The 288,358-nt window shown below is 42.1% G+C and overlaps 4 protein-coding genes across 12 annotated transcripts; 2 read left to right on the plus strand and 2 right to left on the minus strand.

Annotated features, from left to right (window-relative positions):
• Nucleotides 1–17,075: 17,075 nt before the first annotated feature.
• Nucleotides 17,076–94,060, minus strand: LOC132881673 (zinc finger protein OZF-like). Its single transcript, XM_060914409.1, has 4 exons — nt 93,976–94,060; nt 93,789–93,883; nt 64,809–65,341; nt 17,076–18,470 (listed from the first exon to the last, which is right to left on the minus strand). Exons 2-4 carry the CDS (start codon nt 93,855–93,857, stop codon nt 17,486–17,488), a joined length of 1,587 nt encoding a protein of 528 aa, XP_060770392.1. The 5' UTR covers nt 93,858–93,883; nt 93,976–94,060; the 3' UTR covers nt 17,076–17,485.
• Nucleotides 94,061–101,096: 7,036 nt separating this feature from the next.
• LOC132881702 (E3 ubiquitin/ISG15 ligase TRIM25-like) lies at nt 101,097–150,234 on the minus strand. Of its 6 annotated transcripts, none has more exons than XR_009654071.1 (12): nt 149,404–150,234; nt 149,097–149,192; nt 147,999–148,232; nt 143,509–143,668; nt 141,330–141,407; nt 141,080–141,157; nt 140,837–140,914; nt 140,594–140,671; nt 131,420–131,497; nt 131,166–131,243; nt 102,312–102,433; nt 101,910–102,133 (listed from the first exon to the last, which is right to left on the minus strand). XR_009654071.1 is itself a non-coding variant. In XM_060914486.1 (12 exons), exons 2-12 carry the CDS (start codon nt 149,992–149,994, stop codon nt 108,285–108,287), a joined length of 1,599 nt encoding a protein of 532 aa, XP_060770469.1. In that variant the 5' UTR covers nt 149,995–149,998; nt 150,094–150,234; the 3' UTR covers nt 106,140–108,284. The 6 variants fall into 6 exon arrangements, 5 of the variants coding, with proteins under 5 accessions (XP_060770480.1, XP_060770501.1, XP_060770469.1 ...); XM_060914486.1 differs by lacking the exons at nt 101,910–102,133; nt 102,312–102,433 and adding an exon at nt 106,140–108,334 and having other exon boundaries at nt 149,404–149,998; nt 150,094–150,234; XM_060914497.1 differs by lacking the exons at nt 101,910–102,133; nt 102,312–102,433 and adding an exon at nt 101,097–101,893.
• Nucleotides 150,235–166,049: 15,815 nt separating this feature from the next.
• Nucleotides 166,050–232,785, plus strand: LOC132881724 (SUN domain-containing ossification factor-like). Of its 3 annotated transcripts, XM_060914531.1 has the most exons (24): nt 166,050–166,318; nt 175,911–176,034; nt 184,251–184,361; nt 184,589–184,800; nt 187,035–187,136; nt 190,045–190,150; nt 191,928–192,039; nt 192,178–192,299; nt 196,878–196,945; nt 197,317–197,424; nt 203,856–203,961; nt 205,885–205,905; nt 208,383–208,438; nt 210,999–211,081; nt 211,197–211,262; nt 211,710–211,787; nt 214,956–215,040; nt 216,861–218,183; nt 218,409–218,496; nt 224,690–224,794; nt 224,914–225,065; nt 225,157–225,245; nt 231,724–231,779; nt 231,918–232,785. In XM_060914531.1, the coding sequence occupies exons 1-24, from the start codon at nt 166,263–166,265 to the stop codon at nt 232,386–232,388; spliced, it is 3,900 nt and encodes a 1,299-aa protein (XP_060770514.1). In that variant the 5' UTR covers nt 166,050–166,262; the 3' UTR covers nt 232,389–232,785. The 3 variants fall into 3 exon arrangements, with proteins under 3 accessions (XP_060770514.1, XP_060770525.1, XP_060770534.1); XM_060914542.1 differs by lacking the exon at nt 205,885–205,905; XM_060914551.1 differs by lacking the exons at nt 166,050–166,318; nt 175,911–176,034; nt 184,251–184,361 and adding an exon at nt 184,879–184,965 and having other exon boundaries at nt 184,714–184,800.
• Nucleotides 232,786–244,973: 12,188 nt separating this feature from the next.
• LOC132889463 (uncharacterized) lies at nt 244,974–262,305 on the plus strand. Of its 2 annotated transcripts, none has more exons than XM_060925982.1 (3): nt 244,974–245,060; nt 259,147–259,214; nt 259,438–262,305. In XM_060925982.1, the coding sequence occupies exons 2-3, from the start codon at nt 259,204–259,206 to the stop codon at nt 261,149–261,151; spliced, it is 1,725 nt and encodes a 574-aa protein (XP_060781965.1). In that variant the 5' UTR covers nt 244,974–245,060; nt 259,147–259,203; the 3' UTR covers nt 261,152–262,305. The 2 variants fall into 2 exon arrangements, with proteins under 2 accessions (XP_060781965.1, XP_060781974.1); XM_060925991.1 differs by lacking the exon at nt 244,974–245,060 and adding an exon at nt 251,849–252,027.
• The last annotated feature ends 26,053 nt before the right edge of the window (nt 262,306–288,358 follow it).

Genomic DNA, 288,358 nt, shown 5'->3' on the forward strand with positions numbered 1-288,358 from the left:
CTTTTCAGTCTAACATATAATCATAGGCGTGCGCACACAACTGGCGTCTCATTTGGGGGAGAGTCTCTTCTGTTCTCGTTCTCCCTCCTTAAGTAGGGCGCGGTCACTGGGAAGACACACAAACAGGTTAATTGCCATCACGTGTAGTGATTCTGCCACTTACCTTCCCTGACTCCGCCCTCCTGTCACAGACCGATGCTTGACCACGCCCCTGCTGCCACATACCCCCACCACCCGACTCAGGCCGGGCAGCCATCCAGCCAGCCGTCCGGCCTGCAGCCGACTCCCCCCCCCCCCCCCCCCCCTTGATGGGAGAGGAAGTCCGCCACAACCATCTGCGCCCCCGGCCTGTGGATCACCTTGAAGTTAAAGGGTTGGAGTGCCAGATACCAACGGGTGATCTGGGCGTTGGCATCCTTCATGCGGTGGAGCCACTGGAGGGGCGCGTGATCTGAACAGAGGGTGAAAGGGCGTCCCAGCAGGTAGTAATGGAGGGCGAGGACCGCCCACTTGATTGCCAAGCACTCTTTTTCAATCGTGCTGTATCGCCCCTCACGCACCGACAGCTTCCTACTGATGTATAAGACTGGGCGGTCCTCCCCCTCCACCTCCTGGGACAAAACAACCCCCAGCCCTCTGTCTGACGCATCCGTCTGTAACATAAAGGGGAGAGAAAAGTCAGGGGAGTGTAAAAGTGGCCCCCCACACAGTGCAGCCTTTACCTCAGAAAAAGCCTGCTGGCATTGCTCCGTCCACTGGACTGGATCTGGTGCCCCCTTTTTAGTCAGATCAGTCAGCGGGCTGGTGATGTCCGAATAATTAGGTATAAACCTACGATAATAGCCAGCCAGCCCCAGGAACTGTCTCACCCCCTTTTTGGTCTTGGGCCTTGGGCAGGCCGCAATTGCTGCGGTCTTGTTAATTTGAGGACGCACCTGCCCGTTGCCCAAGTGGAAGCCCTGATACCGTACTTCCACCCGCCCAATCGCACACTTCTTCGGGTTGGCTGTGAGAGCCGCCCGCCTCAGCGACCTAAGGACGGCCCTCAGATGTTCGAGGTGCCTCGGCCAGTCGTTACTATAGACAATGATATCATCGAGGTAGACGGCCGCATAGGTGGCGTGGGGGCGGAGGACCCTGTCCATCAGCTGCTGAAACGTAGCGGGCGCCCCAAACAACCCAAAAAGAAGTGTGACAAATTGGTGTAAGCCGAACGGTGTGGAAAAGGCCATTTTTTCTCGGGATAGTGGAGTCAAGGGGATCTGCCAATAACCCTTTGTTAAATCCAGTGTCGAATAAAAGCGAGCCATGCCTAGTCGATCGAGCAACTCATCAATATGAGGCATTGGGTACGCGTCAAATTTAGACACCGCGATGACTTTTCTATAGTCCACACAGAACCGGACCGACCCGTTGGCCTTGGGTACCAAGACCACCGGGCTGCTCCAGTCACTGTGGGACTCCTCGACAATGCCCATTTCGAGCATGGCCTCGAGTTCTTCCCGAACCACTTTTTTCTTGTGTTCGGGTAGCCTGTAAGGGCGGCTACGCACTACCACCCCCAGGGGCGTCTCAATGTGGTGCTCTATGAGGTTAGTGCGGCCGGGCAGGGGCGAGAACACGTCCGAAAACTCGGTCTGCAACTGGGCAACCTCCGCGAGTTGGGTCGGGGAGAGGTGGTCTCCACAGGGGACCGGAGAGGTACGTGATGCCAATGTTCCTTTTTGAACCTCCGGCCCCAGCTCCGCCTTCTCCGCAACCACCGACACCAACGCCACGGGGACCTCCTCGTTCCAGAGTTTGAGTAGGTTGAGGTGGTAAATCTGTAGCGCCCCACCCCTGTCCGTTCGCCTCACATCATAGTCGACATCCCCGAATTGCCGTGTGACCTCAAAGGGTCCTTGCCACTTGGCGACTAATTTGGAGCTCGATGTGAGCAACAGTACGAGTACTTTATCTCCGGGCGCAAACTCTCTAACCCTTGTCGTACAGGCAGGTTTGCCATTCTTGGGCCTGCCGCAAATTCTCCTGGGTTAGGTGTGTGTGTGGAGTTTTGCACGCAGGTCAATAACGTATTGAATTTCGTTTTTACTTGGTGAAGGTCCCTCCTCCCAATTCTCTCGCAGCACATCTAAAATGCCGCGCGGCTTATGCCCATATAATAATTCAAACGGGGAGAACCCCGTGTAGGCTTGGGGGACCTCTCGCACTGCAAATAACAAGGGTTCGAGCCATTTATCCCAGTTACGTGCGTCCTCACTTACGAATTTTTTAATTATGTTCTTGAGTATGCGATTAAACCGTTCAACTAAACCGTCCGTTTGTGGGTGATACACGCTGGTGCGGATCGGCTTAATACCTAATAACGTTCGTGACATAAACAAGGTGCCTTGATCAGTCAGAATCTCTTTCGGGATTCCAACTCAGGAGATGACGCGGAAGAGCGCCTCAGCAATACTGCGTGCTGAGATATTGCGAAGAGGCACTGCTTCCGGGTATCGCATTGCATAGTCCACCAGAACTAATATAAAGCGGTACCCTCGTGTTGACCGATCTAATGGCCTGACGAGATCCATCCCAATTCTTTCGAACGGGGTCTCGATTAACAGTAGAGGGCGCAAAGGCGCTTTTGGAATGGCCGCTGGATTTACTAACTGGCATTTGCGGCACGCCGTACACCACCTACGGACATCGCCGCGAATCCCCGGCCAATAGAATCGGGCCATTATTCGGGCTAGTGTCTTATCCTGCCCCAAGTGTCCAGCCATGGGGTTAAAGTGAGCCGCCTGGAATACCAATTCCCGGCGGCTTTTTGGAATCAAAAGCTGTGTGATCTGCTCTTTCGTCTGAGCGTCCTGCGTCACTTGGTATAATCTATCCTTCATAATAGAAAAATAAGGGAAGGACGGGGTGGCGTTCGGCGGGAGCGTTTGACCATCGATTACTCTCACTTGGCCAAACGCATGCCGCAGAGTCTCGTCTCGCGACTGCTCTAACGGGAAATCCGCCAGGGATTCCCCGAGAGAGGGAGGAGGAGCCTGTGGCTCCTCACTCTGATGCGGAGATGACGCAGACAGCTCTGTGACAGCGGCTCCCGCCAAGGCGGCACCGGGACCTCCCCCTGCTGAAATATGACAGGACCCACTCTTCACTAAATGACTCATCAACTCCTCGAATCCCAGCCAATCAGTCCCCAAAATTATCGAGTGGGTGAGGCGAGGATTAACCGCCGCCTTTACTATAAATGTCTCCCCTCGGAAAAAAATGTGGACCGACACCAAAGAGTAGCTTTGAACACCCCCGTGCACACACAACACCTTCACCCCCTGTGCTCCCTCCAATGCCTCGTCTTGCACCAGGCTTTGGTGAATTGAGGTCTGATTACAACCAGAATCCACCAACACCTGATATGTATCCCCTTGAATACTCACAGGTATGCGATACGCTCTGGCTCGATTGAGGGCGGCTCCTGGCGCGTCGGGGATCTGAACCACCGCGCCCACCTCCATTACCGTGCACTGCTGTTGGAGGTGGCCCGGCTCCCCGCAGCGCCAGCAAACCGGCCCGGGCTTCCTCTCTGCACTGGCGCTCTGGGGCTCACTCACCTGAGGGGGGGGAGAGACAGACACAGAAGGGAGAAAAGGGAGGGCACCGTGGGTGCGGCGGGCCGGCTGGGGTGGCGCCAGCCCCCGCGGTGGGGGAATGGGGCGAGGACGAGACACAGGAGGAGAGAGAGAGAGAGAGAAGAGGAGGGGAGAGAAGAGGCTGTCGGTTGTCCTGCCGCCGGGACAGCTGCCAAATGGTCCTCCGCCAGCTCGATTGCCTGATCCAGCGACGCTGGGCGGTGGCACTGGACCCACTCTGCGGTTCCTGCTGGCAAGCATGAGATGAACTGTTCCAGTACCACCTGGTCGATGATCCCCTCGGCGTCACGGTTGTTGGCCCTCAGCCACCGCCAGCAGGCATCCCGGAGTTGCTGGCCAAACGCGAACGGCTGTCCGACTTCCTCCAAGCGCAGAAGCGCTGATGCTGCTGCTCGGGGGTGCGCCCCACACGCTGGAGGACGGCCCGGCGAAGGTCCGTGTAGGGCAGTCGGCGGGGAGCTGTAGCGCGGCCAGCTGCGCCTCTCCCGTTAGCAGGGGGAGAAGGCGCGCCGCACGCTGCTCCATCGGCCACCCCGAGGTCTCTGCGACTTGCTCAAAGAGCGTGAGGAATGCCTCGGGGTCGTCCTGCGGGCCCATCTTTGTTAGGGTGAGGGGGGACGGGCCCGCGTTGGTAGACCCTGCCGACGCGAGGAGGTGCCGGAACGCCTGACAATCTTCCTGCTGGGCCAACACCAGGGCCTCGAACTGCTGTTCCTGCTCCTTTCGGAGGGTGACTAGCGCCTGGTGCTGGCTTTGCTGGGCCGTGGCGAGGGCGTGGATCAGGTCGGCGAATGGGGAAGACTCCATGGGGCTGTTCTGCGCTCCTGAAATTGTTCCCGGGTTTTGGCACCACTGTAGAGGTTCTTACACAGGGGCGGAGCACAGGAAGACGGCAAGACAGAGTTCAGGTTCGTACAGTGTTTTTTTTATTGTTACACTTTTCAGTCTAACATATAATCATAGACGCGCGCGTGCACACAACTGGCGTCTCGTTCGGGGGAGAGTCTCTTCTGTTCTCGTTCTCCCTCCTTAAGTAGGGCGCGGTCACTGGGAAGACACACAAACAGGTTAATTGCCATCAGGTGTAGTGATTCTGCCACTTACCTTCCCTGACTCCGCCCTCCTGTCACAGACTGATGCTTGACCACGCCCCCACTGCCACAAACGATTTCTATAAGGATTTGCTAGAGAACAGCAAAACATCAAAAGAATTCTGGCGTCACATGAAACATGATATTGGCTTGTCTAAGAAAGAGATGGTATCCAAGGTATTTACTGGGGACGCAATCTCAAGACCCTCTCGAAATTGCAAATGCTTTCAATGAGTTCTTTGCCAGTGTTGTTTCCAAGTATAGAGTTTATAGTTCAGTGAGCCCTTACAGCAGTTGCTTGGATCGTCTTAAATCTTTTGTAAAAAGCAAGATTGCGCCTGGAACGTCATTCAGCATACCAGCCATAATGCCAGAGTTTGTCATGAAGTATCTCTCGTCTGTCAAAGAGTGTAAAGCTACTGGGCTGGACAGAATAAGTGCAAAGCTTTTGCGAGTTGCCTCTCCAGTGATTGCTGAACCTCTTTCCAAGATTATAAACCTGAGTATTTCCAAATCCGTCTTTCCCAATTTGTGGAAATTGGCGAAGGTAAGCCCAATTTTTAAAGCAGGAGACTATCTGGACATGAATAATTACCGTCCAATTAGCATACTGCCAATACTTTCTAAGATCCTAGAGCGGTATGTCCATTTGACGTTGTATGATTTTCTGTCCACACACAATCTTCTTAATGATCACCAATCTGGATTTAGGAAATTTCATTCCTGTGAGATGGCAATGATTGATTTAGTCGACAGGCTTTTATTCAATATGGATACTGGGCAAATAAATGGATTAACATTAATTGACTACCGAAAAGTGTTCAACCTTGTTGATCATGAAATCCTTCTTGACAATCTAAAAATCTACGGTGTTTCAGATGCTTCGATTTTGTGGTTCAGGTCATATCTTAATGGACGCAAGCAACAAGTATCAATCAATGGAAAACTCTCAGATGCGCTTCCAACGACTGCTGGTGTCCCCCAAGGCTCTATCCTTGGCCCTCTTTTGTTCATCGTCTTTGTCAATGATCTTCCGTTGCACACTGTCGATACTACTACTTCGATGTATGCGGACGACACCACTCAGATAGCCACAGGAGCATCTTTAAACGAGGTTCGAGCTAGTTTGTGCACGGAACTCGCTTACATCGGCACTTGGGCTAATGAAAATAGAATGACACTGAGCTGTGAAAAAACTAAGTCAATGTTGATCTGCAGCGCGTCCAAACTTCGCAACATAACTGCAACAGGAACTGGATTAGAAGTTGTCATTGGAGACAGAAAGTTGGATGAAGTATCATCAGCGAAGCTTTTGGGACTCTACCTTGATAATACGCTCTCTTGGAACACCCACGTTGATCATGTCATTAAGAAAGTCAATAAGCGCTTAGGTCTTCTTAAACAAACCAAGAATTTTCTAAGTGTTAAAGCTCGTCGGACGTTCTATGCAACACTGGTTCAACCCATCTTAGATTATGGCGCAGTGGTAAAGCAGCTAGAGATAATGAGATGAGATGAGATGAGGTATGGGGAGATAGCAGCACCAAGCACACTGATCAAATTGTTAAACTACAAAAAAGAGGAGCATGTATCATTGGTGATGCCCGATGGGACTATCCATCAGCTGACTTGTTTCAAAGGTTTAACATTGAATGCTTTGACAAACGAGTATGGTGACTTAAATGCCAACTGATGTTTAAAGTTCAGAACGACCTGGTGCCAAAGTATCTCACTGAAAAATTGGTTAATTTCAGTAGTGTCCATGATAAGAACATGAGGTCTGCTGCTTATCACCTTTTGTTACCTCGTGTGAACCGAAGTTTCGGACAAAAGACATTTTTATTTAGTGGAGCTAAAATCTGGAATTGTCTACCTAGAGAAATAAGAGAAATCAAATCACATTTTGTATTCTGCGATTTGATTAAGACCTGACAATAAAGTTAGGTTTATTAGGTTAGTTTTTATTGTTATTAGAAATTGATAATTTAGTAAGTTTAGTTTTTCATTTTTAGTTTCATTAATTTGCTTACTTATATTTTTGATCATTTATTTTGAGAGCCATATGCATTTTATCACATTTTTGATATTCTATGCAACCCTCGTTAAATAAAGTTATTCTATTCTATAAAGCGGCTAGAGATAATGAGATGAGAAAATATCTAAAAAGTGCTGCTGATGATGAGGGAAGTGTCACATCCAGTACATCAATTGCCACTAAATGGGATGAAGAAGAAAAACTAACAGTCCCCCTTTAGTTAGAAGCACCACAAAAGGCAACATGGCTACATTCCCCTGTATATCCTAAAATTAAACTGGAAGTAAAAATAGAAGGTCCAAGACCCTCAGAGAAAAAACGTGAAGATTATTGAAGTACCTCCAGATAAATCCCCAACATCAACATTGGACTGTAGAAAGAAAATAGTATACGAGAGGTGCAGCTCATATAATAATAGGGAGAAGTGTCTCAGAACTTGATACCCTTTAGTAAGGGTAAGAACTAGACCCTTTTGAGTATTAGATGCCAAGGTTCCCTTCAAGGAGAATATACTTGTACCTAATTGGGAAGATGATTTGTCCCAGGAGTCACCTATGGTGCAATAATACCAGCCTTGGACAACTCACCTGCTGAAGATATTTGCTCACATATGATGTGAAAGAGCATAAAATTAATTTGCTTGCAAAAGATTACGATTTCTTTCAGAAGTTAATTACAGCCTTAGTTGAACATATTAACCTCAGAGCAGATGATGATGATGAAGGTCAAAGCACTGCCTCCAGCACCTGCTCAGAAGAGTAGGACAAAAGCTTGGAGTCGGAAGAAGAAAGCAAGCCTAGCAGACAAGGAAGAAGTGATAGAGTCAATAGGACTCCCTTACAAAAGGGAGAAAGTAGAGTGAGAAAAAGGGACACTTCCTTAAAGCCAAGAAAAAGTCTCAAAAAGAACAAACACCAAGAGAGTGAGGAAGAGAGGAACTCATCGCCAGATTGACAAGCAGAGAAAACTAAAAGAAAGCTAAAGCCAAAATCAGTCAATAGGGGTTGCTCTTCTTCCAGTAATGGAGACTCAAGTTCAGACAGGGATGCCCCATTTGAGATTTTATCCAAATCCAAGCTTCACTTGCATCAGCAACAGATGGTAAGTAATGCAGTATATGCTGAAGAAAACAATGAGAAATAAGACTAGAGTATGCAAATCATATATATCAGGCAGGGACACAAATGAAAGCCTCTAAACTAGTAATAAATTCTGCTCTTACTGGAGCTATGGGCAGAGCATTTACTCCTGAAGATCTGGCTAAAACTACTGTGAAAATATCAGAGCAAAGAAAGCCCAACTTAGCTGAAATGGGACTAAAAGCAGCTGTTGCAATGCTGAAGAGAGACATACCTGATCATGAAATGGATTTCCTGATAGAGAATTCCAGGAAAAATCCCCGTAGTGCATGATTTTGAATTAATTGGTGAACAGACCACTCTGGAGGACTTGGATAGGATGTGTATTAAATATGATAGAAAGACAATACAGTTGAAATAAAAAGAACAGAAAGATCTGAATACAAAAGAAAAAAGCAAGACATGGCCTTTAAACCAAAAATAAAGAAAGGGTATTCACACCCCGATTTATGAAGACAAACCACAAAGTTATTTCCTCTAAGAAAAGAAACTGCCCTAAAAACCACTGCAGCAGTCTTAGTGATCAAACCTGGCAAAACATGACTCCAGAACAAAGGAAACATTTCATAGAGGCAAGAAAGAAAGCATCTAATCAGAAAGCCTCTCTGAAGAAAGTTAATACAGTATGGAAGTACAAAAACTCCCCCAAAACTGAAGAAACTAAACAGCAGGGGGGAAAAAAAACCACAAGAGGGAAGGAAAGGAGAAAATTCACAACTCGTACAAAGGAGACAATTATAAAAGTAGATACAGGGGCAAAGCTTATCGTGATTAAAAAGAAAAAAAAGTCTTGAAATGTTAAACCCCATGAAAAAAGATACTAAATTTTCTCTGGGTCTGCAAAAACAAATCCAGACAACCATTCAAAGTGGCAGATCTCCACCCAACTACATTAGATGCTGTAGAATGGGTTGAAATCAAATTACTTAAGTTCTCAGCTCCAGAAGGAGTTCCTGACGATGAAATCTTTCAATATTTGGGAAACAGGTCCTTACAGCCTCCTCTGAGAAGACTGTGCATCAATCCCAAACATGGCCAAAAGCCACCTTATCAAATACCTTTTGTTGATTTTCATAGATGGACTAATCCCATGCAATTTGAGATCAAACAAAAAGATCCATTTAGATCCAAAACCAGGAAGAAAGAAAAAAGGAAGGAAAAGCCAAGAAGTGTGACAGAAAGCATCACAGAAACAGGAGAGAAAAGGCTGGTTTTGTGAAGAAAATCAGAGGAAGCTGGTGGAGATCAGGAATTGACTGGAGAAAGCCCCATATCACCAGAAACTCCTGAAACTGACTAAAAAGACTGAAGCTTTGGCTGCTGGACTGCAGTGAATATTGTGAGCCATAGTGAAACCTATGTGGAGTGGAGAAATTCCCCTCCACCTGCAGCTTCTGTTGACTAGAAAGAAGACTGTCTCATATTGGTAAACAAATGAAGGGCTGGTTTGTTATGGGTAAAGAAATATGTTTAGCTTGCCTTGCAGAAGATGTTATCTGATAAAGATCAAATAAGCATGCTTCTGTTTTGAGGACATTTGCTGATGTCATAGGAATGTTCTGTGGTTAATTATCCAATTTTTGCTCAGCTCATGGGCGGCACAGTGGTGTAGTGGTTAGCACTGTCGCCTTACAGCAAGAAGGTCCTGGGTTTGATCCCAGCGGCCGGTGAGGGCCTTTCTGTGTGGAGTTTGCATGCTCTCCCCGTGTCTGCATGGGTTTCCTCCGGGTGCTCTGGTTTCCCCCACAGTCCAAAGGCATGCAGGTTAGGCTAATTGGTGGCTCTAAATTGACCATAGGTGTGAGTGGTTGTCTGTATCTACAGTGGTGCTTGAAAGTTTGTGAACCCTTTAGAATTTTCTATATTTCTACATAAATATGACCTAAAACATCAGATTTTCACACAAGTCCTAAAAGTAGATAAAGAGAACCCAGTTAAACAAATGAGACAAACTATTATACTTGGTCATTTATTTATTGAGGGAAATGATCCAATATTACATATCTGTGAGTGGCAAAAGAATGTGAACCTTTGTTTTCAGTATCTGGTGTGACCCCCTTGTGCAGCAATAACTGCAACTAAATGTTTCTGGTAACTGTTGATCAGTCCTGCACACCGGCTTGGAGAAATTTTAGCCCATTCCTCTATACAGAACAGCTTCAACTCTGGGATGTTGGAGGGTTTCCTCACATGAACTGCTCCTTCCACAACATTTTGATTGGATTAAGGTCAGGACTTTGACTTGGCCATTCCAAAACATTAACTTTATTCTTCTTTAACCATTCTTTGGTAGAACGACTTGTATGCTTAGGGTCGTTGTCTTGCTGCATGACCCACCTTCTCTTGAGATTCAGTTCATGGACAGACGTCCTGACATTTTCCTTTAGAATTCGCTGGTATAATTCAGAATTCATTACTCCATTAATGATGGCAAGCCATCCTAGTCCAGATGCAGCAAAACAGGCCCAAACCATGATACTACCACCACCATGTTTCACAGATGGGATAAGGTTCTTATGCTGGAATGCAGTGTTTTCCTTTCTCCAAACATAACACTTCTCATTTAAACCAAAAAGTTCTATTTTGGTCTCATCCATCCACAAAACGTTTTTCCAATAGCCTTCTGGCTTGTCCAGGTGATCTTTAGCAAACTGCAGATGAGCAGCAATGTTCTTTTTGGAGAGCAGTGGCTTTTTCCTTGCAACCCTACCATGCACACCATTGTTGTTCAGTGTTCTCCTGATGGTGGACTCATGAACATTAACATTAGCCAATGTGAGAGAGGCCTTCAGTTGCTTAAAAGTTACCATGGGGTCCTTTGTGACCTCGCCGACTATTACACGCCTTGCTCTTGGAGTGATTTTTGTTGGTCAAACACTCCTGGGGAGGGGAACAATGGTCTTGAATTTCCTCCATTTGTACACAATCTGCCTGACTGTGGATTGGTGGAGTCCAAACTCTTTAGAGATGGTTTTGAAACCTTTTCAGCCTGATGAGCGTCAACAATGCTTTTTCTGAGGTCATCAGAAATCTCTTTTTGTGCCATGATACACTTTCACAAATGTGTTGTGAAGATCAGACTTTGATAGATCCATTCTTTAAATAAAACAGGGTGCTCACTCACACCTGATTGTCATCCCATTGATTGAAAACACCTGACTCTAATTTCACCTTCAAATTAACTGCTAATCCTAGAGGTTCACATACTTTTGCCACTCACAGATATGTAATATTGGATCATTTTCCTCAATAAATAAATGATTAAGTTCAATGTTTTTGTCTCATTTGTTTAAATGGGTTCTCTTTATCTACTTTTAGGGCTTGTGTGAAAATCTGACAATGTTTTAGGTCATATTTATACCGAAATAGAGAAAATTCTAAAGAGTTCACAAAATTTCAAGCACCACTGTATGTGTTAGCCCTGTGATGACCTGGCAACTTGTCCAGGGTGTACCCCACCTCTAACCCATAGTCAGTTGGGATAGGCTCCAGCTTGCCTGTGACCCTGTAGGACAGGATAAGCGGCTACAGATAATGGATGGATGCTTGGCTCATTAACTATAAAAGACATCAGGTAAGCCCCCATAGGTTAGGTTGCTTAGAACTTAGGTTCTTATAATCCGCATTTTTAAGCTATGATATAGAAGCCTTTTGCTGACACTTAATCTGTCAAACATTTATTTGTTCTCAGATATTATGCTTAGTTTACTTTTGATAGAATTGCTCATTATCACCACATTTTTTATTTAATTTCAATTAACTTAAATATAAATCTGTACTTAAATATTATATGCTGATTGCTCTGCAGCATCTCATGCAGCCTGCAGCAGTCAGGTCCTTCTTCTGGGCCTTGTGGCTTGCTGGCAGCTTTACCACCATCTCACACATCTTGTTTGAATGCATTCTGATTCTCTGAAAGAACTTTTTAGACATGGCATAGTCTGTGTGTCCATAGAGTAAATCAGATTTGAGACACTGACTGAATGCCAAGCATTCTGACATTTCGTCAGGAGTGTTTCACTTCATTGAGAGTGCCAAGTATGTGTACAAGTTGGTCAAATGTTAAAGAAATCAATTTATTTCTAAAAACTGCCTTCAGGATCTTTTCCCTTTATAAAATGATACTTTTATAGTTCTCCATTCCATTTCACCTCTTCTAGCTTTCCAAGATTATGAATGTACCTTTGCTGTCAGCATGGTTGATATGCATAATTATTCTCGTTCACAAAAGATATTTACGGTAGATCTAAACATAGGTTTAGTCACTGTACTATTAAACTCATAAAAAGAGACAAGAAAAGTAAATATGTAGCTAAAAAACATATAGGAACTTGAAAAGCCTAACACTCCTGACATGCGTCACTTCCAGGCTTGTACAGTAGTACTCGAGTCCAGGCCTTGGACTTGAGTCCGACTCATGCCCTAATTTTAAGGACTCGTGACTTGACTTGGACTCAGACTCATGCATTAACTGCATTTGGACTCATAACTTAGAGACAAGGACTCAGATTTTTTTCTTTATTTTTTGTAACGTGCCATAATAATTTGGCATAAGATATTTATATCTGTATTAATGTGTATACTAATTTAATGCAAGAGAATGCACATTCACCTGTTCATACGTCATGTTCAGGAACAAACTAATGTTAATGGCACTAAAATGCCTGGAGAGAATGCCCCTGGGATTGTCCGCTTTGCTTATACAGACTTCTCATGCAGTGGGGAAAAAATGCATTGCTGTGTGTTCCATATCATATTGAACCTCTCTCCTTGAAGTTCTTGATGATCCGATAAATGGTTGATTTAGGTGCAATGTTACTAGCAGCAATATCCTTGCCTGTGAAGCTCTTTTGATGCAAAGCAATGACGACTACACATGTTTCCTTGGAGGTAACCATGGTTAACAGAAGAAAATGATTTTAAGCACCACCCCCCTTTTAAAGCAACCAGTCTGCTCTTCTAATTCAATCCGCATGACAGAGTGTTATCAACTGCCTTGTCCTCCGTAACACTTTCTCCTGAGCTAATGAGATGATCATGGAAATGATGTAAGGAGGTCATTTTGTGGCAGGGCTAAAATGCAGTGGAAATGAGGTTTTTGTGATTAAGTTAATTTTCATGACAAGGAAGGACTTTGCAATTAATTGAAATTCATCTGATCACTCTTCATAACAATTTAGAGTCAATGCAAATTGCCACCATAAAAATTGAAGCAGCAAACTTTGTGAAAACCAAAATTTGTCAGTCTCAAAACTTTTGGCCACGACTGTATGCCTGAAATTAACATAACTTCATATGAATTGTAAACAAAGATAGGAGAAATTGTTTCACTGGATTTTAAATCTGATACTGTTATTGTTACTGTAAATTCTTATCACTAACTAACTGAAGGCTAAGATAGGAGCAATACAGAGAAATTAAAACTGATATCCCCTAACATGTGAAGGCACCCTTTTTAGTGTCCTGTGCATTTTTATACACCAAGGTGAGGGAATGAGGGAAGGCTGGCAGAGGCCATTACTGTAAAAGTCATGAAGTATTTACACAGTGCTTTTAGTGTCTCTTTTTTCCAGTGCCAGTGAAAATTAATGAAAGCCTTGCTTTGCGAATCAGGGCAGAAACAAATTTATACTTAGTAGAGTTCAATTTGTCGTGCGGTATCTTGACTTCAAGGAAGGGAAAAAAAACATTATGGTGAATTATTACGTGACTTGCAACCTCAAGGAGTTTATGGGCCATACAAATGAAATCAAGGCATATTTCTCTACCTAATGGATGCAGACACATCAGTGTTGTCCATCCATCCATTATCTGTAGCCGCTTATCCTGTTCTACAGGGTCGCAGGCAAGCTGGAGCCTATCCCAGCTGACTATGGGCGAGAGGCGGGGTACACCCTGGACAAGTCGCCAGGTCATCGCAGGGCTGATACATAGAGACACACAACCATTCACACCTACAGTCAATTTTGAGCCACCAATTAGCCTAGCCTGCATGTCTTTGGACTGTGGGGGAAACCGGAGCACCCGGAGGAAACCCACACAGACAGGGGGAGAACATGCAAACTCCACACAGAAAGGCCCTCGTCAGCCGCTGGGCTCGAACCCAGGACCTTCTTGCTGTGAGGCGACAGTGCTAACCACTACACCCATCAATGTTGTAATAATAATAATAATTAAAGCCACTAGCGGCCTTGACGGGCCCTCGCACGTGTGGTTCCGCAACCCAGGACATCCCGCCACCCAACAAAACAGTCACATGTCATATATTCATCAAATGTTCATCAGAACGGCTAAAGAGTATCAGAATCAGAGTCATAAGCTATCGAGTTCAACATTCAGCAATATCCTACAGATATCAAATTCAACATTCAGTAATATCTTGGCATATTATATGTTAATATTTCAACATATTACAATATATCAAAAATCATTGTGCATTTTGTCTGCAACAAAATGCACAATGATAGAAGGTCACTATTATTGTGTGTGTGTGTGTGTTTGTTCGATTATTTGGTCCGCACCAGGCAGTAAAATTGCTACACTGTAGCATACAGACTGCATGTGGTCCGCGTTCACACATGCAAATGAACCAATGCATCAGAATCATATTACAAGATATCAAGTTCAACATTCAGCAATATCTCGGCATATTATATGTTATATTATTTCAACATATCAAAAATCCCTTAGCAATTCAACTTCAGTAATATCTTGGCATCATGTTTGCCAAGTTTGACATGAATTTGATGAACCATCTAGGAGGAGTACGTTAAATATGACCATGTGTAATTTCACTCCAAATGGCCTTATGACATCATCACTCCAAAGTTCTACCCATTCATTTCAATGGGAAATGGAAAAAGGGGCGCAATGAAGTGCCTGGGCCATGCCCGGGGCCAAAAGTCTGTGGCTGAGTAGCAATGACAATGACTGATGTGTGTATCAAATTTCATGAGTTTTCATGCATGGGAAATGCCTCAAATAAGGCCAAACGCGGCAGAATTAAAAAAAAAATAATAATAATCCTTCGAAAAACAATGGGGTCTTCGCACCGAACGGTGCTCGGGCCCTAATAATAATAATAATAATAATAATAATATTTTCCCCCACTCAGCTAAGCCAACCTTTACCACCTTATATATTAACTTGGAGTGAGTCTCTCTCTCTCCCACACACACACTGACCCTGGAACAATGCGCCAGGGAAAAAGCAAAAGATTAGGATGGGATATGGAGTACTAATTGATAAATAATGACTGATCAGCGAATGATGGTGTCATAGAGCGTGCAAATAACAAACCGGCCTTAAAAACGATGTGGTCTTTCTTGTTTTATGGCAGTTCGTGAAATATTTTCAGGATTTTTTAAAAAACTGTTTCCAGTTCGATTCTTTATACATGAAGGATTAGATCCATACCTATTTTGTTCCAGAGTTAATCAAATTTGTGATTAAAATGAAACTTCGAAAGTTTCACAGGCGCTTTACTAAAGGATTCCTTCAATGGATTTTGCATCTAAATACATCCATATGTATGGAATTCTATTTTCTCATCTCATTACGGTATCTCTAGCCGCTTTATCCTGTTCTACAAGGTCGCAGGCAAGCTGGAGCCTATCCCAGCTGACTACGGGCGAAAGGCGGGGTACACCCTGGACAAGTCGCCAGGTCATCACAGGGCTGACACATAGACACAGACAACCATTCACACTCACATTCACACCTACGGTCAATTTAGAGTCACCGGTTAACCTAACCTGCATGTCTTTGGACTGTGGGGGAAACCGGAGCACCCGGAGGAAACCCACACGGACACGGGGAGAACATGCAAACTCCGCACAAAAAGGTTCTCGCCGGCCATGAGGCTCGAACCCGGACCTTCTTGCTGTGAGGCGACAGCGCTAACCACTACACCACCGTGCCGGCCAATTCTATTTTCTGACTGATCATCTCATCTCATCTCTAGCCGCTTTATCCTGTTCTACAGGGTCGCAGGCAAGCTGGAGCCTATCCCAGCTGACTATGGGTGAAAGGCGGGGTACACCCTGGACAAGTCGCCAGGTCATCACAGGGCTGACACATAGACACAGACAACCATTCACACTCACATTCACACCTACGCTCAATTTAGAGTCACCAGTTAACCTAACCTGCATGTCTTTGGACTGTGGGGGAAACCGGAGCACCCGGAGGAAACCCATGCGGACACGGGGAGAACATGCAAACTCCACACAGAAAGGCCCTCGCCGGCCATGGGGCTCGAACCCGGATCTTCTTGCTGTGAGGCGACAGCGTGAACCACTACACCACCATGCCACCCAATTCTATTTTCTGACTGATCAAATTATTCCTATTTACATAGGAGGCTGGGAAAGCCCTGCTTATAACCATTACATTTAGAACCCTCTATGTGTTTGTGTACAAAAAATGGCATGTGTTGTAGAATCGGGAAAGTCTTGCTTTCGGTGGCAAAACAAAACGATTTTATTGGTTTTGCTCAGAACGTATAACATATTATTAATAAAAATCAACAAAGAAACATCATTTTTAAGGTAGTACTATAGTACTATTATGTTGTCTTTATTGGGCCGAATCCCATTTCACCCTTTGGACCAACCCCTTGGCCCTTCCCCTCCATTTTGCGCATTCACGTGAAGGGGTAGGGGTATCCCAATCCCAGTTAACGCGGAGGGGTAGGGGAAGGGGTAGGGCTTCTGTACCCCTCCAAACGGAGATTTTCCTGGAGCTGACTCCGAACGAAGGGGTTTGAGTGATTTCCCACAATGCCATGCGGATTTCAGCGAGATTTCATGCGGATTTCAGAAAGATGGCGGTTCCCGCGGCGAAAGATTGTCATAAATGTATTTTCTCCATTATTTACGTGTTTTAAGTTGTTATCCAGAGGAAACACGCCGCTTGATTCGCTTTCGAGCTGAGAATGAGCAGCGATTTCTGAAATCCAAGCTGCTGCTAAAAAGCTTTGGGAGTGAGTATTGTTTTCGGTTGCTTGACTGCGTACGTTTTGTTCTGTTATTCTCGCTTTTATTGTTTACATGAGTGTTCTGACACCTCATTCTGTCGGATGTGGTGCACGAAGCGCCAAAGATATCCCATTCAGTGGTGTTAGTTAACAAATCACACCCTGCCAGCAGAGATTTCTGGTTCTGCCTCTGGCTCTGACTGTAGCGGCTGGTCGCAGCCAATGACGCATTTGGTCGCGTTTTGCTAACGTAAACGCTGACGGAGGTACGCGATGACGTATGCGATCGTTGAAGGGCTATCCCAATACGTAAGGGTTGAATTTCAAGCCCTATCCCTTGTAGCTCAGTTTCAAGGGGAAGGGCCAAGGGGAAGGGGGAGGGGAAGGGGGAGGGGTAGAAATTAGAATTGGGATTGGGCCTTGGTTATAAAGATCTGTGCAAATTTTAGCCCTGACCCTACAAAAGCCAAAGATTTTCTAATACAAAACATGGCTTTCATTGGCACTGGCAGGCATAATTTTAGCCAGAATTTTCCCTTACCTTAAAACAAAAAAGTAATTTAAAAACATGTACATCTTAAATTTGACAAATTTACATGTCAAGAGCTGATAGCTTTGTTGGAGCATTTGTGTTTCCTAAATGATTTTGAATAAGTATAGCTCCGTCCACATTGACTGCACTGATGTGATTTCTGTTTTGTATGACTCTGCTGGTGGCCGTGGAAGGCACTCAGGTCACTAAATCTTTTCCCACACTGTCCACAGTGATGTGGCTTCTTTTCTGTGTGGATGCGCTCATGTCGTTGAAGATTACTCTGATGAGTAAAACTCTTCCCACACTGTCCACAGTGATGTGGCTTCTCTCCTGTGTGGATGCGCTCATGCTGTCGGAGATTACTCTGACAAGTAAAACTCTTCCCACACTGTCCACAGACATACGGCTTCTCTCCTGTGTGGATGCGCTCATGGAGTTGGAGATACGTCTGCCGAATAAAACTCTTCCCACACTGTCCACAGAAATATGGTTTCTGTCCTGTGTGGCTACGCTCATGTATTTGAAGAGTAGCTAGTTGGCTAAAACTCTTCCCACACTGTAAGCATTCATACGGCTTCTCTCCTGTGTGGATGCGCTCATGCTGTTGGAGATAACTCTGACGAGTAAAACACTTCCCACACTGGCCACAGTAATATGGCTTCTCTCCTGTGTGGATGCGCTCATGGCGTTGGAGATTTCTCTGGCAAGTAAAACTCTTCCCACATTGTTGACAATCATGCAGCTTCTCTCCCGTGTGGATACGTTCATGCCGCTGGAGGTTACTCTGACAAGTAAACCTCTTCCCACACTGTCTACAGTGATGTGGCTTCTCTCCTGTGTGGATACGCTCATGACGTTGGAGAATACTCCGATAAGTAAAACTCTTCCCACACTGTCCACAGTGATATGGCTTTTCTCCTGTGTGGATACGCTGGTGTGTTTGGAGATTAGGTAGTTGGGTAAAACTCTTCCCACACTGTGAACAGTCATATGGCTTCTCTCCTGTGTGGACACGCTTGTGATTTCTGAGATGATCATTTTTTGCAAAACTCTTCTCACAATGTGAACAGTGGTACATCTGGAAAATATAATAAAAAATGATTCAAGACACTTAAATCATTTTACATCCCCCCCGTATTATTATTGGAAACATCTCCTACAATACTCTCTTGCTTGGCTTGACCACCCAATCATTTTCATGGCTGTCACACCCTGGATTTTAAAGTTGAAAATGCAAATCCAAATGGAGCATATTATATATATATATATATATATATATATATATATATATATATATATATATACAGGGTGCGATTTGTCAAAAAACCAGAAGGGGGGATTTTTTTTTTTTTTTTTAATCATGAAACGTCACAAAATTAAGGTAACAATAGGCTAACAGCTCAATAACATCTGATGATATCAAATGAATAACACTAAATGAAAACGAACACTAAACCAGAGATAGTAAATTCATCTTCCTATCTCTCTGACTAAATACACGAACACTAACACACAACAAAGTTCGCATTGCTTGTCGCGTTGCTGTGATGTTTCTCTCCCTCCGGATTAAATGGACAGTGACTCGAAAATCACTAAAATACATGAATACTAAATGAACAGTTTGCTCTGATGGTGCAGTTCATGTGGCCTTTTCTGCTTTCCCGTCGGTGCGCTATCCGCCGCGTTTCGCCCTTCTTTAATCCACATTTCTGCGAATTTCTCAGCAGGGAAGGAACGCACGTCTGGCCCATTGACAGCGAGGAAAAGAAGGCTGTCAGTGTGGATACATTCATTCTGTTGCGCTCATCAGTAAGGATGTGATTCATGGCGCTAAATCCACGTTCACACTCTGGATATTGTTATTATCTACAATGTATCTATTTGCTGGGGACGTTCGTGAACATCAAAGCTGCCACTTCGGGTCATTTTGAAAGTGAGTGCAATGTAGACCATAGAAAACTGTGTCACAACATGCCTGTCATGTCAACTTTTTTTTTTTGGTTTGTTTGTTTTATTGACAGGGTTGTCCCCGAGGATTTTTTTTCAGCAGAGATAAAAACCAGAGGGGGGGATGATCCCCACCATCCCCCCCAGCAAATCGCACCCAGTATATATATATATATATATATATATATATATATATATATATATATATATATATATATATACACACACATACAACCCCAATTCCAAAAAAGTTGGGACAAAGAACAAATTGTAAATAAAAACGGAATGCAATAATTTACAAATCTCAAAAACTGATATTGTATTCACAGTAGAACATAGACAACATACCAAATATCGAAAGTGAGACATTTTGAAATTTCATGCCAAATATTGGCTCATTTGAAATTTCATGAGAGCAACACATCTCAAAAAAGTTGGGACAGGGGCAATAAGAGGCTGGAAAAGTTAAAGGTACAAAAAAGGAACAGCTGGAGGACCAAATTGCAACTTATTAGGTCAATTGGCAATAGGTCATTAACATGACTGGGTATAAAAAGAGCATCTTGGAGAGGCAGCGGCTCTCAGAAGTAAAGATGGGAAGAGGATCACCAATCCCCTAACTCTGCGCCGACAAATAGTGGAGCAATATCAGACAGGAGTTCGACAGTGTAAAATTGCAAAGAGTTTGAACATATCATCATCTACAGTGCATAATATCATCAAAAGATTCAGAGAATCTGGAAGAATCTCTGTGCGTAAGGGTCAAGGCCAGAAAACCATACTGGGTGCCCGTGATCTTTGGGCCCTTAGACGGCACTGCATCACATACAGGCATGCTTCTGTATTGGAAATCACAAAATGGGCTCAGGAATATTTCCAGAGAACATTATCTGTGAACACAATTCACCGTGCCATCCGCCGTTGCCAGCTAAAACGCTATAGTTCAAAAAAGAAACCATATCTAAACATGATCCAGAAGCGCAGACGTCTTCTCTGGGCGAAGGCTCATTTAAAATGGACTGTGGCAAAGTGGAAAACTGTTCTGTGGTCAGACAAATCAAAATTTGAAGTTCTTTATGGAAATCAGGGACGCTGTGTCATTCGGACTAAAGAGGAGAAGGAAGACCCAAGTTATCAGCGCTCAGTTCAGAAGCCTGCATCTCTGATGGTATGGGGTTGCATTAGTGCGTGTGGCATGGGCAGCTTACACATCTGGAAAGACACCATCAATGCTGAAAGGTATATCCAGGTTCTAGAGCAACATATGCTCCCATCCAGACGACGTCTCTTTCAGGGAAGACCTTGCATTTTCCAACATGACAATGCCAAACCACATACTGCATCAATTACAGCATCATGGCTGCGTAGAAGAAGGGTCCGGGTACTGAACTGGCCAGCCTGCAGTCCAGATCTTTCACCCATAGAAATCATTTGGCGCATCATAAAATGGAAGATACGACCGAAAAGGCCTAAGACAGTTGAGCAACGAGAATCCTACATTAGACAAGAATGGGTTAACATTCCTCTCCCTAAACTTGAGCAACTTGTCTCCTCAGTCCCCAGACGTTTACAGACTGTTGTAAAGAGAAAAGGGGATGTCTCACAGTGGTAAACATGGCCTTGTCCCAACTTTTTTGAGATGTGTTGTTGTCATGAAATGCAAAATCACCTAATTTTTCTCTTTAAATGATGCATTTTCTCAGTTTAAACATTTGATATGTCATCTATGTGCTATTCTGAATAAAATATGGAATTTTGAAACTTCCACATCATTGCATTCTGTTTATTTACAATTTGTACTTTGGCCCAACTTTTTTGTAATCGGGGTTGTATATATATATATATATATATATATATATATATATATATATATATATATATAAACAAAACAAATGAAAAATAGGACAAAAAAAGTTACAAATTCAGTATTTTGAGTGGTTTTAAATATTTCACACATTCACATGTTCATAGTTATATTTAGTGGCACAAAACAGCCTCAATAATTGTCTTCAAGATAGAGGAGTTTCTGTTTTCTGGTTAACATGACAAGCAACAATATGTCGTCTCATTAATTTCAAGAGAGGAAGGAAAAAAAGAGAGGATGATAAGGGAACAACTTATTTGTATCTACTTTTACGTAATCAATCAATAACAGAAACCTACTTCATTGTTGGGAAACATGCTTTTTTTTTTTTACCAAGCATCCAATCTCCTTCCATAAATATTAAACAAATGCTGTTATTAGGCTTTGATTATGTGGAACCTTTGCCAAAGAAATCCCTGTAAATAAGCCGTTATAGGAAAAACAACGTATTAGAATATCCTAAATATTCAGATGTGTGATGTTATGGGAAAATTAGATCAACACCTCCTGAATTTAAACTGCACTGTGATATAATTATTCTGCAATGCATTATACTAGGAACTAGAGACGGACATTTTTTTTTGATGGTTCTGCATTGCAAAAACCTCACGTATCATGACGTCTCTGCATCTATGCTGTTGGAAACTTTTGGAGAGGAAAAAGCTGTCCAAAGAGTGGCTTCACGTCATGCAGATCGATGACAGTGCTACTTGCAATGTCTGTAAAACAAGCATGTCAAGTAAGGGTCGAATGTGTTGAAACTAGGGCTGTAAAAATTAAAATGTTAAGTTTTGTGATTAATTTGAAATAATGCAATCAAATAATGCAATTAACGTAGCTGTGTTTTGTTTATTACTGTTGCGGCTAACCTATGACCTGTGATGATGACATGCTGCCAAATAGAATCATCCTGATTAAAGATAGATAAGAACAAGGGTGGAGTTTTAGGTGGAGAGTTTCACATTAAAAAGTTACCAGACAGATTTTTGGAGAAAAAAAAAATAATCTGCATAGTTTGCAAACCAAATTTAATTACCACAAAAATAATTCGTCTTTGACATATCACCCAACCAAACCAAAACTATTTCTGCGGGGCCTCACCAGTCTACGTTACAGAAGTTTGGTACTCGTGGCTGAATAACAAAACCTGTAAGTGAGAAGCCAGGTTACTAATTTCTTTGGTTAACTGGATATGTAGCAGGATGCTAATCATCAGACACAGACTCAGGAGAGACTCTCTTGATTGTTTGTGGAGAGTGAAGAAAGGCACTCCAGCTGGAGCCGGCTGATTGGCTCTGCCTCATGGCCACACACTGCTCTGCTGTCCAAAACACACGTGCCAAACCAGAACTGTCTTTTCACACCCGTTGTGTGGTGGCACAAGAAGTGATATTCTAGGTTTGTGACGCCTCACCGTAACATTCACCCCCCTCTTAGCTCCGAGTCAGTCCCACGTTCAGGCTTGGCCCATAGGCATTCCCGGGCTGTGTCCCCGCTCAGTGCTGGATCTGAAAAGAGAACTCCTGTAATGACAGAAACCAATGAGTGATACGAGCAAGCAACCTCCAGATCCTCAACAGGAAGCCTTTGTCTGTTCCCAAAACTAACACCAGCCAACAATGTCAAAACATTCCTGTACCTGTACACCTTCGAGCAAACAGCCATCCATGAGGGTTGGCCAGAAGAGGAACGGGCCCAGGCTCCCCTGCTGTCTGGAAAGACTCAGGTTGCTTAATCTGTGGTGCCACCAGCCTCTGCAGAGGAGTATCCACTCCTGAAAGAGCAGATCCCTGTCCAATATGGGTTCTCTTCTTCCCAAGCAGCTGCGGAGTTCCATTGCTGGACGTACCAAAGCAAGCACAGTCCTTGCTGGAGATCAGCCAACCTGAGCCTCCAAAAAGCAGCCAGAGTCCACCTCGGCCTCACTGCTCCCCTGTCTGAGCCAGTCCAGGGCCCAACTCTCCACTGAAAGAGCCCATGCCCACGTGAATTCAAAGAAATTACTAAGATTATCCGACTTGATAAACAAATATAGCACCCGTTTACCCCCCCCCCCCCAAGGCGCAAAGCATTAAGGATATGTGAAAGTAGAGAATAAGTGTGCTCCTTTTGTTCAGTACATCTTGCCAGTCAAATGTTTCCGAAGTTCTTAAGGTCAACATGATCTTGTACGCTTGTAAAAAAATAATTATTCAACATGTCAGCAAATGCTAAACATGAAAACCGTGGCACACTTTTTGAATTTAAGCCAATTTTTCGTTCCAAGAAACAACTGCCAACAAAATGAAAGTGCACAGAAGATGAAGAAAAAGAAGCATGAACTGGTAAAAAGACAGCACAATTTTTAGCCACAGTGGAAGAGTGACTGGCCAAGGCTTGACTAGGACACCAAAAAAAATTAGATTTTTTGCTGGGTTTGCCAGCATTTTCAGCAATATGCGGACAGGTAAATCATAAGATTAGAGTGAAACGAACTACATACAAACATTATCCTTGTTTAGTTCACACAGCAGTTTCTAGAAACCCAAATGACCCAGTTAGTATTGTTAAGTAGGGTCCTTTTACATGGAATTAAGACACGTCAACACAGTATTGAATATATAATTGAACATTATTAATATCTTCTAGTCTCTACATTGGGCGGCACGGTGGTGTAGTGGTTAGCGCTGTCGCCTCACAGCAAGAAGGTCCTGGGTTCGAGCCCCGGGGCCGGCGAGGGCCTTTCTGTGTGGAGTTTGCATGTTCTCCCCGTGTCCGCGTGTGTTTCCTCCGGGTGCTCCGGTTTCCCCCACAGTCCAAAGACATGCAGGTTAGGTTAACTGGTGACTCTAAATTGACCGTAGGTGTGAATGTGAGTGTGAATGGTTGTCTGTGTCTATGTGTCAGCCCTGTGATGACCTGGCGACTTGTCCAGGGTGTACCCCGCCTTTCGCCCGTAGTCAGCTGGGATAGGCTCCAGCTTGCCTGCGACCCTGTAGAAGGATAAAGCGGCTACAGATAATGAGATGAGACTCTACATTTTTGTTAGTTTGTTAGAGATTTTGTACTTTATGGTGCCAATAAAGTACAACCTTAACCTTTTTTACTGTGTTGCATGCATTGATTATTTTTAATATAATTTAAATTCACTGAATTGTAGTATACTAGACTGAGTATACTATACTATATAATTCTTTGACATGGAATTAACACAATTGTCAGGATTGTATGTCTTGAATGTCAATCAGTTCTAGTCTCGACTTATTGTTCATTCGAGTTAAGACTCATTTGTTCTTTATTTACTTTGCATGCATTAAGCGGAATTATTCCATCATGATCACTGCTGCATACCTGCCAACCTTGAAAAAATTTTATGAGTACAATTTTACAATTTCATGAGTACCCCCCCCGCGTCAACCTCACCCCAACCCGGCGCCCCCACAGACCACAACCAGCAGACCAAAAACAAACTTTCAATCCAGTTTTATTGATTGACCTTGGGAACATAGTTCAGTTTTGTAAAACATTCCTATTGATAGACTTTGGGAAACTGTTATTGATGGCTCTTGGGAACTTCCTTCCGTTTTGAAAAGCACAACAAACATTACAGACCCAGGCTTTTATAAGGCCCTTATGGGGAAAAAAAAAATGCAGTGTATAAATGGGAAACTGACATTTTTTTCCTGCACTGTGCAGACCCCCCCACACACACGTCCAAAATATTGCATTATACAGTACACTGCAGTATTTTGTAGTATGCCTTTTTCATGTGCAAACTATTGCATTTGCATTCGAAATATTGCATTTACTGCAGTAATACTGTAGAAAAACGCATTTGATACTGCAGTACCATGCAGGTTTTTTCATAAGAGGGATGACCAATTTTTGACTTCACATCACCTGCAAACATTCTAGGCTACCATTGACAGAAGTTACCGACTGCCCTTAAGATATACAACACGCTACGTTTTGTTGAGCGCATCAATAAAGTGGTACTTATCATAGTGATTCAATGAGAGCGCGAGAGGAATTGTAATCAGGTTTCGTTGGTTACCGCATCGAATATGCAACCTCGAGTGACGGCTTCGAAGTTAAATGAAGAACTAGCCTGTACTGTTGGTGTTGTAAATGCACAAAATAACGGCTAGGAAGCTCTTGAGTACACGTGAAACACAACCGTTTCTGTTACAAATATAGGAAGGCCGTGCATAACAGTAAAAGTGTTACGCACTGCCTTCCAGTTAGCTAAAACTTCTTATTGCAGTACTTTAACGGGCGTGTGTGGGACGGTGTTAGCATACCTGTTGCTCCTTGGTGACTGATGTCTATATCAATCTTGCACACCGTGCAGAATGCGTGGCTGGGTAACTGCGACCGTGTGAGACAAGGCCACCTCTCCCAATAGCTTTCCAGAAATCTTTGGGGTTTCCGAACACGTTTGGCGCTCGGTTCGGGCTCCATATGTTCAGTTTTTGTCTGAAACATGCATGTGGGAGAGCCTGAAGTATTGCAGCATATTGAGTTGGTGAACGAGTATAACATTCACGAGGGGTTAACAATGTCGGTTTATTGGGCTGACCTAATGTTTTTATTTTACCTTCCCAGTGATCTTTGCAGAATGGATTGTTGACCATCATTGATGAAATCTCTCTTCTCTAACCGACGTTTCAATCCCCGACTCGCTCTAGCCACCTGACCTCTGGCTGCACCGCTGCACTCAAGTCAGAGACGCGAAGGAGGAAGGGGAGGGGGTGCAGAGGGCGGAGCCACACGCTCTGGAAGAGGGGCGGGGGGATTGGGCAAAGTGTTCCATTCTGGCTTTGAGTTTTCTCACAGATCAGCGGTATCAACTTCAGCGAGAACTTGACTGAAATGCGAGTTCGGACGATATGCGTACTTTTTAATGTGAAAACGTACAGTCATACAATGAGGTAAAAATTCGTAGCGGCTACGCAAGATGCGTACAGGTTGGCAGGTATGCTGGTGTACTGTTTTCTCTTGTCTTATTGGTATGCCATTAAAGATCTTAATTCAATTTACCATTAGATGTAATTTAATTTTTTACACTGTTTTGGACATTGTAATTTGTCCAGTACATAAATTCTCCTTCGGGTCCTGTTCCTGCTGCTATACTACATGTCTTGCCTTATCCTTTGTAAACTTCTCTGTGAATTCAATTCCATGCTGGTCCACCAGGCTTTCGAGATAGTGGCCCTCTTTTGTCCACCAGACTCCATGGCTGGCGGCCCAACTTGGTTCACCAGATACCAGGGTAGGGCCACCAAGGTTTGAAGTTCTTGTGTCTAGCCCTGAGACATGTACATTTTTCTGCAAAAGAACTGCTAATTTTATGTGCGTTTCATATTTGCATCAAGCTTATTCCCTTTTGAAATAAAGCAGTGTAATTTATTTTAACAGGTAGAATATGGTATTCTACAGACATTCTACACTGTGTCAATAAAAAACAGCTGCGCTGACACCATACCTGTCAACCCTCCCGTTTTTCCCGGGAAATCCCTTATTTTGACTTATTTCCCGCTGTCTTCCCGTTTTTTTATTTTCCTGAAAATATCCCGTATTTTCACATTATATAAAAGTCCTGTATTTTCACAATATAAAAAAGTCGGTAGGTCCAGAATTCATGACGCGCCTCTGACAGGAGTTTACAGCAGGAAGTCGGGCCATGAATTCACATCCCCACCCTCTCAGGCATCAGTAATTACATAACTCCGTCCGGAGGCGAGGCTGAACAAGTGATTAGGTCCAGTGTTGCCAGATTGGGCGGTTTCCCACCCAAGTTGGGCGGTTTCAAGTGCATTTTGGCGGGTTTTGAACATATTTTGGGCTGGAAAACGTCAGCAGTATCTGGCAACACTGATTAGGTCTGAGGTGAAGATGGCGATGCTAATAGCTAAGAAAAACATTAGCCTCTCTTTCTTTGATGATTTCAACAAGTGCGTGGCTGGAATGTTCCCAGACTCTTCCATTGCAAAGAAATTTTCCATGGGGAAAACGAAAGCCTCCCAAATAATCAAAGGTAAGCTACGCATGTTTACATTAAGTATGTCCTGGCTAAGACCTCATAAATAGCCTAGTGTAAACTAATTGGTGTATTAACTGTTTTATCCACTCATTGTCTATTTTATTTTCTATCTGAAACTTACCCATTTTAAATCACTCTTGGTTTAATATCTTATATTACTCTTTATCTCTTTATTACTCTATCTATCTATCTATCTATCTATCTATCTATCTATCTATCTATCTATCTATCTATCTATCTATCTATCTATCGTTTCGAGGCCATGACTATGGTAAAACCATAATAAATTGCAATGGAATTGAATTTATTGACTGGTTATATAATGACCTCTCTTATTTTAACATAAGATACGTATTTTAGCCCTTAATTTGGGAAATAACTGGTACCACTGAAAGCAAATAAAAATAAATGTATAGTTTATTCACAAATGCACTCTATAAACCATAAGCATATTGAGTTTGGGTCTTGGCTATCACCAACATGCACCAGAGTAGAGGAAATCACAAATACTAGATAGAAAATTGCCCCCCATTCAACTACACACCCACTTTTGGTGAAGGGTATGACTTTCCGAAATTTTCCCTTATTTTGAGTTAAAAATCTGGGAAATATCCCTTTTTTTCAAACCTCAAAAGTTGACAGGTATGGCTGACACTGAAAACCTGTGGAAGCCTCCCACCCCCCTCAGAAATCTGATCAGGAATCAATCAAGAAATTGGACTGATAAGCAGAATCGATAATGGCATATGCATCAGAAAAATCTTACCAATTCCTATCTCTACTCAGTCTTCAGAAAAACCCACTTGTCAACACAGAAAAGTACAACGGGATAGTAATTTAACTCCAAATTCTCAGTCAGGAAATCCGGCAACAACTTCCTAACCCAATTTCCGGGGCAATAACACATCCAACAGAACAACAGTATCGCAATGCATTTAACAGATTTACATTTGCATCATATTCTACTTGATAACACTTGAATCTAATTAACATTCAGCCATGAAAAGGTGTTTTAACATCTTTGCAATTTTACATTTTTAACAGAAATCCACTGATTTCAGCCCAATTTTATTAATACCAGAACCATTGCAACAAATAAACTGAGTGTTATTTGTATTTTCTTTTATGATTAAAATGCAAGTGAAATTTCAATTAGAATTCAAGTTCACCCATAAGCGGATGTGGAATGTTTCTGACCCATGTACTCATTAAATCTATGTACTTTTGCACACCAACTCACTCACTGGCTTGCACACCAACACATTCATTGTTTTTTCTGCATTTTGACTATTTTATATATAATGTACAATCGATATACAAGTCCGTCATCAGCAACCAGAGGAGCCTGTTCAGTGACCGAATGCTTCTTCCCAAGTGCAGGACTAACAGACTTAAAAACTCCTTTGTCCCTCACGCCATCAGACTGTACAACTCCTCTCTGGGGGGGGAGGAGGGGTAACAGGAGAACAGAGGATGGGAAGGAGCAGTAGCCTAGCCTAACAATAAGCAATACCGGACAATGTGCAAATATAAATGTGCAATACCTCTCCTGCTGGACTTTTTTTTTTTCTTTTCCCATATCTTATTCTTTTTTATATTTGTATATGTAAATACTTAATTTAATTTATCTAGAAGTTTTCTCTATTTTCTATTCTCTGTTTATCCTGTAATGATGCTGCTGGAATTTTAATTTCCCTGAGGGAACCCTCCCAAAGGGATCAATAAAGTTCTATCTAATCTAATCTACATGACTATTTATGATGGTCCTGGGGCCTCACCCTACAAGGGCAAGGAACTGTGTTGAGGTGTGGTAGCTTCTTCCCACCTGGTGCCTGCCCGGGTCTGGTGCATGGGAGACCTGTAACCTTCAGGGGGCTGATGACACCAGGAAGGTACCAATTAGCAGTTCTGCCCTGCATGCCTGCATGTTAGAAGGTGGCAAACCCACCTGCTGGCAGTCAGGAAAGAGACATTTCCACTTATGGTCTCTGTACTAAATGTAAGTGGTTGAGTTTCAGGTCAGCACCCTGCTCCCGGAAAACACCCTTGCTACAAAAACAGTTAAAAGTTTGTCAGCTTCGAAGCAGCCAGGACAACAGTTGTCTCCAGCCCGAGATAGTAGGACAGATACCAGCGAAAGCCTCACCAAAATTCCAGCAATGCTGCATCCCAGGGGACTTGTATGGTGGTCACTAGGCTTGTGTGATAACGATATTATCATCCCTACATTATATTTATTGCTAATTATAGTACACTACTAGACCTACCCACCATTTCATGTTTTGTGTAGGAGCTCCTCAAAAAAATCTGAGTACTCCGGTACCCTTTCTCAACCAACAGAGAATGGGTTCTAGATCTGGTTCTGTTCAGAATTCTTTGAACCTTGGTACCAGGTAGTGAACCAGCCCACATTTTCACCAGTTTTGAGCACTTGTGATCAAGGATGTGTCATGGATGAAAGGCATTGCACAATGCACAACTGAAGTAAACAGTAATAGCAAGATGGCAGAGTGCATTGATTCCCTGTGAACTTCTGTTCTATTACTACAGATATTTGTTTTCATAAATTTTTTTTCTGAAGATGCATCCTTTTCTGTTGCCTTCCCCATTGCTGCGCTCCACTTCATCTACAAACTAATGACACATCCAGAAATGTGGTTATGGTTTGTGCTGGAAAACCAGCTATATTTTGGTTCTAGTTGGGAACCAACTTTTCAGCCTCTGAACCAAATTATTTTTTGTTAAAATGCTCCGAATGTTTTAAAATTTGGTGCACAAACCAGAATATCTTAACCAGAACCTGTTACCTGCTGGTGAAAAAGGGTATAGGGCTACACATCACAGTACAGAGTTTTGGGAGGAAAGGGTTAAAATGTTCCAGTGCACTGCATGATGAGGACTGTAGTTTGGGTGGGGTTTGGGCTGAAAGTGTGGGGGACACAGAGAAATAGGAAACAATGGCAGCATCTAAAACAACACAAAAGCTAAATTTAAGGATACGGTACAGGGTTCTCTACTTTTCAAAAATAAAAGGTGGTGGCAGGGGTTTGGGGGCCGCCTAGGCCCCCAACGGGGTCCAGGGGCAGAGCCCCGGTGGGGGGGCCAGGTGACGGACTTTGGGCTTTTTAGACAATGAAACTGGCCAATAAGTGGATAGGAAATGCTAAATCATTGTTAAAATCATTTTACAAAAAATTAACACATTCTTACTGTACATATCATCTGATGGACAACAGCCAAAGATAGAACTTTTAATACAAGATGTTTTATTGGGTCCGGTTTCCCAAAGTAGCATCAGAAATTTAACACAAAATAAATTATAATAATAAAATAAAAGTTAAAGGAATTAATACAAAAAAAATACTTTGTCTACAAAACAGAATACTGCATTGCACTATGTTTGCACCACCTAATTACATGACTACTACATAACAGATAGTGCCCATGACCCAACTAATCCACCTCCCTTCAAAGGGCGAGATATATACCCCTTTTCCACCAAATCAGTTCCAGGGCTGGTTTGGGGCCAGTGCTGGTGCTGGTTCACAACTCGTTCAACTTGCGAGCCAGCTGAGAACCAGTTTGCTTTTCCATAGCTCGCAGTGCTAAGGGAAGCCACATCATTACGTCGTCGTATACGTCAGTTACGTCGCTACATTTGCATAAACCTTGGCGCGAATATCGAAGCAAAAACAACATGGAAGAAGCAGCAGCAGCAACAACAACAATAATAATAATGGATGACTTCGCGTTTGTACAGCTGCTGCTTCTCGTCGTTTAAAAATGGCGATCTTTCGCGGTCTTGTTATTGTTGTTGGTCTTAACAACTCCGCCCCCCTGCTGACGTAAGCGGTTCTTTCCTCTGGCCCAGCAGAGAGTTGGTGCTAGCCTGGAACCGGTTTTTCTGGCCCCAGAGCCAGTTCTTTGTCAGTGGAAACAGAAAACCCGGTTCCAAACTAAGCACTGGCCCCGAACCAGCCCTGGAACTGCTTTGGTGGAAAAGGGGCAATAGTGGCCTGTCCCCACCCACTGGAAGACACCAAATACTTCATATTACCAACATCGCATAAACCATACATTTACATAACAATTTCAGGTCTAAGTGCATGCCAATAATCTCTATAATTCATAAACAAAATACCCAATTACAATAAATGCATACTTTTTTTTTTTACAATACACATAATTAATGTTAATCGGGTGAAACCACTACAATCCATGCACGAGCTGGTGCGCGTGCCCGAGACTGGCACTACACAGGCCACCCCGGCCTCCGTAGTTCGGGTCCTTTAACCCAGGAACCCAGAAGTCCTGCAGTAAACAAACAGTGAAGCAACGGGAAAATGCAGCTCTCGCCTACACAATCACAGATACGTAAAATAAAAGACCTGAACTTAACTAATGTGTGTGTGTGTGTGTGCTGTTATATGATTACTGTAACTGTATGGTCAAAAAAGATGATAGATAAGCGTAACTATTGCACAATAACGCTACAAACAACCTGCGTGTGCACCTGCAAAGTTATTTAGCTGCTGGCTAGCTGCAGCTTGTAGCCGCCAACGTTACTATATGTCAGTATAGTGTAATGTGGTGCAGTGTAGTGTAACGCAGAGATAGACCTCAAGCTTTAGAGCTCTGTGTCACAATCGGTATGCAGCTGGCTGGATGTTTTTCTATTCCAATTGCGTGGCCACTTCAGGTAGCCCCGTATGCATTCGTTTAATGGTCTTCTGCATGTTAAATATTTACAAAATTATAATAAAGCGAATACTTGACGATTTATTTGATGTATACTGATGAAGTTTTTTTTTTTTTGGCCAAGGGAAGGGTGGTGGGCCAGAATTATAACGTGGCGGTGCGCCACTTTAAAAGTGCCCATGGAGAACACTGCTGTATATTTTTGTGAATTGCTACAAAACTATAAACAGTAGTTTTGCAAGTGTGCATACATCATGTATTCCACTCCCAAAACAAAGTCCTCTGAAATTTAGTTAGCTAGCTAACAGATAGCAGGCTTGTCTTTTGGTTTGCTAATCTGCAACTTGTTTTGGAATTTACCCCAGAAACATGCAATGAAATCAGTTTTTCTTAATAATCTCAAGGCCTGTCAAAACATCAGACCTGTCAATAACTGCCGGCAGCTGGCGATTTTGCTGCCTATAAAAAATTCCATCGCTGGCGACTTGCAGTGTTTTTTCTCATCTCATCTCATCTCTAGCCGCTTTATCCTGTTCTACAGGGTCGCAGGCAAGCTGGAGCCTATCCCAGCTGACTATGGGCGAAAGGCGGGGTACACCCTGGACAAGTCGCCAGGTCATCACAGGGCTGACACATAGACACAGACAACCATTCACACCTACGCTCAATTTAGAGTCACCAGTTAACCTAACCTGCATGTCTTTGGACTGTGGGGGAAACCGGAGCACCCGGAGGAAACCCACGCGGACACGGGGAGAACATGCAAACTCCGCACAGAAAGGCCCTCGCCGGCCACGGGGCTCGAACCCGGACCTTCTTGCTGTGAGGCGACAGCGCTAACCACTACACCACCGTGCCGCCCGCAGTGGTTTTTTAAATTTAAAATTTCCTTGCATTTTTGTGACATGCTTTGTATTTGTACACTGAGAAAATGTATCTTTTTCAGATGGCAAAAATTGCATTTGTGCCATAACAACGACCATTGTTTACATGCATCTGTGTCAGTACAACGCATGCGTTATCTAGCCAAGTTAGATTTACACTTCATGAAAGTCTGTTGATTCGCATCTTTTGTTATCAGCAAAAAACAGTCTCAATGAAGCTGTAGCTCATACCAGCCCATAAAATCATAAATATGACCGGTGGCACCACCATCTTGACAACTTTTATGCACACCCACCTGGGGAACATTGTATGCAAGTTTGATCGAAATCCTGTAGGAGGAGTCGTGATTTTTGTAAATTGTGGACGGACAACAACGATGGATGGACGACACGTGATCACATAAGCTCATCCGGTCTGGCCTGCACACTGTAAAAAAAAAAATAGTTGAGAATACTTGAAATTTCAAGGCAACCGTCTGCATTAAGAATTTTATGTTTTGCCAACGATGTGCCCATGATAATCCAAACTATGATAAAACTGTTGTCTTTATTAAGAATTCTTAATTAAGTCAATTTTCAATTCCTCATTCTGCCAACATAGATTTCTCTTTTTGCTGAACAGTGGCATTCACAGTAGTGCAAAAAGGCAATTGAGGTTATCACAATTTTTTTTTTAGATTTTTTTGGGGCTTTTTTCACCTCTATTTGGATAGGACAGCGTAGAGACAGGAAATGAGCGGGGGAGAGAGAGAGACGGGGAGGGATCGGGAAATGACCTCGGGTCGGAACCGAACGCGGGTCCCCGGATTTATGGTATGGCGCCTTATCCACCTGAGCCACGACGCCCCCGAGGTTATCACAATTTATCATTAAACTATACATGCCTTTTTTCATTGTTCTACACAATTACAAAACTTCAATATTGAAATAAAGTTTTTAAAACCCACGTCGTGGGTATGGCGTCGTGGCTCAGGTGGATAAGGCGCCATACCATAAATCCGGGGACCCGGGTTCGATTCTGACCCGAGAGAGACGGGGAGGGATCGGGAAATGACCTCGGGTCGGAACCGAACCCGGGTCCCCGGATTTATGGTATGGCGCCTTATCCACCTGAGCCATGACGCCCCCGAGGTTATCACAATTTATCATTAAACTATACATGCCTTTTTTCATTGTTCTACACAATTACAAAACTTCAATATTGAAATAAAGTTTTTAAAACCCACATCGTGGGTATGGCATCGTGGCTCAGGTGGATAAGGCGCCATACCATAAATCCGGGGACCCGGGTTCGATTCCGACCCGAGGTCATTTCCCGATCCCTGTGCTCATTTCCTGTCTCTACACTGTCCTATCCAAATAAAGGTGAAAAAAGCCCCCCAAAAAGTCTGATAACCTCAATTGCCTTTTTGTACTACTGTGAATGCCACTGTTCAGCAAAAAGAGAAATCTATGTTGGCAGAATGAGGAATTGAAAATTGACTTAATTAAGAATTCTTAATAAAGATAACAGTTGGATTATCATGGGCACATCATTGGCAAAACTTAAAATTCTTAATGCAGACTGTTGCCTTGAAATTTCAAGTATTCTCAACTATTCTTTTTTTTACAGTGCAGCCGGATGAGCTAAATAAATAAATAAAATGTTTGATTTAAATCTTGGTCATTAATGAAGTACAAAGTTAACAGACAAGGAAAACGTGACAATAGGATAGCACCACAAAGTTATAAACTTATTCCATGGTGGTCCCATAATCAAGGTTTTGTTCAGGGGTAAAATTCTCCAGAAACAAGAGCAACCGCACATGTTAGACTCACGACAGCCAGTTTGTCAAAGCAGCAAGTGAACTGTGTCAGTACAACGCATGCGTTATCTGACTTCTTTAACAAATCTAACGTTACATATAATTTTAATCGAACGATTAAAATTATAATCTTAAACTCAATATGCCACTTTGCTCCATTTGTTAAATTATGTTTATGCAGCAAAGTTAGAGCGAGCAAGCTATTATATAAATAACTACATTGTAATAATACACCTATGGACATTTGACTCTATAACACAAGTATTTACACTGTATGATAAATAAATAAACCTATTTTTTATTTAATTTTTGGGCAATACATGTCTAATGTTCTCATAATCCCCATAAGTTCACGCCACTAGACCCCGAAGCCGTTTGTTTTCAGGATAATGGCTGGCTGATGAAATTATTGGCTGGCTAGCTGACTCAGCCAAAACCTTAATGGCTGCTGCAGCCACCAAAATGTTTATGGCTACAAATGGCTGATACTGGACGTCACTGTGTGGCATATATCCGGGCGAACGGATCAAACAAATGGTGGGAATAAATAGCAAATTACCACAGGTCCCCTGGTCTCTTACTTCATTGTAAATATAAATCTAGCAAGATTGTAGTTCAATGCTAATAATAAGCTAATCTGGATTGTTTGAGGAAGGCATCTAGCTATCTACTCTCACTAGCAATGACCAGTGAAGGACTGGCAGCTATCTTACTATGATGAAAGTAGAGGGGTGGAGTACTTTTTTTTATCAATCTCGAAGTATGTGAAACAAACAAACAAAAAAAAATACCTTTACACTTTCCCTCAGCAGCGGCAAAGAATGCAGCCATCTCGTCGATATCGGAGTCGATTGATGCTCTGGGTGGGTTCCCGGGTTCCCCAGTGTATCGTGGTAACGGTGTGAGGGGCGGGAAGCCAGACAGGTAGTCACAACGGCAAGCTTGTGGTGGCTCTCTGTGCTGTGATATCAGTTCTAAATCTCTACAGTGTATGCCTATACGTCTCTATTGTGTTACTACTAGTGTGTACAGTTGATCATGTTTGTGTCACTTTTCTTGTAGCTCATGATGTGGATAAACCCATTATTTGATGTACACAATTCTTAGTGGCTCAGCCAAATTTTATTAGATAGCGGCTCAAATTGGCTTACAAAATTATTGGCTGGCGGCGGCTCAAATTCTAAATGACGGTTTTAGCGGCGCCTGGCGGCGGCTTCGGGGTCTACACGCCACCACTGCTCTGCTTACACTTATGGCCCTTTTCCACTACCCTTTTTCAGCTCACTTCAGCCCAACACGGCTCGCGTTTCGACTACCTCACTGAGGTCTGAGCTCACTTCAGCCCTGCTCAGCACCCAAAACTCGCACGGTTTTGGAGTGAGGCTGAAGTGAGCCAAACCGAGCCGAGTGGGGCTAGGGGCGTGAGGAGACACTCCCCTGTGCACTGATTGGTGAGGAGGAGTGTCCTCACATGCCCACACACGCCCCGTGAGCACGCTGGGATCTTTAAATAACCACCATCTATAAACACCGTAAACCAGGAAGAAGAAGAATTAGAAGACGACAAAGAAGACGACGACCAGCAACACTGACTCCATGTCCTCCATGTTTCAGGCATGAAAACGGGTCAGGGGTGAAAAAGGTGAGAAGGGTGCGCGAGTGGTGACGTGGCCTCTGGTGTTGTTTTATTTTGTTTGGGGGGTCCTCCCCCAGAATAATTATAATAGCCTCCTTACTAAGTATACTGTATTGACATTTGCACAAGGACATACAGTACAAATACATGTAGTTATAGTGAAATTATGCCCTGGAAAAAAATGTGAATAATAGAATGAAGTTCTCTCCTTGAAGCTGGGGATGGTCAGGTCAACACTGAACCGCACAAGTTCCCTCTGGATATCCTGGTCTGGTGGCAAGAGGTGCCCCAGCATACCACTCAGCCTGCCAAGATATGGAAGTACCTGCAGCTTTCAGTTCTTTTTAAATCAAGGCTGAATACTTTCTTCTTTGCTGCTGTCTTTTATTAAATCAAATTTGAGACTTTTAATTTGATTTCTTTCAGCACGGACAGCACTACAAAATGGCGTCTCCACTATACAGTGTCCTATATAGAGGGCTACCATGTGATGTCACCGTACCGCGAGATTTTGTTAGGGCGCCATATTGGAAGACCTCAAGTACGTACATACATACATACTCACAATATAAAACAAACTACGAGTGAGAGTGAAGTGACACGATGGCTGATAATTCTGGTTATGTGAGTACATTACCAGCTGCAGAAAGGGCACGGTATGTGGAGAAACTGGCTGTGATTGATGGGTTTGACCCATATGATAAGACTCGGGGCAAGGGAGAATGGAAACATACGGAGGACCGGACACCAATTCTGCCATCTGTTTGCTACCCAGACATTGTAAACTATTTGTTGTTTACACCCAGTGCCTACACTGCTGATGAATTGAAAGCCTACAAAGGGCTACAGGCTTACAATTATGTTGTTAGTGGCTTGGTTCGTGATATTACAGCTGTTGTTAAGAATAACCTACACAGAGTTATGGCCAAGGTAATCTTGTTGATATTTATCTTTTAATAATATATCTTTTCAGTTGAAAAATTAATACTTTGTTACTATTAAGGTATCCATAATTTAGGTTAATTTATCCAAATTATACATATGTATTTATGATATATGCCTACACAACAACTATGCTTTATTTATATAATAGGAGGGAGAGCAAGCCCCAAACCATCCTAAATTATTATTATTATTATTAAATTGTAGAAGTCCGGGAGGCTTGCTCCTCATACAGTTATCAACTTGGGGCCAATTTAGCATGTTTTAAATCTGAATTTCTTGCGTTTGCTTACCTCAAAGTGTCCGCAGATCATGCACAGACTTCTCCATTATATCCACAGTTTTTTGCCAAGTCTCACACAGGTTTCTTTCAAGTCTACTGTTGGGCCAATAAATCATAAATAAAACAGCTCAGATTTGTTTAAGTCGTTTGCCACTCCACTTTATTCTCGTGGGTTCACATACCGCTGCCGTTATTTCCCCCTAATCACGAGTTTGTTGGTCTTCCAATATGGCGCAGGGTCTGTTTACTTCCGGTTTCGGGTGACGTCAGTGAAATCCCTCTAAAGTGAGTAGCGAGCAATTTCGGACACAGGGATCGTCAAAAGACGCGCGCGCCCTCTTTCGAATGCTGACGTAATCAAGCCGGAAGTTTTGTTTGTTTTGATAGCGATCAGGAAAGTTTGAAAAAAGTAGGAAATTCAGTCCGATGACTCAATCCAGCTTCCAGCGGTCTGGTCTGCACTCTGACTGATGTGTGCACGCTCTGGCCAGCAGGAGAAGAGGCGCGAAATGATGCTGCTTGCCCTTCGCAGCGAGATGTACTCGTCGCTATGGCGTCAATATCAAAGCAGGAGGAGGAGGCGCAAACCGGCACGAACTGTCTATGGGTGCGAAGCGACCTCCTTGCCCTTTGGGTCAATATCAAACCCCCCCCCCAATTTTTTTTCTCATCGGATCTACACGATTCATGTAGGTCACCCATTTTGGTTTCAAAACGGCGAATTTCGCCGAAAGGTGAGGAATTTTCATGTATGATGTTCATTGTTTACTATCCGGGTCGTGAGACTACCGCTTAAAAGGTCACTGATGTCACTGTTTGCACCGCCTAACGACATCACGTGATGTCCACCCACTTTCGCTATCTCCACCCAATGTGTCCACCCACTTCCAGCCAGCACGGTTCAGCGCGGTTGTAGTCGAAATGCAACTCCAACAGCCCCACTCAGCCACGTTGGTAGTGGAAAAGCCCCATTACGGTCTGCCTATGACTCTTTTCCAAATGCCCCCTACTCCAAAAGTGATTGACAGGGCTGAATAGCGCCATCTGGACACTGATTTCATTATAAAGCGTATCAGCCCTGTCAATAACTTGGTTTACGGTTATTTAGCACAAAAGTCTTTTACCACAAGTCTTTTGGCACAAATCCAAAGTCTTTTAGCACAAGTTCTCTTAGCACAACTCTAAGTTCTTTCGCACAAGATCCAAGAACTGAATCTTTATTATGAATACTTACTGATCATGTTTAAAGATGTTTGATGGATTTTTTTCATGAATGTTGCCAAGATTCCGATCGAAAACGAGCAACTGTATTTCCCCACTCTCTTCTTCTTCATCTTCTTCTTGCTTCATGATTGCTCTATTATAAACAACTGATATATTAATTTGGGTTGTTTTGTCATTCCTGAACATTTCTATTGCACTTATATTTAACTGCCATTCATTATAGGATACTTTAGAGGAAGTTTCTTTTGTTTGTTCACATATCGCAACTGTTGGGTACTAAGGAGAAATGATTCTCATTTTTCTCATTGAAATAGGTATTTTTTGGTGACAGATTTTGTAGTTTTATTTGTCAAATACATATGGAAACAGTAACGTGATATCAAATGGACTTTTAATAATTTGAGTAAGTTTTTAGGAATAGATTCCACTCAGAAGTGACTGAAGTAATCTTTGAAGGTGCCCACAATTCAAGGTTTGTTCTGGCTTAACTACAAATAAAATCAGAGAGACCAAAGAATCAGATTTTCAGTCCATGTTTAAGGATCAACAACTGATCCTTAACATGCACAGCAGCAGAAATTCCGGCTTCCAGTCCTTAAGCAATCATAATAAACTCCTTCCTACGTCAAGATGAGTATTTTTTCGATTATTGTGATCATAACCCAGAGTTGTGCTAAAGAACACAGAGTTGTGCTGAGACTTTAGAACTTGTGCTAAAAGACTTTGGATTTGTGCTAAAAGACTTTTGTGCTCAATAACCAGATACCAATCACTTTTGGAGTAGGGGGCATATGGAAAAAAGAGTCGTAGGCAGACCTGAAGTGCAAGCAGAGCAACAGTGGCGTTAACTTATCGGGATAACATACATGTCAACCTTTGGTCAATCAAACCTGTATAACCAACCTCCAAAATCCGTATTTCCCTTATAAAATCCGTATAAAAGTCAAATTAAAATAATTTACCTAAAATTTGAATGATAATTAACAATGATATATCCCAGTTACTTTTTATTCAATATTAATAACAATAAACCTTCAGAATGAATACAAAGCTCCCATGTTTGACAAAAACACAAAGTGTTATCAGCGTAGTTACGAAGGAAATACTTCGTTGTTTGGAGACAGGTTTCACCGAGCGGCTATTATGCACGAGACTTCATATTAGCCACAAAGTCAGGAAAATCTGTTCGTAAAATTGTTATAATGACCAAATACAATGAAAAGTATTTTTCCAGTCTCACCTGTGAAAGGTAATCCCATGTGATCTCGTTTGGACGGTAAACCTGTTGGTACAGTTAAACGCAGCACATGAATGAGGCATCTTTATTCTCGGCTACTGTCTAGACGATATACCAGAGACGGTTGAAGAATCTCCACTTTGCCACATCCAATATGGCGGCGAGGATGACGTATGATTCTACGCAGAAGGCGGCGTCTATGTTTATATGTCTATGACTTCACGGTTGGCGGGATTCTCGCAATGCGGTGTACGCATGATCAAAAGTGGAATGAAGTCTCGCTACCACAAGATAACGCGCGATTTCATAAGACTCTTTACTGGCTGTCTGTGGTGTACAGTACGTTTGTAAATGTTATGAGCTCTTTTATCATCGTGGGAATTGATTATAGCTCTAAATAAATATTGAAGTTTTTTTAAAGAATCCGTATAACTTTATTTATACGCCCGTATACTACATTTATTGAATCAAATCCGTATAAAATACGGACATTCCGTATAGGTTGACATGTATGGGATAAGAACATTAGATATGTATTGCCCTAAAATAAAAAGTACATTTGTTTATTTATCACACAGTGTAAATACTTGTGGGTATTTCAAATCAAATGTACACAGGTGTATTATTACAATGTAATTATTTATATAATATAGTTTGTTCACTCTAACTTTGCCACACAAACAATTAACAAATGGAGCAAAGTGTTCTATTGATTTCAGATTGTAAAATAACGATTAAAATTATAAAATATAATTTATACATGTGTGAGAACCACTTTGATACAAATAACTAATAATCTGGATATAGAGGTACAGTTGTGGTCAGAAGTTTACATACAGTGACATGAATGTCATGGCAATATTTGGGCTTTCAGTAATTTCTTTGAACCGTTCTTTTTTTGTGGCAGAATGTACAGCATACATCTTTAATAAAAAAAAAACCCACTAGAATTTGGTGCACAAGCTTAAATTTTCTTTGGGTTCGATTAAAATTACATGTAACTTTTTGACATCCTCATGCATGTGTGCATATATATATATATATATATATATATATATATATATATATATATATATATATATATATATATATATATACACACACACACACACACACACACACACATATACATATATATATACACACACACACACTATATATATATATATATATATATATATAGTGTGTGTGTGTGTGTGTGTGTGTGTGTATATATATATATGTATATGTATGTGTGTGTGTATATATATATATATATATATATATATATATATATTTTTTTTTTTTTTTATTAGGGCTGTAACGATATGCGTATCGAAATCGCGATACGCAGAGCCACGATCCGTATCGTGATACAAGAAGGCAGAATCGCGGTACACCCTTTCAAACTTCTCCTCAGCCCAAAAACAGAGGCGCTTCCAAACTTCAATTTATGAATACTTTACTTTTTATTTAAATTACATTTTAAACTTACTTAAATTACTTTTATTTTTTTATATCTATTAGTAAGTCATTTTTTTCGCCCACCTGCGACAATCTTCTGCGAGTCACGCAATGTCCACACTCGCCACTGGCAGAGCATTCATTTCTTTTAAGCGGTCGCCATTCTGGTTGCGACGCGGGGAACGAATCTGTAAACAAGCAGCTCACTGGCTGGCTAGGTGTGCCACAAGCCAATCACAATCACTTGACCGGAAAGGCATGTCTGCTTGGGCGGAAGCCTTCTGCGGTAGTTACATTTTGACACGCGAGCAATGTTTCACCATAAAAATTCCGTAATTTCCATCTGTTTTCCGCGATCACAGAAAATCATTGGCCCTATGAGAGTGAGACAGTGAGAGCGCCCCCCCCCCCCAAAAAAATCTTAACGGATTTACACAATTTGGAAAAATGACTTTTTCAGAACCGAAAAAACCAGAGCTTCCGGCTCAACAGTATTATTTTGAGAAATAAAACAATCTTTGGATATACATTTGTTCATTTTTGCATACATATTACTCATTCTCTGCAGTGGTCTGAATTATTTGTTATTAAAAATAGTTAATGTAAGTAAGTAAAAGTCAAATTTACTACTTTAAAAAAACATTTTAAAAAAAATCGTGGGCGTATCGAATCATGGGTCAAAAATCGCGATACGAATCGAATCGTGAGTTGGGTGTATCGTTACAGCCCTAATATATATATTTATTTCTAAGACAGATGTTATAATTTCAAAAGTGTGAAAGACATCCCCCAGAATTCTACAAAGAAGGAATTCTCCGATGGAAACACCACTTGCAGAAGTGTTTAGACTTAAGTAATAATACGTTTTTATTATTTATTAATTCAGAGGTGCTGAAACTTCCAAAATGTCTCATCTTGCCAAGGCAGAGGTCTCGTAACTTCCTGTTCATGATCATGATTGACTACAGCTGTTAGCTTCTCGGTTCCTTCATAAAAAGGGTTTGTTTACAGCACTCATTGGATTGATCAACGCACAATAAAATGGGAAAGTCCAAGCAGCTCAGTGCAGATCTGAGAAAGATCACAGATATACACAACTCCAGAATGTCTCTTGGAGCCATTTCTAAACAACTGCAAATTCCAAGATCAATTCAAACAATTGTACCCAAGTTATTGTGAGGTGTAGTCACTTTGCCAAGCCATTTTGCTTCAAGAAAACGCAAACGGTCATCCTCAGCTGAAAGGAAACTGGTTTGGATAGTCAGGAACAACCCGTGAATCACCATGGCACAGCCCTGCCATGAACTGGAAGCTGATGGGTCACTGTCTACAATTAAGTGAGTTTTACATCACCATGGACTAAGAGGCTGCTAGCCAAGAAATAACCCCCTGCTCCAAAATTGACATCTTCAAGCTTAACTAAAGTTTGTAGCTGACCACATGGACAAAGAAAAAGCCTTCTGGAGGATTGCTGTATGGGACAAAGATTGAGTTGTTTGGCCACAACGACCACCATGTACAAAGGGACACTGTACCAGCTGCTGGTGCTGGTAGGATCATCATGCTCTGGGGCCGTTTTGCTGCCAGTGGAACTGGTTCACTGCACAAAGTGGATGGAATAATGAAGAAGGAGGACTACCTCAGAAATCTTCAGCCTAAACCATCAGAAACTTGAACATGACTTGGGATTTGGGAGTTACAGCAGGACATTGAACCCAAACACACATTAGAGCTGGTTGTGGAGGATAAAGCAGGCTAACATTAAGCTTAAAACAAGCCCTGACTTCAACCCTATTGAAATATGGATCGTGGTTGTAAGTTGAGTCCGTGGCAAGAAATAAAACAAATTTAATTGAACGCGACCAATTCTACCATGAAGAGCCGTGAAATATCCAACCAGAACTCTGCCAGAAGCTTGTTCATGGTAAACAAAAATGTTTGGTCAAGGTGAATCTAGTTCATTATGCGGTTCTTTGTCTCTCCCCTATTAGTCGAGTACCTCACATGTTCCCCAACTACATTCGAGCCCCAAATGGAGCTGAGGCCAAGCCTGTCAGCCAGCTGTACGAGGGTGAGTTTACTGGGCTGACGAAAGCAACAGCAAAAAAAAAAAAACCAAAAACAAAAAAACCCCTAATACTGCTCATGATGAACAAAAGAGGATAGGATCAGTTTTGTTTTTATTAAATAGATGTATGAATGGAGAAGTTTTTAGGCTAGATAAACTCTTCTTGGATGGATGGTTTGGTGAGATGAATAGATGCTTTTTGGATGGATAAATTATGCATAGCTTGGTGTATACTGGTTGGTTGGATGGATGGATAAAAGCATTTAGGATAGATAAAATGTGCTTGGATGGATGGAAGATTGGTTGGTTGGTTTGGTGGCTGGGAAGATGAACGGATGCTTTTTAGACAGCTAAAGTATGTTTACATGGTAGGATGGATGGATATCAGTGGTGAATGTGATTTTAAAAGCTCTATAATCAGTGAAAAAGAAGTCCATCGTGAACTCGTGTGCTGCTGCTGTTTTGTCTCAGGAGAAGAGGAGGGCTATCAGGACGTGACGCTTTCTCTAAATAGGGATGGCTCCCTGAATGGCACCGGAGCTCAGGAGTGGTGGGATATCAGCATTACAGACTGTAATGCGTCCGCAGGGTTTTACCCATGGTCATCTTTAATGACAAATGCCCCTTTTCCACCAAAGCAGTTCCAGGGCTGGTTCAGGGCCAGTGCTTAGTTTGGAACCGGGTTTTCTGTTTCCACTGACAAAGAACTGGCTCTGGGGCCAGAAAAACCAGTTCCAGGCTAGCACCAACTCTCTGCTGGGCCAGAGGAAAGAACCGCTTACGTCAGCGGGGGGGGCGGAGTTGTTAAGACCAACAACAACAACAAGACCGCGAAAGATCGCCATTTTTAAGCGATGAGAAGCAGCAGCTGTACAAACGCGAAGTCATCCATTATTATTATTATTATTACTGTTGTTGCTGCTGCTTCTTCCGTGTTGTTTTTGCTTCGATATTCGCGCCAAGTTTTTTGCAAACGTAGCGACGTAACTGAACTATACAGCGACGTAATGACGTGGCTTCCCTTAGCACCGTGAGCTATGGAAAAGCAAACTGGTTCTCAGCTGGCTCACAAGTTGAACGAGTTGTGAACCAGCCCTGGCCCCGAACCAGCCCTGGAACTGATTTGGTGGAAAAGGGGTAAAAGTGAGCCAGCCCAGTCTGGGTTTCCTGGCTGGATATGGGTAAGGAGTAGGGCTGGGTATCACCAGATACCTCACGATACGATGGCGATATTTTGCCCACGATAACAATATCATCACGGTACAGCGATTCTGCGATAATCGATATATTGCAAGAAATTTTAACCACATCACAATATCTGTGTCACTGAAGAAAATCAGAATTTATTGACCACTGTAAAATTACATTTCACATCCATAACTACACACTCTTGCCAGACATATATTTGTCTCTATTCCACTGCTGGCAAAACAAAGAGTTGCTTCACTACAACATACAGAAAATTCCCATTTCTGTGCAAGTATTATCAACTTTTCTGTAAGCATGGACACATCAGTGCTGCTTAACAAGTAGAATCAAATTGTTTTATGAAAACTTAAAACTTGCACTGCAGACTGCACATACATTTCAGTGCTAACACTAATATCAATTTGTTCTTTGCAAACTTGAGAACATATACCGGAGAACATTTAACTTGTGCTTATTTTGCAGGAACAACACACTGTCTGAAACACATTGAAAAGTGCAGTGGGCATCTTAATTAGAGCATCTTAATTTAATTGGAGTGAAACAGGTTTTGCAAAGTGCATTCTCTTTGTCCGGCTCACTGTTTTTTTCTCCTTTCCTTTGGAATCCAAAGTGCCTCCAAACATCTGCCTAAGGCTACGTTCACACTGCAGGCTGAAGTGACTCAAATCCGATCTTTTCGCCCATATGTGACCTGTATCCGATCTTTTATTGACAATATGAACGACACAGATCCGATTTTTTCAAATCCGACCCAGGCCGTTTGGATATGTGGTGCTAATTCCGATTCCTATCCGCTCTTTTCATATGCGACTTCAGTCTGAACTGCCAGGTCGCATTCATCCGACTTACACGTCATCAACAAGCCACAAACGTCACTATTCTGCGCTGAAGTAGGCGGCGGGTCTCTCAAAAAAGTTACAACAACATGGCACATAATCACGGGCGCAGATAGAGGGTGGGACGAGTCATATTTAAATTCACCTCGTTCAGTCCCCCCCACTTATAGGGAGGAAAAAACGTCTATGCTGTCTTTCTTTGCATAAGGCAAACCTCACGGAAAAATCAAAAGACTAATTACCATTCGGTTTATTGAGGTGCACAGCAGTGTATACATAGTTGCAACAACTCACATAAAACAAAACAAAGACTGATATTCGGTTGGTTGAGCTGCGCAGACTGCACAGGTTGCGAGCTCGAGCTTGGTTGCTATGGTTACTAACAACAAGTTTGACAGGCATATCGGGGTTGGGGTTGGTTTGCTGGCAGCTTTGTCCCCCCCAGTTCAAAAAAACGTATCTGCGCCCCTGCGCATGACATCAATGCAAGGGACGCTTCGGGCTGTGAAGGTTCTGAATCTTCTCAATGGAAGGACGCAGAGGTTAGGGAGCTGATTTCCATTTGGGGGGATACAGCTATTCAAGCTAGATTGGATGGGTCATACCGCAACCGGGCGGTTTTACTTCCGTAAACACTGGCCATGCTCACTGCGTGTGACGTCGTCGTATCCTGCAATGCGCATGCGGAACACTTTTAGGTCGCTTTTCGTTCATACTGAGAATCACATACAAGTCGCATATATTTGTTAATGTGAACGGCCTCACAAAAAAATCGGATTTCACAAAAAAATCGGAATTGAGCATTAAGCCTTGCAGTGTGAACGTAGCGTTAAAGTTCGGCGGCGTCTCTAGGTTTATGTTAACAGCCATGCTTGCCTGTTTTTTTTCCTCACTGCAACCGCCGGGGAAAAAAGAGAAGACGAAGAGTGTCTTGCAGTGAGGGAGCGGCACAGCGACACCTCGCGGAGCGGAGGTGCGGAAGTCGTACTGGATTTACAACCCGTCTGAAACATGATTTTATTATTTGAAAAAATATCGATATTCAAATTTTGAGTATCGATATTGAATCGGAAGACAAAGTATTGCGATATATCGCCGTATCGATATTTTTGCACACCCCTAGTAAGGAGCACTAGTGGGCAGTGAAACAAGACAACACAGAAAGCTGTCTTAAGGCAGTGTTTATTAATTCTAGCCCTGGAGAGATATGGTGCTGCACAATTTAGTGTTTCTCTTGCTCTGATGACATTTTTTTTTTTTTTGCAACCCAAGAATAGGTTTAGAACTAGAAGTTGAGATGAAGAATCAGGAGTTCTGGATGAGGAGAAATGCTAAAATATGCAGCAGTGTGGCCCTCGGGGACTAAAAAAACCTCTGCCTAAAGCTAATCTTGTTCACAAAGCTTCAAGACCCACCCTGATTTTGTATAAAAGTACTGGAGGAGTAGTTTGACCAACATACTGTAGCGAATATTGCATTAAACATAATCAGAGGTGTCTTTCCACTGAGGTTCCAGAACCATTTTAAACAAGAACTGGAAGGTAATTTTTTACAGCTTGATGTGAGCATCAGAACACACACACACACACACACACACACGCAGAGGCTATATTTTAAATTTACAACATTCCATGACAATGCCAAGCCATCTCGGATATAAACCTGCGTTAGTAATGTGCTTCACCAACGTGCCTAAAGTTCCTGGGTTTTAAAACAAGTTTGAGCAAGTTGATGTGCATTATTATTTCTATCCACATTCACTGGATATGAGCAATCATACGCTCTGATTGGCTACTCTACTACTAGCTCATATAGGGGAGAGCGGGGTAAGATGAGCCACTTTTTACATTTTTCATCATAACTACATGTTAAAGCCATTTTTGCTTCCAGTCTACACACCATACCAAATTTCAAAGTGTACTGTTACTATCTGAGCAAAACATAATTGATAAGCTCTTATGGTTAGAGTGATATTACCTCTTGAAAAAAAAATGTCAAGTGGCTCAACTTACCCCATGCACGGGGTAAGATGAGCCACTGTGTGGGGTAAATTGAGCCAACACAAAACACGTTAGGTTAACAAAGTAAACAACTTTTATTATTAGAAATGCAATCAGTGAATCAAGTCAAGTCAATCAAGTGGGGGATAGGGCCGTTGCATAGAGAAGGGGAGATGAAGAGAGAGGTGATAGAACGAGATGGGATAGGGAGGGATAGATAGATGGATAGAGAGAGAGATATGCATAGATAGATAGAAAGAGGGATGGTTAGAGAGGGAATGAGAGATATACTATATTATAGAAATTACTAAAACAGTAGAACAGTGCCAAAAGAATCTTATTTCTTTCAGTAGGTTAAAACATTGCTAAAACATGCAGCAATCATTCCATCAATCATTCAATCATTTCATCATTATTCAATGTTCCAAGCGTTCAAATGGCAAGGGAACACCATTTGCCTCTCCCTCCGTGCTGTCCCCCCAACAGTAAAGGGGCGGGGCAATTTTTTCACAATATCCTGTCTTGACAGGACAGCCTTATCTTTCTCTTTGAAGACAAAGGTCGGCTTTCTTGCAGAGCCATGGCATGACCGGCTTCTTTTGACAAATCTTGCCTCTATTTCGAAGATATCCAATTTGATTATCTGGCCAATGAAGAAATGCACTTTCTTCTTCCCCGTGAATTTTGCCACAACATAATCCCCCACATCTAACAACTGGTCTTCCTCATCTGATGTCATATATGTTGTTGTCATATATGACCAGTAAATGTGAAAACTTAAGTGTCATCCATATTGGGTAAGCTCAGCCACCAATGGGGTAAGTTGAGCCAGTGGCTCAACTTGCCCCACATCTAATGGCTCATCTTACCCCGTGGCCACCATTTTGTAGAAAAATGCTAATAAAGGGGATTAGGCTAATCAAAATTATTTTTATTAGCATTCATATCATAGCTTAGAAAGCCACTAACTTAACCCTAATGTGTCTAAATATTATTCTACTTTTGTCTTCTCTCAATCATCTTCACTGTGGACAAACATGGAATTGACTTAGAAAGCACAAAAACACATTTTTATAAATATGTCCCTCACCTAGTTTGACATGTGGTGCTCCTCTCCACAAGTGTAAGTAAATGGTCCCGCCCCCCCTTGAATGTGGTCACATGGTCACATTTGTTTACTGTTTCTTAGAAACGGGGTGGCTCGTCTTACCCTCTGGCTCATCTTACCCCACTCTCCCCTACCATGAGTAGAGAAAAACAAAATGGCGGCGTGTGTTGCTGAACCAACTGGGGATGAAATAAAAACTCTACTCGAAAACACACACACCCCTCTCCCCCAAAAAAGGAACGAAAGTATTTGATGGTAAGAACATATCTTATTATTTTTTTCCAAGAATTATTATAATAGCATTCTTCACAAATTGCGCTGGTTTGTTTAAATTTTGTTTAAAAAGCAGAAATGATTTTGTCGGACATTTTGTATAAAGTTTTTATTTATCAAATTTGCAAAAAATTATTTTAAAAAAATGCTCCGTTTCTCAAAATCCAGTGAATGTGGATAGAATAAAACGGTTACTCTGCTCAATCTTGTCGTACATGCTTTATAGCTAACTCGGCGCTATGCACCTCATCAGCTCATGTACGACTCGATTTTGTGGAATAACTGTTAATTATCCATGTTATCCTTTTAATCAGCACATAACTGTTGGCGCTTCTTGTTCCCCTGCTGCAGGATCATGGGACTGTATGTATCTGTGGTGCTGGTAATCGGTAAGTTTGTGCGTGGTTTCTTCAGTGAGATCTCTCACTCCATCATGTTCGAGGAGTTGCCGTGCGTTGATCGCATCCTCAAACTGCACACAGACATCTTTCTGGTGCGCGAGACGGGCGAGCTGGAGCTAGAGGAAGAGCTCTACTCCAAACTCATCTTCCTCTACCGATCACCAGAGACAATGATCAAATGGACCAGGGAGAAAGATGACAACTAAACCGCAATTTTTCGACCAAACGGCCTGTTAGCAAGGACCAGGGGTGTAGTGGGCGTGGTACGCGGGGGTACACCGTCCACCCACTTCTCCCAAGGTGAGATTCGTCTCGTCTCGTCTTCTTCCGCTTATCCAGGACCGGGTCGCGGAGGCAGCAGTCTGAGCATGGAAGCCCAAACTTCCCTTTCCCCAGACACCTCGGCCAGCTCCTCGGGAAGAACACCGAGGCGTTCCCAGGCCAGCCGAGAGACATAGTCCCTCCAGCGTGTCCTGGGTCTTCCCCGGGGCCTCCTCCCGGGGGGACATGCCTGGAACACCTCCCCAGGGAGGCGTCCAGGAGGCATCCGAAAAAGATGCCCGAGCCACCTCAGCTGGTTCCTCTCGATGTGACTTTTTTTTTTTTGAATCTCACCTCCTCCAGGTGAGATTCAAAAAAAAAAAAGTCATTCAATGGCCTGAGTTTATACGCTCTACAGTAAGTGACACGTGCCTTTGTGCTCATCATCAATGCCCCCCCCAATCGAACGTTACGTAAAACGTAGCGACGCAAAGTAGAATGCATTCTAAACACAGCCGAGATATTAGAATTATGTAAATGGTTGACTCCGCCATTTTAACGTTGCTTCGACCAACTAGAGAGCTTCGACAGAATGGCAGATCAAGGGGAAAATGACTCGACAGGAAAGACTCGGCAGAAAAACATCGATTTTTATTTCAGAAAAAGCATTCCGACACCGGCGACACCAAATCCAGCGACCTTGAGTGAGCCACCATCACCAATCATAACCAGTCACACTCTCTCTCTGTGTGTGTGATTTCCGGGCGTTCATGGTAGCAGCACCGAGAGGGCAACAGAACTGATATAATCGCCTGCCTGGTCATCCTTACGCGGATAATTTCACCACATACTGTATTATATATATATATATATATATGATTTGAAATTCATAATCTTTGTGGCCTTCCTGTTTAGTGTTTTGTTGTACACATCCGACAATAAATTTAAAGAAATACTCAAGTCTTTAAGAAGGAGTGCATGGTAGGGCTTAACCCAATGGCTGCATGTCATGTATTTTGTAGACGCAGGTGCCTCAATCGCGCCAGACTAAATGCTTGATTTATTCGATTGGTGCCTTTTATAATAAATTTCAGCCCATTGCTGGTTTGTATGCGATGTGAGTGAGTGACGTGACTTTTTTTGAACTTCTGGACACATGCTGTAGCTGTTGCCACGGCAGTAAGTAGGATAGTAAAAATATCGAATTCCGAATGCAGCTCGGCTCAAATGAACATGAATCGAACATGAACAAAGGTGTTTGTGTATCATAATTTCCAATATTTTGGCTTCACGCCTGATAGTCCATGTTAAACCTATGCAAGGTTTATGTTGAGTTCCAGCAGCAGAGCGGTGCTGTCTACGACGATGCATTCGGAAGGAGAAGGCGAATTTGTTCCTCTTTAGCCATTTCGGCATATTTATTGGAGACAAAATAAACCGCGGCTTTTCGCCATAACAGTTGGGCTGTACTGACAAACACGAATGAAAATCGCACACATAAAAATGTCTGAAAAAAAGTGTCTTCTTGTGTTGTTAAAAGAACGTAACATTTATACAAATCATTCATACCAAACATAGGCGACCAAACAAAGGCTACCGCTTCTGACATGATATCAAATCGATGACGTCACGAATCGCGTACCCCCACTTTAAAAATCTCCACTACACCACTGGCAAGGACGCTTGGTGCGAGACTGTCCTACATAAAAGCACTTCCCTTTAGGCCTTTTAGGATCCTGCTGAGCGAGCGGAGCTTCAGGGTGAATTCTCAGCTGTGACTCGGCAAAGTCGTTCAACAGCTGTACCGATGTTTTACCGATGAGCACGGAGTCCATAGCAATTTTATTCCTGACGCTGCGAAGCTGTGCTGGCAGCGTGTAAAAGGAAGTCGGGCTCTGAAACTGACACTAGCTGGTGGTTTGTAGATTTCTGTGCATTGTGGCTGAGCTGTATTTCGAGACATTTCAGAGAACACTTTAGGCCTGACCAGCCTTACTGAGCGAATCTGACCTGATACCTGGTCCCACTTCTGCCCTTCAGTGACGCTATTAGAATGAAAATTTATCTAAAACTGTTTACATATAGAATGTTTCACGGAGGAAGGCATGTTTAAAATGGTTATTTTGGGAAAAGGGAAAATCGTGGTAAAACTGTTATGTTAATGGACTGGTTCATCCAAAAAACGTACAATGTTCCACTTCGCCAGGTTGTCAATCCACGCATTTTGTGTCAGACGTTTCCCTCTTTAGTTTTGCATTGTCACTCCAACACTGATGTAGCGGACAAGTCGTAAAAGTTTTTCTTTACTGTTAGGTTTTTACAACATAAGTCACTCAAAGTGGAACTAGATCATCCTCCTCCTGGGGCCATTATTAAAAAATGTTCTGTTTCCGGTCCACCGGCTGGGTGAGTGCCGTGTGTGCGGTTGAAATTTTTTTTTTTTTAACGCTAGTTTTTCGACATTTTTTTTAAAAAGATATTTTTGGGCTTTTTTCACCTTTATTGGATAGGACAGTGTAGAGCAGACCTGGGCATTTTACGGCCCGCGGGCCGCATCTGGCCCTTTGGTTCATTCTGACCAGCCCGCGTAAGGTTAATTAGAAATTACAAAATAAACGTATTTTCTAATTTTACCTCATGCATGGACTGAATGTGCATTGCTTTTATTTTGAAGTTGTGTTCAACAAAAACACAATGCGCGCGACATGAACATGACATGAAATCCCACGAAACCTAATCCCGCGATAACTACTTCCGTAATTTGTCCATCCTTCAAACGGTCCAGCCAATCACATAGTGTGACATCACCAGCAGGCGCCGGAGCCCGAGCCGATCTGTAGATCTGATACCTACACCGAATCGACGTTGTCGCGAGCAGGTCACAGGAAGACTTTAGCCCCCAAAATGTCCGCAAAAAGAAGAAAGGTAGATGCCGAATGCAGGGCTTTCAACAAAACATGGACTGCTAAGTATTTATTTACTGAAGTCAGAGATAAAGCTGTGTGTTTAGTTTGCGGAGAGCAGATCCGAAAAACTGAAAAACACCAAATGAAGTGATTAGACTACAAATGTGGGCATCATTATTATAATATGTATCTTGCTTGATATTTGGAGTAGAAAGACGATATTGTGATGTCTTTATTGTGTTTTGGGGTGAATGTGACTGAAAAAAAAAATGGTACAAACATTCACATTTTGTTAACCATTGTTTTGGGAAATTTGATTGAATAAATGACATTTTTTGTAGGGCAACCTCGTTTTTTCCATACTCTTACCAGTCTTAGCAGCTTGTAAAAACAATGTTATTCACTGCTTTATATAAAGAAATACAATTAATATTATGCAGAATTTAGTTCAGCCTTTTGGTCCGGCCCTCCACAAAATTTCCTGTTTCTCATGTGGCCCCATGGAAAAAATAATTGCCCACCCCTGGTGTAGAGACAGGAAATGAGCAGGAGAGAGAGAGACGGGGAGGGATCGGGAAATGACCTCAGGTCGGAATCGAACCCGGGTCCCCGGATTTATGGTGGCGCCTTATCCACCTGAGCCACGACGCCCCCAGGTTTTTCGATATTTAAAATCTAAAATCGAACTTGACATTTCCGCATTCCCAGGGCTTTCCACTAAGGCTCATACTAGCCAGCCATGACAAATAAGTAGCCAGCCGGGGGGAGTAAACACAAAATAAACTCCTGTGCACGCAGTTCCCAGGATTAAATGTATTTTCCACAGACCATTTATTTATTCACTTTACTCAAATACAAAGTAAAATGGCAGTAAATCTTCTTTCTTTTCTTGCGTATTGCATCATGAGGCGTTCCTGGCTTGTAAATCTTTTATTTTCGGTGCATGACACATTCACGCAGCTGAGCATGCTATGAATTAACAACGACAACGGTCTGCAGTGGGGCTACACAATTACACACTCAGCCAACATTTCTCCATTTGTGTATGAAAATACACTCCAACCACTCAATTTGGTTTCATTTACAACCAATGGTGTCTTTTGATGCCAGCACGTAATTGAACGAGAGAAGACTGGTTTACCGGAGACGAAATAAGCGTCATCTCTGCTTCTGTTCCCTCCGACGGCCCCGACACACTACTGCCTCCGCCGAGTGCGCGCACACACACCGCATGTCGGGGCTGCGGATGAGTTACTCTCCCTTGATCAACGAAGTCTGCGGGGAATTTGTGGTTATTATCGGTACAAACAGTGCGAATCACAACTTACAGTGGTGCTTGAAAGTTTGTGAACCCTTTAGAATTTTCTATATTTCTGCATAAATATGACCTAAAACATCATCAGATTTTCACACAAGTCCTAAAGGTAGATAAAGAGAACCCAGTTAAACAAATGAGACAAAAATATTATACTTGGTCATTTATTTATTGAGGAAAATGATCCAATATTACAGATCTTTGAGTGGCAAAAGTATGTGAACCTCTAGGATTAGCAGTTAATTTGAAGGTGAAATTAGAGTCAGGTGTTTTCAATCAATGGGATGACAATCAGGTGTGAGTGGGCGCCCTGTTTTATTTCAAGATCAAGGATCTATCAAAGTCTGATCTTCACAACACGTTTGTGGAAGTGCATCATGGCACGAACAAAGGAGATTTCTGAGGACCTCAGAAAAAGTGTTGCTGATGCTTATCAGGCTGGAAAACATTACAAAATCATCTCTAAAGAGTTTAGACTCCACCAATCCACAGTCAGACAGACTGTGTACAAATGGAGGAAACTCAAGACCATTGTTACCCTCCCCAGGAGTGGGCAACCAACAAAGATCACTCCAAGAGCAAGGCGTGTAATAGTCGGCGAGGTCACAAAGGACCCCAGGGTAACTTCTAAGCAACTGAAGGCCTCTCTCACATTGGCTACTGTTAATGTTCATGAGTCCACCATCAGGAAAACACTGAACAACAATGGTGTGCATGGCAGGGTTGCAAGGAGAAAGCCACTGCTCTCCAAAAAGAACATTGCTGCTTGTCTACAGTCTGCTAAAGATCATGTGGACAAGCCAGAAGGCTGTTGGAAAATGTTTTGTGGACGGATGAGACCAAAATAGAACTTTTTGGTTTAAATGAGAAGCGTTATGTTTGGAGAAAGGAAAACACTGCATTCCAGCATAAGAACCTTATCTCATCTGTGAAACATGGTGGTGGTAGTATCATGGTTTGGGCCTGTTTTGCTGCATCTGGGCCAGGATGGCTTGCCATCATTGATGGAACAATGAATTCTGAATTATACCAGCGAATTCTAAAGGAAAATGTCAGGACATCTGCTCATGAACTGAATCTCAAGAGAAGGTGGGCCATGCAGCAAGACAACGACCCTAAGCACACAAGTCGTTCTACCAAAGAACGGTTAAAAAAGAATAAAGTTAATGTTTTGGAATGGCCAAGTCAAAGTCCTGACCTTAATCCAATCAAAATGTTGCGGAAGGACCTGAAGCAAGCAGTTCATGTGAGGAAACCCACCAACATCCCAGAGTTGAAGCTGTTCTGTACGGAGGAACGGGCTAAAATTCCTCCAAGCCGGTGTGCAGGACTGATCAACAGTTACCGCAAACATTTAGTTGCAGTTATCGCTGCACAAGGGGGTCACACCAGATACTGAAAGCAAAGGTTCACATACTTTTGCCATTCACAGATATGTAATATTGGATCATTTTCTTCAATAAATAAATGATCAAGTATAATATTTCTGTCTCATTTGTTTAACTGGGTTCTCTTTCTCTACTTTTAGGACTTGTGTGAAAATCCGATGATGTTTTAGGTCATATTTATGCAGAAATATAGAAAATTCTAAAGGGTTCACAAACTTTCAAGCACCACTGTAAATGAGTGCGGTTCAGTTTGACATTATTGTCAGTCCGTTAGATAAACATTTAATTTTATTAAAATCGAAAATTAATATTTAGAGCCTGTGGGCTACAAAAATAAGTCATTAAAGTAGCCGGCTGGACTTAATTGTGTAGTCGGCAGCCGGCGCTTGTGGAAAGCCCTGCATTCCGCGCAGAATATAGAATTGAATCAGCTCAGCGCATGCGCCGTGCGGCACAAAAAAAAAAACGGCAGCCACCATGAAGGAAGGAGATCCGGAGTTTTCAAACATTTGCTTAAGTGTGAAATCACAAAATGGTATTCTAGCGAACAACAAAATAGTAAAGATTCAGAAAAACAAATCATTCAGTGATCATTTTAATAGTGTAATTTCATCCGAACTAGGCCTAACGCTCGATTTAGAACTACAAAAAGTCCGTGTGTCGGACATTTTAAGTACCTTTGTAAAAGTTTTGCAAATGTTGCAGTCAGCATTTAAAATGCTAACTTAAAGTTTTTGTACAAGTTTCAGTTGATTAAACCATCATATTTTATTAAATGTGTCTGCTTTTGTAATAAAAATGTACTGAAAGAAAAAGCAAACACAGCATTGCGATTTCTTATCCATCCATATATATATATATATATATATATATATATATATATATATATATATATAAAAAATCCCTCCCTCCCGACTGAAAATTTTTTTGCTCACCCGGTGGACAGGAAACGGATTTTTTTTTAAGGATGGCCTGAGTGATGTTTATCACATCACATCGTGTTCTAAAGCACATCACTGAACAACTGGAAAGAACTTGAGACACGTTTACAGTAGGGGTGGGCAAAATTATCGATACAGCGATATATCGCGATACTTTGTCTTCCGATTCAATATCGATACTCAAAATTTGAATATCGATATTTTTTCAAATAATAAATCATGTTTCAGACGGGTTGTAAATCCAGTACGACTTCCGCACCTCCGCTCCGCAAGGTGTCGCTGTGCCGCTACCTCACTGCAAGGCACTCTTCGTCTTCTCTTTTTTTCCCGGTGGTTGCAGTGAGGAAAAAAAAAACAAGCAAGCATGGCTGTTAATGTAAACCTAGAGACGCTGCCGAACTTTAAGGCAGATGTTTGGAGGCACTTTGGATTCCAAAGGAAAGGAGAAAAAAAACAAATCTACTTCAGTGATGTGTGACTTACTGTAACTGTGAACTTAATTTTGTCATTTAAGGCCAAAGGCAAGAAGCTGCACTTTATTTTGCATTTTCAATTTTAGTGTGTGTGAGACACTGCATTTTATTTTGAGTATTTACTCAAAGTTCAGAAGAAACATGATTCACTGAGGTTTCAGTTCAGTTTCAGTGTGTGGACACTGACCCACACTGCACTTTGTTTCATAATTGTGCTCAGGGAGACTAAGATGCACACTGCACTTTTCAATGTGTTCCAGACAGTGTGTTGTTCCTGCAAATATGTTGTAACTTGCGCTTGTATAGTTACAATAAAATGGCATGGATAATTAGAATTACATTGTTTTGACTCAGTTTGTCCCATGAATTATCACTATCATCTGATGTACATACAACTCGGATTTTAAGATGCATAATGCGTTTACATTTTTCAGTGAACTATGTAGAATATCGCAATATATCGCAGTATCGTATCATGACTCAAGTATCGTGATGCGTATCGTATCGTGAGGTCCTTGGCAATACCCACCCCTAGTTTACAGGCCAAAATTTGTTGCACGACAAGACACTCGTTAGCTACTCCGCTTCATAGCTCCAGTGCAAAATTTAAAGAAGGAAATATCAAACATGTCTCAACTGACTACTTGGGTAAGAGGGGAAACAAACTGTTCCTTTACAGCCATCAGTTTGTCCCTTTAGATAAACTGCTGTCTCTGAAACTACCATGATGTTTTTTGGACAGTGTCTTTCTACACCACATTTTACACATTTATCTTAACTGCCATTTAGCTACAATTGTGCCAACTAACTAATCAATGATGGCTGAAGGGTTTACTATACAAGATAAATATATCTTTTAAAAGATCTTTCCTCTTTATATTTGTTCATATTTTCTACTTTCAGAAATGTGATTACTGAACATTCTTGGAGGCACATTTTTCAAATGTACGACATTATATCATTAAAATCAGTGATGCAAATCTGTATAAATTATTCCTGCCTTCTTTTACCCTTCATAAAGCATTCAGTGGCAGGACATGCTATAAAATTACTGGAATTTATTGCCATAATAAAACGTGATCAATAAAACATCGTCTACTTTCATAAGAACCAGTTGAGTGCAGAACTGGCTTCGCCTTTGATTCACGTCAACAAAAAAAAATGGTCTTGTATAAAGGCGTCTGTGCAGTAAAAATGCCAACTGTTTCCTGATGGTGCATCACTGAAACGTAATCATCGCTTAGCTGAACCAACAAATGGTGGTGTAGTGGTTAGCGCTGTTGCCTCACAGCAAGAAGGTCCGGGTTTGAGCCCCGTGGCCGGCGAGGGCCTTTCTGTGCGGAGTTTGCATGTTGTCCGCGTGGGTTTCCTCCGGGTGCTCCGGTTTCCCCTACAGTCCAAAGACATGCAGGTTAGGTTAACTGGTGACTCTAAATTGACCGTAGGTGTGAATGTGAGTGTGAATGGTTGTCTGTGTCTATGTGTCAGCCCTGTGATGACCTGGCGACTTGTCCAGGGTGTACCCCGCCTTTCGCCCATAGTCAGCTGGGATAGGCTCCAGCTTGCCTGCGACCCTGTAGAACAGGATAAAGCGGCTAGAGATGAGATGATCAACAATTCAAAAACTCTTTAATTGGATAAATTTCAAATGGTTTGCAATTAATTGGGATCGACTGTTTTTATCATTTCAACCGCACATCATACCCTCGTCCAATTGAAAATGTCGTTCACGCACTTTTCTCCCCCATGAGAATTTTGAAAATTTGGCTGCCAAGTCAGGGTGTCAGCTATGAATCTGAGTGAATTCAGGTATTGTTCATCTCCAAAAGGCCACCCCAAAATCCACCAGAATGCAGGAAATCACATCAACCAAATTCAAAATTTTCTGGGGGAGTACCCCCATAGCAATGTATTTGTCCCCCCCCCCAAAAAAAAAAAAAATTCCCTGGGGGGTGGAAGACCTCCCTGAAATGAATTTTGTCAGGTTGGGATGTCTGCTATAATATTACAAAGCAAAGCATTGCCTCTTATTACTCTAAAATTCGTCCTGGATCTGGAGAAAATCATAAAGACAGGGTCCATTTTTCTTGCATAATCAGTTATATGCTTATTGCAGTCACTGTGAAGGCCAATTTATGCTGACAACCCAGTCCTTGCAGACGGCGTCGCAGATAGCGTCTGCGTAGCCCCCCCCCCCACCTTCACAGACGCACTGCGCGCACCTCCCAAAAATTGTGACCACCGCAGAAGCCTCGCAGACAAGAGGGCTCTGATTGGTCCACTCTACATCTGCTGTACACGCACTTCCGCTTCCCTACTTTCCCGGTTTGGTATGTTTTCACGACCGCCATTTTTAAAAACACGAGCGAAGATGGAGCAGCACGAAGTGCGGTTGATCGAGGAAGTGAGGAAGTACGTACATCTATACGACTCCAGTTCTAGTCATTATAAATAACCGGAGGATAAACACTCCACTAACTACTCCTAGCGATTTCGCGCCCCCTTGCGTTGTGGCGGTGAATAACATCGCGCACGCCTATTACTCCCCGCTCAACGATAAATTACAACTGTCTGCGAAAAGCTATCTGCGAAAGCCTTGTCGCAAGAGCATGCAGAGGCCTTGAGACTTATCCAGTGTTAATGACCTTGCATTTTGGATCTTTATGTAACATTTGATTTGTTAAAGAAGTCAGGATTGTTCACATGCTGCTTCGACATGCAGTATTGGTTGTCATGAGTCACTTTCGTTTTGCACTGAGTTTTACCCCTGAATTTACACTACCGTTCAAAAGTTTGGGGTCACTTTGAAATGTCCTTATTTTTGAAAGAAAAGCACTGTTCTTTTCAATGAAGATCACTTTAAACTAATCAGAAATCCACTCTATACATTGCTAATGTGGTAAATGACTATTCTAGCTGCAAATGTCTGGTTTTTGGTGCAATATCTCCATAGGTGTATAGTAGGGGTGTGCAAAATAATCGTCATGACAATACATCGCGATACTAACTTTCACGATATACTGCATCGATTCTTGACGCCAAATATCGATTATTAATTTTAAAAAATTAATAAATAAAATTGTATGAATGGTTGGCGAACATCAGCTAAAAACAAGTAGAATACAACTTCCAGTCCTGTAGATGTCGCCGTGGAGTTTTTGACGCCCGCTGCCTTCATGCCAGTGGCATTTCCAGCGGCGGGCTACTGCAACCTAGACATTCTGCATAGACATCATATGCGACTGCGACTCTGTTTACAAATCTCGCTGGAACAGCGCGCACGACATGCTTGAGCGCTTTTTAGAGCAACAGCCTGCCATCCACGCTGCACTCCTGTCTGCAGAAATACGTAAATCTGAGAAGGACATCTGCACACTCACCGAGTCTGACATAACTGCTGCGGTACTACAACATGCTAAAAGAAATATGCTTAGTGAGTGTATTGTTTCCTAATTTGAGGATGCTCCACAAACTATAAATGCATAAGGCATTTAAATATAATGTAAAGTAATGTAACAAATAATATAATGATGATAATTTAATGCACTGAGTAATATAGTATATATATTTTGATATTTATTATTGCCTTGTCCTCCCATACTGCAGGTGCTGCAAAGAAATTGAAAACTGCTGCTATTAGTTTTCTTTTATTATTTTTAGTTTTATAAATCCTATGCAATTTTTGTCATTAGTGTGTCCACTTGTTAAGTATGGAAACAGTAATATTCATTTTAATGGCAACTACCTCCAAAGTCGTTTCAATAAATTCAGTTATGAACTGAGTTGCTCTGAGTTATGCATCAATTGGAGACACTATCCAGATCGTACACAGCCACTGGTAATTATGCTCTTTTTTTTTTTTTTTACATTTTCACTGAAGTATGTTGAATATATCGCAATGCATCGCAATAATTCAAGAATCGTGATGCATCGTGATAGTATCGCATCGTAGCATGTGAATCGTGATTCGAATTGAATCGTGACTTCTTTGCCAATACCCACCCCTAGTGTATAGAGGCCCATTTCCAGCAACTCTCACTCCAGTGTTCTAATGGTACAATGTGTTTGCTCATTGCCTCAGAAGGCTAATGGATGATTAGAAAACCCTTGTACAATCATGTTAGCACAGCTGAAAACAGTTGAGCTCTTTAGAGAAGCTATAAAACTGACCTTCCTTTGAGCAGATTGAGTTTCTGGAGCATCACATTTGTGGGGTCGATTAAATGCTCAAAATGGCCAGAAAAATGTCTTGACTATATTTTCTATTCATTTTACAACTTATGGTGGGAAATAAAAGTGTGACTTTTCATGGAAAACACAAAATTGTCTGGGTGACCCCAAACTTTTGAACGGTAGTGTAACAAAACCTCAATACCACGATTATGGGATCATCATGGGGTCAGGACATAAATAAAATGCAAAATGTCTGGAAATAAAATCCAGACTCATGAGTCCAGAATCTCCAAAACCCGTTAACCAAACAGCTCAGGTGATCAGTTTCAGATGAACTCACCTTTAATGATGTCACACAGGATGATGTCAACTTCAAACACCCGTGTGCAGAATAAAGCGCGCGCTCTTCTACAGGATCCAAGCATGCGCGTCGTTTCCTTTTCCTTCTTCTTTGAGGTTTATTGACGGCAAATTGGTACATTATCGCCACCTCCTGGTGTGGAGTGTAGATCAGAATGTCTGGTATTTCCAATCTTCAATATTGGAAGAACCTCTCATCTCATCTCATCTCATCTCATCTCATTATCTCTAGCCGCTTTATCCTGTTCTACAGGGTCGCAGGCAAGCTGGAGCCTATCCCGGCTGACTACGGGCGAAAGGTGGGGTACATCCTGGACAAGTCGCCAGGTCATCACAGGGCTGACACATAGACACAGACAACCATTCACACTCACATTCACACCTACGGTCAATTTAGAGTCACCAGTTAACCTAACCTGCATGTCTTTGGACTGTGGGGGAAACCGGAGCACCCGGAGGAAACCCACGCGGACACGGGGAGAACATGCAAACGCCACACAGAAAGGCCCTCGCCGGCCCCGGGGCTCGAACCCGGACCTTCTTGCTGTGAGGCGACAGCGCTAACCACTACACCACCGTGCCGCCCTTATTGGAAGAACCATTTTGAGAAAATTATTTAGGATTTGATTTAGACTTACAATAAAATATATTTTGTCAACAATAAATTTAAAGCACAGTTTAAAAGGATACATTTAATTTATCCAATAAATCATTTGTTAAAATATATATTCAATAAAATAATAGAATAAAATATATATTCTTCCTCAATGCTGTGCAGTTATTTTGTAATAGAGCGGCAGCTACAATTATCGGCAGTCCATAATTAGATACCTTTTCAGATTTACCAATACAAATTTTACAAAGGTAAGTTTCAGTTACAACAGTTATTATTGGTTAATTAATCAACCGGAGGACCCGCCTCGCCCTTTGATCTTGTCGTCTGATGTCACAGCTTGTTACCTAAGATGGATTTTTTTTTTAGCATGATCAGCAATTTGAGGAAAACCTGGACGTTATCATTGCAGGTAAGCATGGTGGAAAGATCATGGACATGGTTTTACTTATCAAATTCACTGATATTTCATGGTATCCTTCCTGAAACTGACTTTGTTTCTAATGCAAGGCTGACACTTGCACGATTCCGTGGCACGCATTGGCACGACGCGAGTCGTGCCAGTGCGCAAACTAGTCGTAAACTGGCGTGAAGTGTGCGTAAACCCGTCGTGACTGCGTGCCATTTCGGGATGAGAATTTTGAAATGTTCATAATTTTGCGACCGGGTCGTGAACTATGCGCAAACTCTTCGTGATCTCATCGTGAACTCGTCGGGACGATGCGGGAGGATGCATGCCAGTGCGTGGAAGTGCGCGCCATGCCACGACTGTCACGAACTGCCACGAATAGTTCACGAACAGCTCACGTCGAGTTCACGAGTAGTTCACGACATGTTCACGAATTGGTGCGCGTCGCAGCGTGGCCGTGCCTTCCCACTGACACGGTCACGCATTGATGGCACGAGCAGTTCACGACTAGTTTACACACTTCACGAACAGTTTGCGCATGGCACGAGCAGTTCACGACAAGTTCACGACTACTGCGCGACAGTGGCGCTCGCGTCAGTGCGGGGGTATATATAGGGCTTCCCGGACACTTCTCGCCATTCCAGAGATCACCAGCGAGGAGACAACTTACTGTATATCACAGAGACAACATGCCTAAAAAAACAAAGCATCTTCTCTTCTCTGCAATGATTGTGTCTCTGGTATTCAGCATGTCTCTTCCACAGCCAATTCAAAAATGACCAGGGGTTGGGGAGGCCCCCTTTTTATATGGTGTGCCCAAGTCGGCACGACACCGTCCGAATTGCGCAAACTCGTCGTGCCAATGCGGGAAGTGCGTAAACTATGCGTGAACTCGTCGTGCCAGTTCGTGAATGTGGACGGGCACGCATTCGTGAACTCGTCGTGAACTATGCGTGAACTAGTCGTGAACAGTGCGGGAGCCTCCCAGTTCGTGCCCCAAAATGGCACAACTTGCCACGACAAAATCGTGGCCAAAAGTCGTGCAAGTGTCAGCCTTGCATTACTCTTTCATTTGACAGTCGCCATTTTGTATCTAAGCGCGCGTTTGAGAAGTCACGTGAGGTGTTGATAATAGTGATCACTTTCACTGGTGTCCACCATTATCGACACCCTGTGGAATTAAGTGATATTTACAACTATTATGGCTCGATCTTTGTGTAACATTGTTGAAGTACTTTAAAAAAAATAAAAGTGCTGTGATTTATAATAATTTTTTTCTGATTCATAACAGAATGGAATGCTTATAAGAGTATTTGGAATCCGATTGCAATAAATAGAATTAGACCAGAATTTAATTCCTACCATATAAAAAAATTACATGCTTGAAATGTTCTGATTTTTCTATTCCATTCAGGAAATATTTTTGCAGTTTGTTGTAAATATCTACCACATATAATATCAGTACACATTTTATATATTTTTTAAAAACTAATCTGGATGTCAATAATTGTGGATGGTGTCAATAACTGTGGACAAAGGTGTTGATAATTGTAGAATGGTGGCACGTGATCTGATACGCTAAGTAATCAGGAATTAACTCTTTTTTTTTCCCCCCAGTGGAAGTTTGAGTAATTATTCATGCACAATTTACCGTACATACTGAAAGCCTTTTCTACTTTTGCAACGGCCAAAAGATCGTGAAGGTGTTGATAATTGTAGCCGCCGCTCTAGTAGAACAAAAACAATTCTATGTTTATTTTCTGCATAGATTTATCTTAAATTATTTTGGACTGAAGTTGAACATGTATTTGACATGTGGGATTAATATTAAATTTATTGAAATGTTATATTTTATCATGGAAGAAAAAGACATGGACAGAAATTGTGTTTTTATTTTCAATCTTATTTCAGATGGCAAGTTTTATATCCATTAATGCAAATGCTCTGAAAGGAAACCTAATATTCATCAGTTCAAGAATGAAATGAGACTTTACTTTGAAACACTACAAGAACTAACAAATCAGAAAGGTATGCAGATTATTACCATTTACAATGCCTTAAAACCTATTTTTAAATTAAAAATCTATATAACCTTTTTTCCTTCTATTGCCCTGATCTTTCCTGTTACTAACTGTATTCTACATTTCTTGAATCCTACGCATCAGGGTATTTTTTTTTATTATTATTTTGAAAATTATTAAAAGATTAATTTGAATTAACTGGAAAAATCAACCAGCACTACCTGGGATTGTAGCGTTCGGGGGAAACCAGGAACAGGACAAAGTCATGAATTATACGAAGACAGTTAACAGTCCAATCCCAGCAACGGAATACAACATACCATGACAAATTATAGTTTTATCTTAATTTTACAAATTCACGTCAAGAGTTGATGACTACGTTAGAGCACTAGTGTCTCCTAAATAAGTATAGCTTCGTCCACGCTGATACGGCTTCCGTTCTTTAGGATTCTGCAGGTGGCTGTGGAAGGCACTCAGGTCACTAAAACTCAAAAAAGCACCGTTTTGTCTTCTTTCCTGTATGGATACGCTGGTGTCGCTGGAGATTACTCTGCTGAGTAAAACTCTTCCCACAGTAGCCACAGTAATACGGCTTCTCTCCTGTGTGGATGCACTCGTGCTGTTGGAGAGCACTCTGCTGAGTATACCTCTTCCCACACTGTCCACACTGATACGGCTTCTTTCCTGTGTGGATGCATTTGTGTCGTTGGAGATTACTTTGTTGAGTAAACCTCTTCTCACACTGTCCGCAGCGATACGGCTTCTCTCCTGTGTGGATGCGCGTGTGCAGTTTGAGATGACTCTGCTGAGTAAAATTCTTCCCACACAGTCCACAATGATATGGCTTCTCTCCTGTGTGGATACGCTCATGCAGTTGAAGATAACTCTGACAAATGAAACTTTTTCCACACTGTCCACAGCAATACGGCTTCTCTCCTGTGTGGATGCGCTCATGCAGTTTGAGATTACTCTGCTGACTAAAACTCTTCCCACAGTATCCACAGTGATACGGCTTCTCTCCTGTGTGGATACGCTCATGTATTTGGAGATTAGATGGTTGGGAAAAACTTTTATCACAATGTCCACAGTGATACGGCTTCTCTCCTGTGTGGACACGCTGGTGATATTTGAGATACTGACTCTTCATAAAACTTTTCCCACAATCTGAGCAGTGGTACATCTGGAAAACATAAAAAGTTTCAAGATGCTGCATTAATTTTACATTTTGTCCTGTAGATTTTTATGGAATTGTGCTTGGAAATTTTTCCTACAATACTGTATTACAGCTTGACCATCAAATTACCAAACTTCAATGGATGTAGTACCCCAAATTTTAGGGTTGCAAATGAAGCTGCTCCATTTTAGTAACACACACACACACACACACACACATCACTTAAATAAGAACTTCTTGTTGATTCTAAGATTCCCAGGGCTTTCCTCAGAAAAAAATACAACCCCGATTCCAAAAAAGTTGGGACAAAGTACAAATTGTAAATAAAAACGGAATGCAATGATGTGGAAGTTTCAAAATTCCATATTTTATTCAGAATAGAACACAGATGACATATCAAATGTTTAAACTGAGAAAATGTATCATTTAAAGAGAAAAATTAGGTGATTTTAAATTTCATGACAACAACACATCTCAAAATAGTTGGGACAAGGCCATGTTTCCCACTGTGAGACATCCCCTTTTCTCTTTACAACAGTCTGTAAACGTCTGGGACTGAGGAGACAAGTTGCTCAAGTTTAGGGATAGGAATGTTAACCCATTCTTGTCTAATGTAGGATTCTAGTTGCTCAACTGTCTTAGGTCTTTTTTGTCGTATCTTCCGTTTTATGATGCGCCAAATGTTTTCTATGGGTGAAAGATCTGGACTGCAGGCTGGCCAGTTCAGTACCCGGACCCTTCTTCTACGCAGCCATGATGCTGTAATTGATGCAGTATGTGGTTTGGCATTGTCATGTTGGAAAATGCAAGGTCTTCCCTGAAAGAGACGTCGTCTGGATGGGAGCATATGTTGCTCTAGAACCTGGATATACCTTTCAGCATTGATGGTGTCTTTCCAGATGTGTAAGCTGCCCATGCCACACGCACTAATGCAACCCCATACCATCAGAGATACAGGCTTCTGAACTGAGTGCTGATAACTTGGGTCGTCCTTCTCCTCTTTAGTCCGAATGACACGGCGTCCCTGATTTCCATAAAGAACTTCAAATTTTGATTCGTCTGACCACAGAACAGTTTTCCACTTTGCCACAGTCCATTTTAAATGAGCCTTGGCCCAGAGAAGACGTCTGCGCTTCTGGATCATGTTTAGATACGGCTTCTTCTTTGAACTATAGAGTTTTAGCTGGCAACGGCGGATGGCACGGTGAATTGTGCTCACAGATAATGTTCTCTGGAAATATTCCTGAGCCCATTTTGTGATTTCCAATACAGAAGCATGCCTGTATGTGATGCAGTGCCGTCCAAGGGCCCGAAGATCACGGGCACCCAGTATGGTTTTCCGGCCTTGACCCTTGCGCACAGAGATTCTTCCAGATTCTCTGAATCTTTTGATGATATTATGCACTGTAGATGATGATCTGGTCAAACTCTTTGCAATTTTACACTGTCGAACTCCTTTCTGATATTGCTCCACTGTTTGTCGGCGCAGAATTAGGGGGATTGGTGATCCTCTTCCCGTCTTTACTTCTGAGAGCCGCTGCCACTCCAAGATGCTCTTTTTATACCCAGTCATGTTAATGACCTATTGCCAATTGACCTAATGAGTTGCAATTTGGTCCTCCAGCTGTTCCTTTTTTGTACCTTTAACTTTTCCAGCCTCTTATTGCCCCCGTCCCAACTTTTTTGAGATGTGTTGCTGTCATGAAATTTCAAATGAGCCAATATTTGGCATGAAATTTCAAAATGTCTCACTTTCGACATCTGATATGTTGTCTATGTTCTACTGTGAATACAATATCAGTTTTTGAGATTTGTAAATTATTGCATTCCGTTTTTATTTACAATTTGTACTTTGCCCCAACTTTTTTGGAATCGGGGTTGTATCAGAGCAGTGTTACTGATGTGGAGCCCAGCCCGTAAAGACTGGTCCAGCCTGAAGGGCCCCAAAGGCTTCTCGGGGAGTCCAGGGGCATGCTCTCCTCAAAAATTCTTAAATTAGAGACTTCAAATGGTGCATTCTGGTGGCGTCTAGGGCTGATTAGGCACAATTCAACATTATCAAATTTGCTGTTTTTTACCTTATGAAATATGCAGGGAACAAAATTTAAAGGGCAAAATTAGATTTGAAATGAAAACACTTCATAGAACCCCTCTCCATTTTTAAATTCCAGGATGCCAGGAACAGAATGAAGGTCAACTCATGCAACAGCACCATCTAGCAACCAGCACCTAGGACGTGGTTTTATGTATGGTTGTGAATGGCAGTCAGTGCATGCAGCGAAACCTTTTATTTCCACTTCTGGATTGAGTACCAGGATGGTCTAGACCAGGGCTATTCAATTAGTTCACAATGAGGGCCAGTTCATGAAAAGTATCCCAAATGAGGGGCCTGAGAAATACCGCTTGAAATATGAGTAACCACATTAATAGCTAAAGTACAACATAGGAGTTCTTAAATATATTGCATTTTGTAACTGCATAACAACATTGGTGCATTGTATTGTTTTAAGACAAAGGTCCAAGCTTTCCAACATTCAAATGGCACGTTAGGAAATCAGTCCAGGTGTGTCATATCCCATTTAGAATTTCACTTACTATTTGAAATACCTGTCGAGAACACTGCTCTTTACTTACTTGTTTCAGGGTTAATTATTTGTTCAAATCAACATTCATAAGTGTCCTATTCCTTTGATTGCTTGCATTCTGATACAAGCGAGCGCGGGGGTATACGTAAGTGAGCAGTAGTTCACATTTGATCTTGTTTAAATTCCTAAGAAATAGTATATTGTCAAAGCCCAATTAATTGCAATTTAAGTTTAACTTAAAATCTTAAAATACTCTTCTGCTATTATTTTGCTTCTAAAGGGATTTTAGGACAAACAAATCAGAATTCAGTAAGATCTTATTTATTTCTGTGAAACAAAGACATGACTGTTGTAAGCAGTGATAGTTTCCTCTAGGTCATACCATACTATGCACTGGTCTTTTTGCTTTTTGTTGGTACAGTTGTATGCAATTAAGTTTTAGTTAAATAAACCAGTAAAGCCCCCCTACTTTGGAGTGGGGGTATAATTAAAGGAAAAGAAAGCCCATGGTTAAAATACAGTTATGAAGATAGTTTATGATATAAACTAACGATTCATGTGAATAACTGAAAATAAGGAGCTCACACAACTAAGATATCCATCTCTGAAAGTCAGTTTCTATGCAGAATTCCCCCATCATGGAAGATTTAATGGATGCCACCATTGAAAATATTTTAACCAATCAGAAAAATCCCCCCGATCATTTCCGGCAATGCTCTGACGTCATTTGGGTGCAAGACACGGAAGCTCCGCATAGCGAGTAAGACTTGAAGCTGCCCCTGGCTGGAGATAATTTCATTAAAAAGTTTGTATGAAAAAACATTGAAATTCCCTAACAAAAAAGTGAAGGGGGAAAGATAATGCTGATGTCGCTGATAAACAGCGAGGGAAGAGTGAACAGCTGATGTACTTCTACGTGACTGAATGGGGGAGGCAACTTTTCATATTTATATCCCCGGTACAAGTAGTGCTGCCGTGACAGCCTCATTCTGCAGACTGTAACCTTGCTAGACTACCTACAAACAGATCTGCATACAATCCAACCTAAATCTGTCAAAGAGGCAAGTGCATGAGGTTTTCCATGTTCCTGGCAGCATAAGCACTCGTTAGCATGCTTAGCATGCTCTCAACTCATTCATAAAAAACTTCCTCATCAAGACGCCACCAGGCTAGCCTACCATAATTACCATGGTAGACAGTCCAACCCAGGCCTGGAATTTCGTCATTTTAGGGGCAAGGCCACTTGGCCTTTTGTGCTGTCAATTTTTTGAGAGCATGAAGGCCAAAAGCCAGGGCACCAAGGCCATAAAATAAAACAATGATTTTAAGTTCACGTCTATAATGAATTCAATTTAAGGACTAATGACTCTTCTGAGGAAGATTGGAGTCTCACTCAAAACTATCAAGCAGGTAAAGAAACATCTCCTACACTATTATGCCTGAAGATAAGAAAATATTGAACACATCTAAACTTATCAATCCATCACTCACTTCAAAAATTGTAAAACTTATTAAACCTATATCCTCCCATAATTTTTGTTCAATTGACACCGAATGTGCAAGAGCATCTTCAGACTGTACTACTACGCAGATTTTTGATTAATCAAAATTGATCCTGGAGTTCATCAAAATGTTTGACTGCAAATGGAACATATACTAGCATGCAGGCTACTGATTAACCCATAAGAGCCCAGACTGATTCCTCAATCAAGGAAAATTATTGAGGAAATAAAATGAACTAAATAGATGACAAAGAAAACATTTCCGACCTTTTATTTTTTTAAATAGCACTTTCACGTCTCAAGATCTGAAATATTAAATTGCAAATTTGCAGAATACTGCAACACTATTACACTGTTAACCCCAAAGTTCATTCTATGCAAACAGTTTGAGTAAATTCCACTTTTAAAGATTAGTTTTATTGCATTACTTAAACAGTATGAGTATATGAGTGTACTCATTTTTGTAATTTAAACAAACTTAAACTATCATGTTTTACCTCAGGCCACAGTGCTGCCCTGTTGTGATTGGCTCAAAACTCAAGACAAGTCTGTGCTTGTCTGTTGACGGCTACAGAGGAAGTTGCGCCATTTTCTAATTTACACAGAGCAATTTAAGGTCTTTGCACTTTTGACAGCAAGCTAATTAGCATGTTAGCGGCTACAGTCAGTACTCAGCACGTTAAAAGTGGGTCAACGTTATAATGACATAACGTTACTGTACAAGCAGTGCTTATTTAACGGTAACAAACTTAAGCCCTATATGTTGAAATTTCTATCTTATTCATTCGTTAATTTATCACACAGTCTTACCTCAGTCAACTTCTTCCCTCCTTCTGTGAAAATTCAACATCTCAGACGTGGACACAAGTGGGCGGGGGATGCGTTTGATTAAGTCTCTTGGTTGGCTGGTGACAGATTGGTGTCATTACAGCACGTCGGAGCGGTTCATGCCAGGCTCGAGTCCGATCCACCATTGATGAGTTGCCCAATAAGAATCCAGAATGTCATCAAAAGACGTATCTTTTTCTCAATAGACGCAGGTGATGTTAAAGCCTATTGGCAGTCACGAGGCAGACTACAAAACCGCAAAACCGCAGGGCATCAAGGCCACTGTGGCCTTACGGCAGATATTTTTTTCCAAGGGCACAAGGCCAAATTGAGAGGGCATGAAGGCCATGGCCCTCGTGAAATTCCTGCCCTGGTCCAACCTCTGCGGCAACGCAGAAAGAGGGTAAACAAACACTGAGGACAGGATAGTGTTTGTTTACAGGATAGTATTTGTTTTGGTAATTACAGTCGGCTAGCCTGGTGACCTCTTGATGAAGTTTTTTTATGAATGAGTTGAGAGCGTAGTAGTAGGAAGCTGAAGGTGGATACAGGATACTATACAGGATTTATGTGAACATTTTGCAGCCACCTGCAGCAGGAGGATGCAACAATGGCAGAAGTGAAAAAAACTAGCCTGCATCAATTCCCAAAGGACAAAAAGGTAAGAAGGTAATGGATAAATGCCATTTGCTGCACAGGGACAGACCTCTCACAGGCTGACTGGAATGGTCCTTCGGGTGCAAAGACAGCACATTTGCAGCTCGTGTGCTCAGAAGATTTTGAAGAAAATTGTTTCATTCAAACAACTCGGCTGCACCGGGCATTAAGAATACCGTACAAGCCAGCACTGAATCCAGATGCAGTTCCCACAATCTTCTGCCAAAAAGCGGACAAGACAAACGAGACAACACGGTCAGCAGTCCGCAAAAGAGAAGTTCAAAGGGTAAGAAAACACTTTATGGCTTCCCTAGCTTTTTAATTAAGCATGATATGTTATTTTGAGTTCCTTTGGGCATAAACATAATTGCTGATGCAGCTAAGCAGCCTGATGTTTGTTGTATGATGGGTGCCTTGCTTTGATTTAGTGTTGTCAAAAAAACCTCGGTAATGACGAACTAAAACAACTCTATAAATATTGTTCACTTGTGTGTGATATGGGAATGCTTGTTTATCATGATCATCATCGCTATTCCTGTCATTGTCCCAAATACTCGAGGAAATCAATGAAGAAATGTCGCTGGCGCTATTGTCCATTTTGTCGAATATGGCTGTGTGCTGCAAGTGACGTCGCACTTTACGGAAACCATTCGGAAAGCAGCTCGGGTGTTTCCGACAATATTTCTGCCTTTTTCCGTACAAGTGTGATATAACGCATAGTTTCAGCCTTGTTTTACAGGTAAAGAGTTCGGGTTTGTCCGCAAGTCAGGGTTGCATCTCATTAATACACTATTTCAGATGTATAGTGAAAAAAAAATCAGACATTGTCACCTTAGTAGAACTTTCGCTTTGCCCCTTCAGTACTAAAGAGCGACACTCAGCCTTGCACCCAAGTGATGTCACACATCGCCCTTCCAATAAGCAACATGGCAGCCTACTGGTGGCATTAGAGCAGCGATATAAAAACGCTTACAACTTTCTCATAAATAGTCAAACATGCCTGAAACTTTTCTTACAGGCTCTCAATATTACAAGCTACCAACCCATGCATGTATTTACACGACATTTTCTATTCCTTTAAGTAGTAACATTATGAGACATTGGCCAGGTCTGACTGAACTCTGACTTGTTTCTTCTAAAACCCCTTCGAGAGAGAGAGAGAGAGAAGAAAGAGAAAAAGCGAGAGAAGGAGCTTGAGCTTATGTAAGAGCTGATTTGTTTCTGAAAGACAAAGATAAGACTGTTGTAAGAAGCAATGTTTTCTTCTGGGGAATTATATGACAACATAGTGCAGTGTTTTATCAAGGCAAAGTAATTCTGTTGAAATTGCATCAGACATTTTAAAAAATCAGCCTACATTTGCCGGGCGGCACGGTGGTGTAGTGGTTAGCGCTGTCGCCTCACAGCAAGAAGGTCCGGGTTCGAGCCCCGTGGCCGGCAAGGGCCTTTCTGTGCGGAGTTTGCATGTTCTCCCCGTGTCCACGTGGGTTTCCTCCGGGTGCTCCGGTTTCCCCCACGGTCCAAAGACATGCAGGTTAGGTTAACTGGTGACTCTAAATTGACCGTAGATGTGAGTGTGAACGGTTGTCTGTGTCTATGTGTCAGCCCTGTGATGACCTGGCGACTTGTCCAGAGTGTGCCCCGCCTTTCGCCCGTGGTTGGTTGGGATGGGCTCCAGCTTGCCTGCGACCCTGTAGAACAGGATAAAGCGGCTAGAGATGATGAGATGAGCCTACATTTGCCATTTAATGAGAGAAATTAGTTTTTTTTTTTAATTTGGCAAGAGTAGTGAAGTCCGGTGTATACATGGTATAGGGCAATACACATACAGCAGTGCATACTGTGGGCAGTAAGGGATGCGCGATAATTAGTTACGGTACATGTCAATCCTGAGATCGAGATGCTGGCCTCTTCTGCTCCTTGGACCTGCCTGATCCATCCTGGTGCCCTTTGTCTGGCTGGGGTCTCATCGCATTGCTCCTGTGAAGGCCAGCCCCATACAGTGGTGCTTGAAAGTTTGTGAACCCTTTAGAATTTTCTATATTTCTGCATAAATGAGACTTAAAACATCAAATTTTCACACAAGTCCTAAAAGTAGATAAAGAAAACCCAGTTAAACAAATGAGACAAAAATATTATACTTGGTCATTTATTTATTGAAGAAAATGATCCAATATTACATATCTGTGAGTGGCAAAAGTATGTGAACCTTTGCTTTCAGTATCTGGTGTGACCCCCTTGTGCAGCAATAACTGCAACTAAACATTTCCGGTAACTGTTGATCAGTCCTGCACACCGGCTTGGAGGAATTTTAGCCCGTTCCTCCGTACAGAACAGCTTCAACTCTGGGTTGTTGGTGGGTTTCCTCACATGAACTGCTCGCTTCAGGTCCTTCCACAACATTTCAATTGGATTAAGGTCAGGACTTTGACTTGGCCATTCCAAAAACATTAGCTTTATTCTTCTTTAACCATTCTTTGGTAGAATGACTTGTGTGCTTAGGGTCGTTGTCTTGCTGCATGACCCACCCTTCTCTTGACATTCAGTTTATGGACAGATGTCCTGACATTTTCCTTTAGAATTCACTGGTATAATTTAGAATTCATTGTTCCATCAATGATGGCAAGCCGTCTTGGCCCAGATGGAGCAAAACAGGCCCAAACCATGATACTACCACCACCATGTTTCACAGATTGGATAAGGTTCTTATACTGGAATGCAGTGTTTTCCTTTCTCCAAACATAACACTTCTCATTTAAACCAAAAAGTTCTATTGTGGTCTCATCCGTCCACAAAACATTTTTCCAATAGCCTTCTGGCTTGTCCACATGATCTTTAGCAAACTGCAGACGAGCAGCAATGTTCCTTTTGGAGAGCAGTGGCTTTCTGCTTGCAACCCTGCCATGCACACCATTGTTGTTCAGTGCTCTCCTGATGGTGGACTCATGAACATTAACCAATGTGAGAGAGGCCTTCAGTTGCTTAAAAGTTATCCTGGGATCCTTTGTGAGCTTACCAACTATTACACACCTTGCTCTTGGAGTGATCTTTGTTGGTCGACCACTCCTGGGGAGGGTAACAATGGTCTTGAATTTCCTCCATTTGTACACAATCTGTCTGACTGTGGATTGGTGGAGTCCAAACTCTTTAGAGATGGTTTTGTAACCTTTTCCAGCCTGATGAGCATCAACAAGGCTTTTTTTGAGGTCCTCAGAAATCTCCTGTTTGTGCCATGATACACTTTCACAAACGTGTTGTGAAGATCAGACTTTGATCGAGCCCTGTTCTTGAAATAAAACAGGGTGCCCACTCACAACAGATTGTCATCTCACTGATTGAAAACACAGGACTCTAATTTCACCTTCAGATTAACTGCTAATCCTAGAGGTTCACATACTTTTGCCACTCACAGATATGTAACACTGGATCATTTTCCTCAATAAATAAATGACCAAGTATAATATTTTTGTCTCATTTGTTTAACTGGGTTCTCTTTACCTACTTTTAGGACTTGTGTGAAAATCTGATGATGTTTTAGGTCATATTTATGCAGAAACATAGAAAATTCTAAGGGGTTCACAAACTTTCAAGCACCACTGTATGGACAGTTGAAAGTCGCACTTGAAAGACACTCTGGACACTTACAGTAATGCTTTTATGGCTGAGGACTACAGTGGACTTGCTAACTTTAGAACCGCACTCAAGTTTCCATCAATGAACAGTTTATAACATCAACGAAACAGTCACGTTAAAACTGTTAAAAATGTTATAATCATAGTATCTGTTCTGACCCAAATGAGGATGGGTTCTTTTTTTGTCTGGATCCTTTTGAGGTTTCTTCCTCATGTCGTCGGAGGGCGTTTTTCCTTGCCACTGTTGCCACAGGTTTACTCAATGAGGACAGATTAGGGATAAAATTAGCTCATGTTAAAAGTCATTAAAATTCTGCAAAGCTGCTTTGCGACAATGCTTATTGTCAAAAGCACTATAAAAATAAACTTGACTAGTTTTAATAGCATTCATGTGTACGAATGATGATTTGCATTTGTAAGTACTGCCAAACACTGTGAGGATAAAAAGAGCAAGACTCCTTGAATGAGGGAATTTATCGTGGCTGACGTCAGGAGTCCAAAACTTTTCAGAACCTGCCAGCTATAATGACTGTCGCAGGTCATCTGATGACTGAATGTCAAGGAGTTTGAGTTGTAAAGACGCTTCATTTCATGATGATACCAGCTCCTCTGCTTTCAATGAAAACTCTCCATCAACATTCACACAGAAAGGGTCCTCTGTTCATTCACTGCTGAACTGCCTGTTCAATAAACATTTTGTATAACTAATGTGCTTGCAAGAACAGGAGCATAGTTAAAAAAAGCGGAGATGCAAGAGCAGAGAGTAGTGCATGCGTCTGGACATTTAAAAAAAAAAAAAAAAACACTTAAGGGTCAGTACAAATTGCCTCGAGGGGCCGCCAATTGAATAGCCTGGGTCTAGACCTACGGTATACATTACAATATCTTTCTATTTCTAAAGTTATTACTCATTTTCAAAAGGGAATAGGAGCTATTTAAGTGCGGAAAGTGCTTTGCATTGTTAAATTTATGGTATTGATTTTTTTTTGTGCACGTGCAAGTGACCGCACAACGCTGACGTCACACAGCATGGCAAAGCGCTGCATATCTGCACTTTAGGAAAAGCCCTGATTTCTGTTCTCCGCCGCAGGAATAGAACCCAATGTGTTCTTCTGCTGTTGCATGCTGAGATGCTTTTCTACTCACCACGTTTGTAAAGAATAATTACATGAGTTACTATGTCCTTCCTGGCAGCTCAAACAAATCTGTCCATTTCCCTCTGACCTCTATCATCAACAAGGTGTTTGTTTCCACCCGCTCACTCAATGTTTTTTGTACCATTCTGTGTAAAGTCTAGAGACTGTTGTGTGTGAGAATCCCAGGAGATCAGCAGTTTCGGAAATATTCACACCAGTCCATCTGGCACCAACACCCATGCCACAGTGAAAGTCACAGAGATCACAATTTTTCCCCATTCTGATGTTTGAAGTGAACATGACTTGAAGCTATTGATTCGCATCTGTATAAGTTTATGCATTGTGCTGCTGTCAAGGGATTGGCTGATTAGATAACTACATAAAACAGCAGGTGTATGGGTGTGCCTAATAAAGTGGCCAGTGAGCATGCATGTGCATGCACACACACACCAAACAATTAGAATATCATGAACAAGTTAATTCAATCTTTACTTCAGACTCACAAAAGGGTCCATGACATAGAAAAATAAAATTATCTAATAAAAAGATATAGAAAGTTGATTTTTGTCATAATTTAATTCAAAAAAGGTAAACTTTCACGTTCAATATTCATTACATGTGAAGTGAAATATTTAAAGCCTTTTTGTATTAATTTTAATGAATATGGCTTATAGCTCATGAAAATCAGAAATCCAGTTTCTCAAATTATTAGAATATTTCCTAAGATCAAGTGTGTGTGTGTGGGGGGGGGGGGGACGGGACGGGACAAAAAAACAAAAAAAACGATCAACTGTGAGCTACTGCTCATATATACCCCAGCGCTCGCTTGTATCAGGATGCAAGCAATCGAAGAAATAGGACACTTATTATGACTGTTGACTTGAACAAATAATTAACCCCAAAACAAGTAAGTAAAGAGCAGTTTTCTCCCCAGGTATTTCAAATAGCATCCTGGTAAACTATCATTTTGAAATAGCATTTTGCTTCTTGAAATAGCATCAAAATCCACCCTATGTTTCGTAAATACATTCAGTCGGTAAACAGGAAGTCGATGTGGGACAGACCTGAAAACGGTATACATGGTATAGAATCCCAAAATGAAGTTTGGTACCAAGTGGCTATGAATTGTGGTTGCTGAGAAAAAGGGTGTTTCGGACAGACGAAGATACAGAGGTAAACCAGTATATCCCCCCCCCCCCTCCTTCGGAGAGGGGGTATTAAAAAAAAAAAAGGATATAGAATACAGAAATGTCCAACTTCTGAAAAGTATGTTCATTTACATACTCAGTACTTGCATCAATGGGGTGTGGCATGGAGGTAATCAGCCTGTGGCACTGCTGAGGTGTTATTGGAGCCCAGGCTGCTTTGATAGCAACCTTCAGCTCGTGTATGTCTTTGGGTCAGGTGTTTTTCATCTTCCTCTTGACAATACCCCATAGATTCTCCATGGGATTCGGGTCAGGCAAGTTTCTGGTCAATCAAGCACAGTAATATCTGTCAGTAAACCTGCCGATTTCGACCAAACTACAAACATGGACTCTATGAACTACACTTCCCAGAACTCCCAGTGCCTTCTGTCTCCCGACTATTAACCACAGCTGTCACTCATCACCCTATTAGTCCCTCTGCCTATTTAAACCCCACTCTCACACCACTTCACTGCGAAGTATCGTTCTGCCTTTCCCAGTACATACCGAACCTTGTTTATTTCTGACTGACGCATGGTTTCTCGGCTTTAGCTTCTCCTCTCTTGTTTACTCTCTTGCCTGTCCTCTTTTGCCCTGTTTGCCATTCGCCCACCCATTGCTAGTTCTTCAACCCTGATTCACGTCTCACGTTTTGGCTTGTCCACTGTTTGCTCTACACTCCTCTTCTACGCATACGTCCTTAAGTGCTTGCGCCGTGACAATACCATGGGTAGCAAACCATTTGGTAGTAGTTTTGGCACTAGTGGCAGGTGCTAAGTCCTGCTGGAATAGGAAAACAGCATCTCCACAAAGCTTGTCAGTAGATGGAAGCATGAAGTGTTTAAAATCTCTTGGTAGATAGCTGCATTGACTCGGGACTTGATAAAACACAGTGGACCAACACCAGTAGATGACATGGCACCCTACATCACAGACTGCTGGAACTTCACACTGGACTTCAAACATTTTGGATTTTGTCCCTCTCCACTTTTCCTCCAGACTTTAGGACCTTGGTTTCCAAATGAAATGCAAATTAACTTTTAACTGTTATTGGAAATATCTCCTACAATACTGTAATATGGCTTGAGTATCAAATCACCAAATTTATTGGATGTAGTTGTGGGGCATCAGAATGTAGACCTTCTGTCTCGGAAGCATCAGAGGTGTTAAGACTCCCATCTCTGTTGCCACAGTTATAAGCTGTAAAATACTCTCTCTCTCTCTCTCTCACACACACCTGTTAACTTGCTCCAATTATTTTTGAGATCATGATGAAATTGTATTATTTAGCATAAATTGTTATACTTCGGGAGGCATTTTAAAATTAAGTTCCTTTAAATGGAGCCAAAGTACACCCAGTTTAAATATTTAGAGGACTTGTGTGTGTGTGCACGCATGTGTGTGATTATCTTGTGCTCTCCACCACTGATTATCACTGTAAAGACATTTCAAGTGACCGACGCAGACCCGACATTAAGTCGTAAAACCCTTTAAATGCCATATAGTAAATGTGAGCAAGTCTGTTTTCTTTTGAAAAATAGCAGGAAGTATGTTTTAACCAGTGAGAAGCCCCACATTGGGCAGCCAATCAGAAGTCCTTGTTTTAAACAAAGGGATTCGTTTTACAATGATCTTGATTTTGTTTTGGGACAGTCCTAGGGTGGGTCTCCCAAAGAGGGACACAACATAACAGAGTTTTAGAAATAGAATTCATGAGAGTTAGATTTAAGCAGCTATTATCAATTTAATAAGTGTTACAAGCATCACTGAAACATAAGTGATTTTGGAATTAAATTAAATTTTTGAGGTTTGTCTAATAACCGTAAAGCATCCAGACATGGTTCATTCCTCTTATAATGAAGAGACAGGAGAGGCAGTGGTGACCCCCCAGTAGACGTGTGTAATAAGAAGACTTTAGCCAAAGAAAAAGACGTCCCTGAAGTGGGCAGAACAGATTAAAAGCCTAATAACACAACGGCCATCAGAGGGTACATTTGATGCGAGTTTGTGCAAGGAAATGGTCAAGGTCAGGGCATTTTTTTTTTGTCATTTAAACCATATACATTTGGTACAGTACACCAGTTAAAATAAAATGTTTCTCCAGTACCATGGTCCTACATTAGAATATCCCAGGACAACAAATCTACATAAAGTACATGAGTGCAGCAACTGCAAACAGTGCAGACAAACAACATAAAGTCCAAACAACAAGGACAGTGCATAAAAGACAACTAACACAGACAGATAGTACAGTGCCAACCAGTACCTGTTACAGATAATGTATGGAAGGGTTTGAGTGTGCATTTTGAGGTAGCAATATTTATATTAAAAAAGTGTAAACATTGTGTATGTGCCAAGCATTGTAAACATAAAAAGTGTGTATATTGTTCTTCACTGTGCAAAGATTGCAGTGGGAGTGGTGTGATCAACAGTCCAGGTGCATCAATCCAGTCCCTCAGAGTTGAGGAGTCTGATGACATGTGAGAAGAAATTGTTACAAAGCCTGCCTGTGAGGGCCCAAATGCTTTGGCACCTTTTTCCAGATGGCAAAAAGGTGAAGAGATTGTATGAGGTCATCCACAATGCTGGTGGCTTTCCGGCTGCAGCGTGTGGTTTAAATGTCCTTTATGGAAGGAAGAGATACTCCAATGATCATCTCAGCTGTCCTCACTATCCATTGTAGGGTCTTGTGAGCCAAAACAGTGCAATTCCCAAATCAGTCCATGATGCAGGGCGGCACGGTGGTGTAGTGGTTAGCGCTGTCGCCTCACAGCAAGAAGGTCCGGGTTCGAGCCCCGGGGCCGGCGAGGGCCTTTCTGTGTGGAGTTTGCATGTTCTCCCCGTGGGTTTCCTCCGGGTGCTCCGGTTTCCCCCACAGTCCAAAGACATGCAGGTTAGGTTGACTGGTGACTCTAAATTGACCGTAGGTGTGAATGTGAGTGTGAATGGTTGTCTGTGTCTATGTGTCAGCCCTGTGATGACCTGGCGACTTGTCCAGGGTGTACCCCGCCTTTCGCCCGTAGTCAGCTGGGATAGGCTCCAGCTTGCCTGCGACCCTGTAGAAGGATAAAGCGGCTAGAGATAATGAGATGAGATGAGTCCATGATGCAGCTGCTTAGAATGCTCTCAATAGTCCCTCTGTAGAATATTGTGAGGATGCGTGATGGGTTTTCCTCAGTCTTCGTACAAGCCTCTTGAAGCACCTCATAACGATGGGTGCAAGTGCAATGGGACAGAAGTCAGTAAGGCAGGACACTGAAGATTTCTTCAGAATGGGGACGATGGTAGTGGTCTTGAAACCACTTTGGAACGATGGTGTTGCTCAGGGAGATACTGAAGCTGTCTGTGAGAAGATCTGCCAGCTGGTCTGCACATCCTCCGAGCACTTTACTAGGGATGTTGTCTGGTCCAGCAGCCTACTGTGGGTTGATTGTGTGGAGTTTTCCCTCACATCAGCTATGGTCAGACACAGCACTCGGTTGGGAGGAGAGATGGCCTTGCTCATTGCCACGCCATTCTGCACCTCAAAACGTGTGTAGAAGCTGTTCAGTGCATCTAAGGGAGGCATCATTGTCACAGGCAGAAAAAGTTGTAAACCTCCATACTCTTCCACGCTTTCATCTCTTTTGGGGTGTAGAAGGATGTCTGCAACACCAGACAATCCGAGATGTCGGGGAACACGACTGAAGGGTAGCTTTCGAGATCGGATGACAAATCCTTCTTTCCCAGACTGTAGGGGTCTATTCCATTGCACATAATCTTCTGAATACCGTATATCTAAAGCGAGCAGTGGCTTCTAGATTACGAGCATACTCTGATAAGTTAATCGCTAGTTGTTTCCACAAAGGCAGTCTCTAGACCACCAACTATTTCACTTCCAGTAAAACCGCTAAGAAAAAAAGTCAAGTGACTGAAACCCAGCAATATAAAAATGTTGTAAGAAGACTAGAACTAGATGAAGACAAAAAACTGAAATTGAAAGTCTTACAAGACTTGGGAAAAAGAAGGCAGAGAGATGACAGGTGGGGAGAAAAGGCAAAATATACCAAAGAGGAAGAAAGAACAAAAGAAACATTGGGACAAGCTGAATAGCAATAGTTGCAATACTCTTTGAACAAGCAAATGGACAAGACCTTTAGGGAGTTTCAAAGCAGACTGGATGAAACCATTGGTCAAGCAGAGGCAGTACTAAGTCAATTGCATACAGTAGCACCAGGAGCAAAGTTGAAAATGCAGAGTCAGTATCATTCAATACCACGTGATCAAGTAATGGAGCAGGAACCAGAGGACACAGAGTGAAGAGAAGAAAAGAAGGAATATAAAGGTATTGAGAGATAGAAAAACACTGAATCCACTACTGCACTATGAGTGTCCAATTTTAATAAAAGGGATAGAACTCAATACATTCCATGGCAACATGAAGACCTTGAGGGATTGGTAGGAAACCTTCCAGCAATCCATGAAGCAACTGGTAAATTCATTCAGACACAGCTTCCACAAGCTAGATAGCCTAAATTGGATCATCACTGTCCAATGACATTTGATGACAGTCAGGATCCTGGTCCAAAAGAAAAATAGTTAAAGGAAACTGAGGGAAAGAAAGTGAGCATCATGTTGCAATATATAGGAATAGTGACAGAAGCAGCAGCCTTGAAGATTGATGAAAATGCTTTCATCCAGGACTGGTATGATGTACCAAATGCAAGTCCACATGCAACTGCGTTGGTGAATGACTGGTAGAAATCAAAGGATTTGGGTCCGATGGTTGAGAGAGCAAAAGCAATTTGTTGGGAACAAACAACTAATACATTGATTTTATCTGTGTCATATAAAATCAATGATAAAAAATACTTTGAGCTACACCCATGACTGCTGGCCCACAGGAAGTGAAACTGTTCAAAGAAGAAAAATGTGAATACACAACTGAATCAGTTTTTGGAACATGACAAAATATTGAGACAGAAAAATGGTCAGGCAGATGCCAGGGGAGTTGTGGTCCAAACATGATACAGATGTACACTTAGGTCCATAAATATTTGGACAGAGACAACATTTTTCCAATTTTGGTTCTGTACATTACCACAATGAATTTTGAACAAAACAATTCAGATGCAGTTGAAGTTTATTCTTTCAGCTTTAATTCAGTGGGTTGAACAAAATGATTGCATAAAAATGTGAGGAGCTAAAGCATTTTTTTAAACACAATCCCTTCATTTCAGGGGCTCAAAAGTAATTGGACAAATTAAATAATTGTAAATAAAATGTTCATTTCTAATACTTGGTTGAGGGGGCGTCGTGGCTTAGGTGGATAAGGCGCCATACCATAAATCCGGGGACCCGGGTTCGATCCCTCCCTGTCTCTCTCCTGCTCATTTCCTGTCTCTACACTGTCCTATCCAATAAAGGTGAAAAAAGCCCCCCCCAAAAAAAAAAATCTTAAGAAAACCCTTTGTTGGCAATGACTGCCTGAAGTCTTGAACTCATGGACATCACCAGATGCTGTGTTTCCTCCTTTTTAATGCTCTGCCAGGCCTTTACTGCAGCGGTTTTTAGTTGCTGTTTGTTTGTGGGCCTTTCTGTCTGAAGTTTAGTCTTTAACAAGTGAAAGGCATGCTCAATTGGGTTGAGATCAGGTGACTGACTTGGCCATTCATGAATATTCCACTTTTTTGCTTTAATAAACTCCTGGGTTGCTTTGGCTCTATGTTTTGGGTCATTGTCCATCTGTATTATGAAACGCCGACCAATCAGTTTGGCTGCATTTGAGCACACAGTATGTCTCTGAATACCTCAGAATTCATCTGGCTGCTTCTGTCCTGTCTCACAACAATAAACACTAGTGACCCAGTGCCACTGGCAGCCATGCATGCCCAAGCCATCACACTGCCTCCGCCGTGTTTTACAGATGATGTGGTATGCTTTGGATCATGAGCTGTACCACGCCTTCACCATACTTTTTTCTTTCCATCATTCTGGTAGAGGTTCATCTTGGTTTCATCTGTCCAAAGAATGTTCTTCCAGAACTGTGCTGGCTTTTTTTTTAGATGTTTTTTTTAGCAAAGTCCAATCTAGCCTTTTTATTCTTGAGGCTTATGAGTGGCTTGCACCGTGCAGTGAACCCTCTGTATTTACTTTCATACAATCTTCTCTTTATGGTAGATTTGGATATCGATACGCCTACCTCCTGGAGAGTGTTGTTCACTTGGTTGGCTGTTGTGAAGGGGTTTCTCTTCACCATGGAAATTATTCTGCGATCATCCACCACTGTTGTCTTCTGTGGGCGTCCAGGTCTTTTTGCATTAATGAGTTCACCAGTGCTTTCTTTCTTTCTCAGGATGTACCAAACTGTAGATTTTGCCACTCCTAATATTGTAGCAATTTCTCAGATGGGTTTTTTCTGTTTTCACAGCTTAAGGATGGCTTGTTTCACCTGCATGGAGAACTCCTTTGACCGCATGTTTTCTTCACAGCAAAATCTTCCAAATGCAAGCACCACACCTCAGATCAACTCTAGGCCTTTTATCTGCTTAATTGAGAATGACATAACAAAAGAATTGCCCACACCTGCCCATGAAATAGCCTTTGAGTCAATTGTCCAATTACTTTTGGTCCCTTTAAAAACAGGGTGGCACATGTTAAGGAGCTGAAACTCCTAAACCCTTCATCCAATTTTAATGTGGATACCCTCAAATGAATGCTGAAAGTCTGGACTTTATGTCCATTATATAACTATAACTTGAATATGTTTCAGTAAACGGGTAAAAAAACAAAATTTGTGTCAGTGTCCAAATATATATGGACCTAACTGTAGGACTGATAAAAACAGCAAATCTGGTTAGGACAGAGTTAAAACCAAATGTCTATTTACCCAGGAGAGTCCAGTATCCATTAAAACCTAAAGCAGAAGAGGGAATTGAGAAGACGATTAGGGGTTTAGTGGAAGCAGGAGTGTTGGTAGAAACACGAAGCCCATGTAATACTCCCATTTTCCTGGTAGACTTGTATCTGATTTAAGATCAATTAAAGAAATGATGACAGATTGGCCTACAGAGGTGCTGAATCCTCACACACTCCTCACTAATGTACCACCAGATTTGAAGTATTTCACTGTAATTGATCTTTGTTCAGGTTTCTTTAGTGTGTCAGTGGCTGAAAGATCTAGGCATTTGTTTGCATTCACAGAGGAAAACAGTACACTTACACTAGGATGCCACAAGGTTTTAAACATGCTCCTAATATTTTCAATCAAGTATTAAAACAAGACTTGGAGGAGCTTGAATTGAGTAGTAAGCTGTTGTAATATATGGACGATTTGATCTTCAATGTTAGAACAGGTGTTATAAAGACTCAATTGCCATATTGCAAAAATTGGCGAAGTGGGTACAAAGTGTCCCAGGCAAAATTGCCAACCACCGGCAGAGTATCTGAGTAGAATTATAGCACGTGGGACTTGAGCAATTGCTCCCTCACAGTTACAGAGGATAAGTAAGGTACCACAGCCCATGACAATGGGACAGATGATGACGTTTCTGGGTATGACAGGGTTTAATTCAGATTGGATAGAAGATTATGTGGTGAAAACAGCACCCCTCAGAGTGCTGATAAGTGAGGTAGGAGTAAAAACATTGAATGCACCTTTAAGGTGGACATCAGATGCTCTTGTAGCCTTTGAAACCTTGAAACAGTAACTGCAAACAGTTCCAGTCTTAGCAACACCAGATTATAGTACCTATTTGTATGTTGCTAACAGGTGTGATAAGTATGCATCAGCAGTTTTAATGCAGGGAACATGTAGGGGTAGGAAAAACAGCCAATTGCATATTATAGCACTAAGTTGGATGGTGTTGCTCAGAGTTGGCCTCCATGTTATCAAGGGTTGGCAGCAGTATTTTATGTGTATGACAAGGCATCTGATTTGACTATGGGGTACCCAGTTATCATCTACTCATCACAAAATTATAGAAATGCTTGAGAACAGTAGGATTGTTTTAACTCAGGCTCGCATCCTGCAATACACAGTCTTGCTTACTTACCCAGATGTAACATCATGGGCCCCTAACTGCTCCCCGGGTGCTGTAGTATAGCTCACTGCTCTGGGTATATGTGTGCTCATTGCTCACATGTGTCCATGCATGCATGTATGTTCACTGCTTCAGATGGGTTAAATGCAGAGAGGAATTTCACTGTGCTTAAGTGCATGTGTGATAAAGTTGTTCTTCTTCTACACGTAAATGTGTGACAATTAATCCAGCTGAATCGCTGCCATTTCAATTTGAAGGGAAACTGCATGACTGTGTAGTCAAGTCCCTGACATTTTCCAAACTTAGGCCAGCTTTGGAGTCTACTCCATTACACAATCCCTCCTGGACTTATTTTGTGGATGGCTCTTGCTTTAAGGATCATACAAGAAATCATGCCACCTATGCCTTTGTGCAAAAAGATAAAGATAGATCATTTGGCATGGTTAAGGCTGAAAAGTGTCAGCAGCCTTGTTCAGCTCAGTTAATAGAACTGAAAGCACTCACAGAGGCTTGTAAATTGGCTAATGGTAAACTAGTTGAGATTTACACAGATTCGGCATATGCTCGTGGCATGCGCCATCACTTTGGAGCAGTTTGGAAACAACAGGGTTTTAACAAAAAACTGATGGTACTCTTATTCAACATCTGGATCAGATAACTGAACATCTGCTATGATGATGCCTGTTAAATTAGCCATCATAAAGTGTCAAGCATATAAAAAAGGAAGTGACTCCATGATTACAGGAAATAATGCAGCAGATGAGGCAGCTAAGCAAGCTGCATGGTGTCAAGTCCCAGTGATGGCACCATTGGTTTGAGTGGAACCTATAACAACATTGGATGATTTGGTAACAATTCAGAAATGGGCATCAGCTTACAAGAACAATGTCTGGACACAGGGAGGTGGTAAACAGGATGGTGGTAAAGAGGATGGTGGTAAAGAGGATGGTAATGGGTTGTGGAGAAATCACGAAGGGCTTTTGATTGCTCCATAATCTTTACTTAGCATCCTGATTACTGATGCCCATGGTCGAGACCATTGTGCTCTGGGCGGTGGGGGGTTAGGAAGATTAAACAGCAAGGGGATGAATCACTTTATTGTCAATGCTTCATTTACCATTGCTGAAGCAGATGGGAGGTTTGTGCACAAAACAATGTGAGGAAGGGTATTACAACTCCATTAGGACACATACCAGTGCCAGAAGATCCATTTTGCCATATTGTGGTAAATTATGTGGATATGATTAAGAAAGTCAGAGGGTACAAGTATTTATTGGTGATAATCGATTGCGTCAGTAGATGGGTAGAGGCAGTTCCCTCTAAAGATCAAAGCTCTAGGACAGTAATGAAGTTTTTGACTAGAGAAATCATCCCCAGGTTTGGAATTCCATCCGAGATAAGTTCAGATAACAGGCTGGCGTTCATTCAGAAGACAGTTAAAACAGTGTTGCAACAGTTAAGGATTAAGCAGAGATTGGGGTGTGCAGAGATGTCCACAAGCACTGGTGACCGGCAGTTTTCTCCACCTACACAGATGGCCTGCACTGGCTATTCAATTCCAGAAAAAAATAAAATAAAATAAAAACTTGCCTTTCAATATTCAAGTGACTTCTCATCTCCACTGCCCTTAATTTGCTGCAAATCCAATTATTTCACCACAAAATTGTCTTCGATTCAAATCTAAAAATCTAAAATGACCAGAAGCTATGCCACATTTGTTGATTGATTCTTGCACTCTAATTGGCTGAGCCAGACCATGCGACCACACCGTAGCAGATGGTAACGCACAGGTGGTGGTTATTGCAGACGAGTTCACTTGGTTTTCACAAAATGCCACCAAAGAAGATACTAATACCTTCCGTGGGCCAAATAAAGTCTATGTTTTCTGTACGTCTGTACATATAAATTGTAATTAATATTTTCATATCTAAGAATTGTTTTCAGATCTAGAAGCTACCCGGAGTGCCTCAGCTCCTATAGAAATGCATGGTCCTTTAGCTAAGGCTTCATACTTATAAAATGCAAGTGCAAATAACTAATTGTGTGCAAATATTTATGCTGAAATTGAAACTATACAATACCATACAAGAAGCATATCAGGTACATTACACATGCACCAAATAAACTCATCATGTAGTTACGTTACAGTGCCAGGCAGCATAATACAGAGGGTTACTGAGAAAGCCAAGCACACATATCTGGAGGGAAATTTCATACATATTTTGCAAGTATTTTACAGGGAAACATTTAGTAATTTGCACCAGAAGCCATGTAAATTTAAACAATTTCTGGGGTGGGAACATCTCCCCCCCCCGACCCCCCCAGCATGAGCACACCTTTAGCACGCCACAAATTCCAGAGCCGCCTACTACTTTTTTTTTTTTAGCCAGCTACTTCAGATTTTCTGGAGAACCCTGTTTGCTACAACCCTAACAGGGACATGTTCTGTGGACAGGAGTTGACACCTCCCACTGACTGTCGATATCATGGAGAATCCCTGTCTTTTAGTGAGACTTTGAATGGAATAAATGAATAACTTTAATGGAATCGAATATTTCTTATCTTAATGTTGGATATTATTATTCCAGTAGAGAATGTGGTCCAATGTTATTTTCCACTTTGACCGCACCTGATCCCTCCTGGGTGTAGATACAGTATGCCATTTGTGTCTGTATGTATAGTTTTTATGATCTATAAAATGCATACCCCTGCATGCCCCCTGTGTTCTAAGACAGGAACTCTTGAGCACATCCTGAGCAGCTGCTCCAAGGCACTGAGTGATGGCCAGTATCGCTGGATACATGACCAGGTCCTCAAGTCTATTGCTGAAGCAATCAGCAAGGAGATCAAGGATAGCATAAATACCCGTGCTGCAGCCAAAGGCATCCACTTTGTTAAGGAAGGACAGGTGCCAGAGAAAGACTGCTCTGAAGGTTTGCTCTCCACAGCCCCAGACTGGAGGATGATGGTTGACCTGGAGAGGCAGCTGAAAAGTCCACCACATATTATCCAGTCCACATTGAGACCTGACATCATTTTAGTCTCAGAGGCCATAAAGCAGCTGATACTGCTGGAGCTGACGGTACCCTGGGAAGAGGGGATGGAGGCGGCTCAAGAAAGGAAGAGGTGGAGATACCAGGGGGCTGGTGGAGGACTGTCAGAGGAATGGGTGGTGGACCAGATGTATGCCAGTGGAGGTGGGCTGTAGGGGATTTGCTGGTCACTCCCTGCACAAGGCTTACGGAACCCCAGGCATAACTGGCACCAGCAGAAGAAGAGCTATTGGTAACAACATGGAGACAGTAGAGAGAGCATCCAGATGGCTCTGGTTGAAGGGGGGGAGCAGTGGGGGCAGAAGAATGCCACTAGGACACAGGCCAAGGTCTGATCAGCCTTGGTCGGGTTGCCTGGGAGAGGGCGCCTGTTGTAAGACCCGAAACACCCAATGACTCCAGGAAACAACACTGATGTGTCCTAACGGGTGCATCAGAGGATGCTAGAGAGAACTAAAATATATGAGAGAGAAGCACTGCGTAAAAGCAGTGCTCCCAATTTAAAAAATAAAAACAAATAAGCGCTGGATAAAAACCCCATCTGGTGGTCAAGTGTTTGAGATACATTGCCTTGCACTAATGATTGAGTTCCCTGTGGTCACAAAAGCCATCAAAAATCAGGCTGATGCACCACTATGTTCTCTTATGTATGGAGCTTTGTGCTGCTATTAATTTAACCATTCATGACATACAAGGTCTCCAAACTTATAAATTTATTGTTCAGAATAAAAACTTTGTCTTCTTAAAAGAAAAAAAAAACCTTTCCATGTAAACACATGACTGGGTCTATTAACATTCCTCAGAGCTTTGTGTGTAAAATTTATTGCTGCTTGTAGAGAAGATGAATGTAATGTGGGAAAATCTGTGGTACAATATAAGAGATGGTCCAAGTTCAGAGGCTGTCATATGTGTAGATCAACTTTACTACTTGTTTCTGGTTATATTTCACACAGACAAAAATCATTTTTATTGATGTAATGGATTCATCACATTTCAGAAAAAAAGTGCCATGGATATATTGCATTTTGGGAAAAAATATCAAAATCTAGATTTGCATTTTTAATGTTCTGCCAACTTCAATGTTATTAAAGTTTCAGACAGAAAATGGTGGTTTTCATGCTACCAAATTTTTGGTTCAGAAAATGTTTTTTTTTTTTTTCCCTCAAAGTAACTTATAGTGGATTTACTCATATGTTATACTGTATATTACTCTGTATATTACACACAGTACTGTGCAAAAGTCAAAAAGCACCCTATTTTTCCCCATATAAAGTTTATCAATTTCTACTTTATGATTTTACATCATCAAGTCAGTGCAAAAACATTTTAGAGTCCAAACGTTAGTTTTCAGCACATTATAATACATAGTGCCAAATTACTCAATTCTGATTGGTCAATCAAGGAGGGCTTTTTTCCTTAACACGGGGCCATATTTCTGAAATGCTATTGGCTATTTCGTTGCTTGGTTACGGTTACAAAAATTAGCAAATTTTGCCAACAAAATGGCTTTTGTAAAGAAGTTCCAATAAAATTTTGTAAACCACTTTCAAAATCCTCGTGTCGTATCGCCGTGTCATGATGAAAGATGCTTTAGAAACTGATTCAAACGTGCAAGATAGTCTTGCGCCGTGATTGGTTCAGAAAACGTGAAAGACAAAACGTGAACTTGAATGGCTTCCGAAGTATGAATTTGGCCCAATATTATAAACAAATAATCGTATGTTTCCTCTTAAAATTAAGCATCAATTTCACTCGTGATTTTCAAAGTTTTGAAATTGCCCGAGTCACGAAAAACTTCGAAATCACTCGTGAAATTAATCCTTAATTTTACTCGGCCCCATACGATTACCTATACAAATTAAATGTTACGGGGGAAAAAACATATCTGAGCAGCACATTGCATAAGAGAGCACTTTTCAGATTAAAAAAACAAACAAGCCATAATGAAGGCTACTGGGGTTTGGTGCAAAATTAAGAAGCAAGTGTGATAGTCAAAGTGCCCAGAAGAACTGTGGCTGGTTCTGTAAGATGCGCAGTAAAACCTACAGCTCATTTCCTTATCAAACTGCACTCATTGTACCTGAGACTACTATTTTTTTTAAAGCAAAGGATCGTCTCATACCAAATACTGACTTTATTTCATTTTGGTTTGCTGCTGTTTAAAGTATTTTTAATGTTGAAACATTTCATTATTTTCAGCCATTTTTTGGTCTACAGCATTTCTTTACATGTGCCTAAGACTTCTGCACAGGACTATATACACCTCTTCTTTGAGCTGCTCTCGTGAGGAATTACCACATCCATGGCTTAAGCCCCCCTAAAATGTTCCCAAGCCCCCCTATAATTTTCAGTGTTTTTTTTAATATATAAATAAATAAATAAAATAGTGCAGACTTGCACATAACACAAACCAGCAAGAAAACAAGTCAAACAATAATGTCTACAAGTTCTAGCTATGACACGAATAAAATTATCGTTATGTTTCCCAGTATAGCCAGGTAGGCAGGCATGCGCGGTTCAGGCGGGAGCTGTATGTTATTAGGCCTACTTGCTGTAACGTTACGTTCCTGAGGCCGGCAGAGTTGTTAAGAGAAGAAGAGGACTTAATTCGCAGTGAATGATACAGTGAACAAGAGATTGTAAGTTGATGTCAGTCATTGTTAATTGCTTAACATTATCTACGTTTATCTAAGGGGAAGAAAATGTGATGTTGTAGGCTACTTGTCCCTTTTAACATTATGGCAGCTAAATTGAACTTTATGGAAAATGTTAGCCAATATTAGCATGAACAGTTAAACTTGACAGCTTTCTATATTCTGTCCCATCTGTGTATTGGTATGTTCTTCAACTATTGTGAGTGAAAACTAAATGCCATTAGTAGCAATAGTTATGGCGAGAGAAGATTTAATGTGTCCTTTCAATTCATTGGCTGGATGGATATACAACGATTTTTTAAGAGAGTGAGTGAGGAACAGGAGAGTGACAAGGGAGCTGATGCTGAAGAGGTCTGCGTGATCGAGGTCAGTAAATGTCAACAGAGAAAACAAGGCCGAGTTCAACCAATGCACCATTTTGAGACGGTTTAGCTCCGGTTTGATCTAGGCCACTAATTGAGCGAGGTAGCCTATTTGGCCGCAACGTAGTAGCCCACAACGCTTTCCTCGAGTTAAAGATGACAACGCGTTGCATAAGAATGGAAACTGTAGGAAAACATTTCAAAACATTGTAACCGCATTGGCCTTTGCAATAGGTTTCTGAGTTTGTTTTCTTTCGTCTGGTGGGTGTGTCAGAAGTCACCATATCAGCACTGATGTGCAGGTTATCAAAAACCCACCGAATTAAAAAGAAAAAAAAAAGACAACATGCACAGTAGGCTATCCACCTCCAGTTGAATGATACAAGAGTGAAAATAAAGTAATCCCCATATTTACAGTGGTGCTTGAAAGTTTGTGAACCCTTTCGAATTTTCTACATTTCTGCATAAATATAACCTAAAACATCATCAGATTTTCACACAAGTCCTAAAAGTAGATAAAGAGAACCCAGTTAAATAACTCAGACAAAAATATTATACTTGGTTATTTATTTATTGAGGAAAGTGATCCAATATTACATATCTGTGAGTGGCAAAAGTATGTGAACCTTTGCTTTCAGTATCTGGTGTGACCCCCTTGTGCAGCAATAACTGCAACTAAACGTTTCCGGTAACTGTTGATCAGTCCTGCACACCGGCTTGGAGGAATTTTAGCCCATTCCTCCGTACAGAACAGCTTCAACTCTGGGATGTTGGTGGGTTTCCTCACATGAACTGCTCGCTTCAGGTCCTTGCACAGCATTTCCATTGAATTAAGGTCAGGACTTTGACTTGGCCATTCCAAAACATTAACTTTATTCTTCTTTAACCATTCTCTGGTAGAACGACTTGTGTGCTTAGGGTCGTTGTCTTGCTGCATGACCCACCTTCTCTTGAGATTCAGTTCACGGACAGATGTCCTGACATTTTCCTTTAGAATTTGCTGGTATAATTCAGAATTCATTGTTCCATCAATGATGGCAAACCGTCCTGGCCCAGATGCAGCAAAACAGACCCAAACCATGATACTACCACCACCATGTTTCACAGATGGGATAAGGTTCTTATGCTGGAATGCAGTGGTTTCCTTTCTCCAAACATAACGCTTCTCATTTAAACCAAAAAGTTCTATTTTGGTCTCATCCGTCCACAAAAGATTTTTCCAATAGCCTTCTGGCTTGTCCACGTGATCTTTAGCAAACTGCAGACGAGCAGCAATGTTCTTTTTGGAGAGCAGTGGCTTTATCCTTGCAACCCTGCCATGCACACCATTTTTGTTCAGTGTTCTCCTGATGATAGACTCATGAACATTAACCTTAACCAATTTGAGAGAGACCTTCAGTTGCTTAGAAGTTACCCTGGGGTCCTTTGTGACCTTGCTGACTATTACACGCCTTGCTCTTGGAGTGATCTTTGCTGGTCGACCACTCCTGGGGAGTGTAACAATGGTCCTGAATTTCCTTCATTTGTACACAATCTGTCTGACTGTGGATTGGTGGAGTCCAAACTCTTTAGAGATGGTTTTGTAACCTTTTCCAGCCTGATGAGCATCATCAATGTTTTTTCTGAGGTCCTCAGAAATCTCCTTTGTTCATGCCATGATACACTTCCACAAACGTGTGTTGTGAATATCAGACTTTGATAGATCTCTGTTCTTTAAATAAAACAGGGTGCCCACTCACACCTGATTGTCATCCCATTGATTGAAAACACCTGACTCTAATTTCACCTTCAAATTAACTGCTAATCCTAGAGGTTCACATACTTTTGCCACTCACAGATATGTAACACTGGATCATTTTCCTCGATAAATAAATGACCAAGTATAATATTTTTGTCTCATTTGTTTAACTGGGTTCTCTTTATCTACTTTTAGGACTTGTGTGAAAATCTGATGTTGTTTTAGGTCATATTTATGCAGAAATATAGAAAATTCTAAAGGGTTCACAAACTTTCAAGCACCACTGTATATGCCTTAATCAAGCTTGGATAAAAGCAAATGGCAAGCGATGGCCCAGTCAGCTGCTCCTGTCTGATCAACGCCTTTAGTGCACCTCTGTTTCTGTTGAATTAACTGTCTTGCATGGCATAAACTAGCCCCTTATTTCATATTCAGTTCTGGCCAACTTTACTTGTATTCCTTGTCTAGGCTTAGCCTATAGTCTAAATTAGTCTCATTGGATGTTAAAGATAGGCCAGCTTACATACAGTAGGCCGACACAGCAAAATATTTCATGAATTAATGATTATTTTATAATAATTTAATTTAATGAGAACAGTCATAGGGTACCGTAGGCCTCCTGTACATTGTCATGTCAGATAACAGATTATGATAAATGTTCTTCAAATAATGAATAATTGACAAAGCCTATGTAGGAGCAATAAAAAAAATTTTCGGCGCATGCGTGCGCATTACTGAACACACTCTTGGGGCTAAGCCCCCCCCCCCATCTCTCAATCCTAGTGACGTCCATGACCACATCGGATCATCATGATCCACATATCTGATTTGGCATAGGTTTTACACTGGATGCCCTTCCTGATGCAACCCTCTCCAATCCATCGGGGCTTGGGACCTGCATGAAGTATGCACTGGCTGGCTTGTGCAACCCCAGTGGCTGGGTATTTTCCAGAACCATGTTCTTTATTTTTCCTTCCACATGAGCCCTGACCTGAAGGTTTCTGCTGGTTGGATATGGTGTTGTAATGATTACATAATTATAAATTCACAGAGTAATGAATGAATGAATGAGAAATCAGGCAAATGAATAAATGTTACCTTTGAGCTAGTAGCAGCAGGAGTATGTGGAGATTTTCCTAAAGAGCGCCGTCTGGACTCTGGTTTCATTATGATGGGTGTCAAGAATCAGGACACTGTGGGGGGGAAATCACAGAGACTCATGAATCCATAATCTCTACTACCTGTGAACCAAACAGCTCAGATTGTTAGTTTTACATTAACTCACCTTTAATAAAAAGACACAAAGTAACGAAGCTGAAGTCCGTGTGGAGAATGAACCTCAAGCTCTGCCTATGCGCATCCTCTTCTCATTCTTCGAGGTTTTTTTTTTTTTCCTTTTTTCCTGGCGTTTGACAAACATCAAATCGATGCATTACTGCCACCTAGTGGTATGGAGTATCGATCAGCAGGTCTACAAGAATAAAAGATCTTCATAAAAAGTATAAAAGTACTTCAGTAAAAAGTAATACAAACAAAAACATACATATTAAAATTATTGAAGTAGAACAGAGTCACTGAGATAGAACAGAATTATTGAGGCAATATGTACAAATGAAGGAGTAAGGTTATGTATATAATAACATGCATGAGTCAAGTCAAGTCAAGTCAACTTTATTGTCAAATGTGCTATACATGCTCGACATACAGCACAGATGAAATTTCAGTCCTCTCTGACCCACGGTGCAAACAGGCAATGCAATAAATAAAAATAAAAATAGAATAATTGAAAAAACAAACAATATAAACAGTATAAACACTCTAGATAAGAACTAGACATAGACTAAACACTCAAACAGACAATATAAACAATATAAAACACTCTAGATAAGAACTAGACGTAGACTAAACACTCATATATACACACACACACACGTAAATTGGTGCAAATAAACAAACAGTCAAGGGCACTTGAGGTATAGCAGGTAAACATGAAATAAGCAGTATAAACAAACTAGCAGCTGTTAAGGTGAGGTAGTGCGGAATAGTGCAAATGAGCGAGGTAAACTGAGATGTGCGGTCCCTGAGTTCAGTGTGTTAATGAACGATGTATGAGTATTGCACATAGAGGAATATTGTACTAGTATGTTATTGCACTAGTGTTGATGTAGTAGTATACAGCAAGTTATTTACCGGCAGCACGGTGGTGTAGTGGTTAGCGCTGTCACCTCACAGCAAGAAGTTCCGGGTTCAAGCCCCGTGGCCGGCAAGGGCCTTTCTGTGTGGAGTTTGCATGGTGTCCGCGTGGGTTTCCTCCAGGTGCTCCGGTTTCCCCCACAGTCCAAAGATATGTAGGTTAGGTTAACTGGTGACTCTAAACTGACCGTAGGTGTGAATGTGAGTGTGAATGGTTGTCTGTGTCTATGTGTCAGCCCTGTGATGACCTGGTGACTTGTCCAGGGTATACCCCACCTTTCGCCCGTAGTCAGCTGGGATAGGCTCCAGCTTGCCTGCAACCCTGTAGAACAGGATAAAGCGGCTAGAGATAATGAGATGAGATGAGATGTTATTTACCAGCTGGGACGTCCGTATCATGAAATACCGTAACCGAGGTCTTGAAAGTACTGACCGAGGCCCTCTGGGCCGAGGTCAGTATTCAAGGCCGAGGTCACAGTATTTCACCATACAGACCGACCTTAAGCTGGTAAATAATATATTTATTTTTTTCTTTACCAAATTCTAACAGAAAACGAGAGCGCCCGAAAGGGAAAACCGAGCCAAGCCGCCATTTTGAATCCTCTTTCACGGCTGTAATGCAAATTGCTTCCTCCTCAGTATACAAGTGCACTTCCATGGCAGGAAAAAAAACTACATTTTGCTGCCTATGTAGTCCCCTATTTATACAAAATTGAGTCATTCAGGATTCAGCCATGTTTTTTGCTTGGCGTTAGCAAGTTACAGGTTTTTAGCTTTCTCCTGAAATGTTTTCTTTTATTTCTTCTTCCTCAGGGTAGTAAAACTCGCTTTCGCTGTGAAGACTGTCGTTATCGCTATCCATGCTGTAAAATTAATGCTATTTTCCTGAGAAATGCTGGCAAAAATTTATAAGATTTTTGATAAGCTTATAAATAAATCTTATTTAAAAAAAAAAGATAAATGTTGACAAAAAATTCTACCATGTTTGTTGTTGTTGTGAACGAGCGAGTCGCCAGAGGTCTGTAACTGGGGTCTGTACCGTAGGATATGGACCTGCTCACCAGCCAATCGGAGCGCAGGATTTGATGGAAACCACACCACGAAAAAAATAAATAGTAGTATATTCTGTAGTATACAGTGGCATGCAAAAGTTTGGGCACCCTGACTGAAAATGTCTGTTACTGTGAATAACTAAGTGAGCAGAAGATGAACTGATCACCATAAGGCATAAAGGTAAAGACAACACATTTCTTTTCAGCATTTTCTGCAAGATTTGTGTATTATTTTTGTTTTGTACAATTGGAGAGTGAAAAAAGAAAAGGAACACCATGCAAAAGTTTGGGCACCCCAATACATTTGAGTTCTCAGGTAACTTTTACCAAGGTTCCAGACCTTAATTAGCTTATTGAGCTGTGGCTTGTTCAAATTCTTCATTAGGAAAGGTCAGAGGATGCAGATTTCAAAGCTGTATAAATTCTCTGACTCCTCAAACTTGTCCCTAAAATCAACAGCCATGGGCTCCTCTAAGCAACTCCCTCGCATTCTGAATAATAAAATAATTGATGCTCACAAAGCAGGAGAAGGCTACAAGAACGTAGCAAAGTGTTTTCAGGTAGCTGTTTCCTCAGATTGTAATGTTATTAAGAAATGGCAGTTAACAGAAACAGTGGAGATCAAGGTGAGGTCTGGAAGATGAAGAAAACTTTCTGGAAGAACTGCTTATTGGATTGCTAGAAAGGCAAATAAAAAACCCTGTTTGACTGCAAAAGACCTTCAGAAAGATTTAGCAGACCCTGGAGTGGTGGTGCACTGTTCTACTATGCAGCGACACCTGAACAAATATGACCTTCATGGAAGAGTCATCAGAAGAAAACCATTCCAGTGTCCTAGCCACAAAATTCAGCGTCTGAAGTTTGCAAATGAACATCTAAATAAGCCTGATGCATTTTGGAACAAGTCCTGTGGACTGATGAAATCAAAATAGAACTTTTTGGCCACAATGTGCAAAGGTATGTTTGGAGAAAAAAGGGTGCCAAATTCCAGGAAAAGAACACCTCTCCAACTCTGAAGCATGGGTGTGGATCGATCATGCTTTGGGGTTGTGTTGCAGCCAGTGGCACAGGGCACATTTCATTGGTCGAGGGAAGCATGGATTCAAATAAATACCAGCAAATTCTGGAAGCAAACATCACACCATCTGTAAAAAAAGTTGAAGTTAAAAAGAGGATGTGTCCTACAATAAGACGATGATCCAAAACACACCTCAAAATCTACAATGGAATACCTCAAGAGGCACAAGCTGAAGGTTTTGCCATGGCCCTCACAGTCCCCTGACCTAAACATCATTGAAAATCTGTGGATAGATCTCAAAAGAGCAGTGCAAGCAAGACAGCCCAAGAAACTTGTAGAACTGGAAGGCTTTTGCAAGGATGAGTGTGTGAAAATCCCCCAGGTAAGAACTGAAAGATTATTAGCTGGCTACAAAAAGTGTTTACAAGCTGTGATACTTGCCAAAGGGGGTGTTACTAGGTACTAACCATGCAGGGTGCCCAAACTTTTGCTTCAGGCCCTTTTCCTTTTTTGTCATTTTGAAAATGTAAAAGATAAAAATTTAAAAAATTGCTTTTGCTTAAAATATAAAGGGAATGAGTCATCTTTAACTTTATGCCTTTTGGAGATCATTTCATCTTCAACTTGTTTAACTGTTCACAGTAACAGCAATTTTGACCAGGGGTGCCCAAACTTTTGCATACCACTGTAGCATCAGTGAGTGAGTGGCGGTGTGCTGTTCAGACCTGTGGATTAGTGGGGGGAAGGCAGTGAGTACTGTGAGTTCAGTAGTGTGAGAGCTATGAAGTAAAAACTATTCCTCAACTGGGTTGTGCGGGCGAACAGAGTTCTGTAGTGCTTTCCAGATGTCAGAGGGGTAAAGAGTCCATGTCCAGGATGGGTTGGGTCCTTGATAATGTTTTTGGCTAGTATTTACAATCTTCAAAAAAGAATACTACTGAAGTAGCATTCTTGATAACACTCAGTTCTTGAATTGTTTTGTAGAATATCAATTAAATCAGAGTGTACTTTAATCTTTCTGAGGTTTTGAATCAGATGTTTTGTTTCTGGTTCATGTTTCACAGTGTAGCATAAGATACTCCGCTGTTTCTTCTTTCCCACAGTCTGCTTGTATGTTTGGGTCCGTGTATATTCTGGACATTTAATTTTTGAGTGGAGTTGGAAAATGTGAAAACCAAAAAACCAAAAAAAACAAAACACTGATGTCCATCCATCCATTATCTGTAGCCACTTATCCTGTTCTACAGGGTCGCAGGCAAGCTGGAGCCTATCCCAGCTGACTATGGGCGAGAGGTGGGGTACACCCTGGACAAGTCACCAGGTTATCGCAGGGCTGACACAGAGACAAGCAACCATTCACACTCAGATTCACACCTATGGTCAATTTAGAGCCACCAATTAGCCTAACCTGCATGTCTTTGGACTGCACACAGACACAGGGAGAACATGCAAACTCCATACAGAAAGGTCCTCGCCAGCCGCTGGGCTCGAACCCAGGACCTTCTTGCTGTGAGGCGACAGTGCTAACCACGACACCACCGTGCCACCCACTGATGTATTTTCTGTAAATAAAAATTTAAATAAAAATTCTAAAGTGAAATGTGTTGTTTGGTTAGCACTGTAAGTAAAATAGAAATTCAAGCCTTTAACATATTTTCAGACCAAAATCAAAATAGTTCAGTGAGAATACGATAAAAACAATTAAGGTGATGATACACAGGGCAACTTTTTGGGCAATGTTGCCGGCAACGGACAACCAGGTGAGACACTGGGCAACTAATTAGGGCAACAGACTTTTGGCAACAACAATCAGATAAGAGCAAATCTATTGCCAGGGAGACAGACACGGCAAAGATGGATACTGAAACATTTGCAGCTGTCACTTTTGTCTTGGCTTCAGCCTTTATTTCGCTCAAGAAAGTATCACTTCTGGAACAAAACTGAATAGATACTTTGGTCAAAATATAATTTGCCATTATTTTAACATTTATAAGTCAAACTAATGGGCGGCACGGTGGTGTAGTGGTTAACACTGTTGCCTCACAGCAAGAAGGTCATGGGTTTGAGCCCAGCGGCCGGCGAGGGCCTTTCTGTGTGGAGTTTGCGTGTTCTTCCCCCCGTCTGTGGGGGTTTCCTCTGGGTGCTCCGGTTTCCCCCACAGTCCAAAGACATGCAGGTTAGGCTAATTGGTGGCTTTAAATTGACTGTGAGTCCTTTAAATTAGCAGTTATCAAACCTCTGATTAAAAAACCTGACCTTGATCCCTGTCAGCTGTCCAATTATCGGCCAATATCAAACCTCCCCTTTATCTCCAAGATCCTTGAAAAAGCTGTGGCACAGCAGTTATGCTTATATTTACATAGGAATAACATCCTTGAAATGTATCAGTCAGGATTTAGACCTCATCATAGCACAGAGACAGCTCTGGTTAAAGTAATAAATGACCTACTGTTGGCGTCTGATCAGGGCTGTGTCTCGTTGCTTGTGTTGCTTGACCTTAGTACAGCATTTGATACCACTGATCATTCCGTTCTTCTGGATAGACTAGAAAATATTGTGGGAGTTAAGGGAATGGCCCTCTCCTGGCTCAGGTCTTATTTAACTGATCGTTTTCAGTATGTTGATATAAATGGTGATATTTCTCGATGTACTGAGGTAAAGTTTGGTGTTCCACAAGGTTCTGTCTTGGGTCCACTGCTTTTTTTCTTTATATATGTTACCTCTGGGTGATATTATTCATAAACATTGTATTAGCTTCCACTGTTATGCTGATGACACACAGTTGTATGTTTCTGCAAAACCTGATGAGAGACACCAGCTTAATAGAATTGAGGAATGTGTAAAGGACATTAGACACTGGATGCTTATTAATTTCCTTCTGCTTAACTCTGACAAGACTGAAGTACTTGTACTAGGACCACATGCAGCTAGAAGTAAGTTTTCTGATTTCACAGTGACTCTGGATGGCCTTTCTGTTTCTTCACGTGCAGCAGTAAAAGACCTAGGAGTGATTATTAACCCCAGTCTTTCATTCAAAACTCACACTGATAACATTACCCGGATAGCTTTCTTTCATCTCAGAAATATTGCTAAGATAAGAAATTTAATGTTACTACATGACGTGGAAAAACTAGTTCATGCTTTTGTTATCACCAGGTTGGATTATTGTAATGCCTTACTGTCTGGATGTTCCAATAAGTGCATAAACAAGCTCCAGTTAGTTCAGAATGCAGCAGCAAGGTCCTTACTAGAACTAGAAAATATGACCACATCACCCCTGTCTTATCCACACTGCATTGGCTCCCAATCAAATTTCGTATTGATTATAAAATACTACTATTGACCTTTAAAACACTGAATGGTCTTGCACCACAGTACCTGAGTGAACTTCTGCTCCTCTATGACCCACCACGCCTACTTAGATCAAAAGGTGCAGGCTATCTGCTGGTACCTCATATAGTGAAGGCTACATCAGGGGGCAGAGCCTTTTCTTACAAAGCCCCACAGTTATGGAACAGACTTCCAAGTTGTGTTCGGGAATCAGACACAGTCTCAGTGTTTAAGTCTCGGCTGAAAACACACCTGTTTAGTCAAGCCTTTTTTCAATGGTGTTTATGAGGTAAAGGTGTAGATCTGGAGGGTCCTCAGACATAGAGTGTTTTGGTAAACTGGGATGTTTACCACTTGCTCACTCGAGTTTGTTGACGGTGTAGTGGCTGGCTGCTTTATATCCTGGGGCTCCCTCATGCTTGTGTTACCTTCTGGCTCTCCCCTTTTAGTTATGCTGTCATAGTTAGTTGTTGGAGTCCCTGCTTGTACTCAGTGCAATATGTATACTGTTCCTACTTATTCAGGTGTCATTGGGCATACCTAACAACCTGTGTTCCCCCCCCAACCTGTCCCTCTGAGTTACATGTCGGTCCTGGGATGGAGATGCTGACCTCTTCTGCTCCTCGGACCTGCCTGATCCATCCTGGTGCCCTGTGTCTGTTAGGGTTTTGCTGGGATTCGAACCTGGGTCGCTGGTGTGATAATCCAGCAAACCCCCACTAAGCCACCAGGGGAATGACTCAAGTGCAGAGGCGTGAGGCGGAAGTAGAAAAGTATCAAAAGGTTTATTTACAATATTTACAGTCCAAAAGAAATAATCCAAAACGCTCAGAAGATGAAGGGAAAAATAAAAAATATCCAAAAGTCCAAAAAGAAAAGCAAAGTGCAAAACCAAAAAGACAAAGGCAAGGAACACGGTACAAAGGTAACTGGAGCTAAACATAACAGCACAAAGACTCCGTGACAAGAGGACTGAACTCAGGGGTATAAATACACAAACTAAAATAGGACACAGGTGACACTAATGAGGACTAGGCAGGGCACAAGACACATGGAAAACAACAAACATAAAACACAGAACAGTGGCGGCCTCTAGAGGCCAAAACAAACATAACAAGAAAAGGAAATAACAGCGGCCTCTAGAGGCCAAAACAGTCCTAGTCCTAACAGTGTCTGGTTGGAGTCTCATCGCATCACTCCTGTGGAGGGCGGCCCCATGTGGACAGTTGGGGGTCGTGCCTGGAGGAAGCTCTGGACTCTTGCAGGGGTGCTTTTGTGGCTGGGGACTGCAGTTGACTTGCTGACTTTAGGACTGCAGTTGACTTGCTGACTTTAGGACTGCAATTGACTTGCTGACTTTAGGACTGCAGTTGACTTGCTGACTTTGGGACTGCGGTTGTCGTGAACGGTTTTGCGCTCGGGTTTCCGTCGGTGGGGGGTTTATAGCATCAACGAAGCTGACTTTATGTTAGGACTGTTAATGTTAGTCATGTTGTCTGTTGTTGCCCAGATGAGGATGGGTTCCCTTTTGAGTCTGGTTCCTCTCGAGGTTTCTTCCTCATGTCATCTGAGGGAGTTTTTTCTTGCCACCATCATCACAGGCGTGCTCACTGGGGATAGATTAGGGATAAAATTAGCTCATATTTTAAGTCATTCAAATTCTGTAAAGCTGCTTTGCAACAATGTTTATTGTTAAAAGCGCTATACAAATAAACTTGACTTGACTTGACTGTGAGTGTGAATGGTTGTTTGTCTCTGTGTCAGCCCTGTGATAATCTGGCGACTTGTCCAGGGTGTACCCCGCATCTTGCCCATAGTCAGCTGAGATAGGCTCCAGCTTGCCTGCAACCCTGTAGAACAGGATAAGTGGCTACAGATGATGGATGGAAGTCAAAATAACCACATTCTGTTAATAATAAATGCTTTTTAAATCTCTTTAAAAATGCTGTAACTAATAACTGACACATACATCACAAAAACATAATCGTTTAATTCTCATCTCAGCAAAAAAAAAAAAGGAAAAAGAACCTGGACCAGGAGATGCTGCTGAGGAAGAAAAGGGGCTGACAGAGCTTCTGAAGGGCTTTCTTTCTTTTTTACATCCCAAAGTTTGTACTGTTTTGTCCTCGAGTTCCACAAGTGGTTGTGCTCTGTATGTGAATTAGATCAGACGATAACTTAGACAAGCTCTATTACCACTCTCAAAAAAAAAAACAAGAGCTGCCCATCACGTTTAACTTAACGCAAGAGAGCTAACGTTATCCCTACATAGCTAGTGATAACTTTCAGCTATGTTCCCAAAAACCACTGCTAGTTAGCTAAATCCCATTCAATCTCGATGGAGTGGTGGTTAGGTAACGGCAGTTTACACTGTGCTGAAAAAAAAAATCAATGTTTTAATTACAACCTGAGCACACAAAAATAGATGTCTTAATTACAGTAAATTCACCACTTTGGGTTTACACATAACTTACCAGCATAAAAAGATATGTCGTCTCTCTTTTTCTTCATTCCACTGCCACTGAAACGCTGCCATCTTTGTTGAAAATTTCAGAAGCTCTCAGGTGGTCATGTGATTTGCTGCTAGCACTCTGATTGGATGATCTTAAAAAGTTGCCCAAAATGATCAAAATTGTTCAGATAGAAATTATGTTGCCCACTCTCAATGGGAAAGTGTCGAAGCGCAATCGTCCAGCAACACTGCCCAAAAAGTTGCCCTGTGTATCATCTAGCAGAGAATCACATGACCACCTGAAAGATTCTGAAATTTTCAACAAAGATGGCAGCGTTTCAACGCCAGTGGAGTGAAGAAAAGGAGAGACGACTTATATCTTTTATATCCTAGTTCCTGGTTTCAGCATTAAGCCTCCTTGCTGACCCGAGAAAATATATTATTCCAACAATAGTTCTAGAACAATAGTTAGTTCTGGTCCACTAATTTGAGTGGTCGAGTGGCATTCCAAGACTGTTGATATTTCTTGATAACAACACTGGGATATTTCACTTTGTGTATTACTCCACTCAACCAAGTAAAATTCCAATTCCTAGTTCAAAATTGTTACTCCATTGTTACTCCAAATTGTAACTGATGTTACGGACATCAGCAAACATGGCAAATGATACATTTGCAGGAATATACCTTTTGACTTAAAGTATGAAAGTTAGTCAGATAAAGACGAAAAGCAAGAAGGTACACCAATTTTTACCAGAAGCACCTTTCACAGGAATGTACAAATCAACATGAGCTAGCCAGCTAGCGGACATGCTATAAAGTGACTGTGGCTTCTTTGGGATCTATTTCTGCTCGCAGATCAAAAATAAAGGGAACATTTGGCCACACTGTATAAAAAACATCACTTACTCAATATTAATTTCTTGTTTATAGAACTGTTGTATAAACAGCAATATCAAACCCAAGGTCATGCTGCTGTAATGAATCACAGCTGATGTTCATTACAACAGCACTCCCTCTTTTGTGATGTTCCTTAATTAGATTTGATGCTGCTGTTCAAAGAATTTTGGTGGGCCTAGCCTATGAGTGGGCAGGAAGGTGAGCGTGAGCAACCAATCTCAATGTGACAATCATTTTGTTTGGGTTTTGTGACTGGTAGCCTATATTCCTTTTTTTTTTATTTCAATTCCAACCTTGGTAATGAAGTAATATTTTAAACCATGTTGTCAACATTTACATAGCCTGCATGAAACAACATGGGAAGAGCACACAGGGTGAAGATGAGTTGGTTTTTTTTTGTCTTCAGAACACTGGAGTTTCAGACAGCAGACCCACGTCTATAACGTCCACCAAATTACACTAATTACGTAGCTTAGTGTAAGTGCAGTCGGATTCTCTTAGCACTGCAGTTGTCTTTTTCTTAAGAACTCTCCTTCACATCTTTTCTTGACCTCATGACATTTTCCATCAAGTTCAAGGAAAAGTGGTTTGGAAAGGACAAAGGATGAACTATTGGAATGCAGCCTCAATATCAAGGAAGGATCCTTTACAGACTGCAGTCAAGGATGCCACATTATTGAATCCCACCAGAGGACTGTTCCAGTGTTGAGGATCCATTCAATTCCACCAAAGACCGTGTCTTTTTTGGGAATTTTTTTCAAGGATGCATGTATGGACTATTGGGAAGGGTACTTCTGGGCTGAAGGGAAAATGAAAAAAAAAAAAAACCAAATAAATAATAATCATTATAATAAGAAATAAATAAATAAATGAAAAAAGAGGATCTACCTGAAGTGGCAAAATGTAGAATGTGGGTTGACATGAAATAGCCTGATGAGTTTAGAACCTGTGGCATGATCCACGACTGTTTTTACATTTCTAAGAATGACTGGTCTTGCAAATGGAATTTAATTATCTTTCATTCTTTCTTGATAATTTAAAGCATTAATATTCCCAAAAGCATTCACAAGGTCCTGCAGATGGTGGTAATGTACTAAGATTGCAAGTTAATACCTGTACACTTGCTAGTCTCTTCCACATGTTCTCTGAATGCTAGGAGGGAATCTTACCTAGCCTCTCGGACCTGTCTTACCCCTTTGATGCACAACATGGGTGAAACAAGTTTTTATTTTACGTATCTTTCCAATAAATTAATCTCATCATTTGGTCTTTCATGTATTCTTCAATTTATCTGTTTTTGATTTATCAAAAATTCTTATTTTCATTTCTTTTTGAATATTTTTTTCTATCATTACCCTTCTAATGCACAACATAGTTCAAAATTACCTGGATCCATTTCTTTTGTTATTTCATGCATAGCCGAGTGTTTCTTTTGCTATATTTTGGAAAGAAATGTATCACTTATATTCCAGGTATTCATTAAAATATCTTGTTTTTGATTTTGTTCCTACTCTGTACACTAGATGGTGCAAAGATGTTAAGAGTGGTTCAAAACATCACATGGCAGCAACACATCAGTAATGAGATACTATATGGTGAAGTTCCCTAAAATAAGGACATTTTTGTTTGTTTATGTATTTTCATAATTATGAAGGTTAAAGCTATACAGCCTTTTGATTTCATAAAATCAGTGAAATTTCATTCCCTCTGAAATTGTCATTGTGATATACAAAGATGTTTATTTCTGCAATATCTCTAAAAAAAAACAACAACAGGCCATTCTGTGGCTGGGAAGTTATTTAATTTGAAGGAATTCCCTAGCAAATAATGTGCATGAAATAGCTCTCTTCATGCAGTCAAGCAGACAGAGGAAGTCCGGGTGTGCATGCGCAGGTTTAGCTTCTTTTTTTCCTTCTTCTTTTGGGTAAAAGGCAGCTGGCATCCAGTGTTGCATTACTGCCATCCACAGGTTTACCTCTGACTGTGCAATGAGTCATTAAACAAATAGCTAATCACACCAAGGTGCTCACTGACTGCCAATATTTATTAGTTTGGCCCTGCGTTTCCTTTGCTTCACAACATAACGTGTTTTCTTCTCACTTTCTGTTACTGGAGTCGGTCTTTCACATTTCATTTGCACACTCACGTCCTCCATTTTTCTCTCCTGTTTCAAATTTGTATCCCACAATGCCTTGCGCAAAGAGGGAAAGCCCACCATATGATGCATGACGTAGTATCTTGAATTGGGTCATGGTGAAGCAGGAAAAAATAGTGGAGAATTTAGGGCTACATGGCCCTAAATTCATTAATTGTTCTATTTAAAAAAAAAACTAATAAAATTGGAGGTCTGTGATTCGAATTCAGTGGCTTTTGATCCACTAAACAAAAATAATTGGGTGTCATGGAAAATTCTTTTTATGACCTACACTTGAAAAACCTGAAAGGCAGTCTACCTTTAATAAAGGAGCTGACATGAATACAGAATTTAATAAAACATTGAAAGCTAGCAGATCACAATAGCTTTTATTATGTATTTTTAGAAGCTTCATAGAACATTCAAATCAACACAAAATAATTGTACAGCACTACTGATTACAGACAAATCTTCATAATACAAACAAAACCTGTTATATCATTTAAATGAATAAAGTTAAGAAAAGTTAAAACCATAAGCAAAGAAACATTTTTTTTAATCTTGGCAAAAATACATTAATATCAAAGCATCTGGGTTAGGATAACACTTGTGAAACAGCTGCTTTAAATTTTTCAGGATAGTTGTTCCAAGAACATGTAAATTTTGGGGAGAAAAATATACGGGTTTAGAGATGATCTACAGAAGACAGCACACATTGAATTCATTTTACATTTGCTTTCAGGAAATGTCTCTGATCCATTAAGATTTTTCCTAATATGAAATTATTAAACCTTTCATCAACAGATAAACACCACCAACAGAAAGCTAGTTCTTTAATTGTTCTGTTTGAAAAAAGTGAACTACTAGAACAAAGTTTATATATTTTGCGTATGACTTACCAAAGCAATTATACATTTGTTGTAAGCATACATTTCATTAATATACACTCACCGGCCACTTTAAAAGGAACTTATTCTTGATTCTAAGATTCCTGTTCTTGGCTGCAGGAGTGGAACCCAATGTGCTCTTCTCTGTTGCATGCTGAGATGCTTTTCTGCTCATCACGGTTGTAAAGAGTCGTTATATGAGTTGCAATAGGTTGTATTGAGTCACGTGACTTTTGCTTGTGAGTTTACTTCCAGTGAATGAAGTGCTGGTCAGGCAAAACAGTTTGGCTGCCCTAATGCAAAGAGTTAGTGAAACTGTTTCCAACTACTTTCGCAGTTTAGTGCGTTGGCCTCTGTCAAGATACATTCAGAAAGTTGTTCTTTGCAATGGGATAGAATCTTACATGCTAACAAAGAAAGATTTTTCCAATGATTTGGAAAATTATCTATCTGTTGAGTTCCCAGACAGTGGCACAGTGGTGTAGTGGTTAGCACTGTTGCCTCACAGCAAGAAGGTCCTGGGTTCAAGCCCAGTGGCTGACAAGGGCCTTTCTGTGTAGAGTTTACATGTTCTCTGTGTGGGTTTCCTCTAGGTGCTCTGGTTTCCCCCACAGTCCAAAGACATGCAGGTTAGGCTAATTAGTGGCTCTAAATTGACCGTGAATGGTTGTCTCTATGTGTCAGCCCTGTAGCCATCATTCTACGCAGACACACAGATAAGAGCATGGAGGAGTACAACTTCTTATATGTGGCTGGTTTAAAGGTCTGGGGATCAGGACACTACAAGATAAATCCTGTATCGCTTTTGCCAGTGTAAGGAGGAATTTTTGGGCTTTCTGTATACGTCTTTGTGATGGTTGCTAGGACGCTACAAGTTTTAGTATTGGGGTAAACAAGCCACAGCCGCTCGATTTTCAATCCTTCCTTCTCTTCTCTTCCAGCTAAATCATTCACAAAGATCCACAGAAACCCCTTTAAACAACTGGGTATTGGTGAAACAGGATGGAGAAGTTATCATGGCTCACTGTAACTGCATGGCTTGGGAAGCAGTTTTGTGCTGTTCACTAGTGAGCTTTGCTTTTGTGTTTATGTAGATTGTCTCGATTATCTTATCTATTTAATTCAGCATAGGAGCTCAATCTACATCATCATCCTTGTAAAGATTACTAGGACATTTCATGGTTCGTTCAATTCGAACAGCCCAATATATGAGAGAGCATGGTGGTTAGCACTGTCACCTCACAGCAAGAAGGTTCTGGGTTCAAGCCCAGCGGCTGATGGGGGCCTTTCTCTATGGAGTTTGCATGTTGTCTGCGTGGGTTTCCTCCGGGTGCTCTGGTTTCCCCCAAAGACATGCAGGTTAGGTTAACATGGGATGGCCTTGGGCTGAAGTGCCCAAGAGTGGTGGCACACATGTATGCAGTGGCTTTGCTCTCCTATGATGAACTAAATTTCATTGTACATTTGTGCAGTGACAATAAAGGCATTCTATTTTATACACACTCAAGATCCTTAAATTTTTATTAATTTCTGTAAAGATTATACTGATAATTCCACAATATACACATGAAAGGAGAGAAATTGTGCATAAATGAGAAAGACTGAAGAGTGCCGTAAAGTGCGAGTTTTCACAGAGCATCAGTAGTTGGTAATTTGAGGGGTTCTCCCATTTGCAGGCCTGGCTGAGGGAAGAGAGTAAAGAGCATGAATGAGAACTGTAATAAAATCTGGTGTTAAAAATAAACTCTATTAAAAACAGACCTCTCTCTCTCTCTCTCTCTCTCACACACACACAATCAGGATTTGTCCTCAAAATTAATTTAATTCCCATATTGAGTGATGGAGTGACATTGCAGTAAAATGTTTTGCATGTTGTAACCACTGCACTACAGAAAACAGTGTTATAGTGGAGAGTATAGCTGCCTTCCAAGAAGTTGACCTGGGAAACCATTTAAACTAGGTACGTATTACCTTTGTTCCATACAGGTTTATCTCTGTCTTAAAACCATTTGCATTTGTAATCCGATTTAATTTCTTCTCCTCCAATGAAACCATTATCGAATTTCTATGTGGAACATTCTGGGCATTACCTCTTCTCTGTTTGAGTGCAAAAGTGAAACTTGTGAATTTAAAATAAAACACAAAAAACGCAGACATTACAATCCTCCAGGAAACCTGGTGTAGATCACTCACTCACTGTCCCACAAACTGTAAAAAGAGTTAATTATACCATCTATTAAACACCCTACCATTAAAAAAAGGAGAGTTGGGGGGGAATCATAATTTGTCTTAAATCTAAACTATCAGATTTTATAGTACCAAAAAAATTCTATAAGTGTACACTCCAACTCAAAAGAGCCTAATATACACAAACACAACTGACACCAACTGAGTCCATAAACACTAATAGTTTCTGGGAGCACTGAAAAAAACAAATAAATCTAAATCAGAATTGGCAATACAAAATGGCAACATAAAATCACTTTATACTCCAAATAACAATAACAAAAATGAACAAATTACTACAATTGAAAAACTGAACAAGTTACAACTGGCAAGACTCCCAGAAACCTCTGGATTCCCCATTACTGAGCAGGAACTTTCAAACAAATTAGGCAATCTCAAATCCAACAAAGCAAGTGGGCCTGATAGCAATGATTAAGTACACAAGTAAATTATTATTATCTCATCTCATTATCTCTAGCTGCTTTAGCCTGTTCTACAGGGTCACAGGCAAGCTGGAGCCTATCCCAGCTGACTACTGGCGAAAGGTGGAGTACACCCTGGACAAGTCACCAGGTCATCACAGGGCTGACACATAGACACAGACAACCATTCACACTCACATTCACACCTACGGTCAATTTAGAGTCACCAGTTAACCTAACCTGCGTGTCTTTGGACTGTGGGGGAAACTGGAGCACCCGGAGGAAACCCACGCAGACACGGGGAGAACATGCAAACTCCGCACAGAAAGGCCCTCGTTGGCCACAGGGCTCGAACCCGGACCTTCTTGCTGTGAGGTGACAACGCTAACCACTACACCACCGTGCCACCCTATTATTATTATTATTATTAATAATAAATTCAAATTACCTTATCTTAAACGATTCATCATAATTTTGAGTATAGGTTACTTCCCTGACATCTAGACTCAAGGTCTTAACACCCATTTTCAAAAGTAGAGATAGATTTGACCCAGTCAAGACATCTGTGCAAACAGTAGCCTGGGGAGGTTTTATGCAGCATCATTAACTTGAGACTTATAGAATTCCTTATGAAACACAATGTCTTGAATAAAAGTCAAATTGGATTTATACCAAATCACATCATATTTACACCTTATGCATGCTCATTGCCCTACATGTTAACCAAAACAAAAACTAAATATTTACATGTTTTATAGAGTTACAAAAAGCATTTGATTCTATTTGGCACAAAGGTCTATTTATATTATAAACTTCTTGAAAGTGGTGTTGGGGTAAAACATATGATGTCATCAAATCCATGTACATGAACAAGTGCAGAAATAAAATTGGTAACAAAAGAACAACATTATTCTCTCAGGATTTTGGAATGAGACAGGGTTGCTGCCTAAGAGCAACATGATTTAATTAAAATGTTAACAAATTAGCCTCCATTTTAGATCGATCAGCAGCACACAGTCTCACACTACAGCATTCAGAGGTCAGATTCCTGTTGTATGCAGATGACCTGGTCTTGCTGTCCCCCAGCATTCAGGGTTTACAGTAGGATCTGAACTTGCTGCAGCAGTGCTGTCAGACCTGGGCCCTTACAGTTAACCTCAACAAGACCAAAACTAATTATTTTTCAAAAAAGAACCAGATATGAAAGAAACATCATATTTCACTTTAGGGACACACAAAATAGAAAACTGAAAAGAATACAATTACTTCAGATTGAAAATGAGTTCCACTGGAAATTTCAGTCCAGCAATGAATGAGCTGACAAAGAAGACAGTGCATTCTGCATAATTAAAAAGCAAATTCACTTTCAAATTCCAATTCAAATCTGGCTCAAATTATATGAATCAGTAACCAAACAAATTCTGCTGTGAGGTAGTGAGGTCTGGGGGCTACTTACAACCCAAAATTTTACACAAATGGGATAAACACCCAATTGAAATTACACAAACAAATCACTGAAACATGACAAAAAATGTCTACAGAGCTGAATTAGGATGATTCCCACTATTGCTAAAAATTCAGAAAAGATCTATCAAATATTGGCTCCACCAAAACACAGTGACCCCAGACCTATAACTACTGTACAAAGTACTGCAATACCAAGAGCTGAGCTGAGAGTCTCCTCACCTGGCTGGTCCTGAACCTCAGTTCACTAACATGGTTCTATATCAGGAGCAGCCGGACACAAGAACAATAAAGACCTCACCAAATTATAACATTATAAAAACAAACCTACATCACCCATTGGAACACACACAAACACAAAGCAAAATGTAGTACTATCTGGTCCTAAATGGACAGTACAGTACACTGTAGCTGATTACATAAGCAATGTGATGAAACACGAACAGGGATCCACACTGACAAAATATAGACTCAGTGCTCACACACTGGCCATCAAGATGGGCTGCTATTTAAAAAAATAACCATGTGTAACAGGGTACGTCTTGATACTGTATAACATTATTTTAAAATGGGCGGCACGGTGGTGTAGTGGTTAGCGCTGTCGCCTCACAGCAAGAAGGTCCGGGTTCGAGCCCCGGGGCCGGTGAGGGCCTTTCTGTGTGGAGTTTGCATGTTCTCCCCGTGTCCGCGTGGGTTTCCTCCGGGTGCTCCGGTTTCCCCCACAGTCCAAAGACATGCAGGTTAGGTTAACTGGTGACTCTAAATTGACCGTAGGTGTGAATGTGAGTGTGAATGGTTGTCTGTGTCTATGTGTCAGCCCTGTGATGACCTGGCGACTTGTCCAGGGTGTACCCCGCCTTTCGCCCGTAGTCAGCTGGGATAGGCTCCAGCTTGCCTGCGACCCTGTAGAACAGGATAAAGCGGCTAGAGATAATGAGATGAGATGAGATTATTTTAAAATGGTACAAGGGCACCCTCTATGAGTAGCTCCTGTAAGTTCATATGGTGGTACGGTGCACGGCTTGCTTCAGAACATTCTGGAAGACTGATTAGGTAGGTCACGTTCATGAGCAGTCCGAGACTATTTATACTATAAAGTCTTTGGAGTGTGCATATGTCCTGTGTTATGTAGTGTAGTTAGGAAACTAAGACTGATATTTTAAACATAATGATAGTTAAATATGATTTTGTACATGTCTGATTAGCAGGCTAACATAACTTTGTTCTGACCACGCTTCCAGAATCCTGTCAGAGACCTGCTGCCGTAATTCATGCCCACGTTGTACCACTACTTTATGTATTTCAGCAATAAAAAGGGGGATACTGCTGTGACCAAACCTGCCTCCTGTGATGTCCATATGAGCCCTAGTGGGACACAAACCAAACCAGTCACATTGGTGCCGTGACCGTGGAGTTGGACCTTCGCCCGACCCGGGATCGTTCTGGACATCATCTGTATTGTGGTTTTTGTGGTATTTTACAGTATATTGCATTGCACTGGCATGACAGAGTGTTCTCATTTTCTTTTGTTGTTGTTTTTACCGAGCGTGACTATTGATGGTATTGTGAGATAGTAATTTCACAATGAGTTTTACACTGCAGCCTCATAGTACTCCATGTCGTCCTTCCATAGATAAGGGTAGAGGGTTTCCAGCACTGGGGTTGGATAGTCCTGTTCAGGGTAGTAGTAGTCCCGGTATTGAGCATATACCACAGGTCCCACAGGTTGCTGAAACCATTAGCTCGCCTCCCCCTACACAGTCACCTATGGTAGCTAGTCAGTTGAGTGATGTAATTCGAGATATTGGTCAGCAACTGGCAGATAGCATACTTGCATGCCTCAGTACACTACACACACCTACACCTGCACCTTCAACACCCACTGCTTCACATGCTCATTTCATACCTGCAAACACATCCACCACACTTGCTCCTGCATCATCCACTACTTCACATGTTCAGTTCATACCCACAAACACATCCACACAGAGTCTGGACGTGTCACAAGTTCAGTTTGTGCCTCACAGAAAGGTGAAGGAGCCTCCTGCATTCAGAGGTGACAGCTCAGACACAGTGAATATTCGTGAGTGGGAAGATCTTATGAGAAGTTACGTGAAAAAGACAAACTTGAGAGTTGAGCAGCAAGCGGAGGAAATACGTACACATCTGCGAGGCAGAGCAAGAGATGTTGTGAAGTTTGGAACAAGGAATACTGGCGTCGATGTCACTCAGAATCCAGAGGCCATCTACAGTCTGCTACGTAAACACTTTGCCACTGTCCCCTGTTCTCCTCTCCCACTAGCAGATTTCTACACCACTCTGCCACATGTTTGTGAAGATGCCTATGACTACTGGCTGAGACTCAACAGGGCCGCTGACGTTGCCATTGACCGTCTCAAAGAACAAGGTAAATCACTAGACAACCCTGGCTTGGAAGCAACACGTATGTTTATCAGAAACTGCCCATCCAAAGAGCTGGCCATGACCTTCAGGTCAAAGACAATCGATAAGTGGTCTGCTGAGGAAGTTCAGGCCGTTCTAGATGAGTACCACCTCGAAGTCAGTTTGAAAGGTGCTGCCTCTGCCTCTGCTGTGTGTAGAAAGCCAGGCGATGATGTGCGCGTCAACACAGCTGGCCTGATGGACGCTGAGACGCCTTCGTCCTTCCAGCAGCCCTCCACAGCAGCCAAGCCCAGTGACTCGTCTGCCCTTGACCGTGTCATTTCTGTGCTGGAGAAAGTTTTGCTTGAAAAGTCAACCCGTGCCCAGTCCATGTCAAATAGGCACTCCAAGCCTAAGTTTCCTAAGATCGATGGTCTGAATAGCCTGCCATGCACTGTATGTGGAGATGCTGCTCACACTGCCCTGATTCACTGCCTTAACAACAAGCTCTGCTTCCAGTGTCACTCTCCTGACCACCCCAGACACAAATGCCCCCTGCTGAAGCCTGCTGAGTCGGGAAACTGATGGGTCTGCGTCCAGGGGAGGACGATGCAGATCCTGTTCAGTCACCTCCCAACGAAAATGACTACGAGTCCACATACATGTCGTTTCAGTCCACACACTTCACTAACAAAACAGTCATTTTTCAAGGTCAACATAAAGTTCAAAAGTCTGACAGTCTATTCTACACTGATGTGTTGGCAGCAAATGTTACACTGAGAGCAATGATAGACAGTGGTTCCATGGCATGCACACTGAGTGAAGCTGCAGAAGCACGCCTCCTCCAACACAACAGTGACCTGAGAAAGTGCCCTGCTGATGACGTCATCATTGTCGGATGTGGAGGTCATCAAGTTACACCTAAAACAATTTATAATGTGGACGTGGTTGCCTATGACTGCAAAATGGTCATTCCAATGCTTGTTGTTCCTGGGCAGACTGATGACATGATACTCGGCAGCAACGCCATCAAAAAGATCCTGCAGCTGATGAGAAAGACTGACAGCTACTGGCGGCTCCTGTCCACGCCTACTGATGGCAACGATGAGGACTGTCATCGCTTTCTTTCTTTCCTTTCTGACACAGAGAGATGGAGGGGTGAGACAGTCCCAGAAAAGGTCGGCACACTAAAGCTACAAAAGTGTGTCATTCTACAGCTGCAGAGCGAACATCTTACATGGGGCAGACTGCCTGCGTCAGCAACTATATCAGTGGGCAGTACAGTGATAGTTGAGCCAACCACAGCAAGGTGCAAGCCCAGTAAAGTCCTCGTAGGCAGAGTAGTGACGCCAATGTGGGGTGACAGGTGGCTGCCAATGAAACTCATCAATCCTACCTCTGAGCAGGTCGTGCTGAGAAAGAACACTAAACTGGCAGATGTGTTTCCCTGTATCGCCACTGAAGATCTATCACAGCCCAACACCATTCAGTCTCTCCCTCAGTCCCTGTCTGCTGCCCAGACAACAATGTCAAAGGACGACATCACAAGTGCACTGGCAGAGCTCAGCCTTCAGGATCTGGACCTGGATGCGTGTGAAGTTTCAGACCTGTGGAGAGAGAAGCTCTTTCACATCATTCAGAGGTACAAAACCATCTTTTCTCGCCATAAGCTGGACTGTGGAGAAGCGTCCAAGTTTGTACACAAGATACACCTGGTGGATGAGAGGCCGTTCCGCCTGCCTTACCGTAGAGTGCCACCTAATCACTATGAGAAGCTGAGAACTGCCATCAGTGATATGGAGGAGAAAGGCATAATTCGGAAGTCCACCAGTGAATATGCGTCTCCACTTGTCCTCGTGTGGAAGAAGAATGGCGATGTCCGCATCTGCACTGACTTCAGGTGTCTCAATGCCAGAACTCTGAAGGATGCACACCTGCTGCCTCACCAGGCCGACGCACTGGCTGCACTTGGTGGCAACGCCTATTTTTCCACCATGGACCTGATGTCTGGCTTTTACAATGTGCCTCTGTGTGAAGACCATAAGAAATACACTGCCTTCTCTTCCCCCTTCGGTCTGCATGAGTACAACCGGATGCCTCAAGGTCTGTCCAATAGCATCGCTACTTTCATGCGCATGACGCTGTCGATCTTCAGCGATGAAAACTTCACCAACTTCTTGTGCTATCTGGATGACCTCATGGTCTTTGCCCCTACAGAACAGTTGGCGCTGGAGCGTCTAGAGATGGTCTTCTCCCGCCTGAAGAATCACAACCTCAAGTTAGCCCCTAAAAAGTGCTACCTGATGAGAAAGGCTGTGCGGTTCCTCAGACATGTAATCTCTGAAGTTGGAGTGCAGACAGATCCTGCGAAGGTTGAGGCCATCAGCCAAGTACAAGTGTCAGATCTGATGGACAGTGATGGCGTCACACCCTCACAGAAGAAGATCCGCTCCTTTTTGGGCATGGCACTCTACTATCAGCACTTTATCGAAGACTGTTCAGCCAAAGCCAGGCCACTTTTTAAGCTCCTCTCAGAACAGAAGTCTGACAGTAAAGTCCATAGGGGTAGGAGGCTGAAAAAGAAGCGCCATAGCTATGTGATGCTCACACCTGATGACTGGACTCCTGAGTGCCAAACTGCCTTTGAGGCCTTGAAGCACGATCTGTCACACGCTGTCTCACCCTGACTTTGGGAGGCCTTTCATTTTGGCAGTCGACGCTTCGTTTGATGGGATCGGTGCAGTTCTCTCCCAGCTGCTGCCAGGTGAAGACATCGCTAGGCCCGTTGCCTTTGCCAGCAAGACTCTGTCACATGCCCAGTTGAACTACCCTGCTCATAGGCTTGAGTTCCTAGCTCTGAAGTGGGCCATATGCGATAAGTTTTCCCACTGGCTGAAAGGGGTCCATTTCACTCCATGGACAGATAACGCCCTCACATATGTCCTGACCAAGCCCAAGTTAGATGCCTGTGAATAGAGGTGGGTGGCCAAGCTCACAGCGTATGACTTTGACCTGAAGTATGTGCCTGGGCCCAAGAACACTGTCGCTGATGCCTTGAGTTGGGAGCTATTCATCAAGTCATGCATAAGTCACCGTCTGGTGAGGGAGCCCTATCTGTCACTGCTGGATGACACAAGTGGAGTCGTTAAGACTGGAGTGCAGGATGCTTTCCGGCTCACCACAAACTGCCAAAGCGTTGAAGTCCCCGATGGTCGTGCCGATGCTGTCCAGGGTCCTGGACAGGACCTCCATCCGCCCACGAGTGGAGCCTTCAGTTCAGAGGAGGTGTCTGCAGTGATGGATGTTCACCAGGCTGGTGGTGTCTCACAGCTGCTGTGCCCGAACGCAGAGCCACTGCAACTGCCGCATGAAGACCCATCCATCGTCATCCCACAGAGTCAACTACACAATCTGCAGCAACAAGACAGCGTCATCAGCAGAGCCCTCTTCTATGTTCAGCGGCATAAGCGTCCAGATGCATGTGAGAGAGCTGCCGAGTCAAGCTGTGTCCTCCGGCTGCTGAAACACTGGAAGAAGCTGAAAGTTCGAGATGGACTTCTCTATCGAGTGAAGAGAGACTTACACATGAACAGGAAGATTTTTCAGTTTGTCATCCCTGATGCTTTGAAACGGCAAGTCCTTCACGGCGTCCACGATGCTGCTGGTCACCAGAGCCGAGCTAGAACCCTCTCTCTTGCCTCTGAACGATTCTTCTGGATGGGCATGCAGAGAGACATTATGAATCATGTGCAGCGCTGTCAGAGATGCGTCTTGGGCAAAACCCCTGAGCCTGACGCCAGAGCCCCTCTTGACAGCATACGCACCTCAGCACCTATGGAGTTAGTGTGCATTGATTTTTGGACGGCTGAACTGAATGACAGGAAAACAGTTGATGTCCTTGTCGTGACAGACCATTTTTCAAAGCTGGCCCTCGCCTTCCCTTGTCATAACCAGTCTGCCAAACAGGTTGCCCACTGTCTATGGGACAAATTTTTTTGCATCTACGGGTTCCCCCAAAGAATCCACTCAGATCAGGGAGCTAACTTTGAAAGTCGGCTTCTGAAGGATCTACTAGAGATGGCAGGTGTACACAAATCCCATACGACTCCGTACCACCCCATGGGCAACGGCATCACAGAAAGGTTCAACAAAACACTGGGTGGCATGATCAGGGTCCTGCCTCCAATATCCAAGTCTAGATGCCCACAAATGCTGCAGACATTGACTTTTTGTTACAACTCCACAGTACATGAGACGACAGGCTTTGCACCGTTTTATGTTGTTTATGATGTTCGGACAGACCCCGTGTTTGCCTGTCAATGTCATGTTCCACCATGTCCTGAAAGACACTAGTGTTGTCAGCCGTCACGAGTTCATGCATCGTCTTAAAAAAGACCTCTCCGATGCAGCTCTGGTTGCTCAACGAAACGCCAGTATGCAGCAAGACCGCCATGCCGCGATCTACAATCGGAAGGTCAGAGGACTGCCCTTAGCAGTAGGTGACAGAGTGCTGTTGGCGAATCATGGTGAAAGGGGGAAGAAGAAGATTGCTGACCGGTGGGACTCAACACCTTTTGATGTGGTGTCAGTCAGATCTTCAATCAACGTGTACAGAATCAGAGATGCTGTCACGGGAAAGGAGAAGGTTGTGCACAGAAACCTGCTACTCCCAGTTGATTTCCTGGTGCATGCCGATCAGGAGGATTCAGCGTCACTTGGAGATGCACAGTCTGTCGTGTCCTGCGAGGGTGCTCAGAGCTCCGCTGCAGTAGCAAGCCCAGAGGCTACACAGAAGCGCACCATGGACTGGCTCATGCAGTCGCCAAGTCAAGCGGACATGGAGAGTGGGACTTTCCCTGATGAAGAAGCTGTCGAGCAGGCCTTGCCAATGAGTGTGGATGACGCCCGGTCCGATGAGCTGCCGGACAATGCCTCCATGGACTCAGTGGCAGAGCCACTTTCACTCCAGACTTCATCACATTCTTACATTGATCCAGTACACATCACACACATACCTACTGATACATGCCTTACTCCTCCTGACCCTTCTGATTCTAGTGAGGTTAGGTCAGAGCACGCCAGTCTTACATGTTCTCAGAGTGTGCAAGCCCCTTTAGTTATGACAAGGTGTGGGAGAAGCGTCAGGCACCCACGTAGGCTTATTTGTGAGATGTCAAGCCAAAAGCTGTTGGGACTTGCTGGGCCTCTCATAGGATCTGTTTTTGGTTTCAACCACTCTGGCGCTCACAGGAGTGCTGTACAGACAGTCTGATTTTCTTGTTTTGATTGATTTTATTTATTTATTTTTTTCTTTTCTTTTTCTGTCCTGTCTGTTGTCTAAGGCTAGACTTGAAGTTTCACTTGATAGAGCCAAGATATGTACGCTCGTGAGGTGTAGATGGCATCTCTTTTATTCTGTGATAAGTATTGGGTCTGGTACCACCCCATTCTTACACACTTCTTATGGAAGAATTTCTGATATTGACTTTAGTACATCAATGCTTAAGATCCACAGTCCTTTTTTTTCTCTCCTACCTTCTTTCTCCGTCTCTCTCTCTTCACTTTGCACTTATCTACATTGTTCATGTCAGGTGTACCATTTTTGCATAATTTTAGGGGGGGTGTATGTAACAGGGTACGTCTTGATACTGTATAAAATTATTTTAAATGGTACAAGGGCGCCCTCTATGAGTAGCTCCTGTAAGTTCATATGGTGGTACGGCGTGCGGCTTGCTTCAGAACATTCTGGAAGACTGATTAGGTAGGTCACGTTCATGAGCAGTCCGAGACTATTTATACTATAAAGTCTTTGGAGTGTGCATATGTCCTGTGTTATGTAGTGTAGTTATGAAACTAAGACTGATATTTTAAACATAATGATAGTTAAATATGGTTTTGTACATGTCTGATTAGCAGGCTAACATAACTTTGTTCTGACCACGCTTCCAGAATCTTGTCAGAGACCTGCTGCCGTAATTCATGCCCACGTTGTACCACTACTTTATGTATTTCAGCAATAAAAAGGGGGATACTGCTGTGACCAAACCTGCCTCCTGTGATGTCCATATGAGCCCTAGTGGGACACAAACCAAACCAGTCACACATGGATCCCTGCAGAGCAGAGAGTGCACACACAGTGCACCAGCATCACAGTGGAGACAGAGCTGTACTTTCCAACAGCATAAATTCAAACACTTACGTGAAATATATTTAAACATTTTCACATCACACACCCCCAGTTCTCCTTCCTGCCCAACACTGACAAACTGCCTATTCTGTTAGAAGAAATGAAGGAGAGCTGAATTTTTGCAGGCTATACTATATCTGCAGTGGTTAGCACTGTCGCCTCACAGCAAGATGATTCCGGGTTCGAACCTGATGGTCAACAGGGGCCAATCTGTGTGGAGTTTGCATGTTCTCCCCGTGTCTGCATGGGTTTCTTCCAGCTTCAACGATGGTGTATGTTGTATGTCACTCTAGATAAGCGCATCTGCTAAATGTCTGTAATGTAATGTAATGCCACAACCTGAGGGACAGTAAGTAACCCACCCACACACACAGTAGCACTTGCAGCTACAGGAAGCAAACACATATGTAACCCAGGCATCAGCTTGGGGAGCAGACAGAGAGCCTCTTGGCAGGGGCCTGGAAGGTGGCTGGGGAGAGGAGAGGCTCTGGCATGCTGCTGCAGCAGCTCTTGGGTGCTGACTTGGAAACTCCTGGTCAGCTCCTGTGCCACTTGCTGCTGCTGGAGGCTGGTATCCAGGAGGTGCTGCAGGATAGGTTGCATGTGGAGAGTGGGTGGATGGGTCATGCTCATGCCCAGATTCTCCATCAGTGTAGCACTCACAGCTGAATCAGAATCGAGTTTACTGCAAAGTACACTCTCATATACAAGGAATTTGCTTTATGTTAAGATGAAAGAATTTAAAAATAGACAAAAAGTAGTAATATAAAAATAGAATATACAGTGGTGCTTGAAAGTTTGTGAACCCTTTAGAATTTTCTATATTTCTGCACAAATATGACTTAAAATATCAGCAGATTTTCACACAAGTCCTAAAAGTAGATAAAGAGAACCCAGTTAAACAAATGAAACAAAAATATTATACTTGGTCATTTATTTATTGAGGAAAATGATCCAATATGACATATCTGAGTGGCAAAAGTATGTGAAAATTTGCTTTCAGTATCTGGTGTGACCCCTTTGTGCAGCAATAACTGCAACTAAACATTTCCGATAACTGTTGATCAGTCCTGCGCACTGGCTTGGAGGAATTTTAGCCCATTCCTCCGAACAGAACAGTTTCAACTCTGGGATGTTGGTGGGTTTCCTCACATGAACTGCTCACTTCAGGTCCTTCCACAACATTTCCATTGGATTAAGGTCAGGATTTTGACTTGGCCATTCCAAAACATTAACTTTATTCTTCTTTAACCATTCTTTGGTAGAACGACTTGTGTGCTTAGGGTCTTGCTGCATGACCCACCTTCTCTTGAGATTCAGTTCATGTGTCACAGTCCGGTCCGGTCCAGTCCACCCATGCCTTAGATTATGGGACTTCCATGCCGGCTCCAGGCCGGCTCCAGGACAGGATTTCAGTCCTGCCTTGTTGAAGGCCATTTCCTGAAGCGGCACTCCCACACCTGCTACCACTCCTATCCCATCAGCCAGGGCTTTTTAAGAACTGTTTGGAGCTACTACATTTGTCAGACTGTCTCTTGTAGACTTTCCTTGCCTTGCTACAGCTCATTGGTATTGTGTCTTCTTAATTCCCCCTGCCTTAAGTTTTCCTTGTTTTTTGTCAAGTTTTTCTGTCCAGTTTTTTGTCCCTGTTTTTGCCTGCCTGTTCTTTTGAATTGTGTCTTTTGCTACCTCTGCCTGGATTTCCCTTGTCCCTATGTTCATCAGTTTTTGCGAAGATTTTTCTGTCCTGTTTTTGTCCCTGATTGTGTCTACCTGCTCCTCTGTGTTTTTGACCTCCTGGCCTATTTTTTGACGACCGATTTTTGCCTGAGCCCTACTGTACCTTTTGCCTTTCTGCCATCTACTTCATTTAAAGTTGTTCTCTCTTTACACTGCCTGTTTTTCTGAGTCGGCTCTTGGGGCCTCACTTCACCTCAGCTCGCCATTCCTGACATCACGGATAGATGTCCCGATATTTTCTTTTAGAATTTGCTGGCATAATTCAGAATTCATTGTTCCATCAATGATGGCAAGCTGTCCTGGCCCAGATGCAGCAAAACAGGCCCAAACCATGATACTACCACCACCATGTTTCACAGATGGGATAAGGTTCTTAAGCTGGAATGCAGTGTTTTTCCTTTCTCCAAACATAACGCTTCTCATTTAAACCAAAAAGTTCTATTTTGGTCTCATCCGTCCACAAAACATTTGTCCAATAGCCTTCTGGCTTGTCCATGTGATCTTTAGCAAACTGCAGATGAGCAGCAATGTTCTTTTTGGAGAGCAGTGCCTTTCTCCTTGCAACCCTGCCACGCACACCATTGTTGTTCAGTGTTCTCCTGATGGTGGACTCATGAACATTTAACATTAGCCAATGTGAGAGAGGCCTTCAGTTGCTTAGAAGTTACCCTGGGGTCCTTTGTGACCTCGCCGACTATTACACGCCTTGCTCTTGGAGTGATCTTCGTTGGTTGACCACTCCTGGGGAGGGTAACAATGGTCTTGAATTTCCCCCCATTTGTACACAATCTGTCTGACTGTGTATTGGTGGAGTCCAAACTCTTTAGAGATGGTTTTGTAACCTTTTCCAGCCTGATGAGCACCAACAACGCTTTTTCTGAGGTCCTCAGAAATCTCCTTTGTTTGTACCATGATACACTCCCACAAACATGTGTTGTGAAGATCAGGCTTTGATAGATCCCTGTTCTTTAAATAAAACGAGGTGCCCACCTCACACCTGATTGTTATCCCATTGATTGAAAACACCTGACTCTAATTTCACCTTCAAATTAACTGCTAATCCTAAAGGTTCACATACTTTTGCCACTCACAGATACGTAATATTGGGTCATTTTCCTCAATAAATAAATGACCAAGTATATTTTTTGTCTCATTTGTTTAACTGGGTTCTCTTTATGTACTTTTAGGACTTGTGTGAAAATCTGATGTTTTAGGTCATATTTATGCAGAAATATAGAAAATTCTAAAGGGTTCACAAACTTTCAAGCACCACTGTAAAATAAGCAGGACTCTAAGACATGCAATTTGAAAAACAGACAGACAATTGAAAAATATGTGCATGAGCTGTTTACAGTATGTCCCAGAATGTGCAAAAATAGGTCACAGGATGAAGATGAAGAGTCATGACATGAATGTGCAAGAAGAAGGGAATAAGTGCAGTGGGATAAATAAATAACCAAGCTGTACAATGTGTGCCAGAATGTGCAATAAAGGTTCACAGAATGAGAATGCATGGCATGACCACGAAATGTGCAAACTTGCAGTTCAGAGAGGAAGTGCATTAAATGCTACAGATTGAGAATTTGGAGTCAGTGGGATCTCTGACCTTATTGATGAGGCCAGCTGCAGTGGGGAAAAAGCTGGCCTTATGGCATGATGTTTTGGTTGTAATGAAACGCAACCTCCTACCAGAGGAGAGTGTCTCAAAGTTTGTGTCTGGGGTGTGAGGGGTCAGCTACAATCTTTACTGCCCTCCTCAGGGTCCTGGATTTGTACAGATCCTGAAGAGATGGAAGATTGCAGTCGATCATCCTCTCAGCAGAGGGAATGATGTTCTGCAGTCTGCCCTTGTCCTTGGCAATGGCAGCAGCATACCAGACAGTGAGGGAGGAGGTGAAAATTGACTCAATGATGGCAGTGTAAAAGTGCACCATCAATGTCTTTGGCAGATTGAACGTCAACTGCTGCAGGAAGAACATCCTCTGCTGTGTTTTCTTGGTGAGAGAGCAGATATTCATCTCCCACTTGAGATCCTGAGTGATTGTTGTGCCCAGGAAGCAGAAATACTCCACAGAAGTTACTGGGGAGTTAAACAGTGTGATGAGGGAAGGTTTGGCAAAGCTGGATATGAAGCAGGCCCTCCCCGGACGGTCGACCAGGTTGTCCACCCTGCTCAGGGGGTAGCCATAGAAGTCTGAGATACTGTTGAGCCTCCTGAAGTCATTACATTGTCTCAGACTTCCGTCAGGCTCGGATACCACTACAATGGGGCTTGACCAGGGGCTGGTGGACTCTTTGATGATTCCATCCTGTAGCATTCAAGCCACTTCCTCGGTCACATGATGGCAGGGCTCTGGGCTGCAGGAGGGGCATTGTTGGATCACTACCGGGGGGGGGGGGGGGGGGGAAATGTCAAACTGTATCAGGGGGTTCCAACCTGGTCCTGCTGAGAAGACATTCCCAAACTGGTCCAGTAGTTCTCCCAGTCCTTGGCTTTGTCAGGCCATGAGGTCTGCAGCTTGCTGGACAAAAGTGCACCCCAGTGGTTCTAGGGAGACAGAAGTGTGGACTGAGTGCACTGGAAGAGGCTCAATCCAATGTTTCAGCAGATTTATGTGATAGGTTTGTGTGGGTTTCCTGTTACCAGGTTGTTGCAGGTGGTAATTGATGGGGCCGACTCATACAGTGAAGGGGCCCTGCCAGTGTGCAAGAAACTTGCAGTTTGCTGTTGTTACAAGCAGTAGGACATGATCACCTGGCTGGAACTCCCAGAGCCCAGGGCTGCACTGAGTGGTTTTAGTTACAGCTCTTCTTGGCCTGGGCAAGGAGCATGTGTTGGCAAATGATGGGGGCCACTTTGTTGATGCGGTCTTGCATCTCTTTCACATGCTTGATGGTAGTATGGAACGAGGAAAGCTGCTCTTCTCAGGCCTTCTTTGCCACATCTAAGAGATCCTGGGGCCTTGTCCTAAACAGGAGCTTGAGTGGTGTGAAGATGGTTGATGCTTGTGGGATTTTCCAAACTGCAAACAGCATGTACGGGAGAAGGAGGTCCCGGTTCCATCCTCATCCATTACAAGCCGCAGCATCCTCTTCAGGGTCTGATTGAAATACTCAACCAGGCCATTGATCTGGGGGTAGATCTGCTTGACCTGCAACAACTGGCAATCCATCATCAATTTAAATATGAAGAGCATACCTTGGTCTGTAAGGTCGTCTTCTGGGAAACCAGTTGAACCAGTTCGCTAGCAATGTTCTTTGACATGGCCTTCTGGAGAGGAACTGCCTTGGGGTAATGAGTAGCATAGTCCACAATAACCAGTATAGTATGTGCTCATTGCCCCAGGCAGTCTTGGGAAGGGGACCCACCAGATCCATGCCCACTCTCTTGAAGGGAATGCTGATAATAGGCAGAGGCATGAGTGGGGCAGGTGCTGGTCTTTTCAGGGTGGGGCACTGGCATCAGGGGCAGCGCTGGCAGCTCTGGCACTTCGGTGTTCATCCACAGCCAGAGGAATTGATTGCAAATCTTCTCCAAGGTGTTTTGGCTTGCTAAATAGCTGCACAGAGGATGGGAATGGGTGAGGTGCATCATGAGGTACACCTTTGAGTGAGGGACCACTAGCAGGTCTGTGGGTTGGCCACATCGCTCTGTGTGGTGGGTGAGGAAGCCATAGTGGACCAGGAAATAGGGGAGAGGTTGCCCCAGTTGCTGGTCTTTTCCCCAATAACATGCACCTGCCCCAACAGTTTTTAATTGCTCATCCTGCTTTTGCTTCTGCTTGAAGTTCCTTTCAGGGTCACCTGCTGATACACATGAGAGAGGGTTAGATTTGGAGTCTGACTCTCCCCAGGCAGGCACACTTTTTGGAGCAGTGCAGTGCGGTCTCCAGACCTCTGGGGCATTTGTTGTATCCTCACCTTTCTGGGAGCAGGCAGCTCCTTGGGGAACCCAGGTGAATCTCTACCTAGGAGGAGAGGGACAGTGATGTCAGGAACCAGACCAATGGTTAGTTTCCACTCACCACACTCACTGCCAATCCGGACAGATGCAACGGCCATCTCTGACGTGTCCCCGTACACACAGGTGACCTTGATGGTGCCATTACACCATACATGCAGCCTCCGGCAGGATGGAGGGCTGAACTGTTGTGATGATAATGCAAGAGTCGAGTAGGGCTTGCACCAGCCATCCCTCTATCCGCACAAGGGTGCTTGGAAGGTGAGGGCTCAGAGGTCAGTGGATGACACAGCCAGCAAACCACGACTTCTTGGTTTGGGCAAGGGATGGAGGTTCAGGAGCAGTAGGCATGGCCTTAAAGAGGGGTGATGGGGGAGTGAGCTGGCCAGGGTGGGTGTCTTCAGGATTTGGAGTTGGCCCAGATGGGGGTGTGAAGGGGCCTGTTAGTCTGGTGGATTTTTGATGCTTTTCAGTTGCTGATCTCCAGCATAAACAACAAGAGCACACTCCAGGACCCCAACCAACTCAAAATGTGAAAATTTTGAGAGCCCTCATTCCCATGGTCATGCACTCTGCAGGTGACAGTGCCCAGAGGAAATGATCCATGGCAACATGCTCTGCGACCTGTCTGGCTGGGTGTTGTTCACACTGCAACAATCTTTTGGTGGTTTTCAGCAGGGCGTTTAACTGGTTGCGAGGGTTGATGTCAGCCAAATACACATAGCAATGGAACTTGGCTGTGGCTTGGCAGGTGGAAAACCAACAACACCCCAGGATTTGCCATTTCGGGAGTGGGTAACCCTCTGCTGAAGCTGGTGGGAGTCCATAGTAGGCTAACTGGACTTCTCCAGTAAGCAGGGAGCCACAGCCTGGGCCCATTCTTCTTCAGGCCAACCCTGCCATGTGGTGGTCTGTTCAAAGGTGTAGAGATAAAGTACCTATTTTGTTGATTGGAGTTAGACTGGAGAGCAGACAGAGAGCCTCTTGGTGGGGGTCTGGAAAGCAGCCAAGGAGAGGAGAGTCTCTGGCCCATTGCTGTGGCAGCTCCTGGATACTGATTTGGAGGCTTCTGGCCAGCTCCTGTGTCACTTGCTGCTGCTGGAGGCTGCTCTCCAGAAGGTGCTGCAGGAGAGGTTCCATGTGGAGGGTGGGTGGGGTGTTGTGCTCATGCCCAGATTCTTCATCAGTGTAGCACTCATAACTGTGGCAGGCGAACAGAGACATTTAACTCAGGCATAGTGGAAGAAATGGGTACTCTTTTATTCATTGAAAAAGGGAAGGGGAAGTGAAAAGGCGAGCTGTGTGGGAATGAGAAGAGTGAAGGAAGTGCAGGTGGAGGAAGGCTGGGATTGGCAAAGTGCTGGGTTGCCCACAGGCGTGGGCTGTGTGAGCTTCAGTCGCTGTCACTCTACAGCTGTAGGCAGGGCCAAAGATGGCTGGTGAGAAAAGCTTTGTTTTTTTGGCATCTTCCTCATCATCAGCAAAGTAACCTGGGCAGGGAGAGGAAGGAGGCCTGGGTCAGCATGCTCTAAGGCAATCCAACTAACACCTACTTCACAAGTGCATGGCTCAACACAAGAGAGCCAGTTCCTCAGGCCAGGCCAGGACTCTACAGTCAACCTGGAATGACCATCACTGAACAGAGGAGGTGGTCTGAGACACCACTTATCAGCTATGTACAATGCAGTCCTTGGCACACTTCCCAGAAAACTGAAGACACATCCACACCAAGACTCATCTGACTTCAATGACTCACATGATGGCAGAGAGAGCCAATGCCCTACAGATCACCCTAATGACCCTCTAAGCTGCCAACAGCATTCACACCTGGCTTCCAGTGACCCCAACACCTCGAGGATGACTGAGAGGGTCAACAACCCAGGTCACCTCAATGATTCTCCTTAGGGTTGCTTTTGGTCCACTAGAAGATAAATACCTGGAACTCCCCACTCATCAGACAGAACTGAAGAAGCCTTTTGGACAAGAGGTGAAACATCTTCAAGAATTTCAAGCAAGTCCAGTTGCCTTCTTTAGCACCTACAATCCAACTAACCTGTGTTTGTGGCAGCACCTCTTTATACTCCCCTAGCTGTTCGAGGAGGGGAGACTGAGGTGCCACTTAAGCCGCTCCAGCCATGTGTGATTAGCTGGTTCCACCCTGTGGCCATGCTGCTTTTCATGGTCCAAAACAGTGGTGCTGAAGTGTCGCTGTCTCTTCAGCACCATTGCAGCAGTAGCGTGAGGAGCAGTGTGCTGATTAGATGGCAGTTTTCTTGGGTCGCCATCACGACACACACACACACACACACACACACACACACACACACACACACACACACACAGAGTCCTGCTTGTCTTCCTTTCTATTTTATTTATGTATGGTTTTTTTTTTTTTTACAATTTACTTCTTTGAGATTGCCACTGTTTGTATTGACACTTAATTTCTATTCACTCATCTCCATGTTTCTTTATGGATGCTCAGTGTTATACCCAATATGTTCACAATAACAGATCTTATCTTTCCTGTAATGCTTTGGCAAAACTGTTGATACAGTGTATACGGTCATGCCAGTAAAGTTTGTTGAATTGAAAAAAAAAATTATATATATATATATATATATATATATATATATATATATATATATATATATATATATATATATATATATATATTACACACACACATTTTCTACAGAGGCACCATCGAGAACATTCTGACCAGCTGCATCACCGTGTGGTACGGCGCCTGCACCGTGTCCTGCTGCAAGTCTCTGCAGCGCATCGTGAGAGCAGCTGAGAGGATCATTGGTGTCTCTCTCCCTTCTCTAATAGATATTTATAACTCCCGCCTCACCCACAAAGCCATCAGGATTGCAGGTGACCCCACCCACCCATTTCACAGCCTCTTCAGCCTGCTGCCGTTGGGGAGGAGACTGCAGAGTCTCCGGGCCAAAACCAGCAGGCTCAAGAACAGTTTCTTTCACCAGGCAGTCAGGAGGCTCAACTCCCTCCCTGTTCTGCCCCTCCTCCCCCCTCTGCCCCCTGCCACAGATTCTGCTCGCACACCCCCCTGCCCCCCCTTCAGCATCTGACATGTCATCCTCACAGTTCCCCCCCCAACACACACACACACACACACACACACACACACACACACACACATCTCATCGTTCATTAACACACTGAACTCAGGGACCGCACATCTCACTTTACCTCGCTCATTTGCACTATTCCGCACTACCTCATCTTAACAGCTGCTAGTTTGTTTATACTGCTTATTTCATGTTTACCTGCTATACCTCAAGTGCCCTTGACTGTTTGTTTATTTGAACCAGTGTGTGTGTGTGTATACGGTATGAGTGTTTAGTCTATGTCTAGTTCACATCTAGAGTGTTTATACTGTTTATATTGTCTGAGTGTTTAGTCTTTGTCTAATTCTTATCTAGTGTTTACACTTTATATTGTCTGAGTGTTTAGTTTATACTGTTTATTTATACCGTTTATATTGTTTGAGTGTTTAGTCTATGTCTAGTTCCTATCTAGAGTGTTTATACTGTTTATATTGTTTGTTTTTTTCAATTATTCTATTTTTATTTATTGCATTGCCTGTTTGCACCGTGGGTCAGAGAGGACTGAAATTTCATCTGTGCTGTATGTCGAGCACAGTGGCGGCTGGTAGTCTTTCAAACAGGGGAGGCTGGTCGGTTACGATATTTCCAGATTTTAAAAGAAAAAACATAAATTTTGCCCATACTCTTGCCTCTGATCTGGCTGATTGTTGGCAGGGTCGCAAACTGTGAAATAACAGGTTCTTTTGGCCCATTAGCCTACTATCCAATATACATGATGGTGGTGTTGGGGGGGTATATTTTAACATTTTATATTTTAAAATTGTGGCATGTGGAATGTTGTTTAAAAATTGATCATTATTGAAAGCAGCTCTTTGTCAGGAACCTCAGCAGTAACAGCAGAGTGTTCTGGAATAGACACAAGCACTGACCTTGGGGAGCCAAACATAGAGCTGGGTGCCACACATTTTCATTCAATGACACTTTCCCTATATTTTACTTATTTTGACTGAGAAATGTTTTATTGACAATTTTGATAACCCTTCACTTTTAATCCAGGTCTGTAGTGTGAAATGTTCTCGGCTGTGTTTTTGTTTAAAAATGTTTTCCAAATTGTAGCTGTGTTTAATTCATATCCAGAGAAATATATATTCCAATATAATATACTCAGCATAAACATTTTAAATAGATTCTATATTTTTGGTCCATCCATGACATATTACTAAAGTAGCCTATTTACTGTCGTTGATGTGGGTCGCCACCATATCAGTATTATTTAAAAGAAAATTCTGCCCTACTTTCTTTTTCTAGAAAATGTTCAGTTACCCTGTCATGGAACATGTTGCCATGGCCAACAATACATTTTCCTCATCACTGAACTTGCTGTTAGCCAATTCACTTTCTCGTACCAGGAGAGCTGAAAGGAACGAGTATTATTCCCTACCTTTTTCACCAAGTCAATTTGAGACGTTGGTCTACCCTGCTCTTTAATTTTAATTTTTTCCTCGAAAGGAAGACTGGCAAATGGCTTCGCCAAAATTAAATCAGCAATGCTTGGCATCCGTGCGCAGCTTTCTTGCTAGCTGACTAGCCCCCTCAAGTTCAAGTTCAGTCACTCAAATAAACGAAATTTCTGGAACTAAGATAGCAAACTTGACAACACTATATTTACACTTTATTTACAATGAAAATATATACAAACTAAAAAAGCTGGTAGAAACAGTATGTAATCGAAATGTAAGCTGATCTCTTACAATACACCACACCACTTGCGAATCCGGGGGGAATCTGGGACTGAACTGAAATTCACCGCTGCCTGTCTATATTTGAAATGAGCTGTCAATCAAAGAAAATATCCAGCTGCTTTCACCAATCACCAGTCTCCTCGCGGAAAGCTTTGCCATGTCCCTCTCATTGCCTCCCACTGTGAGACTGGGAGTCCGTGGGCGGGTGTTTTCGCAGTATTTGTCCAATAATCGTCTTGCATTTTGATCTTGAAAAGCGCATAGCTCCCAAATGTCATTGAAGTCCACTGAGGCTGGGCTGCATCGCGTTGTCACGAGGGGGAAAAACTCACGCACACATTAGGCGAACTGGGGAAAGTTATAACGGAATGATTTCGCACTGTAGTTGGGTTGAGCACATATATGATTCTGGATCTGAAATAGCAATGTTATAAGGTCGGCTATAATATAAGCCTAGCGCAATTCATCCTACACGATGTTCGTCATTTTTAGAGGAGGCTGAGCCTCCCTCGTTGTCTTAGAGCAATCGCCCGTGGTCGAGCATGTATAGCATATTTGACAATAAAGTTGACTTGACTTGATATATATACACACATTATATATATACATAATATATATATATATATATATATATATATATATATATAGCGGCATGGTGGTGTAGTGGTTAGCGCTGTCGCTTCACAGTAAGAAGGTCTGGGTTCGAGCCCCGTGGCCGGCGAGGGCCTTTCTGTGCGGAGTTTGCATGTTCTCCCCGTGTCCGCGTGGGTTTCCTCCGGGTGCTCCGGTTTCCTCCACAGTCCAAAGACATGCAGGTTAGGTTAACTGGTGACTCTAAATTGAGTGTAGGTGTGAATGTGAGTGTGAATGGTTGTCTGTGTCAGCCCTGTGATGGCCTGGCGACTTGTCCAGGGTGTACCCCGCCTTTCGCCCATAGTCAGCTGGGATAGGCTCCAGCTTGCCTGCGACCCTGTAGAACAGGATAAAGCGGCTAGAGATGATGAGATGAGATTATATATATATATATATATATATATATATAAAAAGAGAGAGAGGAGAGGGTGGGGGGGTACACTTACACAGATTGTCTTTATTCTAGTAATAAGAATGGGTCCTCCCCACAGAAACTATTAGATACTAGAATTAAATAGTGTTAGAACTACAAAATCACAAATTACAACAAGGTCAATGCAGTGAACATTATTTTATTTTTTAACTTTAAACAAATTTAACTGACATTTACCTCAAAACTAGTTGATCAGCATGTATGTGTGCGTGAGTGTGTGTCACTGTCAGAGAGAGAAAGAGACTTACATTTTTCTCCGCTTTGGGATTCAGGAGTGGAGCCACCAAGGGTAAAAGGAGCAGCTTGAAAGGGCAGGACATCCTCCACTACAGAAATACAATTAAATACAGTCACAGCTAAAATCGTTTTAATTACAACAAAGCCAATGCAGTGAACATCTTTTTCACTTTAAACAAATTTAACTGACATTTATCTCTAAAGTAGTCGTTCAGTGTGTATGTGTACATGAGTGTGTGTGTGTCAGAGAGAGAAAAAGACTTACATTTTTCTCTGCTTTGGGATTCAGGAGTGGGGCCACCAAGGGTAAAAGGAGGAACTTGAAAGGGCAGGGTATCCTCCACTACAGAAATACAATTAAATACAGTCACAGCTAGAATCGTTTTAATTACAACAAAGCCAATGCAGTGAACATCTTTTTCAGTTTTGTGATGACTCTCAGCACTGTCACTGTGGTTGCTTGTAGGCGAGGCTGGGGAGCTCATTACGGCAACGCCTGCGCTCTCCCTTTAAAAGGAGGAGCCTTTGGAAAATGGTGGCTGCTCGTGGGCTCGGTGCTGCACGTCTGCTGTTTCGTTTATGTTTTAGTTTGGTTATTTGTAATGACTTTGTTTTGTATTTGTTTTTGGTTTTTTCATGCAACAACTCTTCATTACACTATCATCGCATGCTTGCACTGTCTAACACTACTGATTAATTGCCTTACTCACGCCATACATTTATTTTGTAAATATTTCTATTTTCTTTAAGTAAATTAATTAAGATCTTCAATCTCTGTCCTTGTCCTCCTTCCTTTGTTGCGATTTGCGAATCACTCATAACAAAATGGGGGCTTATCCGGGATTAACATTTGAAGATCAGAAAGAAATGCTGAAATTACAAACTCAAACAAGAGAAAATGAAGTACATTTCAGAAAACAATCGAACTGAATTAGAAAAGGACAAATTAGACTTACAGTTTCTAAGGTTAAATTTGCTGAAAGAGGGCAAGTTAAATGTTGAAAGTTCTAATGATGTCATGTCAAATTTGCAATTGGTGCCAAAATTTAACGAAAACGATCCGGATACATTGTTTTCTTTATTTGAACATGTTACAGAGGCCAGAGATTGTGTAACACCATCACATTTAGTTGTCATTGGTTTTTTCATGAGCTCAATGAATGAATATGAAATTTATGTAAGTTACATATAATACTATGTATGTGGTAAAGGTATTTATATGTGCTCATGTTCCTAATGTTTATTCCATTGTACAAATTATGGTATGGATGTGGGGGTTTATTGTACAAATGATGCAGCCATCATTACACCCATCACCGTGCACCCTGCCTTTTTTAAGTAGGTGCACGAAGGGTGTATGAGGGGGGCGCGGTCCATACACAAGCAAGTGTGGGAGTCTGGGATGTGTGGCACAAGTCTTGAATGCTACAGCTTCTAGTCAATCTAAAAGACTCCTTTGTTTGATAGCTGTGTTAATAGTCTTTTGCAACTGGAGAGTTAGAATTTATTACACTCGTTCGTACTGGACTATCAGAACAAGAATCCGTGTGTTTACAGTGAGTGGACGCAAGGGAACATTCCATCCCAAACAGTTGTGGAGTTCGCTACAGATCCAGTGAGATCTATGCCTTTTATATCTCATCTCATCTCTCACCTCATTATCTCTAGCCGCTTTATCCTGTTCTACAGGGTCGCAGGCAAGCTGGAGCCTATCCCAACTGACTACGGGCGAAAGGCGGGACAAGTCGCCAGTTGGGCAGCAACAGAAAAAAATATAATCCACAATTCAGGAAAAAGTCAAAAAACGATCGCCAGCTAAAGTATACCCAGCCCCCCAAAATAATAATAATAATTATTAAAAAAAAAAAATCTCCTTCTCACCCCTGGCGGGGGTGGGGGGTGGGGGGGTGGTGGTATCCATATCATCCTCAAGCTCGGGTCCTCTACCAGAGGCCTGGGAGTTTGAGGGTTCTGCGCAGTATCTTCGATGTTCCTAGGACTGCGCTCTTCTGGACTGAGGCTTCAGATGTTGTTCCTGGGATTTGCTGGAGCCACTCTCCCAGTTTGGGGGTTACTGCCCCAAGTGCCCCCACTACCACGGGGACCACGCAACCCTTGACCTTCCACATCCGTTCCAGCTGCTCTTTCAACCCTTGATACTTCTCAAGTTTCTCATGTTCCTTCTTCCTGATGTTGGCATCAGCTGGGATCGCTACATCTATCACCACCACCCTCTTCTGCTCTTTGTCCACCACCACTATGTCCAGTTGGTTAGCCAGGATCTGTTTGTCAGTCTGGAAGCTGAAGTCCCACAGAACCTTGGCCCTGTTGTTCTCAGTCACCTTCTGTGGTATGGCCCATTGGGATTTGGGTACTTCTATTCCATACTGGTTGCAGATGTTCCTGCATACTATCCCAGCCACTTGGTTGTGCCTCTCCATGTACGCTGATCCAGCTAGCATCTTACACCCTGCTACTATGTGCTGGACTGTTTCAGGGGCTTCTTTGCACAGTCTGCATCTTGGGTCTGATCTACTCTGGTAGATCCTGGCCTCTATGGCTCTTGTGCTTATGGCCTGTTCTTGTGCTGCCATGATTAGTGCCTCTGTGCTGTCTGTCAGTCCTGCATTATCCAGCCACTGGTAGGATTTCTTGATATCAGCCACTTCCTCTATCTGACGGTGGTACATGCCATGTAGGGGTTTGTCCCTCCAGGTTGTCTGTTCCTCCTCCTCCTCTGCACTCTCATCAGGGTTCTGCTGCCTGAGACTTAGGGGCCATATTTCTGATGTATTCTCGGATTTTTGATGTTTCATCCTGGACCGTGGTCTTGATGCTCACTAGCCCTCGGCCTCCCCCTTTCCGCTTAGTGTATAGTCTCTGGGTGCTGGACTTGGAGTGGAACCCTCCATGCATGGTGAGAGCTTTCTAGTCTTGATATCTGTGGCTTCTATCTCCTCCTTTGGCCAGTTTATGATACCAGCGGGGTATCTGATGACTGGTAGTGCGTACATGTTGATGGCTCGGACCTTGTTCTTACCATTCAGCTGACTTTTCAGGACCTGCCTTACTCTCTGGAGGTATTTGGCTGTGGTTGACTTCCTTGTGGCCTCTTCATGGTTTCCATTAGCCTGTGGGATGCCAAGGTACTTGTAGCTGTCTTGGATATCACCTATGTTGCCCTCTGGTAGGTCAATCCCCTCAGTCCGGATCATCTTGCCTCTCTTTGAGACCATCCGGCCACACTTGTCCAATCCGAATGACATCCCTGTAGATCCGGGTGGTGTGGATCAGCGAGTCTATTTCTCGCTCGTTCCTGGCATACAGCTTGATGTCATCCATGTAGAGCAGGTGGCTGATTGTTGCCCCACTACGGAATCGGTACCCATAGCCGCTCTTCGTGATGATCCGACTGAGGGGGTTCAGGCCTATGCAGAACAGCAGTGGTGATAGCGCATCTCCTTGGTATATGCCGCACTTGGGCAATGGGTTTTGAGTTGGCCTCTAGGGTTGTCTTCCACATTTCCATTGAGTTCTGGATGAAGGTCCTTAGGTTCCTGTTGATCTTATACAGTTCCAGACATTCCAGTATCCATGTGTGTGGCATTCAGTCGTAGGCTTTCTTGTAGTCAATCCAGGCAGGCAGTGCACAGGTTGGTCTGTCTCTTCTTACAGTCTCGGGCGACTGTTCTATCGACCAGTAGCTGGTGCTTGGCTCCTCTGGTGTTACTGCCAATTCCTTTCTGTGCCTCGCTCATGTATTGAGACACATGCTTACTCATTTTTGCCGCAATGATGCCTTCCATGTTGTGCAGAGACAGGTAATGGGTGGGTCCCATCCCTCAGCAGCTGGTTCATCTGTGCTGCTAGGCATTCATGGAGTGCAGTTAGCTTCTTCAGCCAGTACGTATGGATCATATCGGGGCCTGGTGCTGTCCAGCTCTTCATCTTTGACACTCTTTCTTGGATGTCTGCCATTGAGATGGTTACTGGTTCTTGTTCTGGGAGGTTCTTAGGTCCACTAACCATTGGGCATCGGTGTTGTGTGATGCCTTTCTTTCCCATATGTCTTTCCAGTATTTTTCCACCTCAGATCTTGGTGGGTCTGACCGGTTGTTGTTTCCCTGCCACTGAGAGTACACCTTGAGAGAACAACTTGTTTATTCTCCTGGTGTATCTCTTCAACCGGGTGGCCTATCTTCCTTCTCAGGAAGCCTATCTTCCTTCTCAGCAGCTCTTGTGTTGAGGCTGTTAGCTGTTGGGGCTTGGTACCCAATCTCTGGTTGTGGGGATGATGATGACATCTCCCCGCTGACCTGTCTTCCTGGCTCCCCCTTGCCGTAGCATCATTGTTGTATTTCATTAATCTAGTTGTGATAGTAGATTTCGATTATGGATGTTCTTTGTTAGCCTTGATTGTGGGTTTCAAAGTATCCAATGGTCCCACATTCGCTGCATGTATCCCCTCGCTTATAGTAGCATTCCAGCAATTCCGTATTTTCTGTCCTCGTCCATCGATGTCTTGTTCCAGTAGCCCATTTCTCATCAGTTTGCCCTGATTCCCTACTGACGCAGACCTTGTTGACCCGGGCGACGTCTGAGCTGGTATGACTAATTAGACTAATATGACTATCGGTTATGTCTTATGACTATCAGTTATGTCTTCACTCATTCCTGAGGTAGGCTGATATATCATGAGGGGTCTTGCCTAAGGGCCCTTACTGGATGATGTTTTGCCCCGACCGGGATTCGAAGCCCGATCTCCCGCGTCGTAGTCAGTGAGCATTACCACTGTACTATCCAGCTGATATATATATATACACACACACAGTGGCTTGCAAAAGTATTCATACCCACACATTTTTCCACCTTACAACCACGAACTTAAAAGTTTTTTATTGAGATTTTATGTGATAGACCAACACAGAGTAGCACATAATTGTGAAGTGAAACAAAAATGATAAATGATCTTCAAAATTTTAAACAAATACAAATCTGAAAAATGTGGTGTGCATTAGTATTCAGCCCCCTGTACTCTGATACCTCTAAATACAATCCAGTGCAATCAATTGCCTTCAGAAGTCATCTAATTAGTTAATAGAGTCCTACTGTGTATAATTTACTCTCAGCATAAATACATTTGTTCTGTGAAGGCCTCAGTGGTTTGTTAGAGAACAATGAAGAACAAACAGCATCATGAAGACCAAAGAACTCACCAGACAGGTCAGGGATAAAGTTCTGGAGAAGTTTAAAGCAGGGTTAGGTTATAAAAAAAAATCCCAAGTTCTGAACATCTCAAGAAGCACTGTTCAATCCATCATTCGAAAATGGAAAAAGTATGGCACAACTGCAAACCTACCAAGACATGGCCGTCCACCTAAACTGACAGAGCGAGCAAGGAGAGCACTGGTCAGAGAAGCAGCCAAGAGGCCCATGATCACTCTGGAGGAGCTGCAGAAATCCACAGCTCAGGTGGCAGAATCTGTGCACAGGACAACTATAAGTTGTACACCCCACAAATCTGGCCTTTTTGGAAGAGTGGCAAGAAGAAAGCCATTGTTAAAAGACAGGCATAAGAAGCCATGTAGGGGACACAGCAAACATGTGGAAGAAGGTGCTTTGGTCAGATGAGACCAAGTTGAACTTTTTGGCCTAAATGCAAAGCACTATGTGTGGCGGAAAACAAACACTGCTCATCACCCTGCACACACCATCCCCACTGTGAAACATGGTGGTGGCAGCATCATGCTATGAGGATGCTTTTCTTCAGCAGGGACAGGAAAACTGGTCAGAGTTGATGGGAAGATGGATGGAGCTAAATACAGGGCAATCCTGGAAGAAAACCTGTTGGAGGCTGCAAAAGACTTGAGACTGGGAAGGAGATTCACCTTCCAGCAAGACAATGACCCTAAACATACAGCCAGAGCTACAATGGAATGGTTTAGATCAAAGAATATTCATGTGTTAGAATGGCCCAGTGGGGCGGCACGGTGGTGTAGTGGTTAGCGCTGTCGCCTCACAGCAAGAAGGTCCTGGGTTCGAGCCCCGGGGCCGGCGAGGGCCTTTCTGTGTGGAGTTTGCATGTTCTCCCCATGTTTGCGTGGGTTTGCTCCGGTTTCCCCCACAGTCCAAAGACATGCAGGTTAGGTTAACTGGTGACTCTAAATTGACCGTAGGTGTGAATGAGAGTGTGAATGGTTGTCTGTGTCTATGTGTCAGCCCTGTGATGACCTGGCGACTTGTCCAGGGTGTACCCCGCCTTTCGCCCGTAGTCAGCTGGGATAGGCTCCAGCTTGCCGGCGACCCTGTAGAACAGGATAAAGCGGCTAGAGATAATGAGATGAGATGAGAATGGCCCAGTCAAAGTCCACACCTAAATCCCATTGAGCATCTGTGGCAAGACTTGAAAATTGCTGTTCACAGACACTCTCCATCCAATCTGGCTGAGCTTGAGCTATTTTGCAAAGAAGAATGGGCAAAAATTTCAGTGTCTAGATGTGCAAAGCTGGTAGAGACATACCACAAAAGACTTGCAGCAAAAGGTGGCTCTACAAAGTATTGACGCAGGGGGGGCTGAATACTAATGCACATCACATTTTTCAGATTTTTATTTGTTTAAAATTTTGAAGACCATTTATTATTTTCATTTCACTTCACAATTATGTGCTACTCTGTGTTGGTCTATCACATAAAATCTCAATAAAAAACTTTTAAGTTCATGGTTGTAAGGTGGAAAAATGTGAAAAAAAGTTCAAGGGGTATGAATACTTTTGCAAGGCACTGTATATACTTTTTCCTTATATTTTAGCCTTGATTAGGATTTAGGATTATATTTTTTCTGTTGCTGCCCAACGTGCACAGGAGTGCATTGGCCTGCTGTTTCCTGGATTTACGAACTGTGGACTCTTGTTTAATACATCGGGATATGGACTATATTTTTCACTGAGGTGGTTTTGGGTATCTGGCACATTTTTTTTCTTTAATATACAGCACTGTGGTGGCAGGGTGGTGTAGTGGTTAGCGCTGTCGCCTCACAGCAAGAAGGTCTGGGTTCAAGCCCCGTGGCTGGCAAGGGCCTTTCTGTGCGGAGTTTGCATGTTCTCCCTGTGTCCACGTGGGTTTCCTCCGGGTGCTCCGGTTTCCCCCAGAGTCCAAAGACATGCAGGTTAGGTTAACTGGTGACTCTAAATTGACCGTAGGTGTGAATGTGAGTGTGAATGGTTGTCTGTGTCTATGTGTCAGCACTGTGATGGCCTGGCGACTTGTCCAGGGTGTACCCCGCCTTTCGCCCGTAGTCAGCTGGGATAGGCTCCAGCTTGCCTGCGACCCTGTAGAACAGAATAAAGCAGCTAGAGATAATGAGATGAGATGAGGTTTGTGCAAAGTGATCAAGGATCCAATTTCACCTCGCGTGTTTTTACCGAGGTACTGAAACAACTGCGTGTTCAGCAGGGGCGGTTCTAGCCATTTTTGGGTCCTAGGCGAAATACAGGCATGGGGCCCTCAAAAGTCAGTCTTGAAACACACATACAGAATAATGGTCATCCCTACTTGGCACATGCCATATCTCCTTGCTGTAAATTCAGAAAAAAAGATAGCAAACTGCCACTAACAGTGTGCCCCAAATAAGTTCCAGCATTTGCCAAAATTCTGACAGTGTTTATTGCTCAGATCAAACCAGAAAGAGAGAGAGCGACAAGGCAAACAACAGAAGAGACAGTAGAGAGAGATAGCCAATTTTAAGTCAATCTCCATATTTTAATAAAACAAGGATATCTGAAATCCAATTATTATTTTTACTCCACAGATACATATTACCAGATCTAAAATGATCTTATTCTTATCAGAAGTAGAACACAAAAGGATACATATTACCAGATACACATTACTAGAGATACAAAATGATCTTACTGTTATCAGAACCACAACACAAATGGATATTACTCTATCGAAACCTCTACATTTCAATGGGATAAGACTGATGCCAGGATAAATGTACGAGAGAGAGTGTGTGTGTGTGTGTGTGTGTGTGTGTGTGTGTGTGTGTGTGTGTGTGTGTGCGCGCGCGAGAGAGAGAAGGGGGGGTAGAGAAAGAGAGGTATGAGTTTTTAAAGGTTGCAGCCAGGAGATTACTGAAAAGTCTTTAATCTCCAAATGTACATTGTTCATCATAATCATATGATGATCATCATAATCATAATCAAAGAGGACTTCTGATCTGCTGAGTGTGTTTACAGTGGAGTTGTATGCTATCCTGATGGCTGTGCAGTGGGCTGGACAACTTCAAAATAGGAAGGTGCTGATATGCAGCGACTCTGTGTCGGCTATCAGGAGTCTTGGGAAGGGAATGTCCAAGGGGCGACAAGATATAGTACATGACATCCTTTTGGCAATTAGAGATGTGGGAAGATATGGAGTGACAGTGGCATTTTTATGGATACCTGCCCATGTGGGAATCAAGCTTAATGAAAAGGTGGATAAGCTGGCTAAGGAGGCGACTCGACGGGAAACCATAGATGTTAATCTGTCCTTATCAAAGTCCGAAGGCAAATCTATTGTGTGGCAGCAATCTCTTTTGAGATGGCAACATCTTTGGCAGCGAGATACAAAGGGCAGGCATCTATTCTCAATAACTAGTAGTGTTGCTGATTCAGTTAAGGTTTGCGGAATTGGTAAACGTAAGGAAGATGTCATTATTACTAGATTGAGAATAGGTCATACGTGTTTGAATGGCTCATTATTTATTTTAGGGAAACATCTGGATGGGTTATGTTCTTGCCAGCAGATGGAGACAGTTCACCATGTTTTATTGTCTTGCAGAAACTATGACTGCCATAGAAAAGTATTGATCAGTTCCTTGATGCAGAATGGCATGAAAGAGGTATCATTGAAAAGTGTGCTGGACATAGGGACAAGCGTGAAGGGCAAACGTCATTTGTTCAAGTTTTTACAAGATTCTGGCCTATATAACAGAATTTAGTTCTTTGACCGTTTAATACTGTAGGTGGCAGCAATGCAACATATTGGATGCCAGCTGCCGTAAAACTCCAACGAAGAAGAAGATAATGATGGTGGCTGCTTGTGGGCTCGGCGCTGCATGCCTGCCATTTCATTTACATTTTGGTTTGGTTATTTGTAATGGCTTTGTTTTGTATTTGGATTTTGTTTCATGTAACAACTCTTCATTACACTATCACTGCATGCCTGCACTGTCTAACACTACTGATTAATTACCTTACTCACGCCATACATTTACTTTGTAAATATTTCTATTTCTTTAAGTAAATTAATTAAGATCTTCAATCTCTGTCCTTGTCCTCCTTCCTTTGTTGCAATTTGTGAATCAGTCGCAACACTTTAAACAAACTTCACTGGCATTTACCTTGAAAATAGTCAGTGTGTATATGTGCGTGAGTGTGTGTCAGAGAGAAAGACTTACGTTTTGCTCTGCTTTGGGATTGAGGAGTGGGTGTGACAAAGGTCAAAGAAGGAACTTCATTGAACAGGCCAAACTTCGCTACAGAAATACAATTAAATACAGTCACAGCTAGAATCGTTTTTATTACAACAAAGCCAATGCAGTGAACATCTTTTTTCATGTGAAACAAATTTAATTGACATTTACCTTGAAAATAGTCAGTGTGTATATGTGCGTGAGTGTGTGTCAGACAGAAAGACTTACGTTTTGCTTTTCTTTGGGATTGAGGAGTGGGTGTGACAAAGGTCCAAGAAGGAACTTCATTGAACAGGCCAAACTTCGCTACAGAAATACAATTAAATACAGTCACAGCTAGAATCGTTTTTATTACAACAAAGCCAATGCAGTGAACATCTTTTTTCATGTGAAACAAATTTAATTGACATTTACCTTGAAAATAGTCAGTGTGTATATGTGCGTGAGTGTGTGTCAGACAGAAAGACTTACGTTTTGCTCTGCTTTGGGATTGAGGAGTGGGTGTGACAAAGGTCAAAGAAGGAACTTCATTGACCGGGCCAAACTTTGCTACAGAAATACAATTAAATACAGTCACAGCTAGAATCATTTTTATTACAACAAAGCCAATGCAGTGAACATCTTTTTCACTTTAAACAAATTTAACTGACATCTATCTCTAAAGTAGTCGTTCAGTGTTTATGCGTCCGTGAGTGTGTGTCAGAGAGAGAAAGAGACTTACGTTTTTCTTTGCTTTGGGATTGAGGAGTGGGGCCACCAAGGGGAAAAAGAGAAGCTTGAAAGAGTGTGATACCCTTCACTACAGAAATACAATTAAATACAGTCACAACTAGAATCGTTTTTATTACAACAAAGCCAATGCAGTGAACATCTTTTTCACTTTAAACAAATTTAACTGACATTTATCTCTAAAGTAGTCGTTCAGTGTGTATGTGTACATGAGTGTGTGTGTGTCAGAGAGAGAAATTTTTCTTTCCTTTGGAGTTGAGGAGTGGGACAGGGATGGGAACAGGAGGAGACTGATAGGTCAGCACATTTTTCATGACAGAAATATAATTAAATATAGTTACAGCTAGAATCGTTTAACTTTAAATAAATTTAACTGATGTTTAGCTCTAAAGTAATCCATCAGCGTGTATGTGTACATGAATGTGTGTTTTCTGTTTTGAGTTCATGAGATTTCCAAATGGCTACTTTTGCCTGTCCTATTAAGACAATTATAAGTGTGCAGCATTCCCAGCACAATCGTGAATATTTACAACCCTAAATAAACATTCTACTGGAAAAACATGAATCCAGGCTGTTGATGGTTCTGTCCAGTGTGTTAAAGAAGGGGTCTAGTCTGTGGCAGTCACTGAAGCAGTGGAACATAGTGTCTGGTAGTCCACAGAACCTGCAGAGGGGAGAGTCAGTGAGGTGGCACTTGAATAAGAAAGTGTTCATTAGCATTGTGGAGTGAAGAACTCGCCACTGCAGATCTCCAGTTTGCTTTGTTAGAGGGGTCTTGTATAGCACCCTCCATGCACCACACCCACTTACCACTGGTGTCCCCCAAGGTTCAGTTCTTGGTCCGCTTCTCTTCTCTCTGGGCAAGTGTGTTCTCCACTTTGTGTCCGCTCTGCCTTTGAGTTCTTAAGAGAGTTTGTTTTTTATGCAGGAGATGTACAGTTGGTTCTTTGTTGCAGTTGAGAAAGGGATGTTTGACTGTTTTGTATGAAAGGAGTTGATCCACATTGTCATCATCTGGAGCTTCATTGGGGGTCATGTACAGAGAGCCTCCTGGATCCTCATCAGTCTGGCTTCCAAGCTGGACACTCAACCGTGACTGTGCTTACCTGGGCTGGTACAGTATCAGCACTACACCCACTTACCACTGGTGTCCCCCAAGGTTCAGTCCTTGGTCCGCTTCTCTTCTCCCACTACACCCAGTCTCTCGGCCCAATTATCTCTGCTCATGGGCTACCCTACCACTGCTATGCTGATGACACAATTGTTTCTCTCTTTTCCTCCTTCTGACACAGGTTTCCGTTTGCATCTCTGCTTGCCTGCATGACATCCAGAGCTGGATGGACAACCATCACCCGAAGCTTAACCCAGGCAAGATGGAGGTGATCTACATTCCCACTCCATCCTCTCCACGCTTGGATTTCATCATCTTCCTGGAGGACATCTCTATGGCACCTTCACCAAACACCAAGAACCTAGTGGAAGGGTTCAACAACAGACTCTCCTCTTTGGTGAACATCGCTGCAGTGACCCAGACATGTAGATTTCTTCTCCACAACATCTTAAGGATCCTTCCCTTCCTCACCACCTACTCTACTCAGCTTCTGGTCAAAATGCTGATCCTCTCCTGCATGGACTACTGCAACTCTCTCCACACCAGCCTTCCAGCATCTGCCAATAGACCACTGCAGCTCATCCAAATGCTGCAGTATACCTGGTCTACAACGCCTGGTCCTCATTCCTCCCATGCTACCCCTCTGCTTGCTAACATTCACTGACTGCCTGTCACAGCTCACATCAAATTTAAGATATTGGTGCTAATGTACCAGGCAATCAAGGGGTCAGGTCCAGCATAACTCCAGAGACTGAACTGACCCTACATGCCAGCCAGATCCCTATGCTCTTCTGGTTGCCTGGCCCCTCCTCCTCTCTGCTCCTGCCCAGCCTGCTCAACACTCTCCTGGCTCCCTGGCTAAATTTTGTAGCTATAAGCTTCCCTTTGCCTTGTAGCTCCAGTACAAAACTAAAGAACAAACTCCAGACCAGCCAGGAGTTGGCTGATTTGTGTTTCATTGTGATAAATAAATACTGATCGATTTTTCATTTACATGAAAAATCGCAAACAAACCCATTGTGCTAAATGTCTTTTAAGACAATATAACATTACAGCTTACCTCTCCTTGTTATGTGCTCAAACTCAGTTTTACAGCACTCTTCCATTTTCTTTCTCAGCTGAGACACAGACTTTATGACATCCTCAAAAGGTAAGCAAGAGCTGCATTTGATGGTGGACAGTTTTGAAGATTCAGTTGGGGTCGAGATCGACTGAAAACTCTACAATATGTATTAAAAAAAAGGGGGGAAGCAGAAGCTGGGTGAATTTAGATAACATATGAGATGCATGCCACAAACTGATACTTTTACAAATGTGATTAAGAGAGTTTGTAGTTCTGCAATAAAAAGTGTCCCAGTATGCCATTACATATTTGACCCAAGACCAAACTGAAAAACAATTACCTGATTGTAACATTAATTTCTGCCACCAGCCATTTGAGTTATTTTTATGCTGTATCCAGAGTTGAATCCAGAGTTCACCTCAGACATAACTTTGAACTTCCACAGTACTCAGACTGTTGCACAGGGTTTGTCCATTTGGCAGGGAGCAGAATTTGGCAAAAACATAGGCATGCGATTCTGACCATGAAGTTAAATAAATTTTTCTGGCTGAATATTAGCTCAGTGGAGAAACAGTAAGAAATTCAGAGCCACTGTCTGTCAGCCTGATGTGATCACAATATTTTCCCCTTAGATTCATGAATTTTACTATGTATACAGTCAGCAACTTTCAGCAAGTTTTTAAGGAGAATGGGAAATTGAAAGAATAGGAGGGGAAGAGGGGCCAAACGCCCCAACAGCAAGGCATGCAGCACTGAGGCATATCTGTTCTGGAAGGACCCTGACTCTGCAACACTACTAAGCAAGCAACATGAAAACCAAGGAGCACTCCAAACAGGTCAGAGACAAAGTTGTGGAGAAGTATAGATCATGGTTGGGTTATAAAAATATCCCAAACTTTGAATAGCCAAGGGAGCACCATATCATCGCTAGCCACTCTATCCTGTTCTACAGGGTCGCAGGCAAGCTGGAGAAATCCATTATAGCAAAATGGAAAGAATATGTCACCTCTACAAACCTGACAAGAGAAGGCCACCCACCAAAACTCACAGACCAGGCAAGGAGGCCATTAATCAGAGATGCAACAAAGACACCAAAGCTAACACTGAAGGAGCTGCAAAGATCCACAGTGGAGATGCGAGTATCTGTCCATAGGATCACTTTAAGCTGTACACTCCACAGAGTGGGGCTTTATGGAAGAGTGGCCAGAAAAAAGCCACTGCTCAAAGAAAAAAAATAAGAAAACACATTTGGAGTTTGCCCAACAGCATGTGGCAGACTCCCCAAACACATGGAAGAAGATTCTCTGGTCAGATGAGACTAAACTTGAACTTTTTGGCCATCATGGGAAACGCCATGTGTGGCATGAACCCAACACTGAGAATGCCATTCTTATAGTGAAGAATGGTGGTGGCAGCATCATGTTGTGGGGATGTTTTTCATCTGACAGGAAAGCTGGTTTGGATTGAAGGAAAGATGGATGGCATTAAATACAGAACAATTCTGGAGGAAAACCTGTTTGAGTCAGCCAGTGGTTTGAGACAAAGACGAAGGTTCACGTTCCAGCAGGACAATGACCCTAAACATACTGGTCAAGCTACACTGGAGTGATTTAAAGGGAAACATTTAAATGTCTTGGAATGGCCTAATCAAAAATCCAATTGAAAATCTGTGGCATAACTTTAAAATTGCTGTACACCAATGCAACCCATCTAATTTGAAGGAGCTGGAGCAGTTTTGCCTTGAGTAATGGGCAACAATTCCAGTGGCTAGATGTGCTAAACAAATAGAGACATACCCCAAGAGACTTACAGCTGTAATTGCAGCAAAAGTTGGCTCTACAAAGTATTGACTTTGAGGGGGGTGAATACCTATGCACACTCCGGATTTCGTTTATTTTTTTCATCTTAATTATTGTTTGTGTCACAATAAAAAAAAAATTGCACCTTTAAAGTGGTAGGCATTTTGTGTAAATCAAATTGTGCTAACCCCCCCAAAATCCATTTTAATTCCAGTTTGTAATGCAACAAAACAGAACAAACACCAAGGGGGATGAATACTTTTGCAGTACACTGTCTCATCTCATCTCATTAAAATAATCAAGATTTTAACTGGGGATTTACAACGAATAGGCAGAGAAATCCCCGTTCCCCAGCAGCTACTGAGAGGGCTAGGTATTATATCATTAAGTGTATAGTCGGTACGTTTTTGTACTCATGTACAAGATCAGTGGAGGCAGAGCTTATCATCAGGACTAAATTTCAGATGGATGAACTTTTGAACAACTCTTACTGGCTATGTTTTTAGGAGAGAAATTAACAAACCTTTGGCAATTATGTATTTTATTAATTTGACAAATAAAATTATCATATGAAAAGTATGATGAAATATTGCATCCTGTGCACACATTACAATTTCACTACCTTGATTTAGCATCATGGCCACATGAACTTAATCGCACAAATAAACTTTCAGAACACAATATTTAAAAAATTATATTTTTTGTGTCCTGTCCAGTCACTTGTTGCAACTCGCAACAGTGGACAGAGTGTTTTTCACTCCTGACCAAACTTCGAGTCATCCCTAAAATCAACTTCAGCACCTGCATAATCTGACTCTGAGTTAGCAAAATGTTAGCATAAATATTGACATAACCTATAAACTTAAGTTGTTAAATATGAGTATGTCCCCACATGGTCTACAACCCCAAATGAGAAAAAGTTAGGATGGTATATAAAATGCAAATAAAAAAGAAAGCAGTGATTCCTAAATTTACTTTGACTTGTATTTCTTTACAGACAGAATGAACCTAAGGTATTTCATGTTTTGTTGGTCAACTTAATTTCATGTGTGAATATACATCCATTCCTATATTTCAAGCCTGCAACACATTCCAAAAAAAAGTTGGGATGGGGCAATTTAGAGCTAGTAATGAAGTAAAACAATTCAATAATGATGTGATTTGAAATAGGTGATGTCAACAGGTGACTATAATCATGATTTTCTACAAAAGTAGTATCCAGGAAAGGCCTGGATTTTGAGGAGCAAAGATGGGCAGAGAATCTTCAGTTTATCAACAAATGCATTCGAAAATTATTTAAATGTTTAAAAACAATGTTCCTCAAAGAAAGATATGAAGGGATTTGGATATTTCACCCTCCATAGTGCTTAATATTATTAAACAATTCAATTAATCTGGAGCAATTTTGATGTGTAAACGGCAAAGGGCACAAGCCTAAGCTGAACACCTGTGATCTCCGATAATAAGACGGCACTGCATCAAGAACCATCATTCATCTATAGTTGAGAGAACCACATGGGCTTGGGATTATTTTGGCAATCCTTTGTCAAGCACTACAATACAGAGTTACATCCACAAATGCCACAAAAGCCTTATGTTAACTGTGTCCATAAGTGCTGTCGACTTCTCTGACCTTGGAGGCATCTGGGATGGACCATCACACAGTGGAACCGTGTATTGTGGTCAGACAAATCAGTAGTCCATGTCTTTTTTGGAAGAAACGGATGTCGTGTGCGCCAGACCAAAGATGAAAAGGACCATCCAGATTGTTACCAGGAACAAGTCCAAAAGCCAGGGTGTGTCATGGTATGGGATTGTGTCAGTGCCCTTGGCAAACGTAACTTACACCTTTGTTGATGACCGCACTAATGCAGAAAAGTACACTGAGATTTTGGAGCCACATATGCTGCCTTGAAGATTACATATTTTCTAGGGAGATTTCAACAAGACAATGCAAAACCACATTCTGTACATATTCCAAAGGTGTGGCTGTGGAAAAAGAGGGTGCCTGACTCCTCTGTCCCCTGTAGAAAATGTGTGGTGAATTTTGAAAAGAAAATATGACAGTGACGACCCCATACTGTTACACACCTTAAGAGCTGTTTGCAGGAAGAATGGGGAAAAAATAACACCTGAAACATTTCATCGCTTGGTGTCTTCAGTCCCTAAGCATCTTTTAAGTGTTGTGAGAAGGAAGGCAACATTATAAAGTGGTAAATGCTTTACTGTCCCAACTTTTTTTGAAATGTGTTGCAAGAATCAATGTTGAGGTGTGTATTTTGAAAAATACATAAATAAAATTAATAAGTTAAAACATCAAATAACGTGCTGTTGTATTGTTTTGAGTGCAATACAGGTCAATTACTATTTACAAAATCATTGTTTTCAGTTTTAATTTCAACATACCGGTACTGTCCCAACATTTTCTGATTTGGGGTTGGCGTGATCTATTTATTAGTTCTGAAATCTGCCAACAGTGAAACATTGTCATAAAATTGGACTAAAAATCTGAAGCATTTCTAATTGATCTGACTATTCTGTGCTCAGTTTCCCAAAAGCATCGTAGAACAAAGATCATCGTTAAATGGTTGAGCGAGCAGCATGATGAACACTCTCCTAGTTAAGATGCTCTTCGTGTTAAGAGGCTTTTGGGAAACCCACCCCTGATGATTTTCACAGTGCTGATACCTGGAGGAAATAGACAGGATCTTCTGTATGTGAAAGCTCCTCCATCTCAGTGTCTCTCCTCTTTAGCTCTGCAATCTCCTGCTCCAGTTGCTTCATGACGTCTTCAGCTTGACTCACTGCAACTTTCTCCTGAGCTCTGATCAGCTTTGTCAGTTCAGAGCATCTTCTCTCAGTGGCTTTGATCAACTCATTAAAGATCCTCTCACTTTCCTGCACTGCTGTTTGTGCAGCGTGCTATTACAAGACACACAGAAGATGCTTCTAAATTATCTCTTTTACTGGAACTCATCTCAGGGAAAGAGTGAATACATGGCAAGACATGAATCCAAGGCTACATTCAACTAGAGGTCATAAATTGTATTGTAATTCCCAACCCCCAACCAGAAAAAAACAAACAAAGAAAATGCCCCCTCAACATAAAATTCTGATTGTGAACTTGGGGTAATCTACTCAACTATCAGTTCCTTCCAGTTCAAGGAGTTACACCAAAACAACATTGCTGTGCACAGCATCATATGTAAACAAAGTAATACCACTTAGCTCTAAAAGTATTAGCTTTAGATCAATTAACATTCAAACATACTATCTTTGCTTGTTAACTCTATTACACTGATTATCCAGTTCACTGTTTGAAGAGGAAACTATACAATCACTCATCAGAGTTAGCCAGGTAGCTTGTTGCTAAAAAAAGATGAACAAGGTAGCATCCATATTTTTTTCTGAATGTATGGAGGTCAAAAATGACACCATTCCAAGGTCTGATTAACTCCTTACAAGGTAAGTTGAAAGCAGCATGGGTGTGGCCAAGCATCAGTTTGTGAATGGAGGGTGGGGCTAGTGAAGGTGAGTAGTAAAGTCATTACACCTGTTGTCAATCATGTGCTCCCGACTACAGCACGTGTGTGTGTGTGTGTGTGTGTGTGAGTGAGTGACAGCGCAAGTGAATAAAGAATAGCGAAGCTGAAAAGCAAGTAAAAATTTTAAAAAAAAGTCTGTGCCAACATAATTTCCTGCCTGTCCACACTTCAGTATTCCACCCACATCAGGGACATACGACAATAGCCAAACCTGAAACACCTCTTTTAACTCCAAACTCACGTTGTAGGTCTCCACAGCTTTCCTCAGCTCCTGAAGCTCCTTCTCTCTGTCCTGAATTCTCTGCTTGGATTTTCCCTGCATCTCCATCAACTGCTTCTACACAGAAACACAGCACATAATTCACCCTCAGTGCGTTAAAAGTATTAAATGAAAGAAATGTTTTAAATGGTACAATGAAATTGCACTGGAATAATATAGAAGCAATATTACTCAAGATAAATTTATTTTAAAATAAACATTTTAAGAAGAAAAAGGTTTATTTGTTTCCTTGACTAGTTGTATTAACATAGCTGCAAGTTATTATTACCTGTTTCTCAGCTCGTGCTGCTGCGGCTGATACCGTATCATGTCCTTTATGTTCATCCATGGTACACAACATGCAAATACACTGCTGATCAGTGTGACAGTACACCTCCAGCAGTTTGTCATGCTGAGAGCAGATCTGCTCTAGGAGTCGTCTGGAGGTGTCGACCAACTTGTGCTTCTTAAAGGCAGGAGATTCATAATGAGGCTGGAGGTGAGTTTCACAGAAAGAGGCCAGACACACCAGACACGACTTGATGGCTTTGTATTTTCTCCCAGTGCAGAAATCACACTCCACATCTTCAGGTCCAGCTGCAAACTGAGCAGGACGTGTAGATTGGAGTCCTGTTTTCTTCAGTGTCTCCACTACTTCAGCCAGCATGGTGTTTTTACTCACAGCAGGTCTTGGAATGAAGGTTTGTCGACACTGAGGACAGCTATAGACTCCCTTCTGATCTTCCTGATCCCAGCAGCCATTAATACACACCATACAGAAACTGTGTCCGCAAAGAAGAGTCACTGGATCCTTGATTAGGTCCAGACAGATTGAACAGCTGAACTGATCCTGAAAGCCTAAAATATTCGCTTCTGCCATTTTCCTGAAAAACAAACTCACACAGTCACTTAGAAGAGCGCACACTTCCTGATTCAGTATGTAAAAGCCGTGTGGAAGACAGGTGTGTCTGAAACTCACTTGATTCTTACTGGCAGGTGTTTAAAACAAGCAGACAAACAAACAAAAGCTTGTACACAAAGTGATTCTGTATATTATCCCTAAATCTACAAACACACAGAGACGGAAATAAATCCTCACTCAGACCGAACAGCGGCAGATTGGTTTTACTTTCGTTTCTGTTGAAGCAGGATGAATGCAGGATCCTGTGGAGCCCTCTGATGGTCATGGTGGGGAACATTCATTGATGGCTTCTCCAAGAAAATGATCTGGCTGAACGCCAATACCATCAACAACGATCCCAAAGTAATAGGGGGTATTGTGTTGAAGTCGTGCAGTCTACAGGTTGTGAGAGGGGTATGGAAAGACCTTTGAGCGTTTATTTGAAATCAGTGCTATTGGAACTCATTTTGCTGCACTAGTTCACAACTTGGCCGCAGTAGTCGAACAAAACCCCCTACTAGTCAGCATTTTTTCATTGATTAGTTAACTAGTGGCCTACAATTTGCTCACTAGTTAAATTAGTGGAAGCAAAAACACTCACTAGTTGAACTAGTGAAGGCCAAAATGCCCACTAGTTACACTAGTTGCTGTCTTTTGACATTACTAGTTGCATTCAAAGTCAAAGTCCTTCCCACGCCTTACAGTACCTGGTATTCCTAGGCAGTCTCCCACTCAAGTACTAACCAGGCCCAACCTGTATGTGGCGCATCGGGCGGCGCCGATCTCCGTTTCCATAGCCCTCAGCCTCTCGCCTATTACATAGCTAGGGTTACAGTGGGGGGCTAGTCCTCTGGTAACCACAGGAGTTTACCGACTAGTGGCCTAGTGGTAGCGTGTCCGCCTCTTGATTGGGAGATCGTGAGTTCTATTCATGGTCGGGTCATACCAAAGACCATCATAAAAATGGTACCTACCGCCATCTGGCAAGGCACGCTGCAATACAGATGTGCATGGGGAGTTAAACTCTTGTGGTTACCAGAGGACTAGTTGCATTAGTGAGCCTAAAAATCTTTACTAGTTGAACTAGGGAGGCCCAAAATATCCACTAGTAACACTAGGTGGCAGCATTTCCCCCTTACTAGTGTAACTCGTGAGCCTAAAAACGTCTATTAGTTGAACTAGTGAAAGCCTATAGAAAGCCCTTTGAGCATTTATTTTTGCCTTTACTAGTGGAACTAGTGCTATTTTAGCCTTCACTAGTGCAGCTAGTGGACACTTTTGCCTTTACTAGTGGAACTAGTACACAACATGCAAATGAGGTGGGCAGAATAATGACAAAATCCTGAGTCCTAACTGGTTGGCATTTGTTATTTCGATCCGGAGAGCCAATAGGAATCCTCAATGCAGGTGTATTCCCTGCCTCCTCATAGCATTTCATGCAACTCGTGCCACTAGTGAGCATTTTGGCTTTCAGTAGTTCAACTAGTAAACAATTTTAGGCTCACTAGTTACACTAGTAAGAGAGAAATACCATCACTAGTGTAACTTTCGGGCCTCACTAGTTCAACTAGTAAGGGGAAAATGTCACCACTAGTGTTACTAGTGGATACTTTGGGCCTCACTAGTTCTACGAGTAAAGATTTTTAGGCTCACTAGTGCAACTAGTAATGTCAAACGACAGCAACTAGTGGGCATTTTGGTCTTCATTATTTCAAATAGTGAACATTTTTGCCCCCACTAGTTGAACTAGTGTGCAAATCATAAGCCACTAGATAATTAGTTGACGAAATAGGCCAAATACTGGGGGGTTTTGCTTGACTGGTGCGGCCAAGTCACAAACTAGCACAGTAAAATGAGGTCCAATATCACTGATATCAAATAAATGCTCAAAGGGCTTTCCATAGAGGGGACCTTGGTTCAGAAAACTGAAATGTTTTGGACTTTCAGCATCTTCTTAGGCTCAACCAACCTCAAATTATATTTGGAGGGCACAAGAGAAATATTCATAACTTTTTTTTTTTCTTATCCGAGTGTATGTACCCAACAACCTGTGCAATACAGGAATGTGCAATAATTCACCATATATATATATATATATATATATATATATATATATATATATATATATATATATATATATATATATATATATATATATTGTTTTTTCAGCTGTTGACACTTTTAGCTTGATACTTTAGTCTCACATCTGTTAATTAGTTTAGTTTGGTACTTTTTGACAGCCTACTTTTATTTCACAGTTGACATACTTTTTAGCTAGCAGAGAGCGGAGAGACTTGGTACAAGATTTCAGCTTTAGTAGATTTTGTGAAACTCTTTGCAGGTAGCGTCACATTCATATTGCATTACAGAGTATTTACTATACCCTCTTACCACAACATTAGTTTCTCAGCTTGTCACATATACTGGCCTTCAGGCTTCACTTTTTCTGTCATTAATTTTTTGCAGTGAGACATGAGACATCGAGGGGAGACATGGGACATTATGTTGGGAGACTTGGGACATGGTGTGGAGACATGTCACAAAAATAAAATACCTATCTTAGTCCTACATGTTTAATTTTTATTTATCATCAAAACTTCTAACATATGAACCGGGGTTAAATTGGGATTGGTTATGTGGGGGGGCTCTGCCTCGTACCCGCCCCTGCCCCCGCCGCACTGCCCCAATATACTTTTTGGAAAATAACCCACTAATTTGATAACCATATCATATTGCACAGAGATATACACCTTATCTGTGTGTTGTAGGCCTATGTGTGTCTTGTAGTGCCCCCCTACACATTATGGCAGTTTGAATGTAGATTGGTTGGCCAATGTAACAGATTGTACAGGTTGTTGTACATTGGTTTGAAGGAAATGATTAGTGGGGGGTCTGGGGGTCCTCCCCCAGAAGTTTTTTATTATCATACATGTTATTTGCTGAATTCTGGTGCATTTTAATAAGTTGTTAGCTGACTTTACAGAGGTAGGTTGAGCAGTATCATGTTAAATCTTGTCACATGCCTACAGGTGAAAAATGTGAAGGAGAAATGTTCAGTGAGAAAATTTGAAGGCTTGCACAATCTTAAATCAAAACAGTTGATTTATTTTGGAGGATAAATGTTAAATATGCCAAAACACTGTCAGTCAAATTGTCAATCAAATATATTCATGCAGTGAATGCAACCAAATACAAACAACACTATAACATTGGAAGCATTTATTATTATTGTTATTATTATGTATTCAATTATTTATTTGGCATGTGGTGCTTTTTGTATTGTTTAGAACATACATAAGATGAGCATATTATAGCAGCAAAATAGAAGCACAATCATTTGAATGCAGCAAAAGTTTTGCTGCATTCAAATGATTGTGCTTCTATTTTGCTGCTATAATATGCTCATCTTATGTATGTTCTAGACAATACAAAAAGCACCACATGCCAAATAAATAATTGAATACATAATAATAACAATAATAATTACACTAATAATACACTAATAATATTAACAATAAATAATAATAAATTAACATTAAATTAAATATTAACAATAAATAATAAAACACTAATAATATTAACAATACAGTGAACATAATCATTATCATATTTTTTATTATTAAAAACAAAATATCAAATAATACTGAAGAGGGGAAAAAATAATACTGATCTAAATATGTTGTGTTTTTATTTTTAGACAGTATGTGTTTTGCTAACTTTAACTGACATCTCCCCCTTCCCCCTGGCTAATTTCTGTCGATAACTGGGGACTATGGAAATTGAACTCGCCAAATGCACAGACAGTTCGTTCAAGCACCTCTGATGGATTAGGATCGTATGCAGGTAAAAGGGGAGACGGTGTACGGAGAAAATTATAAACAAGTCACAACGCTGAAACACAAGCCCAAAAACCCGCAAACCACGACTTCTGATTTTTTTTTAAAGCGAGCTCACAAAAAAAGAAACCCCAAAGTCACTTATAAAAAGCAGAATTGGCAACCCACGCAGTGTTCCAGAAACCAGAATCTCTGATCACAAGTTCTGTTCTAAATAGCTTTGACAGGTCGTCTTGTTATCAGGAAAACTATGATCTATCTCATAAAAGTCATGGGTTTATTGATTAATAAAACGATATTTAATTATTCAGAACTGAAAATCGTGAAAAGGGTTTGTTGCTTTTGATGTGTGCGTGATCATATGCCATCCGCTCCGAGCTTATGTGCCGGGGCTCAGCCCCGGACAGCCCCGGCCCAATTTAACCCCTGCATATGAACTATATGAACACACAATGCTGGTACAGTGAAAGAAAAATGTCAGTTTACCCAAAAACTGACTCAACAAAACAATTTCATTCTCAAGAAGGAATGAAATAAGTTTAATCCTCATACAGGTACATGCCCATATTTTTAACACACATTTTTAACCAATTTTATATTTGTAAACCACAAGAAAAAACCTGTAACATGATGAACTATCCCAACTCTCCCCACTTGGACATTTTGAAAAAAAAAATCCTTAAATGTTTTCCCCAGAATTTAATTTTAATAAATAATGCTATATATGGTAACTCAAGGCTACATACTTTAATTCCTAATAAATCCCCAATTCACCAGCATACATTACACCACAGAATGGAGGTGGAGGCAAAATAGAAAATACATGCTTTGGTTGATAAAAATATTGAACTGCACAAACCTTACTGCAGTGTCCAGTTTTGCAGTTCCAAAGGAAGTCAGTTACTCTCAGGGGCAACATCTAACTTCTGATGGAATCTAAAACCTGATTGGTTGAAATTAATTTATGGGCATAAACTGTCCCAAGTCTCTCTCGTCCCAAGCTTCCCTGCTTTTCCCCTATTGTCTTTACACATTTATTCTTAATAGTATAGGTTTCTCATGTGAGTTTGCATTTTTATATATTGAATATTTTAAACATTTTAAATTGCATATATCTGCATTGTTGGACTCTCTTCTATGCTGGAGTTGCCAAGGGTGAGCGGTGCCGGGCAGGGGTGGGGCTATTGGTAGCCCCCCAGTTTGGCGCGCTAACATCAGAGTTCTCCCCAGTGAATGAGAGGGTTGTTTCCCTGTACCTTCGGGTCGGGGAACGGACTCTGACTATCATTTGCACTTATGCGTCAAATGGTAGTCCAGAGTACCCAGCCTTCTTGGAGTCCTTGAGTGGGGTGCTAGACAATGCACTATAAGGGGACTCCATTGTTTTACTGGGGGACTTCAATGCTCACATGGGCAATGACAGTGAGACCTGGAGGGGTGTGATTGGGAGGAACGGCCTGCTTGATCTGAACCCAAGTGGTGTTCAGTTGTTGGACTTTTGTGCCATGCACGGTTTGGCCATAATGACTGCATACCTCCAACTGCATACCGGGGGAGGATGGGGACACTGAGTCTGAGTGGACCATGTTCTGCACTTCCATTACTGAGGCGGCTGTGCAAAGCTGTGGCTGCAAGGTTGTTGGTGCCTGTCGTTACGGTAATCCCCGAACCCACTGGAACCTGTGGTGAGGGGAGCCATCAAGCTGTGAGGGGAGCCATGTTCGAGCATAAGGGTGTCCATAAGTGCACATGGCAGGAGGACACCCTAGGCCACAGATCAATGATTGACTTTGTAGTCACTTCATCTGATCTACGACCGTATGTCTTGGACACTTGGGTGAAGAGAGGAGCAGAGCTGTCAACTGATCACTACCTGGTGGTGAGCTGGATCACATGGCGGGGGAGGAGGCTGGACAGACCAGGCAGGCCCAAACGAGTAGTGAGGGTATGCTGGAAACGTCTGGTGGAGGCTCCCATCCGTCGGATCTTCAACTGTCACATCTGGCAGAGCTTCAACTGCATACCGGGGGAGGATGGGGACATTGAGTCTGAGTGGACCATGTTCCGCACTTCCATTACTGAGCTGAAGAAGGAGTCCTATCGGGCTTGGTTAGCCTGTGGATCTCCAGAGGCAGCTGACAGATGCTGATGGGCCAAGCGGAATGTGGCTCTGGCAGTCACTGAAGCAAAAACTCGGGTGTGGGAGGAGTTCGGTGAGGCCATGGAAAGTGACTTTCGGTCGGCCTCGAAGAGATTCTGGCAAACTGTCTGGCAGCTCAGGAAAGGAAAACAGTGCTCTGTCCCTACTGTTTACAGCGAGGATGGAGTGCTGTTGACCTCAACTGGGGACATCATCCAACGGTGGAAGGAATATTTTGAGGATCTCCTCAATCCCACCTTCATGTTGTTCAAAGAGGACACAGAGTCTGAGGGTGCTTGGGAGGACTCGCCCATCACAGGGGCTGAGGTTGCCGAGGTGGTTAAAAAGCTCCTTGGTGGCTGGGCTCTGGGGGTGGATGAGATTTGTCCTGAGTTCCTGAAGGCACTGGATGTTGTTGGGCTGTCTTGGCTGACATACCTCTTTAACATTATGTGGAGGTCAGGGACAGTGCCTCTGGATTGGCAGACTGGGGTGGTGGTCAAGGGGGACCGGAGAGTGTGTTCCAACTATAAGGGGATCACACTTCTCAGCGTCCCTGGGAAAGCCTATGCTGGGGTGCTGGAGAGGAGAGTCCGGTCGATAGTCGAACCTCGGATTCAGGAGGAACAATGCGGTTTTCATCCTGGTCATGGAACACTGGACCAGCTCTTTACCCTTGCAAGGGTACTGGAGGGCGCATGGGAGTTTGCCCAATCGGTCGACATGTGTTTTGTGGACCTGGAGAAGGCTTACAACCATGTCCCTTGTGGTGCCCTGTGATGTTGTGGAAGTATGATGTTCAGGGCCCACTACTGCAGGCCATTCGGTCTCTGTATGACCAGAGCAGGAGTTTGGTTTGCATTGCCAGCAGTAAGTCGGACTCATTCCCGGTGCATGTTGGACTCTGCCAGGGCTGTCCTTTGTCACCGGTTCTGTTCATAACTTTTATGGACAGAATTTCTAGGCCCAGCCAAGGGGCAGAGGGTGTCTGGTTTGGTGGCATCAGGATCACGTCTCTGCTTTTTGCAGATGATGTGGTCCTGTTGGCTTCATCAGTCTGTGACTTACAGCATGCGCTGGGATGGTTTGCAGCCAAATGTGAAGCAGCTGGGATGAGGATCAGCACCTCCAAGTCCGTGGCCATGGCGCTTAGCCAGAAACGGGTAGAGTGCCTACTCCAGGTCAGGGGGGAGTTGCTACCTAAAGTGGAGGAATTTAAGTATCTCGGGGTTTTGTTCACGAGTGATGGTAAGGGGGAGCAGGAGTTGGACAGACGGATCGGGGCAGCGTCAGCAGTGATCCGGACACGAAACCGGTCTGTTGTAGTAAAGAGAGAGGTGAGCCAAAAGGCAAAGCTCTCAATTTACTGGTCCATCTACGTTCCCACTCTCACCTACTGTATGGTCACGAGCTATGGGTAGTGACCGAAAGAATGAGATCACGGATACAAGCGGTAGAAATGAGTCCTGAAAACGTCTGTGCATGGTGGCTCTTGATGCACTGACATCAGCTCAGTCCACTCTTTTTGAAGCTCTCCCAAGTTCTTGAATCGACTTTTCTTGACAATCTTCTCAAGGCTGTGGTCATCCTTGTTGCTTGTGCACATTTTCCAGCCAGCCTTTTCAGCAATGACCTTCTGTGGCTTACCCTCCTTGTGGAGGGTGTCGATGATTGTCTTCATGACAACTGTCAAGTTAGCAGTTTTCCTATGACTGTGGTTGCATGAACTGAACTAGACTGAGAGATAAATGGTATTTATATTGTTTGAATAATAATTTACTCAAACTTGAAATCAAATATTCTAATATTTTGAGGTACCGGATTTCTGATTTTCATGAGTTACAATTTTTTTTTAAAAAAGCTTTATTGACCTTCAAACAACAAAACTACAAACTTACAAGACATGCAAATGAAACAAAATTAAAAAAAAAGCAAGAAAGGAAAGTCCAAAAGGGTAGGCATGAACAGGAGTTAGAGTCCCATGCAAGGCACCTCCCTACTAAAACATTAAAAATCTCAAAGGACTTAGGCAAAAGAAAAACAAAAGTAAAATCTATTATTGCCAATGGCAACCACAATTATGACACAGGCTCCATGAGCAAGGCCTGTCAGTATAAAAAATATTCATGAACTGATCCTCGTCCACATTAGTAACAAAAACCTTGAAAGAGTTTAAACTAAGGAAATTAGCCATAATCATCAAAATTAAAACAAAAAACCTTGAAATATTTCACTTTAGATGTAATGAATATAGAATTTATTAAAGTTTACCTTTTTGAATTAACTAACGAAAAAAATGAACTTTTTCATGATATTCCAATATTTTGAGATGCACCAGTATTTCTGCTTGTGTGGTTTTATATATGTTTGCTCTTTTTCTAAGTGAAAGCTTGTTTTGTTTTGTGTGTCTATGTTTACATCAGGGTGGCACAGTGGTGTAGTGGTTAGCGCTGCCGCCTCACAGCAAGAAGGTCCGGGTTCGAGCCCTGTGGCCGACGAGGACCTTTCTGTGTGGAGTTTGCATGTTTGCATGTGTCCGGGTGGGTTTCCTCCGGGTGCTCTGGTTTCCCCCACAGTCCAAAGACATGCAGGTTAGGTTAACTGGTGACTCTAAATTGACTGTAGGTGTGAGTGTGAATGGTTGTCTGTGTCTATGTGTCAGCCCTGTGATGGCCTGGCGACTTGTCCAGGGTGTACCCCGCCTTTTGCCTGTAGTCAGCTGGGATAGGCTCCAGCTTGCCTGCGACCCTGTAGAACAGGATAAAGCGGCTAGAGATAATGAGATGAGATGAGATGAGATGAGATGTTTACATCAGGGGTCTGGGAGAAACAATATTTCAATCCTGTCTATGTCCTGTACATGTGGGAGAACTCACAATAAACTTAACTTGACCTGACTAATGCTCTCAGACACGCTCCAAAATCTAGCGTAAACCTTTCCAGAAGAGTGGAAGAAATAAATGTGGAAATATAGCCACAAGTGGCAAGGAAGGGCCCAACCACCTCTGGTTTCGTGATCCATCACGTGTGGTCATCATACAATGCACACGTATCTGAGATGTGCAACAAAGCCTGAGTATCTGATGTGTGCACCACCAATGATGAGTTTTTAGGCAATGGAGTCATTTCTGTCCAGGTCCAAATGGTGGCGCTCTACCAGAGGGTCATTTTGGGCATGTGGATATCATCCATCCATCCATCCATCCATCCATCCATCCATCCATCCATTATCCCAGCAGGCTATGGGCAAGAGGTGGGGTATACCCTGGACAAGTCACCAGATCATCACAGGGCTGACACACAGAGACAAGCAACCATTCACACTCACATTCACACCTACGGTCAATTTAGAGCCACCAATTAACCTAACCTGCATGTCTTTGGATTGTGGGGGAAACCAGAGCACCCAGAGGAAACCCACACAGACATGGGGAGAACATGCAAACTCCACACAGAAAGGCCCCCATTGGCCATTGGGCTTGAACCTAAAACCTTCTTGCTGTGAGGTGACAGTGCTAACCACTACACCACTGTGCCACCCTGTGGATATCATTAGAACCATTATATCCTATAACCTGTGAAGTTTGAGCCATATCAGGCAATGGATGGTGAATTTATGACACAATTCCTATTTGCATGGCTTAACATATAAATGTATTGTTTTGCCTTTTCAACATCTTACAAGATATTGCAAATCCCTTCGCAATTCAAAATCAGCAACATTGTGACATCATGTATTCTTTATATAATTAGCAGCAAAGTTTGTTTGTTTGTTTGTTTGGCTTTTAGCTAACATTGCCATTTCTTGATGGATTTTCACCAAATTTGGCAAGTGTGTAATTTTGCAGATATAAGCAAAATTCATGTACGGACCCCAAGGAGGTCCCTGGGGGGCATAAAATCCACCCACTCCCTCCCTCAATGCCTTTCATGTTACATTTATCAACACAAACTCTCGACAGATCTTCACACAAACTTGGCACGTAGGTACAGGAGATAGCCACAGTTTGGTAGAACTCAGAAACTGTGTGTGTGCGCATGTGTATATATATATATATATATATATATATATATATATATATATATATATATATATATATATATATATACACACATATACACACCATCGCCAACAAATTCGCCAACATCTTTCTTGTACTTCCCGCAATACAGTATGTTTAGCAACTTGCCGTAAATGTAATCTCCAATATGTTGACTCTTGTACTACAGAGTTTAAAGTACGTTTTCGTAACCATAACTCTAGTATGAAAAACAAGAAAAAAACATGTGAAGTAGCCAAACATTTTAATCAGTCTCCCCATAATTTGAATGATTTTGAATTAATTTGTATAGAAACAATAGTTAATGCTGCTCAAGATAGTTTAGACAACGTGCTTCTAAATAGAGAAGCGTACTGGAGGTCGCAATTGTTTATTTTAGCCTCTTATGGGTTAAACAAGCGAAAATAATATAAATCTAAAAATTACATTCTTTTTAATAAATTTTAATAATATTAAATTATTAAATTGTGTAATTAATAGTTTATTTTTTCTTTGTCTTTTATTTTGAAATGTATAGAATTCACAAATTTGTATATATAAGACCACGCCCATAGCACCATGTTTTTTTGACACTGAAGAAGGCTGAAGGCCAAAACGTTTGTCGAGAATAAATTTTTAATAATGTTCAAAAGTTGGGTGTCAGAGTGAAATTTTTCTATTCTACATACATATATATATATATATATACACACACACACACACACACACACAGTTGGATAGTGCAGTGGTAATGCTCACTGACTACGACGCAGGAGATCGGGGTTCGAATCCTGGTTGGGGCAAAACATCATCCAGTAAGGGCTCTTAGGCAAGACCCCTCATGATACCTCAGGAATGAGTGAAGACATAACTGATAGAGTCAGACGTTGCCTGGGGTTAACAAGGTCTGCGTCAGTTGTGTCAGTCCCACCTGATGAGAAATGGGCTACTGGAACAAGACATCGATGGACGAGGACAGAAAATACGGAATTGCTGGAATGCTACTATACAAGCAATCCCAGAGAGAGGGGATACATGCAGCAAATGTGGGACCATTGGATACTTCGAAATCAAGGCTAACAAAGAAACAGCTGTTAGCCCAGTGTTCCAACATCCGTAATTGAAATCTACTATCACAACTAGAGATTAATGAAATACAACAACGATGCTCTGGCAAGGGGGAGCCAGGAAGACAGGTCAGTGGGGAGATGTCATCATCATCCCCACAACCAGAGATTGGGTACCAAGCCCTAACAGCCTCAACACAAGAGCTGCTGACCTGAGAAGGAAGATTGTGACCCAACTGGAAACCTGGAGCCCCTGACGAATACCGAAGCTGAGTTGCCAGGTACCTTCAGAAGATCTACTAGTAGATGTGAATGCTGCTCTGAAGACAATCTCCACTGAGAACCATCACTGAGACCAACAAGCTGATACACAGTACAGCAACAGTAATCATGGAGATGCTTGGGACATAACAAACAGTATCCACCATGGAAAAGACGATTAGAGGCCAAGATAAAGGCAGCACGGAGAGAAGTTAGCCAGCTAGCTGAACTACAGAAAGGGAACATGGTGAATAAAGGGGCACCCAGGAAATACAACTCACTCTCCATACCAGAGGCACTCAAAACTGCCAAACAGCGACTAACAGCTCTGGCCACCCGGTTGAAGAGATACACCAAGGAGGGAGAGGCCAGGAGAATAAACAAGCTGTTCTCCACTGAACCAGCCAAGGTGTACTCTCAGTGGCAGGGGAACAACAACCCGTCAGACCCACCAAGAGCTGAGGTGGAAAAATACTGGAAAGACATATGGGAAAGAAAGGCATCACACAACACCGATGCCCAATGGTTAGTGGACCTAAGAGCTGACCACAGCAACCTCCCAGAACAAGAACCAGTAACCATCTCAATGGCAGACGTCCAAGAAAGAGTGTCAAAGATGAAGGGCTGGACAGCACCAGGCCCCGATATGATCCATACGTACTGGCTGAAGAAGCTAACTGCACGCCATGAACGCCTAGCAGCACAGATGAACCAGCTGCTGAGGGATGGGACCCACCCAGAATGGCTAACCCAAGGTAGGACAGTCCTAATCATGAAGGACCCCCAGAAGGGACCCATCCCATCCAACTACCGGCCAATTACCTGTCTCTGCACAACATGGAAGGCCCTGTCAGGCATCATTGCGGCAAAAATGAGTAAGCATGTGGCTCAATACGTGAGCGAGGCACAGAAAGGAATTGGCAGTAACACCAGAGGAGCCAAGCACCAGCTACTGGTTGATAGAACAGTAGCCCGAGACTGTAAGAAGAGACAGACCAACCTGTGCACTGCCTGGATTGACTACAAGAAAGCCTACGACTCAATGCCACACACATGGATACTGGAATGTCTGGAACTGTATAAGATCAACAGGAACCTAAGGACCTTCATCCAGAACTCAATGGAAATGTGGAAGACAACCCTAGAGGCCAACTCAAAACCCATTGCCCAAGTCAACATCAAGTGCGGCATATACCAAGGAGATGCGCTATCACCACTGCTGTTCTGCATAGGCCTGAACCCCCTCAGTCAGATCATCACGAAGAGCGGCTATGGGTACCGATTCCGTAGTGGGGCAACAATCAGCCACCTGCTCTACATGGATGGCATCAAGCTGTATGCCAGGAACGAGCGAGAAATAGACTCGCTGATCCACACCACCCGGATCTACAGTGATGACATAGGGATGTCATTTGGATTGGACAAGTGTGGCCGGATGGTCTCAAAGAGAGGCAAGATGATCCGGACTGAGGGGATTGACCTACCAGAGGGCAATATAGGTGATATCCAAGACAGCTACAAGTACCTTGGCATCCCACAGGCTAATGGAAACCATGAAGAGGCCACAAGGAAGTCAACCACAGCCAAATACCTCCAGAGAGTAAGGCAGGTCCTGAAAAGTCAGCTGAATGGTAAGAACAAGGTCCGAGCCATCAACATGTATGCACTACCAGTCATCAGATACCCCGCTGGTATCATAAACTGGCCAAAGGAGGAGATAGAAGCCACAGATATCAAGACTAGAAAGCTCCTCACCATGCATGGAGGGTTCCACCCCAAGTCCAGCACCCTGAGACTATACACTAAGTGGAAAGAGGGAGGCTGAGGGCTAGTGAGCATCAAGACCATGGTCCAGGATGAAACATCGAAAATCCGAGAATACATCAGAAAGATGGCCCCAAAGGATGAACTGCTAAGTGAATGTCTCAGGCAGCAGAACCCTGATGAGAGTGCAGAGGAGGAGGAGGAACAGACAAGCTGGAGGGACAAACCCCTACATGGCATGTACCACCGTCAGATAGAGGAAGTGGCTGATATCAAGAAATCCTACCAGTGGCTGGATAATGCAGGACTGACAGACAGCACAGAGGCACTAATCATGGCAGCACAAGAACAGGCCATAAGCACAAGAGCCATAGAGGCCAGGATCTACCAGAGTAGATCAGACCCAAGATGCAGACTGTGCAAAGAAGCCCCTGAAACAGTCCAGCACATAGTAGCAGGGTGTAAGATGCTAGCTGGATCAGCGTACATGGAGAGGCACAACCAAGTGGCTGGGATAGTATACAGGAACATCTGCAACCAGTATGGAATAGAAGTACCCAAATCCCAATGGGCCATACCACAGAAGGTGGCTGAGAACAACAGGGCCAAGATTCTGTGGGACTTCAGCTTCCAGACTGACAAACAGATCCTGGCTAACCAACCGGACATAGTGGTGGTGGACAAAGAGCAGAAGAGGGTGGTGGTGATAGATGTGTCGATCCCAGCTGACGCCAACATCAGGAAGAAGGAACATGAGAAACTTGAGAAGTATCAAGGGTTGAAAGAGCAGCTGGAACGGATGTGGAAGGTCAAGGGTTGCGTGGTCCCCGTGGTAGTGGGGGCACTTGGGGCAGTAACCCCCAAACTGGGAGAGTGGCTCCAGCAAATCCCAGGAACAACATCTGAAGCCTCAGTCCAGAAGAGCGCAGTCCTAGGAACATCGAAGATACTGCGCAGAACCCTCAAACTCCCAGGCCTCTGGTAGAGGACCCGAGCTTGAGGATGACATGGATACCACCCCCCCGCCAGGGGTGAGAAGGAGATTTTTTTTTTTTACAACCCCGATTCCAAAAAAGTTGGGACAAAGTACAAATTGTAAATAAAAACGGAATGCAATGATGTGGAAGTTCCAAAATTCCATATTTTATTCAGAATAGAACATAGATGACATATCAAATGTTAAACTGAGAAAACGTATCATTTAAAGAGAAAAATTAGGTGATTTTAAATTTCATGACAACAACACATCTCAAAAAAGTTGGGACAAGGCCATGTTTACCACTGTGAGACATCCCTTTTCTCTTTACAACAGTCTGTAAACGTCTGGGGACTGAGGAGACAAGTTGCTCAAGTTTAGGGATAGGAATGTTAACCCATTCTTGTCTAATGTAGGATTCTAGTTGCTCAACTGTCTTAGGTCTTTTTTGTCGTATCTTCCGTTTTATGATGCGCCAAATGTTTTCTATGGGTGAAAGATCTGGACTGCAGCCTGGCCAGTTCAGTACCCGGACCCTTCTTCTACGCAGCCATGATGCTGTAATTGATGCAGTATGTGGCTTGGCATTGTCATGTTGGAAAATGCAAGGTCTTCCCTGAAAGAGACATCATCTGGATGGGAGCATATGTTGCTCTAGAACCTGGATATACCTTTCAGCATTGATGGTATCTTTCCAGATGTGTAAGCTGCCCATGCCACACGCACTAATGCAACCCCATACCATCAGAGATGCAGGCTTCTGAACTGAGCGCTGATAACAACTTGGGTCGTCCTTCTCCTCTTTAGTCCGAATGACACGGCGTCCCTGATTTCCATAAAGAACTTCAAATTTTGATTGGTCTGACCACAGAACAGTTTTCCACTTTGCCACAGTCCATTTTAAAAGAGCCTTGGCCCAGAGAAGTTGTCTACGCTTCTGGATCACGTTTAGATACGGCTTCTTCTTTGAACTATAGAGTTTTAGCTGGCAACGGCGGATGGCACGGTGAATTGTGTTCACAGATAATGTTCTCTGGAAATATTCCTGAGCCCATTTTGTGATTTCCAATACAGAAGCATGCCCGTATGTGATGCAGTGCCGTCTAAGGGCCCGAAGATCACGGGCACCCGGTATGGTTTTCCGGCCTTGACCCTTACGCACAGAGATTCTTCCAGATTCTCTGAATCTTTTGATGATATTATGCACTGTAGATGATGATATGTTCAAACTCTTTGCAATTTTACACTGTCGAACTCCTTTCTGATATTGCTCCACTATTTGTCGGCGCAGAATTAGGGGGATTGGTGATCCTCTTCCCATCTTTACTTCTGAGAGCCGCTGCCACTCCAAGACGCTCTTTTTATACCCAGTCATGTTAATGACCTATTGCCAATTGACCTAATGAGTTGCAATTTGGTCCTCCAGCTGTTCCTTTTTTGTACCTTCAACTTTTCCAGCCTCTTATTGCCCCTGTCCCAACTTTTTTGAGACGTGTTGCTGTCATGAAATTTCAAATGAGCCAATATTTGGCATGAAATTTCAAAATGTCTCACTTTCGACATTTGATATGTTGTCTATGTTCTATTGTGAATACAATATCAGTTTTTGAGATTTGTAAATTATTGCATTCCGTTTTTATTGACAGTTTGTACTTTGTCCCAACTTTTTTGGAATCGGGGTTGTACATCATGACTGTGCGCTTCAGGACTTGGCCATTTTTGAGGTGGTTCCCATGGGTGAAAACTCATGAAATTTGGTTCAATAAGTGTCATGATCAGGTGTGTCCAAACTTTTAGCTATGTAGTGCATACAGTATAGTATTCTGTCGACCTTGTGCTTCAGTAGGGGTGTTGCTGGTGTGAAGGGGTTAAGGAGGCAGGTCCGTTCAAAACGATCTCCTCTACGTCACGGCTGTGCGCTGTTCTGATTGGCTGAGAGGCTATACACAGACAGTCAGCGCTGTTTTCACTTGTCCACGTAACCCTGGTAATGCTACTGCTAAGTTCCTCACTTTAACTGCCCGAGTGCAACATTGTAACATTAATATTCGCACCCTGAAGCTGTACGGTGGGATCCCAGGACTTCGGTATTTTGGTGGCAACTTTTGTAACTCGTCACTTCCGGAGACGCGTAACAATGTTACTCTGCACTTTTGGGTGATAATGAAGAGGCTGGAACCTGTTCTGTTTTGTCTGATCGTCGTGTTACTGTGTTACTGGTGAGTAAAATAATGTAATTTATGTCTTTATTTTATACGATTTTAGAGGAGGAGAGCTTTAAGGTTAAGTTGTACAAAGATACAAAGAAACCACTTCCCTCTGACACTTGCTAGTGTTGACATTAGCATGTGTAGCTAGTAATACTGTAGCTCTGTATTAATCCTTAATGTTTATTAGCTACACAAGTGTGTTTTATTGAAATATCATCATCATCATCATCATCATCCAGGATTGGAGCTTTAATCATGATAACTATCTATATAAGCTATCTATTTAATTAATTAGTTGGCTAAAAAAGCTGTCTACTTTTGGTAGGTGTGCTTTTATATTCATCATACCCAAACACTGTTGTGCTGTAAAAGACAGACATCTGGTATTAAATATTTAGCACAAAGTATATAACAATATACTGTCAGAAGCAGCTTTACAGACATCCAGATGCAGATTTGCAGTAGATCTCCAGTAAACAAGCAAGAAGTGACAGGAAAAAAAAAACCCTCCTGAGATGACAAGACAAAGAAATCCTGAGGGATTCGAAAGGAATCCGGCATGGTCCTCTTCTTTCATGCGGTATACAGGTGTAGAAGAGTAAAGACAAACAGTACTGAGTGTGTTTACAGGATGTCCAGGATGAATAATAGTCCTGGGATGAAAGGCAGGACATTGTTTATGACCGCAGCAGCAGGGGCTCTTGTGTATAAATCTGTACAATCCGGGTGAGATTAAACACCGATCTGAGTGGGAGACTAGTTTTGGGAAGTGTAGGTGTTTATGGTGATCGTGTCAGACCATAGATATGATGTATATGATTGCTGACTCATTTTACTTATGAGTGAGTAATATGTAAAGTAGGGTGCATCAGTTGCCCTCACTTTCATAAAATCTGATGCATTTTTGTTTGGGTGTTCCTTTTCACCAATAAAGACATCCTGTGAAATTTTTTGACCATATTCAAAAGTCTAATTGTGGCACCATGAGGTTCTTTTTTTTTTTTTTGCCAAAAAACGCTTATTTTATGTTTTCGCGTAAGGTTTGAATCATTTATTGATTTCTTGTGACCCAGAGATCATGTTAAGAACCTTTGCAAGCGATTGAGAAGCATTAATGTGATTCATAATACATTTGTATTGTTTAAAAGTACAACCCCGATTCCAAAAAAGTTGGGACAAAGTACAAATTGTCAATAAAAACGGAATGCAATAATTTACAAATCTCAAAAACTGATATTGTATTCACAATAGAACATAGACAACATATCAAATGTCGAAAGTGAGACATTTTGAAATTTCATGCCAAATATTGGCTCATTTGAAATTTCATGACAGCAACACATCTCAAAAAAGTTGGGGCAGGGGCAATAAGAGGCTGGAAAAGTTAAAGGTACAAAAAAGGAACAGCTGGAGGACCAAATTGCAACTCATTAGGTCAATTGGCAATAGGTCATTAACATGACTGGGTATAAAAAGAGCATCTTGGAGTGGCAGCGGCTCTCAGAAGTAAAGATGGGAAGAGGATCACCAATCCCCCTAATTCTGCGCGGACAAATAGTGGAGCAATATCAGAAAGGAGTTCGACAGTGTAAAATTGCAAAGAGTTTGAACATATCATCATCTACAGTGCATAATATCATCAAAAGATTCAGAGAATCTGGAAGAATCTCTGTGCGTAAGGGTCAAGGCCGGAAAACCATACTGGGTGCCCGTGATCTTCGGGCCCTTAGACGGCACTGCATCACATACGGGCATGCTTCTGTATTGGAAATCACAAAATGGGCTCAGGAATATTTCCAGAGAACATTATCTGTGAGCACAATTCACCGTGCCATCCGCCGTTGCCAGCTAAAACTCTATAGTTCAAAGAAGAAGCTGTATCTAAACACGATCCAGAAGCGCAGACGTCTTCTCTGGGCCAAGGCTCATTTAAAATGGACTGTGGCAAAGTGGAAAACTGTTCTGTGGTGAGACGAATCAAAATTTGAAGTTCTTTATGGAAATCAGGGACGCCGTGTCATTTGGACTAAAGAGGAGAAGGACGACCCAAGTTGTTATCAGCGCTCAGTTCAGAAGCCTGCATCTCTGATGGTATGGGGTTGCATTAGTGCGTGTGGCATGGGCAGCTTACACATCTGGAAAGACACCATCAATGCTGAAAGGTATATCCAGGTTCTAGAGCAGCATATGCTCCCATCCAGACGACGCCTCTTTCAGGGAAGACCTTGCATTTTCCAACATGACAATGCCAGACCACATACTGCATCAATTACAGCATCATGGCTGCGTAGAAGAAGGGTCCGGGTACTGAACTGGCCAGCCTGCAGTCCAGATCTTTCACCCATAGAAAACATTTGGTGCATCATAAAACGGAAGATACGACAAAAAAGACCTAAGACAGTTGAGCAACTAGAATCCTACATTAGACAAGAATGGGTTAACATTCCTATCCCTAAACTTGAGCAACTTGTCTCCTCAGTCCCCAGACGTTTACAGACTGTTGTAAAGAGAAAAGGGGATGTCTCACAGTGGGAAACATGGCCTTGTCCCAACTTTTTTGAGATGTGTTGTTGTCATGAAATTTAAAATCACCTAATTTTTCTCTTTAAATGATACATTTTCTCAGTTTAAACATTTGATATGTCATCTGTGTTCTATTCTGAATAAAATATGGAATTTTGAAACTTCCACATCATTGCATTCCGTTTTTATTTACAATTTGTACTTTGTCCCAACTTTTTTGGAATCGGGGTTGTAGTTGAACAATGATTCAATGAACAGCTAAAACTCGGTGTGCTTGATAATATATTTAGAATATGTACTAAAAATGTGTATCTAAGATATTTGGTATACTCTATAAGGTGCCATAATGTTTCATGAAAAGTGATCGAAATTTTGCCATAAAATAGCAGCTTTTTCCATAACTTTGAGCTCCTGGTGCCACCATTAAACTTTTGAATTTTGTCAAAATATTTCACCCAGTGTGTTTTCTTACCAAAAGGAACATAAAAACAAAAATGCATCATGATCGGAGGAACTTTTCATTTTTTAGGGGGCAACTGATGCACCCTAATGTAAAGAATAAAACATGATTGTGGTCTTGTTAGAGAAGCATAATTATCAACGACAGGGTGGTGTGATGAAGCAGAGTTTTATTGTTATGTATTATTTGCTCTAAAGATCTCATCTCATTATCTCTAGCCGCTTTATCCTGTTCTACAGGGTCTCAGGCAAGCTGGAGCCTATCCCAGCTGACTACGGGCGAAAGGCGGGGTACACCCTGGACAAGTCGCCAGGTCATCACAGGGCTGACACATAGACACAGACAACCATTCACACTCACATTCACACCTACGGTCAATTTAGAGTCACCAGTTAACCTAACCTGCATGTCTCTTTGGACTGTGGGGGAAACCGGAGCACCCGGAGGAAACCCACACGGACACGGGGAGAACATGCAAACTCCGCACAGAAAGGCCCTCGCCGGCCACGGGGCTCGAACCCGGACCTTCTTGCTGTGAGGTGACAGCGCTAACCACTACACCACCGCGCCGCCCTGCTCTAAAGATGATTTTTTTTTTTAAATGAATTAAAAATAAATGATCTGTATGTTTTTACCTACATTTTACATTGTGGAACATCACTGAAACAGGTTTGTTTCTGTTTTCACTTATGTCATAGCTGCTATAATGAGTCATTCCCTCACCGGTCTGTCTTGAAGTTAATAAGGCCAAAAAAAAAAAAATCTTGAAGATCAAGTTACAGCTTTACCTCTGACTGTTACAAAGCACTGACCCTGGAGGATCCGTTAAAAAAAAAAAAAGCATCTTCTTACCTGTTATTTTAGAAATGATAATGTTTTTGAATGAGCATATTAATATACCTGTGATTTGCAGCTACATTAGTGATGGAAAATTTATCACCTCCTGACCAATCAGCATGGAGCATTTAGCAGTGCTGTGGTTAAAGTGCTTATCACGGGTAAATTCAGGAGCAAGATCAATGTAATTCTCCTATTTTATATATTAAACTTTGGTCAAATATCTGTCACATTTTGTGCATTTTTTTTTTTTTTTTACCTTGCGCAATACCAGAAAATTCAGTTGAAATCAAGCCATTTGAGGCAAATTGGTCCGCCTCTGAAAAAACTTGGCATTTGGATTTCCCGGCAAACGTTGATTTTCGTGATGTCACGTGCGGGACGCCTCCTTCTGAATCCTACGTCAGCATTGGTTTGTTTATGAGAAAACGACCATATTATTCTTACATCCCTGGTGTTGTCTCCGTCGTCTTCACTACTTGAATCATCATCAAATCCAAACAGATGAAGCCCCAATTCTGACATCTCATTATATTCTTCATCCAAAGGTGAAGTAACATTGCGCTCAGGTGACAATTCCATATTTCAATGCAAAATCGCTAGCTGCTAAACTTGGTCTACACAGGCTGTGCACTGAAACCATGCAAGCTCTCGCAGCCTGCTGGCGCATCCGCAGGTGATGTCACGAATCTGGCTCCAGACTCCCTTGGGATTTTTCCAGACGCGTTTTGTTATTTTATTTTTTTCTGCTGTAGACAGATGGCCTTGTGCAAAATTACCCTTCTGGATGAGTGTGTAAACGGACATACTTGCATATGAGTGATTCCACGCTTATGGGTACTGAAATGGGGACATGAACTTATTTTTAAAAATTCACCTAAAACCATTTCTTTTTTTTACCATCAGGTCACAAAACATGTAATCTTTAATGAATGATATGTTAAAAGATAACTTTAATTTTCTGAGATGTAATAAAAACATACTTATATGCCAAAGTCAGAACGTAACAGAAGTGTTGTGGACATATATATTCTCAATTTTAACAATGTAGAATTACTTTTTGAAACATAGGAAGGTGATGTTTGAGCAAATATAATTAATAAACATGTGTAGTAGAATAAACATACACATTCTTTCAATAAGATTAACATGGTATATAGCGAGATTGTAATTAATTTGTAACAGACGCGAGATGGACAATCGTAACAGAAGTAATGGAACAGACATCATTTTGGAACTCGTAGGCTTGACTTTGGCATATAAATATGTTTTTATTACATCTCAGAAAATTAAAGTTATCTTTTAACATATTCATTAAAGATTACATGTTTTGTGACCTGATGGTAAAAAAAGAAATGGTTTTAGGTGAATAAGTTCATGTCCCCATTTCAGTACCCATAAGCGTGGAATCACTCAAAGCAATTAGTTCAGGAAATGCACTTTAAAGGAAAAAATATCATATTGTCAATATTTGAGGATAGACAGTAAGTTTTTATATAATAGTTATTTATTTATAAATAACTGAGGCTAAAACAAGAACATATCGTTTTGGACAATTTTCTTTTAACAATGGAGTTACAAAGAAAATGTGTCATGATATCAGTATGTCACGACCAATGTCACATAGTTGACGGTTATTCCACAAAATCGAGTCGTACGTGAGCTGATAGCCGATGAGACGCGTAACACCGAATTGTCTATAAACCACGTATGCTGAGATTGAGTGGAATAACTGAATTTTGAGAAACGGAGCCTTTTTATTTTTTGCAAATTCGATAAATAAAAACTTTATACGAAAACTGGTGAAATGACAGGAGCAATTTGTGAAAAATGTGATTTTATAATATGTTCTTACCATCAAATACTTTTCATATTTTGTTGCTTTTTTTTTTGTATTTTTGGGGGTTTTGTTTTCGAGTAGCGTTTTTATTTCATCCTCGGTTGGTTCAGTAACACCCTCCGCCATTTTGTTTTTCCCTACTCACAGTATATGACCTGATATCCTAGTAGTAGAGTAGCCAATCAGAGCACGCGATTGCTCATATCCAGTGAACGTGGATAGGATAATTATGGATATATCATTTAGGTGTCTCTTATATTTTACTGATGGAGTATAAAGTCACTGTTTCTGCCTCATGAGGTCGACTAAAAACAAACCATTATCTTATCTTATCTAAAGCGGTTCATTTATTGCTCGTCAGAAGGTCATATTGTACATTTTGTCACTGCGGTATCATACTCGATTCTCCCTGTTCTCATTTCCCATGTCCTGCCATGCCTTGCGCACTCAGCGACTGCATTTATTAGCCCCTCGTGCATCAAGCAGTATTCTAGTGCATTTCTTTTATGGTTATATATAACTCTTAATTGACTAGATTTCACATAACTCATCTGTGATAATTGATTTCTCTCATATTACTGAGCTTACGTATTAATTTGATATGATGATGATATTACACAGCAGCATGACAAGGGTCAGTCAGTAGTGCACACGTGTTTGGATGACTCTTTGTGTGACAACGACTTGGACTTCACACCTGGTTTACACAACAGCCTTAAAGCAACTGCTTGTGGAAAAGCAGGTAGTTTTTGACTGCAGCTGCTTTCATATCTCACTGTGGACTGTAGATTATGTGCAGCTACAGGATTGAGCTGTGTGGGTGGGTGCTGGGGAAAGTAATTCAGACTGCACAGCTTGAGACACGTTGTCTGAACTTCTTGAAGCTGAAATGCCTTTGCTGAATGTTTGCGCTTGTCTGGCTGCACGCCGGATCACTGAAAGAATTGTCCAGAATAAAGTTATTGATTATGAGAGAGCAGCGTGACGTGTACAAGACTCGTAGCATCTGACTGCCTTCTCCATCTACAGTGTCTGTGTTTAGTGATCATATTTTTATAGACTACAGCCTTAAATGAGTGCAATACTATAAACTGATCTGTATACAGTAGGGGGTGAGTGATATAGCCAGGATACGAAGGTCGTGAAACTTAAATAAATAAAGAGCGTTCATTCAAGAATTCACACGTTTGTGTTTATTCATGTAGGATCAGTGGTTATTTATTTATTTATGTATTAGTGTTTGTTTATTTTGGGGGGTAGTTTTTTAGTTTGGGGATTAGTAGTTATGTTTAGTTACTTATTTTAATTATGTGTTTGGAGCGAGTGTTTACTCGTTCATTGTCAATCCACTGTAATGATATTCGTGCCTGTGTGTTTGTTTCGGGATTAGCGTTTAGAGTTTAAGGGGCGGTCACACAGCACTCCGCGTCTATATCACGTACAAAAAGATACAAAAATCTGGTGGACGTGGTCGTAAGTGCTAATTTTTGGTCAATTTTGGCTTTGCCGTGCTTTGTACGGGGTATGGCCGTCGGTGGCTGTTTCACTGCTGCAGCACTGCCTAAGCACAGCTAACCAAGTCCAGCCACGCACCCAGATGTTCCGTACCACCCTCCTCCTCCTCCTTCTTCTTCTTCTTCTTCTCTCAGCAAGGATATGTTGAGCCTGTATCAGTTGGTTCTGTTGGTGCTGGAGCATTAAGATGAGGACATCACAGCGTTGAGGGTTCATGTTCACCCCTTGACATCTAGACTGCAAGTGCCGAGGTCTCAGAAAATTACGGTATTTATACATGCCGCAAATCAGAAGTGATGCAGAAGTGATTAGACAGTGATCAATCGAATTTAGAACTTGTTTGAGACGTCGTTTAACGGGCTTAGACAGTGCTATGTACGCGGAAAAATCCATTTCTCAGTGATAAGCCGCTAAACACGCTATATCCCGTGATACCAACGCGTAACACCCGTCCGATGACCGTGCTCTGCCCGTGATAGACCGCCAAACTTTCGCGTCTTACCACGTCTCCCCAAGTTTTAATAACGGCCGGGACACTGATTATCACGTGTTTTTCACGTGCGTTGCACGTCTTTACCACGTGTGCCGGCCGTGGTTGTCCGCGGTCTAAAGTTTTGAGCAGTCCAAAACTTTTTGCCGCGTCCGACGCCGTTCCGATTTTCCCCTGCGTCCTGTCACGTCTGTATATCGACTGTAACACGTCTTAACTTCGACATCAACACGAACAACATCGTCTGCTTCACGGGAGAGCACTTTTTGACGGGTTTTGGCCGTGATAAAGCCGTAAAGCGCTGTGTGACCGGGCCTTTAGTGTATGTTTGTTTGCGTTTTCAATAATCACTTTGAGTGTTTACTTTTTTGTTTGTTCCAGATACTTTTTATTAGCACTCTTTCGAGAAAAAAAACATTGTACAATTAGAGGATTTCTATAGAAAAGGAGCACAAGCTAGTTGGGAGTAGTTGAGACTAATCGAGCCAAGAGGCTTAGGCTTTGGCTTTGTTGAGAGAGTAATGTGTGTGTTTTTTTTAATTTATGTGGGGATTTAATTAATTAATGTATTCCTGATTACGTATTTGTTTTAGATATGAGTGTTTTGTGTATTTATGCATTATTGTTTGCTTAGGAATAAATGTTTATTCATTCATGCGTTAGTATTTGTTCAGGGATTGGTGTTTTGTTTTGTTTTTTATTGGTGTCGTTTATTTGTTCATGTATAGCATGTGTTTGGGGATTCGTTTTTGTTGATTCATTTGTGCATTTCTGCTTGTTTAGGGATTAGTGGCCATTATTTAATGTACTGGTGTTTGGGGAGTTTTATTTATTTATTCATTCATGTATTTGTGTTTGGGGATTAGTCTTTATTGATTTGTGTATTACTGTTTGTTTAGGGATCATCCAGCCATCCATTATCTGTAGCCAGTTGTCCTGTACAGGGTCGCAGGCAAGCTGGAGCCTATCCCAGCTGACTACGGGCGAAAGGCGGGGTACACCCTGGACAAGTCGCCAGGTCATCACAGGGCTGACACATAGACACAGACAACCATTCACACTCACATTCACACCTACGCTCAATTTAGAGTCACCAGTTAACCTAACCTGCATGTCTTTGGACTGTGGGGGAAACCGGAGCACCCGGAGGAAACCCACATGGACACGGGGAGAACATGCAAACTCCGCACAGAAAGGCCCTCGCCGGCCCCGGGGCTCGAACCCAGGACCTTCTTGCTGTGAGGCGACAGCGCTAACCACTACACCACCGTGCCGCCCCTGTTTAGGGATGAATGGTTGTTTATTCATTCATGCATTAGTTTATTTATTCATTCGTATTTGTTTGGGGATGAGTGTTTCTTAATATATTTGCTCAGTATTGTTTAGGAATTAGTGTTTTTGCTCATTCGTGCATTCGGGGATTACTGTTAATTCATTCATGTGTTAATGTGTTTAGGGATTAGTTTTCATTCATTCATGTATTTGGTTATTCATGCATACATGTTTTGATTTAATTAGTTAGGGAATAGTGCTCATGCGTTCATGTCTATATTAGTGTTTATTGATTTCTGTGTTTAGTTATTAAAGGATCACTGTTAAATTATTTGTGAGTGGAAGTGCTTCACTTGCTGAAGTTCTGCGTAACTGCGAGTGCTGTAGTGACTCGTATTGATTGATTGTTTACTGATCTGAAGTGCAGAAGCAGCGTGTTTTCCTCATCCAGTCTGAAGCAAGTCCCAATTTGAGGCACATCCTGTCCATCTGTTCCCCTTGTAGTTGTACTCGGCCATGATGCTTTGAATAATACTGAAAAATCTCTCCTGGTTTTGAATGAGTATGTCTACATACCGAGAGTGCGATATTTTACAGGAATGTGAGCTTTTCATTCTTGCTTTACAGCATTATAGCTATAATAAACATTACATCCTGTTCACAGGCATCCTGTTCATCATGGCTACTGCTCAGAGCAGAATCAGCTCGACCTACAGAATCAGCCGCAAACTGCATCAGACGTCCCAAATCGGCAGGACGAGCCCGAGGAGAACAGTGGGAATGACAAGGTAGACTTTTTTTTTTTCTCCTAAAATAGTAGTTTTAATCATGTTCAGGTGATGGATTTATTTTAAAACATTATGAAGCTTAACGCCACAGTTAATTGGAGCTCTTCTTATGTCAAATTCCTGTATTTAAATCCTGATTTTTATATTTTCTTGTCGAGCTCATTCTGACTGGGCACACAGTAATCATTTGACGTTTTTCCATTTAAAACTAATCATCTTTTTCAGCAGTTGCACAAAGAGTTAAAATGGAGCATGACATATAAGCTCAAGTTGCGATCTCATTGCTTAAAACAAATCACAGTCCAGTATGCAAATTATTCATGCAGGGCTAGATCTGACCTTTGAGTACAATTCTACTTGCCCTTTCCTTTTGTTGTTTTTGTTTACCAGATAATTAACCCTTGGATGCAAAACATATGCACACCCCTTCTAATGCACAACATGGGTCAAAAATGACCCGCATTCATTTTCCAGGTTATTTCATGCTGACTGAGTTTTTCTTTGCTCTATCTTTTGAAATCAATTTATTTTATGATTGAATATTCCAAGTATTCTTTAAATATCTTGTTTTTAATTACCACAAATCATTAATTTAATTTTTTCTTTCCTACTTTATGAACAAAAATACTTTTTATATTACTACACATGGGTCATCCAAGTGTGATTTAAAATTAAATGTCTTAATACTCATCTCATTGTCTCTAGCCGCTTTATCCTGTTCTGCAGGGTCGCAGGCAAGCTGGAGCCTATCCCAGCTGACTACGGGCGAAAGGCGGGGTACACCCTGGACAAGTCGCCAGGTCATCACAGGGCTGACACATAGACAACCATTCACACTCACATTCACACCTACGCTCAATTTAGAGTCGCCAGTTAACCTAACCTGCATGTCTTTGGACTGTGGGGGAAACCGGAGCACCCGGAGGAAACCCACGCGGACACGGGGAGAACATGCAAACTCCACACAGAAAGGCCCTCGCCGGCCCCGGGGCTCGAACCCAGGACCTTCTTGCTAACCACTACACCACCGTGCCGCCCTGTCTTAATACTATAATAATAATTTGTTTCAAGTAATTACTTTAGCAGTGAATGGGGCCAGTTATTTATTTATTAACTATGTAGTTAGCTAAGCCAACTACAATAAAATTAGCTCACTAAAGTAGAATATGTCAACAGCTAGGTAGCTAATAGTAATCTACTCACTCTCAAGGTAACCTAAACATAATCAATTTTTTTCTAAGGTAATGTTAGAACAATTGAAAAACATTACTTCCATGTATGAGATGGGCAAAGGGCGCTGTGCTGAGCTGTGAAATGTCTGACACAAGCACAATTCACAGTTCCCACCAAACGCTGGAGTAAATGCATGCGGGTCGGTTCTGACCCATGTGTGTAAACTTGATGTAGAATTACAAAAGCTGTGCTTGTTCATAACTTAAGAAAGGAAAAATAAAAATGGTGATTTGTGCTAAACAAAAACAAGATATTTACTGCATATTTGGAAAAGTAAATGACAAAATGAATTTATTTCAAAAGCATATCATAGAAACACTCAGCCATACATGAAATAACCTGGAAAATGAATGCAGGTCGTTTTTGACCCATGTTGTGCATTAGAAGGGTAGTGATACAAAAAGGGTTTTTATTCAAAAAGTAAGAAATGAAAAAATAAAATAAGGATGTATGATGATCAAAAACAAGTTAATTGAGGAATACCTTGAATACTGAATGATGGAATTAATTTACTGCAAAGATATAGAAGATAAAAACTCAGCCGGGTCACTTTTGACCCATGTTTTGCATCAAAGGGTTAAATGAAATCAGATTTTTTTTTTTTTAAACACTGTAAGGGCTTTCCATGTGGGACGCTACAGTCTTTTGTTTCCGTTCCAGTGACGGGGAGGGAGTTAAAACCATCCAAGTGGGGCAGCAGGTGGTGTAACAAATGAAGATGCTCCCGAGAGACTTTCACTTGTGTTTCTGAGAGAGTCGTCATCAGCTGTGTCAAACATGTGTTGCTTTGTTAGCAGATGTGGTTTCTGTAGAAGCAGAGCATTAGCATATATGTACAGGACCAGTCAAAAGTTTGTACATCCCTACTTTACTCGTTCATAGGATTTTCTGTGTTTTTGACTACAACCCCGATTGAAAAAAAGTTGGGACAAAGTATAAATTGTAAATAAAAACGGAATGCAATGATGTGGAAGTTTCAAAATTCCATATTTTATTCAGAATAGAACATAGATGGCATATCAAATGTTTAAACTGAGAAAATGTATCATTTAAAGAGAAAGATTAGGTGATTTTTAAATTTCATGACAACAACACATCTCAAAGTTGGGACAAGGCCATGTTTCCCACTGTGAGACATCCCCTTTTCTCTTTACAACAGTCTGTAAACGTCTGGGGACTGAGGAGACAAGTTGCTCAAGTTTAGGGATAGGAATGTTAACCCATTCTTGTCTAATGTAGGATTCTAGTTGCTCAACCGTCTTAGGTCTTTTTTGTCGTATCTTCCGTTTTATGATGCGCCAAATGTTTTCTATGGGTGAAAGATCTGGACTGCAGGCTGGCCAGTTCAGTACCCGGACCCTTCTTCTACGCAGCCATGATGCTGTAATTGATGCAGTATGTGGTTTGGCATTGTCATGTTGGAAAACTTTTGACTGTTACTGTAATACTTTTAATCTTTCACAGGTGATTATTAAAACACCATTAACTATGTAACAGTTTTCTGACATTGTCTGTAGGAAGGCATGGTGCAACAGACGCAATCTGTGTATGCACAGGTAAAATCGTGAAATGTACAGTACTGTGCAAAAATCTTAGGCACGTGAAGAAATGCTGTCGGCCAAAAATGCCTTAAAAATAATTAAATTAAAATGACTATAAACAGGGCGGCACGGTGGTGTAGTGGTTAGCGCTGTCGCCTCACAGCAAGAAGGTCCTGGGTTCGAGCCCCGGGGCCGGCGAGGGCCTTTCTGTGTGGAGTTTGCATATTCTCCCCGTGTCCGCGTGGGTTTCCTCCGGGTGCTCCGGTTTCCCCCACAGTCCAAAGACATGCAGGTTAGGTTAACTGGTGACTCTAAATTGACCGTAGGTGTGAATGTGAGTGTAAATGGTTGTCTGTGTCTATGTGTCAGCCCTGTGATGACCTGGCGACTTGTCCAGGGTGTACCCCGCCTTTTGCCCGTAGTCAGCTGGGATAGGCTCCAGCTTGCCTGCGACCCTGCAGAAGGATAAAGCGGCTAGAGATAATGAGATGAGATGAGATGACTATAAACAGTAAGCCGTAATAAATGAAACAAAGTCGAGATTTGGTGTGAGACGACCCTTTGCTTTAAAAAAAACAAACAGTATTTTCAGGTACGCTGAGTGCAGTTTTATGCGGAAATGAGCTGTAGGTTTTACTGAACGTCTTGCAGAACAAGCCACAGTTCTTCTGGACACTTTGTCACACTCACATCTTCATTTTGCACCAAAACCCAATAGCCTTCATTATGTTTTCTTTTTTAATCTGAAAAGTCATCTCTTGTGGATGGAATATGCTGCTCAGATACAAACTTTTTTTTTTTCTGTAACATTTAATTTTGTGCTGGAAAAAAATGAACATTTGGAACTCTAAAATGTTTTTGTACTGACTCAATGTAGAAGTCATAAAATAGAAATCGATAACATATACCGCTTTTCCACTACAAACGCGGCTGAGTCGGGCTGAGCCGTGCCGTGCTGAGTCAGGCTGAGCGGGGCTGTTGGAGTTGCATTTCGACTACAACCGCGCTGAACCGTGCTGGCTGGAAGTGGGTGGACACATTGGGTGGAGTTAGCGAAAGTGGGTGGACGTCACGTGATGTCGTTAAGCAGTGCAAACAGTGACATCAGTGATCTTTTAAGCGGTAGTCTCACGACCCGGATAGTAAACAATAAACATGGAGGACATGGAGTCGTTAGTGTTGCTGGTCTTGGTTCTGTGGCTTGTTGTCACCGACAACGCCAACAGATACTGGCAAGAGCGTATAGATGAGGCGAGGCGCATAAGGCTTCAGAAATTCTCGTAATTCTCCTTTATCCGGGTTTGCGGTGTTTACAGATCCCAGCGTGCTCGCGGGGCGTGTATGGGCATGTGAGGACACTCCTCCTCACCAATCAGTGCACAGGGGAGTGTCTGCTCACGCCCCCAGCCTCACTCGGCACGGTTTGGCTCGCTTCAGCCCTACTCCAAAACGGTGCGAGTTTTAGGGGCTAAGCAGGGCTGAAGCGAGCCAAGTCGTGCTGTTTTTTGGTAGTCGAAACGCGAGCCGTGTCGGGCTGAAGCGAGCTGAAGTGAGCTGAAAAAGGGTAGTGGAAAAGGGCCAATAGTTTGTATGGAAAAAAAATAGTGCCTAAGACTTTTGCACAGGACTGTGTGTATATACAGTGGCATGCAAAAGTTTGGGCACCCTTACTGAAAATGTCTGTTACTGTGAATAGTTAAGTGAGCAGAAGATGAACTGATCACCAAAAGGCATAAAGGTAAAGACGACACGTTTCTTTTCAGCGTTTTCTGCAAGATTTTTGAATTATTATTTTTTGTACAGTTGGAGAGTGAAAAAAGAACGTTTGGGCACCCTAATACATTTGAGTTCTCAGGTAACGTTTACCAAGGTTCCAGACCTTAATTAGTTTTATTGAGCTGTGGCTTGTTCAAATTCTTCATTAGGAAAGGTCAGATGATGCAGATTTCAAAGCTGTATAAATTCTCTGACTCCTCAAACTCGTCCCTAAAATCAACAGCCATGGGCTCCTCTAAGCAACTCCCTCGCATTCTGAATAATTAAAATAATTGATGCTTACAAAGCAGGAGAAGGCTACAAGAACATAGCAAAGTGTTTTCAGGTAGCTGTTTCCTCAGATCGTAATGTTAAGAAATGGCAGTTAACAGAAACAGTGGAGATCAAGGTGAGGTCTGGAAGATGAAGAAAACTTTCTGAAAGAACTGCTCATTTGATTGCTAGAAAGGCAAATAAAAACCCCGGTTTGACTGCAAAAGACCTTCAGAAAGATTTAGCAGACCCTGGAGTGGTGGTGCACTGTTCTACTGTGCAGCGACACCTGAACAAATATGACCTTCATGGGAGAGTCATCAGAAGAAAACCTTTCCTGCGTCCTAGCCACAAAATTCAGTGTCTGAAGTTTGCAAATGAACATCTGTGTGGGCGGCACGGTGGTGTAGTGGTTAGCACGGTTGCCTCACAGCAAGAAGGTTCCGGGTTCGAACCCAGCGGCCAGCGAGGGCCTTTCTGTGTGGAGTTTGCATGTTCTCCCCGTGTCTGCGTGGGTTTCCTCCGGGTGCTTCGGTTTCCCCCAAAATCCAAAGGCATGCAGTTAGGTTAACGTGGGGCGGCCTTGGGCTGAGGTGCCCTTGTGCAAGGTACCGAACCCCTGACTGCTCCCCAGGTGCTCTGGGCTGCCCACTGCTCTGGGTGTGTGTGTGTTCACTGCTTCAGATGGGTTAAATGCAGAGGATGAATTTCACTGTGCTTGAAGTGTGCATGTGACGAATAAAGGTTTCTTCATTCTTCTTAAAATAGAACTTTTTGGCCACAATATGCAAAGGTACGTTTGGAGAAAAAAGGGTGCCAAATTCCAGGAAAAGAACACCTCTCCAACTCTGAAGCATGGGTGTGGATCGATCATGCTTTGGGGTTGTGTTGCAGCCAGTGGCACAGGGCACATTTCATTGATTGAGGGAAGCATGGATTCAAATAAATACCAGCAAATTCTGGAAGCAAACATCACACCATCTGTTAAAAAGTTGAAGTTAAAAAGAGGATGTGTCCTACAATAAGACGATGATCCAAAACACACCTCAAAATCTACAATGGAATACCTCAAGAGGCCCAAGCTGAAGGTTTTGCCCTGGCCCTCACAGTCCCCTGACCTGAACATCATTGAAAATCTGTGGCTAGATCTCAAAAGAGCAGTGCATGCAAGACAGCCCAAGAAACTTGTTGAACTGGAAGCTTTTTGCAAAGACGAATGTGTGAAAATCCCCCAGGTAAGAACTGAAAGATTATTAGCTGGCTACAAAAAGTGTTTACAAGCTGTGATACTTGCCAAAGGGGGTGTTACTAGGTACTAACCATGCAGGGTGCCCAAACTTTTCTTTGGGCCCTTTTCCTTTTTTGTAATTTTGAAAATGTAAAAGATGAAAATAAAAAAAAAAAGGTTTTTGCTTAAAATATAAAGGGAATGAGTCACCTTTATGCCTTTTGGAGATCATTTCATCTTCAACTTGCTTAACTGTTCACAGTAACAGCAATTTTGACCAGGGGTGCTCAAACTTTTGCATACCACTATATGCACTAATGTCTTTGAGTCTTGATGGGATACTTTACACTCACGTGCTCTCATGTTTCATGACCTGGTTGTCTTAGTTTCACAATTACAGCTTTGAACTGACTATACAGTGAGTTCAAAGCTGTAATTGTGAAACTAAGAAAGCTAATTAAAATCGTCCTGCTTAAAAGACACAGTATATTTACTATACTCTTATTAGACACTTCTACAGCGAGCTGGTTAGTGTGTCTGGGAGATCGTGAGTTCTACTCGCGGTCAGGTCATGCCAGAAACCATCATTAAAAATGGTACCTACCACCATCTGGCGAGGTGCTACAATACAGGTGTGAGTAGCGAGCCAAACTCTTGCAGTTACCAGTGGACCAGCCTCCCACTGAAACCCTAGGTATGTAATAGGCAACAGGTCTACAGAAACCAGTGCTGCCCCATACTCCATAAGGGCCTGGTTATGCCTCGGTCACAACCGGCCGAACGTGCTCCTACGGCCGGTCTACGTGCAAAAAACGCAAAGAAACTCACGGAGGGCGTGCGTGTGACGTGCTGATTTTCGAGCCGTAGACTGGCCGCAGACCGGCCGCAGAGGTTCTTTGTCATGTCAAACAAACTCTACGGACGCTTACATTTTTTTCAGGTTGCAAGACAAACTTAGGGCCTCGTGTGTCTTCCGTACGGCCGACGTGCGTCTTTCGTACGATTTGCTGGTGTCAGGTTTGGGCAAAATGTCAATTTTTTTCGTACGTCGCACTTGCGGACTCCGTATGTGTGTCGTGCGCCCCACATACGTAATTAGTGCGGCCAACGCACGTTCAGATATTTCGTACGTCATCCATGCGTGTCAAGTAAGTCGGCCGTGCATTGGCCATACGGCGAGAGGGCGTCAATCGCACGAAAACTCGGGTATATAAAGCTGCAGGGGTGCCTACGGCCATTTGTACACGTAGGCTTTGATTGAGGGAAAACCCAATTTCATTTCATTGCATTGCATTGCTTCAATTCAATATGCCGAAGGCAAAAGGGAAGAGGAGGATAGAAAAGGTGTCGGAGATGGAGGAGAGAGAGACGGCAGCAGAGAGAGAGAGGACAAGGAGCAGTGAGGAGGAGGATGAAGACCATGACAGTGGCCAGCAGGCCAGGAGTTTGAGACGAAGTCTTTGCAGAGGGATTGCCATTTTCACAGTGAGAAACCAAAGTATGCCGAAATATATATACCCCTCTCCAATCGCCGAAGTGCGACAAACGAACGCCGTTGGTACGCACAACGTACAGATCGTGCGCGGTTCTTGCAACCTTCATACGAAGCCTGCATGGAACGCACAGTCAGTACGATTAGTGCACGTTTGAAGGTGCGTTGGCTGTACAAATGAAGCGACAGCCGTACGTCCGAGCAGCCTCAGATTTCATGCGTGGTACACACGTTCGACTTCCAGGTTGTACGTTGGGTGCGCGGTGATCTTACTCCTTCATGGTCACCACAACTACGTTCTCCACGAACAAAAAAAAAAAAAAAGCAGCGATTTGGGAAACGCCAAAAAATCGTACGTCCGGTTGTGACCGAGGCTTTAGTACTGGAACGAGAGGCTGCCTGGGAAGACCAGGTCTTGGAACAGGAGGGACTTTGACTTTTTTTTAATTATTATTATTATTATTATTATTATTATTATTATTATTTTATTATTAGACACCCAGTTACAGCTTTAGCTCTGACTGTTACAAAGCGCTGATACTGAATACTTAAATAAGCATCTATCTTTGTTGAAAACCTCACATTCAGAAATGTACATATTGTAGATGTTCCATGTAAAATCTGTACAAATCTCTGTGTGAATTATATGATCATTGCCCTGTTGTGTTCATGCTGTCATGTGGTTGTTAAACAGGACGCGCTTCAGGATCCTCTTGCTGTTTATACTGTAGAACATCAAACACAGGCCGATGCAACAGATGAACCACAGATTCAGGAAACCGCACTGCAAGACAATATTGTTAAGGTACTCACATACTATGTTTTATATTTACATACTTGAGTTTTTTTTTTTTTTTATTTACTCCAAGCAGAAAGCCTCAAAATTTCCTTTTGAAAACCACATATGATGGTCTAATTTTCCTATAACAACATATTTCATGTTTCAGCGTTACTGCATGCCATTTCTGCTCGGTCATTGCAAGTAGACCTACTCACTGTTCACCCTGCCTTATGTTAAAATCTGGTCTTCAGGATGTTCAGGTGGACAAGGCCCCAGTGGAGGCAGCGGTACTCGAGCATGATCCAGAGTCTTCCATTCGCCCTGAGGATGATGACGATGATGCTGGCTCTCAGAATTCACACGTTTCCCCTCTTCCTGTTGCATCTGTAACTGAAAGTCAGACTCCTGTCTCTGAGGACCTGTCATCTACTGCTACAGTCTCACCTGCACCAAGTGCATGCAGGTCAGAGACTTGTGAAGCACAACAGTGCTTAACTTTATTATGAAGTTACCAAAGCATCTTTCTTGTCTGTGTTTTAAGGACTGATCTTTTATCATCTTTCACCTGAGAAGGATCTGATGATCAGACGAACAGATTGTTGTAATATTTGGTGTTCATTCATCTACAGTATGTGCTTTTTCCTGGTTTGGGTCCCAGTGGATGCATTGAATATCTTTGGCATACCATGCATTTACATGTATAGCATGTGGCAGATGTCCTTATCCAGAGCTACTTATATTTATCTCATTTATAAAACTTACAGTATTGTCCCGCAATAGCAGCTTGCTAGTACTGAGATTTTAAACTCTCAGCCTTCCGAGCAGTAGTCCAACCAGTAGACAGTAATGCAAGCTTGGGATTAAACCATGGATCCTGGAGTTGTGAGTTGTGTTCAGCCAATCAGGAGGCTGGCATTTGCAGTATATTGAGTATACTCAATTCAGAAGTCTCCATCTGTTGGACCAGCTTTCAGGTGTTTTAGCCTCAGTGCCACATCCATGGCTTAACGGTTAGAGAAGCAGCTTTGGGACCAGAAGGTTGCTGGTTTGATTCCCTGGACCAGCAGGAATGGCTGAAGTGCCCTTGCAAAAAAAAGCAAAGGGGGGGGGTCCCATATACGTTTTCGTACATTGGGGGAGTGCCTGTTAGAGAGTGCACTCGTCCTGGGCCATCGGCATAGTGAGGTAGGGTGGCCAGTTCCTTTCCTCGCCGCCTTTAACTTCCCAGTGTTTCCACCAGGTCCCCATTCACTGCTGGGTGGATAGGGAGCGAGCCCCAGATCCCCGTCGAGCCGAGGCTCGAACCAGGGACCGTTCGCTTAGCGGTCAAGCGCTCTAACCACTTGGCCACCTGCGCTCCAAAGTGCCCTTGAGCAAGGCACCAAACACCCAACTGTTCCCCAGGCTGCTCTGGGTATGTTGTATGTCTCTCTGGATAAGGGCCTGGTCCCACTATAACTGTACCTACAGCTATGACTATACCTATAGCTGAATTTAGTTCCAGTCTGGAGCAGTCACACCACAACCATAATCCCGACTGTAATATCGCTTGGTCCTGCCACTCAGGTAAATAAATGCATGCAACTTAGGAATAGTCATGGAAGTTTGTTCCAAGTAGTAGCACGTTATTCCGGCTCATACTGTACAGCTCGGACTTCAAAACAACCCACGTGCATCCTCTGGTGGTTGATAAAATACAGATAGGTCACGGATTGCAGAAATATAATAAATTTAAAAAAAAAAAGGCGTGGTTGCAGATTTTAATACAGATGCTAATAATTTATGGATTGATCACGGATGTTACAGTATATTACAGATTGGTTACAGATTTCATATAGATGCTTCATCATGGATTAAAAAAAAAAAAAGAAGTCTAAAACAATTAAATGTTTGGCGTGCCAAAGTTCATAATTAAAATAGCTTACCTGCATTTATGTTTACTTTATTAATTTACTATCGATATTTCACAGAAAATCACATATCCGTGAATAAAAGATCTGTGATTTTTGTATATTTTATTTATTTTTGTGTGAATCCGTATTTCGTGACTTCATGATGTAACAAGGATGTACAAAGATGCCTGGGGAAGATAGCACATGCTCAGACAATATCGTATGTAAACAGTTACCTGATTGGTCAGATGTTTTATCGAATCAAGTCCAGGCCTGGAAAAATTGCTCCAGAAGCAATCTCACCAATATGGATGAATCCAGGACTGGGCTATAGGGATCGTTATCGGTCTGGTGTGAGCACCAACCACATAAACTGCAGGGGACCGGTGTATTTATAGTTGTAGTTATAGCCATCAGTATTGTGGGACCTGGCCTTAAGAGCATCTGCTAAATGCCTGTAATGTATTGCATCTGTTTTGGGGGCGTGTTCATGACTTATTTTTTTAAGAATTTGAGATTCAAAACAGATCATTTCTGTTTATCACTGACAACACCTTTTTATCCAGAAATCTGGCTGTTTGAGATTTAATCAGCCTGACGTAACTTTGACGCAAAAACAGACTTCCTGAATTTTAAATCCTCTTCAGTTTTTACGTATTTTTGTTGACAAGGAAACCCCTTACACATATTGACACACACAACAGCATGCAAAATTCTCATTAATTAAATTAGATTTATATGAATAAACTTTTATAATTTGTGACATTTTTCCCCTTACGTACAGTGGTGCTTTCTTTCTCTTCAGTGTCGATGATGACTTCTGCTCTTCCTCTCCTGTCAGTCCTGTGTCACCAACCGCTGCCTGTGATGCAGGAGAAAACCCTTCATATGATGCAGACCTCAACAGGTACGACCTTACATCAGGCACAACTCATTACTAATTATTAAGTTCTCCATGAGCTGAACTGCAGCCGGAAGAACCCAAAAATGTGCAGTTTTGAGATAAAACGGAGAGGATATGCAGATCTCAAGAGCAGTGTGTTGCACCATTGGTCTGTGATTGGCCTAATCGTGATTAACCCAAGTCATGACACGTGAGCTTGTTATTGTATTGCATCATATATCCTCACCATTTAATCCCCACACTGGGCTTCAATAATCTTTTAGTAGAAGCTATGTAAATGTTTTCACAGGCCAAACCAAACAAAAATGTCCAGCCAGATTTACAAAAGAATCACTTATTTTCTTCATACTTGTGTTCATATTTTTATGGATGCCAATCAGCTGTAAAATTCCTGGTGCATTTACAGCAAGGCTGATTCACATTTAGTGATGCTCATAGAAGGCAAAGCTTGCAGAAAGCTGAAAAATAACAAAATGATGATTAAACAGTGAAAAAGTACAGTGGTGCTTGAAAGTTTGTGAACCCTTTAGAATTTTCTATATTTCTGCATAAATATGACCTAAAACATCATCAGATTTTCACACAAGTCCTAAAAGTAGATAAAGAGAGCCCAGTTAAACAAATGAGACAAAAATATTATCCTTGGTCATTTATTTATTGAGAGAAATTATCCAATTTTGCATATGTGAGTGGCAAAAGTATGTGAAACTCTAGGATTAGCAGTTAATTTGAAGGTGAAATTAGATTCAGGTGTTTTCAATCAGTGAGATGACAACCAGGTGTGAGTGGGCACCCTGTTTTATTTAAAGAACAGGGATCTATCAAAGTCTGATCTTCACAACACGTTTGTGGAAGTGGATCATAGCAAGAACAAAGGAGATTTCTGAGGACCTCGGAAAAAGCGTTGCTGATGCTCATCAGGCTGGACAAGGTTACAAAACCATCTCTAAAGAGTTTGGACTCCACCAGTCCACAGTCAGACAGATTGTGTACAAATGGAGGAAATTCAAGACCATTGTTACCCTCTCCAGGAGTGGTCGACCAACAAAGATCACTCCAAGAGCAAGGCGTGTAATAGTCGGCGAGGTCACAAAGGACCCCAGGGTAACTTCTAAGCAACTGAAGGCCTCTCTCACATTGGCTAATGTTAATGCTCATGAATCCACCATCAGGAGAACACTGAACAACAATGGTGTGCATGGCAGGGTTGCAAGGAGAAAGCCACTGCTCTTCAAAAAGAATATTGCTGCTCGTCTGCAGTTTGCTAAAGATCACGTGGACAAGCCAGAAGGCTATTGGAAAAATGTTTTGTGGACGGATGAGACCAAAATAGAACTTTTTGGTTTAAATGAGAAGTGTTATGTTTGGAGAAAGGACAACACTGCATTCCAGCAAAAGAACCTTATCCCATCTGTGAAACATGGTGGTGGTAGTATCATGGTTTGGGCCCCGTTTTGCTGCATCTGGGCCAGGACGGCTTGCCATCATTGATGGAACAGTGAATTCTGAATTATACCAGTGAATTCTAAAGGAAAATGTCAGGACATCTGTCCATGAACTGAATCTCAAGAGAAGGTGGGTCATGCAGCAAGACAACAACCCTAAGCGCAGAAGTCGTTCTACCAAAGAATGGTTAAAGAAGAATAAAGTTCATGTTTTGGAATGGCCAAGTCAAAGTTGTGGAAGGACCTGAAGCGAGCAGTTCATGTGAGGAAACCCACCAACATCCCAGAGTTGAAGTTGTTCTGTATGGAGGAATGGGCTAAAATTCCTCCAAGCCGGTGTGCAGGACTGATCAACAGTTACCTGAAATGTTTAGTTGCAGTTATTGCTGCACAAGGGGGTCACACCAGATACTGAAAGCAAAGGTTCACATACTTTTGCCACTCACAGATATGTAATATTGGATCATTTTCCTCAATAAATAAATGACCAAGTATAATATTTTTGTCTCATTTGTTTAACTGGGTTCTCTTTATCTACTTTTAGGACTTGCGTGAAAATCTGATGATGTTTTAGGTCATATTTATGCAGAAATATCTAGAAAATTCTAAAGGGTTCACAAACTTTCAAGCACCACTGTACCTTCTAAGTCTTCCAATAATGCAGCTCAGCCCCTGCAGCACATCAGTTCCCACAGACGCGCACTAATTCTTCCTCCTTTTACAGAGTACCATTACTAACTGAATGGCTAATTTTATTTTGAGTCACTTTCTTTCACGTCATTAATATAGTATTGACCAAGTTGCATGAAAATGTGCATTAAACTTGTGTGATTAAATTGGTAATTTAAAATCACAAAGTAATCAATAATTACACTGACTCATGATCAATTATAGGATTTGAAGCCAATCAATCAAGGTTCACATTAACGGAGTCCTTATTTGTATACATTAAAGAAACTCGGGAACATAGGATGTGTGGGTCACCCCCCAAACTAACTAGATTTTCATGTTTCACCATTCCTTGTTTAATTTTTGCTTCCGCGCCAGCAACATTGTGTTTTCGGGGTGTCTGTTCATACATACATCCGGTCCTTATGAATACGATATCTCAAGAATACCTTGAAGGAATTTGTTCAATTGGTACAAATGTTCAGGTGGACTCAAAGATCAACTGATTTAGATTTTGGGGGTCAAGGTCACTGTGATTTTATGTCTGTCCAATTCTTATGAACATAATATGTCAAGAACACTTTGAAGGAAATTCTTCAAATTTGGTACAAACGTTCACGTGGGCTCAAAGATGACATCATTTTAGAATTTTGGGGGTCAAAGGTCAAGGTCACTGTGAACTCCTGTTCTTGTGAACGCAATGTATCAGGAATGTGAGGGGAATTTTAAACTGAATTGTTTTGCGTAGGCATATAACCGCAACATGGTGATTCTCATTTGTCCATGTGTTTTAATAGTCTTCCCATGGAGAACAGCAGCACACCTGGAACAGGAAAGGGTACAAAGGCGAGTTTAGGCCGGGCAAGTCAGGGAACCAATGCCTCCAGCATGCTGAAAGAACAGGTTGGTATTATGAGGAACATGGAAAAATTCTCCATAGTTGCAGAGGTTTATCCAGTAATGCTTAAATCAGGGGTCACCAAACTTTTTTCTCTGGGGGCCACATTGTCGTTCCCGACTGTGATGGGGGGCCGGGGTCGGGTCAGCTATATAACATAGAATTGTATGACCCAGACAAATATAACCACCAGCAAGCCTCATTGTGTAGTAGAGATTACTAGCCTGGCACAGCCATCCCCACTACTATACCCACACTACTATATCCCCACTACTATATCCCCACTACTATATCAACACTTGATTCCTGGCACATATTTGTTTATCTTTACTAGTGGTTTGCAAAAGTAGTAATCGAGTCTTCACACTGTTCTAATTTGAAATACCACAGATATTCCATTTATTTATTTTCTAATAAAAATAACATCAAAGCTGTCAAGGTAAGAAACATCTGCCTAGTTGAGGTGACTGACACTGGCAAAGGTGAGTGGAAAATTATAAATTGTAGGTAGGCCTGTTGATATTAATAATTGTGTGCAGCACTTAATAAAGGTCAAATAAATAGGCCTGTAAAATAAATACATTTAAAAAAAAACAGTGAAATTATAGTAATATGAGCAATAGATCACAGCAGTTGTGCTGCGTCCTGCACGTCATTGCTCTCATCCATGGCCAAAGCAAAAAACTCGAATTCTGACGCTTTCTCATTCAGCTGGTTATACACATTGTCCCCCAAATCTTTGGTTCGCCTGGTCATAGCAGGTGCGGAGAGACTCACCGCGTTGAGCGCATCCTTCTTGTTGGGACACACCTCCTCGGCCACAGCAAGCATGCATACTTTAACAAAGTCCCCATCAGTAAACGGCTTTCCATGGGTAGCTAGTAGGTGAGCTACCTTATAGCTAGCTCAGACAGCAGCCTGGTTGATCTGGGTTTGGCGAAGGAATACATTCTGTTGTGCAGCCAGTCCGCATTTCATCCTCCGAATCCTGTCTTCTCTTGTTTGCCCTCGCAAACTAGCATACTGTTTGTGGCGGGTTTCGTAGTGACGACGCAGATTATATTCTTTCAAAACCGACACACTTTCTTTACATACAAGACAAACTGCATGGTCCTTACACTGAACGAAAAAATAATCGGTGGTCCACTGTTCTTTAAAAACTCTGCACTCTCTGTCAGCTTTTCGCTGACCGCTAGCCATTTTGCTGTCCTGAACACTGACAGTTCTCTGCGTGTGCGCTGCCTGTCACTGCTTGATCGCAAGCATATGACGAAAATTCGGAAAATATGAATAGTTCATTTTATAACTAAATATCAATTTTAATTGATAAAGTCAACAAAATACAAGATGCAGACATGTTGTTATTTGCCAAAAAGCAATTTTAAAAAATAGGCCATAACCACTTTTGGGGATTGCCTCATAGGGCCGGGGCTGGGGGGCTGGTCAAAGGGGGATGGTGGGCCGGAGTCGGCCCGTGGGCCGTAGTTTGATGACCCCTGGCTCAAATGGTATAAAACATCTTTAACAGAAGGAAATCCCAACTACAAATCATCTCGGCTTGCTTTCTTGTAAGCATTTTTGGTCAAGCTATTTCCGTTATTCCTTTGAAATTAGAGGGAGAAAAACCTATAATAATAAAATATTGGATGCTCATATTTTTTCCAAGTCAATTTTTGTCATTGGAATTGGCTGTAATACGCTTTGAATCAGTAACAACAAACTAAGCATTGTTGATTTCATTGCAGTGTGAATAATCAAGCAATCTCTTACAATATTTAACAGGGTGTTCCGGTATCAACAGAAACAGATCCATCTCTTCCCAGCAAAGATGCAGAAGACATTCCTACGTTTGACGAGTGGAAGAAGATAATGATGGAGGTGGAGAATGAAAAAAGTAAGACGTCGTGCTCGGGTAACAGTGAGCATAACTGTCTCGCTTATGAGATGATCTGATCTATTTCCGAGAAATTAATTCTGATGATGATGTGTGGAGCTCATTACTAAGAATTCTGATGTTTTGTGACTCCACCAGGTCAAACCACACACACGTCCTGCAATGGGGGTTCTAGTGCTGTTAAGAAAGTGCAGAAAACCACAAACTATGCCTCGGTGGAATGTGGTGCAAAGATCCTGGCTTCTAATCCTGAAGCAAAGGTAACTAAAACAGCTTGGAGTGCTTGCATGAGTGTATTGTATTTTCTTACAAAAGGTCTACTGGTTCTCTAATCCAGTACTGGCTCCATATATATTAGGCAGTGCCTAAAAGCGGAACGTGTGATGAGTTTATGAGCAAAATATTTGCGAATAATGATGTTATAGCATATTAACCATCAAGTCGTGTCGTGTATTTCACCGCAATAAATCACTGCATTGTCTTGTGACAGTGAGACCAATAAGGCCAAGAAAAAATAATTGTTTGTTTCCTATTACATCTTGAAAAAAAATAGGGTGGGTAGGTAGGTAGGTCTTTTTATTTTATTTTTTTTTATCACACAAAATACTGGGTAGGTAGTTTTTTTTTTTTTAAATAAATTTTAGGTGTGGCATTATTTGTCACCTTTGTTGCCTCTACTTTTGCGTCCTCGTGTACTTTTAGTATTTTTGTTTTGATAGCTAACATTTTTTGAAACTCTGGCTTCCGTTTACATTCAAATGGCAGTGCCCGCAAGCCAAAATTGCTGAGCAGGCTTTCCAACATGACTTCCATCGTGATATTGATACCGCCGTTAGCCTGGGCGCTGTGTGTATACTGTTTGCATGACTCGTCCAGCGGAGGATGATAATGTTCGTAGATTTCTTTTACAGTTGAAAACTTATAAAATGAACTTATTGTCTTACAATCTTCTGTGTGGTCGCAACCGATCACGGTAATCGAGAACACTTCGTTGGCCGCCATGATGCCTAGCGTTGTGTACAACACAAGCCGGAGTTTCCCGGAAAGAGGTCATGACGTCAGATTGAGGCCGTGAGAAATCAATGAGTGTTTCTTGTCCGATATATGCGTTTTAGAATTAGTCACTTGTCAGATCGACAATATTATGCAAATCGTAATGCAGATTTTTTTTTTTTTCAAAATTTATTGTTGGTCGGCGAAAATACATTTTTTTTAAACATCTAACAAAAAAGTCTAGGGTTGGGGCATTTTTTAAACGGTCGGTCGGGTAACTGGAAACAAACAATTATTTTTTCTTGGCCTAATGAGAGACACATCGCAGTTATTACCCTGTGATGACCTGGCGCCTTGCCCAGGGTGTACTCCGCCTTTCGCCCATAGTCAGCTGGGATAGGCTCCAGCTTGTCTGCAACCTTGTAGGACAAGATAAAGTGGCTAGAGATAATGAGATGAGATCACAGTTATTAATGCATATTTATTCCTTTTTTTGACACCACATGCCATGCTTCAGACACAACACCACCACATTTATTATGGTGTGACTCTGCTGGGTGCCTGGTGGACAGCAGGGAACCGGCGCTTTCACTTTCCATCACTACTGTAGAGTTATGATCAAATATCAAACTTGATATCAAACAGTTGTCTGGTTGCATCTGTCACATCCACACACATATCACCATTAGGACTAATGACCATGCACCTGTTCCTGATTAGAGCTCAATCACAGCAAATACTTTTCTGTTTTTGGACTGTGAGTATTGTATTCCCTCTGATATCCTGCCTGTCCACCACTGTCTGTTTTTAGCTCATCTGGCCATAAGGCCGATGAGTTATTGCCGTGCGTCATTGGTCCATCATCCACAGTTCAGTTAAATCATATCTCCTCTGTCAGTTCTCCACGGGTTTCCATTCCGATCGTTTTGCTTGAAAGAGCTCATTACTTCACACAACTTTGGTTGTTGTTTTGTCAAATTTTTTGCTTAACAAGTTAGTAATAATTAGGCCAAATTAACATTTTCCAGGCCTCTCATTAGAATTTTATCTCCTCTCTCATTTCTCATCCGATTCCAGTCCTGACCGATGTTTTGGGTCGATCTTCCCATGAGGAACAAAACCTGTTTGTTGTTTTTCCTGTTGTAAACAATTTGTTTCCAATTTTGTTTATTTTGAGTTAAATTGTATCTCTTCCCTCAGTTCTCAACGGATTTCAGTTCTGGTTTCTTTTGTTTGAAAGAACTAGTCCTTCTGTACAACACTTGGTCATTGTACTATCAAATTTTTGCTAATGAACTGCTTATTAGGTCAACTTAACAAATTTTGGGACTTCTCATTAGAACTGTATCTCCTCTCTCATTTCTCATCCGATTCCAGTTCTGATCGATGTTTTGGGTAGATCTTCCCATGAGGAACAAAACTTGGTCATTTGTTTGTTGATTTCTTGTTAGAAACAATTTGTGTACAACTTTGTTTTCAGTTAAATTGTATCTCCTCCCTCAGTTCTCAATCGAATTCAGTTCTCATTGTTTTACTTGAAAGAACTGGATGTTATACACAACACTTGGTCATTGTATTGTCAAATATCTTTGCTATGAAATTAGTAATTAGGTCAATTTTAACAAATTTTCTTCTGACTAGAATTGTATCCCCTCTCTCATTTATCATGCAAATTCAGTTCTGATCGATGTCTTGTCTCGGGGAACAAAATGTAGTCCTTTTGTTGATTTTTCCTGTTGTAAACAATTTGTCATGGAAGTTGGTCCTCTCTCACATCCTCACATTTCAGTTCTGTTTGATGTTTGGTAGTCATGGTTGTTTTGATGGCAGGCCAGATGAGCGACTACGTCCTTGACGTTCTGGTTCGATTTTGCCTTTGTCTGCATTTTGGATCTGTTTGCGAGCGTGTTTTCAATAAAACTCTTCCTACATTTACATCTGTCCATTTGCCCTTACATGACAAAAACTGTCAGTTGTCTAATAAGCTAGTGGACTAATAAAACTATTCTAACTAGTTTTATATGAAACTAGTATAAAATATGGATAAAACCCATCTATCTTATGGAAATAAAGATGATTAAAATTATCATGGTCAAGTGTTTGAGATACAATGCCTTGCACTTACGATCGGGTTCCCTGTGGTGGTACACGTGCATCGGTCGTATGGATGGACAGATGTCAAATGCTCAATGCATGTATCTTAAGTATGGGGCTCTGCTCTGTGTGAGGAGCTCCGCTACTAAACAACACAGGCATGAAGTTTCCACGTAGCAATATCTTGTGTATTACTAGTGCATCTCAAAAAATTAGAATATTGTGAAAAAGTTCAATATTTTCCATCAGTTATTTAAGAAAGTGAAAATGTTATATATTATAGACTCATTACACATAAACTAAAATGTTTCAAGCATTTTTCTATTTTAATTTTAATCAGCATGGCATACAGTACAAAAACATTAAAAAAAAACCCCATCTCAAAATATGAATATTTCATTTCGAGTTTGAGTAAAACAGTATGAGCACAGTGTATCTCTCGGTCTAGTTCAGTACACACAACCACAATCATGGGGAAGACTGCTGACTTGACTGTTGTCCAGAAGATGATCACTGATGCCCTCCACAAGGAGGGTAAGCCACAAAAGGTCATTGCTGAAAAGGGTGGCTGGAAAACGTGCACAAGCAACAGGGATGGCCGCAGTCTTGAGAGGATTGTCAAGAAAAGTTGATTCAAGAACTTGGGAGAGCTTCACAAGGAGTGGACTGAGGCTGGTGTCAGTGTATCAAGACCCATCACGAACAGACATCTTCAAGAAAGGGGATACAACTTTCGCATTCCTAATATCAAGCTACTCCTGAGCCAGAGGCAATGTCAGAAGTGTCTTATCTGGGCTAAGGAGAGAAAGAAATGGACTGTTGCTCGGTGGTCCAAAGTCCTCTTTTCAGATGAAAGTACATTTTGCATTTAATTTGGAAATCACGGTTCTAGAGTTTGGAGGAAGAGTGGAGAGGCACAGAATCCAAGGTGTTTGAAGCCCAGTGTGAAGTTTCCACAGTCTGTGATGATTTGGGGTGCCATGTCATCTGCTGGTGTTGGTCCACTGTATTTTATCAAGTCCAAAGTCAACACAGCCATCTACCAGGAGATTTTAGAGCACTTCATGCTTCCATCTGCTGACGAGCTTTTTGGAGATGCTGATTTCCTTTTCCAGCAGGACTTAGCACCTACCCACAGTGCCAAAACTACTACCAAATGGTTTGCTGACCATGATATTACTGTGTTTGATTGGCCAGCCAACTTGCCTGACCTGAACCCCATAGAGAATCTATGGGGTATTGTCAAGAGGAAGATGAGAAACACCCAACCCAAAAATACAGATACGCTGAAGGCCACTATCAAAGCAGCCTGGGCTTCAATAACGCCTCAGCAGTGCCACAGACTGATCACCTCCATGCCACACCGCATTGATACAGTAATTCATGGTAAAGGAGCCCCAACCAAGTATTGAGTGTTTAAATGAATATACTTTTCAGAAGTTGGACATTTCTGTATTGTAAATCCTTTTTTTGATTGATCTTAGGGAATATTCTAATAATTTGAGATACTGGATTTCTGATTTTCATGAGCTATAAGCCATAATCATCAAAATTAAAACAAAAAAGGCTTTAAATATTTCACTTTACATGTAATGAGTATAGAATATATGAAAGTTTACCTTTTTTGAATTAAATTATGAAAAAAAGAACTTTTTCATGGTATTCTAGTTTTTTGAGATGCACTAGTATATCTCAGCAATGCATTTTGGAGCCAGGATAATTCTAACTGGCATGTTTATTCTTTTTATTAGAGCACTTCTGCCATCCTGATGGAGAACGTAGACGTTTACATGCTGAATCCCTGCAGCAATAAAATATGGTAAGCCAAGCCCAACACTCACTGTATGTGCTGCTCACGAAGAACACTGTGTATAAGTATCAGGACCACATTCATCCGATTATTACAGATGTAAGTCTCAAGACACTGATCTAAAGCAAAAAAAAAACCCAAAACAGTTCTTTTAAAGTAAAAGACAAGTTATTAGATATAAAATCAGCAGACATGGCAAGAAAGTTTACAATACAGGTTAAAGACAAACACTCAGCATATTTTAACTGATCCCTCACTCTATTTCTTCCTGTTTTTCTTTTTCTCCTCCTCATCTCTCAATCATACCTCTTCCTCACCCAATAATCATAGCCACCTTTTCTTCAAGTTCACCCATTCTGTTCCTCTGTGTGCACCTCCAGGTTTGTCATTGAGTTGTGTCAGCCCATTCAGGTGAAGCAGCTGGACATTGCCAATTTCGAGCTCTTCTCCTCGACCCCCAAAGACTTTCTAGTCTCAATCAGTGACAGGTCAGAACATAACATTTTGGTTTATTCGGTGTGTGAGAAATGCTGGTATTTATTTATTTATTTATTTTTGGGGGGGGGGAGCTTAGTTCTTGCTCGACCTGGTCATGCTTCTGACCTTTGGGGTACCGTTCAAAAGTTTGGGGTCACTTTGAAATGTCCTTATTTTTGAACTGTTCTTTTCAATGAAGATCACTTTAAACTAATCAGAAATCCACTCTATACATTGCTAATGTGGTAAATGACTATTCTAGCTGCAAATGTCTGGTTTTTGGTGCAATATCTCCATAGGTGTATAGAGGCCCATTTCCAGCAACTCTCACTCCAGTGTTCTAATGGTACAATGTGTTTGCTCATTGCCTCAGAAGGCTAATGGATGATTAGAAAACCCTTGTACAATCATGTTAGCACAGCTGAAAACAGTTTAGCTCTTTAGAGAAGCTATAAAACTGACCTTCCTTTGAGCAGATTGAGGCCCTGTCCACATGGCAACGGATTCAGGTGAATCCGATAAAATTGTTTATCGTTTCGGCCTGGCGTCCACACGGCACCGGCGTTTTGGGTGCCCCAAAACGAAATCTTTTGAGAACGGGTTCCAGAGTGGAAAGATCTGGCAACGGCGCCGTTGCGAAGTCATCTGGATGAGTAGAACGGATTTGTTTACGATGACGTCACAACCACATGTGTTTCACGCCGGGTAGAAGTGTAACGAACTCGATGCGAGTTGTCAACAAATCCTATAACTTGGTTCATGAAACGCGCTTACAAAATATTTTCACTGTGAATATTTATTGTGTAATGGTGCAAAGTGAGAGAGAGAGAGAGAGAGAGAGAGAATAGCCCTTAGGGCAGAGTCAATCCCGCCAGCAAAAATAGGGAAAAAAAGGAGCGATCTCACCTCTTCAGATGTTGGTTTAAGTCCTACAAGACATTCCTCAAAAAGGGCGTAGAAGAACAAATTAATCCATCAACGTGTAGCATTCAATTTATTCCGGACCATTAAAGACGCCGCCTTCCGCGTAGAATCATACGTCATCCTTGCCGCCATATTGGATGGGTCAAAGCGGAGAATAAAGATGCCTCATTCATGTGCTGCGTTTAACTGTACCAACAGGTTTGCCGTCCAAACGAGATCACATGGGATTACCTTTCACAGGTGAGACTGGAAAAATACTTTTCATTGTATTTGGTCATTATAATGTAATTTTACGAACAGATTTTTCTGACTTTGTGGCTAATATGAAGTCTCGCGCATAAAAGTTTATGCGCATGCGTCCTTACTTCTATTGTTCTGGTGTCTCCAAAGGGACCGTCTTACAGCGCCCCTAGAGGTGTGGCATGTGTATTGCATCGTTTTCAGCAAGCGTTGCGTTGCCATATGGACCTGATATTTTACTGATCCGTTGCCCATGTGGACGCGATAATTTTTTTTTTTTTTATAACATCTCGTTGCCGTTGTCGTGTGGATGTAGCCTGAGTTTCTGGAGCATCACATTTGTGGGGTCGATTAAATGCTCAAAATGGCCAGAAAAATGTCTTGACTATATTTTCTATTCATTTTACAACTTATGGTGGTAAATAAAAGTGTGACTGTTCATGGAAAAAACAGAATTGTCTGGGTGACCCCAAACTTTTGAACGGTAGTGTATATAAAGTTTTTTGACATTTTTGGACACACAATCAACAGTCATTTGTTAATTTTCCATACTTTCACTTGTAATCATTATTATCAACCATGCAAGCAGTTTGTCTAAGAGGAGTCTAGTGTAGATGTAGCACAGAAAAGCACTAGCTACAGGAAAACAAATATGTGAAGCAAAATATTGTGAATATTGTTCATATTAATATCCCTGCTTTCAGCATTTATAGGGTGCTCTGGGCACATTCTATTAAATCCCCCCCCCACCCCCCCCACACACACTTTATTCATCATTAGCTCATCTGTCCATAAGGCCGAGGAGTTGTTCCCATGGCGTGGCGTCCGTCATCCACGATTCAGTTAAATCGTATCTCCATCAACTCGCCGTGGGTTTTCATTCTGATTGTTTTGTTTGAAAGAACTCCTCACTCTGCACAAACCTTGGTCGTTGTTTTGTCAAATTTTTTTTGCTTACAAGTTAGTCATTAGGCCAAATGGAAAAAAAAAAAATTTCCAGGCCTCTCACTAGAATTGTATCTCCTCTCTCATTTCTCATCCGATTCCAGTTCTGATCGATGTTTTGGGCAGATCCTCCCATGAGGAACAAAACGTGGTCATTTGTTTGTTGATTTTCTTGTTGTAAACAATTTGTTTACAACGTTTGTTTATTTTCAGTTAAATCATATCTCCTCCCTCAATTCTCAATGGATTTCAGTTCGGATTGCTTGATTTGAAAGATCTAGTCATTTTGTACAACACTTGGTCATTGTATTGTCAAATTATTGCTAACAAGCTGCTAATTAGGTCGCCGTAACGAGTTTTGGGTAGGAATGGGAATCGAAAACCGGTTCTTGTTGAGAACCGGTTCCCAGTGTTTCAATTCCATGGAATCGTTTGCCAGATTTGCTAACGATTCCCTTATCGATTCCAGCGGGCACGACTAACGTCATGTATAGTACGCAAGTTACGCAACGTGCATAGCGACATGCAGTAAGCAGTAAACATGGCAACCAAGCGGTTTAAACGCTCAAAAGTTTGGCTGCATTTTTCAAGGCAAGATGACAACCAGGCGACCTGCAGCCATTGCAAAGTACGTCGGGAGGGAACACGAGTAATATGCAAAAACATTTGCGCACACAGCATGCGATACTTTTAAATGAATGTCACGTTTTCGACACGCTTCGGACTGGTGAATCTCAACCCAGCAGCAGCAGCCACGCTAGCATGTCTTCTGCGGTTACTACGGCAGGTAATTAAGTAACACACATCATGTTAGCGCCATTTGCTTCTTTGTAAAACCTATTACTAACAGTTAACATTAAATGAATGCCTTCTCATGCATTACATTTAGAAGATGACCATGATGACGACGAGAGACAGAGTCTGACTGACTCAGAGGCTGGCAGTACTCGCTCTAGTTCACTACTACCGCCTTTAGCTTCTCCTTTCATTAGTCCAGAAAGATCACGTATCCTTCCTGAAAAAGCAGACATGCTAATTTTTCTGCAGAAGAATAGTTAATTCTTCATAGTTGGTATTTGCAGATTTGTACAATGCACAGTTACTTGATTGTATTTGTCTATGACAGTTTTATTTTGAGTGCTCATCTCGTATATCCTTTTAAAAAGGAGAATTTTATTTTCTATTAGAATAATGTTTAACATGTGAGTAATTCACTGTTGGGTTTGTAAGGTCATGTGTGTTACTCCTAAACTACCATATTTTCTGGACTATAGAGCGCACCTGTATATAAGCCGCATCCGCTCTATTTAAAAAAAAAAAAGATATACAAGCCGCACCGGGCTATAAGCCGCAGATATCCATGTTGAAAAATTAGATATTTACTGCATGTACAGAACGATTTTGTACTGTAAATGTACATGTATGTACCTGAACAGATTCTTTTAGAACAGTGCCTTTCAACACGGCAGCAACTTTGCTGATTAAAACGGAACAGAACCAAGAGAAAATAACCGGTATTTATTTACCTTCATTTCTCCTGTGTTTGAAACCACAAGTCACTTTAATCATCTTCGCTGGATTTGAAAATAATTACCAGTTAGTAATTTGTCATGCGTGTTCTATCTGCTAAAGATCTGCTAATTCTTCTTTGCATTGATTTTTCGTCGATCTTATTTTTGATTCTACTTCCGGTTAGAGCGCCCCTAGCGGTGGAAGAAAAATCCACAGAATAGCCGCACCTTTGTATAAGCCGCATGGTTCAAAACCTAGGAAAAAAGTAGCGGCTTATAGTCCAGAAAATACGGTAAACAAAGTTGATGCGAGTCGACCTGTTTGTTCTCCTCTTTTTTCAAATGAGAATCGATGAAGAACCGAATCGTTAAGCAGAATCGAAAATGGAATCGTAAAAATCTTATCAATTCCCATCCCTAGTTTTGGGACTTCTCATTAGAATTTTATCTCCTCTCGCAGTTCTCACCCAGATGAGTTACTATGCCCTTGACGTTCTGGTTATATCACTCTGCCATTACATGTGTGATTCTGATTGGTCAGAAGGTTTTGATTACATTTTCTAAAACATTATCATTTATATGGTAACTACATACACCGGAACATACATAACTAATGTTCAAGATAAATCAAAGTTGTTTTTTTTTTGTGAGAAAACATTTATGGAAGGTGTCTGCAGTTTTATGACACAAAAAAGTCTTCAGGATAGAGGTGGTTACACTTTGGTAATGAGCATTTATTAACCTTGGGAGGGGTGGGGGGGGAAGACTGTTGTGAGGAAATGACTGCTAACAAAATTTTAGCCTCAGATAGAAGCACGTTCTGTGGCAATAAGTCTGGGCTTTCGTAGAATTGATGAAGTCCTGTAGATGAGTGGAGAAAATACTCCTCGCTGACTTCCAGTCTTATACATGTACACTACTAAATGGTGATGTCTGATGGAGAAGGAAATTGTCTTTCAAGAGGCTGGCATTTCTGTTCGGGAAGGTAATTCTCATACACCCAAGTTCTTTTTGTTCAGTTCAGAAGGACTGAATGAATCACTGATCAGTTCACTTTCATTTTGTTCGTTTGGGTGATGTTTTGTTTGAAAATATTTATTTGTTTGGCTGTTTTCTCTAATGTCGCTGAATAACGGTGTTCTTAAGAAATCGGACTTGCAAGCTACTGACGATACTGTGAACAGGACTGGTAAATAATAATGGTGGTGGTGGTGGCGTTAAGATTTCTCAGTGAAAAGAGAAAATACGAAGGCATCGAAGCTAAATGTAAGGCTGTATTTCAGTGAGCCAGTATACCATGCGTCACTTATGCTGCTTTTCCACTACCAACGCGGCTGAGTTGGGCTGAGCCGTGCCGTGCTGAGTTGGGCTGAGTCGCACTGTTGGAGTTGCATTTCGACTACAACCGCGCTGAACCGTGCTGGCTGGAAGTGGGTGGACACATTGGGTGGAGTTAGCGAAAGTGGGTGGACGTCAGGTGATGTCGTTAGGCGGCACAAACAGTGACATGAGTGAGCTTTTAAGCAGTAGTCTCACGACCCAGAGAGTAAACAATAAACATGGAGGGCATGGAGTCGTTAGTGTTGCTGGTCTTGGTGCTGTGGCTTGTTGTCGCCGACAACGCCAACAGATACTGGCAAGAGCGTATAGATGAGGCAAGGCGCATAAGGCTTCATAATTCTCGTAATTCTCCTTCTTCCGGGTTTGCGGTGTTTACAGATCCCAGCGTGCTCGCGGGGCGTGTGTGGGCATGTGAGGACACTCCTCCTCACCAATCAGTGCACAGGGGAGTGTCTCCTCACGCCCCTAGCCCCACTCGGCTCGGTTTGGCTCGCTTCAGCCCCACTCCAAAACCGTGCGAGTTTTGGGAGCTGAGCAGGGCTGAAGCGAGCTGAGTCGTGCTGTTCTTAGATAGTCGAAACGCGAGCCATGTCGGGCTGAAGTGAGCTGAAAAAGGGTAGTGGAAAAGGGCCATTAGATGTTTTGAAGCCTAAATATGTGTCGCGCCACGAGATTTTTGTACCAGATGCTCTGTTTACAGAATGTGTAGAAACGGCATTGTAAAGCGTGTGATGTTTTCGCTGGCTGATCCAGTAACTATCAAGGAATAATCACTTCAGTAGCGCCCCTACAGGATACGTTTCCTACTTTTAACATCATCCATGACTGAGACAAGTATAGATCTTCCTTCTGCCATAAAAATCGGTGAATGACATTTTGATTTGGAGTGAAAATGCGTCGATCACGCGAGCTCCGTTTTCAAGCAGCATTCGCTTGGCGACGCTAATAATTCACCACGCGTTTTCTTGACCTTCCGAGCAGCATTTTGTCGTCTGTTGCTCAGGAAATCTGGGAAATTCTCCTATAATCTACAGTTGAGATGATTTCCTGATGGATTCTGTATCATCTGTAGTCAGGGCCTGGAAAATGGACCATTTTGGGTTGCGTGCACATGATTTCATGTCAGATTTACAGTAATTTCCCTCGGTCCAGTTTCACTTTGGTTTGTATTTCCTGCAGATGGAGGCTTGGTAGTTTAATGCAGCAGGTATAACTCAAAATCTATAATCCTGAGCATCTGGTATGAAAATCTGGTGGACTGAGACATATATATTTTCTTAAGTTTGTTTTGTTCGTTTAGAATTCCACACCTTTCCTCTTTTGTTTATGACTGATCATTCATACCAGTGCATCCGTTACAAATTATCAAGACTAATCTTTTCTTTGTTAATTTAGGTGTGCAGTTCTTGCATTGCTGTTTAATTTTCACCTCAAAGGCATTGTGGGAATGGGTGCAAATAAACATTCTGACTTGTCCCCAGATATCCAACCAACAAATGGGCCAAGCTCGGGACCTTTCATGCCCGGGATGAGCGCACGGTCCAGAGTTTTCCACTGGATGAACATTTATATGCTAAATATGTCAAGGTATGTGAGGAAGATCCGCTTGTTCTCGGTGCGAAACCCAAAATTATCAGCCGTCAGGTCAAATCCCTGTACTGCCAGAGAACCATTCAGCACAAGGTTCTTAACACTCAGCTGTGTGCTTGATTTTTGTATCCTGTTTCAGTCCTGCCACTCTGGGTGAAAATGTATAAAAGAATTGTAAATAAAATTTGACTGTTGCATCTCTAAAGGTTAAAGCTAGACTGCCTTTCAGATTTTAAGTGTAGGTCATAAAAAGAATTTTCCCCGACACCCAATTATTTTTGTTTAGTAGACGAAAAGCGACTGAACTCGAATCACAGACTTCCAATTTTATTAGGTTTTTTTTTTTAATAGAACAATTAATGAATTTGGGGCCACGTGGCCCTAAATTCTCTGCTATTTTTTTCCTGCTTCACCATGACCTATTTGAAAATACTGCATCACGTGGTGGGCTTTCCCTGTTCGTGCAGGGCATTGTGGGATACAAATTTGAAACAGGAGAGAAAAATGGAGGACGTGTGTGTGCGCGAATGAAACATGAAAGACCGACTACAGTAACGGAAAGCAAGAAGAAAAGACGTTATGTTATATATGATTGGAAAGGAAACGCGGGGCCAAACTAATAAATATCGGCGCTCAGCGAGCACCTCGGTGTGATCAGCTGTTTGTTTAGCGACAGAATGATGGAACGATCAGTGCACGCTCAAAAGTAAACCTGCGCATGTGCACACGGACTGCCTCTGTCTGCTTGACTGCGCGAAGCGAGCGATTTCATGCACATTATTTGCTTTAATCCCCTCAAATTAAATCACTTCCCAGCCACAGAATGGCCTGATATTACAGAAATAAACATGTATCGCAATAACCAAATTTCAGAGCGAACTAAAATTCACTGATTTTATGAAATCGAAAGGCAGTCTCGCTTTAATACAGTCATGTTTTTGTGAAAGGCTTTAAAGGAACAGTCCACCGTACTTCCATAATGAAATATGCTCTTATCTGAATTGAGACGAGCTGCTCCGTACCTCTCCGAGCTTTGCACGACCTCCCAGTCAGTCAGACGCAGTCAGACGCGCTGTCACTCCTGTTAGCAATGTAGCTAGGCTCAGTATGGCCAACGGTATTTTTTGGGGCTGTAGTTAGATGCGACCAAACTCTTCGCCGTTTTTCCTGTTTACATAGGTTGATATGACCAGTGATATGAAACAAGTTCAGTTACACAAATTGAAACGTGGCGATTTTCTATGCTATGGAAAGTCCGCACTATAATGACAGGCGTACTAACACCTTCTGCGCGCTTCAGCAACGCATTGATATCTGAGCTCCGTATCAATGCGCTGCCGAAGCGCGCAGAAGGTGTTAGTACGCCTGTCATTATAGTGCGGACTTTCCATAGCATAGAAAATCGCTACGTTTCAATTTGTGTAACTGAACTTGTTTCATGTCACTGGTCATATAAACCTACGTAAACAGGAAAAACGCGGAAGAGTTTGGTCACATCTAACTACAGCCCCAAACAATACCATTGGCCATACTGAGCCTAGCTACATTGCTAACAGGAGTGACAGCGCGTCTGACTGCATCTGACTGACTGGGAGGTCGCGCAAAGCTCGGATAGGTACGGATCAGCTCGTCTCAATTCAGATAAGAGCATATTTCATTATGGAAGTACGGTGGACTGTTCCTTTAAAGACTAGTTCTGCTTGGTGACTGTTTTGAGTGTCTTTTCCAGAGTATGCAGTGAGCATTTTTGCTGCTGCTGCTCACCATCGCTTTCTTTCTTTGTTTTTTCCCCAATCAGTCTTTTTGTTTTTTATTGATGTTTTAATATCATGATTTATCAGACTTTCAGATTTATTATGAGCAGACTATTTTCTCAACTGTTTCTTTTCCTGTAATCCCCCCCCCCTTCTTCTGCGTCAGATGTTCACCAAGTACATTAAGGTTAGCGCCTTCTTTTTCTCAGGTGTGCTTGAATGACTGGGTGAAGAAATAAATAAATGGTGTCACTCATAGTAGAACCTCAGTGGATTATTGACTGCACCGCACCTTCAGATTAGAGCATGTGTAGAAGTTTCTAGCAGAGGGTTTTGTGCAGAATGTATTTTCCAGATGAGGTTCTTATGCTGTGTGGTGTGGGTCAAATCATCTTGAACAGATAAAGCTGTATGCTATTGAGACCACCTCTGTGATTTTAATTAAATTATGACCCCTTTGATTATACAACCCCAATTCCAAAAAAGTTGGGACAAAGTACAAATTGTAAATAAAAACGGAATGCAATAATTTACAAATCTCAAAATCTGATATTGTATTCACAATAGAACATAGACAACATATCAAATGTCAAAAGTGAGACATTTTGAAATTTCATGCCAAATATTGGCTCATTTGAAATTTCATGACGGCAACACATCTCAAAGTTGGGACAGGGGCAATAAGAGGCTGGAAAAGTTAAAGGTACAAAAAAGGAACAGCTGGAGGACCAAATTGCAACTCCTTAGGTCAATTGGCAATAGGTCATTAACATGACTGGGTATAAAAAGAGCATCTTGGAGTGGCAGTGGCTCTCAGAAGTAAAGATGGGAAGAGGATCACCAATCCCCCTAATTCTGTGCCGACAAATAGTGGAGCAATATCAGAAAGGAGTTCGACAGTGTAAAATTGCAAAGAGTTTGAACATATCATCATCTACAGTGCATAATATCATCAAAAGATTCAGAGAATCTGGAAGAATCTCTGTGCGTAAGGGTCAAGGCCGGAAAACCATACTGGGTGCCCGTGATCTTCGGGCCCTTAGATGGCACTGCATCACATACAGGTATGCTTCTGTATTGGAAATCACAAAATGGGCTCAGGAATATTTCCAGAGGACATTATCTGTGAACACAATTCACCGTGCCATCCGCCGTTGCCAGCTAAAACTCTATAGTTCAAAGAAGAAGCTGTATCTAAACATGATCCAGAAGCGCAGACGTCTTCTCTGGGCCAAGGCTCGTTTAAAATGGACTGTGGCAAAGTGGAAAACTGTTCTGTGGTCAGATGAATCAGAATTTGAAGTTCTTTATGGAAATCAGGGACGCCGTGTCATTCGGACTAAAGAGGAGAAGGACGACCCAAGTTGTTCTCAGCGCTCAGTTCAGAAGCCTGCATCTCTGATGGTATGGGGTTGCATTAGTGCGTGTGGCATGGGCAGCTTACACATCTGGAAAGACACCATCAATGCTGAAAGGTATATCCAGGTTCTAGAGCAACATATGCTCCCATCCAGACGGCGTCTCTTTCAGGGAAGACCTTGCATTTTCCAACATGACAATGCCAAACCACATACTGCATCAATTACAGCATCATGGCTGCGTAGAAGAAGGGTCCGGGTACTGAACTGGCCAGCCTGCAGTCCAGATCTTTCACCCATAGAAAACATTTGGCGCATCATAAAACGGAAGATACGACAAAAAAGACCTAAGACAGTTGAGCAACTAGAATCCTACATTAGACAAGAATGGGCTAGCATTCCTATCCCTAAACTTGAGCAACTTGTCTCCTCAGTCCCCAGACGTTTACAGACTGTTGTAAAGAGAAAAGGGGATGTTTCACAGTGGGAAACATGGCCTTGTCCCAACTTTTTTGAGATGTGTTGTTGTCATGAAATTTAAAATCACCTAATTTTTCTCTTTAAATGATACATTTTCTCAGTTTAAACATTTGATATGTCATCTATGTTCTATTCTGAATAAAATATGGAATTTTGAAACTTCCACATCATTGCATTCCGTTTTTATTTACAATTTGTACTTTGTCCCAACTTTTTTGGAATCGGGGTTGTAGTATCCTGTACGTCAAAGACCTCCAATAAGGGACTAACTACATATCCACTGTCCAGGAAAACATCTCAGTCTGCTTCAGTGCACAAACTCAATCGCACCGTCTGCTGATGGCTTTGCTTCAGAGCCACAATAGAAAACCTGTTCATGTGTTGTTTGGATGTATGAGCTGGGAGGATTTGTGTTGAAACATAACCCAGTTAATTTCATGTTCTAGACAAGGTTAAAAAAAAAAAAAGTGTGTGCGCTCTTTTCAATTAACTGCAACTAACAAGCGTGAATGATACACTTGCTCTTACTTGCTTTGTGTAATGAGATTCACACACAAGGATGTCTGGTTAAGTTAATGTACTAAGTGGTGAATAGTATTTGATCGTTTCCCATCTACTCCACTGTCTTCTGCTGATTATCATTCTAACAGTCTTGTCTGCAATCCACGTTCAGCACAGTGCCTGAGAGAAATTAAGCATTCCTCATTATTTCTCATCATATAGCACTTTTATGACATTCTTTTCATATGGATATTAAAGATCTATATCCTTCCTTCAAAGTGCAAATAATGCTCCCTTTTTTTGTTGCATTTCCATATGACTCTAGGTGGAGCTGTTGTCACACTTTGGGTCGGAGCACTTCTGTCCCCTCAGCTTGCTCAGGTGAGGGGAAAAATGCTTTTTCTCCAAAATTTTAGAATACTCTATTATATTCTACTACCAGGCTATCAGCTCATATACTGTGAGTAGAGAAAAACAAAATGACGGAGCACATCAAGTCAGATAAAGCACTTTATCAAGTACTTAAAAGAAACAGAAATAGCTAAAAGAATGTGTCAGATCACAGAATCCAGGAACACATGTCCGCCCGGGGGCATTTTGAGTTATTGACAGATTCAGAAAGTACAGTTTCTAAGCTTTCCAATGATGCCTTCCATGTGGAGATCTGACAATATTTGAAGAATGTGTGGCCTTTTGAAAGTGCATACCTCTTAAAACAGGAAAGGGAGAAAAACGCCCTCAAAGTTTTCCATCTCAGCTACTCTGGGTGTAGGGCGGGCACATAATGGTGCTCATTTGCATGACATTAAGGAAAGCCCTACCCCCTACGAGCTAGCACGATGCTACTTTCATGTAAACAAAGATCACCACGTCAGTTTTCCTTCCATGCAAAGTATGCCCAAAACAATTATGAAGTACAAAAATAAGTCCTAAAGTATACTTTAACGTTTTGTGGTTGAAAAATTACTCACACCGTAAGAAAGAAAGATCGCACGATGATGATAACTAACACAACGCTAGTTTCATGTAACCAAACCACAACACTCTCCGTTACATGCAAAAATAACCACACAACCTTAGATTAATAAACTTACCCCATCAGAAAGAGAAATGTCACCTTGCACACATCGATACCTCCGATGGAATATGTAGTCCAAGAACACTTCCTTTTGGTTGCGTTTTTTTTGCTAGAAATGGTTATCTCCGATGTAACTACCGTGTGTCTATTTGCTTCGCGGTGTTTCAGCTCCTCTGTGCTCTGTTTAGCTTGCTCATTCCATAGTGAAATTACATGCCTGTATGCAGCTTAAGTAGCCACGAGCTCAGCTCGTATCATACAGCTGATTGGCGAAAAAAAAAAAAAGACTTAAATCGTCACGTGAATGGCCCATATGGTAATTTACCCACACCCCCCAGCAGGCTACAGTCCTGACAAAAATGAGACAATTTGCAACAAAAAATGTATGCTTTTCCAACAAAACAATCTATTATCTGAAATACTGATTGCATTCTTCAAGATCTCAACTTGCACATGATGGAAAAAAACGAAAATCACAAATTAAAAAAAAAAATACTTCTTTTGCGATTTTCTCGGCTTCGTTTCGGTCAACATGTGTCCCTGGATTCCGTGAAGTGCCACATATATAGTTTTTTTTTTTTTCCCCAGTATCTCCGGTTTCACCCTCCAGCCCAGTCGGTGGCGGTAATGCTGTGGCGATTATGATATAGGTTTATTTCTGTAAATCTCTCAAAATATCAGGCCATTCTGTGGCTGGGAAGTTATTTAATTTGAGAGCGTTCCCGAGCAAATAATGTGCATGAAATCGCTCGCTTCACGCAGTCAAGCAGACAGAGGAAGTCCGTGTGCACTTGCGCAGGTTTACCACCTTCTTCTTTTGGGTTTTACAGTAGCTGACATAGTGTTGCATTACTGCCATCTACAGGTTTACCTTTGAGCGTGCACTGATGGTTCCATCATTCTGTCACTAAACGAACAGCTGATCACACCGAGGTGCTCGCTGACCGCCGATATTTATTAGTTTGGTCCTGCGTTTCCTTTCCTTCGCAACATAACATCTTTTCTTCTCACTTTCCGTTACTGTAGTCGGTCTTCCATGTTTCATTCGCACACTCCCATCCTCCATTTTTCTCTCCTGTTTCAAATTTGTATCCCACAATGCCTCGCGCAAACAGGGAAAGCCCACCATGTGATGCATGATGTCGTCTTGAATTGGGTCATGGTGAAGCAGGAAAAAATAGCAGAGAATTTAGGGCCACGTCGCCATACATTTAATTAATTGTTCTATTTTAAAAAAAAAAACCTAATAAAATTGGAAGTCCGTGATTCAAATTCAGTAGCTTTCGATCCACTAAACAAAAGTAATTGGGTGTTTGGGAAAATCCTTTTCATGACCTACACTTGAAAAATCTGAAAGGGGGTTTACCTTTAAGTTGGTTTGACAATCGCCAAAACAACCCTAAAAGACAAAATGACGGCGCGTGTTGTTGAACCATTTGAGGACTAAATAAAAACTCGACTCGAAAACAAAACCCCAAAACATCCAAAAAAGGCAACAAAATATAGAATGAAAGTATTTTTGATAGTAAGAACATTTTTTTTTTTTTTTGTTAACAAATTGCTAGTCATTTTGCTGGTTTGTTTGCATTCTAAGTGGAAATGATTTTGTCAGATGTTTTGTATAAAGTTTTTATTTATCAGATTTACAAAAAATAAAAATGCTCCGTTTCTCAAAATCCAGTGAATGTCGATAGAATAAAACAGTTATTCCACTCAATCTCATCATACATGGGTTATAGCCAACTCGGTGCTATGTGCCTTGTCGGCTATCAGCTCATATACGACTCAATTTCATGGAATAACTGTTAAATCTCTTACTCTGAAGCTTTGAAGTCTGTGCCAATCAATGTTTTGTGTGTTAAGGGTTTTTGGCACAAGTATGATGGAAGAGTATGAACTGAATTCTGAGCCCTCTGAGAGACTTAACTCCCAGGATGAGGACGATGGTGAGAACCAGCTTTTTGACATAATCAGGAGACCATTTCTGTCTGTATCTTAGGTTTTACTGGCAATTTACACTCATGCTATCCTGCAGTTTTCATTCTTCTCTTAAACTTGTAGATTATCCTCCTGGATATGTTCCATCAGACGACAGATCTTCAAAGAATCTGATTGGGTCTGCCAAAGGTGAATTCCAGTTGTAGTATTTCTTTCATGCATTCATTCGTTCATTTTCAGTCAGCACTTTTACTGAGGGTCAGGGTTATGGTGAACACTGAATGGGACAGCATCTATTGTAGTCCACCACACGCATTCACAACTAGGGGAAATTTTTATCGTAACAAAGCCACCAGCATATTTTTGGCAAGTGGGGGGAAATATGGAGAATGTGAAAATGCTGCCCCATAGTATTTCAGGTTTTTTTTTTCTTTAATAAAAATTTTTTTTTTAAACGAAGGATTTTCACAGAAAACCAAATATATTATGTCTCCTCAATGATGAGGTTAATCGACATGAGGTATGGTCAGGTTTATCCACAAAAGTATGTTTAATATGAACCATTGTAGCCATCTTGCTCCAATCATATGATTGCTACAGCTGTTAAGCACTATATTGTCGTTTATTCATTTACAGATGTTATTCTTAACATGGTGAATAACATTGCTGCTAATGTGTTGGGTGGAAATCCAGAAGATGGAGCTCAGAGTGGAGGTAATTCTCTAACACACACACACACACACACACACACACACACACACACACACACACACACACACACACACACACAATCCTGTACCTATAGATGCTTGAAAAATGATCTATACCATGGCATTTTATTACCTCCGCCAAGGAGGTTATGTTTTCGGTAGCATTGGTTTGTTTGTCTGTTAGCAACATTACGGAAAAAGTAACGAATGTATTGCTCTGAAATTTTTTCCAGAGGTGTGACTGGGCACACGTAACAATCCATTAAATTTTGGCGGTGATCCGGATCACCTTCTGGATCCCGGATTTTTTTTAAAAGGATTAATTTTTTCCCCATTGAAATGAATGGGTGTGCGACGCAAAAAACAGATTTTTCCTTCTGTAGGCCAAACCGTACAGTGTAAAGTAATGAAACTTGGTACACTGATAGAGGAGTGGACCCTGATTGATTTCATCAAGTTTCATGTTGGTACGTCTCACGCTGTAGCGCCACCAACTGATCACAGTCTTACATGCGTTCATGCATGTAACTTTTGATCCGTATGTCCGATTTTCATAAGTCTGGCGCCGTTGGAATCCTTGGAGCTAGACGATTCCAACGCACCCTATGTCGTCATTCTCCGCCTAATTAGATTTTCCTCCATTTTGAATTTTGTCCAAAGTGAAGGTAGAGTGACCCTGGCCGCATGTTTTTGTCCGATCATCACGAAACTTGGCACACATGATCTCCAGTCCATGCCTAATGAATGTTATTTGTTTCGCTCTTATACGTTGAAGCGTTCGCCTGTGGCAGCCAATCAAAATCAATGGCGAAGCCACCAAACAGGAAGTGAGCTCATATCACGGAAACGCTTGGACATATCAAAACTATATTTAATGGCATGACTTTGGACACCATCCAAACTACCCTCATTAAATATGGTGTCATTTGGCCACTAGGGGGCGTCACAATTGGCAAAAACGCATTTTGGCTCATATCTCAAACACTTTGGCGTATCAAGACCATATTTGTTGAGATGACTTTCGGCACCAGTTCATGTACCCTCATCAAATTTGGTGTCATTTGGCCACTAGGGGGCGCCACAATGAGCAAAACATGTTTTGGGTCATATCTCTTTACGGATTTAGAATTACATCTAACTTTTCATGGTAGTGATGCTCTGGGATGTCCCTGTAAAGAACCTGGCCAGCCTGTCATCTCCGTATGAGAATCCGCCTTGTGTCTTGGCCAAACTTTCGCGTGTTGACATAAAAACTTGTCATGTGGGCGTGCGGTCGCCTCTCTTGCCGGGTCGCCATGGCGGCGCACCTGAGCAAGCACACTTTCGCATTTTCTCCGGAAATGCATTTTAGTTATTATTATTATTACCTCCGCCAAGGAGGTTATGTTTTCGGTAGCGTTGGTTTGTTTGTTGGTTGGTTTGTCTTTTAGCAACATTACAGAAAAGTTAATGAATGGATTGCTCTGAAATTTTTTTCCAGAGGTGTGACTGGGCACAAGTAACAATCCATTAAATTTTGGCAGTGATCCGGATGACTTTCTGGATCCCGGATTTTTTTTTTTAAGGATTCTTGGCGGAGGTCTGCGCTCTCCGAGTGCTTTAATAGTCTACAAAAGAAAATGGTGTGGCTGCAGATTTGCATTCCAATCTAATAGTATAAGCACAAGTACAATGAAATTAGGTTTGCATCTTCCATTTGTTTAGAGAATGGGGTGGAGGTAACAGACTAAATCTACTGTTGTGTGTTTCTTCATGTAAGGTGAGAATATGTTTGCCAAAAGTGTAAAGCATGAGCTGTACCCATTGGTACTTTGAAGAATGTTAGTAGGCATATCGGGTGAAAAATTCAATCCAAATTGCTCGAAATGGTCTCATTGGATGCAGAACAACATACTTTTCACAGAACTAAGATATGTTGAAACGTTCTTGAGATATTACAAACCAAAGATTGAAAAAACGGCTTAATTTTTTAGAAACCTGCTGTAATATTCCGAATGAGGATCACACAATCCAAAATGGGCCTCATTAACCAATGAGATCAAATGTTTTTTTCTTAATAACTTCTATTTTTCAAGCTATTTATATGGAAATTGGCAGGCACATGGATGGTTGTATACTGAATACAAAGTTTGAAAAGTTAGTCAAAGCAAATTAGTATTTAATTCGTATTAATTACGCTATTTAGGTATAAACGTTAAATCGGTACACTCGATAAAGTAATAAAAGGTTATTTCTAATACCCTTTTTGTGCTCTGTAGGCTTTTGTATTTCTCAAAGGTAGGGCCCACTAGTGTTTGTTAAAAAGCATAAATGATAATATTCACAGCTTTCAAGGTGAGTCTTGAAAAAACTGTGAGACCCACATCCAATAAACAATTCCAATTAATTGAATTGAAATTGACACTCGCATTTCTGATGTCCAGTTTTTAAAAATCTCATTCCGACTACTAAGATCTCAATATTTTTCATCAAAGCAATTCCAGTTATATTCTAAAATAGTTATTTACATGAATCAGTTTGATTTGAAAAAATAAGTAGGTAAAGCTACGAAAACTCACTTTAGGGTCTCCCATGAATCATAACATCAGAACTAGCAGACGGAAAATTTTGCTGAATATGTCATCAGAAACGGTGAGAGCGAGAGAACATCCCTATAAAAGGTATTGATATTCACGAGTAATCCAGTGGGAAACTGATCAGAAGAGAGCGAGCCTGACCACTTTCCTGTGACTCAGAAAGCACCGGCAGTTTTCCAGCATCACACGAGCAGAGTTTTTACTCTGTTGTACCAGCTTCAACCTGCCATTACTCCCTAAGTACTTAACAGATCTTAACGAGATAAATTTCTTTGGAAAGCAGAGATTATAAGCTTTTTTAATTATAGTATTGATGATAAATTATTCAAGAGTTAAACAATGACAGATTTGGAAACTTGGATGAGCGTCTGCATACAGAATTTTCACAGCACGGCCAGCAAGCGTCTGATATGCCTACTGTTAAAGTGGAATCAAGTTTGGCTCTAGCTTGGTTGTGAAGGGGGGAACCCCTGTAACCTCACCAGTCCTGTACAGATATGATTTAAAAACTTTAAATGTACAGGTTGCACAATGAACAAATGATTTGAGAAGGAATTGGTTGTTAGTCAGCTTAATCTTTACATTGTATTCAACAGGCAATTATTCCTCCCTGGATTTAAATTTGACTGAGACATCAGGAACTCCAGTTCCGACAGTTTCCTCAACCTCATCCAAGATTATGTAAGTTCTTGAGAAAGTTTATTTAAAACATTATATAATTCACAGGTGATACCAGTTACCAGTAAAAATGGTGGCTAAAGAAGTAACCTGATTTTATAGCCAGTAGTACTATCCAAAGTCGCATTGCTTATTCTCTAGTACATAACTGAATGTTGCTATGTGCTAATGAGAACAAAATACCAGGTATAGACCCTTTTCAGTCACGTGACCTTCGTAAACGCGACCGCCATTTTGGACATGTAGTGGACTTCGGCTCGAATCAGTTTGAATGCGAGGAAGGCGACAAACGAAAAACATAAAAGAAAAAGGAGCGAGATACAGAAAACACCTTCACTATCCAGCGATGTAGGGCATTTACAGGGCGAGCAGAGGGAGAGGTATTTGCAAAAATTGAGGTTAGCAGGCTTAGAGAACGACGTTTACCTGCTTCCACCAGGATTGTTCACTGACGTACGGAAGTACACGAAGCCCTCGTCTTTACCTGACTTCGGCCCACATGATCTGTATACCTATGTCGTTAAAAACCCATCGCCATACACATACACGCCAACGTCCGAGGTTCCGGAGCGCGCTCCGGCTTGCTCCCGGAGTGCTCCGTCCGAGGTTCCGGAGCGCGCTCCGGCTTGCTCCAGGAGTGCTCTGTCCGAGGTTCCGGAGCGCGCTCCGGCTTGCTCCAGCCAAGGTTCCGGAGTGCGCTCCGTCTTTACTGGATTTACTAGTTTACTGTAATTATGATCCGGCAGCTATTTACACCGGATCCAGTGTAAATAGCTGCTGGAGCCAACGTCCCAGAATTAAGCAGCGCGCTCTGGCTTGCTCGCCCTCAAATTAAGCAGCGCACTCCGGCTTGCTCCCGGAGTGTTCCGGCCGAGGTTCCGGAGCTCGCTCCGGCTTGCTCGCCCTCAAATTAAGCAGCGCGGTCTGGCTTGCTCGCCCTCAAATTAAGCAGCGCGCTCCGGCTTGCTCCGGAGCAAGCCACTTAATTTGAGGGCGAGCAAGCCGGAGCGAGCTCCGGAACCTCGGCCGGAGCACTCCGGGAGCAGGCCGGAGCACTCCGGGAGCAGGCCGGAGCACTCCGGGAGCAGGCCGGAGCGCGCTGCTTAATTCTCGGACGTTGGCTCCAGCAGCTATTTACACTGGATCCGGTGTAAATAGCTGCCGGATCATAATTACAGTAAACTAGTAAATACAGTAAAGGAAAAACTTGAGACTGAAAGGTTTTAACAGTCATCCAAATGACTGAACATAAACATTGCTACAGTAATATACCAGCTATGATATTGTTGACATTAGCTAGTCAACAATAGCTACTACAGAAGAACAAAGAGGTTACAATGGGTTATTTTAACCTATTTGGTTACACACTCGCCGCCACAGAATGTTAACAGCAATGTAATGCCTTTTCTGGCTAATTTTATTCGTCTTACCTCCAACAAAGTGGTCACTACACAAGCGTTGGTATGCCGAGGGCTGCCAATCTGTTAATGGCCGCTATCCATCTTCTCCGTCAGGATCCGATAAAATGATAAACCTTGCCTTGTTTGTTGATGGTTACTACATCCAGGTGCACAACAATATAGTGGCATGATGGAAGTCTTGCTGAAAAGAAACACTTTCTTTGCTGCCGTTCCTCAATGCTGGCTGTGGTAAACTACTGGTAGTACACGTCCAAAATGGCAGCCGCGTTTGTCGTGACGTCACGTGAAAAGGGTCCATAGTTAGCAGTATGCAAGAGACAGTCTCCTGGTCTTCAGTTTCTGCCAGCTTTCATTTGTTGTTTAGAGTAAACTATTCCTTTGTTTTCCTTTTATATATTTCAGGATGGAGAGTTTGGAAGTGGACCAACATGAATTGAACAAGGTCACAGAGACCCCTTCAGTGACTCAAAGGAGAGACACGGGTCCCACAGCTCCTTTACCCACCACCTCACTCTCAGAGACCGCAACACTGTCAGCTCCAGAGCCCATTGGGACCACAACAAACAAAGGAGATCAGATTGTTACTTTACTACCTGAGGATGAACTGGATGAGCCAGACAAGTCTTCCAGCTCTATAACGCAGAAGGCAGTGAAGGAGGGGGTGAAGGCGCCACAGAATCAGCAGTACTCAGGAGTGAAAGAGACATCCGAGCACACTCCTGACTCCTGTTCTTGTGGTTTGCTTAAAGAGTACCTCCTGCAAACCTGCATTCCCCATGCAGCTCTCCAGAGGAAGAAGCCAAAAAAGAAATCTCATGAATCACATTCTCAATCCAAGGTTTTCCATGAAATGGAGACTTCAGTCCCAGTCATGAGCTCCTCATCCCTGGTGCAAGGGCCCGACACCTGGACTGTTGAGACAACCTCTCAAATGGAAGCCTCTGTTGTGGTTGTTCCATCTTTGCCTGAGAATGAACATGGGCTTGAAGTTGGATCTCTGGATCTTGCACCAAGCCTTACTTCAGCCCTGGTGACATTTCCATACACCGACACCCTTGCCTCTAGAGCCACTCATGTTGTGGATTTTCTGGACCCTTTGGCTGTTGAAAGTTCTGATTTGAAGCTTAATGAAAACAACAGAGAGAAACCAGTGGAGGATAAAAGCCCTCCCATTCTCACCTGTAACCTGGAACTAACATCCACTCCAGTTTTAACCACCAAAAGTGATGAGATGGATCAAGTCCAGATGTCTGTATCTGCAGTAGAGAAATCTCCCACTGAAAAGAACCCCTTGACTCCTAGTATGATGACCAGCACTATGGACCAAGCAACATTTACCCCTCTCGCAACCTCCACAGATCAGCCATTTGCCCAACCGACCATAAGCAAGAGTGCAACTCCTGTTGTAACATTGCCAGCTGCCCCTGGAACAGAAACGTTAGAGGTGATTTCCATTGTAGCAGAACCTAAACGTGAGGACCTGGTGGTAGAAGAAGCTTCCCTTGGAGGCCACAGTGGCAACATTCAAACAGGAACCTATAGTAATGGCCAATCAGTGCAGCCATCTTCCTCTGACTTCTACGCTGAAATCCCTGGCTCCACCGAGACCCCAATCCATGGCTCCAACCAGAAAGAGTCAGTCTTCATGAGGCTAAATAACCGGATCAAAGCCCTGGAGGTGAACATGTCCCTCAGCAGCCGCTACCTGGAGCAGCTCAGTCAGAGGTGACTACTACTCTTACTGACCATTCTTACAGTGATATCAATAGCAAAGTCTATTATCAACATTTGATGGGTATTTTCTATCCAGGCCTAAGCTTTGATTGTTATGTGCTCATGAGCTGGAAGAGATGAATTTGAACAAGGAAATTTGATATATGGATGGGTTCGTCCATTCTGATTTCAATCTATTTGCTTGGTTCTTTTGGTTCATATGTTGTGTTTTCATAGATATCGAAAGCAGATGGAAGAGATGCAGAAGGCTTTCAATAAAACCATCATTAAACTCCAGAACACTTCAAGGATGGCTGAAGAACAGGTCAGCAAAATTAATCACATCATCTTGATGTAGGCATATCAGAAGCTCGCTGGCTGTGGTGTGAAAATTCTGCCTGCAGATGCTCATCTAAGACCCCGTCTACACGTAGCCGGGTATCTGCTAAATCGAAGATATTTTTCTGCGTTTTGGCCTGTCATCCACATGAAAACACATCAAAAACGAATATTTAAAAAAACTCCGGGCAAAGTGAAGATTTTTGAAAACTCCGTGTATGCCTTTTCGTGTAGACAGAGATAACCGGAGTTTTGCGTTTTAGAACGTCACAATCTGCGCCAAAAAAATGACAACAAATCTGCCCTGACGTCAAACGTGCGACCTTTGTTTACTGCAGAAGCCAGATTAAGCATGGACTTAAGCTAGCCGCACTCCACGGCGATCCACGCGGTACCGAACCGACCCATTTCAGAGCCGACTCCCGACAGGGCACGCACATATCCCCCGACTGTTGACGAGTGCAGTCGCGATTGAAGCGACACGTGACAACTTAATAGCTTTGTGATTGGCTATTGGATATAGTTACTGTTAAATCCAACACTTGAAGATGCTACAGGCTGAATTACAAATGACACAACACGGAATATGTAGCGCACTATCTAGGCTGCATGAGCTATTATTTCCAACCTTAAATAGTGCACTTATATAGGGGAGTTAAAGCGATTTGGAATTCAGCCACACAACTTGAGCAGAGTGGCTTTCCAGCCCACTGTGTCTATGGATAAAGCTTCAGTCTATGGAATTACAGTATATACCTGCATTAGGTGCTACCAACACGTATTTCTCGCGCTAGAAATTGTGTTTAATGATGTCACGTGTTATATGCGAAAGATATGATTGGCTATTGCTAGCGACTCTCGCCGATCAGTCTGGCTCCCGATTAGTTTTTCGAATCGGCTGTGAGATGAGTCGGTACCATCGAAAACTAGTCTTTACGCCTGACTCGCGACTTCAGTTGGCTCGGTACGCTGAAAATCGGCGTAGTGTGCGGCTAGCTAAAGAGTAATGGATCGGAGGAGTGCCTTGAAAGCGTTAATTATTGTGCAGGTGCTATTTACATCTTTAATTTTAGAAGCCCAACTACTGCTCCAAGAGCACAGGCGATGTGATTAGGGGGTAGGATTTGGGGAAATGATGCCATCTACAGGTTTGGAATGCTTATGAATGTGATTGAAAACGCAGATGTTCGGTTATGTGTGGAAGGGATTTTTTTCGAAGACGAGGTGGTGTGGATAAAACATTTTTATAAACGGAGGGGGGGAAAATGTTCGGTTTTAAAAATACCCGGCTACGTGTGTACATGGCATAAGTTTCCAAATCCGTCCTTGCTTAACTCTTGAATATATTTATCGTGAATACCATCATTAAAAAAAAACCTAATCTCTGCTTTCCAGAAAAAATTTACCTTTTTAAGATCTGTTCAGTACTCTGGGAGTAATGGCATGTTGAAGCCGGTACAACAGAGGAAAAACTCTGCTCGCGTGACGTCGGGAAACTGTCGGGGCTTTTTGAGTCACGGGAAAGCGGTCAGGCTCTCTCTCTCTTCTGATCGGTTTCCGACTGGATTACTCGTTAATATCAATACCTTTTGTAGGGATGCTCCGACTTATTTACCTCGCCCGCTATGGAGCAAGTGGGGCGAGGTATTGTTTTTGGTCGGGTTTCTTTGTTTTTTTTTTTTTGTTAGCAACATTACAGGAAAACAGCTGGATCAATCTTCATGAAACTTTCAGGATGGATGGGCATTGGTCTCAAGTTGAACCTCCAACATTTTGAGGGTCATCCGGTCACGGTGACCAAAAAGGTATTTAAAAAAAAAAAAAAAAGGTCTGAGCTCAGACTGCAGGAGTGCTGCCTTGGAAAGACTCCTCCCACAAACATGCTGATTGGATCATTACCTCCCTCATTTGCATACACTGTGCTGTCATTGGATGGTTTCTTGGTTTGTTTACATATGCAAATGAAGGGGGTTCAGCCACGCCAACTTTTAAACCCCACTGATTAAAACTTCCCCGCTCTGTTGATTTTATTATTATTACTTCGCCCACTACGGACTAAAGAAATCACTTTCAGACATTATTATTACAGCAGAGGTCTCAAAAGCCGCCGGTGAGCGGCAGGAAATCACCGTCACCTATCGCCAGTAGGATTTGCCGCTGTCTATATTTCACTGTGTAACAAAAAATATTTTTGTTTAAACATCTGTACAAAACTGACCACGTACGGTGTGAAACTAAGTATCATTCAACTAAATAATGGCCAGGGTTCCCGCTGGCGCTCGTCACACCTCTCACTGACTAGCATATTCCGTCAGTGACGAAGAGAAAATTGCTAGCAGTTGTCACGGTGATGAATGTGTGTCGTCATTATCATAAGTGATCTTTTATAGAAATCCCTCCGTTTGCTGAAATCCAACCTCAGTGAAGAGACTTTGGGAAGCCAGAGTGCAAACAATGAGCGCGTGCTGGTGACCAATAAAAATCAACTGCACGTACGGTAATAACCACATGAACGCCAAGCTTTTGACCAATCACAGTACGTCTTAATCGGCGTGGTGTGGGGGTGTAATTATCTCTGCGTGAACCAAACAGTGGGACAGTCCAAACTGGTGATTTTTTTTTTTTTAATTTATTTTATTTATTTATTTATTTATTTTTTGCAAGCTTCTTCAAGCACTGAAGATGATTTAAGGTCCGAAACAGGCACGGGGGAGGCACGTTCAGAGCCCTGACCGTCCCCGAGCACACCAGGCAGCATCAGTAATACAGGGGTTGGTTAAAAAAAAAAACGCTAAACTGAAAGCACTGTCAGCCAGCAAGCGATCTAAGGGAGCTTCGTTTCAGGGCTATAGCCCCCAGATATTTTCACCCTCAAAAAACGTAAGCGATTAATAGAAAACAACGGATTTGGATGTCATCTGGGATTTTGAATGTTGTAATGTAATATAATAATGTAGCTTGGAATGTGTGTCTTTGTGATCCTAAAGGAGTGATATTTATGTGATATTTTTACCAAACTGATGATTAATTTTACTAGTGACATTAAGTCAGTGGACACATGCTTCAGTTTCCTGAGACGTTATGGGTGTTGATAATAATAAAGAGTCAGAAACTGAAGTGAATGACAAAAAGAGCAGTGCAAAAATCAGCGATGAAGATGTCATAACCTGTGAATGTGTGTGGGTGAGGATATTTCTTGTAAAGTTAGATACAACTTCGGCAATCACCCTTAAAAAATACAAGCCTCAGGAAAACTGGACTGAGTCCCCGATCTGTTCAATAGCTCGAATAGAAACGGACTCTATTTTGCTGTTAAATTGGAAATTCCTCCCCAAAAGCCTTGAAACTGTGCCTCAGATAACCCCAGTTTTCCATTTTTCTCGCCTGTGGTTCACGGTGAAGGGCTTCAGCGTTTTTAATCGTACCCTCCTATTCGCTGCCTCGTACCTTTTTATTCCCCTAAACTTCGAGACCACTGTTACAGAGGGAAAGTGCATTCCACTGAGCTCTAGCGCCGGGCCATTTCCGGGAAATAAGAGTTTCGGTCATGGCTACAGCGTGTGTATGTCAGCCTCGGTTCGGAGGTTTCAGTTTCGGAAACTGTAAGAGGTAAGAGTAGAATAATATAAAGTACAGACACTTGGTATATTTTACTTCTGTGATTTTTAAATTGTTCATTTTTGGATGATGCTTCATTCTGGTGGCTACTGACTCAGAGTAAACATACAGTATATGCTATATTTACTGTATGGACATGGTATCAGAAAATAATTTTATTTATAAGCAGCAGCCACATGTACTCAAAGGGTACCTGTGGGTTCCCCCCCGATATCTTCCTTCATATTCATCATAAGTGCAACCAGGCGAGGTTTGTTTTGTCTGGCAACACTTGTTTTTTTTTTTTTTTTAAATCAAACTGATTCATGTAAATAACTATTTTAGAATATAACTGTAGTTGTTTTGATGAAAAATATTAAAATTTTAGTGGTCAGAATGAGATTTAAAAAAACTGGAAGTCATAAACGCAAGTGTCAATTTCAATTCAATTAACTGAAATTGTTTACTGGATGTGGCTCAGACAGTTTTTTCGAGGTTGGCCTTGAAAGCTGTGAATATTAATCGAAATAATCATTTATATTCTTTCATATAAACACTAGTAGGCCCAACTTTTGAGAAATACAAAGGCCTACAGAGCACAAAAGAGGGTATTAGAAATATTATTTTATTACTTTTTATTGAGCGGACCGATTTAAAGGTTTGCCTAATTAGCATAATTAATACTAATTAAATGCTAATTTGCATAATTTATTTTTCAAACTTTGTGTTCAGTCTACAACCATCTATGTGCTGCCAATTTCCATGTAAATAACTTGAAAAATAGAAAAGTTATTAAGAAAAAACATTTGATCTCATTGGTTAATGAGGCCCATTTTGGACCATGTGATCCTCATACAGAATATTACAGCAGGTTTCTAAAAATTAAGCCCTTTTTTCAAACTTTGATTGTAATATATCAAGAACGGATAAACGTTTTAATCCCTGTAAAAAAATGTTCTGCATTCAATTCTGAATTCACTGAGAGCAGTTTCAAGCAATTTGGATTGAATTTTAATTTTCACTTGATATGCATGCTTGATGCTGCTTGCTCTATAATGTATTGAATGGAGGCAGGTTATGGAATAGAGCATAAGGCTTAAAACACTAGGGGGCGTGTTGCTGTAGAAAATTATCAATGGTGGGGTGGTGTGATGAGGCCCAACAAAAAGTTTATCATGGAGTTACCATCTAAAGTTGATTATTTTCCTCTGATGACATGTCTAAAGATGTTGGTGAATTTTGTTCCTTATTATTTGTCCCACAGCAGGCAATTGTTTCAACATTAAAATGCTGATGGTCTGGAACCAAGAACTGATGCATTTTAATATTACTGCTGAGACAGAGCTGGATAGAATATTGCCCTCCTGAATCAGTTGTCCTCGAAAGAAATAATAATAATTAATCTGTGCTAGCAACAGTAGCACAAATTGTTACTCTCACTCAGGATCTTTCTACTTTATTATTATTATTATTATTATTATGTTTTTAGGATGCTATTTCCCCCTGAGTTCTCAAACCAATCATCACCAAATTTCACATGAAGGATACCTCTGGGCTGAATTATGTTGCTATGACTTTTGGTGGTGATCTGGATCACCAAACCGGAACGATCCATGAAAAACAGGCTTTTTTTTTTTCAATCACTTATAATTCTGTCAAATCTCTTTTTTTTCAATCTTTTTTCTTTTTTCTTTTTTTTTATTTAGGGCAGCAGGGTGCAACTTTTCCTTGACCTTCAATTAATAAATGTCAGCTAACGCAAATTACTGTGACTTTAGTTACAGTCTGTATCTAGTTTACAAATTGCAACAAACTAACTAGATAGAGATTGTGACTAAAGTCACAGTAATTTGCGCTAGCTGTTACAAACTGGGACTGGGACATCTGGTCGCTGTACACTATAGATCTGGAATGGTAAGAGATAGAGAATGACACTTGGTGAGGAAAAGTTGTGCCCACCACCCTGAACAAAATTAAAAAAAAAAAAAAAACCTGATTGAAAAAATTATAAAAATTGACAGAGTTATACGTGATTTTTGAAAAAAAAAAAAAAAAGAATCTGTTTTTTATGGTTTGGTGATCCGGATCAGCACCAAAAGTCATAGCAATATAATTCAGCCCAGATGTATTCTGCATATGAAGTTTGCCAGCACTTTTAGTGCAAATTAAATAGAAGCTACATTTATTAATACTAATGCTAACAAAACTGCCTTCAACCACATAACTACATATTTACTTACAACATAAAAACAGTAACATCTTTCATCTCAGACATAATCATTTGTGAAATTTGTGCAGTGTAACACTTAAAGGTAGTAAAAGTCCGGCATCTTCATGATTTGCAATTATTTCCTTACCATTTATTAGAATACTGAACTATCCAATTTTATGTAATGGTTTGGCCTTTTAAACAAGCAAAAACATGGAGTGGTTCTCAAAGATGTTCCATGCTGCAACCACAATCTGCATCCTGTTTTTCATCGGACACTGGCTGATCATCAGCTGTGTGAAAATTTCAGTGGGCTTGACTACAAAGCCAGAGCAGCATCTTATTAATCTGACTTTTTCTTTCCTCCCTGTAGGATCAGAAACAGACCGAGTCTATACAGGTACTGCAAAGGCAGCTGGAGAATGTGACTCGGCTTGTTCTTAACCTGTCGCTGCAAGTGAGCCAGCTACAAAGAGAGGTATGGAGACTCTGCCCTTACCACAACTACTGTAAACGTGCAAGTGTTTTGAACGGTATAGATTGCATTTTATGTTGATCGTTAAACTGTTGATGGGTGAATGGTGTTGTGTTGTGCAGGTCTCTGACAGGCACAGCTACCTGCTGCTGTCTGTGGTCCTTGGCTCGCTCATCTGCATCGTCATCTGTGTTAATTACTGTCGCATGCCAGCTCCCTCTGCAGAACCTGACGCATCCATACCAAACTCCTACAGTTACTGCTGCCTTGACAGGTGAGCGTCAGTACTCACTAAAAGGTTTAGATGGGTTTTACTTGAGGTGGATTTGATTTCATCTAATCCATACATTGACACTGACTTTCAGAGAATCCCCTGGTTATGAGGATGTGAACCCAAAGCGGAGAGCGTCCTATCCATTTTCGCAGTCATCCCTGCAGATTGCAACTACTGAAGGTAGAACTGCAGTACACTTTCAAGAAAGATAGCATTACTAATGCCAAAACGGTTATGCTGCAATCCTACAGTAAGAACGGTGTACCCAGGAGCAACAGATTTCATGTCCTGGCTATTCAGAGCTTTTAAATAGGATTTTTTTTGTTGTTCTTGTTGATTAGTTGATCATTTGGTAGGTACGTATGTTTAAATATGATGCAACGCACTTCCATGCTGGAACTCTAGCATACGAGTAATGTTCTGAAATCTGCCATGAGCTGAAAAATACACGTGCGTCAAGTCCAGTTGGCAAGCACAGTCACCTCATGGTTAAGTATACTATGATCACCAGACTCTCTAATTTCAGGTCAGATTCAGAATATTTATTGTCATTGTCACAAAAAGAACAATGAAATTTCGTTGGAGCATCCATACAGCAGAGTTGATAAAGTGCAAAACCCATAAATAAATACATACCCCCCTAAGTAACCCAATGTAAACATTTGACCCAGAATTACCTCAGTACAACAACAAAAAAAAAAAACAGCATAGCAGATAGCAGCATAAGTTCTTAAACATTTTATAAAGTGCAGAGCAGGGACATTCAGACAGATACCGGAGTATTATGATATTGTATAAACAGTGCAAAAACCAGATCAGTGCCATGATAATGTTATAACGTTATTGTCTGGGGGGGTCAGGGGAGAGAGAGTAGTGACAACTGCAACAATGCAAACCAGTTCAATGATATTAATTGGTGGATGTGGCAGAGTTCAGTAGCCTCACAGCTTGTGGATACAGGCTATTGGCCAGTCTGGATGTTCTGGCCTGTATGGACCTGTATCTTCTCCCTGAGGGCAGCAGGTGGAAGAGGTGATGAGCAGGATGGTGCTGATCCCGCAGGATGTTGCGCACTCTTCTCAGACAGCGAGTGGAGTAGATGGTGCTGATCTCTGGGAGAGTCGTTCCAATGATTCTCCCGGCAGCTTTCACCACCCGCCGAAGTGCCTGCTGGTTGGCCTTAGTGCAGCTGGAGAACCGCACTAGAAGTCCATGTGTCAGCACACTACTGATGGCACAGTTATAAAAGTTCACCATCAGAGGTCTGGGGATATTAGCGCTCCTCAGCTTCCTCAGGTGATAGAGCCACTGTTGTGCTTTTCCTACGGCTTGTGGGAAAAGCTTGTGCTTTCTTTTATTCTATCTACATTCACTGGATATGAGCAATCGTGTGCTCTGATTGGCTACTCTACTACTAGGATATCAACTCGTATACCATTAGTAGAGGAAAAAAATGGCGGAACCTGTTGCTGAACCAACTGAGGATGAAATAAACACTCTATTTAAAAACAAAAACCCCCAAAATAAAAAAGCAATAAAATATGGAATAAAAGTATTTGATAATAAGAACGCTTTTTTTTTTTTTTTTTTTTTTTTTAATAATTTTTCAACAGTTGTAATTTATCGCGTTTTTCACAAATCGCTCCTGTCATTTCACCGGTTTGTTTACATTCTAAGCAGAAATGATTTTGTCGTTTATCGAATGTGCAAAAAATAAAAATAATGCTCTGTTTCTTAAAATCCAGTGCATGTGGATAGAATAAAACAGTTATTCCACTCAATCTCGTCGTACATGGCTTATAGCCAACTCAGTGTTATGTGCCTCGTCGGCTATCAGCTCATGTACGACTTGATTTCATGGAATAACTATTAAATATCTGTGATTAAAGGACTGAAGGCTGTACAGGTCATAGCCGTAGACTTGCTGACGTTTTGTCAAGGGTGCAACCATCCTGCTAGTTACTGTTGGAAGATGATAATAACTATAAACAATTTGTTTTCCCTCACTCTGTAGTAAAGCACAACTAGCTTAGCATACATGGTTAAATTACTTGAATTATGTTTCCAGGCAATGGAAAGATGGAACTGGGCAGGGCACTGCCTAATGAATTTATGACTTGTCCACTTCTACAGTACCAGTGAAAAGTCTGGACACACTTATCCATTCATAGTAATAAGTTGGTGTATTCAAACTTCTGTTACCGTATGTACAGTCAAAAGTACATTTTTGCATATGGGTGAATATCATTGGGGAGTGCTTTTTCAGGCCCAGGATTTCCATAAATTCAAATCTTAATTTCCCATTCTTTTTAGGTCCCATTAGAAATAATTGACATTCAACATTATGAAATGAGTATTTACTGAGCTCCTGCACATTTTTTAAATTAATTATGGGATATTAATTAGAGCATAAACCATATAATGCGTCCACCCTGTCATGGACATATGCAATTCTGTTAAAATGTGTTTTCATTATAATAGTAACATAAAAATAGACTTTTCTGATAGGTATAATGTCCCCTTTTCCTACTGAGGGTTATTAATTTAATTTTTTAAATTATGAATTAATAAAACTCTGTGCAAACTGTCAATTTTAAAGGAACTCTTACCATCCGCAGATATGTTTTCGTCAATTTTGATAAAACGGTGATATTTGGATGGAATTCTTACTTCCATGTTATTGCCCTGAACTTAACTACAGAACACATTTGATTAAATATACAATATTTAACAGGATAAACTAATTATAATCTAAAAATATCAATATGACAGGGTGGACCAGTGCATGACAGGGAGGACCGGCAGACGACAGGGTGGACACATATGCCGCTTTTCCACTACAAACACGGCTGAGCCGTGCCGTGCTGAGTCGAGCTGAGCAGGGCTGTTGGAGTTGCATTTCGACTACAACCGCGCTGAACCGTGCTGGCTGGAAGTGGGTGGACACATTGGGTGGAGTTAGCGAAAGTGGGTGGACGTCACGTGATGTCGTTAAGCAGCGCAAACAGTGACATCAGGGACAGTGGCGGAACAAGTCAGAGCCGGGCCGGGGGCGGGGCAAATGACCGGGCCCTTTATTAAAGCTTATCATAACATCATTTTAGGCTACAAAATGTCCGCAACTGCGGTGTTTACCAATTTCAACACTACCGGGTGCAACTATGTTATTTAGTACATCAAGTCCTTCAAACGAACATGTAACTCAGAAACAAAAAACATTAGGATACTGTACATGGCTCATAATAAAACATCAATAGCCTATACTGCGCACATTATTTGAAGGGCATACGAATGAGCGCTCAGAGGTTGCAACGGTGACAGGAAGAGTCAGAAATAAAAGGAGGGCGGTGCAAACCTCACTGAATGCACTGTGTTTACCAATTTCAACACTACGGGGTGCAACTATGTTATTTTGTACATTAAGTCCTTCAAACGAACATGTAACTCAGAAACAAAAAAACATTAGGCGACATACTGTACATGGCTCATAATAAAACATCAATAGCCTACTGCGCGCATTATTTGAAGGGCATACGACGAGCCTTGCGCTCCGCGAACTCGTCCACGATGCTCTGTATGTCACTGATTCAGTGAGCTTTTAAGCGGTAGTCTCACGACCCGAATAGTAAACAGTAAACATGGAGGACATGGAGTCGTTAGTGTTGCTGGTCTTGGTGCTGTGGCTTGTTGTCACCGACAACGCGGACAGATACTGGCAAGAGCGTATAGATGAGGCGAGGCGCATAAGGCTTCAGAAATTCTCGTAATTCGTAATTATTCTTCTTCCGGGTTTACGGTGTTTACAGATCCCAGCGTGCTCGCGGGGCGTGTGTGGGCATGTGAGGACACTCCTCCTCACCAATCAGTGCACAGGGGAGTGTCTGCTCACGCCCCCAGCCTCACTCGGCACGGCTTGGCTCGCTTCAGCCCCACTCCAAAATGGTGCAAGTTTTAGGGGCTAAGCAGGGCTGAAGCGAGCTGAGTCGTGCTGGTTTTTGGTAGTCGAAACGCGAGCCGTGTCGGGCTGAAGTGAGCTGAAAAAGGGTAGTGGAAAAGGGCCAATAGGCTAATCAAGTTTGGCAAAACATGAAAATTTATTAAAATGAAATTGTTTCTGTTTTATTTGGTCATTAGTCTTTTTAACAAGAAATACAAAGTAGGACACAAGACAAACAAAACATAAGAGATTCAATTCAATTCATATCAATTCAATTCATTTAAGATCTCCTGAACATACAGCCATGACTCCCTGTCCACTTGTAGGGAGCGTTTATTGACGGGTTGTGGCTCCTGAATAAAACAGATAATCTGTTGGTCTGCATACCAGTTGATGTCTTCCCGTGGGCTGGGCCAGTCTCATCTCATCTCATTATCTCTAGCCGCTTTATCCTTCTACAGGGTCGCAGGCAAGCTGGCGCCTATCCCAGCTGACTACGGGCGAAAGGCGGGGTACACCCTGGACAAGTCGCCAGGTCATCACAGGGCTGACACATAGACACAGACAACCATTCACACTCACATTCACACCTACGGTCAATTTAGAGTCACCAGTTAACCTAACCTGCATGTCTTTGGACTGTGGGGGAAACCGGAGCACCCGGAGGAAACCCACGCGGACACGGGGAGAACATGCAAACTCCACACAGAAAGGCCCTCGCCGGCCCCGGGGCTCGAACCCAGGACCTTCTTGCTGTGAGGCGACAGCGCTAACCACTACACCACCGTGCCGCCGGCTGGGCCAGTAGAATTTATTAATACCATTACGGCCCATGCACTTCACTAAAACACTCTGTTCAGATTCTACTTCAAGAATAATGCCTGGATATGCATCATCGTCATAGCTTATGACACACCATTGTCCAGTGTGTTTTGGCTCGATTTGTTCAGGGCGCCATTTGGTCTGACTAGTGCCAGCGTTCTCTATACCGCCGTGCAACTTCTGCTGCACTCAGAGGCATGTCCTGAATGAAGGCACAGATTACATGCAAATGTAAATAATTACTAACTTACGTTAGACTATTTATTATTAAAATGTTCTTTTATTTCCACCTCAATATTTCAAATTAAACATACCATACACACATAGTGTAACCTGCAATGTCCACCCTGTCGCATGTATGTCCACCCTATCAGAGCTAAGTGAACGACAGGGTGGACATTTTTAGCTATTAGTTAGCATTTCAGGTCACTACACTCTGTCCTTAGCTAACTAGCTAGTATGTCCTTGAAGAGAATTTTATGTACATAAACCTGCATATTTTGTAAATAATAAACATTTAACACATCCTTCAATATTATGCTGATAGGGTGGACATGGTAAGCTTAGTTAGGTGAAGAAAACACACTTAAACCAACAACAAAGATCAACACAGAGGTCATCAGACACACTCACCTCAGCAGTTAAATGTCCCGCCACTGAGTAGAGAAAAAAATGTTGTTGTGATGTCACTACAGTAGAGGACCTCTTCTTCAAGGGACAGATTTCTCAATACGACAGGGTGGACAATTGTTTCGGGGACATCTAAAATCTTTTCATTTTTTATGAAATTAATTATTATTTTTACTACCAAATGATAAATGACCTTGAAGTGGGCAAGGTATTACTTACCAAAATAACAATTTAAAAGAAAATCTAAGGAAAAACAAATATGATATATTTTTTCATATTGAAATCTACTGAGTGGTGTAGGGGACATGCCAAAATAGCATGCGTCCTATCACATAAAACTGAAAAAAGTCTTTAATATGAATGTAAATTGCTAAGAAATGGTGTTTTGTGAATGCAACACATGAAGCTCAGTACAATGCACCCTTTATCAATTAACTTTATATTATATCAACAGTGCAAATGACTTGTTTTATGTCCAGGACAGCAAAAGGCACCGCTCAGTGATATTCACCCATATTGACTTCACGAATAAAGTATTTTGCTTGGCTAATAAAAAGAATGGTGGTAGTGTAAGAAAAACGTAGTTGAAGCTAGCCATAAAACTTTATTTTAACTTCATTCATTGTGGTAAATCGATCAGAAGTGCTTATAAAATGATGCTTGCATCTTGCGCTTTGACAAACCTTTATTAGCAAGAACCATATCAGAGACAAAATACAGATGCAGGATTTTTTTTTTTCTGTTAGATGTTCTGAGAGGACTGGATGTAAGAAAAGTTGTTCATGAATCAAATTTTGTCCTAAAGCCTCGGTCACAACCGGCCGTACGTGCTCCTACGGCCAGTCTACGTGCAAAAAACGCAAGAAACGCACGGCGGGCGCGCGTGTGACGTGCTGATTTTCGAGCCGTAGACTGGCTGCAGAGGTTCTTTGTCATGTCAAACAACCTCTATGGGCGCTTACGGTTTTTTTCAGGTTGCAAGACAAACTTACGGCCAACGCGCATCTTTCTCCATGAACAAAAAAAAAACGCAGCGATTTGGGAAACGCCAAAAATCGCACGGCCAAAAAAATCGTACGTCCGATTGTGACCTAGGCTTAACACTCGGGCACACGGGCCACAGGTTGTTGTGGTTTTCTCCCCACCCCACCCTCCTTCTCCTTGGACCTGATCATGAAGCCTCAGAAGATTTGATCATTTAGTTACTGCAAATGACCATTCCTTCATTCCATGTTCTTTTTGGTAACATTCAACTTTTTACTTTTCCAGGTCCAAGTGAAGCATATAATGTAGAAACTCGGAGGAATTCAACCGGGAGTAAAAAGGTATTCAGACTAGTAAATAGTACTGAAATGCAGTCAATTGCACATGCTAATTATTTATGTCCTGTTTCAGGTTCTGTGTACCATTTTGGCTAATGAATCAATTTTTCACATGAACGAATGCTCTGTCTCTCCTTCCAGAAAAAGCGTTGTAAGATGAAATCCGGCAGAAAGCCAGAGACTATAACTCCCACACTACTCTCCACCCTGTCAGCCCCCAATGGAGGATTGCAGTATAACAACCACTGTCCCCATAATATGGACTTAAAACTGCCTCCTTGTAGCCCTGGCCCTCCTCCCTTCTCCTTTAGAAACTCTCAATCAGAGGGAAGCTCTGGAGACTCCTCCCAGTCAGACGAGCCTTCATTCTGTGGTATCGCCTCCTGTAGCCGCATCTGTGATCCTCTGCCTGCTCCAAAAAGCCACTCGAAAAAGAGGAACCGCTTGAAAAAGAGCAGCACAGTACTCAAGCAGCTTCTTCAGCCTGTGGAGTGTAACGGCCCGCCAATCGCATCTAAATTCACCCTGCATGGCTTAATCACAGGTTCCACAGAGCTGAGCACCAACAGTCTAGGAGTCCCTTTGCTTCGTAGAAAGAACAGTTTTGACTGACAGTGCTAACGATGCTGATATCTGTAGCGACTGCTAATTGGTAGCTACTAGGTAAGCTACACCAGTAGCTTTAACTCCTGCGGTAATATGGTTCTTCTGTGGCTGTAGGAAATATGCCTTCAGAGTTGTGGACACTGGGACAATCATCGATCATCATCTGCCAAGCAGAGAGGAATCAGTCAGTCAAAATCATGACTAAAACATGATTTAAAAAAATGTCCTAATACACTGCTGTTTTTAGAAGGAAAAATCATTTGCACAGTTTTTAAATTGGTATGGCTTGCCTATGCTTTACATTTTTAGACTGTGAATTTAAAATGTAGTGCGAGTCAGTCAAAAGCAGATTGTTAATTGCAAAATGTTGCTATTTTTTTTGATAAAAATGAATCAAAAACTGTTTTATACTCTGAGTCATCTTATTATTGAGAAGCCAGAAGACACTAAAATGCAGTGCCCTCTAGAAGAGGAACAAACATATTGGTACCAGAAGTGGATGAAAAGCTCCATTGCACACCCATTACTGTTGTAAAATTCATGACTCACTACTAAACATTACAGGGTTGGTAACCCTAACCCCACTGTAGTACTTAAATTATGTTTAATAAGGTTGAAGACACTCAAACTACCTGCAGATAAGTAAACGTTCAAAAATATATGGTCTGTAAACTATTGGTTGGTGCAGCAGCAATAGGTATAGCATTCCATAAAGTGTCTGATGCAGCTTTGTAAAGTGCAGGTGTGCAGTGGTTCTTAGTCATACTGGGTTAGGTGTTTGACTAGCCCAGGTGAGAGTTGGGAAGCTGCAGGTTGTTGAGTACCGTATTGGCTCGAATATAAGACGGTGTTTTTGTTGTAAAAAATAGCTCTTAAAAAGGGGGGTCGTCTTACATTCGCGGACTAGACAAAATGCCGCCAAAAATGAAAGTGAAAGTGAGGACAGTGAGAGTGAGCAAAGTGAGGCTGAGGATCTCTGTGCTGAGTAGCTGTAATTTAGCAAACTACCCTTTCCATTGTTTCAGTTGTTTATTATTATAAACCTTAATGTATTGTTTAATGCATTGTTTAAAGCATTTGCACTGTTCTGCAAATTTATTCCATATACCCGTAGGCTATGGGAAGTTAATGCATTGACATTCTGAAGTTTATGAACTTTCAATCTAAACCTGACAAATTTGTTGAATTAATGCAATTTAAATGTTTTAATTTGGCTTGTCTAGTAGCCTGCAGTTTAGCCTCTTTTTTTACTTCTATGAAAAGTGTTCACGGAAATGAGACTGAAATGACCTCTATTTAAATGTGAAAAACAAAAGCCTCTAATTTTAAACAGAATTTTGAAATAAATACACTTTATATGAATGAACATTTGGTCTTCAAAAAACTTTTTCCCCAAAGATGAACTTGGAAAAGGGGGGGTCGTCTTACATTCAGGGTCGTCTTATATTCGGGCCAATACGGTAATTTTTTGCTTCACCTTTCCTTTACCAGGAAGTCCCACTGAGATTGATTTTTTTTTTTTTAAACAAGAGAGACATGGCCAAGATGATATAAAAAAAATGACAGCTGACGCAGAAAACCATTCACATTCACACCTACAGTCAATTTAGAGCCACCAATTAGCCTAACCTGCATGCCTTTGGACTGTGGGGGAAACCGGAGTACCGGAGGAAACCCACGCAGACACGGGGAGAACATGCAAACTCCACACAGAAAGGCCCTCGTCGGCAACTGGGCTCGAACTCAGGATCTTCTTGCTGTGAGGCGACAGTGCTAACCACTACACCACCGTGCCGCCATTATTAACATGTAGGTATAAAATAAGTGCTGCCGGGTGAGGTTTGTTTTGCCTGGCAACACTTGTTTTATAATGCAGTATTTTTTCGAACTAAAATTGGTAGGTGGTATATTGACCTGTCAAAAGCGGTAGACGGATGCGGTATGAGTAATCCCTTTTATTGCTTTCATTGTTTTGCTTTTTCAAAGTGTCGGCACTGAAACGTTGTGGACAATGATGGGGATACAAGACCTTAAACACCTTTTTGAAAAGTGTAAACAACACAAAAGTAGCCACAGCCAACTTGACAGTTGTTTGAAGCTAAGTTTCTTTGGCAGGCTTAGCATTGCTGAACAGTTTAGATGCAGGAGAGGCTGAATGCATTGGCCATGCTATCAAAGGAAAAGAGACTGGTTACTGAGATGACTGACTTTAACCAGAAAGTCATTGAGAAATTTGCAGGCCAGAAGGAAAGGAGGGCAAAACTGATGTTCAAGTAATGCTTGTTTTTAAACCAGTAAGCAGTATTCAAGCAAGAATTTACTTGGATGATGTTCTCAACACTTCACTCTTTGTTACTTTAATTTGTGCATTTACACTTGATGTGTTTCACACTGTTAACTGCCTGTTGGCTGTAGAATGGAACTCCATGCATTCTGTATGCTGCTGTTGCAGTGTTTCTGGATAGTGCTTGGGCAACATTAGTGTTTTGTTTTTTGATTGGTTTGAAGGCATGTAAAGGGACCTTTTAACAAACAATGGCTTTGTAGATCATATTTAATAGCAAGCATTATTTCATCCTACCTTTTTTGGCTTCTTTAAATAAAGACTTTTCTCATAACGTGAATATATCTGAACACAAACTAAATAAAAACTCAACTAAAACTAACTCGTAATTCCTCAAAAATAAAAACCAAACTTAAACTACTTTTGCACTCCTGAAACTAGACTGAAATGAAAAATCAAATTTAAAGACATGCGATTAGGTTAACATGGGGTGGCCTTGGGCTGAAGTGCCCTTGAGCACCTAACCCCCAATTGCTCCCCAGGCGCTGTAGCATAGCTGCCTACTGCTCTAGGTATTACAGTTAGGCCCAAAAATATTTGGACAGTGACACAAATTTTGCTATTTTAGCTGTTTACGAAAACATATTCAGGATACAATTATATAATCAATATGGGCTTAAAGTACAGACTCTCAGCTGTAATTTGAGAGTATTCACATCCAATTTCGAGCAAGGGTTAAGGAATTACAGCTCTTTAATACGTAGCCACCTCTTTTTCAAGGGACCAAAAGTAATTGGACAATTGACTCAGAAGGCTGCAAAAAAAAAAGATAACAAGGCTGCATGGGCTCTTCCCTCGTTAACCTGTCATCAATTAAGCAGTTAAAAGGTCTGGAGTTGATTCCAGGTGTGGCGTTTGCATTTGGAAGCTGTTGCTGTGAACACACAACATGCGGTCAAAGGAGCTCTTAATGGAGGTGAAACAGACCATCCTGAGGCTGAAAAAAAAAAAGAAATAATCCATCAGAGAGATAGCAGAAATGTTAGGAGTGGCCAAATCAACAGTTTGGTACATTCTGAGAAAAAAAATGAGTGCACTGGTGAGCTTGGGAACTCAAAAAGGCCTGGACGTCCACGGAAGACAACAGTGGTGGATGATCGCAGAATCCTTTCCATGGTGAAGAAAAACCCCTTCACAACATCCACTCAAGTGAAGAACACTCTCCAGGAAGTAGGTGTATCAGTATCAAAGTCTACCATAAAGAGAAAACTTCATGAGAGTAAATACAAAGGATTCACCACAAGGTGCAAACTATTAATCAGCCTCAAAAATAGAAAGGCCAGAATTGACTTTGCCAAAAAACACCTGAAGAAGCCAGCCCAGTTCTGGAACAGGATTCTTTGGACAGATGAGACTAAGATCAACCTGTACCAGAATGATGGGAAGAAGAAAGTTTGGAGAAGAATTGGAACAGCTCATGATCCAAAGCACACCACATCTTCTGTAAAACATGGTGGAGGCAGTGTGATGGCATGGGCATGCATGGCTTCCAGTGGCACTGGGTCACTTGTGTTTATTGATGATGTGACAAAAGACAGAAGCAGCCGGATGAATTCTGAAGTGTATAGGGAGATACTTTCTGCTCAGATTCAGCCAAATGCAGCAAAGTTGATTGGACTGCGCTTCACAGTACAGATGGACAATGATCCAAAACGTACTGCAAAAGCAACCCAGGAGTTTTTTAAAGCAATGAAGTGGAATATTCTGCAATGGCCGAGTCAATCACCAGATCTCAACCCAATCGAGCATGCATTTCACTTGCTCAAGACAAAACTTAAGGCAGAAAGACCCACGAACAAGCAACAACTGAAGACAGCTGCAGTAAAGGCCTGGCAAAGCATCACAAAGGAGGAAACCCAGCGTTTGGTGATGTCCATGGGTTCCAGACTTCAGGGAGTCATTGCCTGTGAAGGATTCTCAACAAAATATTGAAAAGTAACATTTTACTTAGGGTTATGTTTTTGTCCAATTACTTCTGAGCCCCTGAAATGAGGAGCGTTTGTATAAAAATAGCTACAGTTCCTCCATGTTTAATCATATATTTTTGTTCAACCCCTTGAACTACAATTCTGTTGTAGTTGTTTCATTTCAAATCCAATGTGGTGGCATACAGAGCCCAAATCATGAAGATTGTGTCACTGTCCAAATATTTCTGGGCCTAACTGTATATATACAATGTGTGTGCTCATTACTCACGCGTGTGTGTGTGTGTTCACTGCTTCAGGTTAAATGAAGAGAGGAATATCACTGTGCTTAAAGCAAAGATCCCAAAGCGGAAAATCCCGAAGGGGTGCGTGACGTCACACATGTAACAAGGATCCAGGTATCAGTTTTGTTCCTGTGTGCAGCAGTGGTTAGACCAGTCTTGATATGGAATCACGTTTTGGAGAGAATTCTAATCGTGATTGGAATTCTCATATGTCAGATGAAGGAGCAGATGATTCATCAAGGGTGTTCCGGAGTAAATGGTTATCTTTTCAAGCCCCCAAGACAAGAAACTGCCAGTTCACTCAGTTCATGACAGTCACACTCAGCACTGATAGTGCACCTCCAGCCAGAGAGAATTGGAGAAACAAATTGGTCTGTGGATTTTTATTCTAAGCTGGCCACTGCAAAATACAGGGAAAATATTTATAGGTACCTCAATAAATGCAGAAATATAACCTTGAAAATGTACACTTATTCAGTGTAATTATTGAAAGAAAATATAAAGTGGGCGATAATAGGGGACTCGACAAACTGTCCAAATATCAGAACAAACGTAATTTATTAAATCAGTGGGTTTCTTTTTTGCTCCAATAATTCCCATGTGGTCGTTCTGGTGGTGATGAACACTTGATGAATCAGATTTATTATTAGTACGCCTAGTCATGTGTAGATCTATATGCAGTGAACACTCGTAAACAGTGGGTCTAGACTCTAGTGTCCCTTCTGTCCATGCAGGTTTATTATTTATTTATAATAGGTTAGTAACTGCATGAAAGTTTGTGAACCCTTTTATAATTTTCTCAATTTCTGCATAAATATGACCTGAAACAACATCAGATTTTCACACAAGTCCTAAAAGTACATAAAGGGACCCCAGTTAAACAAATGAGACAAAATATTATACTTGGTAATTTATTTATTGAGGAAAATTATCCAATATTACATGTCTGTGAATGGCAAAAGTATGTGAACCTCTAAGATTAGCAGTTAATTTGAAGGTGAAATTAGAGTCAGGTGTTTTCAATCAATGGGATGACAATCAGGTGTGAGTGGGCACCCTGTTTTATTTAAAGAACAGGGATCTATCAAAATCTGATCTTCACAGCACATGTTTGTGGAAGTGAATCATAGCAAGAACAAAGGAGATTTCTGAGGACCTCAGAAAAAGCGTTGTTGATGCTCATCAGGCTGGAGAAGGTTACAAAACCATCTCTGAAGAGTTTGGAGTCCACCAATCCACAGACAGACAGATTGTGTACAAATGGAGGAAATTCAAGACCATTGTTACCCTCCCCAGGAGTGGTTGACCAACAAAGATCACTCCAAGAGCAAGGCGTGTAATAGTCAGCGAAGTCACAAAGGACCCCAGGGTAACTTCTAAGCAACTGAAGGCCTCTCTCACATTGGCTAATGTTCATGAGTCCACCATCAGGAGAACACTGAACAACAATGGCATGCATGGCAGAGTTGTAAGGAGAAAGCCACTGCTCTCCAAAAAGAACATTGCTGCTCATCTGCAGTTTGCTAAAGATCACGTGGACAAGCCAGAAGGCTATTGGAACAATGTTTTGTGGATGGATGAGACCAAAATAGAACTTTTTGGTTGAAATAAAAAGCGTTATGTTTGGAGAAAGGAAAACACTGCATTCCAGCATAAGAACCTTTTCCCATCTGTGAAACATGGTGGTGGTAGTATCATGGTTTGGGCCTGTTTTGCTGCATCTGGGCCAGGACAGCTTGCCATCATTGATGGAACAATGAATTCTGAATTATAACAGCGAATTCTAAAGGAAAATGTCAGGACATAGCCTGAGCTAAAGCCTCTACCTGTGTCCTCATCCCCATTCAAAGCCCAACCAGAACCCAAATCTATGCCACAGCCCATGTTCTGGTTCCACATCTTTCCCGAGACAGAGTGGAGCTCCAAGGGGACAGTGCCAGGTCCTCATCCCTGGGGCCAACCAAGGAGGTTTTTAGCTCCCAGAGGGAGCTCTTGGGGGGGGGCACTTCAAACTGCTACTCACGTGCACACTGCTTTCAAACTCGCAAGGACAAATTACCAACCACCTTCTCATGATCAAAGCGCAACCATGGTGCCTGCATAGAAGGACTTGGACAACGCACAGAACTTTGCAAAGTACATGCATTAAACATTGTGTCCCATGTTATTGAGCCATTGATATTTGCATTGCTTTCCTGGTTTTGATTCACGTTTGTATTTTTGGACTTTGCATTTGTTTTCCTCTGACTTATGGTTTGTGCCTCAGCTGACTTCTGACTTCTACTTCTTCACCCTGATTTTGCATGATGGTTTGGATCTGTTTGCCTGCATGTTTGTCGATCAGCCGTTTCATGGATACCGCCATTTTGGATTTGGCGCAGTGCACTCTGGGACCATTTGGGAACAAACAAAGCATCCCATGCAAGATGTCAGCCTATGCAAACTTGTTGTAGATGTTGTGTTAGTAATTATGTCATAAAAGCCTCGTACTCATTTGTCCTGCCAGTGTGTTTTTTACTCCTAGAGTGAAATGGACAACTCCATCGTTTAGTGAACCATCATGTTGGAGCCAAATCTAACCATTTTTGTTTGAGTGTCTTGTGCACCATCTGCAGGTCTGGAGTGTAGTACTTCCATCTCAAAGCTACATTTATCTGTCCAGAGCCAGAGAAGGCGTGGCTGGTTGGAGGCAACAGCTTTCTTACGTCTGTTTCTTGCCTTCACAGGCTGGGACTGTTTGTTTGAAACTTATTTATCTTTTTTGCTTTATCTGTTATGTTGAATACAAAATAAAACCTTAACTCACTGAGTTTAAATTATATTCGACATTGTGGACAATCCCTTTTTGAGCCATGAAGGCAAGGACAGTCAGTCATGGAAATACTCAGTCAGTCACCTGGATTTTTGGTAAAAGACCACTACACATCACTTTCAGTATTGCTAAATATTATGCATTCATTATATTGATTCATGACTTTTAATGCTAAAGCATTAATCTTTAGTGCTGTAATTATGATATTGCTCTAAGGAAGGTTAGAACTTGATTGTGGGGTGAATGAAAATTGAGAGTTTAAGAATCACGCATTTTATATCAATAAATGCAGCTTTATTAATTGCACGCTCCCACCAATATACAGTACATGTATGTGCTTTATTACAAAACAAGATGGTCAAAAAATATTGATACTGCTTAACACAACAAATGTACTGTGGCAAGTTAGCAAAGCTATTACAAAAGGCATGGTATACTGGACAAATATATTATGTAGTGAAAGTTCATTATGTCTACCTATTGAAACTATTCTTTAAATTCGTTTCTTAAGACATTCCTTGTCTTAAGAAACGAATTTAAAGAATAGAATGGACAAATATATTATTACAAGAATTACAATTTAATTACAACAATAACTTTACAGAAGTTACACTCCAGTATGCTAGGCCTTACACAGAACCATTGCAAATTCTTTCTTCTGAGAAAACGTTCTGTTCCCTTTGATGCCTTTGACATTCTGTCGCTTGTCCCAGACCCGGTGAAATGTAACTGAATTGTCTTGGCCAGCCCTAAGGGTCCCATCTGCATCTCATCATTGCTGAGGAGTGTGCTCCCATCACCCAATCAAGCATCCAGCCAGAGCAGGTCATGATATATTTTACCATATTAACATGCCATTGTTGTGTGTTATGCCTGATGTAAAGACTCTCGTCTCTGCGAGCCTACCACACAGATTTAATACTTGTCATTTTTAGGGCGTACCTAACAACCTGTGTTTTCTTTCTCTCTCTCTTCCCCCCCCCCCCAATCTGTCCCTCTGAGTTACATGTTGATCCTGGGATTGAGATGCTGGCCTCTTCTGCCCCTCGGACCTGCTTGATCCATCCTGGTGCCCTGTGTCTGGTCGGAGTTTTATCGCACCGCTCCTGTGAAGGACGGCCCCATGAGGACAGTTGAGGGTTATACCTGTTAAAACTGTTAATATTATAGTCAGGCTGTCTGTTGTTGCCCAAATGAGGATGGGTTCCCTTTTGAGTCTGGTTCCTCTCGAGGTTTCTTCCTCATGTCGTCTGAGGGAGTTTTTCCTTGCCACCGTCGCCACAGGCTTGCTCATTGGGGATAGATTAGGGATAAAATTAGCTCATGTTTTAAGTCGTTCAAATTCTGTAAAGCTGCTTTGCGACAATGTTTATTGTTAAAAGCGCTATACAAATAAACTTGATTTGATTTGATTTGATGCCAACACACACCCAGTGACACCAGCTGTCACACTTATCACAACAAATGCTCATATCTGTGTGAGCGAGTGGTTCCTCAGTGCACTCTCGCTTGCAAACTTGGCAAGGGTAATCTGTGGCCGATAAAAGAGCCTGTTTACTTTCATCAGAGGCTGTTGGGTCACTTGAGGTAACATTGTTGTTATGGTCATCTGTGATGCTTTTTCTAACAGAGCCTTCCAGGAGTTTGGGGATTATGATGTCCTTGAATACAAGTGTTGCCTTTTCAATAAGTTCTTCCATGAACATTGGATCGAATGAAATTTCTTCGAAGTGGAAGTTATTGCAGGGCGAAACTGTTTTTACACCAAAAAATGACTTAATTACTAACACAACATCTACAACAAGTTCGCGTAGGCTGACATCTCGCATGCGATGCTTTGTTTGTTCCCAAACGGTCCCAGAGTGCACCACGCCAAATCCAAAATGGCGGTATCCGTGAAACGGTCCATAAACACTTCCTGCAATTCCATCCACTTACCACCAGAGGTGGGTAGTAACGCGCTACATTTACTCCGTTACCAGTGTTGCCAGATGTACGATAATTGTCGTATTTGTACGATAATTTTGCCCTCTGTACGATGTACGATCAATAATGGGGAAAAAATCTGAAATGTACGATCATTTCAAAGTTTTCAGTTGGTTGTCCAAACACGCATCCCTCTCTCTCTCTCTCTCTCTCTCTCTCTCTCTCTCTGACCCCCAAGAATCATTTCGCAGGCTTTCCACTCAGGTGCCATCAAAAGACAGACACAGAACGCACACACGTAACCATGTACACTTAGCCATAGAAATGTATGCATCATTACCACACACAAATTTTGAGCCTAGCAGCTAAGCGAGAAGAGAGAAACTGTCGACAAAGAGACGTAAAAAGAAAAGTGCCTAAATGAGTTCAGAAAACGAAGGGTAGGATGAAAGTGGAGGAGCAAAGAGAAAGGCAGCATCCGAAGAGCAACGGAAAAGTAAGCACAGGCCACCAGAGGTGGAAAAACTGGATTGACAAAGTAAAAGTCCTGCTTAGGTTTTCCTTCTGCCTGTGCTCTCAACACAGGTGATTTCACCAATTAGCTCATCAACCTGGCTAAGGGGATGTGGTAATTAGGATCAGCTGGTTCATTGAATTGGCTGGAGCAAAAATGTGGCAGGGTTTTTACTTTCTGCACCCGGGTTTTTCCACCTCTGCAGGCCACAGACTTACCGGACAGAGTGTTTCCCCACTCCAATGCATCATGCGAGCGAGTTTTTTCCAAAGTCAATCTCATAAAAACAAAATCACGAAACCGGCTCATTACAGACCCTCTGAATGGACTTGTGCACACATCAGAGTGTGTGAGGAATGCTGGTGGGTGCCATGCCTTCAAACCGACGAACACCATGCTGCGGTCCATGACGGCATCCAATCTGTACTGTGACAGGATTACCCAACCAACAACATCTGCACAAGTGAGCATGGCATCGGATGACGACAGCGACCTGGAGGTTGAATTTGAATCTTTCTACTCTTAGGGTAATTGTGCATTTACTTTCTCTTTGTGTCATAGTTTTCCCTCTACTATGGGAATATTGCGAATTACTGTTTAAAAATTTAAGTAATATTCTTTGGAAATTAAAATGCAGCTAAAATAACTATATTGTATGTGTTTTGTTTGTGTACGATAATTTCTCACAAAAAATTATAATTTTGAGGTTTTGGTACGATACTTGCATATTTCCTATCTGGCAACACTGTCCGTTACATTTACTTGAGTAACTTTTTGGATGAATTGTACTTGTAAGAGTAGTTTTAATGCAGCATACTTTTTACTTTTACTTGAGTATATTTGTGAAGACGAAGTGGTACTTTTACCCCGTTACATTGAACTATATTCTGCTCATTACTCGCTACTTTATTTTTATTGATCCGTGCGATGCGTGGTCTGTTTGTTTTGTCGAGACTTCCAGCAGAGGCTCTGTCACATGACAGCATCTCACCGATCAAATGTAGCAGCCAGAGCCATAATGGTAGCAGCTATGGTTTAACTCCGTTTCGCCAATCAAACAGAGCCAAGCCGCCACGCGTGCCCGCGCACAAAATTCCCGCGGCAAGACCAGTCCAGGTGGAAAAGAGCACGGAAGCAGAAGAAAAATGGCAGAGACAGCAGCCAGCGTTTCTCATCAAGCCGAAGAGGCACACCCCTGGCCACACATACAAACCATGTTCACTATCCAAACAACAAAAAATAACAGTTATGTTATGCGGTGTCACATGTGTCTCCCCAAACCAGTGGACGTTTCAGCTTATAAAAACTCAACGTCGAGTTTGAGGAAACACATTGCGGTCAGTAGGCTGTGTGCTTTTGGCTGTCTTCGTAGGCAGACGTTAGCCCTGCTGTAACATCATAAATAACTGTAAAATACATTGTTTTGTGGAAACGTATTGACGCACTGCGGCCTCAGACGGCAAGATAACACTAACACACACCAGAGAATCAAGAAATAAAACTACAAAAAATCTTCCTAACAATCACTTATTGATCTGAAACCAAAAAATGCTCATGAAAATAAGGTTGCTCGCCTAATGTCAGCTCCTCAATAGCATTACAGTTGTACACGGCTCTGGTCAAAAACTGGGAATGGAAGACTGGTGAAAACTTGCTAAATAACAAAACGCGTAACATATCGTTTGTGAAATCTCCATTTTTCAAGCTACTGTATTTGTTGTGGATTAGAGGGATTTGTGAAGAGTTCAGGTATTTTTTTTCTGTGAGATTTGTTTTATTATTTGTCTACAAGTGCTTGTTCACAAAAGGAAGGGCATTAGCTTGTTAGCTTGACCGCTTGCTAGCTTGACTGCCTTTTTCTTCTTTTTCTTTGTAACCTCTACCCATGGCGGCATGGTGGTGTAGTGGTTAGCCCTGTTGCCTCACAACAAGAAGGTCCGGGTTCGAGCCCCGTGGCCGGCGAGGGCCTTTCTGTGCAGAGTTTACATGTTCTCCCCATGTCCGCGTGGGTTTCCTCCGGGTGCTCCGGTTTCCCCCACAGTCCAAAGACATGCAGGTTAGGTTAACTGGTGACTCTAAATTGACCGTAGGTGTGAATGTGAATGGTTGTCTGTGTCTATGTATCAGCCCTGTGATGACCTGGCGACTTGTCCAGGGTGTACCCCGCCTTTCGCCCGTAGTCAGCTGGGATAGGCTCCAGCTCGCCTGCGACCCTGTAGAAGGATAAAGCGGCTAGAGATGATGAGATGAGATTGTTTTCACCTGTTCACGGCTAAAAGGTCACAGCTTCACAGTACAAAATTGAGAGCCAGCTGCTGTTAAAGCTGAACATTCACTTCATGGAGTGAACACACACACACAGTGTTATGGTTTATGTGCAGACTGCCTTGAGCTTCTTGTTGTTATTGTTAATACACAGAACTACACACACACAGTTTATATGTGAAATATATATGAAATCTCTGCCTGTTATGACATCCTGATCAATAAACAAAGAAGTTACTCAGCAGTTACTCAGTACTTGAGTAGTTTTTTCACTTAGTACTTTTTACTCTTACTCAAGTAATTAATTGGACGACTATTTTTTACTTTTACTTGAGTAATATTATTCTAAAGTAACAATACTCTTACTTGAGTACAATTTTTGGCTACTCTACCCACCTCTGCTTACCACCAACCATGAGCAGCAACTTCCTCTTGACAGTTTATCTTCCACTATAACCTGACAATGTGTTTTTTGCCTAGCTGCAGCTTACTGAGTAATTTTCATTGGCTGATTTCTCATGATCGCTTCCTGTGGGTTCTTACGGAGTATTTAATCAGTTGAGTTCTTGTTCTATCACCAGTCTTTCTTGGGCATCCCTGAAACACAGGTATGTTAAATTTATATTTTCTCTGATAGTCTGGTGGTTAATAAATTATTATTATATAGAGGTTGTCTCTTGCATTTTATGATATTTTGGTCCCTCCTATATTAAGTGGTCTTTCTAGGTAAATTGAATAGAATAGAATAGAAAAACTTTTAATGCCAGGTGTGTGGACACACACGAGGAATTTGACTCCGGTTCACTTAGCTCTCATAGTACAGAAACAGATAAAAAAGCGTATACACAAACAAGCAAACAACAACAACAAAAATAGGTGCATAGTGCAAAGTAATCCAGGTAAGTCAAGTATGGAATAGTTAAATAAATATAAAGTATACAGTGTGCACAGAATGACGGTATAAGGGTTCAGATATTTTACAAGTGATATTACTGATATATGAATCTGGATTTTAGCTGTTCATCACAGAAAGGATTTCCCTTTTGGTGCAATATGGTGCATAGTGCAAAGATGAATAGTCAATTTAAATAAGTTAAAAATTAAATAAATAAATATATATATATATATATATATATATATATATATATATATATATATATATATATACACACACACACACACACACAGTGGTGCTTGAAAGTTTGTGAACCCTTAGAATTTTCTATATTTCTGCATAAATATGACCTAAAACATCAGATTTTCACACAAGTCCTAAAAGTAGATAAAGAGAACTCAGTTAAACAAATGCGACGAAAATATTATACTTGGTCACTTATGTATTGAGGAAAATGATCTAATATTACATATCTGTGAGTGGCAAAAGTATGTGAACCTTTAGGATTAGCAGTTAATTTGAAGGTGAAATTCGAGTCAGGTGTTTTCAATCAATGGGATGACAATCATGTGTGAGTGGGCGCCCTGTTTTATTTAAAGAACAGGGATCTATCAAAGTCTGATCTTCACAACACATGTTTGTGGAAGTGTATCATGGCACGAACAAAGGAGCTTTCTGAGGACCTCAGAAAAAGCGTTGTTGATGCTCATCAGGCTGGAAAAGGTTACAAAACCATCTCTAAAGAGTTTGGACTCCATCAATCCACAGTCAGATTGTGTACAAATGGAGGGAATTCAAGACCATTGTTACCCTCCCCAGGAGTGGTCAACCAACAAAGATCACTCCAAGAGCAAGGCATGTAATAGTTGGCGAGGTCAGAAAGGACCCCAGGGTAACTTCTAAGCAACTGAAGACCTCTCTCACATTGGCTAATGTCAATGTTCATGAGTCCACCATCAGGAGAACACTGAACAACAATGGTGTGCATGGCAGGGTTGCAAGGAGAAAGCCACTGCTCTCCAAAAAGAACATTGCTGCTTGTCTGCAGTTTGCTAAAGATCATGTGGACAAACCAGAAGGCTATTGGAAAAATGTTTTGTGGACGGATGAGACCAAAATAGAACTTTTTGGTTTAAATGAGAAGTGTTATGTTTGGAGAAAGGAAAACACTGCATTCCAGCATAAGAACCTTATCCCATCTGTGAAACATGGTGGTGGTAGTATCATGGTTTGGGCCTGTTTTGCTGCATCTGGGCAGGACGGCTTGCCATCATCTATGGAACAATGAATTCTGAATTATACCAGCAAATTCTAAAGGAAAATGTCAGGACATCTGTCCATGAACTGAATCTCAAGAGAAGGTGGGTCATGCAGCAAGACAACGACCCTAAGCACACAAGTCGTTCTACCAAAGAATGGTTAAAGAAAAATAAAGTGAATGTTTTGGAATGGCTGAGTCAAAGTCCTGAGCTTAATCCAATCGAAATGTTGTGGAAGGACCTGAAGCGAGCAGTTCATGTGAGGAAACCCACCAACATCCCAGAGTTGAAGCTGTTCTGTACGGAGGAATGGGCTAAAATTCCTCCAAGCCGGTGTGCAGGACTGATCAACAGTTACCGGAAACGTTTAGTTGCAGTTATTGCTGCACAAGGGGGTCACACCAGATACTGAAAGCAAAGGTTCACATACTTTTGCCGCTCACAGATATATAATATTGGATCATTTTTCTCAGTAAATAAATGACCAAGTATAATATTTTTGTCTCATTTGTTTAACTGGGTTCTTTTTATCTACTTTTAGGACTTGTGTGAAAATCTGATGATGTTTTAGGTCATATTTATGCAGAAATATAGAAAATTCTAAAAGGTTCACAAACTTTCAAACACCACTGTAAATACATATAACACACACACACCACACACTATCTATCTATCTATCTATCTATCTATCTATCTATCTATCTATCTATCTATCTATCTATAGTGTTGTGCATGAACGCGTTCATTGAACATGCTCGTTTTTCCATGAACTTTGAACTGAACGCAACAACTTTGTAATGAAAGAACTTGAACGTGAATTCGTTCAAATTATGCGACATGAACAACAAACATGAAGATGAATGAAACATGAAACCTGATGAATCGAGTGGCACGTCTACTTGCAAGATATTTTACGTTCTACTACTTCACTGTCAGTCTGATGTTGTTGTCACTCACTGCCCTGAGGTGCCGCGTGTGTGCAATGCATCATGGATAACGTAGTGTGAAGCCGGAGATAGTGGATGGCTCTATGATTTGGCTCCATACTACGTTACCCATGATGCAGCAGAGCAGAGTAGGCGTAACCCAGCATTCCCTAGCTACAGGCAGCAGACAGCGCGCACACCACAGCCGGCGCACACTCACAGCAACATGGCCAGTGAAAGTTCAAGTAGCGGCACGGAGAACACAGATGAGATGGATTCTCCTCATGGTTATTTACAGCAATTTTACACAATTTCACACAAAGACTCAGATGGTAAAAACCTTACCTTTCTGTGTAAGCTCTGTCCACCTTTCTGAAAAAAAAACAAGTAAGAACATCGACAACGTCGTTCTCAAATTTGAAACGACACATTGAGTTGAAGCATCTGTCCAGTTTCAAAGCATATATGCAAGTCCTCGAGGATCAGAAGGGAAAGGGCAAGAAGATCTCCTGCCAAAATCCAAAAATCCAAGTCACACTGCCTGCAGCCTTCAAGAGTACCACTGTCTCCCGGCAGCAGGTAGATAAACTGATTATTGACTACATTGTGGAAGATTTACAACCACTAAGCAAAGTTGAGAAATCCTCGTTCATCAGACTAGTTTATTAGAAGTTACTGTTAGTTGAAACTGAAAGCATTTGTTTGAAGTCACGTGTAACGTTTTGGTGCAGTGGTTGAGTCAGTGAAGAAATCAAAATATTTTGTCCTTTTTCCATATATAGTATGTACAATACTATATACTATATACTATATCCACGCATATATAGTATATACTATATATATAGTATATACTATATCCACGCACAGCTTGGGCTCTGGAACCCAGCTCCTCGAGAGGGGCTGGACTCTCCACTTCTCTGGAGTCGCCCATGGTGAGCGGCGGCGGGCTGGTGTGGGCTTGCTTATAGCTCCCCAGCTCAGCCGCCATGTGTTGGAGTTTACCCCAGTGAACGAGAGGGTCGCCTCGCTGCGCCTTCGGATTGGGGAGAGGGCTCTTGCTGTTGTTTGTGCCTATGGCCCAAATAGCAGTATAGAGTATCCGGCCTTCTTGGAGTCCCTGGGAGAGGTACTGAGGAGTGCTCAGACTGGGGACTCCATTGTGTTACTGGGGGACTTCAATGCTCACGTGGGAGATGACAGTGACACCTGGAGGGGCGTGATTGGGAGGAACGGCCTCCCCGATCTGAACCCGAGTGGTGTTTTGTTATTGGACTTCTGTGCTAGTCACGGTTTGTCCATAACGAACACCATGTTCGAGCATAGGGGTGTCCATAAGTGCACGTGGCACCAGGACACCTTAGGTCGGAGGTCAATGATAGACTTTGTAGTCGTTTCATCTGATCTCCGGCCCTATGTCTTGGACACTCGGGTGAAGAGAGGGGCTGAGCTGTCAACTGATCACCACCTGGTGGTGAGTTGGATCCGCTGGCGGAGGAGGAAGCTGGACAGATCTGGCAGGCCCAAACGTATGGTGAGGGTCTGCTGGGAACGTCTGGCCGAGCACTCTGTCGGGGAGGTCTTTAACTCCCACCTCCGGGAGAGCTTTTCCCAGCTTCCGAGGGAGGCGGGGGACATTGAGTCTGAGTGGACCATGTTCTCTACCTCCATTGTGGACGCAGCTGTTCAGAGCTGTGGCCGCAAGGTCTCCGGTGCCTGTCGTGGCGGCAATCCCCGAACCCGGTGGTGGACACCAGAAGTAAGGGATGCCGTCAAGCTGAAGAAGGAGTCCTATCGGGCCATGTTAACCTCCAGGACTCCCGAGGCAGCTGACAGGTATCGGCAGGCCAGGCGTGCTGCAGCTCGGGCAGTTGCGGAGGCAAAAACTTGGAACTGGGAGGAGTTCGGGGAGGCCATGGAGAAGGACTATCGGTCGGCCTCGAAGAAATTCTGGCAAACCATCCGGCGCCTCAGGAGGGGGAAGCAGTACTCTGCCAACACTGTTTACAGTGCGGGTGGGGAGCTGTTGACCTCGACTGGGGACATTGTCGGGCGGTGGAAGGAATACTTTGAGGATCTCCTCAATCCCACCGTCATGTCTTCCACTGAGGAGACTGAGGCTGATGACTCAGAGGTGGACTCGTCCATTACCCAAGCCGAAGTCACTGAGGTGGTTTGCAAGCTCCTCGGTGGCAAGGCACCGGGGGTGGATGAGATCCGCCCTGAGTATCTCAAGTCTCTGGATGTTGTGGGGCTGTCTTGGTTGACACGCCTCTGCAACATCGCGTGGCGGTCGGGGACAGTGCCTCTGGAGTGGCAGACTGGGGTGGTGGTCCCTCTTTTTAAGAAAGGGGACCGGAGAGTGTGCCCCAATTATAGGGGAATCACACTTCTCAGCCTCCCAGGGAAGGTTTACTCCAGGGTACTGGAGAGGAGAATTCGACCAATAGTCGAACCTCGGATCCAGGAGGAACAATGCGGTTTTCGTCCTGGTCGCGGAACACTGGACCAGCTCTATACCCTTCATAGGGTGCTCGAGGGTTCATGGGAGTTTGCCCAACCAGTCCACATGTGCTTTGTGGATCTGGAGAAGGCATTCGACCGTGTCCCCCGTAGTATTCTGTGGGGGGTGCTTCGGGAGTATGGGGTTCGGGGCTCTTTGCTAAGGGCTGTCCGGTCCCTGTACGAACGGAGCAGGAGTCTGGTTCGCATTGCCGGCAGTAAGTCAGACCTGTTCCCAGTGCATGTTGGACTCCGGCAGGGATGCCCTTTGTCACCGGTTCTGTTCATAATTTTTATGGACAGAATTTCTAGGCGCAGCCAGGGGCCAGAAGGAATCCTGTTTGGGAACCACAGGATTTCATCTCTGCTTTTTGCGGATGATGTTGTCCTGTTGGCTTCTTCAAACCAGGACCTTCAGCATGCACTGGGGCGGTTTGCAGTCGAGTGTGAAGCGGCTGGGATGAGAATCAGCACCTCCAAGTCCGAGGCCATGGTTCTCGACCGGAAAAGGGTGGCTTGCCCTCTCCAGGTTGGTGGAGAAGTTCTGCCTCAAGTGGAGGAGTTTAAGTATCTCGGGATCTTGTTCACGAGTGAGGGAAGGATGGAGCGTGAGATCGACAGGCGGATCGGTGCAGCCTCCGCAGTGATGCGGTCGCTTTACCGGTCCGTTGTGGTGAAGAAGGAGCTGAGCCAAAAGGCGAAGCTCTCAATTTACCGGTCGATCTACGTTCCGACTCTCACCTATGGTCATGAGCTTTGGGTAATGACCGAAAGGACAAGATCGCGGATACAAGCGGCCGAAATGAGTTTCCTTCGCAGGGTGGCTGGGCGCTCCCTTAGAGATAGGGTGAGAAGCACAGTCACTCGGGAGGAGCTCGGAGTAGAGCCGCTGCTGCTCCACATCGAGAGGAATCAGCTGAGGTGGCTCGGGCATCTTTTTCGGATGCCTCCTGGACGCCTCCCTGGGGAGGTGTTCCAGGCATGTCCCCCCGGGAGGAGGCCCCGGGGAAGACCCAGGACACGCTGGAGGGACTATGTCTCTCGGCTGGCCTGGGAACGCCTCGGTGTTCTTCCCGAGGAGCTGGCCGAGGTGTCTGGGGAAAGGGAAGTTTGGGCTTCCCTGCTTAGACTGCTGCCTCCACGACCCGGTCCCGGATAAAGCGGAAGAAGACGAGACGAGACGAGTATGTACAATAACTTCCATTTTGTGTGATAGAATATAATATCTATAATATGTGAGTAGTTTTGAGCTAGAATGTAGCATATGATTTTAGTCTTTATTTTCATATCCCGCCTAAAAGTAAAATGAACTGAACTTTGAACTAGTTCAGAATTAAAACTGTGAACTATGAACATGACCAGTTCACTTTTAACATGTTTGAACTGAACTTGAACTAGTTCAAAAAAAGTGTGAACTTGCACAACACTGTGTGTGTGTGTGTGTGTGTGTGTGTGTGTGTGTGTGTGTGTGTGTGTGTGTGTATATATATATATATATATATATGTATGTATGTGTGTGTGTGTGTATATATATATATATATATATATATATATATATATATATATATATATATGTATGTGTGTGTATATATATATATATGTATGTGTGTGTATATATATATATGTATGTGTGTGTATATATATATATGTATATATATATATATATATATATATATATATATATATATATATATATATATGTATGTGTGTGTGTATGTATATATGTCACAGTGAGCACAGAATGACAGTATAAGTGTGCAGATATTTTGCAAGTGATATTACTGATATATGAATCTGTATTTTAGCTGTTCATCACAGAGACCGCCTGAGGGAAGAAGAAACTATTCTTATGTCTGGTTGTTTTTGCATACAGAGATCTATATCGCCTCCCTGAGGGGAGAAGATTAAACAGATTGTGACCAGGGTGCGATGGGTCCACAGAGATGTTACCTGCCCATTTCCTGACTCTGGACAAGTAGTCTTGGATGGAGGGCAGGTTGACACCAATAATTTTCTCTGCAGTCCTTATTGTCCGTTGCAGTCTGTTCTTCTCCTGTTTAGTGACCAATCCAAACCAAACAGTGATGGAAGAGCAAAGAACAGACTGAATGATGGCAGAGTAGAATTGTGTCAGCAGCTCCTTAGGCAGGTTGAGCTTCCTGAGCTGGCGCAGAAAGTACAACCTCTGCTTCAGAGAATACAGAGAATGTTTAAAATCAATATGTCTGGCAATCAACAAATGCTGTATGCTTGTAAACAACATAATTGTTATGGGTTAAACTGGGAGCCCAACACATGAGGAAAGTGAATAATTTTAATCAAGTAAAGTGTCATTACATAGGCTGATGAAACTGGCTGTTAAAGTCGAAACTGTTTGTTTGTGTGGCATGTAAATAACAATCCGACTTGATACCGACAACAACTGGTGTTCATTAAGGTCGCAAAGACATTATTAAATAATATCAAACTGTGCTAATGTTGCACCGAGTCTTGCTTGTGAAGCACCTGCAAAGTTTAGCAGCCCACTAACCAATAAGCAAAACTACGGAAGCGTATTGCTGCCACACTCAAAAAAAAATTGGCTTAGTATCAAGTAATTACATGAAAACTTTGTTAGGGGTTGTTTTACAATCAGGATGCAAAGTTTGTGTCACAGGGTTCCAAAATTCAGATTGATTCAAACTGGTTCTTGTACCAGTTTTTAAGTGAAGGACAAGTTAAAGAACAGATTTCAGGTAATTTTTTGACGTGTATGGTAGTTCTGTGTAATCTGCTATAAGATGGGAGAAACAAATGAAGTGATTCTCGGAGAGAACGTTTTTTTGACAATTCAGAATCCACTACTTCCATAGTGCTTTTAAATATAAGGCTGTAAGCTTTGTGTTAGTTGGCTCTAATATTTATGTCCCAATATCTTGACCACATTTTAGGATGAAAATAATCATTTTAGATATGTTATTTTATTATTGAAAAATTAGCTGTCTCGGAGAGGACTTTTTTTGGACACAATTACATACTAATTTGATCAAAATAGTTTGAAAACTTACTGGCATTCAACATTAAAACTTAACTATGTTTCCAATGATATGGAACCAAATATGTGTTTTATGGTATAAAGAATGATTTAAGTGCATCCCTTTTGGAGCTACCTGTGGTCAAAAAAGCACTTTTTCTAAATGACATGAATAATTTTGCTAAATATGACATATATTGCCATACATTCACCAAAAATAACGTTATCACCAAATTTTTTTTTTTTTTTTTTGCACGGTAAATAGAGCTATCACAGGGCTACAATAAACAACCAAGTTTATTTAGTCAAGCCTTTTGATATTGAAGATGAGTGTTAAATGTGATTTTTAGCTTGCGTACCCTGATTGTAAAGCAACCCTTATAACAATATCTTATCACGTTTTTACAATATATTTATCATGTAATAACATCACGTTATTTCATGATATTTTCATGTAATAATGTGAAAACACCTTATCAAGAAATAACGTGAAAGTATGGTTTAACGCAGGGGTTAAAAAAAAATATTTTTTCCATGGGGCCACATGAGAAACAGAAAATTTTGTGGAGGGCTGGACCAAAAGGCTGAACTAAATTCTGCATAATATTAATTGTATTTCTTTATATAAAGCAGTAAATAACATTGTTTTTACAAGCTGCTAAGACTGGTAAGAGTATGGAAAAAACGAGGTTGCCCTACAAAAAATGTCATTTATTCAATCAAATTTCCCAAAACAATGGTTAACAAAATGTGAACGTTTGTACCTTTTTTTTTTCAGTCACATTCACCCCAAAACACAGTAAAGACATCACAATATTGTCTTTCTACTCCAAATATCAAGCAAGATACATCATATTATAATAATGATGCCGTGTCGATTCGGTGTAGGTATTGGATCTACAGATCAGCTCGGGCTCCGGCGCCTGCTGGTGACGTCACACTATGTGATTGGCTGGACCGTTTGAAGGATGACATACAAGTTTGTGGTTGGTCTGGACAAATTATGGAAGTAGTTATCGCGGGATTAGGTTTCGTGGGATTTCATGTCATGTTCATGTCGCGCGCATTGCGTTTTTGTTGAACACAACTTCAAAATAAAAGCAATGCACATTCAGTCCATGCATGGGGTAAAATTATAAAATACGTTTATTTTGTAATTTCTAATTAACCTTACGTGGGCCGGTCAGAATGAACCAAAGGGCTGGATGCGGCCCGCGAGTCGTAAAATGCCCAGGTCTGGTTAAACGTCATAGGCTAGGCTACTTCCATTAAAAGCAGACGTCCTAGCCTAGAACACTGTATAACTTTGGTCATAGTTAATAGAGGGAGATGGTTAGGAAGGCCAGCAGACTTCAAAGGACTAACTCTTTGTTCAACGTTGTGACATGTCACATGACATTTGCCGTGCACATGAACCCTGTTTTGCTATTGAAAAGACTATGCATGCGATGTATTTTTTACAGTTTATTGAGAATATTCTAAGAATTTTGGTTTAAAATCAACGTTTTCAAACCGCAACATGCTTATTCTCCTTCATAACGGGTGAAGATCGTTTGAAAGTGGCCTTGAAGATCGCAAAAACACGAAAAACCATCGCGATACGGAGAAGTCTATTTGGTCAGAAGGACAATCAACTGACTAAACTGGATAAATAAACCAAAGTAGATGAATTCAGAACTTGAAGCAAACAGATATGATCGTATATTAGCATGTTGGAGACTGTATCCCAAAGGCATTGGAATATTTTAGTGATTAAAGTATACAAATATTGCCATGGAAGTGCACTTGTATACTGAGGAGGAAGCAATTTGCATTACAGCCGTGAATGAAGATTCAAAATGGCGCCTCGGCTCAGTGTTCCCTTCCTCCTCGGTATACAAGTGCACTTCCATGGCTGGAAAAACGCTACATTTTGCCGCCTATGTAGTCCCCTATTTATACAAATAGGAGTCATTCAGGATTCAGCCATGTTTTTGCTCAGTGTTTTTGCTCGACCAAAGCATAGTTAATAGAGGGAGATGGTAAGGAAGGCCAGCAGACTTCAAAGGACCGGCCTTTTGTTTCGATTCTTATGCACCGTCACGTGATCACGACCATGCACACCGGCCAAACAAACATATAGGACGACAGTGAATTTAGAGATGATTTTGAGTTAAAACTCATTATTTTAGAAGTGAAAGCTTAAAAACAAAACATTTAAAACTATGGATAAGATGAGTAAAAATAATTTAAAATAAGTCTCAATTATTGTAAAAAACGCTGTCAATTTACCTATTTTCTAACGATCATCGTTTTACTATACGGCAATCAAAACCAAATACTGAAGGCATATCAAAAGAAAAAAAAATCTTTGCCCCAGATTTCCTGGTTGTTATTTCTTTAAGAAGAATAGTAATAAAAGCCAGAATCTTTCAAATCAAGCGATCTGAGAAATAGGGACAATTTGGCATCTCATAGTGGTGAGCTTCAACAGTTCGAAACTGAGTACAAGTCAAAAAATCCTTAAACTGTAAAAAAAAAAAACCATCTGAGATTTGATTTATTTTTTTTTTTTTACTTCGATTTCAAGAGATAAAATATTGATACTCAATGTTTTGGGACCTTTTATTATCCCAGTAGCTTTTAAAGTACATACAGCGTTATTCAATTTGTGCTCATAATATTTTCAGTGAGCTTCGTGCTACTTTACTCTTGTTGCGAAATGTAAACAAACACAAGCGAAGCACGAGTAAGACAGCTGCGCATTATCATCTTTATCATTACTCGCAGTTAACTGATCATCAAGGAAATCTTGTTCAAATATTAGCAACTATAACTGAAAACTGTCATCACAAAGAGAGTTTGTAAAAGGAAATATCAGTATCTGAGTAAGCAGCCAATCGAGCAATGAACCGGCCGCAGCATCGCGCACATATGCAAACTTTAATAACTAAAATATTCCGATGCCTTTGGGATACAGTCTCCAACATGCTAATATACGATCGTATCTGTTTGCTACAAGTTCTGAATTCATCTAGTTTGGTTTATTTTTCCAGTTTAGTCAGTTGATTGTCCTTCTGACCGAGTAGACTTCTCCGTATTGCGATGGTTTTTCGTGTTTTCGCGATCTTCAAGGCCACTTTCAAACGATCTTCACCCGTTATGAAGGAGAATAAGCATGTTGCGGTTTGAAAACGTTGATTTTAAACCAAAATTCTTAGAATATTCTCAATAAACTGTAAAAAATACATCGCATGCACAGTCTTTTCGATAGCAAAACAGGGTTCGTGTGCATGGTAAATGTCACGTGACATGTCACAACGTTGAACAAAGAGTTAGTCCTTTGAAGTCTGCCGGCCTTCCTAACCATCTCCCTCTATTAAAGGTCCCCTTGCATCGTTTTTTCATTAATTGTGCGGTGGTCTCTAGTATGAATGAATGCCCTGTGAGCCGGTTTTGGTGAAAAAAATGCTGTGGTTCTCCTGTTTTAGGCTGTTCTAGTTTGGTGGAGGAGTGAGTGGCGGGAGAACGACAGGATTTCAGCTCTTACTCATTAATATTCATGACATGTAAATGTGTTACCTCTGATTGGCTAACAGCACTGTGGGTGTCTTACTACGGCGAGAGAGAAGGAACAAACCACGAAGGGAAAAATACCACGTGCTGACGTCATTGATGTGCGACGCGAGAAAATAAGAAAATAAATTCAAAAAATGTTTGGGTTTTTACTGAACAAACAAACGAATAAAATGAATGAGTGACTTAAAAAAAAGGATGCGGGTGTCTTTGTAAAAACTGTTTTGATTGACTATTATGGTCTCGACATCGATGTTCTGACCAATAACAATGTAGATAACACGAATTTTACATCACATTCAACGAGATTTAACCGAGACTAAAGATGGCGACTTACAAATAATGTGTAAATGTCGTTGGAGTTAATAAAGTTTGAACAGCATGAAGGAACATACCCCAACCCCCCAAAATTAATTAAAAAAATTCTCAACGGATTTGGCACAATATAAAAAGGTCGTTTTTTACTCAAAAAAAAAAGCGGAAAACTCATCCCTGCCTAGCTTGTGGCCATGTCATGCATGCTAACGTGGAGAATATGAACATGCTATTTTCTAACAAAAACCTTCGAAAAAAGTTAGTTTTACTTACAGCTTGTGAGCCGGTGGTCGATCGTCTTGACGGTACAGATCCAGGGATTAAAAACAACCTCGAAGCAAAACCACTACTGAAGGCACCGAAGTTTGAAAAGTCACTGTAGTTGAAATGATCAGAACACAGTACTAACGCTGCATTATACTTCGCTGGTGGTGTTCCAAAGATAAATTCCAACCATTTCTTCTTCAGCTCTTCTATCTTGGGCAAGAAATGCAACGTTGATGTGTTACTGCCACACAGGCACGAACTTGTTCAGCCATGTTTTCAGCTTGCTGTTAGGTCCTCTTCATTAGCTACTGACGAGATGGGCTCTGCTATCTCTCCTTGCGCTTCAATCCGAACTTTCTTCCCATGGGCGGTCGCAAGCCAAGGTGGGCGAGGCCATGAATGCTAATTTTTGAAGTGACGTCACTTCGTATGGTTTTTTCTGATCTGCTCGTTTTTCCGACTATTTTCTTTCATAAGCTAATACAGGGAATGGGAGTAGAATTACATTTTCACATGCAGCATGCATATGCAACTCGGAGTGAACTATGGTATTTCAAAAAGAGCCAGTATTAAACGTTTTTGGTGGAAGGGCACCTTTAACTATGACCAAAGTTATACAGTAGGCTAGGCTAGGACGTCTACTTTTAATGGAAGTAGCCTAGCCTATGACGTTAAACCATACTTTCACATTATTTCTTGATAAGGTGTTTTCACGTTATTACATGAAAATATCATGAAATAACGTGATAATTTATCATGAAATAACATGATAATTTTCTATCATGAAATTACGTGATAGTTATTACATGATAAATATATTGTAAAAACATAAGATATTGTTATAACAAAGTTTTCACATAATTACTTGATACTAAGACTTTTTTTTTTGGAGTGTGGCAGCAATACGCTTCCGTACAAAACAGCCTCCGCCTTCTGGATCAGAAATTTTTAGTTACTCCCACCTCTCTTTTGAACACGTCACATATCAAGTACACACATCCGCTGAACTGATTGGTTTTCGAGGTGGTTCATTTGAAAGCGGTGGCTAAAAACTTTTCTCTGTAGAACCCTGTCTGTCCCTCCCCTCTCTCTCTGGGCTCAAGAAGATAAAAAAAAGGGCAATAATATAACAACCACCAATCAGAATTCACATACATTCTGTTGGCAAGTAAAATTGTAACCTTTCAACGTGTCAAAGTTGTCGAGCCATCATGCTGTTTTACCGTTAGATCAATCACATAGCTTAAACTAGCATTCTAAACTAGCTACAGATCCCACAGAAGAGAGCCGACTCCCCCTGCCAGCCTCATGGAACGCAGTGTTTAAGGCTCTGTATGTGTTTTACTTCCATTTATGAGGGAAAGGAACATACACCCTCCTGACAGTCAATGCGTTATTCGCTTGTAAAACACATTTGCAAATTGGTAGAATGAGTTAATCATCACATGCAAGATTTGCAATTAATCAAATGAATTTATGATTATTATTATTATTATTATTATTCATGAATTACTACAGTTCTGAACTTCAAATGTTAAAAGTCTGGCCTTTGGCGAGATGATGGGACTCTTTTGGTGGAACACAACAGAGCAAAATATTGTGACCCTCTAATGTTGACCTGAAGTTGGCACTGGGTTTATGTCCCCACCAATTTTAATACCAAACCTGATTTGTTTTATTTCTTTAGGTTATTTATTTACATTTTTTATGTTCCACTGTTGAATTGAATAAGTTGACTTAATTAAAAAGTTTACTGTTCTTTGAAAGGGTGTATTTGCATGATCATTATTTTACGTACTAGTGGCATAAAATTGTCTTGAAAAGACGTCAACAATAATATTGTTTATTGCAATAATTTCTGAGACAATATATTGTCCAACAAAATTTATCATCGTGACAGGCCTAGTTGTATTTATAAAAATTATAATCTTGGGATAGATCTAATGGATGATGTTTACTTCACAGGTTTTTCTGTTTGCTGGAATCATCAGAAATTTTCATTTCAATTTTTCACATGTTATTATGGCTACTAGGTGAGTGAACAGCTGAAAATTATAATATGGTTAATTTTATTCATAATTTACCTTTTAAAATAATTATTTCTGGGGAAAAGACAAAATAAAAAATATTTTATGATATGTTTTTATTACAAATATAGTGGTTAAAATTGTATTAAATTACCAGTAATCAAAACATAAAGCAGAAACTGTCATTGTATTGAAGTGAATTTTCATGAATGTCAATTGCATTTTACAGATTGCAAGAGGCATCGGAGGTTGTACGTGATGTAATCAAGAAGAGTCAATTAATAGCTTCATCTCCTGATTGTCCACCTGCACGATATCGTCTCCTCACAACCAGATGTAATCTTGATCAAGACTGCTCAGTGAGAAAATGGATATTTGGACAGCAAGACAGAAATATGCAAAACAAAATCCTACTGATGGTCGGAGAAACTGGAACAGGCAAAACTACTCTGATCAATGCCGTGGTAAATCACATACTGGGGGTGAAGTTTACAGATGAAGTATGGTTTGAGATTACAGAAGAGGGAGAAAATAATCAAACCTTAGATCAGACAGAAACACAAACAACTCAAATTACTGTGTATGAGGTCTTTGCCCAGGACAACCCAATCTGTCTGACCATCATTGACACTCCAGGTTATGGAGACACCAGGGGAACAAATATGGATAAACAGATTGCTGAGAATCTGTACAAATTGTTTCACAATGATAATGGAGTGAAAGAACTTGACGCAGTATGTCTGGTAGTGAAAGCAACTGAGAATAGACTCTCTGACAGGCAGCATTACATCTCTGATGCAGTTTTGTCCTTATTTGGTAAAGACATAGAGAACAACATTGTCATTTTTGTCACTCATTCAGATGGAATGCCTCCAACAAATGTGATGAATGCAATTAAGAGAGCAGGGATTCCCTGCAGGAAAGATGAAGAAAATGAACCCGAGTGTTTCTTATTCAACAATCGTCAATCTGAGAAAAGGAGCAAAAAGTATAAGAAACCGCTCCAGACTGCTTGGGAAATGACAGAGGACACATTAAATGATTTCTTTGCCTCCCTGAAAGAAGAGAACAGAAAAAGCTTAGAGCAGACTGATAAGGTTCTGGCTGAGTCCAAACGACTTGAAGCCTGTATTTCTAACCTGCAAAACCGTATTGACTTTGTAGAGTGCAAAACTAAAGAACTAGCCCAGATTCAGGAAGCCCTTGAGGCAAACCGAGAAAAGATTGAGAGAAATGAAAACTTTACTTTTGAAGTCACCACATATTACAAAGAAAAAGTACTCATTGAAAATGCTTCATGGAAGGACAGCAAGGCCACCAGTTGCTCTCAGTGTGAAGAGAACTGTCATGAGTATGGCTGCTGGGCTGCCAGGAATGCTTCGCAGTGTGAAGTCATGAAAAATAACCACTGCACATCATGTACAGGTAAATGTCATTACACTAAACATGTCAAAGAGAACAAGAAATATGTTAGACGCAGCGGAAAGACCACAATGACATATGATGAGCTCAAAAAACGATTTGAAACTCGCAATAATTCAGCATCAAATATCGTGTGTGATTTAAAGTCCTATGAAAATGTCAAAAATGAGTTAGAAAGCGACAAGAAACAGGAAGAGAAGATGACAAGCATAGAGAAGAGACTGAGAGAAGAGATAACCAAGAAAGAAAAGGAAAAAGCTGACCTGGTGGAAGAAGCCCACAACGCCATCATGAAACTGTCTGAGATAGCTTTAAAGCCAGACTCTGCTTTCATTGTTCGGGGTCTTGACTTCTTGATCCCTCGTGCTGAAGAAACTGGAAGATACAGTCTTGCAAAGAATCTGTGGGAGCTGAGAAAAACCATTAAACCTGAATCAGAGGAAAGAGTTAATGCTGCAGTGGGGTATGCAAGAGCATGTCTCAATAAAATGAAAAATTTTTTTGTGGTCAAAATGAATTAAATGTGGCTGTGTAACAGGTAATACAGAAGGAATTATAAACATATCAGAATCAAGCGTGCAAGTTTTGTTCAGTTAATGAAATGCGTTGCGTTTATTCATTAATGCTGTTGTTCAAGATTTAATCTTTTACTTTGTTTAGGTAATCATTTAGAACTTTCATTATGATTAATTATGAATGTGTTATGGAGTCCCTGAAGGAACATGGAGGGGGGAAAAGATGTACTTTTTGTGAGATCTGATTTTTTTATGCAGGCCAAGGAACTTCCAGATCATTTTTCGCAACATTTAAACCACAACAATGGAGCGCGCACACACCAGTGGGTAAGGTTCAGAGAATTTTGACATTGGCCTTAAATATGAAGATATTCAATCCATTTTGCAGATATGGATTTTGTTTGTGTGTGTCTGTGTGTGTATTCACAGCATTCGAATTGAATGCTAATGTTAATGCTAACACAGCTTCTTAGTGAGGCATTCTGGCAGTGGCAGTGACTTTCACATACAGTGACATCACGTGCAAATCCTCTAGCAGGAGACAATTTGATTTGTCACACAGTTTAAATATCATAAATGCTGATTATGCAGCGCAATTTTGAATATATTACGGCTTGTGCTGGTAAAACAACAGGAAACTCTTACACAAGAAATTTTTAAAGTTGCGTAAACTCTATTTCAGTGTGTGTACATGCTATTTCAGAAATGGACGTAAAGTTTACGTGAGTTTAGCTTCCACTACAATCCTGTTTCAGTATTGCCAAACTGACCCGAAAAGTACATTGACCTCAATGGAAAAACTATGTGAGAGCTCAAATTTCATAGAATTTTACTTTGAGATTGGCCTCAAATATAAATACAGTAAATCAGTGCTTGGCAGTGCTACGGTTTTCACATAAGTGAGAGAAAACTGAAGAGAGTACTTAGCGTAAGGGGACACACTCGTCGCAAGTTTGATGAACTGGAAGTACACTGACCTAAATAAAAAAATTTCCATTGAATTTTTTTCAAGTTTTGAAAATTTTTAAACCTTCAAAGTTTTTCAAAGTCTGAAACAAAAAAAGTATTTTCCCCCCTCCATGTCCATAATGTGTTTAACGTGTAACAGGAGGTTTTTTTGTTTTGTTTTGTTTTTTTTACCTCATATGTACCATATATGAAGCTGGAAAGATATTTTCCTTTTTCATTTAACTTAATGTAGTTCATTAAATTATATTGTTAATTCCATTATTGCTTGTGTTCTCTGTTTTTCTGGCTTTAAATATTTGGTAACTGCAGTGTGTCTGAGTCGCCTCTTTCTGAGACTCATCCACATGGATCAAATAATGCTGAATCTTCAGTCATTCATAATCCAGATAATTAAAACTACTGCTACTGTTAATAATAATAATAATAATAATAATAATAATAATAATGTTTACAGGGTAAATGAACAACTTATTTTTGAAAACAAAAATTATTTGCTCAATGGTAAAAATTTCAGCTTGTCACACAAATACAGTGTTCTATTCCCAGTATTGTATTTACATTCTGTTTCACAAGTTTGAAAAATTACTGAGTAACCTTTTCAGCACAAATTTTCATGACATTTTTATCTGTCCAAATGGACTGAACAGATGTCAGAGTCATCACTGCTGATACATGATTTAATCCAAAAGAGTAAATTAATCACTGAAGGCTCTCCTGCATAACATCGTCTTCACACAACCAGAACTGATGAAAACGGCTCAGTGAGAAAATGGACTGAACTGAATCAAGAAGTTCCCAGTCAGGAATTTGATCTCCTGATGATCTCACAATGATCTCAATGGTGATCTTGCAGTATGAGAACTCTATGATATCACAGTGGGCATGAGTTTGAAATTAGATCACATTCTCATCATGATCTCAAATTCTGATCTCACACTGTGACGTAGTTTTGATATGTACATGATGTTAGGGTTAGGGTTATGTCAATATATTTAATAAGGGTTTGGGTCAGTGCTGTACATAATCATTCAATCCTTCATTTCCTATACCACGTATCTATTGCGGATCATGGATGAGCTGGAGCCAATCCCAACTGACTATGGGTGAGAGGTGGGGTGCACTTCTCTAGAGGTGTATTTTCGACAAATTATGTGTTATTTCCTCACTGGAAATACAAATTTTAACTTTATCATTCCAGCCTCTATGTTGCCTTCAGTGTCCTCAATCCTGCACAACTTGAGATTCTCGGTTATTTAGAATAGAATAGAATAGAATCTTTATTGTCCACCAAGGTGGAAAATTATCTTTGGCTCACCATCACATATAACATGCAAACCACACACATTTCAACAGCACAACTTGACAAACAGCAACACAGACAACAAACACAAAGGGTTGTGCAAAATAGAATAAAATAAAATAACAAATAGCAGTTATCAGTGTCTGTAGATTACTCACTTTGTTGAGTTAAGAATGCTAATGGCATTTGGAATAAAAGAGTTTTTATATACACTTTTAGCCAGAGGGGCCCTATAGTGCCTCCCAGACTTCAGAAGCTCAAATTGGCTAAAAAAAAAAAAAAGGATGGAAACAGTCTTCCACTATTCTTGTAGATTTCCTCCTCAGCCTTTCAGTGTAGAGGTTAGCTATGGTGTTTTTCCACTACCAACGTGGCTGAGTTGGGATGAGCCGTGCGGTGCTGAGTTGGGCTGAGTCGAGCTGAGCGGGGCTGTTGGCGTTGCATTTCGACTACAACCGCGCTGAACCGTGCTGGCTGAAAGTGGGTGGACACATTGGGTGGAGTTAGCATAGGGTGACCAGATTTCCCGAGTCTGAAACCGGGACACTTTTGCTCGTGACCATGCTCGTGCACGCACACCTTTTTTTTTTACATAAACGTGACACTCAGAGAGGTGCTCTTATTTTGTTGAAGCTCACATTTATCAACATCTCACATGAAATAAAACAAACAGGCATTTTGTTATCTAGTAGCATAGTGGTATACAGATCAGTTAAATTATGGTCAGACAACAGATTTTGTAATGGCTGAGAATAGGCCAGGCTATGTCCATAGGCCAAATTTAAACTGATTTATTTCACCTGTTTGTGAGAACACCAAGAAGAATGCATATGCACATGTAGGCTATATCGCTAAAATTGTATGCACTATAGCATGAACTTAAAAAGTAGATATGTGACCTCAACATAGTCTAGGTCAGAATCAACCTTACTAACCATTCCCCACAACTGAATGAATAAAGCAAGAAGATGTGGACAAAAGTGAACACTTTAATGGAAGGTGCAACAAGCTGTTCAACACAGCAATATGGCCAAACTGTCAGAATGCTATCTTAAACAGAAACAAAAAAGAGACAAGTGATTTGAGAATATACACTCAAACAAAACAGCAATAAAGGAGGAGAGGGGCGACAGCCCGAGGAAAGCCCCCACAGGAGCGCACATCATTTGCAACATAGGCTACCCAACTCAGTACAAGAACAAAACACTTAAGGCCCGGTCACACAGCACTTTACGGCTTTATCACGGCCAAAACCCGTCAAAAAGTGCTCTCCCGTGAAGCAGACGATGTTGTTCGTGTTGATGTCGAAGTTAAGACGTGTTACAGCCTCATCGCATCTGTAGCACTGCCGATCACGTGTTGAGCGCGGACGTAAAACGCGCACTCCACTGCCATAGCACTGCCAAATCACGGGTAACCGCGGCTCAGCGTCGTTGGAAGAGCGGCTTGCTGCGCATATAAAAGCGGTCGCGCACGGCTGGTCTTCACAGTTGCCGATCCAGATCTCTTAGGCTGGTGTCAGTCTCTGCACAATTTCATCGTACATCGCAGGAGGCATCCTCATAAAGTTCTGAAAGGCTCTTGGATCTTCGTTACGCAGCTCGACCATGAGACGGTCGTAAAGCCCAAGCTGAGGTCTCCTCGCAATCCAGTCACACACCCAGATGTTCCGTACCACCCTCCTCCTCCTCCTCCTCCTCCTTCTCTCAGCAAGGATATGTTGAGCCTGTATCAGTTGGTTCTGTTGGTGCTGGAGCATTAAGATGAGGACATCACAGCATTGAGGGTTCATGTTCACCCCTTGACATCTAGACTGCAAGTGCCGAGGTCTCAGAAAATTACGGTATTTACATGCCGCAAATCAGAAGTGATGCAGAAGTGATTAGACAGTGATCAATTGAATTTAGAACTTGTTTGAGACGTCGTTTAACGGGCTTAGACAGTGCTATGTACGCGGAAAAATCCATTTCTCAGTGATAAGCCACTAAACACACGCTATATCCCGTGATACCAACGCGTAACACCCATCCGATGACCGTGCTCTGCCCGTGATAGACCGCCAAACTTTCGCGTCTTACCACGTCTCCCCAAGTTTTAATAATGGCCGGGACACTGATTATCACGTGTTTTTCACGTGTGTTGCACGTCTTTACCACGTGTGCCGGCCGTGGTTGTCCACGGTCTAAAGTTTTGAGCAGTCCACAACTTTTTGCCGCGTCCGACGCCGTTCCAATTTTCCCCTGCGTCCTGTCACGTCTGTATATCGACTGTAACACGTCTTAACTTCGACATCAACACGAACAACATCATCTGCTTCACGGGAGAGCACTTTTTGACGGGTTTTGGCCATGATAAAGCCGTAAAGCGCTGTGTGACCGGGCCTTTACAGTGTGTGCAGTAGGCTTCGTGCGCATTGTTCTGCACCTCTCGGAGGAAGTGGTAGGTGCCCTGTAAACCTTTGGAAAAGGTACATTTTCTTTTCGGCATAATTGCTGTGGCACTACTGCTGCTAGTTGCTAGACAAAGAACATTCGCGCCAGTTAATGTTTATTTTATTGTTGCATGGCAACACGTTCTGTTGTCTGGAATAACGTGGCTAAATAAACACCCATGCCAGGGGGCAGTAACCAGGAAAGTTTGCGATTCCTGTTGTGGCAGCGGGGGCGTGGTCAAGCATCGGTCTGTGACCGGAGGGCGGAGTCAGGGAAGGTAAGTGGCAGAATCACTACACCTGATGTGAATTAATGTGTTTGTGTGTCTTCCCCAGTGACCGTGCCCTATTTAAGGAGAGAGAGTGAGCTCTCTCCCCAACCAGACGACTGGAGTGTGTGTGTTTGCTGGGAGAGTTAAACGTTTGCTGAAAAGTGAAAATAAAGAGTTTTGTGAACTCAGTTCTGGCCTGCCGTCCTTCTGTGCTCGGTCCCAGGTTTCGGCACCACTGTGACAGTCTGTTTGGGTGGATGGAGCACAGAAGGACGTCAGGAAACAAAACTGTTATTTCGAGATCTCGAGAAAACAAAACAATTATTCTGTGATCTTGAGAAAACAAAATTATTTCATGGTCTCGAGTAAACAGCTGAGAAATGGTTCATTCAGGTGTGCCAAGAGACTTGTGATATGCTGACTTTGGGGCTATTTCTCATTCTGTATAGACGCAACTTTGGTCATTAGACTGTCTGGAATAATCGATCACCTAATAAGGCAATATTTTGATCAGGGGTTGACACAGGGAGAGATTGCATAAGGGATCATTTCAAAATTATTCTGCGGCACCTCCGCAGAAGACTGGCCCGGCTTCGTCTCTACCGACGGAGATACAGTGATCCAGCTGAGATCATGAAATAATTGTTTTGTTTTCTCGAGATCTCGGAATAACGGTTTTGTTTTCTCAAGATCTCGAATTAGTTGTGTTGTTTTCTCGAGATCCTGAATTATGTCGTTATCTCGGGATAACAAGGTGAATAAAAAAAGATTATATGAAGGGCCTCTCACGGCTTCCGTAAATATACACTCAAACAAAACAGCAATAAAGGAGGAGAGGGGCGACAGCCCGAGGAAAGCCCCCACAGGAGCGCACATCATTTGCAGCATAGGCTACCCAACTCAGTACAAGAACAAAACACTTACAGTGTGTGCAGTAGGCTTTGTGCGCATTGTTCTGCACCTCTCGGAGGAAGGGGTAGGTGCCCTGTAAATCTTTGGAAAACGTACATTTTCTTTTCGGCATAATTGCTGCGGCATTACTGCTGCTAGCTGCTAGACAAAGAACATTCACGCCAGTTAATGTTTATTTTATTGTTGCATGGCAACATGTTCTGTTGTCTGGAATAATGTGGCTAAATAAACACCCATGCCACAGGGCCAGGGGGCAGTAACCAGGAAAATTTGCGATTCCTGTCAATTCATCAAAATAGTAAATGCAGACATTTCTCCGCTAATGATTCCCACGCTGCTCAGTCGCAAACGTCGCGAGTGGCGAAAACCGGGACATATCCGTGTCCCAACAGACTTTTGTCGGGACTCGGGACACACAACCCCAAATCGGGACTGTCCCGGTAAAACTGGGACATCTGGTCACCCTAAGTTAGCGAAAGTGGGTGGACGTCACGTGATGTCGTTAGGCGGCGCAAACAGTGACATCAGTGACCTTTTAAGCGGTAGTCTCACGACCCGGATAGTAAACAATAAACATGGAGTCATTAGTGTTGCTGGTCTTGGTGCTGTGGCTTGTTGTCACCGACAATGCCAACAGATACTGGCAAGAGCGTATAGATGAGGCGAGGCGCATAATTTGTCGTAATTCTTCTTCTTCCGGGTTTATGGTGTTTACAGATGGTGGTTCCCAGCGTGCTCGCTGGGCGTGTGTGGGCATGTGAGGACACTCCTTCTCACCAATCAGTGCACAGGGGAGTGTCTCCTCATGCCCCTAGCCCCACTCGGCTCGGTTTGGCTCAGTTCAGCCTCACTGCAAAACCGTGCGAGTTTTGGGTGCCGAGTAAGGCTGAAGTGAGCTCAGTCGTGCTGCTCTGAGGTAGTCGAAATGCGAGCCGTGTTGGGCTGAAGTGAGCTGAAGTGAGCTGAAAAAGGGTAGTGGAAAAGGGCCACTAGATGTTTTTGAGGTTTTCCCACTATTTTGCTTGCCATTGACACAATCCTATTTAATTTATTTTTGCACTTAGAACTTAAGTGTCCGAACCAAGCAGGGAGATGGAATGTTAAGATACTCTCAATATGTGTTGTATACACAAGCTCTAGAATCTGAGGGCCAACCCCAAGACAGCTCAATCTTCTGAGAAGGTTGAGTCTCTGAGAACACTTCTTAAAAATATAATCTGTGTTCTCAGTGAAACACAGCTGACAGTCAAGAAATGTGCCAAGATATTTAAAAGTTTGCACAGTTTCAACACATTGACCATTGAGTGAGACTGTCTCTGTTGTCAGGCCTTGCTTCATACAGAAGAGTCGCTCCTTTGTTTTTGTCACATTTATTTCTATCTGGCTGTTATTACACCATGCTTCCAGGGCCTTCACATGGGCGGAGTAGGTGGCCTCACCAGAGGGATCATTTTTCTGAAACAGGCCAACTAATAATAATAATAATAATAATAATAAGTTAAATTTATATAGCGCCTTTCAAAAAACCCAAGGACGCTTTACAATTATAGACAAGGAAAGAAAAAATAAATAAATAAATAAATAAATAAAAAGTAAAAAGTCCACCAAGTAGGGTCAGGATGTAATTCCTGTGGTGTAGCAGCCACAGTCCCACCAAAAGGGGCACGGAAACAAGTCCCACATCTCCAGCACCGCCGCCGTGACGCTGTCAGCAACATCGCTCGAACACCACGCTGTGGATCGACAAAGCGAGCAGAGAAGCTCCGCCACGCAGAGCGCTGGTGTGTCCCAAACCGCCTGCACAGCCGCCGTGACACCACCGAGCAACATCGCTCGGAACATCACGCCAAGCGTTAAAGCGCAGAGCGCTGGACAACCACGATGTAAAATGAGCAACGAGCTCACTGCAGTCCACAGCTGGGAGCGCAGGCATCGCCCACGGCGAACCAAGGCCTGGAGGGAACCAACACCCAAAACTAGGTCCGGAGCTACACCACAACTGGCGGAAAAACACTCAAACATCAAACTACACAAACACACAGAAAAAAAAAATTAGAAAAAGAAATAAAATAAAAAAGCTCTGGTGAGAAGCGGCAGCCAGAAAGCACACGACATACTCTCAACCGGAAACGGAAATGAAAAAAAAAAAATAAGGCCATGTCATCCGCATATTTAAATAAAGAAAATAACAAGGGTGATAAAACACTGCCTTGTGGACAGCCTGTGCTTATAGTAAGCACTCCTGATTGAGTGTCACCAGCTGATACCCTCTGAGGGCGGCAGGAAAGGAAATCTCTGATCCAGAGAATCAGGCCCCTGTCGACATTAAGATTGGCCAACCTTCTCAGAAGAATGTGTAACTTTATAGAATTGAAAGCTGCACTAAAATCTACAAATAGGACCCTGGCATAGCCCTTAGTAAGTGTGAGCTGCTTTGAGACAGAATCTAACAGAACCAACACAGCATCATCAGTACCTCTGTTACTCTTGTAGGCAAACTGAAGCGGATCTAACACACTGGCAACTGTAGTTGTCAAAAGGTCTACCAAAACTCTTTCCATAGTTTCACACAGTAGAGAGGTAATAGCAATAGGTCTAAAATCTTCAGGCTTGCTAGCACCTGGCGTTTTTGGTATAGGCCTTATTGTAGACAATTTCCACACCCTAGGCACTCCAGTAACAATTAAGGAATTAAACAACCTTGAAAAGACTCCTTTTACTTGTAAAGCACAGTCTTTGAGTAGACGGGCTTTAAGGCCATCTGGGCCAGTAGCTTTGTTTGGCTTCAATTTGGTAAGACGTTTGACAACAGCATCCTCTGGGATAACTACTGGTGGTCTTGCAGGGAGATTTTTACAAATCTCATCACACTCCGCACTGCCATCCACAGTATCAAATCTACAAAAGAACTGGTTTAATTCATCCACAGAACTTTGACTGAAGTTCACAGGACTGTCACTCTTTTTACCAGTTTTACCCAGTAAGGTGTTTAAACCCTCCCAAGCCTGTTTTATGTTGCAACTGAAGAAATTACTCTCCATTTTATTTTTATACTCTATTTTTGCCTTAAGGATACTACCTCTCAATTGTCTCCTTTTTTTCCCCCTGCATTAGAGCTATATTACCAGAACAAAAAGCAACCTTCCTTTCACTGAGGAGTATTTTTAGTTGTTTAGAAACCCAGGGTTTATTATTTGGGAATATTTTCGCAGACTTTGTTTCAGAGACGCAGTCTTCACAGAATTTAATATATGATGTAATAGTATCTGTGAGTTCATCCCCACCCAAACAGGATTCAAAGAAAATGTCCTAATTTGTGTAATCAAAGCAGTCTCTAAGTAATTATTTGCTTGTGTCAGACCACACCTGTATTTGCTTAACAACTGGTTTCATTCTTTTAACCACAGCCTTATATTTAGGCAAGAGATGAACAACATTATGGTCAGATTTTCGAGGGGCGGACTGCATACTGCTTTGTATGCCTCGGAAATATTACCATAACAGCGATCAAGTGTCCAATTTAAACGTGTGGGACAGTCCACATATTGCTGAACGGTAGGCAGGTGTTCAGACAAGTTACAGGAGTTAAAGTCCCCAAGAACAATAATGGGCTGGTCTGCAGAACAGGCGAGCGCGTTATTGTAGCTCTCTGCTATTCTTTCCCCAGCTACATCATCATTAGGCCCGGCCACATAAACAAGAATGACTGTGATCTGCCCAAATTCCCGTGGAAGGTAGAATGGTCTGAAAGAAACAGTCAATATCTCATAGTCCAGTGTGCACACTTGCTCGCGTATGCAATACTGAGTGGCCCAGCTGTTATCCACAAATAAACACAGCCCACCACTGATGGACTTACATGAAGTGCACGCATTCCTATCAGCTCTTAAAGTGGTATACTCTGGCAATCTTGGAGTTTCGTGATAGTCTTTAAGCCACGTTTCCGTCAAACACACAAGATTGCTTAGTCTGAATGCGTTGTCATGCTCAGCTCTTAACGCAAGTTCATCAAGTTTGTTGCTTACCGAGCGAATATTGGACAAAGTGATGGCAGGCAGTGGAAATCTGCTGCAGCATCTCCAGAGAAGGTGCCTTAGGCCTCGCCTTGAGCCACGCTTTTTCCCAATTTTCCTCCTCCTCTCTGGCCATTTACCAGACTGTTGGATTTCCACACAGTCCGCAGGTAGAATCACGGGTGGGACTCCAACTCAGCGGAGGGAAAGCAGTTGCTCTCGGGTGTAGGTCAGATAGTCTTGTCGGCCTTTTAGGTAGCACACACCCCCCCCAGACACAACAGCCAACAGGCAAAATAATATCCATAGGAAGGCGATTTTCATCATGATAGTAAAGTGCCGAGTGCAATAGTATTTCCAACAAGTGATAATCACCCTAGACAAATAAACTCGGATAACTATATTAAAACAAGTCTAAAAACACAAACAAACGAACAGTGAGCGCAGGGTCAGCGGCTGGCCGTGGTAAGTATTCCCCATACTTGGCTGTTGTTCTGTGCCCTCTTTTCATGACTGAAGCACAGATGCAGCTAGATTAAGGAGAACCTGGATTTGATGAAGTACACATGACCATGTCAGACAGCCTTGGTCACTTTAAAGCTGTTGAGGGTTCCCCAGCGGTGCTTTTATTCACTATCATTGTAACATATCTGTTGGAATTCAGCTGGTGTTTTTTCTTGACTGGTGGTTTGTTACACAACATCAGGTTTCATTGAAACACCATTCGCTTTATCCTCCCACTTGGATTGACCTTGAAAACCAGCCTTTCTTTCTCTCGATGGTCTGTGACAACACATGATATGCATGGCTTCCTTGGGGTGGTTTGGAATCACTACCACAGAAAAACAAACTTCTTGTCTTGTGCTCAGTTGGAAGCCATGTGTAGAAGAAAAGAAACAGCACCACACCCTGGTTTTCCTGTTTATTGTCACAGAAAATGAGGTATAAACCAACAGCTTGCTCCTATTTGTTTTTATGTCAGGCCATAGAAAATCTACTCATTAAAAACAACTAATCAGTTCTGAGTAGTATTTTACTAATTGATAAGTGTTCGCATCATTCAACCATTTTAGTACACTTTCCAGCAAAATGTATTTTGGGAAGAATACAAAGATATTTTTATACCTCCATCACCAGATAGAGAGTCTCTGATAGACTCTCACACTTTCTCAAGAATGACTGGTTAAATATTTGTACATTGTGCTTGAAATTGGCATTGGAAACAGCAGATGAACTGATGAGCTTTTGGAACTGAACAAAAGAGAGTCAAGGTCTTTGTTTTCTGAAAACTGTGACTGTGGTGTTTCCTTTTACTTTCTTTTCCTTTCTGACTCACCTAGAAATGAACCGCCATTGTGTTTTATTGGGAATTTCATAGCTGAGGTCATTGTGTATTATTTCAGTCTGTTTCTGCCACATATGAATTCTGGAATATCCAAGAATATGAAGCTTAGTTTCTTACATGATTTTCTGTGTCACCATAAGTGAACACCACACCCTCTCCTTTCATAACACTACATAAGACCACATGACTGTCACACTCCAAATGTCTACATACATGCTGTGCTGTTCATATTTACATTACATTCGTTGCTATGAATACATAAACAAAGTCAGGCTATCACATGATAGCCTATCATACAGGGTTTCCCCACAGAGCTCAAATTAACCTGGGAGGAGGACCGGGGGGGATGGGGGACAATGTGTTGTCACATGCATTGAAGATGGTTGGTGGGTGTGGTTCAACTAGAGTTAAAGTTACGAGCTAGAAACCTAACTGAGAGAGTAATCGACATCAATCTATAATGCAAGAAAGGAAAAAGATTGAGCAGGTCCATCAGATTCTTGCCCCAACCAGTTGTTTTGCTGTAGTGTACAGCTTTTCCACTTTGCTCTCTCTTTAGCTCTTTTTTCCTGAAGTAAACTTAGAAATCACTGTTTTCATTTTTGAATTTGATTTTTCCATTCCGTCCCAACTTTTTCTGATTTGGAGAATGTCTGTATTATGTACATACAGATATATACACATGCATATGAATATACACACACCTAAACAAATGGATGCCTGTAAATAAATCAAAGAAAAACACTCAATGACAAAAATAATTATATGTACGTTCCATATATAGTAGAAAAATGTTACCATTAACTTTTTCACCAGTTGACCCATGCAAATCAGTGAGCTTTTACCACCCATGACCCAGTTCACCAGTTGTCCTTCATTGGACCTCTTTTGGTAGGTATTAACCACTGCATACCGGGAACACCCCACAAGATGTGCCATTTTGGAGATGCTCAGACCCAGTCATCTAGCCATCACAATTTGGACCTTGTGAAAGTCGCTCAGATCCTTACGCTTGCCCATTTTTTCTTGCTTCCAACACATCAACTTCAAAAACGAACACTTCCCCTGCTGCTTAATATATCCCACCCCTTGACAGGTGCCAATATAATTAGATTATCAATGTTTTTCACTTCACCTGTCAGTGGTTTTAGTATTATGGCTGATCTGATTGGTGTGTGTGTGTTTGTGTGTGAGAATACAATAAAATCCCAAATCAATAAAAGTTGGGGCAATATGGAAAATGATTTTTAAATTTTCTTTAACTTGCATTTCATTACAGACAGTATGAATCAAAGATATTTCATGTTTTGCCTGATCAACTTCATTTCATTTGTTAACATACCCCCATTCTTTCCTGGAAAATGAGTTTGGAGCAAATCATGATTACAATCACCTGTTGACATCACCTGTTTCAAATCACATTATTATTTAATTATTTTACCTCATTACTCGCCATAAATTGGCCCTGGCCCCACTTTTTTTTGAATGTATTGCAGGCCTGAAGTGCAGGGCCTGATCTTGGCGGCACGGTGGTATAGTGGTTAGTGCTGTCGCCTCACAGCAAGAAGGTCTGGGTTCGAGCCCCGTGGCCGGCGTGGGGCTTTCTGTGTGGAATTTGCATGTTCTCCCCGTGTCCGCGTGGGTTTCCTCCAAGTGCTCCAGTTTCCCCCACAGTCCAAAGACATGCAGGTTAGGTTAACTGGTGACTCTAAATTGACCATAGGTGTGAATGGTTGTCTATGTGTCAGCCCTGTGATGACCTGGCGACTTGTCCAGGGTGTACCCTGCCTTTCGCTCATAGTCAGCTGCGATAGGCTCCAGCTTGCCTGCGACCCTGTAGAACAGGATAAAGCGGCTAGAGATAATGAGATGAGATGAGGCCTGATCTTCATCAAGAACTGTTTTTCATCGATAGCTGATAGAACCACATGGGCTCAGGATTACTTTGCCAAACCTTTGTCAAGCTCTACAATATGGAGTTACATCCACAACCATCAGTTAAAACTTGACTGTGCAAAAAGGAAGCCTTTTGTTAACTGTATTCAGAAGCACCGTCGACTTCTCTGGTCTTGGAGGCATCTGGGATGGTCCATCACACAGTGGAAACTTGCATTGTGGTCAGATAAATCAGTATTCCAGGCCTTTTTTGGACGAAATCGATGCTGTGTGCTCCGGACCAAAGATGAAAAGGATCATCCAGATTGTTACCAGGAACAAGTCCAAAAGCCAGGGTGTGTCATGGTATGGGGTTGTGTCAGTGCCCTTGGCAAACGTAACATACACTTTGGTGATGGCACTATTAATGCAGAAAAGTACACTGAGATTTTGGAGCAACATATGCTGCCTTCAAGACAATATCTTTTCCACAGAGATTTCAACAAGACAATGCAAAACCATATTCTACACACATTACAAAGGCATGGCTGTGGAAGAAGAGGGTGTGTCCTCTCTGCCCTCCAATAGAGAATGTGTGGAGAATTTTGAAATGAAAAATATGACAATAATGACCCCATACTGTGACACCCCATACTGTTCTTCAGTCCCTGAACATCTTTGAAGTGTTGTGAGAAGTAATGGCAACATTAGAAAGTAGTAAATGCTTTACCATCCCAACTTTATTTTAAATGTGTTGCAAGAATCAAAATTAAAACGTGTTTATTTTGAAAAAAACAATTAAATTTATAAGGTAAAGCATCAAATAATGTACCGCTGTGATTTGTTTTGAATGCAATTTGCATCAAAGATGATTTATAAATCACTGTTTTCAGTTTTCATTTCCATTTCCACATACCATCCCAACCTTTTCTGATTTGGGTTTGTGGTTTGTTTGTTTTTTTTTTGTTTGTATTTCTGAAATATCTGATCCCAATAAGCCCTTCATTGTAAAAGTTGACGCATCTGAGTTCGGAATCGGAGCAGTGCTGTCTCAGCATTTCAGTAAGAAGCCCAAGTTGCACCCTCTAGCTTTCTTCTCCAAGAAGCTTACCCCCACAGAACAGAACTCTGATACTGGTAACCAGGAGCTTTTGGCTGTCAGTCTGGCACTGGAGGAGTGGCGACACTGTCAAGTCACGAAAAACAGCCACTACACATCATGTACAGGTAAATGTCACTCCACTGAACATGTCACAGAGAACAAGAAATATATTATACGCAACAAAGAGACCACAATGACGTATTATGAGCTCAAAAAAACATTATGAAAGCAGCAATAATTCAGCATCAGATACATGGACTGACTCAAAGGCCTTGGAAAATGTCAAAAGGGAGTTTGAAGAAAAGAAGAAAAGCATGGAGAAGAGACTGAAGGAAGAGATAACCAAAAAAGAAAAGGAAAAAGCTGACCTGGTAGAAGAAACCTACAACACCATCATGAAACTGTCTGAGATAGCTTTATAGCCAGACTCTGCTTTCATTGTTCAGGGTCTTGACTTCTTGATCCCTCGTGCTGAAGAAACTAGAAGATACATCCTTGCAGAGAATCTGAAAGAGCTGAGGGAAATTAAATCTGAATCACAGGAAAGCATTAATGCTGCAGTGGGGTATGTAAGAGCAGGTTTCAGTAAACTGGAAAAAAATTCTTCATGAAAAAATGAATTAAATGTGGCTGTGTAACAGGTAATACAGAAGTAATTATAAACATATCAGAATGAAGAGTGCAAGTTTTGTTCAGTTAATAAAATGCATTGCATTTATTCATTAATGCTGTTGTTCAAGATTTAAACTTTTACTTTGTTGAGGTAATCATTTAAAACTTTTATGGTGATCCACTCTGAACGCATATGGAGACCTTGAAGGAACATGGAGGGGGAAAAAGATGTACTTTTGTGAGATCTCATTTTTCATGCAGGTCAAGGAACTTCCAGATCATTTTGGCAATGTGTGTGTGTGTTCATCATATTCAAATTGAATGCTACTTCTAATGCTAACATGGCCACTAAGTGAGGCATTCAGGCAGTGGCAGTGACTTTCACATAGTGATATCACATGCAAACCCTCTAGCAGGAGACAATGTGATTGGTCACACAGTTTAAATATCATAAATGCTGATTATGCAGCACAATTTTGAATATATTAAGGCTTGTGCTGGTATAATAACAGGAAACTCCAACAAAGGAAATTTTTAAAGTTGTGTCAATAACATACTATTTCAGAAATGGACGTAAAGTTTACGCAAGTTTAGCCTCCACGACAGCCCTGTTTCAATGTTGCCAAACTGACCTGAGAAGTATATTGACCAAAATGAAAAACTGTGTGAGAGCTCAAATAAATTTAATCTGATTTTATTTTGAGATTGGCCTCAAATATAAATACAGTAAATCAGTGCTTGGCAGTGCTATGGTTTTCACATAAGTGAGAGAAATCTGAAGAGAGTACTTAGCGTAAGGGGACACACTTGTCACAAGTTTGATGAACTGGAAGTACATTGACCTAAATTAAAAAAATTTTTTTTATTTTTTCCAAGTTTTGAAAATTTTCAAACCTTCAAAGGTTCAAACAAAAAGTTTTTTTCCCCTCCATGTCTGTAATGTGTTTAACGTGTAGCAGTATATGTACAGTGGTGCTTTAAAGTTTGTGAACCCTTCAGAATTTTCTATATTTCTGCATAAATATGACCTAAAACATCAGATTTTCACACAAGTCCTAAAAGTAGATAAAGAGAACTCAGTTAAACAAATGAGACAAAAATATTATACTTGCTCATTTATTTATTGAGGAAAATGATCCAATATTACATATCTGTAAGTGGCAAAAGTATGTGAACCTCTAGGATTAGCAGTTAATTTGAAGGTGAAATTAGAGTCGGGTGTTTTCAATCAATGGGATGACAATCAGGTGTAAGTGGGCACCCTGTTTTATTTAAAGAACAGGGATCTATCAAAGTCTGATCTTCACAACACATGTTTGTGGAAGTGTATCAAGGCACAAACAAAGGAGATTTCTGAGGACCTCAAAAAAAGTGTTGTTGATGCTCATCAGGCTGGAAAAGGTTACAAAACCATCTCTAAAGAGTTTGGACTCCACCAATCCACAGTCAGACAGATTGATAACAAATGGAGTTAATTCAAGACCATTGTTACCCTCCCCAGGAGTGGTCAACCAACAAAGATCATTCCAAGAGCAAGGCGTGTAATAGTCGGCGAGGTCACAAAGGACCCCAGGGTAACTTCTAAGCAACTGAAGGCCTCTCTCACATTGGTTAATGTTAATGTTCATGAGTCCACCATCAGGAGAACACTGAACAACAATGGGGTGCATGGCAGGGTTGTAAGGAGAAAGCCACTGCTCTCCAAAAAGAACATTGCTGCTTGTCTGCAGTTTGCTAAAGATCACGGGGACAAGCCAGAAGGCTATTGGAAAAATTATTTGTGGACGGAAGAGACCAAAATTGAACTTTTTGGTTTAAATGAGAAGCATTATGTTTGGAGAAAGGAAAACACTGCATTCCAGCAAAAGAACCTTATCCCATCTGTGAAACATGGTGGTGGTAGTATCATGGTTTGGGCCTGTTTTGCTGCATCTGGGCCAGGACGGCTTGCCATCATTGATGGAACAATGAATTCTGAATTATACCAGCAAATTCTAAAGGAAATGTCAGGACATCTGTCCATGAACTGAATCTCAAGAGAAGGTGGGTCATGCAGCAAGACAATGACCCTAAGCACACAAGTCATTCTACCAAAGAATGGTTAAAGGAGAATAAAGTTAATGTTTTGGAATGGCCAAGTCAAAGTCCTGACCTTAATCCAATCGAAATGTTGTGGAAGGACCTGAAGCAAACAGTTCATGTGAGGAAACCCACCAACATCCCAGAGTTGAAGCTGTTCTGTATGGAGGAATGGGCTAAAATTCCTCCAAGGCGGTGTGCAGGACTGATCAACAGTTACCGGAAATGTTTAGTTGCAGTTATTGCTGCACAAGGGGGTCACACCAGATACTGAAAGCAAAGGTTCACAGACTTTTGCCACTCACAGATATGCAATATTGGATCATTTTCCTCAAATAAATGACCAAGTATAATATTTTTGTCTCATTTGTTTAACTGGGTTCTCTTTATCTACTTTTAGGACTTGTGTGAAAATCTGATGTTGTTTTAGATCATATTTATGCAGAAATATAGAAAATTCTAAAGGGTTCACAAACTTTCAAGCACCACTGTGTGTGTGTGTGTGTGTGTGCATATCAGTATATATACCTCATATGTACTATATAGCTGTACTGTTCATGGATAGATATTTTCCCTTTTTCATTTAACTTAATTTAGTTCATTAGATTATATTAATCCAGCCACTGGGGGTGCATAAGCATACTCTTGGTGCCAGTCCCAAGCCCGGATAAATGGAGAGGGTTGCGTCAGGAAGGGCATCTGGCGTAAAACTGTGCCAGATCTCACATGTGGCTTGAAAAGAGAGATACCATCCCGGATTGGTTGAGGTTTGGGTTAACAATGGCTGCCTCCGATACTGTTGGTCAACAGGGTGCTGGTGGAAAGTGTGCTACTGTTGCACCAAAACAGAGAAGGAGAAAGAGAAGGGGGGAGGTGTGTTAGGAGAAAGCATGAAATGGGGCTTTTCCACTACCAACGTAGCTGAGTTGGGCTGAGCCGTGCGGTGCTGAGTTGGGCTGAGTGGAGCTGAGTGGGGCTGTTGGGGTTGCATTTCGACTACAACCGCACTGAACCGTGCTGGCTGGAAGTGGGTGGACACATTGGGTGGAGATAGCAAAAGTGGGTGGACGTCACGTGATGTCGTTAGGCGGCGCAAACAGTGCACTGATTCTTGGGATTTTGGATAAAACAGGTTTTAATTTTGAAAATAAAAAGTTACTTAAATTACAAAATCTAAAGGTATATCATTATAGGACAAGGCCTTGGCTGTTCAGCAATGTACTGGTACAAGCTCCTCATTTTGTATTTTTTTCATAAAATAGGCATTTTTTCAGCTATTACTTTGTTTTTGTCAACACCGTCAGACACAATAAAAAGCAAATTATTTTGTATATACTTGGTCTAATATGTATTTAGAGTTTTTAAATCATTATCTGGCATTCTTAGCACACATACACTTCAAAGTTGAATATTCACTTTTATTCAATTTTTATACAGTTTCACATGTACTCCTTTAAAGATCTAATATTATACAATATTTACTTTGAGCTTAAGGAGACAAAGTAATGTTTTTTTTATTTAACAAACTTATTTTTGCATTAAAAGAGACTATTACTTTCATAACTCAACAGCACTGAAGAAACATGCTGTAAGCATATTCATTTACAACAAATAAAACTCCCTCTGACGGTGGTGACTTTAGAACTGACGGTGGTGACAGTGGCCTCATTACAACATATAATTTCAATTCCAAAGTCAACGGCTTTTTGCTTAACAACTTTAACTATTTGGTCCAAAAAAAAAAATCCTGAACAATGTAATAACATTTTTTCAAAGAATATAGGCCTAAGGTACAATTAAGCAATATCATTTTTAAAAGTACTCCATCCCCATATCATCAAATATCAAATCATCATAGTAAGAAATAATGTTATTACCAGTGGGAATAATGTACAATGCATCACTAAGATCTTAAACTGTCATCTAGTGCCCCCTACTCATAAAATAATACATTAGATTCTTCTGTAAACGGGACTGTAAACTGTATTGGACGTGAACAGATAACAAAACAACAAAAACAAGAACAAAAACTCTATATCTGTTATTAACTAAAAACTCAAAAATAACTAAATTATTGTGAGCAAACATTCAATAAGAAATTCTGTGTAAATACCACAAAACACATCTGGCACAATAATAAAAATAATAATTCATATGTGAACTCCTTTGAGTATTCCCTGACTGTTTTACATCACTCCACCACTCATTTGCCTTTATTAAGAAGCATGTGGTGTATATGTCTCTCCTCTATGAAGTCCATGACTTCAGCCGACAGGTTGTATATCTCCCTCGTCCTGCTTGCACGACCTGGTTCCACAAGTTTGACCAGAATATGGTCAAATGGTATGAAGCACATCCTTTCCACCTTTTTTGGGATAAAATTGTGTGTTGGGCTCATGAGGGTGGAAAAATTCCACTTCCACATCCTGATGATCAGCGTCCACAGTGACAGCCTTTGCTAACCACCAGTTCTGGTCATAAATGACTGCAAGCCAATCTCCACGATGAACTACATCAGTAGATAGATCTGTCACAGTCCCATCAGGACCACTCTTGGTCAGTGGTTCTTGCTCCATTGGCTCATGCTCACTTTCCTCCCATTCCATTTCCTCCTGCTCCATTTCCTCCATCAGCATTGCCAAAGGACTCTTCCTCTTTTGCATTGGTATAGGACAGTCATCCTCAACCTGTACCTTGGATGTGTTGGCAGTCAACTGGAATATTGTTGGGCTGAAACACTCGCACATCTGTGGCTCACTGCAGAAACAGGACAGTGATCTGCAATAGATCTCAGAGTCGTTTCGGTGTGTCGGTATGACCGGATGGAGTTTCCTTGTTGCAGGAACAGGTTTGAGTGGTTGAGAAAGGAGTGCATCATATGGCTGCATGTCAGCTTCCATAATGATGTAGAGCTTAGTGCTGCTGAGGCTTCTGCCAACCATCTCATGGAAGATATTCCTATTCACAATGTCAGAAATCCTGACGGTGGTGACAAAAACCTACTCTTTCACATGATATGCAGGAGTTGTTCACATTAGCCATCTTGTTTTCCCTCTGTTGCTAGCTACTTCAGACCTCTTCTTAAAAAGTATACATTTATGTCATAATCTAATATTTTTTATACAAAAGTGACAGTGTTGACATGGTATGGTTGTGACTGTAGCAGTGTCCAAAAACATGAGCAAGTTTAAGAAAAAATACCAATCTTACAGGACCTTGAGTAATCTGGAAGCATGCAGTAGAGCTGAAGGTTTGAAAAGAGGGTCCTCAGGAATATAGTTGACCTTGTAGTTGCCTGATTTTATTGCTTTTTGTAAATATCTGACGGTGGTGACAAATATGTGGGACACATTTTGAGCAACCACAAAATAATAGTAAACATCGTTCAAAACTCACTGTTTGCAGTGAGTGATTAGCTCCTATCCAAGGACAACTGATTTTGTAGGCAGTGGCCAGCATATAATCATTAAATTAATAAAAAAATAAAAACAATCCTATAAAAGAACCTTACATATGTGCAAAGGACCCCCTGATTATAACTTTAATTTTTTTATTTATGAAAATGTTATTAATTTCCAACAGACTTGGCACACGTTTTTGCCAAAGTTTCAAGAATCAGTGACCTTTTAAGCAGTAGTCTCACGACCCGGATAGTAAACAATAAACATGGAGGACATGGAGTCGTTAGTGTTGCTGGTCTTGGTGCTGTGGCTTGTTGTCACTGACAACACCAACAGATACTGGCAAGAGCGTATAGATGAGGTGAGGCGCACAAGGCTTCAGAAAGAGAGGGAACTTCTTTCTGGTTTACGGTGTTTACAGGTGGTGGTTATTTAAAGATCCCAGCGTGCTTGCGGGGCGTGTGTGGGCATGTGAGGACACTCCCCCTCACCAATCAGTGCACAGGGGATTGTCTCCTCACGCCCCTAGCCCCACTGGGCTCGGTTGGGCTCACTTCAGCCTCATTCCAAAACCGTGCGAGTTTTGGGTGCTGAGTAAGGCTGAAGTGAGCTCAGTCGTGCTGCTCTGAGGTAGTCGAAATGTGAGCCGTGTTGGGCTGAAGTGAGCTGAAGTGAGCTGAAAAAGGGTAGTGGAAAAGGCCCAAAAGATGGAAGGGAAAGAGCTTAGAATTAAGGGTAGGAACATTGAATGTGGGAACATTGACTGGCAGAGCAAGAGAGTTAGCAGGTATGATGGAAAGAAGGAAGTTGGACATTTTTTGTGTGCAGGAGACGAGGTGGAAGGGAAGCAAGGCCAAGAACATTGGAGGTGGATGCAAGTTGTTTTATTATGGAGTCGATGGAAAGAGAAATGGTGTTGATATTGTTTTGAGTGGAGAATTGGTTAACAGTATGATTGATGTGAAGATGGTGTCAGATAGAGTGATAGGCATGAAGTTGGAGATTCAAGGAGTGGTAATCAATGTTGTGTGTATATGTCCCACAGGTTGGATGTGAGAAGAAAGAGAAAGAGTTTTTCTGGTAAAAGATGGATGAAGTGGTAGAAAGTGTATCGAGAGAGGAGCACGTGCTAATGCTGTAGGAGCAGATTTCAACGGACATGTTGGCGAGGGAAACAGAGGAGATGAGGACATGATGGGCAGATATAGTGTAAGAGAGAGAAATGTGGAAGGGCAAATGCTGGTTGATTTTTCAAAGAGGATGAATTTGGCAATAGTCAATACATACTTCAAGAAGAAAGAGCAGCACAGGGTGACATTTAAGAGTGGAGGAAGATCTACACAGGTGGACTACATACTCTGCAGAAGGGGTAACCTGAAGGATATTGAAGACTGAAGTGATGGCAGGGGAGAGTGCAGCTAGACAACATAGAGTGGTTGTGTGCAGGATGAGCTTGAAAGTGAAAAAGAGGAAGCATAAAATAGTGGAGCCAAAGATTAAGTGGTGGAAACTAAAAGAGGTTGAACATCAGAAGGAGTTTAGGGAAGAAATGAGACGAGCATTGAGTGGTAATGGAAGTCTGACAGAAGATTGGGATACTACTGCTATACTAGTAAGAGCGGCAGCAAGGAGGGTGCTAGGGTGGTCATCAGGAAGGAAGACAAGGAGACATGGTGGTGGAACAAAGAAGTGCAGGAAATTATAAAAGAGAAGAGGCTAGCAAAGAAGAATTGGGATGATCAGAGAGATGAGACAGAAGGCAAAAAGAGTGGTAGTGAAGGCGAAAGCAGAGGCATACCAGGAGTTGTACAAAGGACTGGAGACCAAAGAAGGAGAGAAATACCTGTACAGACTAGCTAGGCAGAGAAACAGGGAAGCGAGGGATGTACAGCAGGTAAGAGTGATGAAAGATATAAATGGAAATGTGCTGACAAACAAAGAGAGTGTATTAAGAAGGTGGAAAGAGTACTTGGAGGATTTATTAAATGAGGAGAATCCAAAAGAGAAAAGGTCAGATTCGTTGGAGACAGCAAATCAGGAAGTAGATTTGGTTAGTAAGAATGAGGTGAGGGCAGCCATGAAAAGAATGAAGACTGGGAAAGCAGTTGGACCAGATGGTATCCCGATTGAGGCTTGGAGATGTTTGGGTAAGATGGCTGTGGAGTTCCTAACGAGATTGTTTAATAAGATCTTAGAGAATGAGAAAATGCAGAATGAATGGACAAAGAGTGTGCTTGTCCCAATATACAAGAATAAGGGAGATGTACAGAGCTGCAGTAATTACAGAGGGATAAAATTGATAAGCCACACCATGAAGTTATGGGAAAGGGTATTGGAGGCGAGATTGAGAAGAGAGGGAGCAATCTGTGAACAGCAGTATGGGTTTATGCCAAGGAAGAGCACGTCGGATGCAGTTTTTGCTTTAATAATGTTAATGGAGAAGTCCAGGGAGGGCCAGAGAAAGCTATATTGTGTGTTTGTAGACCTGGAGAAGGCATACGATAGAGTGCCGAGAGATGAGTTACAGTATTGTATGAGAAAGTGTGGAGTGAATGAGAACTATATTAGAGTCGTGCAAGACATGTATGAGAACAGTGAAATAGCAGTGAGGTGTGCAGTTGGAATGATTGAATGGTTCAAAGTGAAGGTGGGACTTCATCAAGGATCTGCTTTGAGTCCTTTCTTGCTTGCCATAGTGGTGGATAGCTTGACAGACGAAGTGAGGCAAGAGTCACCATGGAACATGAGGTTTGCGGATGATATTGTGATATGTGGTGAAAGTAGAAAGGAGGTTGAACTGGGTTTGGAGAGATGGAAATATGCATTGGAACGAAGAGGAGTGAAGGTGAGCAGTAGCAAAGCAGAATACATGTGCATCAGTGAGAATGGGGATGAGAGTGTAGTGAAGATGCAAGGAGTAGATGTAAAGAAAGTTGGTGAATTCAAGTACCTGGGGTCAACTGTGCAGGAAAATGGGGGCTGCGATAGTGAGGTGAGAAAGAGAGTGCAGGCAGGGTGGAGCAGTTGGAGAAGGATTTCGGGAGTCATTTGTGATAGGAAAGTCCCAGCAAAAGTGAAAGGTAAGATGTATAAGACGGCAGTGAGACCAGCTATGATGTATGAATTGGAGACCGTACCCTTAACGAAGAGACAGGAGGCAAAGTTGGAGGTGGTGGAGTTGAGGATATTAAGGTTTGCGATGGGAGTGACGAGGTTGGACAGGATAAGGAACAAGCACATCAGAGGGACAGCACATGTGGAGAGCTTGGGAATTAAGCTAAGAGAGATGAGACTGAGATGGTATGGGCACATCCTGAGAAGAGATGCAGAGCATGTTGGAAGGAGAATGTTGAGGATGGAGCTGCCAGGCAAACGAAAATGAGGAAGGCCAAAGAAGAGATATATGGATGTGGTGAGAGAGGACATGAAAGTGGCAGGTGTGATAGAGAAGGATGCAGAAGACAGAGAGCAATGGAGACGAAAGATCCGCTGTCTCGTCTCATCTTCTTCCACTTTATCCGGGACCGGGTCGCGGAGGCAGCAGTCTAAGCATGGAAGCCCAAACTTCCCTTTCCCCAGACACCTCGGCCAGCTCCTCGGGAAGAACACCGAGGCGTTCCCAGGCCAGCTGAGAGACATAATCCCTCCAGCGTGTCCTGGGTTTTCCCCGGGGCCTCCTCCCGGGGGGACATGCCTGGAACACCTCCCCAGGGGAGCGTCCAGGAGGCATCCGAAAAAGATGCCCGAGCCACCTCAGCTGATTCCTCTCGATGTGGAGGAGCAGCGGCTCTACTCCAAGCTCCTCCCGAGTGACTGTGCTTCTTACCCTATCTCTAAGGGAGCGCCCAGCCACCCTGCGAAGGAAACTCATTTCAGCCGCTTGTATCCACGATCTTGTTCTTTCTGTCATTACCCAAAGCTCATAACCATAGGTGAGAGTCGGAACGTAGATCGACCGGTAAATTGAGAGCTTCGCCTTTTGGCTCAGCTCCTTCTTCACCACGACGGACCGGTAAAGCGACCGCATCACTGCGGAGGCTGCACCGATCCGCCTGTCAATCTCACGCTCCATCCTTCCCTCACTCGTGAACAAGATCCCGAGATACTTAAACTCCTCCGCTTGAGGCAGGACTTCTCCACCAACCTGGAGAGGGCAAGCCACCCTTTTCCGGTCGAGAACCATGGCCTCGGACTTGGAGGTGCTGATTCTCATCCCAGCCGCTTCACACTCGACTGCAAACCGCCCCAGTGCATGCTGAAGGTCCTGGTTTGAAGAAGCCAACAGGACAACATCATCCGCAAAAAGCAGAGATGAAATCCTGTGGTTCCCAAACAGGATTCCTTCCGGCCCCTGGCTGCGCCTAGAAATTCTGTCCATAAAAATTATGAACAGAACCGGTGTCAAAGGGCAGCCCTGCCGGAGTCCAACATGCACTGGGAACAGGTCTGACTTACTGCCGGCAATGCGAACCAGACTCCTGCTCTGTTCGTACAGGGACCGGACAGCCCTTAGCAAAGAGCCCCGAACCCCATACTCCCAAAGCACCCCCCACAGAATACCATGGGGGACACGGTCGAATGCCTTCTCCAGATCCACAAAGCACATGTGGACTGGTTGGGCAAACTCCCATGAACCCTCGAGCACCCTATGAAGGGTATAGAGCTGGTCCAGTGTTCCACAACCAGGACGAAAACCGCATTGTTCCTCCTGGATCCGAGGTTCGACTATTGGTCGAATTCTCCTCTCCAGTACCCTGGAGTAAACTTTCCCTGGGAGGCTGAGAAGTGTGATTCCCCTATAATTGGAGCACACTCTCCGGTCCCCTTTCTTAAAAAGAGGGACCACCACCCCAGTCTGCCACTCCAGAGGCACTGTCCCCGACCGCCACGCGATGTTGCAGAGGTGTGTCAACCAAGACAGCCCCACAACATCCAGAGACTTGAGATACTCAGGGCGGATCTCATCCACCCCCGGTGCCTTGCCACCGAGGAGCTTACAAACCACCTCAGTGACTTCGGTTTGGGTAATGGACGAGTCCACCTCTGAGTCATCAGCCTCAGTCTCCTCAGTGGAAGACATGATGGTGGGATTGAGGAGATCCTCAAAGTATTCCTTCCACCGCCCGACAATGTCCCCAGTCGAGGTCAACAGCTCCCCACCCGCACTGTAAACAGTGTTGCCAGAGTACTGCCTCCCCCTCCTGAGGCGCCAGACGGTTTGCCAGAATTTCTTCGAGGCCGACCGATAGTCCTTCTCCATGGCCTCCCCAAACTCCTCCCAGTTCCGAGTTTTTGCCTCCGCAACTGCCCGAGCTGCAGCACGCCTGGCCTGCCGATACCCATCAGCTGCCTCAGGAGTCCCGGAGGTCAACATGGCCTGATAGGACTCCTTCTTCAGCTTGACGGCATCCCTTACTTCCGGTGTCCACCACCGGGTTCGGGGATTGCCGCCACGACAGGCACCGGAGACCTTGCGGCCACAGCTCCGAACAGCTGCGTCCACAATGGAGGTAGAGAACATGGTCCACTCAGACTCAATGTCCCCTGCCTCCCTCGGAAGCTGGGAAAAGCTCTCCCGGAGGTGGGAGTTAAAGACCTCCCCAACAGAGTGCTCGGCCAGACGTTCCCAGCAGACCCTCACCATACGTTTGGGCCTGCCAGGTCTGTCCAGCTTCCTCCTCCACCAGCAGATCCAACTCACCACCAGGTTGTGATCAGTTGACAGCTCAGCCCCTCTCTTCACCCGAGTGTCCAAGACATAGGGCCGGAGATCAGATGAAACGACTACAAAGTCGATCATCGACCTCCGACCTAAGGTGTCCTGGTGCCACGTGCACTTATGCTCGAACATGGTGTTCGTTATGGACAAACCGTGACTAGCACAGAAGTCCAATAACAAAACACCACTCGGGTTCAGATCGGGGAGGCCGTTCCTCCCAACCACGCCCCTCCAGGTGTCACTGTCGTCGCCCACGTGAGCATTGAAGTCCCCCAGTAGCACAATGGAGTCCCCAGTCTGAGCACCCCTCAGTACCTCTCCCAGGGACTCCAAGAAGGCCAGATACTCTATACTGCTATTTGGCCCGTAGGCACAAACAACAGCAAGAGCCCTCTCCCCAATCCGAAGGCGCAGAGAGGCGACCCTCTCATTCACTGGGGTAAACTCCAACACATGGCGGCTGAGCTGGAGAGCTATAAGCAAGCCCACACCAGCCCGCCGCCGCTCACCACGGGCGACTCCAGAGAAGTGGAAAGTCCAGCCCCTCTCAAGGAGCTGGGTTCCAGAGCCCAAGCTGTGCATGGAGGTGAGCCAGACTATCTCTAGCCGGTACCTCTCAACCTCCCGCACAAGCTCAGGCTCTTTCCCCCCCAGCGAAGTGACATTCCATGTCCCAACAGCCAGCCGCTGTGTCCGGGGATCAGGTCGTCGAGGCCCCTGCCTTCGACTGCCACCCAATCCACACTGCACCAAACCCCTACTGCTACCTCTGTGGGTGGTGAACCCACAGGAGGTCAGGCCCACGTCACCTCTTCGGGCTGAGCCCGGCCGGGCCCCATGGGCAAAGGCCCGGCCACCAAGCGCTTGCATACGAGCCCCAACCCCGGGCCTGGCTCCAGGGTGGGGCCCCGGCTGTGTCATACCAGGCAACATCACGGTCCTTGCTTTTTTCTCCATAGGGGTTTTTGGTGAACTGCTCTTGGTCTGGCCTGTCACCTAGGACTTGTCTGCCTTGGGAAACCCTGACAGGGGCATAATGCCCCTGACAACATAGCTCCTAGGATCATTCAAGCACACAAACCCCTCCACCAGAATAAGGTGGCAGTTCTAGGAAGGGCTGTGCAGAGATATGGGGCATAATGAATGTATTGTATTTTTGTAATTATTGCCCCATACCTGTGCA

Source organism: Neoarius graeffei, chromosome 1, assembly GCF_027579695.1.
Source record: "Neoarius graeffei isolate fNeoGra1 chromosome 1, fNeoGra1.pri, whole genome shotgun sequence".
In the NCBI taxonomy this organism is placed as follows: domain Eukaryota; kingdom Metazoa; phylum Chordata; class Actinopteri; order Siluriformes; family Ariidae; genus Neoarius; species Neoarius graeffei.

Coding starts and splice junctions, on each gene's coding strand:
- LOC132881673 (XM_060914409.1), bottom strand. CDS start 93,857: ATGAAACCAGAGTCCAGACGGCGCTCTTTAGGAAAATCTCCACATACT. Junction 65,342..93,788: donor CTGCTGCTACTAGCTCAAAG/GTAACATTTATT, acceptor TATGTTTTCCAG/ATGTACCACTGCTCAGATTG. Junction 18,471..64,808: donor TGTGGACAGTGTGGGAAGAG/GTATACTCAGCA, acceptor TTGTGAGAAGAG/TTTTGCAAAAAATGATCATC.
- LOC132881702 (XM_060914486.1), bottom strand. CDS start 149,994: ATGGCAGAAGCGAATATTTTAGGCTTTCAGGATCAGTTCAGCTGTTCA. Junction 131,498..140,593: donor ATCCCAAAGCAGAGCAAAAC/GTAAGTCTTTCT, acceptor GTATTTCTGTAG/TGGAGGATACCCTGCCCTTT. Junction 108,335..131,165: donor ATCCCAAAGCGGAGAAAAAT/GTAAGTCTCTTT, acceptor TCCCTCAGCCAG/GCCTGCAAATGGGAGAACCC.
- LOC132881724 (XM_060914531.1), top strand. CDS start 166,263: ATGAAGAGGCTGGAACCTGTTCTGTTTTGTCTGATCGTCGTGTTACTG. Junction 208,439..210,998: donor TGTCCCCTCAGCTTGCTCAG/GTGAGGGGAAAA, acceptor TTGTGTGTTAAG/GGTTTTTGGCACAAGTATGA. Junction 218,497..224,689: donor CAAGGATGGCTGAAGAACAG/GTCAGCAAAATT, acceptor TCCTCCCTGTAG/GATCAGAAACAGACCGAGTC.